This window comes from Enhydra lutris, unplaced genomic scaffold (genome assembly GCF_002288905.1).
Source record: "Enhydra lutris kenyoni isolate GAN:26980312 unplaced genomic scaffold, ASM228890v2 scaffoldscaffold46, whole genome shotgun sequence".
Taxonomy (NCBI): domain Eukaryota; kingdom Metazoa; phylum Chordata; class Mammalia; order Carnivora; family Mustelidae; genus Enhydra; species Enhydra lutris.
In genome coordinates, this window is record NW_019154130.1 from 4,320,214 (window position 1) to 4,551,349 (window position 231,136).

Consider the following 231,136-nt stretch of genomic DNA (forward strand, 5'->3'; position numbering starts at 1 on the left):
TCTTTGCTCATTCTTCTTTTAGGATCCTCGTCTCATTCTTACTAGTTCGCGGGAGTATGCTGTGCCTTTCAGGGTACGACTATGTTTGGACCAAGTATTTATTTTCATAGTTCATCTTTGGCTTTTCATTGACCAGAGGAAAAAAATATATTTGTGTGGAAATTAACATCTTTTAAGTGGTCGATTTATGAATTTCTTTCCTCAGGGATTTTTTTTCTATTATTTTTATACTTGGAGAGAAAGAACTTATCCAGAGAGCACCGAAGCAGCAGCAACCATAAACTCTTCTTAATTCATCCATGATTTTACTCATGGATAACTTCACGTTACATATTTCCCCCATGCAACTGAAATTTATTTGGAATACAGGATGAACTGAGACTCTAGACTGATTTTTTTTTTTTAAGATTTTATTCATCCATTTGACAGAGATCACAAGTAGGCAGAGAGGCAGGCAGAGAAAGAGGGGGAAACAGGCTCCCCACTGAGCAGAGAGCCCAATGGGGGGCTCGATCCCGGGACCTTGAGATCATGACCTGAGCCGAAGGCAGAGGCTTAACCCACTGAGCCACCCAGGCGCCCCTAGACTGATTTTTTTAAAAGATTTTATTTTTTTATTTATTTGACACAGAGAGAGCAATCACAAGTAGGCAGAGTGGCAGGCAGGGTGGGTGGGGGGGAGCAGGCTCCCCGCTGAGCAGAGAGCCCGATGCAGGGCTCCATCCCAGGACCCTGAGACCATGACACAAGCCGAAGGCAGAGGCTTAACCCACTGAGCCACCCAGGTGCCCCATGATTTTTTTTTAAAGACTCAAATTTTCCCCCCAGATGATTCATTAGCTACTTACTAACCCAGATATCCCTCCCATCATATAGGGTGCTTCCTCTCATGTGATTAAACATATCAAGTTTATATTGAGAATTCATTTTTGAACTCTCTGTTCTGTCCCTTGATCTGCTAGTTTATTCTTGACTTAATGCCGTGTTTAATCATTATCGCTTTCTAACACATGCCCTGCTGGGTAGGGTAAGTCCCCTCCGTGACTCACTCCTGTTATTCAGAAATTCCCAGTCACTCTTTCTGGTTTATTCTTCCTCCTCAGGTTCAGGATCCTTTCGTCAGGTTCCTCAGGTTCTCACAGGATGGTCAGTTCCATGCCCTCTACCTCTGCAACCTCTTTTCTGTCCATGCACTGACTTTCGTTTCCACTGTACCGTCCCCGGGCATTGCTCTCCCGGTAAACACTTGATTTTTCTCCCGGTGAACTTAGGAGTTGGTGCGCACAGGACATCCAAGGCCCCCGGTGAGGCAGTGAGCGGGTCCTTACAGAAGAACAGGTTAAACTCGGGCTACACAGTCCGTACTCTCTTCACACCAACGTGGCAAACTCTATCGTTGCTCTGAAATGTCTGTGGTCCCTCCCTGAGGGAGGACTGTACTCTCTTGCCCCGTTGAGGACAGCCTTGGCCACATGACTCGCTTTGGCCAACGGTCTACATGTCAAAGCGGTATGTGTCACTTGCTGAACCAACTCAATTAACCAACCCCCCAAAAAGAATGCCATCTCCCACTCTTCATACTCTGGGTGTGCTGGTGACTGTGACCAGCTGGGTTTCCAGTAGCGGCCATTGTCAATCGAATGTCAACCCACCCACGAATTGTCAACCCACCCACAAATCAGGCACAAGTTTCTTGAGGGCAGACTGTGGCTACGTCGCCTTAGTATTCCTCCTGGTGCGTCTGCTCGAACTCACACATGGCAGGCATTAAACATACTGTCAACATATTTATCTGTGGAATCGAGGAAGGCAAACATACCACCGGTTTGAACCATAAAGCAGAAGTCGGGACATCCTTTTTCCATTCCCTCTCTCTCAGGCCACCCTGAGACCAATTAATGCTAAAAATAATCACAATGCTTTGTGAAGGGGAAATTTCCATTTGCCTATAAAACCCCATCATTGACATTTATACCTGGGTTCCATTTCTATTCACAATTCATTATATTTTTCCACTCCTGACTCCCAGCGAATGGAAAACGGATTGTAAAAACTAGGCCAGTGTCTTACAGGAAACTTCTTCATCCCAGAAAAAAACAGAGAGGGACTCTTCAGAGGAAGTGGGTAACAACACTTCTCCTGCTGTTGAAGAGTCAAGGACCCGTGCTCTGAATGGGCCGTACTTGACTGCCCCCTTGCGACGTGCTCCGGAATGATAATGTCACCCGCCTTGGAGACAGAGACATAAAGGCTTTGAAGAAACAGCCTTCACAGGAAATGTCTCCCGAAGTTGTCTGCACAGGAAATATGGACAAAGGGAGAGAGGACGCAAAAGAAAGTGGACAGATCTGTTTTATTCTCAACTGACGCGTCACAGGAACATTTTCCGTCATATATCCTGGGTCGTCGTGGGCAGTGGGGTGCTCTCCCTCCTTTCCTTCCGCTGTAACCTGCCTTTGTTTTTCCGAGAGGAGGGTTTTCACTCGCGGCTACTCTATTCGTGGCAAACTCTGCCTTTACTCGCCCCTCCAAGCCGAAGACTTGTCTCCCCTGGGCCTCCTGGAGCTGGGGACAGTGACTTTCAGGGCTGGGAGGGAAAAATCCATAAGTATAAAGGGTTCTGGAGGGCGGGCATCCTGGCAATGTCTCCTCTCCTATTTCAGATCTTGTGTTAAGGCTTCTCAGTGAGAAAGCAAGAGGGCAGAATGCACTTCGTGAACGGGCTCCCAGCCAGAGATGGGGGAGGGCATCTCGGACCTGAGGTGCGCTTCTTAACCCGGAGTCCGGTATTTACAGTATTTACATGATGCAGGCCCTCTCAAGCATTGGTGGTGGTGGTGGGGGGGTTTGCAGGTCTCCTGACACTGGGAGGGGACCTGGGGGGGGTCACCCACATGCATTTCTCTGCTGTCCCGTCTGTCTGCTTCCCTCCGTCCCCACATGTCATCTGCTCCTGCCCCATCAGTAAGGTAGCGCAAATATTTTCCCACTTGAAAGAACCTGAGTCTATGGGAGGCCAGTCATATGCCAAAGCCTACTCATCCCGTCACAGCGGGACTGGGATTCAGCCCTCCCCGTGTGTCTATTTGGTCTTCATCCCTGTGGCTGGCACAGAGCTTCTGAAACCCTTGTAATTTCCTACATGATGAGCGCCCTAAAGGTGACTTTTGTTATGTTAATGAGGCGACTTTCTGAAAGAACGTGAGGCTGGGGCTGGTTGCCAGGGGAAGCCGCCCTGTGATTGAAAGGTTGGAACTGCCAGTCCCCCGTCCCAAACCTCCAGGGAGGGGGGGCGGGTGTTGGAAGGTGAATCCACGGAGTCTATCATGCCCGTGTAATGAAGCCTCCAGAAAAACCCAGAAGGTTGGCGTTCGGGGTTGGGATAGCCCCCAGGTTGGTGAACACACAAAGAGGTAGGGAGAGTGGGTGCCCAGAGAGCATGGAAGGGCCACGCCCCTTGCCGGGTGCTGCCCCCAAGTTATAGCCAATGCAATAAATCCATGATTCAGTGAGAAAAGTGTTCTCTGAGAGCTGTGAGCTGCTGTAGCAAATTACTCAAATCCAGTGAGGGGACCATTGGAATCTCCAATCCATAGCCAGGGGCCCAGATCACAGTGACAGTCTGGCCTTGTGACTGGTCTCTGCAGCAGGGGGTGGCAGTCTTGTGGGGCAGAGCCCTTGACCCATGGTTCTTGGTGCTCTCTCCTGGTAGACAGTGCCAGAATCGAGTTCAACGGCAGGACCCCCAGCCGGTATCTTTACCCACCGTGCATGATTCTTCTCGGGGCCAGATAGAAGACACCCTCCCAAAATCGGGATTTGGGGATTAGCGAGGAGAAAGAAAGAATGGGTTTGACCGGGGAGAGGGTTTGGGCTCTCACATGGTGTCAGGGATCAGAGCTCACACAGTTTTCTGGGGACGCGCTGCTGGCGTCCCGGGGAATGATGGAAGGGTGTTCAGATGACCTCCTGGCTCTTCAGAGGAGGCCTTCGCTGGCAGGGATGAAAGGGATGAGGCCAAGGGCTCGTTCAGAAATCACATGAAAGGTCCGCGTGACCACACGGAGAAAGAACCAGAAAGAACGGGAATGGCAGTCTGGCTCGGATGACCCTTTGACCTCATACAAGCTTCTAAAGCAGAAGATGAAGAGATTTTTCAAAGGAAAAGCGACTCAGGTGCGAGCTGGCGATGACACTCATTTCACACAGCTCGTCTCCGGGGCAGCCGGCCCCCTGCTCACGTTAGCACACGGAGCAGACCGGGTCTCTGCCTGAGGCCGTCACGTTCGCTCTGTCGCTCCCGCGAAGGAAGGTGGCGGTTGCACAGGGCCACCGGTGGGGAATGGAAACACACAGACAGGACTTTTCTGCCTATTGACATCCTCTGGGGGACCCTGGTCTACAGAGAAATAATAACTTCCATTTTGGAAACCAGCCAGTCTGCTCTTGTGTCCACCAACTTCCCGGAGTCCAGATCCCGAGGTGGGCACACCACCTCCCTGCTCGTAAAATGCCGACTCAGCAAAATCTCTGAGCTCTCAGTTCTTCCCTCTGGAAAGCAGGAGAGAACGCATCCCCTCCCGCCCACCCTACTGAGAGTAAGTGAGGCCGTGCTCGCCACTGGCCCAGGGCTATGCTGGGCTGCAGCCTGAAGGCGTGCATTACAGCTGGACGCTATCAGATCACTGTCCCTGTCCCCCCAGTGGCCAAACAAGGGCTTCCTTAAAGGGAAGTTCGAGCGCACACCTCCACCATCACTGTGTGTGTGTGTCTGTGTCTGTGTGTCTATGTGATTGTGTATCTGTGTCTGTGCGTGTGTGTGTGTGTGTGTGTGTGGACATACACAACACATGAGCTGGTGTGGTATATATCGTGCTCCCTAAAAATACTTTACAGATTAAGATTTCATAATAACGTGATGTAAAATACAGCAACAGGAGTCTGTGTGTCCTCCTGCTCCCTTCCACTGACTGTCTGGCCTCCAGTCCACTCTGAAGACGGCCGCTCTAGGACACAGACACCCCCGTATGTATTGCTTGTCTTGGAATGCCCCTGCCTCTCTTGTCTGGGCTGAGCTGGTTTCCTCTGGACCACAGGAGCGACAGGGCTGGGAGAGGGGACACAGTGAAGGGGCGCTTATCCCGTCCTTGTGTTGGGTTGTCCAACACTGGAGATCCACCAGGGAAGCCACATCACGTCCATGTTCACTTCATAAATCCACAAAAATCCATGACATAAATTCAGTCCTACTGGGAAGGAGCCACTAGGAGATAAGGTCCTCCAAATGCTAACAGGAGAGAAATGGACACCTGGAAAGAGCCGCTCCATACTGCCCCACAGTTATATCCTCTCCCATGTGCTGAGAATCCTCCAGGAGCGATCAGCTCCAGGACGACATGGGAAAGGTTGCACGCTCTGCCTCCCCTTCAGGCTCGGACACAACTTCCACCTTGGGGGTTACCAACAGAGACCAGCTTGTCTCCTCTGGAGCTCCTCAGGCCCAGGGACTCACCCAGCACCCGTGGCCCTCTCCAGCACAATGTTTTATCATTGCACACAGCGTCACGCTCATCACCGCAGACGTCGAGCCCCAGCCAGAGTGGCGATTTTGCTCGCTTCTCTTTGCACAGAACCTGCAGCAGGGCCTGGATTCACATGTTGGTGGGACTCACTCTGCTCTTCTCCTAACAGGTGAGTTCCCTCGAGGGCAGAATCTGCTGCCTCCACCCTGCAAACCCCACATTTGCTCACAACCGATTCCACTGCTCCCTCGAGACGTCAATCAGCCAGCCTTGCCTTTGAATTGATTGAGGCTAAATGTGTTTATAAAAAAAACTTAAGTCAATGAAAAGGTGTTACTTCGTTACTAGTTACCGATGATCATGATGTGTCTTACGTCGGACACAACTAGTTAGGGAAAACCACTGACGGACCACGACTGCAACTCCCAGCTGAATCCAAGTTCCCTACCGGGAAAATGAGCCTACAATTTCCTGCTCCACCAGGAGCCAGCAAAATCTGGTGAGTGGCATTCACCTTCATTTTTTATTCCAATCCCCCCAAGAAACTCTCCTGGGGGTGAAGACGTTTTCCAAAGAGAGGTTAAGGTCACTCTATCCTACCGCAGACACACTCAATGCCGAACCACGGGGCCCCTGAGTTGCAGCACGGAGAAGCAGACCTTAGCTGATCGCCTGTGACCGTGAGCTCCAGGGCCGAGCTAGCCAGCCTGTTTCTGAGCTCATTCTATCTCTGCAAGGATTGTGTTGAAGATAGAACTTGTTTCCTTGACCTGTTTCTAACATCTGGGGGCTTGTATATAAGGGAGAAATGGATTTTAAAGGTTGGACCATCCCATAGAAGAGAAGCATGAAAAGTCTTCTGAATTTTCTTGGATGAAGTAAGCACTGTCAACTCATTTGAACCACATGATACCAGGAGTTTAGGGACACACCGGAACTTCATGGGCAAGTGGGGAAAGTGATTTCTCTTTTAATTCACGACGCAGAGTCAGCTGGGCTGGACTTGCAGCTTACCCAAGCAAACCTGGGTCAAAGACAGAGTCAGCCAGGAGGAGCGCGGCTGGTGACTGAGTGGGTGCCGGGCCCCTGTTCACCAGACCTTGTGAGTTTGCGCCATTCTCAGCTCCCTTATATAACGAGACAAACGGAAGGCAAGGGGCTACAAGGAGAAGATGCTGGATTCGAGGTCCTGTACGTACGCTTAACTATCCCGTGGTAATGAAAAGGGAATTTAAGAAAGAATGGGAAAAGAAGAAAAATATAAATTTATAAAACTATAAACATTATAAAAAGAAAAATATAAATCTTATGAAATGTAAATTATAAAAATATAAATACAACTTGACAAAAATACAAGTTTAAAGCTCCGTGTTTAAGTAAATCAGCATGTGTGTAGGCAATCAGCCTTCTGAGAGGCGGGTTGCAACCTAGGATACCACCTTATTTCGACGGACCGAGACCACTTCATGTTTTCATTTTATTTTATAAATCTATGTTGACCCACTCCTCCCGTCTCTTTCAGCAAAAGTAAAAACAAAAGAACACTTAGGCCCTTTCTTAATCTGCCACTTCGTTTACTGATGTAAATCACACAAACTTTTCCCATTGACTTATAATTTCGACAAAGCTTTGTATTGGTGTAAACATGATGTAGGGTTTCATTGACCCATGTCCCCATGATCATGCTCCCATTTAAATAATCGGAATACGTCCCACCTGATGCATTGAAGTCCGCCTTTAGGACAGACCCGGCCAAAGTGTGAGGCAGTGTGAGTCTCCTCTCCCAAAATCTTCTGCACCAGGTCCGGCTGGAGTACCAACCCTGCTGGTCAGTTCAGCGAGAATCCCCCATCCCTGAAACCCCATCACCTTGTCCTGCCTTCAGCAAGAGTTGGCTGAGCAAGAATCCTTCCCATCCACTAGCCCTCCTCACCACTGACTATAAATCACCGGCTGCCCTTGCTGTATTCTGAGTCGTCTGACCTGTCACCCCCCCGCCGCGATAGTCCTGAAGCCTATCGAAACAGCCCTGAATAAAGTCTTCCTTACCATTTTAACAAGTGTCAAAATAATTTATTCTCTTTTTTTCCCTTACTTTTTAAAGGAACCTCTATGCCACCCCCCCTGTGGGGCTCGAACTCACAACCCAAGATCAGGAGTTGCACGCTCCACCAACTGAGCTGGCTTGGAGCCCCCAAATAAATTATTCTTTGACAAGCTAAACATCTCACCACTGACCTAACTTGAAAAGCATTGGAGTAAAAGAGTATTCACAGAATGACCTCAAAATCCATTATTCAAAAGGAAGTGTTCTGAGAGCATTCCAGAACGTGCCTTCTTTCTCTCGTCTCCCGGGCAGTCTTGTCTACTCCATGGCATTCGCAATAATGACTATGCTCCCAGCTTCCGAGTTCCCACCACATCCCCTCCAGCCTCTCTAAGCAAATCCTATGTTCCAGAACAGATCCTATGTTCCAGTAACTTCTGGCCCCTTCTCCTTTGCTTTTGACATCAACATCCTTCTGGGATGTACCGATGTTAGCTCGCACCCCCTTGGGTGTCTACACCACTCCTCTTGGCTTTAAGCACGACTGCTATGGTTACTTAATCTTCTCTATCAGGTCATGAGAATCCCAAGCTGTGAAAACGTTGCATTTCTTTGCCACCCACGATGGATTCAATGCGGTGGGCATTCAGCAGATAGTCACTGAACGATTGAACAAATGTCACCACTCAGTTCAATAGAACGGAGAGCAACGAGGGGAAATCTTAAAAGATTTATTTTCTGGAGGAAGGTTGGATCCTGACCTCACCTGAGCCAGGCAAATTTAAATCATGCCAAGCGAACAAGTGCCCCCTTGTGGCCATGGCTGGCAGTGCATCACTCCCAACAAAGGCGGCCAGTTCTGGGGTTTGAACGTTGGAAATGAGGGAGTTTACCTGTTCCCATAATCCGGACAGAATATTTACAAAACTGCGCCTCCTGCACTTCCTGTTTCGGTCATCGGCATCACCCTGCGTTTGTCTCCAAGTTTAAGAATCTAGATGTCGCTCACCCATATCCTATCAGCCACAGTCTGGGGTCTTCTACCTCTTACATCTCTCTCTCCACTCCATTAACCTGTGCTCCACACTTGTCTCCTCTGTAAAATGGGCACAATAACATCTCCTCCCTGAGTTGCAGGCAAGACTGCGTCTTGTGTTATCGCGCCTGCCCCTGCTGGGATATGCAAACGGATTCATTGCTCTGCCCGCAGCTCTGCACTTAGGCCCCCTCCCTAACTCTTCAAACACTTCAAACCCCAGCAATACTGAGTTACTTACGGTTCCCCAAACACACGCTGTGGGTCCACGCTCAGTTCTTCACGCAAAGCAGCAGCTCTCAGAGTGTAGTCCCTAAGGCAACAGCGTCAGCCTCAGCATCCCCTGGGAACTTGACAGAGACAAAGATTCTCAGGCCCCGCCCTGCACGCACTGAATCAGAAACTCGGGGTTGGGCTCAGTGATCTGGGTGCTCTCAACCCCGCTGGGTGCACACTTAATTTTGAGAACTACAGGTGTGTACCACATCCTCTGCTGTGAGAGTGCTTTCTCACTACACCTGTGAGTCTGGGCACCGGTGAACTCCTCTGCATCCCTCAAAGCCCTTTTATAAGGAACCTGGCCTGGCCTCATGGCCCTGGATATGGCTACTCATGTTCACCTCTGCGTGAACCTCATGCTCACCTCTGTATCTTGATCACACATTATAGGTGTTCTTATGACACTGTGCTATAATTATTTGTTTAGGAGTCTCTCCCAATAGGTAAAAGTACGTAGCAAGGAGCATCTCTGGTCACATCCCCTCTATTTTCAGCCCCCGGCAAGGTGGCTTTCACTTAAGAAGACACTCAATGAAACTTCACGTACTTGAGCTGACTGGCGGCTTGGTTGGTTGCCAAGAGGAAGGATATAATTCTCTAATTGGTGGAGCCCTGGTTTCAGATCTAGGATATCTGGTACTCTTCTCTTTACACATAACTTTACAGTTTTTTTTATTTGCAAATCATATATACCCATCTCTCCATTTCCTCTATAGGAAGTGAAGCATTGACAAGGTTCTGAGACCTTTATATTTCTCAGATGAATTTTCTTTCTAGGCTGTGATTTCCTCCCCAAGACTGTAGCACTTGGTCTTTGATTCAATTCAACAAATGATGGGTAACATACCGGTGGAGAAAGCTGGCCCTGGAGACAGGCCAATGTGCTTTCTGCAGGAAGTGCTTCTTGTTATTTACTAGAAGTGAGTCCTTGGCCAGGTTCACGTCCCTGATAATGACAGCTAGTACTGAGTGCATGCCCCCCTCTCTGCAAAGTCCTTTACTAAGCATCATCTCTTTTCAGCTTTATGATAAACACAGAAGTACAAATATCATGCCCATTTCACAGATGAGGCATCTGAGGCACAGAGAGGTCAAGCACCTTGCTCAAAGTCACACAGCTAGTAAACAGGGGATTGGGATCAAAGCCAAGCAAAGGGCCCTCAAAATCTATTCCTAGTGTGACTTTTTTTTTCTGACTCTGCATCCTAAATATCCTTCCAAGATGCCCCCTTCTGTTTTTGTCCCCCCTTTTGTTTTCATTGTGATTAAATATATATAACAAAACTTGCCACATTAACCATTTTAAAGCATACGGTGCATGAAGTCCATTCACACAGATGGGCACCCGCCACCACCATCGTCTCCAGAACTTTTTCTTCCCAAACAGAAACTCCGCCCCATTAAACACGAACCCCCCATTCCCCCCATCCCCTACACCCTGGCAACCGCCATACTCTATTTTATCTACGAACATGACCACCCAAGGTCCCACATGTAAGTGAAATCATACAGTATTTGTCCTTCTGTGACCAGCTTATTTCCCTTGGCATGATCTCCTCAAGGTTCATCCATATTGTACTGCATGTCCAAATGCCCCCTCCTTTTTCAAGGCTGAGTAATAGTCCACCGTGTGGTTAGACCACATGTTGCTTATCTGTTCATCCACTGATGGACACTTGGGTTGTTTCCACCTTTTGGCTACTTTTGGCCACTTTTGGCCAATGCTAGGAACATGGTGTATAGCGTCTGTTAGAGTCCCTGCTTTCAACTCTTTGGGGTATGTACTCAGAACTGGGATTGCTGCATTGAACAGTGATTTCAGGATACCTGGGTTTGGGGTTAGTTTTGCCCCCTCTTTTCAGTACCCTGTGTATAACGCAGAAATAGACTATATTTTCCCCCCTCTGAATAGCTATCACCATTACAATAAGTATGTGAAGATGGAGATCTCAAATTCTAAAATATAAAGGTAGTTGATAAGTTCCACCTATCGTTGCCTCAAGAGGAGGAGAAGGAACTTTTCAACCACTCTTAAGTTCGTTCGTAAGTGGGTCTGGTCTGTAGGCTACAATCTGCACTCCTAGGCTGTTAAAGACCTTCCCTTTCTAGCATTCTTATATGCAGTGGAACGCTCTTTCGTCAGAAAATGGTCTTTAATGACCCCCACAGGAAAGAAAAGGGGAGAGAATATTAATCTGCTGATGCACGTGCTTGGGAATTTTGGAGCCCCAAAGAACTGTGTTGTCCACAGGCTGTTTTATCAGAGATGACACCTGGCACACTCTACCACGCATTGTCTAGAGTTTTTTTTAAAAACACTGTCATTTATCGTATGATTTATGTGCAATGGTCTGAGCCCTTGGAAGGAAATTATTTCATCAATCCATAGCACAAATGAAGTAATGGTTTGTAACTTAAAGATGGATATACCAGACGATCAATTTTCATCTTATATCATCCCAAAGAAATGGCTGATAAAATCACATTGTGATTTCTTTTTTTTTTTAAGATTTTATTTATTTATTTGAGAGAGAATGAGTGAGAGAGAGCATGAGAGAGGAGAAGGTCAGAAGGAGAAGCAGACTCCCCAAGGAGCTGGGAGCCCGATGTGGGACTTGATCCTGAAGTCCGGGATCATGACCTGAGCCAAAGGCAGTCGCTCAACCAACTGAGCCACCCAAGTGCCCCCACATTGTGATTTCTTAATATAATACTACCTCTTGCAAAAAAAAATTATTAGTTATATTTTATTAAGCATTATTCATTAATTCTAGTTTTTTCAGCTTTTGAATGAGTGATTCTTAATTAATTACTTCTTTTTATCTTCTGAATGAGTGATCAGTTAAAGCCTATAGTTGAAAGAACTTAGAATTCACGGAGAATTGGAAAATATCAAACAAAGTAAATGCATGTAAAGCATGAGATTCAACATTTAAATTAGATAAGGAAGGCATGAAGTAGAGAGGGAATGGGTGAAAACTTGGCACTGTGATGAGTTTTATAAGACACCCACAGCGGTTGCTTTCACAGCATTTATGATGAGCCAGAAAAATGCTTTACAGACACACACACAAAAAATCTCCTAAAAGCAATTCAGAGGAGCGCTCCCCTGAGTGACTCAGTCAGTTAGGCGTCTGCCTTCGGCTCAGGTCCTGATCCCAGGCTCCTGGAATCATGCTCCATGGCGGGCTCCCTGCTCAGTGGGGAGTCTGCTTCTCCCTCTGCTCCTCCCCCGACTCCTGCTCTCTCTTTCTCTCTCTCGCTCCCTCAAAATAAATACATAAATAAAATCTTTAAAAGCAGTTTGGAGAGCAAGTGAACAGCTTCTGAATCCTCATAAGGGAAAAAAATGTTTAGAAATTTGCACAGAGGTTGGGGACTGGGATGGAGGCTAGCCCTACACACACACACCCACCCACCCACCCACCCACTGACCACTAGAGGGAACAAATCCACGCGTCTCAAGCTTCACCTTCCAAAGGAAAATGAGGCCAGATTAGGAGCCTCCCAATAACCAAGGAATTAATTTTTAGCCTCTTGGGCGATGTGACATAGAACTGTCAGGTTTTTGATGTTCCGTGTCCCTACGTAAAATAACTTTGGCATTTAACTCTGCCACACTAATAAACTGTGCCTCGGGGATTTTGTATTACTTAGTTTTGTTTTAAAAATGTATCAACTCTAATAAAGGTGACAGCAACACTACTTCCAGTAAAAACGGAATCACAGCGTAAACTATTCTTCCATCTTAAAGGGTTTTTTTGGTTTTGTTTTGTAACAGAAAAACAAACAGCTCTCACTATTTTATGGTCTGTGCGGAGAACATAAACACTTCTGTGTATGATTAATATTCTACCCAACCTCCAAGAGTGAATCAGCAACTTCTAGATTCCTGTTCTTCATGAAGGGGGAAAAAAAAAATGAACCCTAGGTGGGTTTTCCCCCTACATTATTGGCTCTCGCCCAACCACACGTAACTTGCCTTTGCTCAAGGAACGTAAGCTAATTTAATTATATCCTTCAAAACAAAATCACGAAGGCAAATAAAATATAATTAATTCCAAAGCAACGTATCTATCTCGTTATTCCACGCTCATGGGGATTATTCAAGCCATCGCTTTGCTCAGTATTAAAAGTACACATTAAAATTGAGTATTAAAATTGTGTCACGACACAGAAGCAAGGACGAGAGGGACTGGTGTCCTTTGGGGAACTTGTAAGCTATTCTGTGCATTTTGAGAGTGTGAGAAAACGAGCAGAGAAGAGATGCTCCTTGGTGTTGAGCTGTTGGCGAGAAGCACAAGCCGTGTTGCCTTAGCCATCCCTGATAGCCTCTCAAATCTTCAAGGATTTCCTGCCCTGAGCACGTGAGGTCAACAACAGTCTGTACCTCCCAGACATCCTGCAGCCCAAGGGTCTCTTAAGGGTCTTCATTAGTACTTACACTGAGACGGAGAAGAGCTATTCACATGCCCTCCTGCCACTCACTCCGGGGAAGGGCAAACAATGTGTCCAATGTGAAAAGCCAGAGCACCGACAGAATCAGAAAGAGACCTGAAGATACTGACTCACTAGTTCCCAAGACGTGTGATCGAAGATGAGAGATCACAGGCTTTGGTTCCCGTTTCCTTCTTTCCTCAAAATGAGGATAAATTGGATAAATCTAATTTTGTTTATTCCTAGGAGGCAGGAACTTCAGTTGGGCTGGTCTTGCCAGATAGGTTTGCTAGCTAAAACTTTGAGGGTACATGGTCAGGGTGCACTGCCCTTGACCTGGGCAAGATGGGCCCCCACTCAGACCCTCACGGGAGCCAAGGGGTGAGCCAGCATGATGAAGGCCTACCTCTATCCCAGACTCCTGTTATCCCTGCCCTGGACGTTCCTTCCCAAACAGCCCAGGCTTGCTGCCATGGCCGGCAAGAGCCTCTTCTTCCAGTGTCCTTTTCCAAGAGCCAGCTGCTAGCATAGACACTCTGGCATGAGGACCAACAGAGGGGCAACTGTGGGGTGGGGTGGGAGTGGGGAATGACCAGTCTTTGGACTGTGGTCGGGGGTATTCCCCCTCCTGGACCCCCCTGTACCAGCGTGGAACACTGAAGGTCACAGCAGTCTGACGTTGGGCAGCCTTCCTGTAGGAGAACAGAACGTATTTATTTTATGGAGCTTGATTTATAATTTTTACACTCATAAATCAAGCTTACAAAGGGTTCGGTGTGGATATGGGTTTCCATTTCAATAGATGTGGGTCTCTATCTGCACTCTTGCCCAAGCCCCAACACACATTAGAGGCTGCATTACTCAGCGTTCTCCAGAGAAACAGAACCAATAGGATATATATAGACAGAGATGTAAAGAGAGGGATTTATTATAATGGATTGGCACAGACACACAGACGGACCCAGCATGAGTTTTTGGAGTCTGGTAATAAAACACAGGGCACTGCAGTCCATAAAATCACAGACCGCAGAGTTGGGAGTGAGAACTCAAAACAGCGGACACAGGCTATGAATGTAGGAAACATAAATACACCACAATTTAAAAAAAAATGAAAAAAAAGAAAACGTGCTGTGTCTTTACTGAAACATCCCATCCAAAAACGATGAGCTTATGCTGTTTGCAAGGCACAGCTAACACAAAAGGACACTGCAGTTTTGTTTTTTAAAGTTTTTATTTATTTATTTGAGAGGGCAGAGAGCACAAGCTGGAGGTGGCAGAAGGGGGGGAGAGGCAGAGGGAGAGACTCCCCACTGAGCAGGGAGCCCAACTCGGGGCTCAATCCCAGGACCCTGAGATCATGACCTGAGCTGAAGGCAGATACTTAACCGACTGAGCCACCCCAGCACCACAACACAGAGGTTTAAAGGTCACTGATCAAACATTCCAGACTAGATGGGCAAACTCTGGACAAGAAGAGTAAGGAAGGGGAGAGGACCTTGCAAATATTAGAGCGTATAACAGAGACACAGTAATTAAAAATATTTGAATGGAATAGAAATAGACCCAAATGCATGTGAGAAGTTCGGCTATTAATGCAGTTGACATTTCAAATGTGTGCAGAGATGACTCAGTAAATAGTGATAGGATAACTAGCTAGCCATTGGAGAAAATTATTTTCAGTTGAGTCTTTACTACCTTCCTTGCAAAAACCAAAGACTGAAAATTTAAATCAAAGACTTACACATTTCCAAAAAAAAGGGGGGGGGGCATAACAGCGGTAAGAGAAAACATGGAGGAATTTCCATGAACAGAGGAGAGTTAGAGATACCCATTAAAACAGATGAAGCCATTAAAACATTAAAAGGAGCACATAGTAATGTGTGGACATCGAACAGGCACTAAGGCATGTGCTAAGTGAAAATCAATCACACAACAGGACATGTGCAGATTTTGATCATTTCTCCAGAAAAAGGCAGGATTTGCACATAGACGTTACTATATGTGCAAAGAACTATATGGACATAGGACTCCAGCACCGTTTAGGAAGATGCAAGACTGGTGTGTTACCTCTACAGAGGGTACAACTGAAAACTAAACCAGGGGCATTTGTTATACAATGAACAGCACAGAAATTAGAAATAGCACAGAGAAATGAACTGGACCAGAATCGTAGCGGAAGACAATTCCCTTAAACACCTGCTAGATGGAGTGGAAACAAGGGAATATATAATACTTGGGATTAGAATAATACAGTAAGCTAAGTTTAAAGGTATCAATTGCTTCGTAACTTCTCATGTGCGAGCAATTCCTCATTTCTTTGCCTAAACCAGATGCGACCCCACTCAGGCTCTCTTGCTGGGGTTGGCTTCCTCAGCCCCTGGCACTCAGGGAACCCACCTCTCCTCAAGAACTAGACACGGCCAATCCCTCGGGCAAAGCATTCCAGAACTCAAACACAGAAGGTTGGGGGCATCTCGCTTTGTCCAAAGAGGAAGGTGGCTGCTTCTAGAATCACCTTTTCATGTTTTTACTGATTTGTCCCCAGTAGCAAAAAAGGCCTCTGTGTTCCTCCTTAACTCGCTGTCAGACAAGCTTGTGTAGTAGGTACGAATTCCACTGTGCAAACTCGGGTCGGTACACAAGATAACCTTATTTCTCTATTCTGAGTTAAGAGTTCTAAAATTCTATTATGAGATCCCACATGATAGAAATGTAATTTGGGTTTTTTTGGGTTGGGGTGTGTGTGTGTGTGTGTGTGTGTGTGTATGCACGCGCTCGCACACGTGGGTGTGCCTCTGTCAGATAAATAAATAACACCTTAAAAAAAAAAGGTTGAAAATCTGAATAGTGCTGCAAAAAATGTAAGAATGTTGTCAACACTTGGTCAACGCCATCCCTAGAATGCCTTAAATGGGTTGAATCACACTTTCAAAGCTCAAATGATTAAAACATTAATACTAGATGTCATCTCAATTCTGTACTTTTGGCAAGTGGAGAAGGACATAGATGTTAATCTACGTGCTATGGAATCTCCTCTAGAACAAAGAGTAAAAATAAAAACTACTAAATCCTTTAAGTAAGAAGGCATAACTGAACGTCTTAAGATGACACCTGTGTCAATTTTCAAAACTTGGATGACCAAAAAAGGTGTTTTCCTTATTTTTCAATAAAATTGAAATTCAATTTTACGCAATAAAAACGAAAAATTCCGTAACACTTAAAAATTTCAATAAAAATGAAAAAGTCATTTTCAACAATTCAGTGCAATAATGGATGAGAGGAGCAGGACCAGATGAGAATCTTGATAAAGGCCCTTATTGCTTTCAGGCCAGAAAACATTTTACTCATCTTGGTCCCATCCAACAAGATGTGCTATGTGATGCCATCTCGGTCACTCATCTCTAAACGACGTGGGCTCGTTCTGATTTCCTCTCTAGCTGTTAATTTGGAGAAGGAAGAAGATGTTCTGTTGTGTTTTATTTCCAAGCGGATAGGATTTTTGGCTCTTCCTTGGCAATTTTGTTTTTATTGCGTTATAGTCAGAGAATGTGACCTGTGGGGATTTTCCACATTCTGGAACTTAGCGAGATGTTTTTCTCTCTGGCATAAAACACGGATCCATTTTTGTGGATGTTCCGAGAGGGTCTGTTGGCATGTGGTTCAAAGACAACCGACAGACTGTCTGTTAACAAAGCCACGAGTGGCAGCTCCTCCTTGGTCAGGCTGATCTGCAGGTATCTGCGAGAGGAGGGTCAACACAGGCTCCTGCGACTAGGGATTACCGTCTCACTGCATTTCTACAAACATAAACTCTCTCTCAAAGTTGTGTTGGCCAAATTAGAGCATGTAACTATCTTCTTGATAAAGTTCCTAAATCGATGCTGTTCACCTTGCATTCTACTCCGATGGGCCATGCTATCACACTACTTGCGTCCCCCTTGTAAACATCTTCCTGGTGTTTTTCCCCTCCCTTTCGGCCTTTGTGCCCCTTCCTGCAAGTGATCTTTTGGAATCAGCCTCTACGCGTAGTTGTGAAGCCTATAATTCAACTTGAAAATGCCTGTAAATGGCAGAATATAACCCATTCACATTTTCTAGGATCGATGTTTTAACTTTACTTCTACCATCTTGTTATACACTGTGCTTTAAAAAATCTCTTTTCCTCATGTTCACTGGATTGTAAATGCCCTGCTCACTCTCCATGGGACGCAGACAGGACTTATCCTCCAGACTAAATCCCTGTGGGTCTCAAGCTTACCTCGAAAAGGCAGGAGGGGGGACAACGGGATGGAGGAGGGCTGGGGATAAGAAGGACATTTTGGAGATAGGATGAAGGATCAAGATAACTGACTCAAATATTTGTTTTTGTTTTTAAAGATTTTTTATTTTAATTTATTTGACAGAGATCACAAGCAGGCAGAGAGAGGGGGGGAAGCAGGCTCCCTGCGGGGCAGAGAGCCCAGATGCGGAGCTAGTGAACTGAGCCGAAGACAGAGGCTTTAACCCACGGAGCCACCCAGGCACCCCAACTGACTCAAACGCTAACAAAGACATATTAGCATAGCTGTGCACTGCAGGCAAGCGGACACAGAAATCAAACATGGAAGGACACAACACCAAGCGACAGAACAGGTTTATTTGAGAATCCAAATACAACCCACACCAGCACCAGGGCCCGCACTCCAGCGTTACAGCGAGAACTGCCTTCTTCGCAAGCAAGAGGCGAACTCTGTGACAGCCTCAGTGTTTCCACTCACAGAGCAGACTCCCCCCGCCTCCCCGCCAGCCCCTCTGAAAGCCCCCGCTGTTCTCAGGGACACGAGCTTTCAGCTCTGGGACGCTGCTTAGAACTTGTCTCTTACGTCATTGCACCGCAGCACAGCCGATCCCTTACATCCGGCGTAACGACACGCGCAGATGTGTCTTTGTTTCATTCCAGAGGCCCTCGCTCTTTCTTTACAACACAGCACAGTGGGATCTATTTTTTCTGCCATTTATCACATCCAACATTTCCCATTTGTTCCAGCGGACCGCCTCTGTTCTGAACTCTAAGGCGTCCCCTTCCCCCAAGGTTCCTGCACAGTGAATAACCACGTGGCTAAATCGGATAGTTTTCCGCACTTAGTGATCTTTCCTGACTAGAGTCACACATTCGAGGAAAGCGCTTCTTCCTAGAAAAATGCATATATCCACAGAGACGCAAAATTCTGCATACAATTAGAAGAGGTTCAAGACCTCCCTGAAACACATCTACAGATACCAGGTTTAAAATCTCTCCAATCTCACCATAATTCATGATGCAGAGAAGAATGGGGCCGGGGCCAGGGCCAGGCCACGGGAGGCGGCGGAGGCTCTGAGTGACCCCATTTTCAGAAGCATTCAGTAAATGTTAACTGGCAAGGTACAAACAGGGCGGAGTCTATAAAATGCATAAATTCACCTGAAAACCAATAAAAGCAATCTTTATATGCTATTATTTTATTCTAACACCGTATTTCATTTGCATGTGCCTAAATCTGAGCCATGAAAGCACTTTGCTTCCACTGAGATCTACGCCGAGCTCTTGCCAACATGTGTAGTAAACACAAGGCCTTGGGGTCTTTGGATTTGCTCATGTGACTAAAAGGGAATGATTTTTTAAAAAAATCTTCTAATTTACTCATGATCTTCAAGGTGTTCTACCTATGTACACGAGGAGTAGTAAGAGACCCAGAGGCCTCCCTGCCCCTGAAGGGCCTGCGGCAGCCTGAAGCCCTCCCAGGGGCTTCTCCACACTCCTTGGAGCTCACCGTCTTTGTGGCTGCTCTCTTCTGGCTCCTGCATTTATTTTTATTGTAGTACAGATGCTCTGTCCCATTCCAGCTGGGACACAACAGTCAGTCCCTCCTGTTTCCATGAGCAATCCACTTGGACCAAGCCTCTCCAGACTTTACGGAGGGATTCTGAGGTCACAAGCATTCATCTATGAAATCCCTGGGTCCCTCTCTTCCAACGACCTCTCCGGTTCTACGCTCTTTTCCTGTCCCAGACTACTCTGGGAGAGTCCAGTTCTGTTGGCTCTTCTCACACGAAGCCACTCAGCTCTCTCTAGGTTCTACCCCCAAATTTAGATGCCCAAACCCATCACAGTGTGGTTCAGCAGAACAAAAGAACTCCAAACAACGGGACCCATCTTCCTTACTAGGGCACTAGGACTGTTTCCTTCCTGTTGTACTACTAAATGCTAGGCAGTTCATACAGGTTTGCTTAGTCCTTCCAACTATTTCACGAGTTAGGTACTTTCAAAACCATTTTATAGGTGAGAAACCTGAGGTTTGGGAAAGTTAAAAAACTGCATAAGGTCACAGAGTAAGAGTTCTGCCAACCTCATTCTCCCGCTACCTCTATCTTAACCCGGCAACACTATTTATGTTTGACTCCTGCCCGGTGGTGGTGTCAACCTCTTCCCCACCCCTCCCCTCAAGTCTGATTCCACCATTGAGGAATTTTTCCATGTGCTTCTGATTGTCTTCCATTCACCTGTTTTTTTTCAAGGCTGAGAATAATAGCAAGTTGTACAGAAAAGTTAACAATTTAACTTTTTTTTAGGATAACAGAACCAAGAGTTGGGAAGTCCCTCAGAAAGCATCATGTCCAGGCTTACACAACACTAAAGAATCTGACAACTTCCACCTCACACAACACTAAAGAATCTGACAACTTCCTCAAGGTGGCTGGCCACGGGCTTGGGTGCCCGTGGTCCCCACAGCAGACCTCCTGGATGTTTGGGGCGCTCTGATTTGACAGAGTTCTTAATGGTGCAATCTGCCAATTATTCAGGGCAAGTCAGGAACTGTGAAGTCAGCCTTGACTTCCTCTCACCCTAAATCTTAGAGGGCACCCAGGGTGACTCAATGGTGGACACATGAGCCCACATGTGACCGCTCTTCCCAAGCCCTCTCGTGTCAAAAAGGCCAGTTCGAACTGCTGCCACCTTCGTGGTGGGAGTGGGATGTAGACTTGCCCCTCAAAGCCAGGAGATGCCAGAACCAGTGTCAAAGCCTGTGGCATGGAACAGGGGCCACCGCAGCTTCCCCGAGGGGTAGGTTACACCTGACCAGGAGCGGGCCAGTCATCAGGGGCTACAGCAGGACTCTGCAAAATGAAATGAAAGCTTGTGGGCACGAGGCAGGTGATAGCAATGACCAAGATGGGTCACACAGGGAACGTGAATTTGTTATCAACATTCCAAAATCACTGAATTTTATATACAAATCCAGCTTGCTGGTTTTCTCTTAAAAGAGCAGAGTATGTGGGAGCTTTTGGCCTATATTCTAGCACAGAAATAAACAGCTACAGCCAAGTAGGGGCCATCCCCTCAGTAACTCACACCTCAAGTTTGCCACAGACCTTGCAACTCCTCTTTGAGTTATTCCTGATGCAACGTAGTCATTTCTTACTTGCTTGGGTTGTGTCCTCACAACTCGGTTTGCTGGGACAGTCCCGGCTTAGGCCTGTGGGCCTCATTAACAGCACCCCTTTACTCAAGTACCCGGTTTGAAAAGTAAATTATATGGTCACCCACATAGGCATAATACACAAGTCACCCCCCCCATACACAATGACCCCTGAATTCACACAACTACAGTCAAGCGCAGAACCCTGTTATAAAGTGATTTTATTAAATTGATTTGGACATACTGTAGGTCAAATAATATTTTCCAAAGATAACAATTATGGACCTTAAAGCTCGACATAAAATTAGTAGCTTCAAAAGTGTTAGTCATATTCCCCAGCAACAGCATGATAAAATAATTCAACTATGTAGAAATATAGAACTCTAGGACTAGCTGGAAACTCGGAAATCATTTAGCCTAATATCCTCATTTTGTGAGAAAACTAGACTCAACGATTAGGCGATCTGCCCAAGCTCACACACCTAATAGTAATAAAGCTAGAAATCAAACCGATTTTTCCTAAAACTAAAATCCTACCGATGATATTTCAGCCATCTCCCTACCAACTAAAAGTCTAGGCGGCTCTCTAACGCCGCAGGCTACCGTGACATGGACGAGGGTAAGACACTACAGTAAATCGTCATCGAGGGCGTCAGGCCTGGAAGGGGCTTTACCCAGGAACTAGGCTGGCCCTCTCCTGGGCAAGGAGGACACGCAGGAGAAGGGACTTCCCAAAGGCTGTGAACAGAGCTGTCTCGATGAAAACCCAGAGAGGGACGCAATGATCCCCAAACCCCATCTCTAGTTTCATGGCCCACCCACTAAATTATGTGCTCCTTTCAAATCTCCTTTATGCCTTAAGGTTTTAGTTACACAAAAACCCCTTCCAGTCAAACAGAAGAAATTAACTCAAATATGAAGAGAAAATCAAGCTTTGTTTCAGTATTTCGATGACTATTTCGGGTAATTCATTCCAACCTCTTAAGACAGTTGACAGACACCACGAACCTATTCACCCATTTCAGAGCTTCAAAGATGCTTAACTTCTCCCAAGACTTCCTGAGCATAAGGATTACATGTGGGAATCAATGGAAACAGGAATGAGAAGAGAGAGTTAAAAATTAGTTGCTTTTTGTTCTCGTTATTGGGGACTTTTGGTCTTCTAAACATTCCTTGAGTTCTTCCACATAAGTTTTTAATATCAATCTAGCCACAAAAAGAAAGGGGGAAAAAAAAAAAAGAACAAAAGAAAGAAAAGAAGACAAGAAAAAAGGGCCTATAAAAGTTGGGATACTGAGCAACTCAGTATCTCTCCCCTCCCCGCTGCTCACTCCGCCCCAGTGCCTGGCCACCTTCCGCTCCGCAAATGTGGCAGCGGGGCCAGCCAGCTGGTGCTCCCAGCCTTGCGCGCTCCACTCCAGTGCCCCCCTCAGAAAGGCCTTCCCTGACCGCTAATGATGCCCCACCCCCACCCCACCCCCATTCTAAATCATCACCCTAATTTATTTTCTTCATAGCACTTAATCACTATCTCAAACTACATTATGTATTTTCTTACTTGCGTATCATCTGTCTCCTCCCCCAGAAGTAAACTCCATGAGAGTAGGGCCCTTGTCTGTCTTACTCAGTGGTATTCCCAGCACCTAGCACAGTGCCTGGCACATAGGAGGTGTTCAATAAATACTTGCTGAATGAATGAAGAAAGGAAAGGAGAGAGTGACATAGACATTCATGCCTAAAAACGAAGGAATATGATCCTCAATGAAGGTATTGAGGACTCCTACACATTATTGCGCAAAATTACAGAAACAGAGACTAAATATTATTAGTGACTCCTCCCAACAGCCACTTCTCCTATGGTCTCCCCTAGTTAGTAAGGAGCTCCACATGCTACAAAAGGAGCCCAAGAGGGCAATTCTGGATGGAGAAAGTTCCAACTTTGCTTGCTTGCTTCTTCCTCCCTATTTACATTCAGCTATTTCCAAAAAATTCAAGTTAAAAATATGTGATGTAGCCACTAGAAAATTAAGTCTAACATAGAGACACAGTGATTAGCAGAAACCACGACATGTTTTTTAAAAAGTTCATGAAAAGTTCAAGGGCATGTATGTCTGCCAGTGATTTCTCTGATGCGCCAAGTGAATGGAAATTATGAGTCACCTAAAATCTAAAGTGAAATTTAATGCCATCTAGGAAGGGATGGATATTTATGGGTACTGCAAAGACATACAGGTAAAGCTGGCTAAGAAGTAATGGGATCTATGGAACGATATGTAGGGGCTGAACTGAAGGATAACCTCAGAAATACCAGAACACTGTCTTTGTGAGAGGTGTTTTCAAATGCATTAACCAGAATGCCTGAATCGAGGGAAGGAAGGGCATGAGCTTCTGAAAGGGGGATGTCTGGGGTAACTGTTAGGTAAAGTGTAGACAGAAGGTGACTCAGGAGGCTAGGCAATGATCATGGTTTCCTGTGTCATATTTCCCACTACTGAGGCATCAAGCCCAAATCCCAGGAAACACACACCCATGACTGGGACCTCATGGCCCATCTTGGGCAGACACTCAGAGGGATTCCAGATTCAAAGTCAAGTTGTGGAACACACTTGGCATGAATCAAAAAAACACAAACAAAAACAAAAAAACCCAAAAAAAAACAAAACAAAACAAAGCAAATCTCACATATGCCTCTTCAAAAAGAATGTCCTGCCGGGGCTTGCTGTAAAAATTTCTTGGATCAATGTAGGTATTTACAGGGTTTCCTTCCTAGTGGCACTTATGGGTTTTAAGATTTTTAACTCTTATCAAAATGCTCTATATAACTGATATTTTGAGATGGTTTCTCTCCTTTGTGTGCACTCTCTGGTGGATGCAGAGGCTGGTGCTCTGACTGAAGGCCTTCCCACACTCATCACATTTAAAAGGTTTCTCCCCAGTGTGCACTCTCTGGTGGATGCAGAGGCTGGAGCTCTGGCTGAAGGCCTTCCCACACCCACAACATCTATAGGGTTTCTCCCCAGTGTGCACTCTCTGATGGATGCAGAGGCTCGAGCTCTGGCTGAAGGCCTTCCCACACTCATAACATTTATAGGGTTTCTCTCCTGTGTGAACTCTCTGATGCATGCAGAGGCTAGAAGTGTGCCTGAAGGCCTTCCCACACTCTTCACATTTAAAGGGTTTCTCTCCGGTGTGGACTCTCTGATGCATGCAGAGGTTTGAACTATTACTAAAGCCCCTTCCACACTCACTACAGACATAGGGTTTCTCACCTGTATGAACTCTCATGTGAATTTGAAGATGTGAACTCCAATTGAAGGCTTTTCCACACTCGTAGCACTTATAGGGCTTCTCCACTGTGTGGATTTTCTTATGTCTGTTAAGTTTTGTTGTAGTACTAAAATCCTTACCACAATCATCACATTTATAAACCTTCTCTCCTGTGTGGTCTCTCCAATGAATATGCAGTTCTGATATATGAAAGAAACCCTTGTCACACTTGTCACATTTATGGGGCTTCTCAGCAGTGTGAATTTTTTGATGCATAAAAAGATCTGCTCTCTCAGAGAAAAATTCCCTACACATGGGGCACTTGTAGATCATTTTTCCTATTTGGTATCGTGATTTAGAGGAAAAAATTTCTGTACGACTACTATAGTTACAGGATTGCTATCTCATAGAGTCTCTTATTTGGCCATTCTGGCAGTTTATCTCAGGCTTGCTCTATTAGGTAGGTCTAAGGTTGGCCTAAGCTTCTCCCTGCCTGTCTTTCTATGGAAGATTTCTTCCTGCATAGTGCTCCTCACTCAGTATTATTATTGATCATAAAGTGACATTTACTTCCACATGAATTCTGTAACTCATTAACACAGAATTTTCCTTTAGATCCTGAGTTGTCAACATTCCAAGGGGCTCCCAAGGTGCAAACCTCTGTGTTTTTAAGCCCCTGGAATCTTCCTCTTGTAGAATAATCTCGTACTTCCCACTTCTAGAAAAAGGAACGCACAGTGTCCCCTGTGGTGGAGGGTCTCGATCCCGTGTAGCCTCCCCTTGAAGAGTCAGTAGGACATTCTGCCTCCTACACATCAGACAGGAGCCTTTCCAGGAAGCAAGCTCCTTGGGTTCCAGGTGTGCCAATCCTTCTGGGGATTCCCTACATGAGTCTCACTCCAGTCTCCTGTAACAGAAACATAATATATTGAAAATGCCTCTTTTCCAAAAATTGCTATTGGCTCCATAATTAATTTCATAAAACTGTGACAGCGGCAATACAGACCTTTTTTGATCTTGGGGAAGAAGCTCTCTTATCTTCCAGAGAGATGTATCTCTTGGATTTGCAGGTCTGAAGAAGAGAATTTGTAGATATCATGCTCCTGTTCATAGTCCAAGTATATAATCCACTTACAACCACTTACTGTAATAGTCTAAACAACATCAAGGGAATATTATTGAAAAAAGAAAAGCAATCCTAAGACCCGATGCTGTCCTGCATAAAGGAGCAAGAAGGAAAACTACCTCCGCTTTGAACTACAGAAGGGACAATGTTTCCTTTAGAACTACATCCCATTTGAGTAGCCTTCTGATCTACAGAAAGAGTAAATCTATGACATATTGGTACTGAATGTCACTCTCCGCTTAATTGTCCTCAATGGTTTCCCGATATACTTAAAATAAAGTCCAAACCCGTCAGCGAAAACCCAAGGCCCTGCATGACCTTGCCTCCACTCCCCCACAGCATGACCTTGCCCCCACTCTCCCCCACAGCTTGCTGCGCCTTCTGTTTCAGTTCTCTACACCCCAAGCTAGTGCCTGAAATACTTTCTCCCCCACCTGGCACATGGTTTGCTGTGTCAGCTGCCCCTCCCTTACCTGAGGAGAGTCCCTGGCTGAGACTATTTTAACCTCTTGTTTGATTCCTTCAAAGTACACAGAACTTGTAATTATCTTATTGTTCCTTGGTTTCTGATACATCTCCCGTAGTAGATGTAAATGCCCTGAGGAAGGAACTCTGTGTGCTGCTCGCTGTTACATTCCAGCGAAGGCGAAGTATTCAATTAATATTTGTAGAGTACATCTATGGAGACTTTTACGACAACATCTCTCCTCCAACAGACATACCCCACTTCATTCGGGTACAGAGGCACACTTCCCATTGCCTTATTACCAGTCTTCTGACAACCAACGGGGGACAAAATACACAACAAATAGAATGATCAGGAAATAAAATAAATCCCAAAATATTCTATTTGAGCTCTTGTGAGGCTTAGGACTATGTTTTAGAAATCTTTTCATCTCCTGTATTCTATAATCAGTACCTGATACTGCAATTAATTAATTTATTAAATGAAATCAATGGATCCTCTTAAAGTAACACACACTCTCAGTAGTATGTTCCATACAAAGACAGGGTAATGGGCAAATGAGATTTCTTCAACATTAAAGTGGCAAAATAAACTGGACTGCTTTTAAATGGAAGTGTTAGGATTATGAAATTGAACTGGATATCCAAATTTCAGCAAAAATATAGTCAGTGGCTGGAAAAATTACATACACATTTATCCTCTGTTCTGTAACTACACTACTAGAGATCCATCCCAAGATACACTGGAAGTGACTGATGTCCTAGGTTATTCACTGGGGCAGTACTTGTCATGGCAAAACTGCAGACAACCTAAGGCCCATCCACAGGGGACTGGTCCAATCAGCTCTAGTACTCCCTCACAATAAAATGCTGCTTAGCTGCTCAAAAAAAAAAAAAAGGAACAAGGAAGAACACTATGCACTGAAATGGAGACCCCAGACATACTGTTTGGCAAACAAAGCAAGACAAAGAATAGCATATATACTATGGTAAATTTTGTGCAAAGCAGGGATGGGAATGCGATTTTATGTATTTTTCATGTAACATGCACAAATTAACACAGAGGATAACACAAAACCAAAGGGAAGCAATTATGTATGGGAAATGAAGGAGCAAACATGAAGTAAAACTCTTCCAAATGTACCCTGTTAGGTAGTTTTGGCTTTGGGAGTGTGTGTGTGTGTGTGTGTGTGTGTGTGTGTGTGTGTGTGTGTGTATTTATTTCAAAAATAAAATTAAATCAAAAAAAGGAAAATGACACCCAAAATTTTAAAACAAATGAAGAGAATGAACCTCAATTTTCAAGTTGCTAACATACAAAAAGGGCTTCTGTATACCACATACTGAGTGTATGTACTTAGTGGGACATATTCTGTTGACCAAAAAGAGCTGCAAAGAGGGGTGCATGGGTGACTCAATCAGTTAAGCATCTATCTACCTTTGGCTCAGGTCATGATCTCAGGGTCCTGGGATCAAGCCCCACATCGGGCTCCCTGCTCAGCAAGGAGTCTGCTTCTCCCTCTGCCACATACCCCGCTTGTGCTCTCTTGCTCTCTCAGATAAATAAGTAAAATCTTTTTTTTAAAAAACTGCAAAGAAATCAAACTTCTCTCAATAGTTTAACTGTTAGTTATAACAACACTGGTGTGTTCAGAAAGATTAAGCAAACAAGTAATTTTGTTAATGTTGTTAGGAACCAAGGTTCAATGTAAGATAAACCAAATACAAACATAAAATCAAAGTTAAGGAAAAAATAATCCAACATAAAATTTGATTTGTCAGTTTGAATTTATGTCTTTTTTAGCTCTATTCACCAAAAAGACCTAGAAGCAATAACGACCAATAGCAAAATACCCTTCCCTTAAATACCCTTCTCCACCAAAAGACACAGGGATCCTTGAAGGAGCAGCTGATTTCAAGGCCAGAGCAGCATTTTACAAAATGAGCCTGGGACATCTCATTATTCCAGAAAGCAAGAGAGTCGTTCCAAAGGAACACTAATGCCAATTTATGAAGAGACTCCCACTGGCCAAAAATAGGACAACTGAGCAGCAAAAGGAATAATGAACACAATCTACTGAAACAAATTAAATATACAAAACCTCCGGAGTTCACAATGATTTCAGGGGTGAGGAAAGAGGGCAGAGGGGAGCAGAGAGACAAAGAAAGGGGCAGACAGAGACAGAGATTCAAGGCACCGAATAAAACTGGAAGTAACTAGGCCACCAACTTAGACAGCATGGTGGGGAGGGGCAGAGGGAAGGAGAGAATCTCAAGCAGTCACCCCTCTGAGTGAGGAGCCCAGTGCAGGGTTCAGTCTCACAGCCCTGAGATCGTGACCTGATCCGAAATCAAGAGTCAGATGCTTAACTGACTGGGCCACCCAGGGGCCCTTCTCTGAACTATCTTTTGTGGTAATGCGACAACCCAGCTAACAAATCTGTACCCCCAACACAATACCTGACCATGACCAGGAACTTCACATTGCGAGGACCAGGCTGCTATCATCTAAACCCACTCACCAATCTTAGCATAACTCAAAAGAGGAGCAACTAGACCTGTGGCCCCTCAGTACGATGTAACAGGAAACACACAGCCTCACTCTGAAATATTCTTGCCAAAAGATTGAACCAGAGCCTAACCAAGACTCTAGACATCATTTTTATTTAAAGGAACAAGGAGGGGTAGAAAAAATGTCAGGAAGCAAGTAGGAAACTATCAAAGCGTGAGGTGGTCCACAGGACAGCTGCCTGTTGTTTCAACAAGTAAATGGCCTGGAAATGGGGAGTCATGGGGGAGAGCTACCTAACAATCAAATATAACAGGAGGACCTTCTTTGGAATCTGATTCCAATAAATCAGCTGCAGAAAGGAGACAAGTGAGAAACTGGATTAGGGATGGGGTTATCACATTGTGCAAGAAATACAGCCAGCTGTTTTAGGTGTGTGAACACCACTGGAGTTGGGTAAACAAATGTCAAGTGTTCCCAGAGATGTATAATGAAGTTTGCAGGAACGAAGTGCATGAGATGCATCCAAGACGGGTCTTCAAATGCTTTAGGGGGAAAAAAAAAAAAAGACAGTAAAAAAAGGACAGTAAAGCAAATGTGGCAAAAACACTGTCACTACTGGAGCTAGGTAATGGACACGTAATGATGGATACACGATCAATAAGATGTTGTATCTCTGTGTGTTTAACTGAAGTTTTTTAGGATTTAAAAAAAAATCAGTTAATGCTGAGAAGACATTCCTTTCCCGCTCCCCTTGCAAACACAAACCAATCCCAGAACCAGGTACACTGTACAGACATGAAACTGAACTAAAGAAATATGATTTCCCAAATGGCCGACTTTTCCAACCAACCCTGAGCACATAATGTGCACAGCATCGCAGATGTCCCTGGGGAGAGAGGAGTCTACGGCTTCAGGACAGGGACAAACGGAGGACAAAGGTGCAGTGCCACAGTCCACCCGCCCTCCCTCACCAGCTAACTCAGACACTGCATGGCTCTCCTCACTCACTTGGAAATGAAGCAGTGAGGGTCAGAGCATCCATCCAGCCGGGCCTCGGGAGAGATGGACTCTGCTCAGAGGGCAAGAACTCCACCCCAAAGCTCAGAGACATGAATTCCTACATGAACTCCCACCAGAGTTTCCCTCAAGTCACTATTCCTTCCAAGCAAAAATGCTCAAACATACCTGTAAGTCTTACCCCATGGTGGGGTTGGGCTAAGCTACGTTCTGCAGGAAAAAGAAAAGAGAAAATAAAGCCAAGAGAAACTCCAGCCAATTCTCCACGTGATCACCCAAAGAACAAGAGGACACACAAGAGTAAAAAGAACCGCTGCTGTAAACGTTCCTAAACATCACCTGCCCCACGGCACCACACGCATAAAGGAGACTGGCAAGCAAGGGAGCAGGTATGAGCTACAAAATCCTACAGATCCCAGATGCACATTCCCAAGATTCTCCCACTCAAAACATGTCTCATATCCAACATCCCATAAGAGCTTTGAAGGGGACGGCCTGTAGGACTGTGGGACCACCCATCTGACTTCAGGAGGAAGGACCCTTGCCCCGAGGTCTCCTGACGCTACCCAGGGCAACACTCAGTCTCCCCACATGAGAGTCAGGAGTGGGCCAGCAGTCTGGAGGTTCAGTCTACAGCGGGGAGGAACTTCCTCCAACAGGAAGTTAGAGTCTGCTGAGAACCGAGGGAGAAACTGCTTCAATTCAGCCCACGAAATCCCCACCTTCCATGAAAAAGGGCCTTCCTTCTGTCCACTGGAATCTCTGCCTCATCTCAACGTTGTCACGTGAAGGAATACCCAAACCAGCACTGCCCTCTCACTACAGCTAAAAGTGAGGGATCGGCAAATAAACACCTGACGCTGAGAGGCAAGGAAGTAAGAAATGTGCCCTAAATACAGAGAAACTGTCCTGAGGGCGCAGACGCTCTGGGCGCTAGCACCGGGAAGGGCCATCTGGAGGTGGAGGTGCAGGATTCACAGCTGAGAGGACAGAGCTGTCGCCCTCTGAGGGCCGCTCAGGGCAAGTGCTCCCCAGCCTAGCCCGGGAGGCAATGCTCATGCTGAACCGCAGCCTGAGGCTGTGGGTCACACACACGGCCCCTGCACTGGCCCTAATTCTCCTTGTAGGCATACATGCTTGTGGGGAAAGGAGCCCCCTCTGGTCACAGCTGCAGTGGGCAAACGGCTAAGAGGAAGGACAGTGAGGACACAGGTTTTCTTCCCAAACTTCAGCCCGAGTCTGATGCAGAATACAGGTAACAGTCCGTCGGCCCTTAGGAAGCCCATGCTGTGCTGGGAGGAATGGATGTGGATTTTCAAAGACAGACTTAAACAGAATTTTACATACACCTTTTACACATTTGACTCTCTTTTACACCGCTGACCAAAAAATACTATTTTGCCTGGGAAAAAAGAGTCCACTAGTTTTTCATGAATTTCTTGTTAAAATGATCCTATGGTTGCGAACCAGGAACTCAGAGTAGAAGGACCCAGTCTCCAAAGGGCAGGTGTCAGAGAGGACGACACTGAGTGCACCACATGGACAGACAGCAACCCACAGGGATGCCAAGCTGACGGAAGGCATCAGAGGAATGCCAGCCGTTCAACCAGAGTGGGGAGGTCAGGAAACTTGGACCGACGCTCCAGAAGGCTGGACCATACTCTGTGCCGGCTAGACATAAAATCAAGACTAATCACCCTGACTCAGCTGCAGAGAAAAATCCACGCATACTCCTACCGGAATAAGCAGCCAAAAGCTCAACATCAGACTCTGCGAACACCTGTGAAGCCGGATGCCGCACAACGCCGCGCGGAGCTATTCTGAATGAGGCGGACCAGGACACGGGAACTACAAAGACACATACACCTGGAACCAGCACTGGGGACAAAGAAGAGAAAATTGCTGCAGAGCCACTCAAACCTCCCAGCCAGGCCTGTGAGGACATAAGTTTGAAGAAGGGCTTGCCAGTGGACCCCAGACCAGAGCCAGGGAGACTGAGGACCACGTCTTGTTAGCGCTGACAACAGAGGGGATGTGGGGACTGGTGAGGGAGGAGGTCTGGTGTGGGGACAGGACAGGGCTGCCTTCGAACGGCTGGGACTAAAAGATGCGGGGCAGCCACTGTGTGAGTGAAGTTCAGCCAGAGGAATGGGAGAGACTGAAAAGTGTATTTCTACTGAGTCTTAGAAGATGAGGCAAGTGTATCACCTGACACAATTTTGCATCTGTTTCCTTTTTAAATAACCAGGATAATGGAGATGCACAAGCCTATCACCAAAATAAAATAAAATGTTTTCTACGCCACCAGCCAGTCAAAGGGGGAAGGAGCATGCTCTGAAAACCCAAGGACAGGTACCCGTGTCATCGATCTTCTTCTTTGCTGAAATGCCGGCCGCAAAGCACTCATGTTTATCACTAAGATGCTGACCCCTACAGTTGCCCATAAAAACTCACTCAGTGGGGCGCCTGGGTGGCTCAGTGGGTTAAGCCGCTGCCTTCGGCTCAGGTCATGATCTCAGGGTCCTGGGATCGAGTCCCGCATCGGGCTCTCTGCTCAGCAGGGAGCCTGTTTCCCTCTCTCTCTCTCTCTCTCTCTGCCTGCCTCTCTGCCTACTTGTGATCTCTGTCAAATAAATAAATAAAATCTTTAAAAAAAAAAAAACTCACTCAGTTAATAAGACCGGCTCCTCACGTCAACAAAGAGGTAAAGGAGCACAAGAAGCAAGCACAGCAGGTGATGGGTTTAAACCTGGGTGAAGGGTACACAAGGGTACATTTTGTTATTTCCTCTACTTTTGAGTTTATTAAGAAATTTCTCTAACAAAAATAAAATCAGTAAGCCTTTGCTATGAGATCCCTGTAATGAAGACGGGAAGTCATGAGAGAGAGACACACCAGCATTTCTCGATCACAGAGCGACCTCAACTCTCTCGGCAGGGACACCGCTAGCCTGCGCTGGCCACACACAGCACTGCACACAGACAAGGACGACGCTGGCAGGCCGACATAGGAAAGGCTGACCTGTCTCCAGGGAAACCCAATCATTTGACCACAACAGCCTGTCCTTCCAGCTTTCTGACTCTGCTAATCTGACAGCATCTTTCCTTTGTTCCCAGAAGACCTCCAGTCTGCGTTAAATGGTTTTCTGTCCCACTAATCGGACCCTGCCTTTCCCTCCCACTTCCTTTCCTAGCGTAGACTCCACGGCCCCACCCCTCTCACAGGTCACCCTCCTCTTACATCACCATGCGAACGCTGTACCTCGGCTCTGTCATCACCAGTAACGGCACCACCATCTCCTAAATCCGTTCCAACCACCCACTCTCTGACCACCTGGTGCTTCGTCCCCCGCCAGCCACTGGACTCCAGTAATCCTTCACCCGCAGACTCCCAAGCACTAATCTTTCCATCTCAGTGAGAGCTCCTCTCCTGCAATCACTGTGAACTCCCTTGTCGCCTTCTCCCTGTCACACCATTTTAATAACCCTCTGACCTTCTTCAATCAGTTCTCCACCTGCCCACGCAGGCACCGAAGAAGCTGAAGGATGCCCGGCTTTACTGGATCCATGCTGACAAAGTTCCAACCTCCTGGGCACCAGACCTCCACACACTCCTCTGGAAGTCTCCATTTCACACTTCCCAGTATTTCCAATTGCTGCTTTGCAGTCGTAAGAGCAATGTCCCTGGTACCCTCCTTTCTCCTCAAATCTCCCGTGTCTCCTCCACCTCCCTCTCTTGGGGCTGATAACCCGCACAGTAACTGAGAAAACAGAAGCACCCTGACGGCAGTGTCCTCACCCTCCCGCAGGCAATCCGGCACTGGCTGCCCCCGCACCTCCGCTCCCTGCCACCCCCCCCACCTCCTCCCTGCAGGCAAGTGCCCTGAGCCTCACAGGCTAGCCCTTCCCCTCGTGCGCAGTCAGCTCTTCCTGAGGCCTCTCCAAATTAAATCCTGCGATCATTCTCTTTGCCAGCAACAATCTTGTCCTTCCTACTGGTTCATTCCCACACAGACGTGTTCTAGACCCCCCTTTCTGAAACTTCTTTGGATCCTACAGCCCCACCCCACCTACCAGCCAAAATACCCGCTCTCCTTCACAGCAGAACTTCTTAGGAGCTTCACGCTTTACATTCTCTTGGTCAGGTCTGTCTCTGCCCTCCCCTGAAAACCACTCTTATCCAGTCCGTTGTGAGCTCCGTATCGCCAAATCCAGTGGACCCTGGCCTCATCTACTCGACGGGACCACAGGACACACTCTCCGCGGCTTGCACCACGGGCCCTCGCCGGCTGTCCTGCCCCCTCACTAGCCACTCCTTGTTTCCGTTACTGGACACTCCTCCTCCTCCTTGGCTGGACTTCTAAAATATTGGGGTACAGGGCACCACTGTGAGATCCCCTTCTTCCCGAGTCTATAACCTCTCTTCAAGTAATCTCACCTGGTCATAGGGGCTAAGGCGCCATCCTGAGGCCAGCTCCCACGTTCCACCTCCAGCCCAGGACCACATCACCAACAGCAACCCAAACCCAAGCCTGCAGCCGGCTCCTCCCTCACTCCATCCCAGAAGCGTCCACGCAGGAAGCCACCTCACTTCCTCTTCCCCACATCTGCCTTCCTCCATGACTTCTGTCCACTGCCTGGCCTTGTCTCTGCGGCTCCAACAGCCACAGTGGCCAAGCTCAGACCAAGTCCACAGCCGCTCAGTTGGCCGTGTCTTAGCTTCACTCCTGTGCCTCCGCAAATTGTCAGCCCAACCGTTTAAAAAGAATGAAACCAGGCCACACCCCTGCTTCAACCCTCCACTGCTCTTTCAAGTACATGCTCCTCTGTCCGGGCACACGGGGGACACCCAATCTCACCCCTACACCCTCTCGCACACCGCACACCACCTCACTGGTCCCATTTCCAGTCTTCAAACTCACCAAGCCTGTTCCCCCTCAGTGCCTCAAACGCTCCCCAGCCCACGCGTCTCCCTGATGCTCCGGAGCTGGCGTCTTCTCAGCAGTCGGGGCGTCTCAGGGGGCGGCGCTCCATCAACCACGGCAGACTGACTCACCTCCTGCCCTGCGGGCTCTCTCAGCACAGTGTTCTGCTGGGTTTTCTCCCCCGTCCCTCTCCAACAGCCGTCTGAGTTAGTGTGTGTATTTAAGGATGCATTTCCTTGTTTGCTGTCTTCCTTTCCCTGCCTCTTGAGTGCCAGCACCCAACCAGCAGGAGCTCAGAGAACAGCAAATTTACTGAACATCTGAGGCTCTTTCATCTCTTTGGCTTTCAAAGGGCACCAAGCAACAAATGTTTATCGAGTCTGTGCGCCCTAGGCAGCGAGCACTAACACTTAGTCCCTTCCTGTGTGGAAGTTACCATCTCTAGCAGGGAGGCAGACATCATTAAAGACATCCACAAGAAATGTAAAACCCAAGCTATGCTAAGTGGTACGAAGCAGCCCTGGTCAGGAGGGTCAGGGGAGACCGCCCCAAAGCAGCAAGAGCCGGGAGCTCAGCTCGACAGGAGACAGCTGACCACAACAGACTGTGGGAGGGATTAAGGCCTGTATGAGAAGGGACAAAGCACCCAGAAGGGACACAGGGCGTGATGACAATGGGGAAGATGACACAGAAGTCACAGGTCTTGATCTTTGTTCTAACTGCAATGCAAAAGCACTGAAGTGGTTAGTTTTTGTACATTTCTAAATGGGAATATCGCACTTGTGTTTTATTTTTAATTTTTAAAAAATATTTGAGAACGAGAGAGCAAGAAAGGGGTGAAGAGCAGAGGGAAAAGCGGACTCCCCGCTGAGCAGGGAGCCTGTCACAGGGTTCTATCCCAGGACTCCGTGACCATGACCTCAGCTGAAGGCAGATGCTTAACTGACTGAGCCACCCAGGCGTCCCCACACTTGTGTTTTTAAATAGAAAACTGTAGCTAAAGTAGAGTTGATAGGTGAGTGGGAAGCAGGAGTGCTTGGGGGTGAGTATGCTAGAGATTACCTTAGTAGCCTAGGACAGGAAGGGTGGTAACCTGCACCACAGAGATAAAAAGAAGTGGATGATTTTAAGGCACATTTAGGAGAGAAAAATCAGTCAGATTAGTGGACTGAACCCAACAGGTAAGGGAAGATGAAATGCCAAGGATGACCCCTAGGCTTTCAGCCTGAATAACATGGTGGAGGTGGGCCATTCATCAAGACAGGAAACACTAGGAAAGACGTCAGTTTAGAGACGAAGAACAGGACTCCAATTCCAGACATCTGCAATATCCAAGAGCAGATGTCGAGGACAGTGGCTGGATGGAAGGAACTGGCACTGAGATAAGATGTCAGCACTTGATAAGATGCAAATCTGTGAGTCACTAACATGTAGAGGGTGAACTGAAGCGGAGGGTGGAACCTCAGGAGGAAATGCCAGGTGAGGAGTAAAGGGGCCCCTCCAACATTAAGAGGACATCCTGCACGATTCCACTCGCAGACTTCAAAACAGGCAGTTAGGTCTACGCTCTTAGGAACAGAGAGGGCAGGAGCTATGACTGGAAAGGAGCACAGGGGGTTCGGGGGTCCGTGCCACGTGGCTCCATAAGCTGGGTGCTGGTTTACCCAAGTATGTTGACTTCAGAGCTGTGAACCTTCATCATGCTGTACCCTGCAGTTCGTGACTGTAGTTATGCTCCCGGGAAAACTTCAGGGAAAAAACAGAAATGGGAAGAATTCCCCTGAAAGGGAAAGGCAAAGTATGGGAGAAAAGAAATGCTGGAAAGGGCCCATGGAGAATTAAGAGTGCACCCATGTGGGGGAAGGACAGCCCTCCACTGTGGCAGAGGGAGGTGGCACATGGTGGGAGAGCACAGGAAGGTACTCAGTGAGCAGGAAGCAAGGCCGTCTGCAGAGGAGAGGGTGAGTGGGTGCTTGGCAGCTTGGGAACACAGAGAGGGTCCCAAATGGTTGTGTGAAGGGTGGGAGAGTGGAGTGACCGGAGAAACACGGGAGGTGGTCATGGCTTGTCACCCAGGTGCCGTGCAAGGATCACAGATGGAGGAGTGTCTGCAGGACTGGATTTTAGCCAAATTGGAATGATCAAAAGACAAAGTGGCTGTCTGCCTGAAGGAAATCACGGCCTAGTCCAATAGAAATTTCGGCCTTTGTTTGCTGACAGGGAAAATCATAAACCTTCCCAGGTTTTCATGTCAACAACTTCAACTGAGCCTTGAGGGCTGCTGGAATGCCCGTAACCTTTCCCGCTTTCAGCCCGCTCTGACTCCACCTCACCCCCCCACTCCCAGCAGCCGGCCCCCATGCCCCAGCTTGCCACTCCTCAGGGAGAGGACGGAGTGCATCAGAGCACTCCCTCTTCTCCCACCACCAAAACTCAAACGCACACACACTGTCCAGTTCCAGTGCTTTCATCTCCTTTTCCAGGGGAAGAAGTGCCCGTGATCCTGCTCACCCTGCGCCCCTACACCTTTCCCCTCTGGACATCAAATGAGTTTTTCTTTTTTCATCTTGAATGTATTCTCTGAAATTCAGACTGCTGGCTCAGGAAATCTAGTCATTTGAAAATAACTACACAATTACTTCGTCAAGTGAAAATGACCTCTTTTCTTGTTTCTGAGAAAATACAACTACTCTGACTGTAAGAAACTTAGAAAGTATTACTGGTCCTTCTAAAATTTTAGGCCTGCAAGACTTCCTATAAAGCATGAAGGACAAATAATCCCACTCTGCAGTAGCAGACCTTTTCCTTTGTGGGTTACATCTATTTCAGCAGAGAGCAAATGAACTTCCCCTCCAGAACTAGATGTCAGAACGTACAGGTTACAGTTTTTTTCCTCAAAGGGACAACAGCACACTTTCTAGGAAGGATAAACACAAAAGAAGAACAGGAAAGAGGGGCACCTGGGTGGCTCAGTGGGTTAAAGCCTCTGCCTTCGGCTCAGGTCATGATCCCAGGGTTCTGGGATGGAGCCCTGCATCAGGCTCTCTGATCAGTGGGGAGCCTGCTTCTCCCTCTTCCTCTACCTGCTGCTCCTCCTGGTTGTGCACTCTCTCGCTTTCTGTCAAATAAATAAATAAAATCGTAAAAAAAAGAAAGAAAGAAAGAAAGAAAGAAAAACAGGAAGGCATGAGACCGCCAAGGTTCCAAGAGGGAAGGAAGGATGGGATTCGGGCACAGATGAGGGGTGAATAATGGTAAAGGGCCCAGTGGAGGTTGGAACACCAAGTTCCACGAGGACATCAGCTTCGAGTGGACTGGTGTGCAGCTGCATTTCTACTAGGAGGTGAGTCTGGCCTTAGTACTCCTCCTGGAAATGCTAGTTCAGTTTCTGAAACGGAATACTCTCTTCCAATGTGGTTTCTAAAAACCGTGCAAAGATTTAACTTGGAAGTTGTCACTGCACTTAACGTGTCTTTTCCCTTAGAAATCCACACTGTCTGTGAGTCTCCCTTCCACTGTAGCCCAATCAAAAATCAACAGCCAAATCCCCATCTCCTAACGGCAACACCAAATGCTGACATTCATTCCAGCATGAACTTGTCAATGTCAGGATGGGTTAACCAGAACTCTGCAGAAGAAAGTGTACTAGGCTGAATACGGTCTCCCAAAAATTAATGTTCACCTCAAAACTCAGGGTGTGACCTTATTTGGAAATAGGGTCTTTGCAGATGTAATTACTTAAGATGAGGTCATATTGGATTGGGGTGGGCCCTGAGTCCAATGCCTGGTGCCATTATAATAGAAAGGAAGGAGAAATTCAGACAGACACACACACAGGGGTTAGAAAGCAGTGTGGAGAGAGGCAGAGATTAGAGAGATGTGTCTACAAGCCAAGCCGAGGATTGCTGAGAATCACCAGAAGCCAGAGGAGGTAGAGGATTCTTCCCTAGAGCCTTCAGAGGGAGTACAGCCCTGCTGATACCCTGCTGACACTCTGATGTCAGACTTCTGGCTTCCAGAATAGAATACATCTCTGCTGGTTTAAGCCGCCCAGTTTGTGGCACACTGTCACCGCCACAGGAAGCTACAGCCTAGGAAACCTCTAGCTCACGGATATTAACACAAGGACGAGGAATCCTTTCAGTAACGTCTTTCCCTCCACTGATCTCTGTCAGGCCCTACAGACACACAATGGGTCTTTGTTTATTCTTTTGGGATGCTGAATGGGGCAGGCTTCTTTCACACTGATCCAAATCCTTTTCACTCGGTTAAAAACCTGGAGTCATTTCACCTTTGCTCACTTTAGAAGAATACGAGCTATATATTTCATTCACATTCTTTTACTCAAGAGATTACATTTCACAGAAAAATCTTAATTTTTCCTTTCCACTAGTTCCCTCTTTGTTTCAACTTCAATCTATAAATGGCACATTTGGTTTTCCCCTCTCACCAAAAGTTTCACACGTACGTGTATGTGTGTAGACAACACACACACACACACACACACACACACACACACACACACCCGCCCCTGGTGGGCAACATGGTAAAGGAGAGTGAGCATAGGTTTCACCTCTCACCAAAAGTTTCACACGTACATGTATGTGTGTACACACACCCACACCCACAACCTCCCCCGCAGTGGGCAACATGGTAAAGGAGAGTGAGCATAGGTTTCATAGCAGACCAGCCTGAGATGAAACATACCTGTATCTACTGTGAGCTCCGGGGCCTTGAGAAGAGTTTTAAGCCATTCTTAGCACTACCAAATTACGGTTTTGTGTATGATGGGAAAGAATACTTTCTTAGAATAAAATTTTAAAGTCTCAAATCAAAGGGAAGTGGGTAGGAATGGAAAAGAATGTTCCATCTGGAAAGAAGATAAAATTCAGTCAGGGAAAACTTTATAGTTGAAGCACAGCTTCTGCTGTGGCCAATGAGTCACAGGAGCCTCTCCGCAGTGCCTGGCCAGTGAGGGAACATGGCCCGTCCCTGTACAACCAAGACAAAGCCTGACCGTGTGCCACGGAATGGAATGGTCTGGGGTGCCCCACAGTATGTGCATGCAAGACTCCCATTCACTTGGCCACGCCACTTCCCTTCCCACAGCAATGATGATCTCAACATCTCCCTAGCTCACCATAAACCCTGTCAAAGAATCACCCAGGAGAGAAGCCAAATACTAGGTGCCCTCTAGAGGGGCCAGAGTACAAAAGAGTTCCCATCTCACCCACAAGGCCTCATCACCAGAAAATACTTTAAAAGGAAAAAAGACTCCACTCTTCCTCTACATACGTCAAACCATGAAAACCTACCATCAGCTCAGCAATTCGTCCTGAGAGCATTCTACCTCCAAGACCTCGATTCCCCAAGCACCCCAGCTCTCTGCATCCACAGAGGTTCTCCCCAGCCTCCACCCTCCCCTTAAAATGCTCAGCTCACTTAAAGCTACCTTTTACCCCAAGAAGCAGAAATTCCTGCCAACTTTTGTTGTATTACAAAATACACACTTTGTAGCTTTCCCAAATCGAGCAAGTTATCTAAGCCTAAGACTCAATTTCCTCAAATACAAAGAGAAATAATACTTCTACCTCCATCTCTTAAGGTCATCACAAAAGTGAAATAAGACAATGCACAGGTCAAGGCTCAGTAAATACTATCTTTTTCTCTCCTCGATCTGCCTGCCTGCGTTTCCACTGGGAGTGGGAGTGTCACTGCGTTTAACTGCGGCGGCTTCAGGAACTCACACTCAACAGTCATGTAATCACCTCCCAACGGCCACTCCCTTTCCAAACTGTACTGTCCCTTCCTGCTAGAGTTACCTCGCCCTCCTAAGTAGCACTGAGGGGGTCATTAAATCTGGGTGCTCCATCCTCCCACTGTGAAAGCCCAGTCCTCAGGACTCCCCAACACTATTCAGCAGTCAAGGTACAAGGACCAGACCTGAGCTCGCCCCAGACTTTCTCTCCTAGTGACCTGAGGAGTAAAGAATGGAGCTTCCACGTGGCCCAGGGATGGTGCCCAGGACAGATGTTCAAGCAATTCCTACTACCATGACCCTCTGGGCTACCAGGCTCTTCCGTCTGGCCTTCAATACTATAATCCCTTCTTACCTGAAATTAGCCAGAGCCCTTCTCCGCTGGTAACAATTAACCCTAACTGACAAAGAGCTCTAAATAGCCACCACCAACCCGCACCCACCTCAGTTCTCCCTCTCCAAAGCTTCACGTGACTGGGATCAACATTCGCATCATCAAGTAACCGCCTGTGGAAAAGGAAAATTGGCTCTGGAAACTTGATTTCAAAAAGAGATCCAGGGACGCCTGGGTGGCTCAGTGGGTTAAGCCGCTGCCTTCGGCTCAGGTCATGATCCCAGCATCCTGGGATCGAGTCCCACATCGGGCTCCTTGCTCAGCAGGGAGCCTGCTTCTCCCTCTGCCTCTGCCTGCCACTCTATCTGCTTGTGCTCACTCTCGCGCTCGCTCTCTCTCTCCCTCTCTGACAAAAAAAAAAAAAAAAAAAAAGAGATCCACAGACCAGCATTATCAGCCTGGGAACTGGTCAGAAATGCAGAACCTCAGGTCCCAACCCAAACTTATTACTCAAAAACTGCACCTTAGCAGGATCCCCAGGGGATTCTAATCTGAGACTCGAGCACACATTGAAGCCTGTGAAGCAGTGACCCAGAGGGTCAATGTAGTTCTTTGCAAGTGCTGGGACAATATCTCATACTTAATGTGAAAACGTTGTTTGTAAACTGGAAGAAAATAAAAACACCCTACTTGACTTCTAACTCTCCCCAAAAGAGGACAGGGCCTGACAGTATTACGTGGTGGTTAAATACACAGTGGGCCCGCAGATCACTGCCCAAATCCTATTTCTATCACGATCAGTGTGGTCCCAGACCCTTTCCCAAACTACCTGAGCACCAGCTTCCTGTCTGTGAAACAGGTCTGTATACCTACCTACTTAGATCACTGGATACGCAAACAGTCCATTGTCTTCGCCGCCTTCACCATAACAGATTCGTCTCCCTAGTTACGCTCCCTGTTCAAACAGTTTCTAACTACATGAGCTCAGCACCCTCTGACCTAGGGTCATGCTTCTCACAATCTGTAGTAATCATCTCTGTTGATTAATGTCCGTCTAGACATGAGCTCCTTGAAGGCAGAACTGGGTCCATTTTGCTCACCACCAAGTCACGAGCATACAGCGTTATGCTCATCTCACAGGACACAGCCAAGTGTTGTTGAAGAATAAGTAATCCAGGTGGGTGTCCTAGTCAATGGCTTCAGGTTTTATTTAAACCCTTTCCTGAGTTGGGGAAAATGCTATGAAGATAAATATTGGCTACAGAATGACAAATTCTTTTCCCTAAAGATTCCTCTTTTACCAATTTCCTAGCTCAGAATAAGCTGGGTGTGCTGTGGTAGCCACCTCTTTCCTTCTTCTTTTTTCTCTATCCCTGCCCTCTCCTTCCTCCCATCCAGAAAATTTTAAAGCATGCTCTAAATTGTTTACGTCACCCTTCACATCTTACTCACACCAGGTCTGAGGCTCTTCATACAACATGCTAAGAGCCTAACATCTGGCCCAGTTCATCTCAATACTGTACTCCAGCAGGGCATGAGGGAAAACACCTTCGGGGATCAGGCAGGTAATAAAAATGTGGGCAGCTGTCCACTTTGAGACATCAGGGCCTACTGGCCCATCCTGGCTTCTCTCCCTTAAAGGCATTCAAATCCTTACAAATGAGAAGACATCAACAGGCTGAAATCAGGCCAACAGCCATGAGTTGAGTCCCCCGCAAAAACAAAAAGCAAAAAAACTAACTTGTGAGCATGGGATATGGAACAATTTGCCCAACCTCTTAGAAAAAGTCATCTCAGTTCTTTCCAGTTATTGTCCTAGACCAACAGTTCTTAAAATATTGTCTGAAGGCTCGTAAGGGTTCCAAAACCCTTACAAAACATCAAAATGATTTTCAGAATAATACTAAGACATGGTTTTTTTTCACTGGGTTGAGATTTGCGCTAAGGATGTGAAAGCATGTGTTGGTAACACTACAGACTCCTTGACTCCTCACATGAAACCCTAAGACAGAGAGACCGAGCACTGCTTGCGGTCATTCGTAGTCTTCATCTCTGTGGACTCGTATTTAAAAAAAAAAAAAAATAAAAGCTTCACTTAGGAATACCCTTGGAAAAGCAATAAAAATATTAACTTTATTAAATCTAGACCCATTTGTTATGCTTTTATTAAACACATATAAGCATACTTTTTAAACTTCTATTTACCGTGCCATGTTTAAAATGGGGAACACGGCAGGTTGCCCGGCAAAGTACAATGGCTGCCTAAGGAAATGGGAAAAGCACTTACATAACTGAGGTGCAACCTCAACTAGCCTTTTTTCTTGACAAAATGTCATTTTCTACTTGAAAGAATGACTGACAAACTGGTTATGCAGACTCAGATGTTGGGCCCACATTTTGGGTAATAGGAAACCACTGACGGTATGTTGCCAGCAGTCAAATCCAAACTTTCAAGTGAAAAATGGGGTTTTAGGAAACGTGTGTCTGCCACCATGAACTCTATAGCTTTCCAATATTTGAAGACTTTTCCATCGAGACTAACAGTGATCCTAAAAAATGTGATTTTTTTTTTTTGATATTACATATAATGAAGTGTGCGAACATTTGCAAGATCCGTGTAACTCAGTGAATCAGTATTTTCCAAATGACCAACGTGTGAGTTAATAAAATCATCACAGGTAAAAGATCTGTTCAAAGTACAAGAGAGACCAATAGGTTTTACTCTATTAGAGTACAAAAAGTTCACTGATACAGATTCCCATCGATGTTGCAACTAATCTTTACAAACTGACCACTTGTTGAATTTTAGTGTTGTACACAAATGAACTCACAATTATCTGAAAAGGCTACCAAAATCCCATTTCCAACTATGTTATCTGTGTGAGGCCAGATGTCTTCAAGCTACTTCAACCAAAACAACAAACTCAAAGAGTCTTTGAATACAGAAGGAGATGCCTTCAATTTAAGCCTCATTATGAAGGACACTTGTGAAAATGTAAACATTGCCACTCCTCCCACTACATGTTTTTAGGGGTTTTTTTTTTTTAAGACAATAGCTGTTTTTCATAAAAATGTCATCTGTGTTAACACATAATGCCTTTACCGTTATTTTTAAATAAGTTAGTTGAATATTTTTGAAAAATTTTGGTTTTCATTTCTATTTATGGCAAATGTCAATGCCTCTAAACCACACGAACAGAAAGCTCTTTGGGGTCCTTAGTACCACTTTTTGAAGTGTAAAAGGATCCAGAGACCAAAAGGGAGTTGAGATTCCACATTAAACATTTTTATTTTAAAGCCTGAAAGTACATGAACAAATGGTAAGATGAACACTTGTGTTAGTAATTTCCATTACTATTACTGAAGTAAGAAAAACGCCCCCCATGCTCCTCCACAATAACTCCAAAGTCAAGTTTTATACAAGAGAACTAAAAGATGAACACCACAGGAAATAACTCTCTACACAGAGAGGTGTTTTATAAAGGATTCAGAAATTATCCCATTAGGAAGCAATCCACTCATGTGTTCTTGTAAGACCTTGATTTCCAGGTCCAAGGCTGCAAAATTCTATCATGTTATTCCCCCTGGACATAATGGATGCCCCTGTTCGTGGAGAGAGCGCATGGCACATGTTCCCAGCTTGGTTAGGAACTCCTCCTCCTCACAAATCATCAGGAAGTGCCAGAAATCAACTCCATCAGATATTAACTTGGCAGTGGTACAACTCCAAGGGAAGGGATAGCTCTGCTTAACCTTTTTCTACAGGCTTTGGCACAAAAAACATAAGCGGAAAGGCCATTTAGGTCCCTGGTGCCTGCATGCTGCCAAGTAACAGGACTAAGAGACTGTTTGTTCTGTTCAAGGCCAGAGATCTGGGCACACGACAGAAGCAGTCCCTACCTCCTCGCTAATCTCTACTATACCTTCCGAAAATGCCGGTCTACAGTACACGTAACAGGCTAGAGGAAGACTTGGATGCTCAAGCCGCACAGAGACCCCGTCGGCTTCCTTTCCCTAGCTGTCCGTCTTAGCATGACTCAGTTCCATCAGTCACTTAGAACTCATTGGTTGGACTGTGGAATGCCAAAGCCATTCAATTCAGCTTTACCATCACCATCCGTCCTGGAATAGAACATGCCAGTGGCCTGGAAGACACCCGTTCTGGCCACCCACGGCAGGCTCACGGTCCCAAAAGGCCCTTCGTACTTATACTTCATACTTACTCTAGGACCCCACTGTTCCAGATACTAGAGTTCTTTCTCCTCATTACAGTCCCTCTGCTTGGGCCCTGGGCCACCTCAGCGGTAAGAGGTCACAAAGCCCCACTCTGTGAGGTGCTAGCCCTCTCACCAGGAGGCTTCAGAAAGCCTCTGAAGACCAGTCCACCTCGTTTCCCTGAGCACTCTAGAGCGGTCACTGAGGCCTCTGGCTGGCGTACTCCTTGCACTTCTTCACCTACCCTAGTGGACAACACCCCAGAAGGCCCAACTGCCAGGCCACGTTTCTGAGTCGTGCTTCTCACTCCGAGACGTGAACAAAGACTTCCTCACTTCCTCGGTAACTTCAGCAACCAGAAGCTGGAGGGCGTCAAAGCTGAGAGGGGAGTTTCACTTACAGTGGTCCAGGCGGTCACCTGTAACTCCCAGGTCTAAATCTCCTGTGGCCAAAGCCTTCCACATCGGAACGCGAGCCTCAGAACATGTTCCAGGCTTCTACTCGCCCAAAGGCCTGTCCGGACACTTAGTATGGCATCCAGTCACTGGATTACTATGCACCTTTCAAAGCTGGAGTGACCAAAGCAGGACCCTCCCGTAATCCATCAGTCTTTGGCCACTGGCTGCCACCCATGTAGTATCTTAGTAACGTGCCTGACCAGTGTTCAAGGGCCCTTCTACCTGGTGCTCAGGTAGCAGCTAGCATCTCCTACATACACTACTGATAACCACTGACCTCTATCACTTATGGGATAATTTCCTGCAAAGACAGTGGTAGAATTTATGTCATTTTGACGCCCTTCTGTTTCCTTGCCACCAGCTGGCTAGAAGAGACTCCAATCCAATGTGACTGCCGAACACGAAGAGAACCCCGGACAATGGCCACTTCGGCCACTCACCCAGTATCTCTTGAGGAGGCCACCTTACCCCTACCCTTGGCCACTTTGCTACTTGGGGCCCCAAGTACATCAGCTCCTCCCTTCCTTTTGCCCCCCTTCTGTCTTCACCCCTCATTTCTGCCCACACTTGACAAGCCCCACATGTCAAAAGTCTGAGGTTCCCTGAGCTCTCCCTCACGAAATTCAATGGCTAATGATATGGGCTCTCTGTTTTCATGAGATACAGGGAAGAGAATGTTTTCACTTTGTCCCCCAGACAACTGCTTTTCTTATGACTTGGCCTAATGACTCCTAATGGAGAAAAGGAAAAGACAAAAGAAGCCACGTGTGATTTTTCTTTAACTGGAAAGTACCACAAAGACTATAAAATTAGGTCCAGGGACGGGGAACAGTGTGTGTGGAGGGAATGATGCCAGGTTTTTTTTCTGAGAAGGGTAATTACATGTGTCATTAAGGCAATAAAGGAAGACACAGGTAGCATTCCCAGCTTTCTTTCACCCAAGTCCTCCCACAAAAATGAACTATGGAATGACACAGCTGGGTGGAGGCCCTGGCTCTAGCCCTTGCTAGGGGATCATGTCTCATCTCAGACTGACCTGTAAAAATATGGATAATGATGTCTATTAACACTTTGCTGTGATAATTAAAGAAGATGATAAATGTGAAAGTACCTATCAAGAGTGCCCACAGCATAGCTGAGGCTAAATAAATATGAGTTTCCTTATCTCCCTCATTTTCATTAGCACATTACATATCTGTCCCTGCCAAGAGCACCACCTCACAGGCAAGGGCTTCCTGAGGCTAGAGGGCCACCTCCCTGTAATTAGGGCTCCTCCTCTGTTCACAGTGAAGCGCTGCTTTCTCACCTCCGTGCCTGTCTCCTGTACCTGCTGGTTTCTGCCCCGCGGCTTTTTTCTTGAACCTCGACTCACAGGACTATTTTAAAATGCATCTGACTTCAGTGACAGTTTTCTCACAGTGTGGACATACTACTTTCTTCCTGCTCTTCAACTCTGCACACAGAAACACTGGAGCAATGGGACAGAGGGTGGCCCGCTCCAGTGATGGCCTCTATGGGAATACCACGTAGAAGGCACGTTTATCTCATCCATCTAGCCAATGGGTAACACATACATTAGGAATCATAATGGTTTGGTGGGTAGAACACTGGACTTACAGGCAAGTCTGAAGCTCAAATTCTTGATGTGACACTAAATGGCATTTGGTCACAGGTCATTCGGCCTCATCGGCCTCAGTTTACTCACCGGTCAAGTGTTAAGCCATGTAGATGCTCCCTCTCACTGTCAAATCGCGGGGGTTACATGCCACCCTCAGGAAGGAGGAGCACTGATGGGGGCATCAAAAGAACGTGCTATCTTTCCTGGACACAACGAGGACACCTACAGAGAGTCAGAGCACTCTAAGCCCCACGGAATGTAAGCAAATGGACTGCTGCCTGATTCATCTGCCTCTCCCTGCCCCTCTCCCTTTGGCTGTCTCTGCTGGATCTGGCTTCCTCAAGGGAGCAGTCTTTCACAGCTGAGCCCAGAGACAACCTGGGCTCTGAGTACAAGCAAGAGCTGCCCAGGGGCAGAAGTAAGCACAGAAACCTCAAGTCAGACAAGCCCAAATTCTTGGTGACAATGACTCTCTTCATGAAACTTGCTTTCTCCCTGTACTACTGGAGTAGTAAGACCCAAAGGGACAAAATCCATGTCCAGGCCCTGGAGAGAAAGAAAGAGAGACTGGAAAGCTCAAGACCCCTCAGGTAAAGGCAAGGAAATGCCCGGGGGCCACACAGGGCCCAGCCTGGGTAACTAAAGGAAGGACAAAGACACACCGGACCCAGGAGGTTGCAACAGAAACAAAATGTGGGTTTCAGCAAGATCTCCCCAGTGACACCTGGATTGGAAGTGTCACTGGAGTGTGCCGATCAAAAAGTTCGGGATTTGGAATTCTGGCTATTTTCTTAAACATATATTTTTTAATTGTGGTAAAAAATGCATAACAAAAGGTACCGCCTTAACCACTTTCAAGTGAACAATTCAGTAGTGTTAAGAATATTCATATTATCGTGAAACAGGTCTCAGGAACTTCATCTTACAAACTGGAACTCTATCCCCCCAAACAATAACCCCCCCCAAGCCCTAGTAACCACCAGTCTACTTTCATTCTCTACGAACTGGACTATTTTAGAAATCTCAGATTTCTAGCTATTTTCATATCTGACTCACAACTCATAAATTTTATCATTTGGCAAGCCAAAGTAACCTATACAGGGAAGACGTATTTATAAAGAAGGCTCACTGAGGAAGCATAAAGTCAAGAGCAGCTGACATCTTGTAGTGAAAGAATCATACAGGATTAAGAATAATCCTAAAATAGGATAAGATCTGGCAATCAGAAATCAGGATTCGCATGCACTGAAATTTCTCAATACCCCAAGCTCAAATAGGGACAAGAAATTGTTACAACAAACAATGTAGAACATCATGGTGTTCAGGCTTTTACTTGGTAGGACTGGCACTGATGGGTGATCGGTGTTACTTCTAGAAACATATGCTATTAAAGACTAAGACTAAATTTAGCCAGTGGTCTCAGCAAACATACTTCTACGTTCTCCAGACAGAAATATGCACAGGACTGAACTAGAAATGCAAAACACATAAACAATTCATTATTAGCTAGGCCTGTGACTCCGGTTCCTGATGCAGCATTTCATAGGCTAGGCTAGAGCCCATGGAGGGAGGACTCCTTTTCCCTTTATTAGTGGTAATCTTGAGCTTCAGGTCACAGTAAGTACCATCACGAATAGAAGAAACTGATAAGATACTATACCTGTACCTTAAGTCCTACCACCCATAATAAAGAAGACAGGCGGAGGGTACCCCAGTCCAGCATAGGACAGAACTAAGCCAGAAAGAAATACAAAGAACATCTGTCACTCTATTAGGCTTCCACATAGGGCAGTCGCCTGCAAGTCCATCAAACACAGAGGGGGAAAGAGAGAAGAGGGTGAGCTAGGTGGGCCCTTCCATGTAGGAGTTGCCCCAGTCTTACACTCTGGCCATGTACAACAAACAAGGAGAAAAATGCCACCCATCCTGTGAGCTTAACATTTTAACTAGGCACAGTGACTAGGCCCACTGGAATAGAGGCCACTTACCTAACCAAATCAATTCTCCTTATGTGGCAGGGAAGTAAGGTCAGGGTTAGGAGAAGCTCAGAAGCTGAGACGTTAGCCTTTATCGATAGGGGCTCTCCTTTCTCCTGCTTCCCAGCTGTGCATGGGAGAAGCTTATGATGTGTATGAACCACAGAGACCCAGACTGCATGTTCCACTGGAATATTCTAGATTTCAGCAGTGACCAAATAAAGATAAATACCTATCCTTGTCTCCTCGAGTTGAAGAGGACGAAAAAACCATTAAAAAATTATCACAAATTTGGGGCGCCTGGGGGGCTCAGTGGGTTAAAGCCTCTGCCTTCGGCTCAGGTCATGATCCCAGGGTACTGGAATCGAGCCCCTCATCGGGCTCTCTGCTCAGCGGGGAGCCTGCTTCCTCCTCTCTCTCTCTGCCTACTTGTGATCTCTCTCTGTCAAATAAATAAAATCTTAAAAAACATTATCACAAATTCGAAGGCTCAAAAGGACACAAAGGAAAAAAAATGCTTGGCTGGAGACAATGGCATTCAGAATCAAATTCACACAGACAATGATTTAAAACCATAAGTCGAGGGTGAGAAGATTTTCAGAAAATCATATTTAAGGAGAAGCCTATTGCTGTTCAGGCTTTGGGAAAAACACCAGAAACTTAAAGAATAACAAACTCCAGTTAAAAACAAGTGCTGCTATCTCAGTGAAGCAAGGAACAGTGGGGAGAGAAAAACAAGATGGCTTCAGGTTTCTGGTCCAGAGGCCTCCAAGACAGCAAAGGAAAACAGCATGGCAGACTGTAATAATCACAGTTCATGTGAAAAGAAGCAAGCCAGACCTCAGAGGAACAAAGAACTCAAATGGGACAAAGGTGTTTCTGCTGTGTTTAGAGATAAGGAAAGTGTCCAAGGTCTAGGAAACTCAACGCCAGATACAGGCAAGAGTTTCAGGACAAGTAGGAGGCTGGAGGAGCTTCCTCCTTGTTGAGCCCAAAGGGCACATGCTTAGAAGAAACTCCAGAGAAAGCTTTGGTTTAGAGAAACTTGAGGGGGATTTTCCATCTAGGAAAAAATAGTGAAACAAGGAGAAAACTTACCAAGTGACAGGAGTCAAAACCCCCAAGACATTCCAGAAAAAGAGAGGAGGGGCCGCAGTGGGTGGCTGAAGGGCTGCCAAAGCCTTAGGATCCTGCTGGGTAGGGGAAACTCAAGAAAAAAGTTCTATATTATGAAAAATTTAGGATCATAAAGTTTTTTGAAGAACTGGCTCAGAATACAAGTATCCCCACTTATATATGGGATTCATATAAATGTATGGGATTCGAGGTATATACGGTCAAAGAGAAAATGGGAAAACCTGAGAAACCCTTGAAAGAAGAATCCAAGTTATTAGTTCACTCCAAGCTATTATAGTTAGCCTCTGATAGGAATTTATCCAAACTGAATTTTAGGTTCATAGATATTGGATCCCGGATGTAAGTGACTTGGATAGGCTGGAATCTGAGTGGGTCTAAGATCAGTACTGGTTTTTCACCATTTTTCAGTAAGCCGAACATTGAAGGAGCACAGACTGGAGCCAGGCTGAGCAGGCTGGTACCCTGGCTTTACCACACATTAGCTCTGAGCCCTTCACCTAAGAGGTTAAGAATGCAATTAGCAGAGATAGTGAAGGCTGCTGACCTTGCAAGGTAATCTTCTGAGGTAGTTTAAGCATTAAATAAGTTAATGCATGACAAGGACAGAAAAGAGTGCATGGAAATTTGTAAAGGCCCAACAAGGATTAGCTATCATTATCCTGAATTTACTTGTTCCACATACTACCTCCCTCTCTGTTAGACTCCGTAACTGCTGAGTCGTCTGGCTATAGATTTCAACACCTATTAATTTTCATTTTGTATTTTTTATTAACATATAATGTATTATTTGTTTCAGGGGTACAGGTCTGTGATTCATTAGCCTTACACAATTCATAGTGCCTATTTTTAAGTTTGGGGAACACCACTTTTCCTTGGGAAGTCTGATGACCTATTAAAGGCACTGATCAAACTGTGGCCATGTTGACATTCAGACCTAACATTTAGTTGTTTTAAATTTCATGCATCTGGGGATGCTGCTAAATTACTGTATGCCTGTAGAGCTTCCTGGATCCTTGGGGGAAAGGAACTATGTGCATGACATGAGGTTAGAATTACCCAACTTTTCTAACAGCTATCTGAAGTAGCTGTATCATTTTCAGCAGAAATCACTAACATGAGAAATAGAATCCTGCAGATCGCCCTGAGTGACCCTGTAATGTCAAAGTCTGAATAAAAGAGGAGGAAAATGGAAAAGTGAAAACACTTCCAATATATTTAGTGATTTTAGTTTTTCTATGGAAACAAAGTGAAGGCTATTAATAGGGCTTTGAAGGGCAGGAAGAATTTCAAATGGTTTTGATATTAAGCCAGATTTTTTCTTCCTTACTGAACTACCCATGCCAATCATGGTGTCTATGAGCCTGCAAACCCTGCCAACAGGAATGGTCTCGGCTTTCAGGGAAGGCCCAGGCTGCAGTGGACCCCACGACCACTCCTCTTCACCTCTCCACGGCCTCTTAGACCAAGTTCAGACACCTGACCCAAGAGCTTAACAGTGACCTCTGATGTGGCTTATAACAATAAAAGCAACAACCAAGTCAGATTCCCAACCTCTTTCTCAGGAAACTAAATTCTGAGAATGAGGTGATTAGCCATGAGGTAGAGCTGAACGGTCACGAAGTACACAGGAACCAGAGAGGTCATGAGGAAACAGAATCTCTCTGAGCCAGAGAAAAGACTGAGGGAGAAGGGAAAAATAAACCAGATGCAGCAAGAGGGAAAAGACAAAGCAAAGAGAGCCACCTTGCAAGGAACCACTGTCCATGGGAAAGACCATGACTTGTCTCCAAGCTGCCAGAGTTCCTGAGGTTTTCAGTCTAGGTGCGTTCTTGCACCATGTTTTACAAAATGGTCTGAATGGATCTCTGTTCCTTGCAACAAAAAACAGCTAACTTGAAATAGCTACTTCAGCTCCCCTGAGGATGGATTTTCCCCAGAGGGAAGTTGGGTGCCTCCAACAAACAAGATTCCTGGCCAGTCCACCCTGCCAGACGTGCCTAAACATTGCAGCAGAACAGGGGTGTCTCATCCCTTAGGTGCCCTTGGCAGAGTCCCTAGGGCTTATGAGCATCTCAAGGGCCTATGGAAATGCTGAGGCCTGAAAAAAGTATTTACTGGATCCAAAATATGAAAAGAAAATTATAACAGCAAAGTTAATAAATGTTTTAAGTCCCCTACTGGTCAAATGAAGCTTAACTCACAGTCCTGTAAAAGCTAATTTTGTGTGGGACCTGGGTGCAATTTTAATGTCTGCTACATGACATGGTAAAGGCCGCCAGAGAGGAGTGTGGAGGCCTTCTATGGTCTAAAAACCAGTCCCACAGCAGCGGACATGTCTGGGCTTAAGTTGGGACCTACTCACCCTACCCCTTGTATATGCCTATGACTAAATATTATGCCTTACCACTTGAAACTCAGTACTCTGAACTTAGAAATCACCCTCCCTCCCGAATTTAAACATACTCTAATGCTTCTGATATCAGGAATCTATTTTCTTTCCTTAATATTTTATAAAACTGAAGATAAGCCTCTGTTAGCCATCCTGTTAGTTTTTCCAAAAATGGAAAAATGTTATTCATGATTGCAAATGGTCCCGCACATTTAAAGGATTCAACTTCTGACACTTTTCAGAATAATCAATCAAAAGTTGGTCACATGTATTGCCTCTCCTTATGCAAGAGCCCCCTGAAGGTCGCAAACAGACCTAAACACTCTCTCCCACTTAGATTCTCAATCTGTTCTCAAAGCTATTTTCTTCTAATAGGTGGTGGCATATAAGTTATACAAAATTTAAATCTTATACCTGTAAAAGCAAAAACCAAGTATGACTGTTTTTCTAGAATAACTGTGGCCGTTAACTGGCTGTGCCCAAAAAAGTCCCCATCTTCTCTCTGCAGTGCCTCCAGCCTGCCGCGCTAGGCCCAGATCACTCTTCTCACTTCCACTGCTCAGACTAACCCACAAACATCTACACATTTTGTCTCCACTCCTGGGCACCCTCCTTTCCCTTTCTGCCCCACCCCACCTAAGGCTACACTACTTCTACATACAAAACTGCTCTCAAAATGGTGATCTCCTTGTTAGACCACTGGGCAACTCCTCACAATTCAGACTCCTGGTTCATACAAGTCACTTTGGTCCCCGATCCTGGCACTCATTCACCTCCCCTCAGGCCTTACTGAGGGCATGGACTGTTTCTTTCAGTCTGATGGGCTAAACACAAGTATCCTAGAAAGGGTGTGTCCTGAATCAACCACCTGCTGGACTCACTGAGGACCATTTCCATGACAATTCCACATTCTCTTGGACCAGTCCTGTCTTCTAGGGCCTGTTTTTCCCACTAAGGAATATTTCCCTATCACCCCACAAAGAATTAAAAATAATTAAATAATTAAAAATAATTAAAAATAAAAGGCAACGTCCTGGGCGCCTGGGTGGCTCAGTGGGTTAAGCTGCTGCCTTCGGCTCAGGTCATGATCTCAGGGTCCTGGGATCGAGTCCCAAACGGGCTCTCTGCTCACCAGGGAGCCTGCTTCCCCCCTCTCCTCTCTCAGCCTGCCTCTCCTCTACTTGTGATCTCTCTCTGTCAAATAAATAAATAAAATCTAAAAAAAAAAAAAAAAAAAAAGCAACGTCCTCCCTCAACAACTATCCCAGGCTAATAACTTTAAAGCCAGCTCTCTCCTCTTCCCAATCCCTACACATCTTTCAACTTTGTCTTCCCTCTGCTTGTTTTTCCTCCATTATTTAAATGCAATGCAAAGTCTCTTCTATCTTAAGGAAAACCAGTATTAATCCCACACCTTCTTTAGCTGTCACATACTCCTTCTGCCCCATTTCCCTATGGAAATATCTTAAAGCCTTATTTTCTTGATTTCTACAACTTCACTTCCCATTCATTCCTCAACCCACCACCACACCACCACACCACTCAAATTCCTCTTGGCCAAACTCAAGGGCATCTGTAATTCTTTACCTCACTGAACACCACCAACCACACTTGTTTGGCTCCCTTCTGCCTCTGGGTTCTACTCTTGCCACATAACCCTTACACTCAGTCAGCCTGGAGAGGTCCTGCTCCTCCATAAATACTGGTATTCCTACGGGCTCCATCTCAGCTCTTCTGTGCTCCCGATTTATATTCACCCCAATTCAACCATCTAGACCACTGGTACTCCACTGGGGCCGTTCGAGAAAACCTTTTTAGGAGTATAGGTTTTAACTGTTCATAATGCCTCCAGAGGGCACCCAAACACTTGCTCAGAAACGTTCATGGATATTTGCACAAAGGTATTAGAACCCAATGTGAATCTCACAGTGGATAATGACTACCTCTAACGAGATGCCAAACATCATGAAGACTTGTACAACCTGCAGGTTCCCTGATTCTGTGAGCTGGAGGCTTATCCCAAGGGTCTAATTCTACCCCTAACATAGAGATGCAGTAATACTGAATATTGGTTAATTGGGAAACCTGACACGTTTGCTAGCTGATGCCAAGCAATATGAATCAGTGAAATATTCTTAAATCCTATCAACCTTAATCCTAACATGTTTGAAATGGACACCTAAAAATAATCTGAAAGCCAGAGGGACATAATGGAGTTTACTCACAGAAATAAAAGGGGTTCAGATTTTTTTATGAATTGTTTTATCATTTACCTAACAGGCAGAATTTATAATCTTTGGGACAGAGGTTTGCTCTGGCCATAACAAGGGCCAAAAGCTCCATGAAAATACCATGGTAGGCACTGCAAAATAAGATGTGAAAATAAGCTATGATTATTTTATGAACTTGCGGGATATGAAAAATAAATGAGCTCTAGAATAGCTTTACTGAATTTCTTAAAGCGTATCAGGTGACATGAGAGACACTGCAAATTCCAGAGTTAGAATAAAGGCTTAGAAAGGCTTTAGTGAAATTGCAGTGCAAAACAATAAAAAATTACTGCTTTTTAATATTAAACTTTAGATGCTTCTGACACAACTCCAAAATTAATTTCATTTTTTAAAAATCTCTTTTCCTCCAATTTCTGTACAAACTAACCTGACCATAGCCACTGGTTACCCACCTTGTGCGTCTTCTAGGATTAGTTGTAGTAATTCTTTAAACCTAGACTAAATGACTTCAACTTGTCAAACCTAGTTTCACCCGTTATTCCTTCATCATATCTCTGAGCCATTTAAAATAACTGTTCTCGCCCATTCTGGAACTTCCTCCTCAGCTGCCAGGATTCTGCACTCCCACGAGTTCCCTCTGTACCCACTGCCCGGCCAGCCCCCCAGGCTCAGGTACACAACGAGGCAAATCAGAGGCAAATCAGCTTCGCTGGCCCTGCGACAGTGAACAGTGAACTCTCAGATTCTCTCTCCTGAGAATTTAGAACTGGGAAGTGGAAAGGCTGGGTCTGTGAACTGGCAGGGATTCACAGCAGCTGCACTGACTCCTGTCAACTTTCCAGAACTAGTGGGCTCCAGCCAAGAAACCACCTTGGATGTCATGGAGACCTCCTCAGAAATCCCCCTTCACTTAGGCCATTTCAAATGGGTTTTTTAAACCACCAAATGGTCTCTGATGAAGACATGCTCCTTCCTCTCTAATAACTTCTTCTGTAGGCACATTCTCCACTACCTTTTCCTTCAATGCCCCCACACTGCAGCTCTGCTTTGAGCTGCTTCTCATTCTGCCCCACAGGTTCTCACCCACTCCTGTGGCTGCCGTACCAGCCACGCGGCAAGCACACTGTGAATGATTCTCAGGTCCTCTTCCACACTTCAGCTGTAGACTAAATGCGTGCACTACCACCCCAAATTCATACTGAATACTGAAACCCAATACCCAATGTGATGGTATTAGAAGTGGGGCCTTTGGAAGGTGACTGGCTCAGGAGCATGGAGCCCTCATGATTAGATTAGTGCCCTCTTACGAGACCCTACTCCTTCTCCCTCACTCCTTCTGCCATGCAAGGACACAGGGAGAGGATGGTCACCTGTGAAGGAGGAAGTGGGCCCTCAACGAGACACTGAATCTGCCAGACCTTGATCTTGAACTTCCAACTTCCAGAACTGCCAGAAACAAATGTGTGTTGTTCTATCTACCCAATCTGGGCTAGGTTTGTTATAGCAGCCTGAATGGACTAAGACAACTTCTAATGGTGAGGTGAGCACTTCCAGCTGGGTGTCTGCCCCCGTAGGTGCTGGCCTGCCTCCACGTGGAAAGGACCAGTTTGTCAACCAACAGAAAGCACTCCAGTCGGTCATGCACTGACAACACAAGCACCAACACCCTTCAGAGAAACCACCACCTGCTCAGACTGGCAGAGTCTAGTCCAAAAGACAATTACAACATTACCCAAAGTTAGGGTCGTGCAATCTTATATAACTCCATGTAACAGGCATCAACGGTCCAGTCTAACCCAGACACATATTTCCTAATCTTAAACCACTTATAACTCTATAATTATACTCCAAAAAAATTTTTACCACATAGAAACACTGATTTTAATAATGAACTTGTGCACAGTGCCCAGTCATTCATAAAACAAAGCATATACATGCAGCATAAAATCCTCCTCAGGAACTACACACCTGTCCTATAAGCCTTTTACACTCAGCATGTCCAAAACCCAATCTGTCCTCTCTTCACCAAAGCCAACTACACTCCCAACTACAGGAAATGGGTCCACCAGCCCCTCAGCTGCCTGAGCCAGAAACCTGGTGATCAGTCACCCTCCTCCCCCTCATGAAGTCCTGTCTACTTTATCTCCTCAGTGTCTCCTGAATTTATCCTCCCTACCTATGCTGTCTCAGCTGTAATACGGGCCCACTGTCATCTTCTCCTATAAAAGCCTCCAGCCTTGCCTCCCTCTAATCCACTATCCACAATGTAATCTTTCTAAAATGTAAAAGGGATTGCTATTACCCAGCTTAAAGTTCTTCAAAGGGTCCCATTAACTTTCAGTGTAATTTCCACATTTACTCATGTGGTTTTTAAACTTTGAACAATGTTAGCTCCTACTTATCTCTCTTGGTTCGTCTCTCACCGCTACCCACTCCAATTCTAGCTCCAGCCAAACCAAACATCTTTGAACTCCCCAGGTCTTAATTGCTACTATGCCTTGACTACTATGCTCTCCTCCCCAAACTCCTTTTACCTCCAGGCTTTTACACTAACTGTTCCCTTTGTTTACCTTCAGGGCCCACCTCAGATATCACTTTCTCTAGGAAGCAATCCCTCACTTTCACCCCTACACTCAAATTTGGATTATGTGCGAGGTCTTTCCATGTGTTCCCAGAGCCCTTACGTGTCTTGTAATGCATCTCTTCTATCACACTTAACTTGGATTTGTCCACTAAAGCACATGTTCCTCCATATCAACACCACCTACTGCAGGTCCACAATAACACTTGAATCCATGTGCCCCGATGACAACCTCACCTACACTGCATGTTCCCAGGTACCCGAGCTCCACTCTGCAGGCTCTGCACCGCAGCCATACTCCCAATGCTTCTGCCTGTGGTCCAGCTGGCTAAGCCCTCCTCATCCTGAAAGACTCAGGAAAATACAACTTGCTCCATGACCAAATCTGTGCATTCAAAACACAGGGAGTTAGCAAGAAAAGAAATCCCACGGCCCATGTTCAAGTTTCTGCATTTATTCTACAGACAGAATATTAGAAAATGAGAACTACTTTTATTGTGCATATTGCTAAAACCAATTTTCCTCCAAATACTGAAAGCAGCAAAATTCATTCAAATTTATTCCAAATGCATCACTCAAAAATGTTCAAATATTAGTTTTTAGAGTACATTTTAGAGTACGCTTTAACATATGATAGGGCTTGCCTATTTCTAAAAGCGCACATACCTATTAACCACACAACTAACGTATGTCCTATATATACTTTTAAAAGTAAATATTCCAATATAAATGTTAATACAAATAATTTTAGAAAATATAAAAAAAAAGGTTTAAATCACAATGCCCTATCACCCAAAGTCCATAATTTTTAAGATTTTCATCTAATTTCTTCTAGACACTTCTCCATCATAGGTTTTTGTGAAGGGTTACTGGGATCTATGATCAAGAGTTGGAATCATGTCACATACGCAATTTTATATTCTGATTTTCTCCCACTTAACACTGTCATAAGCATTTTAATACATTTTCTTCATAAACATTTTAACAACTATATATTATCCAGTGGACATACCATAATTTAATCATTCTCCAAAAGCACCCTAAAAAATAACTCTAGGATATACATCTTTTGTTCTCTCTATATTTAAAAATATGCCTTTGATCAGTTCCTAGATCAGTTGCTACATCAAGGAACATGAATAGTTTTCAAGGCTCTTTATACACATGGCCAATGTACCAAAATAGTATGACATTTTCCCCACGTCCTCCTCAGTATGGTAATTTTTTAGTCTAAATGTAGGCCTTTATTAAATTGGTAAGTAAGAATTTGTAACATCTCAATCAAAAAAGTAAATACTCATTGTAAAAAAAGTGAAACTCAAAAATATGTGAAATAAAAAATCAGTCTCTCTTGTTTTTCCCTAAGTCACAATTAAATATTTTCCATGTATCTTTCTAGACTTTTTCTATTTTTATTCAGAACATACACACAAGAATATTTTGGGTTTTTTTATCTTACAAAAAAGGTGGAATTAAATTGGTTTTGACTCAACAATATATTCCAGGCATCCATCCAGGCTATGTCAATACATACAAATCTACCTCTCTTTTTAAAAGCTACATAACGTTCCATAGTATACAGATACCAAAATTTATTTGTGGTTATCTCCCATTTTTTATTATAAATGATGCTACAACAGACTTTGCACATACTAACTTATATTCTCTTGTGGGAATATTATAGATTCCTTGAGGAGAATCTGTTAGATCAAAGCATGTTTTTAAAATTTTTTACAGGCTCTGCCAAATTGTTATTTGAAAAGGTAGATCCAATTTGTGTTCCCAAAAATGTATTAGGTGCCTTTTCCTCCACACCCTTCACTATCTTTTAAATTTTGCATGATAGCTCCCACTGAAAAAAACTGGTTGTTTTAATTTTCATTTCCCTAATCACAAGTGACATTGAAACCCTCTTCACTGCTTTGACTCTCACTTCTTTGAGAACTACTCCTATCCTCCATTCATTTCTTAATTGTATCAATTCTGTTTTTCTTTAACTCTTTAAACATGTTACAAATTTTTTTCCTGTCACCTTGAAATGTCTTTTGTCACACAGAAATGTCAACTTTGATAATGATTCAAATTTATCACTCCTTTCCTTATGATTTTGGGTCTTTGTCTTACCTTAGTGGTCTACAAAAAAATCAGATTTTCCAACATAATATAGTCTCCCGCATAATTCCCTTTTACTCTAATATCTTTACAGTTGTTTTTGAGTTAGTTCTTTGAGCCAAATAAAATTCATCTTGAATGTGTAGAAGTAAAATCTTTCTTCCCAGTCATTTATCCCTGCACAGTATATTGAATAATCAATTCCCAACTGTATTCAAAATGCCAACTTTATTCAATCCTAAATTCCCATTATATAAATGGGTCTGTTACTGGATTCTATCCTTCCGTGCAATAATTTATCTATGCTTGTGCTCACCATTTATATCAGTGTAGCATTACAGTATGTTTTAAGATCTGTTATGGCAAATCTTCCATCACTATTTTTCCATCTGAAAAATTCCCTGACCATTCTAGCACATTTCCTCCTCCAGATGAATTTTAGAAGCAATTAATCAAGTGTCCAAAGATAACTCTCACGTGGATTTTATGTGAAACTACATTAAATTTACAGTTTAATTTGTAGAATATTTCAATGTTTACAATAATGCTTTCCCCTCCAGTAACATGTATGCCTGCCCATTTATTTAGGTTAGCTTTTAAATTGTTCAGGTAAAGGTTTTTCTTTATAAAGCTTTTCGGCATTTGTTTCATTTTTAAACATCTTCTAGTTCTGTTGCTCTTGAGAATCAAATCTAACCTTTCTGGAGGAGTAATTACAAACTATTTGATTATTAGTGACAGCAGACATATTTGCACACATTTAACAAATTATAGCTCTTTCCAGTGAACTGTCTGTCCACATCCTGTAACCACTTGTGTGTGGACTTTTCTTATTTTCCTCATTGATCTGAGTTCCTTACATGCTTAAGATATTAAGCCTTCACTTATGATTGTCACAAATATTTTCCTACTTTGTGGTCTGGCTTCTAATCTTAGGGTTTTGTTTTCCCTCTCTTCTTTAAGAAGTTTTAAAATTTTTTTGTAGTCTAATACATTGATTTTTTTAACTAATAACAGATCCGAACACCCGAGAAATGCCAGGACCTAGACCTCTTCCCCTCACAACACCTGCACAGCAGGTATTATTTTCCTCACTTAGAAGATTCTAGTTCAGGTCTGATTGCAAAGTCTTTGCTCTGTCCACCTCAACACACAGAACCCTCTCTTCCACATGTTTAATATCTACTTCCACATTTTCTTTATGATTTAGGGGGCATTCATGCTGATTTAACATTTACTATATTCCCATATATATTTTTGGGGTGCTGAATAGGTTCTAGAGACCCATACAGATATTGTAAAGCCAGCATAACACTGTTTTGAATGGGGCTCTATAACATGTTTAATTATCACAAAGGATTTGTGCCACCTCATTACTCATAATTATTCTGTCTAGTTCATCCCACACGGATAGCTTTATAATGTCTAAACATCACATCCAGGAATATGGTTTTTCATTTAAGACATTCTTATCTTTCAGGATCATTTACAGGGTCCTCCATGCAGACTGCACTTGTCTCAATAAAGCTGTACTTACATGTTTTATGTTTTTTTGCATTGTGATCAGAGCCTATTCTTTGGTTGGTTCTTTTCTTTTCCATTTTAGTTTATGCAGGTTATTTCTGGTATTCAGAGAGTTATGAATTTTATATATGCATTGTGTACCCAGTCACTTACTCAATTTTTATTTGTATAATAGTTTGTTATTCTCATTTTTGTAGCCAATAGCATCTACAAATACTTCGCTTATTCTAATTTTAGATCCTTACCTCACTCTAATTTCATGTATTACTACTTTAATAAAACTTACAAAAGCAATGTTAAAGAATACCCCAATTTTTAATTTGACTCTGATAACTTTCTGTTAAGTATATTGTGAATAATTAGCTTAATATTTATGTGTACTTTGGCACAAAAAAACACCTACTTTTTAAACTAAGAAACAAGGAATTTTTTGTCTGTAGTTTAGGTGGCAGTTTGAATTCAATGTGAACTCCAAGGAAAAGATACTTCCCTTGCAGACTTCTGAAATGGCCTACCTAGTCTCCCCTACTTCTACTCTCCCACCACCGCCCCCACATTCTGCATGCAGCAGCTCGAGTGGCTGTTTAAAAATGCAAATCTGATTATGTCATTCTCCTGCTTCAGATCCAACGCTTGCAATGGTTTCCCATTTCACTGAAAATAAAATAAAACATCCTTAACCTGTCCTACAAGACCCTACATGATCTGGCCCCCTGCCTAGCCACACTTCCCTCTCACCCACCAGAATCTATCCACAAGTCATTCTTTCAGTTCCTGGAATGGGCAAAGCTCTCTCTCCCTTCAGGGCCTTCCCACATGCCATTCCCCTGCCTGGAAAATTATCCCCCATCATTCTACGCTAATGCCTACTCACCCTTCAGATCTCAGCTCAAATCTTATTTTTGCAAAAAAAAAAAAAAAAAGAAAAGAAAAGAAAAGAAAAGAAAAGAAAGAAAAAGAAAAAAAAGAAAAAAATATATATATAAAGTCTTTCCTGGGCCGCCTTTTCACAATCTAAAATTTGCTCTCCTTTTTATACTCTCTTATAACCAGTACTACTTAACTTTCCTAACAGATACCGTTTGTGATTATACATGCAGTTGTAGGATTGTATCATTTCTGGTTCCCTCCACCCCCATAGATTATAACCTTTAAGAGAACATGGACAAATTGATTATGCTGGCCACACCACAAGCATTCATATGTATTTGGATGAAATAAAAACACCTAAAAAACCCTTAATTGTATCTCTTACATCTTAAAACAACACCCTTTATATCAATCAATATTTAAACTGTTAAGACTCTTTTTGATACTGTCTGCAAATTCATTAAGAAAACATTTTACCCCAAGGACATAACAGCTAACCTGAATCTGATGCTGCCAAAGGAAAATACATACTTAAATTAGATCATTAGGAAATGTTCTGTTTAAATATGAGTTTTGTTTTATGTAGCATTCACTTCACCGATACTTTCTTCACAATCCACTATTTTATGTCTTATTTTCTAAAGTATGTAAAGCACTAGGAAAAACGTGTTTTGTCAAATACTCTTTAAGAAGTCTAACATATTAATGGTCCTTGATAAAAATTAAAGCAAAATCACAAATTAAAAGCATTCAAAGTTGGTGATCTCTATTATACTGTAACAGACACATTTGGTCAAAAAAAGTGTAAATTACATTGCAAGTAAAAAGTCCTTTTGGATCACAAAAGCTAATAAAACCAATATTTATATACTTTACATTCTGCAAAGCACTTTCACATGAAAACCTCATACCACTGAACTCTGTGGAGTAGACAGAGCAGGTATTATCAGCATTTATAGAAAAGAAAACTGAGGCTTAGACTGACTGTCCTCCTCAAGGTCAAAGGACTGGAAAGTACTAGAGTCATAATTACATTGGGGGAGGGGTAGCGGTCCCACATGTAAATGTCCTAACCAAAGAGAACTTCCATCCTAGAGGCCTGCGTCTGTAATTAGTGTAGATTTATGCTCCCTTCAACTGAAATTTCATTTCACCAGAGAACCACCACCCAAAGAGCTGCTTTAAATATAAAGTTAAAATTTAAATTGCCACCAATCTGGGAAATAGCTAAATTAACTAGGGGATACCCAGACTATGGAACATGATGCAGCAGTTCTCCAACACCAGTTAAGGCATTACATGCTGAAACTGAAAGATAAGAGTGCACTAGTACTTGTTAAAACGGTCAAAGATAATGCAAGTACACACACGGGGAAACATTTTATAAGATCTAGAAAGATACACATGGAACATGTAATAGTTATCATCTCTGGAGGCAGGGGTTGGCAGAGAAAGACGTCAGGTGTGTCTGGGATGTTTTAGTTTTTACCAAGAAAATTAGTTACTCTACCTATTTAAAACTAATCTTTTAAAATTTAAATTAACCTATGGATTGAACAGACAGGTCATTTTTCTGCTCTAAAAGCTATGCAACTATAAAGGAAGTCGGGGCCTCTCTAAAAGAGAAGACAAAACATATCAACAACAAGAACAAAAAAAAAAAAAACCAGCACAATCCTGTTAAAACAATAAACCACCTAAAGGTCGCAAAAACGTCCCTTTAAAAAAGCAGTAACTTAAATTATTTTTTAATACCTAGTCTTTGTTGCAGTAAGACAACCAGTCAACAAACCAGCCACTGGAAGAGTACGGAGCAAGCTCCTCCTAGAGAGATTGAGTTGTTAGAGTTCGGCCAGGAAGGTTTCACAAAGGAGCCGAGTTTTGAGGGAAATGAGAGGTGACTTGGCAGAGAGATGCGGGAAGAGTCATCCAGATGGGAAAAGGTCTGGGAGGTGGATATAGCGAGTTAATCGGAAGCGGGGGGCAGTAAGCAAACTGCAGTCGAGTCCTGAAAGAGGAGAGGATTCCTTTGGGTGTGGGAGTGGAGAGGGAGCTCGGCTGCGCGGCCATCCAGTTTACCTGGGTGAGAATCCGGCCCTTGTTGTGGTCAAACAATGGAGGCGTCCAGCGGCAGCGGCGTTCTGCGCTGGGTGCGCGAAGGGTTCCTCATCACCTGAGTAGGATGCTCGGCGGGCTCTGCTGGGACGCAGGGCGCTCTAAAAAACACAACACCACACCATGCAGCCGGGCTTCTCCGCGGCACAGCCCGGCTCCCTGCTCCCACGGCGCGGCCATTACCGCCTCTCCGGGGACCCGCCTGGAAAGGCTCCAAGGCGCGGCTTCACTGGCTTCTAAAGCGGTTTCGCTCCCCCTTCCCTCGGCTCCAACAACAATGGAGCCCGGCTCGGGAGTCCGGCTCCCGGGGGGCCTCCGCCCGGCCTCGCCCCTGCCGCTGCCCATCCCTCGCCGCGCACCCGGCCGCCATCTGTGACCCCCGCGCCCCGCTCCCGGCACTGCGGGCCCGCGCCGGCCGGCCGAGGCCCGAGGCCAGGCTGCCCTCCGTGGGGCCTTGCCCGGTGCCCGCCGGGCCGCCGGGCTGCGGGGGGCCGCTCTGACCTTCCCCACCGACGCCCAAGGGCCGGCCCCCGCGCGAGGCCCATCCTAAGTGATGGGTTGTTTTTCTTTTCTTTAACCCACTCATCCTCCTTCCAACCCCGAGCCAGCTCCCCTTTCGCCCCCAGCCCCCGCCTCGTTCCCGAAAAGAAACAGAGAGACTGCAGCCCGGCCGCCCGACAACTCACTCCAAGTGAGGGGTTGAAGCGCCCCAGGCCGCGGGCTCCGCGCACCCACCCTCCCTCTCCTCAAGGGACACCTCACAGGTGCGCCTCCGAGCCGCGCGCGCGCGCTCCGCACACCCCGACGCCTCCGGGGGACAGCGCGCGTGCGCACGCACGGGGCCGACGAGCCCCGGGGGAGCGGGTGCCGCACGCATGCGCGCCGTCCGGCCCTCGCCCCGGCACCAACCCCCCCCCGCCCCCGGCCCCGTCGGCCGCCCGCGCGCGCCCTCCCCCCAATCCCAGGCGGGTCCCGGGTACCCCCCCCCAACCCCCCCGGCCCTGCGCGCGCGCTCCCGCTCGCTTGCTCGCTCCTCCTTCCCCGCCCCACCCGGGCCCGCGTTACCCTGGGCAACTGCAGTGCGGCCGCACCTGAGCTCTGCGCCTGCGTCCCACCGGCCAGACCCTCCCTTCCCCTCGGTCCCGTCCCCTGCCCCGCCACAGCTGGGGGTGGGGGGGGCGTCGCCCCCTCCCAGTAAAGTGAGTATCGAGCGTCCTCCCCCGTCCTGCCTCTCAGACAGACCCGCCGCCGCCCCGGCGCCTCAGCCGTCAGCCCGGTCAGCGCGGCCTGGCCTCGCCGCCCCGGCCCTCGCTCCCAGCGTGCACCGCGGCGAGCGCTCGGGTGGGAGCCGGCGAGATGCGTTCGGCGGGCGGCGCCCACTGACCTCCCTCGGCCGCCCGGCCGGGGCAGGGCCGGAGCCGGGAGCCAGCCCCGCCCGCCGCCCCGCCCATGGGCCGCCAGCCCCCGCAGCCGCCCGCCGGGAGGACCGCGCCGAGGGGGGGAGCCGCCTGAAGGACCGCGACGGCCGCGCCCGCAGGTAAGGCGGGGCCCGAGGTGTGACCGAGTCCAGCCCCGCTCACCTGGCCGTACCTCTGGGGAAGCTCTGCGGGCGCCAGCGGGGGAGGGGGCACCTGTCGGGACAGGAATTTATTTAGGGCTGTTTTAAAAGCCCTCTCTGCAGCGGGTGGGGGTCCTCGCGTCTCACCCCCAGGGCTCGGCGGTGGGGAAGGGTGTCCCCTTGAGGAAACAGCGGTGGCGGGGGAGAGACAAGAAAAGGTGGAAAGGAGGGCAGAAGTGAGGCGCAGCGACCCCGCGCCCGCTGCCTGCAGCGTTTTCCAGCCGGTTATGGGGAAGGGGTGCCGTTGCCAGGGCTCCAGTCCAGGCTGCGGACCATCCGCACCGCGCACCCAAGCCAGTCCGAGGGGCAGGAGCGGCCAGCCCAGGGGCTGTCCGACCATCCCTGGGGTGGGTTTGTAGGGAGAGGGATCCGCATTGCAGGTGCACCAGGAGCGCCCGAGGGCCTGGCCGTGCTTTGTCTGGGATGCTGTGGGGAGGCGGCCCTCTTCATCCAAATCTCCTTTTTAAATGCGTTTTACCATCCTCTGTACGTTAGAGACCCTCCCCGATAAGTTGCGTTGTCTCCTGTCCTAATAACCCTTTACGTAAGTACTCTACCTTACAGCCCTTTACTGAAGCTTTGGTGTGGGCTTTAGATGACCCTAAATAACGATTTGCTTGGAATTCATGAAATTGAGCATAATGCAAATATGCAGCAGAGCCGCAGGCTTGCCTAACAGAGCTGCTGTCTGCTACAGCGAGTTACTCCAGTTTACCTAACTTGCGTGTTCATGCTGACCTGTATTGCTTAAATCCACACTTCGATATTTAGCGATATGATCTATTCCAGCGATTGAAAATGAGGTAACCTAAGAGGAAATAGAGTCGCGCTCCGGAATTTAGCTTGCGGTAATAAGTCTTATTACAAAATACAAGCTCCGAGGCTGTAGTGCTTTAATACATTACGCATTTCCAGAAACCTACCTGTAAGAGTGGTAAAGCTAGAATTGCTGGGTCTTTCTTAATCAGGTTAAGTACGAGATATATATAAAGAACATTGTTATTGTTTTATTAAATGATTTTTTTTTTTTTGCACTGTCAAGAACGTGCCTGCATTTTCTTCCCGTTGAATTGTAAGGAAAAAGATGCTAACATTCAAAATGACTTTTATCCCCAAAGGTGTTTTAAATTTATTTCTTTTGGCTAAATGTTCATCTTCTATGAAATATTTTTGGGGAAAGGTTTTAAGACTTGTGATATGTATATATACTTATGTATATATGTATGTGTGTTTACATATACACACTATTGAAAAACCTTAAAATAGTTTTTGTTTCTCTGCGTCATAATTACTCAGTAAATTTAGTTTAGGTAGATTTAAAATATGAGATACAAAACAATTATTTGTGTGTATCAGATTTTTATTGTAGTACATGTAAATACATCAGTTTAACGGGCTTCTTGGAAAATATTGTTAATTCTTTTTTTTTTTTTAAGTGAATCCTTTTGCTTGCAATGGAAGATCACTTGGGTTCTTAACTCTTTCATCTGTGATTCATTGGATAAATTCATTTTAATGTCATTACTTAATTGGCAGAGAACATTTGCAGCAGTACTGATGTTAACGTTGATGCTTTTAAGAAATACTTAAGGGGCGCCTGGGTGGCTCAATGGGTTAAAGTCTCTGCCTTCGGCTCGGGTCATGATCCCAGGGTCTTGGGATCGAGCCTGAGTCGGGCTCTCTGCTCAGCGGGGAGCCTGCTTCCTCCTCTCTCTCTCTACCTGCCTCTCCGCCTACTTGTGATATCTCTCTCTGTCAAATAAATAAATAAAATCTTTAAAAAAAAAGAAATACTTAAAAAGCATTTTCTCATATGTCTAACAAGAAAAGACATGGGCCTTTTTCTTCTGTCTGGAACAAGGTCAGCCATAAAAAGTTCCTGATACATAGTGGGCACACATGTTTTAACTAAGATTAATTACATCTACTGGATTGGATATCTTTAAAAGTCAATGACTAGGTGCCTCTATATGCTTCACATGTTTGACTCAGATTCACATTCCAGACTAGTTAAGTAGGTGCTAGCTTAATAACACCAATTTTCACATCTCCAGCTTTGATGTTTAAACCTGCAGAGAAGTGAATGTGTCCTAATTGTCTTCAGATATTTAAGATTTGTCATGTAGCAAAGGGAGTGTATGTATTTAGAGTAATTCCCAAGTACAGAAGAGGCAAGTAGTATTTAGAGGAAGACAGATTTCACTTTGACATAAAAGCAGAAGTTGCTTATGATTAGAACCTCCAGCGGTGGAAACAAGGTGCTGTTCCTTCCCCCACAGAGTTTCCAGATAAGCCCGTTCCCCAACAGAGCAGGAATGGCTATTAGGAGTATCACATGGGGTGTGGGAGAGGTCTTCTGAGATGGGTGTTTAGGAATTCCAGTGGCAGTGAATTGAAGGTCTTTGTGGCTTTTTTTGTTTTGTTTTTCTAATGCTGGCTTCAGAGATACTGCTGTAGGCATAAGGACTCCCCAGAATGTGCCTGAACTCTTGGAAGATTTCTACCAGGGTAGAGGCCAGCCTGGTATCAGAGGTGATTTTAATCCTACTTTGCTCTTGTATGGGGCTTTACAGGTCATACAGCACTCTCACATTCAAAAGATTTTTAAAAGACTCTTTTTAATTATATGTGAGTTGTATTTCTTCCTTTGGCTTTTATTTTCTACAATAAACATTTAATTAAGAGGAAAATTACCCATTTCTAATAAGGCAAGCAGAAGAATGTTTTTTAAAGCTCTTTTTAAAAATGGGATGATGTCAGTCATTCTTTTCAGAGTCAGCAGGTTGTGAAGGTGAATAGATTTTCTTCTTAGCTGAAATTATTTTTTTAAAGATACTGATTAAGGGCTGATTCTTGTGCTTGCTCTGCATTTTAGTTTCTGTTTATTTCATTACTCAAACATGACTCAAATTTCACAGCAAAAAAAAAAGTCATATCCACCTACAGTAAATCGCATTGGATATGTCAGTGTTTTTTTTAAATATGTGTTGGCAGCTGAAGGTAAAACACAGCTGAAAGAAATACAATTACAATGTACTGAAAAGATTAGGTGAATTGGAGCTTTGTGTCTGAAGAAGAAAAAGATGTGTCCTATTTGTGCTAAATCAATCCTGGGAATGACAATTTGTCAACAATAGGATGATCTATCCATAGTAAGAAGGATTAGGCGGCTGTTGACTGTAAGTCACGATACATGTTTTAAATGGGTCGGTGGGGTTAGGACTGTCTGTAGCCAAGGGGCAGAGCAGAGCTTCCTGTGAACAGCAGAGCACCCGAACAAGTGTTCTCTGTACAAGGATTTAAGGGGAGCATAATGGTAACAGGCCGATTGAATTAAAACAGCATCTGACCCCTCTAGTTGAGGAAGAAGTTAGAAGGAAAACCAATCCTGAATTAATGTATATGTGTGCTTACTCTTTCAGAAACGTGTAGTTTCCTCTCTTTTGTTTTTTTAAGATTTTATTTATTTGAGAGAGAGAGAGAGAGAGAGAGCATGAGAAGGGAGACATCAGAGGGAGAAGCAGACTCCCTGCTGAGCAGGGAGCCCAACATGGGCTCAATGCCAGGACCCCAGGATCATGACCTGAGCCAAAGACAGAGGCTTAACCAACTGAGCCACCCAGGTGTCCTCTCTTTTGTTCTTTAACGCATGAGTTTGCCTCATGCTTTTTTTTTTTTTTAAGATTTTATTTATTTATTTGACAGAGATCACAAGTAGGCAGAGAGGCAGGCAGAGAGAGTGGGAGAAGCAGGCTCCCCGCTAAGCAGAGAGCCTGATGTGGGGCTCAATCCCAGGACCCTGAGATCATGATCTGAGCCAAAGGCAGAAGCTTAACCCACTGAGCCACCCAGGTGCCCCTGCCTCATGCTTTTTGTGCCGGTTTATCCCCAGCTGAATTTGGGTATGATCATTTAAATAAGACGAAGACACAAAGTTTAAACACGGAATACATTTTTATTTATACTTTATGCATGAAGGGAAAAAGAGAAGAACATCAAGTTCCTCTGGCCAGCCAAAAAATAAAGTAAGAAAGTCTTACGAGTACTTAGTACTTCAAAAAAAAAACATCCAAGAGGCTACTTTAAATATTATGACGAGGTCAACAAATTATCAAGTAAGGCACCCAGTTAGAAAGCACCCTTTTTAGAGGTCAAAGGTTGCCTTTTAGAGCTCCTCACTAGAGTGTCTGAGGCCGTCACACAGCAGTCTAAAAGCCTCTTTGTTAACTAGAAAACAGGAGTTTTTGTACTTTATGCAGGTTTCCACACTGGTGAGCAGACTAAGTTACACGTCTTTGCGATTCCTGCCAGTTTATCATTTTATCAGAAATAGCTCTCTGAAGCAAGGAGTGTCTGCTTCTCTGTAGCTATAAAGGAAGAGGGAATATGTGTACTCCTTCTGTCAAGATTCTCTCTACTAGCTGGATTCTCAGCACTGAGCAGTGGAAGTCTTTCGGTTAGCACCAAACAAAACAGCAAGCCTGAAATGCTTAAAGCTGACAGTAAGGGAGAGAGGGAAAAAGAAACAACAGAGCACTTTTAATAAATGGAATTCGAGTCATATAGTACTCTGCTGCTACAGTTTCTTTGTTGTCTCCTCGGTGACAGCTACCATGTGAAATTAAGACCTGCATAAGACCCGCTACTTCTGCTCTTCAGATTTCCTTCCCCATCTATTTCTGAATGCACCCGTGCCTTTTCACTGTAGGTAAGACAGTTTATGAGGCATCTTTTTTAAAAAGCCCCATTTCTTATGTAAAGTTGCTTAAACACTGCTGCTACAAATTGCAGTTCCCTGTATTACTACAGTTCTGTTTTTCCTGAAGTTGCACATTTCGCCTCACAGTGCGTGGCATTATACCCTGAAAGGGCTATCTATTCGGTACACTTAGAGTATTCGTAAAAACACTGGTTCCCCAAGTTACAGTTCCTTCACTGTATAGCAGAAGAACCCAGGATTGCCATATTTTTCTGTTGTCTTCTTATCCAGCGTCCTCAGGGATGAACAAGTGTACGTGGTTAGGCTCGTGCCAAACCCCGAACAATGAAGAAGACTCTTTTAATCCCTTTCTCTCCAACTGTCATACCTGTCAACCCAAGTGAAAGGCACTGGTTTTATTTCTCCTCCAGTGGCTTGTGGCATGGGGGAGCAGATCCAGGTTTCGTTGTTGTTGTTGTTGTTTTTCAAGATTTATTCATTTGAGAGGGAGTATAAACACATGGGGGGCGGACAGAGGAAGAGAATCTTCAAGCAGACCTCTTCACTGGACTCAGGGCTCGATCCCGTGAGCCATGAGATCATCACCTGAGCCAAAACCAAGAGTTGGAGGTTTAAGCAACTGAGCCAGCCAGGCACCCCAGATGCAGTTTTTAGAAATATTTGTTTTGCATTTTGGTGAGAAAGATGGAGAAAGTTGGTTGTTCACTTTTATGTTCCCGTAGACAAATATATAGCAGGGGTTATTAGGTATGGTCTATTCCTTTCAAGGAGGCGTCAGACTTTGTCTCCAGCAACAAATCATCTTTATGCTTTGGTTCAGTCCTGGTGTCCAGACCAGAAAGTTTAGCCAATGAGTTACTTGCTCATTGACCTGCCCTATTGCAATGCCCCAGGGGAGAGGAAAACACAGTCTTGTCTGATGGGGAGAAAGGATAAGTAAGCCTTCTCAGCCCCTGTGATGGGTTTCAGGTGAACAGTTCATTCCCATCAAGAAAGTGGTCAAGTCAGTTTTTGACAGAAAGAGGTTTATCAGTATAGTGAAGCTGTGGTATTAGGACCTGCTTCAGAGATGGGCAAAGCTGGTTTTTTAGGAGAGAAAATAAAAGTCTAAGATGGAACAAGTAAAGCCAGACGTGAGGCCTTTTTGGAAACAGGTAGGTGGAGTGTTGTCTGTTGGAGATGTTTTCCGGTCTCATCCGTGGTTGTAGTATGGAACCCAGAGCAGTTTGGACCAATCATTGGCTCATTCTAGAACACTACACTGAATTCTACCTGCCAGCAGTCTGTAGAGTGGAGTACCTTTCAGAGGAAATTCGGGACACCACAAACATTCCTGTGCAGGTTATCATCTCATGTCAGAAGCTCAGACAGGAAGCAGATTACCTGTTGCTGGGCCTTGGAGGAACACTGAGTGCATTGAGAAGTTGTTAAAACGGCTGCGCCAGTGTCTTCCTACCAGAGCTGCTATTGAGTCCCTGGCACATTAGGACCTAACCCTACAGAACTGCAAGTCCCTACGGGAAAGTTGAAATGATACTCTGGACTGATGAACCCGGATGTTCACCCAGTCACCCAGGCTTCCCGCACCGGCACCTTGAAGCACGTGGACACCCCCTTATCAACACTTCCCACTGGGAGAACCCAGCTTCTCCCAGAACACTAACATTATGCCAGTGGAGGGTAACTAGAAGTCTTGGGAGCCTGCTCAGTTTTTTAGGTGAAGGTCCCAGATTTTTGTTGGTTAAAACTCTTGTGTTCATAACCCATAGGTAGGACATCTATCCAGCCACTTCAGTCCAGTTTCAGCAGAATCCTGCCAGATTATTTCTTTCAATTTCATCTTGATAATTCACTACCTCTTCTGACTCTGGGTGATACAGTGAAGGCCTTGGTGACTGTATAGGGCATTAGAGTTCTATTTACAGTTTGACCTGTGAATTGTGGTTTCCTGCTATAGACAGACACACTTAATGTGCCAAATCTGGACAGAGAATATTTCAGAAGTCCTTTTTGTCAGTCATTATGACAGCCTTTGTATGTGGGTAGCTTCTGCATCTGGTGAAATTGCTAAAACATTCACATTAAAACCATTTTCCTCATTTGAATAAAGCTAATTTGAATATATGTTTACAAATGCCCCCCCCCAAGGGATAGATAAGCCATTCTCTTTCTCTCCCACCCGCTCTACACCCACAATGTGAGCCTGACAAATAGGACAGTGCATATAACGTTGAGCTACAGTGGAAAATTTAGAGCATACTATTCATGTCTAATCATCCCTAGCATCCTTTTTCATGTGGGTGTCAGGCTGTGGAGCAAGATGAGGAAACTAAGTTCTTTGGAGCTGTCAAGGAGCTGTCTGGGGCATGGTCTGGTTGCAAGGACTCCCCGCCAGACTCAAGAGGCCCTTTACTGCAGGCGCCTGGTCTGGGACAGAGACAGCATGGGGAAGAGCTTCCAGAAGGAACTGGTCAGTCTGAAAATGGTGAGTTCTGTTAGGTAGGTGTTGACCACATTATTCACCAAAAGAAAAATAGTTCTAAAGCAGCCCCCAATATAGGGTAACATGAGCACCATGAGAAATGAGCTTCTCCCAGAGTGAGGAGCCTCACTATGTTCACAGTCAGACTGAGACCACCATCTCATAACTATCCACAGTCAGAATGAGAGTCAGAAAAAAGAAAGACCAGTGGGACTGCATATTCCAGTGAGGACAATATATTTGTCTTCTGGACGGACTGTGGAAGCAAAAATGGATAAAGATTCTCCTTCACTGAGAAGAGTTTGCATCAGAGATTAATTTTCTGGTCTGCAGCTGTTAATCTTTTCTCCCCAATTATACACAAATTTTTATTGATTTACTTTAATATACCTGATTCACACAGTCATTCTGAACAGTTTATCTAAATAATATATAGAGATTTTAAATTATGGGTTTTAAATGTCATCAGACATCTCAGATATCCAGAATAACATCACTTGATTTTACCATCTTAATCTGAGCTGTAAGAACAAGTGCTCAAAATGGGGCACCTGGGTAGCTCAGTCAATTGGGTGTCCAACTCTTGGTTTTGACTCAGGTCATCATCTCAGGTCATGATCTCAGGGCTGTGGGATCAGGCCCTGCATCCAGCTTTGTGCTCAGCTGGGAGTCTGCTTCAGATTCCGTCCTTCTGCCCACTCACCCCCACCCCCGGCCCTGCTGAAATAAAAACTAAACCTTAAAAAAAAAAAAAAAAATACCCAGCAGATGACCCACAGGGGTTGTGAGGAGATAAGGTATGGTTTTTCCCATTTGAATTTTAGTTTCTTTATGTGTCTTTAGGTAAGTGTAGATTATTAACTAATTACTTCAGTACTCTTCTAGTCCAAAAAGAATGAGGGATTTTAGAAAATATAGACAATTCACATTAAAGAATAACGCAATTGTTGACTAAGAATCTGTCAGATAAATATAGTATCTTAAAACATTACTCAGCTAATGGAAGCGGAGTAACTTTTTTTCTGAAGATTTTATTTATTTGAGGAAGAGAGCATGAGAGAGAGCAGAGAGCACAAGGGGCAGGGAAAGGGTAGAGAGAGAAGCAGACTCCTAGCTGAGCAGGGAGACCAATGTGGGGCTCTAGCCCAAGACCCTGGGATTATGACTTGAGCCAAAGACAGACAGTAAACAACTGAGCCACCCAGGGACCCCTGAAGTGGAGTAACTTTATAAGTCACTATAATAGGTATTATTGTCTAAGATTTTTAAAAAATAAATTACATGATTTTCTTAAATTGTAGTTATCAGTTGCTCGCGCACGTCGAGATTTACCAACTCTTAAATGATGGTGTGGAAAACCATGAGCTGATAGTAAGGCAAGTGTAAAGGATTTATGAAGTACAATTTAAGTTAGCCTTTGTGCAAAAATCCTACTTTTCTGTAAGAATTAATATGTGTGGGGTTGTCAGTTCCTCCCCACTCCAGCAGGCTGGCTCTGTGACAGCAGGATTTGTGTCTGTTTTATTCATAGGGGTATTCCAATGTCCTTCCTGGTGCCTGGCTCAGAGGTACTCAGAGAAAGGTGCTTGCTTTATTGAAAGAACAAACTGGGATGCTTTATGTGACCCCACTGAGGAAAATAGGACCCTCCTTACACCCCAAATTCACAAAACAGTGCATGAGAGAATTTGCCTCAAGAATACTAAAGGGCACCTGAATAATTTAATTCTGTTATGCAGCCTTCCATGTCACACTAGAATACTTTCATCCCTTTATTAATACAGAGGTTTTTTTAAAGAGATAAATAGCTTTTCAATTTGTACCTGTATCTTTAAATTCTATTTCTAAACTGGGATTTTTTTTTTTTTAAGATTTTACTTATTTATTTGACAGAGCGAGAGATCACAAGTAGGCAGAGAGGCAGGCAGAGAGAAAGGGGGAAGCAGGCTCCCTGCTGAGCAGAGCCGGATGCGGGGCTTGATCCTAGGACCCCCGAGATCATGACCGGAGCTGAAGGCAGAGGCTTAACCCACTGAGCCACCCAGGCACCCCGTAAACTGGGATTCTTACAACCTGATTATTTTTACTTTGGAAGAGACCTTTTCTAAGTAGAAAACCATTTTAAGATTTACCAGCTCGACACTAATTTCTTTGATTTTTCCAATACATTTGTGCAAATAATGAAGTTTAAATTATGGCTCTTTTTTATAAATAGCATTTCCTGGTGATCATGGAGCCTGTTCTTTCATTTTTCCCAGCCTGGAAAGCTTTTCTTAAAGTGCTAGTAGTATGCATAAATTTTAGGGGTTTTGGCATGGCATGGTTTTATAAATTAATTTGGAGTCCTTAAAATCCGTTTAAGATTCATATATACTATTTAATGGTCTCCTTAAAAACAGGAATTCCTTTGCATTCAAGAAATGTTAAAGCCTTTAGACATCAAAATTTCCTAGAGATTCATTAACTGTTCTAGATCAGAGTACTCCCATGGAAAGTGTATATTGGGTCAATTTTGATATATCCATTTATCATCTCTAAAAATACCACTTTTGTAACCGTAATACTGGAGTCCCTATTTGGGGTTTCAGAAATCTCTCATATTCGCCCTTTCCGCTTCTCAGGTCTTAAGCATTTATAGGAAAAGACATCTTAGACTGTCAGATAAAGGGAGGAACATTATTATATTCTTTTTTTTTTAATAGACTTTATTTATTTGACAGAGATCCCAAGCAGGCAGAAAGGCAGGCAGAGAGAGAGGGAAGCAGGCTCCCTGCTGAGCAGAGAGCCTGATGCTCCATCCCAGGACCCTGCCGAGCCGAAGGCAGAGGCTTTAATCCACTGAGCCACCCAGGCGCCCCAAGAACATTATTATATTCTTAAGCAAATTGGAGTTTACATGCAGCTCTTTTCTTCCAAGCAAAAGAAAGAAAGACAGTGTGTGTGTTTCTGGCCAGCATGGGGAGGCGGGTAAAGCAGCACCTTCCCTCAGCCGCACCTCACCTCGAGCTTCGGCGGTGGGGGAGAAGCTCTCTCGAACGGCAGCCCTTCCCTCTCGGGTCAGCAGCTGGTTGCAGGGAGAGCCCCGCGCATGGCTGGAGCTGGTCCTTAAGAGCTCCATCCACCGCAGCTTACCGGCCAGCCAGGAAGCCCAAGGAGGGCGGGGTAAACCTCAAGCAAGAGAGGAAAAAGAGGCCTGCCTCCAGTTAGACTGACTCGGGCCCCGGGCTTCTCAGCCGCCGTACTGTTTCAGGCTGCATCGTCCTCTTGCGACATCTGTCCTGTGCACTGTAGGCCATTCTGCAGCACGCCTCACCTCTCCCCGCTAGATGCCGGACATGCCCCTTACCTGATTGGGACAACCCCGGTGCCCAGACGAGAACCACCACTCTAACTGGGTCACACCCTGAAGCGGATGGAATGCCTTGTGTTCTTCCTTTAATTCCGACTGCTTACAGTTGTCTCACATCGTAACATTCACGCGTGAATTCCGTCTGCTCTTGAAATATGTATGTTATATGTATGTATGTAGATATGTGTGTCTTGCATCAGCCACAAAACAATGACTGCGTCAATTCTCTAACAAAGAGAAAAAGCTGCTTATGGAGAGCAGGTTAGAGTCAGACTGCAGAGGCGGGCCAGCTCCTCAAGACCCAAGCAGTCACCACTCTTCCCACTCTCTGCTAGGTTGTACCCACCCCAGCAGGGATGCAGCCTCCCCTTTGTACTCCCCATTCTGTTTAGCCATCTGAGTGTGGCACCGATGGTTGATGTGGATGGACACACTCAAAGTCCATCCGAATAAGGAATTTGTCAGTGTCTACATTTATTTTAATCTTCCACAGGAAGAGAGAAATGCCAGGCCCCTCTCTAACCAGGAAACCTTAAAGGTTTCTATATTTTCACATAAGAAATGTCACTTTAAGTTGTATTATTAAAACAAAAAATCACTGGGCACCTGGATGGCTCAGTCAGTTAAGCACCTACCTTCGGCTCAGGTCATCATCCCAGGATCCTGGGTTGGAGCCCCACATTGGGCTCCCTGCTCAGTGGGGAGCCTGTTTCCCCCTCTCCCTCTGCCCCTCCACCCTGCTAGCTTTCTCCCACTTTCTCTTGCTCTCTCTCAAATAAATAAAATCTTTAAATCAATAAATTATCAATGAGATAACTAATTAGAAAAGCAAACTTTTCGAAATCAAAACTTATATTTTAAGTGAATTAGCAACAATCTCTAACGACTAGCTGTCTTAAAATACTTATTTGGTAGTGAAACAGAAGTATTCATTTCCACACAGGAGAGCGGAGTACGATTGTAGTTCTTTAACAGAACCAGTGTCTTGGAGCACCTGGGTGACTCAGATAGTTAAGTGTCTGCCTTCAGCTCAGGTCATGATCCCAGGGTTCTGGGATCAAGCCCCGCATCAGGCTCCCTGCTCCATGGAGCCTGCTTCTCCCTCTGCCTGCCACTCCCCCTGCTTGTGTGCATGCGCTCTCTCTCTCTAAAAAAAAATCTAAAAAAAAAAAAAAAAAAAAACTAGCTTCTTAACCCAGACACAAAGGAGTGTCTGCTTTACTGCAGCTTTAGGAGGAAAGAAATATTTTTTTATTATGAGATCTTTTTTTTTTTTTTTCACGAGCAGCATTCTCAAGAGTAAGCCCCGGACTTCTAGTTAGCATCAAGCAAAACAAGAATAGACCCGAGAAGCTTAAAACTTAACATGGGGAAAGAAAAGGGCAGGAGAGGACTTAGAACAAATGGAACGTGGAGCAAACACTGTTCTGCTTCTGCAGGGCACACACTAAAGCATTTGTGGGTTGTCACCTTCGTGTGGGACGAGGAGCAGGGCCCAGGGCTAAGGGCGTGGCCATGGCGTCAGCCCAGTTGGGGATGAAGGCCAGCCCTGCCACTCTGCTAGCTGTGACTTCAAGTTATTGAACCTGTCGAAGCTTGTTTGTTAACGTGTAAAACGAATGTGTGAAAGGGCATAGCTTGGCACAAGGCATTAAAAGCATTCTGTGCAGGTGGTTTCCCCAGAGCGGGAGGATGTGCTGTCAGGCTCTTGCCTTCCATAATCCTGCACCACCAGACTAAATACTCTTCAGGTTTCGCCTCTGTTGGATAAAACCTCAGTTTTCCCCCATTTTCTTGCTCTTCTTCCAGCTCCATTTTTCTGAGTGGCTTTTAATAAGCAACTGAAATCCAACCCTGGTTTTTCTGTCTAACCTTATTTTCTACCACTCCCCAGAATGTTCTTTCCATGTTCAGCTTGGCCTCACTGCTACTCTAAAGACCCCACATTTACCTCACCAGAAGCACCTTCTCCCATGTGAACCCGGTCCCTCTTCAAAACAAAACCATCTCTGCCCTGACAGTCCTGCTCCTCTCAGCACTCACCAGGGGCTCCCACATGCCTGGCAGTGCAGACAGCCCTGGGAATGCTCAAATGACCGGGACCCTGCCTCCCAGGGATGTATACAGCCTCGTGTGGGAGACAGGCAGGTAAATCAGAAAGCACTTCAGGCGCCATGCGAGGCAAACCCTTCCCCTGGTCCCTGTTCTTGGCATATACCTCAGGAGGATTTCATTATACTTTGTTCTCTTTGGCTGAGTCTCACAACCCCGGTAGATTGTAGGCATAGGACTGAGTACACAGCGGGTGCCAAGGACCGTATGCTGGCTTGATAGTTAATAGGCACAAGTTTAAAAGGAGGATGGGTTGCTCGGCCTATTCTAACAGGCCTCGGCAACTTCAAAAGGTAAAAAAAAACGGTGATGTCCAGCTGCTGGTGCTCACCATAACCTCTTGGTGATTCAAGTGGTTCCCGGGCTTTCAGAAGTCCTGTAACAGTACATTTTTGAAATGGGAAGTCCGACAGTAGAAATAAAGAATGGTCCCGTGAATGGAATAAAGTCAGCTTAACAGAGAACTTGCTGCATTGTCCACGTTTTTCTCACGTCATGGCCCAGGAAAGCCTCTTCGAAACTTGGCATGAGCATTTCCTCATTTCTGAGTCTCTGACTCCAATGGAAAGTGCCTCCGGCGTGAACCAAGCCCTTGATCTGAACGTGGCACAGCCACATCCTGAGTTCAGTGTTGTGCACCAAGGATTGATACGGTTGACTCATGACAGAAATAACTTTTCCACCTGTAGATAAGCTGCCCCAACAAGATCCCGTATGTCACAAACTCAGAATATACCGAACACGCCCACACTTTCCCTCCCACTGAAATTTTTATGTGGCCTGATAGTTTTTGGGTCTTTTTATTTGAGAGATTCCCCAAAGTTATGTGTGAACTGGCTATCCTTCCCTCCTTTGCCTTATTGCCATGCCAGTGGGAGAAATATTTCAACATCCTCTCACCTCACCAATACAAAATACACGACCTAACAGGGCAGGGTGTCAGACCAGAGATTGGCTGAAAACACCACTAAAGCGCCACAGGGAACCCTTTCCCAAAGGACCAACTCCGATTGCTAGAGGGAGGCATTCATTATTCTAGGTGTTGGAGACATAGCAGGGAACAGACAGAAAGGCCCTTGTTCCCATGGAGTTTACATTCTGATAATATAAGAGAGGTAAATGACCAAATTGTAGATAGTGATAAATGCTAGGGAGACAAAAAATGGGGTAGTGTGATTATGATGGCAGCTAAGATAAAACTATTAAATCATTCTTGCAGTGCAGAGCGAGAACAGACCCGTAATGGTGTCTGGGGGTGCCTGGGAAACCTGTTTGGGTGATTCTCCACATTACAGTCATAATGGTAGCAAGCCCACACTTCAGGCGTGGTTCTAAATGCTTTTCATCTCTGCTGCCGAGTGTGGTAGCCCCCGGCCATATGGGGCTATTTAAATTTGAACTAATTCAAATCAGAATAAATGCAAGGGGGAAAAAGTGAATCTCAGACCTACTGGCTGCATTTCAAGTGCTCAGTGTGGCCCGTGACCACTCTCAGACAGCTAAGAGTAGACTGAATCACCGCCGTAGGTCCTATTGGCTAGTGCGTCTTCAGAGGAGCTCATTTCATTTTCCTAGCAACCCTGACAAAATGGGTGCTGCCTTCCCATTTCGCAGATAAGGAGAATGAGGCACAGAGAGCTAGACATAGCTTGTCCAAAGTTGCATGGTTAATATAAGACAGGGCTAGGATTCAAACCATGCCTATGGGGGGTTAATTCGTACCCTGCTATGTCACCGGGGCCCATGGATGACTTGAGTTCACTTATGCAGTCCACTTTCCACAGGACTGCGGCTGATCGAGGTGGTTACGCCTCGGTAAAACCTTGTCACAGGATGCTTTAAGATTCAGTGAAAAGAAATTCTGAGCCAAGGGCTAGGTCTTCCCTGTCTAAAAATGCAGGCCTATATTAGCACAACTCCCCCCTTGGAAAGAAAAGAGGGAGCTACAAAGCAGCAAGATAATACCAGGCTGGGGTGTGATCTCCACAGAGCAGACCATCTAAGCTGTCTGTGCCTGTTTTCCAGCACGTGAAGGTGGAAGATAGTAAGTACCCACCCCAATGGGCTGCGGTAAGGATTTGGTGAGGCGCAGCACGGGGGGTGCTCAGCACCATGGCCAGCACCTGCTGCGCCAGGCGGGAGGCGCCAGCTGTCACCACCACCATGCCTGCCCCCTTCTGTAATGGCCACTGGGATGGAAAGCTCCACCGTGCACTGTGAACAGCCAGGATGGACACCTTCTCCCGAAGCTGCCATGAGACCTTGTGATTCCAAACACCGCACACTGGAAGTGGAGGACAGCACCGGGCAGGCCCAAGGGGGAGAAGATGTCCCCTTTGGAAACAGATTTGTGTTTAGCTCATACACAATACTTGTCAATTGAGGCAAGTGTCTTACTTCTCTGAGCCCTTGTTCCTTAAAAAATGGTCATAATCATACCCATCTTGTGTAACAGTTTCAGTAATTAAATGATGATCTACCTATGAGCCTGGCACATTGACAGCTCGTCAATAATAGCCATACTTACATTGATGAATGATTTTTAGCTTCTCATGACTAAAAAATGTCTGAGTATTTTCTTGCCCAGATGGCTTGGACTGACCCAGAGGCTGGGTTAGGGCAGAGACAGAACAACTTGTCATCCAACACCATCACCATTAGCACATTCAACTGCAGTGGCCAAACCCCAGAAGAGCAAGGCAGAGCCAGCTGAAAAGCATCATGGGGCACACACGTAGCAGCTGTCTCCCTGATGTGGAAGTTGCTCCACACAGGTCCTCACACCCCCAGCGAGAAAAGTGACCCCTTACATGACCTGATGCAAAACAGGAGGAAAAACAAATCCCCTAGGCTCCCAGCTAACCCGCAGACTTTAACCAGAGTTGGAGAAACCAGAAGATGCTGGAACACCCAACCAAAGAATTTGGGACTTCAAATGGAAAATCTGGACATGCTAAGCCCAAATTGCTCATTTCCAAAGATGTGGATACATCGAGTGCTCATTAAAAGTATCCAGATAAAAGTGGGCCCTGGAAAAGTGCGTCATGAACTAAGATTCTAGTTAACCCCGTCATGGGAACATGGGTCAGATACAAGAGAAAACAACAAGAGACAGTTGTACAAATGGAGAAAGTGACAAAAGTGTAAAAGAATTATGACCTTTAAAAGGTCAAGGTCAGTAAGAGTAAGAGAATACTGAACTGTGCTCCATTCTTTGGAAATTCCTTACAGAACACAATGATGTTTACTTTCCCCAATTTCTGCGCTCCTCCCACGGCTGATAGCTCATCTGTGAAGTACAGCTGCCCTCCCTCTCATTTTGCTTCTCTTTATTTGTTTTCCTTTATTTCCACTGGGCTAATGTACTGGCGGCTCATCTATCTAGTATGATCTAGCGTGATCCAAATTAGGTTGCAAAGATGAGCCCGAAGATGGCACGCACAGCACCTGGCAGCCCCCTCGAGCCCATCAGCTACATCTGGCTCTCAGCATTGCCTGTTGAAGTGACAGACCTCCGTGGATCCATGTTTCATGAAGAGTTTTCCTCCTCTCTGGAACCTAGGGAAGTATGGGATCCTGGGAGTTCTCTTGTGCGCTGACATAATAAAGACTCATTGTGAGCAGAAAGAACTTTATGGGAGTCAGCCTGAAATGCTACCAGTAAATGTGCCTCATTCACTCTGCACAGACAGGAAGCTCACAGAAAGGAAACTGCAGGAACTGAGTAATCTCAGGTCAGGACTGTCAAATCACAAGATGGAGAGAGTCAAAGGGTCACACGGCTGTAGGTGGACATGCTGAAGCCATCCAAAAAAAGTGATAGGAGATGAAGATCTAGGTAAATGCCTCCTTAAAAGACTAAGTTTATCTTCTTTTCAGATTACTGGTATTCAAGCTATGTTATTCATAAAAATAAGTGTCTAGTAAAAACAAGTATTTTACTAGTGATCATCAGAAGATATGTAATTACTGAAATTAAGTGCCTGGCCACTGTGACTTTGGTTGTTGAGTTGACTATTGTTAGACCATTTTAATAATTTTGAAGATCTCTATTGTTTTCCCTGTTTAAACTCTTCTGAAATAATTAGTGCAGACTGATTTTGCAGAAGGGCAAGTCAGAGGAGGTGAATCGTTTTGGCTCAATTGCCAAGCTAAATTACGAAGCTGTCTGAGATGACGCAGGGGGACTGGGCAGAGCTCACCCACCTAAATCACAAGGATAAGGTCTCTTTTCTCTGTAAGTGATAATCTTCCCAGACGCCCCATAAGGGTTTAGCTAAATATGTCCTATTAGCACTAATGAAACTATTGACTGTTCTGCCTTTTGTAAGCAATAAAGGAAAAGTTTGGCTAAATTGAAGTGCTTAGAGCTTCAGTTAGTAATAACCTTTCTTTCCTTGAAATCTACACTGTAATTACGCAGGTCCACAAGATGGATAAAGGAAGCCCTATCAGTTAAATCAGTTGAAATGGTTCATCTGTTTGGCAGAGCACATCGAGAGATATTTTTAAAGCAAACGAACACATCTTCTCAGCCTAGGACATACAATTTAGATTGTGATCATCAAGTGCTAAGATTTAAGGAGAATCTCCTATTTCATTATGGTGAAAAGGCAGTTCTGCATTTGGGTCACTACATCTTTTAGGTTACCCACCAGTAGACAATTAAAATCTGCAGTAATCACAGTCGGTGTAGAAATGGAAACACTAATCAGATATGACCTGCTTATTTTCCCTTCCATTTAAAGGAAAATATCACTGGATAGAACTGTATGTGTGGTAAGTGGGAGACTTATACGTCCCTAAATTATTGGCTCAGGACCATCTTGGTAAATGACAAGCTTACTAGAAGTTTGCAGGTGGCGTTGCTATTGAGTTGTGAATGTTTTCATCTCTAGCCTCTGCAATGAGGTTACCGGGGTGGTCCCCAGAGGGCAGTCATCCTGGATACTGTGCGGAAGGACAGGAGGAGGACCACAGGGAGAGTGGGAAGGGCCAAGTGGAGCCACCACTTGGCCATCTCTTTCCCTGGAGGTGACTTCTCTTTAAGACTTTTCTCTTTGAAGTAAAAAGTGCTGAGCTGAGTCTCTACTGGTATTATGTCTGGACATCGACCCCCACCCCCCCAACCCCTAGCCAGGAGATGGGCGTGCTGGTGCTGATGTGTCTGCCACATGGTGTGGGCATTCTGGCTATTAAGTAGCCCAGTGTTCTCGGAGGCCCAGGGCATTCCCAGAAGGTACCATGTGATTTTAGGCCATGGAGCTCATGCATCTGCCCACCTTGGCCTGCACTGCCCACTTAGAGACACTCTTAGACAATCTGAAACACAGACTGAGATGTTTTTGTGTGGAGGGGCTGAGAACCTACCAGTGTATAGACACCTGACGTGGTTTTTAAATAGAAGCCAAACAGAAACTCTTCAAGTATGAGATAATCAGACTGCAGAGAAACTTGGTTAATAAATCCATCGTGGAGGCCCCTGGTGACTGCAGACTTCCCAGACAGCCACGTATCACATTCCCGTGTCTAATTGCCAATCTCTCTAATCACATCTGTTACCACTTTAATGTTAGGCTGTACATGCTTTCAGGAGGAAATGGCTGTCAGTGTCTAAAGAATCGTTGATGGGCCTTGTACTTTATGATGGATAATGTCAGAGAATTACAAGAATGCATAATGCATGGGAGCAGGGAGGTACTCAAGTGCACATGGTGATCATTGCATGTCTCGGGGAGACCCGAATTGTTGCTTTTGTAAAAATGGCCTTCCCGTTAATTATTCTTGGTTCTGGTAAACAATTCAAGCAACCCAAGACTATCCTGGAACAAAATAATTAAAAACATGATACTGCTTTGCTAGTGGATAGTTAATGATTATCTTTTTTTGAGAGAGATCACTTTTTAATTTTTTTCTGACTATAATACATATTCATCATTTAAGCACCTTTAGGGAGTATCAAAATAGAATTTTTAAGAAGTAAAATCATCCACAATCCACCATCTAGAGATAAATGCTTTTAACACTTTGTTGTATATCCTTCTAGATGTTGTCTCCATTTATATGGGCAAAAATATGACATTAAATATACAACTTTTATATACTTTCTTGACTTACCCTGTCGTAGACTATTTCCTTGTTGGTAAATACATACCTTGTTGGTAAATACATACCTACATGAGATCATTCATGATGATCTCAGAGTTTGCATGCTATGCTAACCTCTTATCAGCAGACATTCAGATTACTTTGTGAGATGGTTATCTTGCAAAAAAAAAAAAAAAAAAGAAGATGCTTTTCTTTCTTTTTTTTTTTTTTTCTTTTTTCTTTGCTTTCTACTGGAGTTTTCCTCTTTTAGCTTTTGGAGACATACCTATTTAAAAAAGATGTGCCACCTACCTAGCCAGAGACTCTCCATCATCTCCATCTGCTCTGCCCCTCATGCTTGTGCTTTCTCTCAAATAAATTTTTTAATTTATTTTTTTAAAGATTTTATTTATTTATATGACAGAGATCACAAGTAGGCAGAGAGGCAGGCAGAGAGAGAGGAGGAAGCAGGCTCCCTGCTGAGCAGAGAGCCCGATGCAGGGCTCCATCCCAGGACCCTGGGATCATGACCTGAGCTGAAGGCAGAGGCTTTAACCCACTGAGCCACCCAGGCACCCCTAATTTATTTATTTTTTAAGATTTTATTTATTTATTTGAGAGAGAGCACATATACAAGCAAGGGAAGTGGCAGGCAGAGGAAGAGGGGGAAGCAGGTGACCCCCCCCGAGCAGGAACCTGATGTAAGGCTCAAGCCCAGGATCCTAGGATTATGACCTGAGCCAAAGGCAGGACATTTAACCGACTGGGCCACCCAGGCAACCCCAAATAAAACTTTTAAAAAATCTAGTTCTCTAAGAATGATTAGTAAAGATTTTCCGTCATTTTCAAGAACAATTGCATCTTTTGTTTTCAACATTTTTTTGCTTCTGGTTTTTTGTTTTGTTTTGGTTTGGTTTTGGTTTTCTTTTTTTTTAATTAGAGAGAAAGTATGAGTAGAGGAAGGGGAGAGGGAGAGGGAATCCCAAGCAGACTCCACACCAAGCAAAGAGCCCAGTGTAGGGCTCCGTCTCATGACCCCAAGGTCATGACCTGAGCGGAAATCAAGAGTTGGACGCCCAAATGACTGAGACACCAAGGTGCCCCTTTTTGCTTCCACTTTGTCACGGTGTTCATTCGCCTTACCAGAATATTTCTGGAGTGGTCATTGAATGCTTACGTGCCCTGGCAATGATGTCCTAATTCTTGGGGATTCTTAAAAGTTGAATTTCTTAAATACATGTGCAAGTGGAAATAGGTCCTACAACTTAAAACAGTTTTTTACCTAGGACTGTTGTGAATTCAGAATAATGTCAGTATTCATTTTCAGATGAGTAAGTTTTCTTTCCTAAAAGCAGGTATTTTGGATTGAGAGTTGATGGCCTAATTAGTCTTGGACCTTTTTTAGCTTCTTGAGGAGCATTTCAGATTGTTTCTAAGTAAGAAGCAGGCTTTATAGTCCCTGAGGGCGCCTTGCTCTGCCTAACTCTTTATTCTCTGCCCAAATGCTTCTCTCCACTGCAAATGGAAGATAAAGGCCAGCAGAAAATGCTTTTGTTTCCTTTTATGTTTCTCTGTTTAGAGGTAACTAGAATTTCTTCCCTTGCTCATTTCCATACTTAGATGATGTTTTGGAAATACCGGAAGGTAGGACTCACTAAGCAACTTGGGGGTTTGTTTGCATAACTGTGGGCCAGCATTTACATGAAAACAGTATAGCTAACATTTACAACATTTACAGCTCACATTTAGTTACAGCTAACTGCACTTACTGCACCCCGACACTGTATGTGGCTGCCGTTTGCTCTTGGAACAACTCTATGAGTTAGATCCTGTGATGATTTAGGTGACAAGATGGGGTTCAGATTTAATCCTGGTGAGCCTCCTCAAGAGCTTGTCTGTTGTGGTCTTGTTTATCTCCCCGTGTTCAGCAAGTTGTCTTTGGGCCTCGGGTTCTTAATCTTGAAATAAAGGGGGGTTGGAATAGCTAACTGATTTTGAAGGTTTTCTCACCCGCAACTGTTTGAGTCCAGGAATCTGCCTAAAAAAACCACTTCCCTGCTAGAAATCCGCTCACACTGAATGTCTACACTTGCTGCCTTTGTCCCTGGCCAACCTCCGTTTTCTCCATGGCAATGCCTACACTCTAGGACCTGTAGGAGAGCGGCACTCAGAGTCCCCAGGAGAAGGCCACAGAGGTCCTTGTCACAGAACACTGGGACACCACGGCTTGCTCAGGGCCAGGCAGCTCCCGTCAGGTCACAGGCCTTGCCAAAGGCGCAGAGAGGGCAAGGACGGACTGCAGCTGTTCTGATCACTCGTGGCATGAGGGAACCTAACGTGAATGGATTATAACTTATTCATGACTAGAATCTAAAATAGCTTCTTATAACTAATTCACAGCTACCATGTGAGTGCTAGTGTGCTATTTTTTCAGATTCTAAAATTATTACCCTGGTTCCACAGGCTTTGTGTTGAGCGAAAAGATAAGTCTGCTTTTGATTGCCCAGGAACAAAGAAGTTTCCCATTTTTAAATGGTGGGACCCTTTCCCATCAAAAATACTCCATTGCTTTAGTCTAAGAAATGTGGTAAAGCACACTTTAAAATATTGCTTCTGGCATGTCAAGGAGTTGGGGATGAGGTCATGTTCAAATCAGTGCTGCCGTAGTGATTTTTGATTAATGCATGTAATTCTAGTGAAGACCTCCACTCGGCAACATAGGAAGCATTAAGCATTGTAAAATTATCTGAAGCTGGCTGGTAACGCATGAGTTCAGATGTGAAGGAAGAATGGAAGTTCATTAGGCAAGAGGGTAGGAGGTAGTTTGCCGGGAGAATTCCAAATGGAGGGAACAAGGCATGCAAAGGCCCTGTGTTGAGGGAGGGGTGTGGCAGATGAGGTGGGGGAGGACAGCAGTTTTGATGGAGGCCCTCGGGGGTCACTAGTGTGGAGGGAGGCTAGGGAGGGCAAGTGGAGCAGTTGGGGCCTCTGGAATGCATCACAGGGATGCGACATGGTCAGAGCTGTGTTTGCAGATGAAAATGTAGGCAAGATCTGCGCGTGTGCTCGGGAGGGATGTTGAGGAAAAGGTATGTGTTTAAAAGGGGACGAAAGCGAGTCTGGCTTTTGTTCTTCCCCATCGAAGCACCAGAGCTGCTCTGGGCAGCGGGGCAGAGGTGTGGCCTTTTGACCCCACACAGACTCATTGCTGAGTCAGCCCCAGACTACAACAGGGAGTGTGGCCCTGGCTTTCGGGCTGGGCACCCTCCTAGACCCCAAAGACCAGGACACACATGCAATGCTATGTGTGCCCTAATATTTCTCCTCAAGCTAGCTTAGTGGCTTCATAAAGCGTCCTGCTAGGCCCAGAGTGCCCTGCCCTCAGCCGGCTTCCTAGACAACTTTGCTGGTGAGACTTTTTGCCATACTGGCTGGTGAGCAGTGCCCTTCGGTCATTGTCTGTCTAAGCTGGAGTGCAGAGAGCCCATGGATCCTGCCCCGGTGAGCAGTGCACTGTAGGCCATCACGTTGTCCAGGCCTGATGCGGCTGGAGGGCACCGTGCTCCCGTGCTGAGCGGCCACCGCAAGGTACCCTGCTTATTCCCCGCGCCAGGTCAGAGCATTTGAGATGTGATACAGATGTTTGGAAAAGCATCTGGATTCCTGCATGGAACTGAGACCTCCCCCAGCCTTCAGGATTCTCGCCCACAGAGCCTGAGGATCCAGAGAAGCCGCAAGGCTCGGATGCAGCATTCCCTGATTGATGAGTTCCCTCGTCGGTGGGATATTCCTGTTCCTCCTCGGGGGAGTATTGCAAGAACAAATGACGTAAGTGATAGGAGAGCACTTGGTGCGTGTACAAGTGGAGATGGCCCATAAATAAAATTATCGTGTCATCATTTATACATTAATGCCCTGAAAGAGAGGAAAGAACATTACTTGTGAGTTAGGATGAGCATCGGACACGAGCTACTGACAGGCCATTTGTCCTCATGCTGCCGCACAGCCGCCTCGGCGAGGTCGGGGCCAATATCTCTCCAAGGACCTTCATTAAAAGCATGTTATCACCAGGAGACGGTGTTAACATCCCTCCCCACGCTGGGAGGCGGTCTTGGCCAGGTCTCCAAAACCCCTCTGTAGAATTTGGAATAGCAAGCCTTTGTCAAACATTAATTTTCCCAACATGAGGAGTGAATCGCCAATTAACAGAAATTAACTACCTAATGAATTTACCACAGGAAAAACATCCGTGTGTGGCTTAACCTCCAAATCGTGGTCAAGGTAGCCTGTTCAGCGGTCTCCCTTCAGGATGCCGTGTCTGCTGCCTCGGCCCGAGAACCCTGGCCGAGCCATGTATGCCGTGGGTGGGGGTCCTGCCCTCTGGCTGCCACCATGGCCGGGCCCTGGAATGCCAGTCACTTGGAAGCCCATCTTTTGCAGCTGAGGACAGCGTCTCTGAGAGGAGAGGAGGACAGTGTCCAGGCCGCGCTGCCTTTGGCCAAGCCAATAACTATGAAATTGCTGACAGCTCCCAGCGATGCTTAGAAACAAAATTGGATTGCCTCGAGACAAAAAGCCGCAATACAAAGAACCCACAATTTGTAGCATATGCCCTTTTGACACAGAAAGTGCAGTGTTGTGCAAGCCGTGCTCTGGGAGAGTCGCCCTCCATTACTGGTTGACACACGGTCGAGAGGGGATGAATGCCTTTACTCAAGCAGGATGTATTATTCATGGGTAGTAGACGCCCTGCATTTTTACCTTCATCCATCACACTGACCCTTTCATGGATGAGTCACAAATGCTCCTTCATGTCTCTGACTCCCAGAGTGTCTTAGAAATTCTGAATTAAGCCTCTCAGGACCACCTTCATTTCTTCCTCCAAATTAGCCACATCTCCCAGCTGTGTCTCTGTGGTCTAAACGGGAGGCTTCTGTAGCTTCGTTCTTGCCCATTTACTGGGAGGATGAGGTCATGACCGTGATTGCATGTCACAAGAGCTATAAGAAATTGAAAGCATCACTTTTTTTTTTAAGATTTTATTTATTTATTTGACAGAGAGAGATCACAAGTAGATGGAGAGGCAGGCAGAGAGAGAGAGAGAGGGAAGCAGGCACCCTGCTGAGCAGAGAGCCCGATGCGGGACTCGATCCCAGGACCCTAAGATCATGACCTGAGCCGAAGGCAGTGGCTTAATCCACTGAGCCACCCGGGCGCCCCGAAAGCATCACTTTCTTTTAAGCTATAGCAACTCCTTGTCATCAGGAAGTCAATGATATTGTCAGTCTTTTGAGCAGTTGGAAGAGAATTGAGTAGCTTGGATACCATAGGAGACATGACTCGCTTCCTCGGGTGTAAGTGGGCCTGCACTGTCGCTGTGTATCCAACAGCCAGAGGGACCTCTGCCCAGATAGCGTCTCCTCACTTGGGCCTATCACGCCAGCGTAGAGTGCGAAGACGGGGAGGGCACCAGTCGACTGAGGTGCCTCGGGGTTGACAACGCCTGTCCTCCTGCTGTCGGGGCCTCAGATGGAGTCGCCATGGCTCCCTTGCCAGCTCTGCACCTTAGAGACTCCTAGTCTTTCTGTTCACCTTGTGTTTCTCTCAAGACTGTCTGCCCATGACAATGGGAAGCTTCAAGGGCACGTTCTTATTTCTGTGCTTATTTCTGGTGAACCAATAGATTACAGATTAAGTACAGTTCAAAGCTGCTGATCCACTGAGGCAAGTAGAATGTGAATGCTTCTTTAAATCAGATTTAAATTCGTAACAAGTAAAGCGTAGTGCCATGCTATGATTAGAACAGGGTGGCTGCTGAGGTCCTATTTTTACTCCCCTCCTGGCCCCTTCCGGTAGATTATGGGTACATCTCATCTTGTATGACTGGTGCTGGACAAAACTGTTTTGAAATGTTAATGTTCCCCATTTTCTTTGACCAAGGCTTGTCTTTAAAGTTACCATCAAGCAGGAAGCCAGAGGGGGCTCCTTCCCACAGGAGCACACCTGCCAGCCCACCCGCGCCCCTTGGCATGGCTGGCTCCTGCGTTAAGGTCAGTGTCCCGCTCTTGGACCATGCACTGGCCGGGCAGCATCGGCTCTCCAGAACCCTGGAAGTCCCTGCCTGGCCCAGAGCCTGGACAGGAGCACCTGCACTTGTAGCAAAGACAAGCCTTCGGGGTGGAAACTGGAAGGCTGCTCACCGCTCCTCATGGAAAAGCTCTGTCTGATGGGAACTCGACCCTGGCCTCAACTGCAGCTTGAAGTTGAGTTAGAGGCCTGGGAAATCTCATCTCTGCTCCCTAGAAGCGATCACTGTAATTTGCCTAGCCAGTTCCCCCTTGTTGGATTCTGTTTCTGACTCAATGGCACTGTAACGACCATGGTCACAGCTACCTCTTTTCACACAAAAGTAAATCTTTTCCTTTGGTCAGTTCCTGGAAGTGGAATTGTGAAGTCAGAGGGATGATACACTCCCAGGCTCTAGACATACTTTGCCAAATTGCACCCCCCACCCCGACCTGGATGAGGGGAAGTGGCTAACACTGCCAGCGGTGTCTGGGCTGTGCCCCTCTCCTGCCCGGCATGTCCTTTTGTAGTTCTCTACCTGTTCCTTTTACCCTCCCTCTCAGGCTTGCCTGTCACACTCTGTTTCCTCCTTAACTTTACTTTGGAGTGAGGCCTGTGCCCTGAGGAGATGGCAGGAAGCTTTTCCGTGTAAGTGAAGATGCGTGTCCAGTTATGAACTTTTCTTAGCTCCAGAGCTGGGGTTGCAACTATGTCACTGGCCTTACAAATCACAGTGACTGGTGTCACTCAGTGTGGTGACAGTACCTGGGCATGTGGTCATCTCCAGAGCCATCCACATACTGGAAGCCCTTTGAGAAGTGGTATTCCTCTGGGAGCGCTCTTTGGCATAGCAAATGAGGAAAACTGCACTCTGAGGTTCTGTATTTGCAAGAATAATTTATAAGCAAATAATGCACATTTCGTCCTTTGCCATTCTTCAGTGCTGTGCAAGGCGTCTTGAATTTCTTTGGTAGCTTTTCCAGAAAGACCAATTGACTTCACATTTCTCGAATTACAGTAAAGGCAGAGAATCTGAGGCCCTGGGAGAGCAGCTGATGACTGATGACTGAAGCCACCATGGGCAGGGAGGCAGGGTTTGGGGACAGACTCCAGATTCCCATAGTCGCCACACGACCCTTTCCCAAAGAAGGATGCCAGACTCCTCTCAGCTCTGTGAAATCCAGGGACTTCCTTCTAGAATTCTCCCTGCCTCTCCCTCCTCCTCGCTTTGGCCAGCTCCCAATCCCACTTTGAGGAAACATTCGCCCCGTTGCCCAGGTGCCCAGTTTTCCTGTGAGGAAGCTGTCCGTGTGTACTTTGTCAGAGAAATCTTTGGCAATCTACCAGTTTTGCTCACAGTCTGTTGAAGTCTGTATGGCATGTGCCAAGGCTAGGATTTAGAATCAGGGCACCCAGGTCTGATTCGGCCTCCAGAGCCAGACCTCACGCTGCCTGCGACCTCCTCAGAGCCAAGGAGGGCAGGTGAAAGGCGGCGCCCTCTTCCCGCCTTCTACCCACAACCCTCATGGTCAGAGACAGCCACCAGGGTCTGTGTTTCCCGCAGGTCATCTGGATGTCAGCATGGCAGCCACAAACCTGGAGAACCAGTTGCACAGCGCCCAGAAGAACCTCCTCTTCCTTCAGCGGGAGCATGCCGGCACCCTTAAGGGGCTGCATGCCGAGATCAGGCGACTGCAGCAACACTGCACAGGTACCTGGGCCCCGCGCGACCCCCCGGAGTAGGGCCCTCGGCCCGCCCAGGGCTGCAGAGCAAAGCAGGACCTGTTGTCGGGACTGTCTGAGACAGCGGCCAGCGCAGAAGCTGTGCCAGGTCACTCGGGAGTGGGGCAAAAAGGGGTTTCACTTCTCTCTGACCTCGTGAAGCCCATCACTGGAGTCTCTCTCAAGGTCTTCCCTTCTCCCCTGACCAACCAACACGCGTCACGCGTAAAGCTGCAAAGCCATTTCTTGGCTTACTGAGGGCTTAGAAGATCAAAATGCAATGGTTAGGATTTACAATGTACTTTGGAACCGATCGCCGAAGTGTAACACACAGAGCAAGCTGCTTGCTAACTGTGGATGCCAGGGAGTGGCTTAGGGAAGGAGGGTCTCTCTGAGCTCTAGGAAGGACAGTGGCCACTCATGGCTCTGCCATTCACACGCCTGCCACTAACGCGGCCAAATCCTGCTCTGTCTGGGCAGGATTTGCAGGCTAATTGTGGGAATTGGTTCTGCATTTTCAGTGCTGATGAAAGCTTTACAGAATTAACATATATGGTTTCCTTTTTAGATTTAACATATGAGCTGACACTCAAAAGTTCGGACCAGACAGGTGAGAACTTCCTCCCCAAAAGTGAACGGCGGCATTATTTCTGGTTCTGGCACGTGTTGGTGCCATTTGTTCACCAGCTACACATTTAGACGAAAGTACATCTGCTAGGAAGTGTTGCACGTGTGACCAGAGCTTTCTAAGAAAAGATAGGAAGGAAGTTTAGAGCCTGAGATGTTATGACGGCCTGTCAGTGGAGTGGGAGGGAGGAGGGGTTTATTTTCTTTTGGTGGACACATATATTTGGAATGTCTTTTCTTGACTTTGATTTTTCTCCAGCGAACATCTTCCTTCTCTAATCAATAAATTAATGTAATTTAAAGCAGAAAGAGGAGAAGGAGCAGGATCCCACTTCTTTTATTCCTTGAGCCTCACCCAGGGCCTGGCACAGAGTAGGTGCTCCTGACACACTTGATGAGTGAGGGACCAAATGACCAGATCGTCCCCAAAGGACTGTGAATACCTTTCTCTAGACAGCAGTCCCAGAAATGCTTCCCCCTAACCTGAATCCTCAGGGACTCCCAAAGGTATTAGCCTGATGGCAGCTGGGGCAGAGGAGATAGAACAGGGGCCTCTGTGGCCGATGACAATTAGTTGCTCCCTGGAACCGACTTGGGATTTGAAAAGTGCAGAATCCACACTGGAGTCAAGATGTCTTTTCCTAAATAGGCCGCACTCTGGCGGCATCTCCCCTCCCCAGGACTGGAAGTCACTGCTTTACTTTAGTGGAGGCAGAGCCTACATGTCTGGGGGCACGGGGGGAAGATACAGGCTCCTGGACCCCCGCCCCTGGAGGTTCTGATTCCGAGGCTCAGGGAGGGCACCTGAGAATCTATTTAGAAAGTGCCCCGGTGAGGGCACCTGGCTGGCTCGGTTCAGAGAGCGTGTGACTCTTGCTCTCGCAGTTGTAAGTTCGTGCCCCTTATTGGGTATAGAGATTACTTTAAAACAGTAAAAGTGAAATAAGAAAAGGAAGTAAAGTGATGCAGTGACTGAGCGCTCTGGCAGCTGGGGAAGTCTGGCTCTGTGTGATTAAGAACAGTTGCCTCAGCTCAGTGCATGTGCATCTTTTATGGGGAAAGAAGGAATCTTCGAGAAAGGATGCACCTGTGGAGGAGGAGGTAGAGCAGAGTTTCCTATAGAAGGGTGGAAATCAGTAAAATAGGTGGTGTTGATCCCTGGGAACAACGGTCACCAAGAGCCTCTCTCTGGAGTCTCAGGGAGGCAGGGCAGGCAGCCGGAGGAGCTCCTGGAAAGTCGAGAGCCAACAAGCATCGGTCCATAGCCCTGGCTTCGGAGCCCCACTTGGCCCACGTGCCCACGTGAGACGTGCCCACAGACACCGGCTCCCAGCCCGGCACAGGCCCCTAAAGCCCAGGGGAGTCCCTGAGCGGCTAACGGTGGGCACACACGGGGAGGCACAGGCAGACAGGATGAGCAGGGGAACCATGTGGCAGGGAAGGCAGCAGCCTCCCCTCCTGTCTCCTCCGCAGCTTCAGAGCTGTGTGCTCGGCTACGGACGGAGTCTATAGCGGTCTTTCCGAACGGTGCTTGTGGTGGAGCGGGCGCTTAGTGAATGCCGCCCAAGCAGGCAGGAACAAACGGGGAGCAGCTCCCGCTAAGTATCCGCTGAGGGCAGCTAGCCTGGGGTTGCCCGCCGTGACCTCAGCACTTGCGAAGCGCGGAGGCGTCGCTCTGTGCGGTGAGCCAGGGAACGGGGCGCTGCGGGCGCTCAGCCTGCACCCACTGGGAGAGGGCGGGGCGGGGCGGTGGGAGCAAGAGGCCCCGGGGAGGGGAGGCCGGCCTAGCCAGAAGGACTCCTGCCTCCGCGCCGGGGGTGCTAAATCCTGCCTCTCGGCTCGCTCTTCCAGGAGATGGGGCTTCCAGAAGCAGCGAGCTGAAGAGGAAATGCGAGGAGCTGGAGGCCCAGCTGAAGCTGCAGGAGGAGGAGAACAACGAGCTGCTCAAGCAGCTGGAGCAGAAGAACGCCATGATCGCCGTGCTGGAGAATACTGTCAAGGAGCGCGAGAAGAAGTACCTGGAGGAGCTGAAGGTGAAGAGCCACAAGCTGAACATGCTGTCCAGCGAGCTCGAGCAGCGCGCCGGCACCATCGCCTACCTGACCGCCCAGCTGCACGCCGCCAAGCGGAAGCTCCTGAGCGCCGGGGGGGCCTCGGACGGCAGCCCCTCCGGGAGCCCCGTGCTGGCCAGCTACAAGCCGGCCCCCCCCAAGGACAAGCTGCCCGAGACGCCCCGCCGCAGGATGAAAAAGAGCCTCTCAGCCCCCCTGCACCCGGAATTTGAGGAGGTCTACAGATTTGGGGCCGAGAGCCGGAAACTCCTCCTGCGGGAGCCGGTGGATGCCATGCCTGACCCCACCCCGTTCCTGCTGGCCAGGGAGTCCGCCGAGGTCCACCTCATCAAGGAGAGGCCTCTGGTCATCCCCCCCATCGCCTCCGACCGTGGCCCGAGCGAGCAGCACAGCCCGGCCCACGAGAAGCCACACAAGGCTCACGTGGGGGTGGCCCACCGCATCCACCATGCCGCCCCACCGCAGGCCCAGCCCGAGGTGGAGACGCTGGCGGTCGACCAGGTGAACGGAGGGAAGGTCGTGAGGAAGCACTCAGGGACGGACAGAACTGTGTGAAGCCTGCCCCAGGCGACCCTTCACCCTCGGCTGTCGATGCACTGTGATCACTACAAGGAAAAATTCATCCATACTTTTTTTTTTCTTAATTCCCATGCATGCCAAATTTTTTTCAGACCTGTCAACAGATGATTCTTCTCCTGCTCCTCTTGCCCTCTTACACCAAAATACGATCGTGTCCCTGCTGCAGAATACGTATTTACTAATCGCTGTGGCCAAACACCTGTGTGCCGAATCGCTTGCTTCTAATCCCACTCTGTGTACCTCCGCGCGCTCGTGGACAGAGCACAGGCCGCAGGCTCTCTCACTACTCGACGTTAATGAAATTGGATAGTCACACGCCTCCTTATACAGCCGGAGCAACACATGCCGACCGACCTTGACCCCTCGCTCCAGTTTCCAGGGCAGCCCATCCAGAGCAGCCCCCGTTCACTCCTGGAGACCCTGTAACCTCCCGACAAGCCTTTCTTTCCCAGGGCGGCACAGATAGCCGAGCAGCTATAGATGTGTATCTCGGGAACGAAATAAGATGATGTTACTTCTCATACCACCACAACCTGAATGTGTGTTCATATTTTTTGTTAGTTTTATCCAAAATGTTCAAGATCCCAACAAACTTTATTTTCTAAACCTGCCTCTTTCTGTTTTGTGTCTTTTATTAAACCACCTGAGGGAGGAGCTGGGGGGAGGCTGTGGGAGGGGGAGAAACAGCTGGCCACTCCCCCAGTCCCACAGTAACTACAGCATTCTTACCCCATGTTCTCTCCCCCAGCTCCCGCCCCTGAGAAGGCTCTGTGCTTCCAGGTTCTGGCAGAAACTCCTTGTGCCTATGACTGGCCCCTCCCCTCGGCCCTGCAGGTGCTCCAGCGGGCTCTTCCCTTTAGGAGTGTAAAGCCACTCCTGCCCTCCAGCAGGCCTGGACCCCCAGGGTGCATGAAAGGAAGGGATGCCCAGGAGCCAGGCCCAGATGCTCTAAGTCTGCCCCCAATCCCACACAGATCCGGCCAGGGTATGGGTAGGAGCTCATACAGGGATGACATGCCAGCTCAGGGAACTCACCCCTACCTCCACCTGGTAGGTTGGAGCGCTCTGGAAGTGAGCGGGGCTGGCAGCAGGCAACTGTGGCCATCTCTGGAGGGGTGGCCCAGGAAGGAGACTCTGCCAGACCCTGCCCAGCAGCCCGGGACTTTCACCTAATCACACGTCTCCTCTAAGAAGGGAAAGAAAACGACATACCTTAAAATGTTCTCTAGTATTTACTTCTCAAATATGCAGAATCCTTAGAAACAGTTTAACTCTTCAAGTTAAACTTAAGAAACATCTTAATTTCTACAGAAAAAGTAAATCAGCTGATTTCAAATGAAAAGAAAATCCCGTGTCTGTCCACCCCCAGCCGCTCCAGGCCCTGAGAGATGACCGCAGACGTGACCACCACTGCCGAATGCCTACATTTCCACCGCCAGCCACGGACGGAGCTGGGTGTGCAGGTTTCCTGGCCCAGAGGGTCAGTCGGAATTCAGGGTGAGGCACACCCCCTGCAGCACCCAGTGAGAAATGTGCTTGGAGGTGAAGAGATCAGCTTCAAACACCAGGCCAACTCCCATGGCGTTCCTTCTCATGGAGGTGGTGTAAACCGGCGTCCGGAAGGTGTTCTGCAAAGGAGAGGCAAGTGAGGGGCACCACAGGAGGGCAGAGGAGCTCAACGCCGGGCTGTGGGACACTCCGTGTGTGAGCTGATGGTGCAGTGTACACCCCCCCCCAATCCCGGCCGGGCTGCCCTCTGCAGCCGGGCACAGGGCCGCTGCCTGGGGACACGCTCAGGAAAAGTGGGTCCGGGCTGCGTGAGCCAGGAGGACCCTGCTCCCGCCGCCGCCCTGGGTGTAGGGACTTGCGTCAGGCAATGCCCACAAGACGTGATGGGAAGGGAGGCATTTCTCCCAAAGTTAGGTTGGACCACAGCTCGGAGTGTGAAGCCACGCTGCCCGGCAAGTCTCTGCTTACATGCCTGTGCACGCGTGGGTCTTCCTGTGAAGGGACTCCACGCTCTTGCCCTGGCTCAGGGCTTCCCCCACCCATGAAAGGTTAAAAGGCGAGACCATCTGAACCACCCCAAGCGTGCCCCACCCCACCTGCAGTTTGAGGCGATGGGCTTCGATGGGGATGATCTTCAGAATCGGTAGATCGACCACCAGCACCTTGGGTTTGCTCTTGATAAGACATCCTCTTTCTACATCCCAGTCAGCGCCTTCTAGATATAGTCCTGAGACGAAGCATCCTGGAGATACCAGGAAGAGACCGGGATTCATGGGGAGGCGCCAGCAGCTCTCGCGGATGTCCACGGCTCACGCACAGAGACAACCAACCAACTCTCCTTCCCCAGACACAGCCCAGGCCTTCTTCCAAAAGAGGGGACCGTCCTTCCTTCCCTTTGCAGAGCAACAGCCCAAACAGGACACTCTGTAGACCCCACTGAGCCTCCCCCACGGCCTCAGTGAAGAGGACAAGGGGTGGTTGCCTCCCCCAGCAATCTGCTTCAAGGCTCACAGCCCTAGACCACTGGAACCCCCGGGTTATAAAGACAGGAGCACCAGTAGGTACCACAGCAAGGCCAAGTCCGCCGCCCTGAGCCAGAGGGAGTGGGAGCAGGGAGCCAAAGCCCAGCAGAGAAAATGGTATCTGGGGAGCAGGACACAGTAGACACACACAGCAGCAGAGAAGAGAACAGTCACCCAGAGAGTGTGGTGGCCCTGACACCTGCCAGTTCCTCTGAGACCTCGCTGGCCATGTGCTACGGGGATGGTGAGCACCCCTGTGTCTCCACTGTGAAGCCTGTCTCTAGGCTTGCTCAAGAGGGCTTTTGTTGCTCACGGTTCAATGTCCTCCGACTCCGGGGCCCAGCCCTGGGAAATGGCAGCTCCCTGCCAGAGTCTGCGGCATCACTCACCAGTGTGAAGGGACCTGACCTTGTATTTTAATGGGTCCGACCTCGTCTGACCTGCCTTCTGGTACCCACGCCCTGGTGCCCTCAGGGTTTCCAGGGAAGCCTTCAGGTGATCCAGTTCTTTGTAAGACCTAATTTTGACCAAGAAGTCCACTCCCCACAAACGAGCAGGGAGAACAAGATTCAGGCCCCTCCTGACATCACCCCAGGTCTCAGTGCTGAAACTGGAAGAGCAGCGCATGCGGTCACCCTCAAACAGGTCAAGACGCGGAGAGTGCACACACAGCGCTGCTGTCCGCAGCAGCCTCACTTTCAAACGGGCTGGCCCCGTCTCGGCCCACACCATGCTTGTTGCTCTGACTTGGGGACGCCTCAGGGAGGAGCCTCCCCAGCAAGCTGGCCGTACCTTGTCCTGCCCGCTCATTCACTTCATCTGCATCTTGGAACTTGGTCACTTGCGTGAACAGGGTGGAGCGGTCCAGTGGCCAGTTGTTCCTCCGACAGGTGGCCTGCACCAGGGCTGTGAGGTAGGACTCTGGGATGTGCAGCCCCGAGAGCCACATCACGCTGGGCTCACTCTCGGTGACCTGGAGGGAAGAGAGGGAAGCTGGCAGGAGCCGGGGGCCACCATCAAGTGCCAGGCCCAGCGCTGACCAGACCTTTGGTTCACGATAAAAACATGGTTCACCTTGGCAGCAAAAAGCTGGGCGTGGGAACAACCAGGAGCCTGCTGGGGAAAACAAGCTGAACTGCCCGATTCCAGAAGGAACAAAGATTTAGATATAAAAGAACAAAGCCACAGAAGTACCAGATCAAATCTCCACTGAATGTTGTCAAGATCTTGGAGTTGGGAATGCAAAACCCAGAGGCCATACAAGAACAGACTGATATATTTGACTATTAAAAATGTAAGACTTTCTTACAGAAAAAAATGCCATAAGCAAAATCAAAAGGCAAGCTGGAGGAAACACAACAGTGGCAGGTACAGGGCTAATCTCCCTGATAGACAAAGAGCTCTAAAAGACAATTTTAAAATGGAGAATTCGATAAAAATGAAATCAAGACACAAAGATGTTTCACAGAAAAAGAAATGAGGTACACTCGGCCTCACCATTATCAAAGAAATGCACACCCAAATGTATTACTATTTACCTATCAGGGAGAAAAGATCCAAAATATTAAGAGCACACAGTGTTGCCAAGAGGGGAGGGAATGCTCGTGTTCGTTCACTGTGGGTCTCCACTTCTCTAGAAGACCCTCTGACCAGAGCTGGCACAATATGAAATGCACAGGCTGGGACCAGCTCTGCCGCTGGAGGGATTGGCCTGTGAAATAACACTCGTGCGTGTGACCACAGACGCAGGTGCCAGAGCATTGCCCATCCTGGCTAAAGAGAGAAGAAACTCAAATGGAACCACCTAAGTGTCCATCAGGGGAAAGGACGTGGAACACCTATAAAACAGAGTCCCCTGAAAAGAGTAAGTTCGATCTAAAGGTACTTGGAAGAACGACGGCCAAGATGGACTTCGAGATGAATAAATCAGATTGTGCATACTAGGCTTCACAGTCTTGAAAACAAAACAAAAAGGAAAAAAAATACAGGTATGCCTGTAGAGTCAGAGACCATTTCTAGAACACCCAATCAGCTGCGAACAGAAGGTACCACTTCTGTTGAGGAGTTAGAGAGGGGCTGGGGGCTGGAGGTGGTTGGGGGGCGGTCCAGGCTGAACCAACGAAGCAACAGTTGCCACTTGCTTACCCACGATGTGTACTGGCTGAACCGCCGCAGGAAGTACAGCATCCAGTTCCCGAGGGACTTCAGCGTGTCCGGGGCAAGCTTTCTCCAGATATTAGGGATTTGCCCGAGGAAAAGAGACCTGGCTACGTCATCTAACTCGTTGCTCATTCCAACTTCTCCGGCCAAGGCCTGTTTGCAGAATCAAGGGCAGTCAGGGGAGACCGTCAGAAACCTGGGTGGTGCATTGAGGCAGGGGTGTGCCTGTTAGAGACAAGCTCACCCTCTGAAGTTCAGCCAGAGACCTGGACATCCGTACAGCAAGCTTGTTGAAGCGTTCCAGCTCTTGCAGAAGGACCACCGACGTCGGGGAGATGCCCAGCCCGAGCTGCTTCCTGATCTGGTCCAAGTCAAAGATTTTGGGCATCTTGTTTTCTATGTCCTTGGCAACCTGGCCAATGTAATCATCTCGGCTAATGCCGCTGCTGGATTCCCCTAAAACCAGGACACTTTTTAGGGAAAGCAACACACCTGAGTGTTAGGACTGGGGCATCCTGAGCCTTCTGGTTCTTGGAAAAGCAGCAACAATATACAACCTACAAGAACCAACAGCACCGTGTGCCAACACCTTCCACCCTAGCCAGAGCAATTCTGTCCTCCGCAGTAGACTTCACCTGTCTGAGGCTGTAGCTCCAGCAAGTGGGCCCACATGTCCCGAGCCGCCTGAGTGTAATATCCAATCTCAGCATTGGAATGAAGACCGAACACTTCCGGCGTGTTGGTCAGCGGGAGGGCCTCAATGGCTTCTATAATCAGAACAGAGAATACACCGTCCCGCCACCCTCGATTTCCGAGGGCCCACCGCTTCAGAAATCCCCAGATATGCAAGACTAATTTCTTGCATGTGTTTTTAAATAAAAATTCTCTACCACCACACCCTAATCCAGCTGTATGTTTATCGTTTATGAGAACGGCTCACTGGGCTTCCCAGGGGCCACTCTGCCCTTCTACGCAGAATCTGGTATTTGTCTTCATCCTAGGACAGCAAATTTGAACTAACTCCCATCAGCGCTGAGGCTATAAAGAACGCACTGGGCCCCCTAAAAATCGTAATGGAGCATGCCCACCACCCAAGGACGCCGACCAGCAGAGGGGTCAGAAGAGCCATCAGGCCACCCATAGAAAAGAGAACAGCTGAAATGTGTGGTGGGTATCCCTTAGAAAACACTTTTAACATACATTTTGATGTCCAGGAAATCTCACCAACGAATTTTTCCTTTACATCACCAACGGGGATTTTGTAGTCTACTTCCTCATTCTGGAAGAAGTGGAACGGCTGGAAAGTGTCAAAAATGAAGTCTCCCAGGTACTCATCCATGTAGATGGTCAGGATGCGTCGATCAAAGCTGTCGATGGCCCGTCCTCCATACATGACCTAACGTACAGGGACCAAGAGCTGGCCTGGAGTACAGGAGCCAGCAGGGGACCCCTGAGACCGGACGTGCCCTCAGAGATCCTCCTGCTGGCCTGGCCACTGTGCAGCTCAAACCATGTCAATGGCAAGCCTTGCAACCACGGTGAACAAGAGCGCCCTCACAAAGTGTGGCAAGCCCATATGCCATTTGCCAAACCCCAGAACATAGTGAACAGACCACAAAACCACCAAAGAAGCCAGCTGCCACTTTGGTCTTTGCAATTGGTGATGTCCCTCTGTGTGCCACCTGCAGGCCATAGCAAGGGGGGGCTGTATAAAGTAATGGTCTCCAGGTGGCCCTCCATGCCCACCAGACAGGAGAAGATTACAATGACTAGGCCCAAGACTGTGCTGACCCCTACAGAACGCGGCCCCCATAGTGATGTATCCAGAGCCTGCGTAGAAATGGAGCCCAGCAACAGAAAGACACCCGTGCGATGAGCCAACAGAATTCCTCAGAGACCTAGGGCCTTCAAATGACGCGTGGCAGAAGCAAATGGGGAGTCACCAAGGGCTCAGAGGTGATGCGCAGGGCACCAGGTCACAGCCCACAAAAGACACTCCCACCTCTCCAATGAGGTACTTGAGGCTGCCCCACGGGATCCTAGGGTCATGTTGCTGGAAGGCTTTTGTTAGGTACGTGTTCAGAATCTCCATGCAGACCTTAAAAGAGGAGGGACAGGCATGGTTATACTCCACCCCACAAAGTCACTCACGCGCTGACCCTCTCCTGAAGTGTGGGTGGGAGCAGGCGGGCTGTCGTGACCTTGGAGAAAGGGTGGGGGAGACGAGCCGGCTGAGGGGGGACAGCAGCCACTGTGTCTTCACCTGGAAGTCAGACTCATTGAAGTCATAGTACACGTTCCACCCGATCTTCCCGAACTTTCTCCTCTCCTGCACCACGGCATGGAAGAATGCCAGCACGTAGACCAGCGACTTGAAGGCCGGGTGCGGACACTGCTCCAGCATGTCAGGAGAGATCTTGAAGTACGTTGCTCTCATGTTGAGTTTCAGCCCGTTGGGCGGCTCCGTAACAACCTGTCAAAAGACACATCGTGGCCAAAACCACAGACCCATGAGCCTGGGCTTGGAAGAGGCAAGAGGCAAACTGTAGATCTCTCCGCTTTCCCTTCACCTCTGTGCGGCCACCCTTCCCCTCCCCCACATAGCAAACATCTCTTGGGAGTGGCCCCGCAAAGAAGTTAAGGAACGAGAGATTGTTCTGGCTCCTGTTCATCAACTGAACCACAGAAGGTTCTTTAGCTTCTCTAGGCCATAGAATCTTCAAATGCAAAATGGAAGTAGTTAAGTTTTCCCTCAACCGGCCCCAGATGACAGGTGACAAACAATCTTTCCAAACACGGCTTCTCTGGAGAGTCAGTTAAGCAGGATAGATAAGCCGCTAGAGCACAGCAGGCCTATCACTAAAGAGAAAAAAAGGTTTGATAAATGGGAAGTTTGGGAAAACAAACCCAGACAGGATTTTGGATACATGCAGAAGTGGTTGAGACAGGCCTGAGAGTCATAAATGTCCCCCCCAAAACTCATCACCCAATCCAGGACAGTGACTCACTCAGGAGAGAGAGGGAGAGACAGACACAGGAAGGGTGGGCGTGAGGGTCCTGCTGTGTCCCAGGTTTATTTCCAAATACACATGCACGCACACACGGCGGAATGGCAGTGGTCCAGGGCATGGAGCTGGGGGCACGGGCGGGGGAGGGGGGATGTCCGTCTAAAGCCAGACCTTCAAGGACTTCTGCAGAATCCCAATGGGGAAGCCCTTGGTGGGGTCTGTGGTGAGCCACAGGCGGAAGTCTGGGTGGGGCTTGGTGATCCTCTCCAAGGACTTCTCCAGATCTTTCAGCCACTGGACCAGGAGATGGCAGTTCTGTAGCATCAGCCACTGCCCGCGGGCCACCGCCGTCTCCAGCAGCTGCAGAGCCACCTGCACCGCAAGACAGAGGAGCGGCTGGTGTCCCAAAGCCACGCTGGCCCCATGCCCTCCAGAGATGCACTCCACGCCCCCCCTAAAAATAAATAGCCCACCCCAGCAGGAGCCACAAAGAAGCCAGGGGCCCAGGAGCTCCAGAGGCTGCCTTCAAAGAACTGATTGCTCAGAGTCCCTTCAGGGCCACTGTGCTGCTGGGCCAGTCCAGGTTCTCTGGGACAGTCGCATAGACGCCCTAACTTCAGCCGCGGCCATGCCCCAGGGTCAATGACTGCCCTGATCTGAAACGGATGTCACCAAGACTGGAGGAGATGACAACTGCGTGCGAACAGACATTAGGAACAACAGGCCACAGCGGCCAGACGGGGTCAGCAGTGACAGCGAGCTTGCTCGAGGACCATGCAGCTGTCACACATCATCCGGGCCCTGAGTGTTGCTGCCCAGAGGACCGGAAATGCACCCAGCCTGTGCAAGGAGCAGCACCCTTGAAACCAGATACTAACCCACTGTTAACAGAGGCCAGGAACCTCTCTTAAATTCAGAGTTCGTTCCATCCAACAACGAATTACCTTTTCTTGGCCTTGACCCATGGCGAGGAATTTGAGGCGGTTTCCTCCAAAACCACTGCGCTCGGCTAATTTCATAAGGTCGCTGGCAGGGTCAGAGCCGGGACTGAGGATGAACACGATGGGCGAGTTTGGAGTGCTCTGCTCAAAGATGGCCTCGAAGCTGATCATGGGGGGCTGCACGTACCTAGTGAAGGAAACAATGTGGGGACTTGGAGGACAGCCACAGCGAACTCGTGTCACCACATCCAGAACCTACCGGCTATTCCTCTGTCATAGCTCTGCACAGGTTAGAGTCCAGTGTCTACACACTCGTCATACACAGGAGGGTGGACTCCTAGGGGACATGAGACCCACTGTGTGCCCCAGCACTCTCCAGGACATCCGTGGGGGCACCTCCCGATGGGCCCTTCCAGGCAGATGTCCCCACAACACCCCCAGAGTCTCCATGCCGACAAATCCACAGGTACATCCTGAATGGCCCACTTGTCAAGATTTTTGAAAATCAGTTACCAACACATCAGGCTTGGGCCATTTCACATAGAAATCCAAGTTTGTAGCTTCTTTCCGAGAGTCGGGGGATCCAGCCACTCAGGGGCCCCCTGCCAGCTGGTGTCAGTCAGCAGGAGCTAAGGGGCAGCTGTCCTGTGGGCCAGGCTTGACCTCTCTCACGTGCCGCCACCCCCGCCAGCTCTGCTCACTCATTGCCCTCTGAGTGGGATTTGCAAGCCCAAGTTATCTGCCGGGCTTCCATTCCAGAGTCGCGCTGTCCAATATGGAAGCCACCGGGGGCAGTGGCCACTGAGCACTGGACATGTGGCCAGTCCAAACCCCTCTGGGAAGTAAGGTCAAGTTCACATGGGACTTCGAGGAGTTAATACCAAAAATAAATAAAGTATCTCCATAATGTTTGTATTGATTACATGTTGAAATGATATTTTAAGTGCTGAGTTAAATAAAATGCTATTAAAATTAACTTCACCTGTTTCTTCCTGAACATGGCTTCTAGAATACACAAGCGGCTCCCACTATCGCTCTCCTGAATAGCTCGGAACTAGAGTGACTAGCGCTGCCCGACGACAGGGCGGCGGCAGCTCTCTCAGAAGCCAGGCAGCCATTCTATCTCAAGTCCAGGACGCAGGGGGAGACGCGACCGCAGCAGAGCCGAGCAAACTCGGCCACACACTTACTTCTCCCCCATTGTTTCAGTCACGTAGTCGGTCACCGCCCGGTACACCCGATCCACACGGAAACAGCGCAGAATAAGCAACTTCTGGAAAGGGGTGACGTTGTCGTAACCCAACGGGAACGGGAACTGCTCGAGGGAGTCGAGGTCACACCACTGGGAGAAGCACAGGACATTCATGGTGGCATCAACCCAGAAACGGTACAGGCCCCCATTGTTACATGAAGGTCCCAAAAGTCACTGTAAAGGAATGAAACCTACACAAATACAAGCCTCAAGGCCACTTCTAGTCGGATCTTTTTCTACCCCCCGCAAAAAAACCACGAACTTCAGGAAGAGAGCAACTGAGTCTTTTTCACTGTTGAGTCCCCAGTGCCCACCAAGGGACATGGTCCATGACAGGTACCCATTTCTCAGATGGATGGATAGATGGGTGGATGGACAGATGGATGGATGGACAGAAGGATGGACAGTTCGCCCACAACACTAGTGAACCAGATAAAAGAGAATTTCATCAAGGGTGTTGGAGGGCGCCGACTCCACCCTGACGGGGTCACTCAGGCTCATGTTCTCACTCACAAGGAGTAAGGCTACGGTTGGAGTCTCAAGACCACCGACGCGGAGGGAAAGGAGGGAGGAGAGACAGACCATGGTCTCACCTTCTGCCAGACCGCCACGTTTTTCTCCACATCATCAGGAAGATTCCCGAAGTTGTCTGAGAACATTTCTGATAAAAGCATGATATCCTCCCATCCCTGGTCAGACAACCAAGCGCAGGGCTTTTTCCGTCGGCTCTTCTCCAGGGAGATGTTTCCTAATCACAACAGAAGAAGGGAAGTAAACAGCCGGCCGCAGCGTGCCGGCAGGAGTGAGCAGCTCCGGACTTCGACTTCTCCCACTCCGGGGGCAGACCCGCGTCTCTAGAGGGGAGGGACAGAGGAGGACGTGTAGGCTTGCCTTGTCACTGCCCATGACCCCTCCCAGGCAGCTCAGCATGGCTTCCCATCTCGGGGCAGCCTGTGGGCAGAGACCTGCTGCTCTGGGCCAGACCACAACCATTTCTGAGGCTGCAAGCGTCAACTGAAATATTTAGTAACGCGGTGCTATGGGGAGGTGCCTGGGGGGGCGCAGACAGTGAAGCGTCTGCCTTCAGCCTTCCTGGGATCGAGCCCCATGTCCAGCTCCCTGCTCAGCGGGGAGCCTGCCTCCCCCCCTCCCTCTGTGGCTCCCCCTGCTAAAGCTGTGCTGCTAGAAGCCGAGTTCTAAGGAGAAGTTTGGTAATGCTGTGGTTTGTTTTAACAATTTTATGTACGTGTGCAGCGGGGGTAGGGGTGATCAAGGGAGCGGGGAAGAATGAGAGGAGGCACGTCCGTCACCTTTTAAGAAGAAATCTAATTCTTCCTGGGGGACTCGGCCTTCTGCTTGTTCTATCTTGATCGTCATATTGAAAGAAAAGAGTAACTTGTGTCTCTCAAACAACCCTGCAGGGAAACATCAAGACGGTCACCGATGAAGTAAATTCGCTTTCAAAGTAGAGTTTCCTTCGTACAACAAGCTTCAGCGTAGAAATGAGCCGCAAGGCCCGACAGTGGGGGCTCCCAGCCCACCCCCAGCCCTGTGCTCCCGGCGCCGGATGTCCGTCCACAGCATCTGAGCACGTACAGCGTGAGCTCTGTCCGTGCGCGGAGCCCGCGAGCTGGCCTGCAGTCCCGCTCGCTCACGTGGGTCGGCAGCGGCCCTGCCCACAGCGCCCACCAGGGAGAGCAGAGCCGCCCAAAGGCGGCTGGGTCCAGAGCCACCTTCTCGACGGAACATGGGCCGTTTGCCTAACCCTGAGTGTGAGCTCTTTGTCCCGTGTCATCTAGGAGAGGCGTTGACATGCTCCCTGTAAGAGGCTAGAGAGGGGGGCACCTGGGTGGCTCAGTCTTTAAGCATCTGCCTTCGGCTCAGGTCATGATCCCAGGGTCCTGGGATCGAGCCCTGCATCAGGCTCTCTGCTCAGCAGGGAGCCTGCTTCCTCCCTCTCTCTCTGCCTGCCTCTCTGCCTACTTGTGATCTCTCTCTCTGTCAAATAAATAAATAAAAATTAAAACAAACAAACAAACGAAAAAGGCTGGAGAGGCAGTACTTCCAACGTTACAGGCAGGTCTCCCTAACAAGGACTATGCACCGCTGCAGCAGGGAGGCAGCCGTAGCAGACGTTCAGACAAAGGGCCCAGGTTCCAGCAGCACATTATTTACATGAACAGACAGGGGTCCTGACCCAGCCCGCAGCTCACGGTTTGCCCACCTGCGCAGCACAGCAGACACATTCCACCAACAGACTCATCAGGGATAGCAGGATGCTGAATACGAAAGTTCTTTAAAACACACACACGCGCATGCACGCACACACAGAAGAAAAACTGTCTAAGTCAACATCTGTGATTTGAATTCTACCTTCTTGGCTGCAGGCGTTGGCTACGTAACCGAGCCCTATAGGGACAACAGTCCTCAACCTTCCTCCTGCCCAACTGGAATGGGCTGAACTCTGTTCCCCCAAATCCATATGTTGAAACTCTGACCCCCAGGGCCTCCAAATGTGACCGTGTTGGGGGAGAGAGCCTTTGAAGAGGGAATGAAGGTAAACAGGCCGTCAGCATGGGCCCTGATCCCATCTGCCTCTCGTCCTCAGCAGAAGAGATGTGGACACACAGACGCCTGAGGGGCACGCACGCAGACCAGAGGGGTGCTCACCCGTGCAACCGTAGTTATAGATGTTGAAGGTCAGTGTGTCCATAATGTTCCGCAGTCGCCTCATGAGAATGGAATCAGGCAGGGACTTCTTAAGCGATAAGCTGAAGACCTCCAGGAAGGCGATGAGGGAGTACTGGTACATGGCGTTGACCAGGGCCATCTCAGACAGCACGAAGAACAGGATGGCCCCCCTCCTGGCGGCCGGCCTGTAGCCGTCCCGCAGCCTGTCGATGTCCAAGGCTGTCTTCTCCGCCAGCTTGAGCTTCTCCGATACCTAAAGAGAAGGTGCACATCACCGTGGAAATGGGGAGACTGACACCGTCACCAGGATGACTTAGGAAATGGGCAAGAAAGTTAGGAATGCAGAGAGCAAGAGTGGGAGGGAGCAGCAAAGAAATCCGTGCAATGCTAGGGCGGGGGGTGGGGGCTGTAGAACACACCCCTCTTGCCAGATATAGTGGATGTTTTTTGGCTGGACTCCCCAGCACCTGTGCCCTGTCCTTCTAATGACCGTCCCTGACTTTAACTTGGAGACTCCAACTTCCCCCCTCATCCCATATGTGGGGTCCACCCCAATCCCAGGAGAGGAGCATGTGACCCAGGCCCCAGCCAGTGCACGCACAGCATCCCCAGCCGTGGGATCAGCCTGGGGTTAGCATGACTAAAATGACTCTTGGGACATTCATGATAGGGACAGGTAACAATTCTCACTCTTCCTTTGGACCTGAACCTGAAGGGCCATGAGGCCATACCCACCTGGTGACCACGAGGGGAGCTTGGCTCATGGGGAGGCAGAGAATGAAGCCAACCCAACAAAAGGTCCAGCCCAGAAATGGAGAGAAACTGAGTCCTAATGATATGTTTAGAGTCCTGGATCCAGCCCTGCCTGAAGCCATCCCTGGACTTTCTGTATTCTAAATTAATAATTTCCCTTCTGACTTAAGCCAAGCAGAGCTGGGTTTTCTATCACTGTTGACTCAAAGAGGCTGATCTAATGCACAAGGGTCCCTGGGAACACCTCTAGGGCTCCCCTCCCCATAGCGCACCCCCATAAAGGTGACCTGTTCTCATCAGGAAAAACCTCAGGTGACTAAGGGCCCAGATCTGGTGCCAGCACAGGTGGCTGTCCCCCACACCCCCACCTTACCCCAACATCTCAGCTTCTAAGATGCAGGAATGAGGCCCTGAGATCATTGAGCCCAATTTCCTCCTTGAGCAGATGAAGGGACGGACACTCCAAAAGTACATCCAGGAACCACCCCGCTCCCTCCCTCCCAGGGCAATGCACCTTCTATGCAGCCGATACCTCCATGGCCTTGGATTTGGTCTCCTCCAGGGTCTGCACCAGCTCCACATTGTCCAGCATGTTCCCCGTGGAGGTCGCCAGTTCCCGAAGGAGGGAATCTTCCAAATCCTTCAGCAGGTTCTTGTTCTCACTCGTCTCCTGGATGAGGTGCTCCCGCTGCTCCTCCAGCTCATGCCTCTCATAGGCCACCAGCACGCTCAGCAGCTGGTCCTCAAGACCTTTCAGTGTGACTATGGGAGCAAGGGGAGGCCATCACCGCCGGACACCCACGCCTCCTCGCCTGCTGCACACCTGTGCCTGGGGCGGGCAAGCAGAGGGTGTGGCTGAGCCCGCATTTGGGGAACTTGAGGACTGGCTCCCGCCATTGCTCCAAAGCCACAGGTCAGAACAGTCCGGAGATGCTCCTCCACAGAGTGGTGGGTGACAAGCATGCAGAGGCTCCCACCGATTGGGCAGCCCGAGATGAAAGCACACCCAACCTACTTAACCCATGTAGGCAGCTGTAGGACAACCCTAGAAAGTGTAAGAAATGGCACCCAGCTCCTAGCAGAATTCAGTTGGGAGGAGGGGAATCCAAAACCATGCCACATATTTAAATGCAAAAACAGAATAACTTCCTGCCCCTGCAGAATGGGGATCCTACCCCACTCCAAGCGTGGGTATCTGAGCCCTATGGTCCAGACCCAGCGCGCCTCAGACATGCGTCTCCCTACCTCCCAAGGGGGCGCCCAAGCCTTCATTGTGAAGAACCGGCGGATGAAGATGTGACCCTGACAGCATGACCTGGGGTCAGCAAACAAAACGGCGTCCCCTGAAAGCCCTGACTTCCCATTGCGGTCTCCGTGGTAACCGCCCCAATTTGCCACTGGGCTTGTATACATCCTCACCCGTGTAGTTGATGACCATGGCCTTTCCAAACACAGATGGGGTGTATCTGGGATTGGCCAGCTTGGTGTTTAGGTACAGCCTGAAATTTGAGTCGTAATCCACTTCCTTATCCCCCAGTATGATGAACTGCCGTCCTTGAGACACTTTGATATTTTTCTCTAAGACGTTATCAATCACGGGGTCGATGTACTCATCCACGTCATGGAACAGGAAAGGGCTCCCATACTTTATGGACATCTCCAGCTGCTTCAGGAAGTCAGGGTCATTAAAGGAAGCCACCTGGAAGACAGGGGTGCTGAGCGCCTCGGGAGCAGGGAGTGGGCACACCCGAGCCTCAGAGGGAGCCAAAGCGGAGAAAGAATGGGGGCGGGGGGAGGGGAGCAAAGCACAAGACCCATAGAAACCAGAAACCCATCAGGTTCAGGGTCTGAACAGCCCAAAGTAATCACGACAGAGTCTCACGACCCCTCGCAGAATGGGCCATCTCGGGCCCTCTAGCAGGCTGAGGGCAAGGGGACGTCGAGGACCAACTCTGCATTAATAATATTTGTCTCACTGTAGCTCTGTGTATATTTTAGAGAGAGACCTGCCCCCAATAGCATGGACATTCTCAGAAACAAGGACCAGAAAAACAAAACCATCAGGAAAAAGTAAAACTGAGAATCATGGGTTTGGGAACTAGTTCAGCAAAAAGTGACTGGGCCCCAGCAATTTTACCCAAGAAAGCTGAACACATATGCCCACCAAAAAATCAAGCAATAAAACCAAAAGGCACATGAACGTTCACAGTAGCGTTATTTGTAACAGCCAAAAAGTAGAAATCATGCAAATGTCCATCAATGGATAAATGGATGGTAGAATGTGGTCCTTCCACCCAATGGACTATGATTCAGCCACGAAGAGGAAGGAAGCAGACTCCTGCTACAACCGGGATAAGCTTAGCAAACGCGATGCTCCGCGAAAAACGCGAGACACAAAAGGCCACACAGCGCATGATTTCATTTGTGTGAAACTCTCCAGAGGAGGCGAATCCATAAGATACATTAGTGGTTGCTAGGAGGGGGGGGGGGGGGGGGGAACGGAAGGATGATGGGGGACAACGACTAAAGCACACAGCATTGCTTTTTGGGGTGGTAAACCCTGATCCTGGTGATTGCATAATTCTGCATAGAATACACTAAAAACCACGGAGGTGTATGCTTTCAAAGGGTGAATTTCACAGTATGTGAATTACATCTCAACCCAAAGATTTTGAGGTATCTTTCCTCCAGTCCAAAGGAAAAAAAGTGACTGAGCATCTGGGGCCACCACGTTGTACAGGTAGGGGGACACAAAGATAAGGAAAACACGATGTCCAGCTTCAAGCTGCTCACAGCTGGGAGGCAACACACAGGTCAGAAAGCAAAGCCCAAGGCAGGTCATGCTGCCCTCAAGAACTCAATAGGGCGGGTGAGCAGAGAGGGGGAGGGCTCCGCCCAGGGGTGGACATTTCAGCTCGGCATTGCCAGGGGCGCAGGGCTGCCAGGTAGAGACGGCAGGAGAGGCAAGCTGTGCCCTGAGCACGGGAAGTGAGGGCAGAGGACACCCGGGGAGGAGCTGGCCATACCCGCAGGTTATTTTTCTCTTCTTTTCTTTTTATCCAGTTGAGGGCCTGCTGCTGCGGGTCGATGCAGAGGGGGAAGCGGCTGGCCCGGGTGGTGAGGATGCCATTCTGAATCGAGAGCTCATCAGGGGGCAGTCCCTGGGATCCCCACCTGGAAGGGACAGTGACAGGGAAGTCTGTCTTTCTTGTCAAGCTGTAACCAAGTGCTAAGGGTGGTAAGATTGGCCTTTAAGAACAATCTACCCACCCCCAGGCTGCTCAACCCTTCCCCAGGGCTGGGGAAGCTGGATTTGCAGCTCACCCTGCCGTTTCTGTACAGGCAAGTTGGCTACATGCCTCGCTCTCCCCCGCCAGGGTGATGCCCACGTGGACCACTCACCGGCCCCACCCCCTACCCCCCCCCCCCACCAGGCACCCACGTCCTCCGGGTTCAGGGTCGCACACACCTGCTGATCTCAACATCATCTGTGAGCAGGTTTTCTAACCGGAAAGGCTGGCTCAGAGGAATCTCCCGCTCCAGGATATCATTCTGCCAAACTTGGTAGACCATCTGGTCACGGAACTCCCACGTGAACGCGCCCTCGTAGCTCAGGAAAGCTGCGCAGAGCAGGCAGTCCCCCAGCAGCTTCACCCGCCGGTGCATCAGCTCATCTAGGTCATTCAGCCACCTGGAGCAGGAGATGGGGGCTGCGGTAAGCCGTTAGCTTCCAACACAATCAAAAGGAACATTCGCGAAGAACCACCTTGACACACTGCTAACGGGGCTAGCCAGAAGGAAACATCATTGGAGATAGTCCCTTCTTCTAGAAACAAAGTCAGAAGACCTTGTTCAATTTTAGGGCTCAGCAGAACCCAGCATCTAATGGGCTGGAGAAATGTTTATGGGAAGCATCTAGTCTCAAAGCTTATTTATTAAGTAGCAATCACATTGTGTCTTTTTTTTTTTAAATAAGTTTTTTTTAAAGACTTTATTTACTTATTTGACAGAGATCACAAGCAGGCAGAGAGGCAGGCAGAGAGAGGGGGGAAGGCAGGCTCCCCACTGAGTAGAGAGCCCGATGCAGGGCTCGATCCCAGGACCCTGAGATCATGACCTGAGCCGAAGGCAGAGACTTAACCCACTGAGCCACCCAGGTGCCCTGTTTCTGAATGCTTTAAATCAGTAGTTTGCTGACACGCCCAGCAGAACTCCTGAGCTCAGGTCTTGCTTGGTGACAAAATTCTACCCAAGATAAAAGGGAGTAGATGTTTCCCTTTGCCCCTTCTGCTAAACAGCGAAAACCTTCTAGGTTTTAGAAATACTGAAAATGGTTTGTTTCCCACAAGCAAACAGTATTTTCTAGTGTTTCCCCTATCACTTGCGCAGGTGCCTGATTAGAAACTACTCTTGCATCCAGCGGACCAGCTCTGGCCAAACGGCCTTGCCCCGAGGCACCAGACAGCCCTACCGGCTTAAAATTGAAGCTCAGGACTGAGCCAGACTCAAGAGCCCTTGGAAGAGAGCTGCCCCGCAACCAAGGTGGACCCCCCCCCCTCCAGACCCACCCGGGACGCACTCGGGGTTAAAGACCTCTAGGAAGTCAACATTTCCAGAACAGACAGAACCTTGCCAGAGGCCACGGGTGCCTCCCTGTCTCCACAGCTAGCCTGCCTCCGTCACCCTTGACAACTGTTCAATAAACCGCAGAACGTGTAAAATGGCCTTAGCCATGAGAGTAGTGAAATCCGAACTCTCCCAAGAGGTCTCCAGATAAAAGCACAGCGTGGTGGAAAGACGACACGGTAAGAGATTCGGGCCCAGCGTTCGCGGACAGACCACAGGGTCTCCCTCAGGGCTGTCATCGGAGGGGTTCCTCAGCCGCTGACCTGATGTTCTCAGACCCCAGCCCTGAGATGAGCTTGTCTGCCGCAATCAGCCGCCTCTCCATAATCTCGGCTTCTTCCTGCAGCATTTGCTTTTCCAGAATGGCGGCCTCGTACTTGGCCCCCAGGGCTTCCAGCTCCCTCTGGATCGCCGCCAACTCATTCTGGATCCTTTCTAGCTCACGCTTAGTGAGGTAGAAGTTCCGCTCCAGCCTGGCCACCTGAGGGAAGACAAGTCCCAGAACGGTGGGGAGGGGGACCACAGTGGAGCAGGGATGAACGAGTCTAACCCCGGGGCTTAGGTCTACACCACGTTTCTAATGTTGTTCCTACTTCTTGGGGCCACTGTATCCCCTGCTGAGGTACATGGCTCCTTTCCTTAGTCACCTAGCATTGGCTTCAAAAGCTCTAATCCCATTGGAAAACAAGATGTCCCACACCCAAGTTAGCAGACAGCTTTATTTCCATGTGCGCAGAGGTCACGGTAAAATGACACTGTGATTCTAAGTCAAAAACTCAAAAGAATGCGTCGAGAATAGTCCTCGCCTTCCACCTGGTCCCAAATTATCTAGGAACAAAATTCTGAGGGATAAAGCAGTGTCAAAATAGATCTCAAGATGATCAAATCAACCTTGTAACTCTCTTTGTAGTCTGTGTTCAACATGTTACTTTGACCCAATGGTTCTCAGGTGGGGCCGCCCCAGAGGACAGATGGCCACGTCTGGAGACATTCTGAGTGGTCAGATCTTGGGGGTAGGGATAATGGCATCCAGTGGGCGGAGGCAGGGGTTCCATTACACATCTTACAGAGCACATGACAAGCACTCACCCCCCCCCCCACCCCGAGAATGGTCCAGCCCCAAGGGTCATTAGTGCCAAGACACAGCATCCTGCTTGAATTACAGAGAATGATTTTTACCCGTTTATCCTACTCTTTCCACCCAAAATTTGAAAGCCTTCCAGACTTCGGTTCTGTCCGTCCATTCACGCTGTCTAGACGAGAGTGATATAATTCAGGCTTATCATTTATTAGCGGTGGTGGAGGGGGGAATGGTTATATGATGGAAAATCAGAACCTTGCCCGCATTTGTCCAGCAAAGCTGTGGATGTATTAATTCCAACTCCAGGTTACTCCCTGAGCAGCTCTGTTTAGGTCTTACTCATGGACAATACCTTTTCTCTTTTGGGCTTGATTTCTCTAAAAACGTCGCAGTAGCCCATCACAGCTTCAACAAACTTCAGCATCCCCAAGCCTGCTTTGCTCACAGCTTCCATTTCTTCAGTTGTGGTATTAAGAGTCTTCAAGAGGCCTGACGGTCAAAGATGGAATGGAATGATATTGATGGGTCACAAGCCCCATCTTGGGAAAACAAAATGGGAAATAAATCGCCGATGGACAAGCGTCACTAAATGAGTTTTGTGTAGGTGGGTGCTTAATAAGACATGAGTGAGGGGCACAGGTTATGGCCACCCAGGACATCCCTATGATCCAGGCACCTCTGTGTCCAGGGTGTCTGTGGGGACCCCCAACTGTGCATCAAAGTGGCTCAGAGCAGGTAGCTAGCTGGAATTCATAGGCTGTTATGGGTCACCATCACCTTTCCCCGCCCCCTCACCCCAGGGGTAATTTCACGCAAATGGAAACCCACCCAATCAATATTCAGGTAAAGAGAGGTCCTTGGGTTTTTTGTAGTTGTTGTTATCCTTTGTGTTTCATTTAGTTTTGTTTCTGAGTGGCTGAGAAAGAGCATTTGATAATAACATTCTGAACAAACCATGAAGATAAACAGTGACACTGTGAACTTGAATGGCTTTTTGCAAAGACTGAAACCTCGTTCCCACTGGCTGAGCATCTAGGTAGGACAGGCATCGGGCTCAAAGGGAAAGCCGGCATTCTATAACCGAAGACGGGAGGCTGGCTGTGGGCGGTCCCAACCCCTCCTCGCCTGTCTCCCAGGGACCTACAGGAGACTTCATACTGGCAAAAGGCGCAAGGGAGAAGTCAGGGTAGACCATCTCCTGCACCACCAAGCCTGATGCCCAAGATGGACCGAAGAGGAGGCCAGGCTGGGTTCCATAAGAGGATCCTATTTCCTAAGGGGAAACACCAGAGTGATTGTTCGTGAACGTTCAGAGGGCATAGGCTGCTACTGACCATCTAGCTCCCAGCTGTCCCATCTCACACAACAGTGCCTCCACGTTCCTCATTTCCTCTGGGAATGATCCTTCGGCTTATTCCGCCCAAAGAGCCACAGTGACAACTGACCCCAACAGGAGGGTTGGCCTCTGATAAGCCCCCTCTGTGCTCTCCATCCCTGCTCCCAAAGCCTGAGCTGTCAGACGGAGACAGACCCTGGCTCTTCCTGCGTCTGTCCGTACGCACCTCTGATATTTTTCACCTGGCTCTGCGTGATCGAATCAAAATCAATCTCCATCAGAGACCTCAGGAAATTCGGGTCAGACATCATGCCCTTGGCGGTCTTCCAGTTGAGTTCCTTGTACCCTTTCATGATGAGGATGCACTCACACACCGTCTGCACCTGTTTGGGGGGCTTGGCAAAGGATCTGGTGAGAAATAAAAATGTGTGTGAATCAGACCCAGGACGTGCCCAGGATCTAGCCTAAATGAGAGCTTAGAAAAGTTCCAGAAAGTTCCAGGAAAAATGGCTCAGCCCAGAGTCCTTTCTTAGAGGTGACACAGCATGGAGGCCAAGGAAGCCATATCCCAGCATGGACTTGGGCTCCTCGGGAGAGGGGGGAGCTGCTCCCAGGGCAGGGACTGGTCTCAGCCACCGGGGGCCAGAACCACAGGGGCAGATATCATTAAAATGCAAACCCAAGCCACCCAAGCATGAGTCACTAGGTCAAGGAGGAGCCTGAGAATCCGTGTTTCTAATCACAGCTTGGGGCAGCTTCTCAGACTCTGCCGCATAGCCACTGGCATTACTGCCGTCCTCCTCCTCCTCCTCCTCCTCCTCCTCATCATCATCATCTTCGTCCTCTTTTCCATTTACTAGATGAGGAGACGGGGCTCAGAGTGTCTGGACGGGCTGCCTGTGTCCACACAGCCTGTGGGGTCCAGGGCCCCCACATCCAGGGCTCCTTCCAGGCTAGGTCACCCCTTACCTGTTTCCTTTGCCTTTGAGGAGCCCAGACAGTCACTTGGCTCCTCCAAACCCTCAGATGTCCAGTGCCCTCCCCCCTCCAGGGCACCAAGACCCTCAACAAAGGGGCGAGCAAGCAGCAGCACCAGTACATACATGCAGGAATGGGAGGCATGTTAACTGCACTGGGGGCAGGGAGCAGGGGCGCTGGGCTGCCTGCTGCTCTCGAAGGCTCTCCACATCACGTGAGTCCTGCAGACGCCAGACCACGGAGAGAGCCAGAAGCTTCAGGAAAACGAAGAAGAGGTGAATGGAAGGAAGGAAAAGAGAGAAGACGGGGAGATGAGAGAGGCCCCCTGAAGATGACCTAGCGGGGAGGGGGAGGCAGGCAGGGGCCCAGCCATCCCAGCAGAAGGCCTGAGCAACTCAGAGGTGAGCGGGAGGGCGGGATGGGCCAAGAGCACAAGAACAACCCAAGCAGGGTAGAAGTATGGAGACTGTCTCTACTGGGCAAACGCCCCGGCCGCCCTGGCCCCAGGACCCCCGCCCACCAGCCTGCAGACAAGAGCGGCGAGAAGGAGCGACTCAGCGCAGGGACAAGCCAGGGCAATGACTCCAGCATGAAGACCGGTGATTAAAGTGGTGGTCCTGAGTCACCAGGGAAAGGTGCAATTACACCGGCATTAGGTGCTTGCGAAAGCCCACAACGCCGTCAGCTGCCTTTAAAAGGCTTCCTTCCGGGGTGGGGGACGGAGGCCAGGCCCAGGCCACTGATTTTTGAAGAATCAGAGGAGGAAAGAATCGGTGAAATGTTTTCAGATAGAAGACAGAAAGGACCCCAGCCCCAGTGAAGGGTCCTGAGCCTGTGGGCAAGTTGTAAACCATCCAGCGTTCTCGGTTTTCCCACCTGCAAAATGGGGAGGCAGAGCCAGACCTTCCCGCTCCCAAACCCTGCGATCCTGTGAAAGTGACGTTCTCGGCCCTCAGCTGACAAGCTAGTACCTGGAGCCGTGTTTCTACAGAAGGTATTGCTGTCGTAACACAGGACAACTGAGGTATTAGTAGTCCTGAGGTTCTCAGTCTGGGAAATAGAAACATTTTTGTTTCATTTCCTTTCTCCTATCACAAAAGAAACTCAGGAGAGGGTGCCTGGGTGGCTCAGTGGGTTAAAGCCTCTGGCTTTCAGCTCGAGTCATGATCCTGGGGTCCTGGGATCGAGCGCCACATCAGGCTCTCTGCTTGGCGGAGAGCCTGCTTCCCCCTCTCTCTCTGCCTGCATCTCTGCCTACCTGTGATCTCTATTAAATAAATAAATAAAATCTTAAAAAAAAGAAAAAAGAATCTCAGGAGAGAGAGAGAGGAGGAGGATATGCTGCCCTCCCTGGAGGGAAAGAGTCGTCACAAATGCCACTCCCTACCTTCCCTCGCTCTAATTACCCCGACGCTCCGACTGTGTCTGCTTTTCCCTCAGCCCAAGCTCCTGCCAGCCTCAGAGAGGGCCCTCCTCTAGCCTCCATCCTACAGCTGGTGGATCCCTACTCTCTAGTCCCAGCTCAGTGTAAATGTCACTTTCAAGAGATGCCTGGGTGACTCGGTCGTTAAGTGTCTGCCTTCGGCTCAGATCATGATCCCGGGGTCCTGGGATTGAGTCCTGCATCGGGCTCCCTGCTCAGCGGGAAGCCTGCTTCTCCCTCTCCCACTCCCCCTGCTTGTGTTCCCTCTCTTGCTGTGTCTCTGTCAAATAAATAAATAAAATCTTCCAAAAAATAAGTACATAGATAAATAAATGTCCCTTCTAGGGAACAGGGGAGGCGCCTGGGTGGCTCAGTTGGTTAAGCATCCAACTCTTGGTTTTGGCTCAGGTTGTCATCTCAGGGGGTTGGGATAGAGCCCCACACTGGGTTCCACACTCAGTATGGAGTCAGCTTGAGTTTCCCTCTGCCTCTGTCCCTCACCTGCCTCTCAAATAAATAAACCTTAAAAAAAATAAATGTCACTTCCTAGGGAATACCTTCCCCGACTCCCCACCCCCCAGACTAGGTGAGGTTCCCCCATTATCCACAGTCATGGCAGCAAAGACCGTCCCACCCTAACTTCTTGGGTGATTTTCCTGTACGTGTGGGATTCCTGCATGAACGCCCGTGCCTTCCTGAGAGTGTCAGCTGAATGTAATGAAGGCCTTGCCTGCTGGCTCATGGCTGCTCAGCCCCAGTGCCAGGATGGGGGGGGGGGTGTGGGCACCCAAAGACTGCCAAATGAATGGAAGGAAGAAGAGTAAAATCGCAAGCCAGTAACGAAGGGAGCCTTTTGTACTACAGAGGATCACCCACTTCTGATCTTCATGACTCCTACTCTCCCTGCCTTAACATCTGATGATTTCAACAAAGAGGGTTGAGCATTACAGAATGAAATTGTCAAGATGTCAGCTGGATCATCACATTTAACATCCAAACAACCTAAAGGAAGCCAGATTATAGTCACCTGGAAAAAATAAAATTGGATCCAGACTCACAGTGAACCCCTGGAAAACCCAAAAGATCAAATATTTAACTGTACAGAAATGAACTGTAAAAGTATGGGAAGAAATCATGGGGAAATTGTTTTATAATCCTACAGGTTTAAAAGGCCATTTAAGTATGACACGATATCCAAAGGCCACAAAATAAAATATTGCTAAAGTCTGTCATGTAAATACAAAAGTCTTATACACAGCAAACACAAACACACACACAAACCTCACAATCAAACTCAAATGGCCAATGAGCCACTGGGGAAAATATCTACAACTCACATCATGGTTAAAAACTCAGGTTCCTGGGTGGCTCAGTGGGTTAAGCCTCTGCCTTCGGCTCAGGTCATAGTCTCAGGGTCCTGGAATCGAGCCCCACATCGGGCTCTCTGCTCAGCGGGGAGCCTGCTTCCCCCTCTCTCTGCCTGCCTCTCTGCCTACTTGTGATTTCTCTCTCTGTGTCAAATAAATAAATAAAATCTTAAAAAAAAAAAAACTGATCTCCCTATCACGTAAAAAGCCACTGGAACTGAATAAGAAAAAAAAAATGAGCACTAACAATTAACAGATAAACGTGCAAAGCTTATGAACAGTTCACAGAAAAAGAAATACACACGACCCTCATACACATTTTTCACATATGAAAAAAAAGGCCAACGTCACTTGCAATAAGGGAAATGCACATTAAAACTACACAAACACCGCTTTTCATCTACAAAACAAGCAAAAATCCAAATGCATTATAATGCTCTCCACTGGCGAGGCTATGAGGAAGCAGGCACTGAGGTGGATTGCCAGGGGCGCATAAGTGGGCTCCACCCCCAGGGAGCACATTAAGCAGCACCTGTTGACATTACAAACACAAAGCCTTGGACTTGGGAGATTCCACCCTAGAAATAGAACCTTCCAGTGGACTTGCCCAGCTGCACAATGAAGTAAGGTCAGGGTTATTCTTCGCCACGCAGTTCGTGAAGGCAGAAGACCGGCCACAAGCTGAAACTTCATAAACTGGGGCTGGTTAAACAGAGGGCGACAGGGCCGTCCAGTGGAACGTGATGAACTCTTCTCAGACATGGGGGAAGTTCATCACACAGCAACACGCGAGAGATCTCCAAAACACACTGTTCACCGGAGAAGCCAAGATATAGGAAAATGTGTAGAGTATAAGACCATTTACACACCAAAAAAAGAGGAGGAAACAAGGGCACTCAGGTATCCCTTGTTCTACCACTAACCTTCAGAATCTAAAGCCGGGAACTGAAGAGACACGTGTTTATCTGATTGCCTTGATCATAAAAACTTTCTGGATCCATATGTGAGAGCAGAAAGACAGTGGGTACCTGTTGTGTGGGGGGAGGGGAACTCCGCTGATGGGGCAGGTGGGAGGGGCTTTCACACGTCATTTTGATGTCAGACTGTGATCCTAGCTCATGCTTACTTGGCACTGACAGTGTGGTGAACCCAGTCCTGGAGCTCTTCCTGTAATAGTTCAGTCAGTCCATCTTCCCAACAGCCCTCATGCCATGGGGACAATGATCATCATCCCCATGTCACAAATCAAGAAACTACAGCACATGGGGCGCCTGGGTGGCTCAGTGGGTTAAGCCTCTGCCTTCGGCTCAGGTCATGATCTCAGGGTCCTGGGATCGAGCCCCACATTGGGCTCTCTGCTCAGCGGGAGCCTGCTTCCTCCTCTCTCTCTGCCTGCCTCTCTGCCTACTTGCGATCCCTGTCTGTCAAATGAATAAATAAAATCTTTAAAAAAAAAAGAAAGAAAGAAAGAAAGAAAGAAACTACAGCGCAGAGAGGTTAAGTGAGTTGCCAGAGGTCACACAGCCCATAAGAGGCAGAGCCCTGCATGAACATATCATCTACTCCAATAATCATGTTTTTAAAAATTATTCCTTTTAGGTCTTAGGCCATTTCTACTTTCTCAGGGATGAGCTGAGCCCCCGTCTCACACCTGTCTCAGGCGTGATGCAGGCATTCCTCGTTCACTGTGGGGACAGGTAGAGAGCTCTCCATTTAGTTCTTCAGAAGCCCCATCTCTCCCCTCCCCCTTGAGCTGATGTGGGGACCCACAGCCCCTTCTAGCCAAATGAACCCCCTTCAGAACTTCTCCCCAACTCTCTGCTCTTACAGAATTTTTCTGCTGCTGACCTGGGTATGGTGCCCAAAATTTGTGTAACTACAATTGGCTCTTTCCCTTGAAAACGTGTATGCTGATGGTCTGTCCCCCAGCACAGCTGGCCATGCCTTTCTGCTTCATTCCGGCGCCTCGGTTTGAACATCTGACTCACACCACTGAGACTTTAAAACGTCCGTCCTTATACCCTCCATCAACCGCGCTCCGCAGAACTGAAAGAATGACTTCTTGCCAACAGCGGCAGAGTCTGCCGATGACCTCCCAAGAACTGCTTCGGTCCCCCGCCCTGGAACCAGCCAGGCATTCGGTTCAAATCCCCAAGTATCACTAATGAGCAAACAACCAGGGCACAGCCTTCAACAGAGGAAAGCTGCTCGGCCTTTAGGAAGAGGAAGAAGCACCAAGAACAAGCCTCGTTCTGCAGGGAGCCCAGGACGGAAAGTCAACCAGCGACCTGGAAACAGGAGACTCTCTCACCGGAGGCCTGACTGTGGGGCCAGAAGGACTGAACCCCATCTGACAACGAGGATGTGATGGGGACAGCTGGGGGGCTGAGAGTTGCAAGCGGAGGTGTGGGGGGGTTACTAGGGGGGGGTTACTGGGGGGGGGTACTAGGGGGGAGCTAGGCAGACAGGGCAGTGCGCCTTCCTGGCTTCAGTCTCGGTGCTAAATTTACCAGCGAGATCCCTTAACGGGGCCCCAGGGTCAGACCACACAATGCGGGGAGAAAGCTCCCCCACCAGCCCCACACCAGGCTCTTGTTCCTGGAAGTGCTCTGGTGGTGGCAGACGCGGTCGTTTTACAGGTTGTTTGCCAAATGCCTGGGGGCCACAGCGAGGAGCCCCTCTCCCCACCCCTCTCAAGCCTGTTTGGCTAGAAAGGGGCCGGGCATCCCCTCTCGGCTCTCAGCTCGTGGCCCGTCTCTGTCACACTCTCTTTGGCGGGGCAATGGTCCCCTGGATCAGGTGTCCTGTGGCCGTTTAGGGCAGATACTGGTGTGGCGCTTCCTGTGGAGAGCACTGGCCCACTGAGCTCTGGGACTCTGCCCCCTTCTCTGAGACAGCCTGGGTCCAGAGCCAAAAGGCCCTGCTCCCTCCTGGCTCGGGGGGACCCGGGGTGCACCAACTCCCTGCCCAGGGCCCCAGCTGCCTCATCTGCAAATGAGGACAGGACCCACGGCCTTAGAAAGCACTCAGCCCAGTGGCCGGCCCATGATGGATCTCCATAAGTGTCTGACTGCCAGGAGGAATGGAATGGCTGTCAGGAGCGCCACGGGCAGCCACACACGCATGGAGATCGCCATCGGTCACCTGATCTCGGTCACATCTGATTTGTCCAGCTTCTGCAGCTCCAGCTTGGCGGCCTCTAGGATGGGCATGACCTCGGCGAGGGCCATCTCGGCCTCCGCCTTCTCCACCGCAATGATCTTGTTCTGCTCTTCTATCTCCATGGCTTTTTCCTCTGCGAGCTTCTTCTTTTCTTCGGCTGTGGGGGGAGAGGCTGGTGAGTGAGGATGCTGGCATGGAGAGGAGACACCACCACCACGGAGACAAAGCCGCACACAGCCCACCAAGGCCAGTGCTGGGCTGTCAGGGGATCTAACACTCTTGGGCCAATATGGCAGCCTTGGGTGTTCCTGCTAGAGCAGAAGTTCTCAGCCGGCAGGGGGTCTCCAACACCAGGACCGCTGCTGACTCCGATTGGCCCAGCCATGTCCCACCACTCCATCCCACGGGACAGACCCCAGCCCTGCGTAGCTTGTGTGAGTGGAGGACACCAGGGCTACCCTTCCTGTCTTTCTGGTTCACAGAGATCTCTCTGCTTCTCATCACCATCTCCAAGGTTTGTTCAGACCCCGCTGAAAAGTCACCCCTCGTAAGGTGGCCTGCCCCTTCGGTCACTCTGGATCCTCTATTTGCTTCATGACACTAATCGAAATTGGGCATTTCACTTAATTGTTGGCTCACTGATTGTCTGGTTCTAGTCACTGGAACGTAGGTATCTCCCCAAGGTCTGGAAGCCTGATCCCTAGCACAGAGATTGGCTCATGGTAGCTGTACTGGGCTGAAGAGTGTCCCCCACGATCCACGTCCACCAGCGACCTCAGAATGTGACCTTATCTAGAAAGAGGGTCTTTGGACATCTAATGAGTTCACGTGAGGTCATACTGGGTTAGGGGGTCCTAAATCCAATGGCTTATGTCCTTATAAGACAAGCACATGAGGACACGGGGACATAAAGGGAAGTGGCCACTGGCACCAGACACTTAGATGAACTTAAAAGCTACGGACTGCCGACAAATGCCGGAGGCTGGGAGAGGCAAGGAGGGGTCCTCCCCCAGAGCCTTTGGAGGGAGCATGGCCCCCGACACCTTGATTTCAGACTCTGGCCTCCAGAACCGTGAGAGTAAACTTCTGTTGTTCGAAGCCCCCCAGCTGTGGCCATTTGTTTGGGCAGCTCTAGGAAATAAGTACACTGTCTCTTATCTGGGGGCACCCAGGTGGGACTGGAGCCCAAGGACTTGAGCATCACAGCCCTGCTCATAACCACTTTGGTGTACTGTCATCCCGTGTGCGGGGTCCCCCGCTAAAGTTCTTGCGGACTCTGCTTTAGCAAATGGCCCCAGGAACCCATATAGTGGGTTCTTGAAAAACGTATGCTGGATGCCCTCGGATTTTCCAGTGCAGCGTCCTCTATGGAGTCATGCCCACAGTCAACAAGCAAGCATCGACTGAGCCTCTGTAGGGGGCAAAGTGTGTAGGGACCCTAATGCTATGCAGGATCCTGGCCCTGGGAGAGATCTTGGCCCTCAGAGAGATTCTCGCTGGAGCAGCAGGAGGACAAACGCATGGGAAGAAGGAAGCGAGGTCACAGCCGTGAAACCATCAGAACTGAACAGCAGAGCAGAGACTGTCAACACTGTCAGGGTGCCAGGAAGAGGGGTCCACGGGGTGACTATCACAGAGGAGATGGGCCTGGACTAGAGCCGTGTGGCAAGGAGGGCCAGAGTGACTGCAGGTGATCTCAGAGCTGAGGGGACCAATGGGGGCCCTCAAAGCCCCACACGCAGGAACACTCATCACGCTCAGGAGAAAAAGGGTGGGCTGACAGGTGGCTTCTCGGGGATGTCCCCCAGTGGAGCTCTGTCCTATCTAGGGGAGCCCTGCTGCCCCCCCAACCCTCCACTGAGCTGGCCCCACACTGACCTATGGCCGTGTTGGTGGCGATCTCCTCCAGCAGCGCCTCGCAGGCAATGGACTTCTCTGCCAGCACGACCTTCTGCACAGCCAGCTTCTGATTCAGCTCATCTAGCTGGATGGTGGCCTCCTTCAGCTTGTCCAGCCCCCCCTCCAGACGCTTGCATTGAGCTGTGGAAAGAGAATAGCTGTATTCCTCACCAAGGTGGGTGCGGTTCCCCACACACTCGGGCAAGCATTCCGGGGGCCTCCCTGGAGATTCAATTCACTGGGGCTCAACCTAAAAAATCATCTTCGTGAGACATCAGACAGCATCAAGGACCTCCACCACCGTGCCAGGACCACATCAGCCAAAATAAATGTATTTCTGAAAACAGCACTTCCCTTAGCCAACAGCCAGAGCCAGAGCATTTTTTTTTCAAAAGCATTTTCTAACAGAGCGTGTTGCTGCCCTCGCACCCTATCTCTAGGCAGGGAAGACACAGAGCTCCAAAGTGCACAACCCAACACCAACAAAGAAAAATATGAGCGAGCCAGGCCTCTCCCACCTAGAAGAATCGCTCTGGGAAGTAAAACCTGGAATGTGCTGCACATTTGTCTTCCTTAGCTCCTGCTAATGAAGCACTTGCTGAAAGACGAGGTCAGCACTTGGATCCTACATGTTCCCCATCCCATTCCCCCCATCTTACCTGTGTTATACTGAGTTTTCTCATCCAGCAGCTTTGAATATGTGTTAATAAAGTCCAGGTAGTTTTTGGGGGTTACATAGTTGCTACGCCTCAATTTCTGTAGAAATTGTTTGCTGAACTCATTCACGGATTCATGGACCAAAACAACGTGCTCCACCACACCATCTGTGTTTTCCGCCGGGATCATCGGATTAGTCCCTGAAGAGAAAGGAACGGGGAAAATGCCTCTAAGGCAGTGGGAAAGAGCAGGCTCCTGAAGAGTTAAACACAACATTCCTGTCCGACCCAGCAATTCCGCTCCGAGGCATGGACCCACAAAGCCCTGAAAGTGTCAAGACTCTTGCAGGCAACGCTCACAGCTGCGCTACTCGTGACAGCCAAAAGGGGAAGGGACCCAGTGTTGGTCAACAGATGGCCGGATAAACAGAATGCGGTCCATCCCTACGACGGAAGAAAGGAAACTGTCCCATGACACAACACGGATGAACTTCGAGAACAGGCTAAGGGTAAGAAGCAAGGCCCGGAAGGACACACGTTGCACGATTCAACTTCATACGAAGTCTCTGGAACAGGCAAATTCAGAGAAAGAAAGTAGTTGAGAGGTTATGGGTGGGGGTCTGGGGTGGGGGGAACGGGAAGTTGGTGCTTCACAGGGACAGTTTCCATTTTACAAGGTGGAAGGTCTGGAGCTGGACGGCAGTGGCAGCTGCCCAAGAATGTGAATGTGCTTCACACCTCTAACTCGACTCCTGAAAATGGTTAAAATGGCAAATTTTATGTTATGGATGTTTAAGCACAATAAGAAGATGATATAAAAATGTTTAATAGATGGGGCGCCTGGGTGGCTTAGTCAGTTAAGTATCTGCCTTCAGCTCCGGCCATGATAACAGGGTCCTGGGATCAAGTCCCACGTCAGGCTCCCTACTCGGTGGGGAGCCTGCTTTTCCCTCTCCCTCTGTCTGCTACTCTGCCTACTTGTGTTCTCTACCTCTCTGTCAAATAAATAAAATTTTTTAAGAAAATGTTTAATAGAGAAAGCAAAAGAGCACCTGGTTGGTGGCTCTCCTGGACCATGGGACTGATACATGCTCTGCAGGCAGGAAGGTCTGTCTCCCGGGCTGGCTATGCCACTGTCCCGGGAGGGGGCCAGGGGTTTCAGGAGGGAAATGCACCCAGTGTCACTGCTGGATCCCTTGTGCCTGGCACGCAGTGGGCACAAAGTGGGCCTTCCTCTAAGTCTGTTGAAACCATCCATCATCTCTTCCACTGCTCAGATCACAGCCCTTGGACCACCCAACAGACAGCACAACACACTCCTCGCCACGCAGAATGGGCCTGCAACTAAGAAGAAGGAAGACAAGATTGACGAAATGGAACGGTTCAGCCAGAGGCTGCAGGTTTGATCTGAAATTATACGAGGGGCTGGAACACCATAGCCCACAGAGAAAAACCCTGCCTCCCAAGTATTCACACTTTGGGGCATGGTTAGCCCAACACCAGGGAATCTGTTCAAAGAAAAAAAAATTCTAAGCGAATTCCACGCGGTGTTCTTTAGGACACAGAGCTGCTGCGTGGTGATGGCAAACCAAAGCGCTGTGAGCACACGGGGATGGTTCATGGGCCTGCGGGGCTGGTGGACCACACAGGACACGCCCATCCCACTGCCTGGTTTTGTAAGCGCAGTTTCACGGGAACACAGATCCAGCAGCAGACGTGAGAAGCTGCCGCAGAGCCTGCGTGACCCACACAGCTGGAAATACCTATCACCTGGTCCTTTACAGGCCAAGTTTGCGGATCCCCCCGTTAGATGGTGAGTTCCATGGGGAGCACAGAGCCACACTTGTCCCTTTCCCCTGCACGTTGATTAGCATTACGAGTTCTCCCTGGGTGAACTGATAAGCGACTCATTTTCTGAACACAGAGGTAGAAGGTGGAAACTATTTGCAGACCCACCTGGTATCATTTGATGTCAAGATCCAGACAAAAACGCTTTTCCCTAAAGAAACATTGACTTGCTTTCTTATTCCGGAGAGTAAAATTAATAATCAAGGACTTAAGTGTTTGAAACTTCTGAGCAAATTCAGCACTGATTATCAGTCTCCTGAAAGGTCCTCTGGGTATTCTCTGAGTCAGGGATCAGCCCGCTTTTCCTGTAAAGAGCTCGGTGAAAATGCAGCCTCCGTGGGCCATATGGTCTCTGCTGCAATTCCTCAACCATGCAGTCTGGAGCTTAAAGTAGCCACAGACACCGCGTTCACTGACAAATGTGTTCGTGTCCCCATCACAGTCTGTTTCCCGAAACAAGCCGTGGGTCCCATTTGGTCCAAAGACCATGATGTGCCAGCCCCTGCTCTGGTAGGGGCCAATCCGTCAGACGCCCCACTGAGCATGGAGCCCAACGCAGGGCTCAGAGCCCAGGACCCTGAGATCCCAACCTGAGCCACAATCAAGACGCTGAACTGACTGAGCCCCCCAAGTGGCCCCAGTGCCCTGTGAAATCCCTTTAGATTAAAACACAGTATGAACCAAAAACACATTGACAAACTTCAAAGCCTTCATGGCCCTGAGGGTGAACGGTGAAGGGATCTACTGGACCAAAATTCAAAGTCAGAAAAGTGATAACAAGTTATTTTGTTATACCATTGGCGCGCCCCACCCCCATTAGCGGTCACGTACCTAAAAAGGACTTAGCAACGGCGAGGAGGGCTTGAGAAGGCCAAGGCATGAACCAGTCGATACCAGTGTTATTTACAAGACCTTGAGAAGAGGGAGAGACAAAAGAGATGCTCAAGGACGGGGACACGGTCTTCAGCACCAGGCATGGTGGTAGAAGTGCTGGATGCGTCCAAGACTAACTCAGCCAGAGCAGAATTTCTCAGCCTCAGCGTGGCAGACTTTCGCCTGGACGGTCCTGCATGGCGGGGTGTCTGGGCAACACGGAGCGTTCAGGGGCACTTGGTCTCTACCAACCAGATGTTGGTACCACACCCCCCAACCCATGGATGCGAGCAGCGGAAATGTCTCCAGGCACTGACAAATGTCCCTGAGGGTGCCAGTAAGGTCACCCCCCCACTCCAGAACCTCTGCTCTACAGGTCAGGGACTGCATTTTCCCCGAGGCTGGCAGGATGGTCGCAACAGAAGAGAGAAGGCTCAGTACCTGCCACGACCAGGGCCTATGAGCCTTTCCTGGTGGGGGGAGACAGCGCCCCCTGTGGGCAGCCCGGGAGCCTGCTGGCCATTGGGAGGGACAGAGCAGGCTCCGTCCTACAAGGCAGGGCCCATGTGCCAGCCCCGGGGACCACCCCGAGTTTTGCTCTGCTGGGGACACCTTGCCGGGGTGGATGTAGGATGTAGCATGCCGGGATGGCGATGTAGGCTCAGCCCCAGGCACCTGGGAAATTCCTGCACCGGGTCCTCAGGGTGTCCCCCACCGGCGACATGCCCAGGACAATGTGCAGGTTGTTGGCACTCTTGTTCACGAAGTACTGCCACACGGACTCCTTGGCCGGGCCCGTGCCTTGCTTCAGGGCTTCCGGTCCGATCTGACTGAGGATCGTCTCCTTCTCCTCTTCCGGGAAAAGCGCGGGTATGATCCCTGGAAAACGAAGACCAACGCTGGGTTTCCCAGCCTGGGGTAATCATCTCTCTAGGCACCGAAATGACAGAAGCACAGCATCCCCGGAAGAGCAGGGGACACCAAGACCAAGGAGCAGGGCCTGGGCCCGGGCACTGAGCCCCACTTTGAGCCTCAATCTCGTCGGTGAAATGAGAGAAATAAATGCCTCCTGCTCACCTGGGAGGTGATCGCGAGCAGCAAAGCCAGGATACTCAACCGGGGGCAAGTGTGCCCCCTAAGAGACATTTGGCAATGTCTGGAGTCTTGTTTGGTTCCCCCAGCTCGGGTGTGTGTGTTGGGGGGACGCGCTAATGGCACGGGGGCGGCGAGAGGCCAAGGGTACAACCAACAGGCCCGGGACGCCCGGGAGAGCCACTGATGTCAGCAGGACCAGGGATAAGAAACCACTGCCAGGCGTAACAGCTCCAGAAAATATATTAATAACCTTGACCATGCGGGGTGCTATTTAAGTGAGGCCCCCAGGAGCTCTCTTGGCCTTCACAGAAAATACAGCCCAGACCTGCAGTGGGGCTTACAGATACGGAAAACAGGGCTGACCCGTCCCCCTCTGCTCACCAGCCTGCAATCCATGTATGCAAAGTCTGATGCCAACCCAGGGCTGCGTGTGCTAAATGCCACGTCCGTAGCCCAGACCGTAGATGCCCCGGGCTCTCAGGAGCCTCGAAGCCACTGCTGCCACAGAGAGGCTTCTTGGGGGAGGGAGATTCGGCGTGGCACGGGAGCCAAGATCAGGAGGAAATGGACAACTTGGCCCCAGCCTGGAGTGTGGAGCTCTGCTGTTTGTGCACACGCCTGCCCCCTGCCTACCCATCCCCACTTCCTGGCCACTAGTCCCTCTTTTCCTTTGGAAAATCACTTCCCCATTCTATGCCTGCCTGTGGTTTGGGTGGTCTGCCCCATCAGAAGCCCTGCATCGACCGCCCGAGGGATGGGCTCAGGGGTGGGCATGGGATCCAAGCCGACCCGTGGGACCCCTGCGGGGGACTCCAGCCGCAACACCTGAGAAAGTGAGTCTCGTCCACCCAGGCTGAACCAGCAGGCTGCTAGAGGGGGGCAGGGAGAGTGTGGCAGGCAGGAGGACGAGCGTGGGCTAGAAGCAGGGGCAGGACGGCCTGTAAGGAGGGGAGGGGAACTCGGGCCGCAGAAACAGAAGTCCGCCCGCGGAGACCCAGAACACGGAAAGCGTGGGACAGAGGGAACTGGTGACATGCACGGACAGCCAGGTTGTAAGAAGCAGGGAGAGGAACAGAGAGATGCGTGTGAAGAGTCAAGGTCAGAAATGATGAGGGTCTGGCTCTGACGGAGGGTAAAGGGGATGCAAGGGAAGGGACAGGTTTCAGAGAAAGCCTGATGGGGGAGAGGCCAGGAGTCGACACACCCCGAGGTTCAGGCCTAATGAGAATTCTGGAATAACGAAGTAAACTGGGAAGGTGCAGAGGGAGCCCGCGGACGACAAGAAAGCAGTCCGAGTCTCACTAGCTGGGATGTTGTCTTACTATAGCTACACCATTCCAAATTAGTAGCATGCCTTCTGGTTAAATATCTGATGGGTTCCCTACGGAACCAGCCGACCTAGCAGGCCCGGGGCTGCGCTCCTTCCAAAGGCTCGCGTGCAGGATTGGCCCCTGGCCAGCATCGGGGAACCTGGACTTTGGGAGGGGTCCTCCCGCCGTTCATCCATCCGAGTGGCTCACTGTGCTGACCCCACCTGCCTCCCCCCTGGAAATCTGGAACTCTGGTTGGGGCCAGGCAGCACGTGCCTACGTGACCAGCCCCCAGTGAAGCCCCTGGGTGCTGAGTCTCTAAGGGGCTTCCCTGGGAGAACATACTGCCCATGGGGTGTCACAGTCAGACGAGGGGGAAGCTAGCGTGTCCTGTGAGACTGCCCTACTAGAGGGTTCTGGGAGCCTGTGCCTGGCTCCCCGGACGTCCCCCCCATGCGCCCCTTCCCCTTGCTGATGGTGCTTTGTGACCTTCTGTAATTACATCGTGGCCGTGTGTTCTGTAAAAGATGGAGGAACTCGCCCCTGGTTCTCCTCCTACCATCTCAGCCTCTGGCTCACTCCCCCGCTTCTCCCTGCACCTAGCGCTGGGCTCACCTGATTTCTTGCACTACCCCCCATCCCCAGATGGTTCCATCCATTCCCAAGGCTTGGGGAACCACACGCCAGTGATGCTAAAATCGACATCTCCACCCCGGGCCCCTATTCTGAAAGCCAGACCCCTACAATCCAACGGCCCATCTGCTAATGAATTGTGTTGCCCCCAGGAAGAGACGTTGAAGTCCTCAGGACCTCAGAATGTGACCTCACTCAGAAACAGGGTCTTTTAGGAAGTCATCCAGTTAAAGTGAGGTCACTGAGATAGGTCTTAAGCCAGGACAACTGATGCCCTTGTTATAAAAAGGGGAAATGTGGACGTAGCGACAGACATGTTGACCCCAGGAGAGCATGTAGGCACAACCCGGGCAAGGCAGCCACGAGGCAGGGAATCAGAGAGACCAGCAGAAGCTGGAGAGAGGCCTGGGACAGTCTCCCCCAGAGTCCCAGAAGGAACCACCCCTTCCCACACCGTGGTGTAGGACATCCAGACTGCGAGACAATAAATGGTAGTGGTTTTAGATTTTTTTTGAAGGGATCTCGACCCCCAGCGTGGGGCTTGAACTCACAACCCTGGGATCAAGAGTCACTTTCCACTGACTGAGCCCACCAGGCACCCCAAGTGTCCGTGGTTTTCAACCACCCGTCCTGTCATACTTCCTTACAGCAGTCCTAGCACACCAATACATGCTCTGACGTCCTGTTTGGATTCCTCCAATGTGTAACACACTCCACAGCCCCCGAATGGCACAATCCCAGACCCAGGTCACCTGTCACCCTCTCCTGTTCTTACCTCCCTCTTGCCTAGACCTCACGGGGCAGCCAGAAGCACCCATGAAAACATGAGCCTAGACCACACTGTCACCCCAAGAGTGACCCCCAGCCTCCTCTAAGTGACCCGCCAGGCCTATGCCGAGTGGCCCCTCCACCTGCTCTCGTCCCCATGCAGGGCACGCCCCACGCAGGAGCAGCACCCCCGGCACCTGACGTCAGCATGTTGTTGATGAGCTCCAGGAAGCTCTCCTCGACCACGTGGGCATCCGTGAACAGGAAGATCATCGTCTTGTTCTCTATCCCGAGTTTGAGATAAAGGTTCTTCAGGTCTTCCCGGAAGTTGTTCTCCGAGTAGCCTCGGCTCAGAAGGATCTCAAACACCTGCTGACACAGAGCATGGCAGCTGTGAGACTGCCAGCCGGCGCCGGGGTCACTGGCCAACTGGGCTGGGCGGGGGCAGGCTGTGCAGCTGTGTCAGCCGCACAAGTGACAGCGAAACCAGACAACCCAGTCCATTTTCACAAACACTGCTGAGTGGGAAATGCGGGACGAAGGACGCTGGGACAGCCCTTGCGTCAAACAAGTGGTGACAGATGTGTGCCGTGAGTGCACACACGAGTGGGGGTGACAGTGTGTGCTGGGGACACAGGCCTGTGCAGATGGGATGACAGGATCACATGAGTGTGGCAGAAAAAAGGACACCTTCGGTCATTAAACGAATCATTTGAGTAAGAGGGCAGGGGCACAGCCAGGAATGGGGATGGGAAATGGAGAGCAATGGACGGGCCAAGCCATGAAGAAAAAGGAAAAACAGAACACGAACACACACACACACACACACACACGCACACACACACACACACCACCCCACCCCACCCCACCCATAACACGTAGGCACAGTCCCCATCGGGATTTCAGTAAAAATGAGAGAGATCATGGAAAGATATGCAGGGAAACTAAGGAAGAAGCCATTTTAAAATCTTACTACACACGAGATCGACATCAGTGTAAACGAGGGCACAAGTCTCAGTCATCTCCCCTCCATTCACTTCCCTCAGTCCCAGGGGCCTGCACGTGGAACCACGAGCAACTGACCACCAGCTCCGAAACAGCTCAGAAGACCTCCAGTCCCTCGAACATCCCCAGTCACCAGCCTCCCCTCGACCCCAACTCACACCTGCACACAGGGGCTCGCACGGCCTCTGTTCCAATCACGTGGCCTTGCACAGCACTCAGGGCCCTTCCACACACACACACACACACACACACACACACACGTGGTCACACAGACCTTCATGTTCACACACACATGCTCAAGGGGACATGGATGACATCCAGCCAAATATTTGGTCTCCGGTTCCATCCGATGACCCCACCCATCCTCCCCGAATGCAGCTTCTCCGCCGAGGTTCCTAACGCCATGTGGCATGAGCGGCTTACTGGGATCCCAGCCCCCAACCTCTCCTCCACTTTCTAGGGCACCACAACAGCCCGTTCGCCTTCCTCCTCCTCTCCGGACCTCAGGTGTCCCTCTCTGCCATCCCTTGAGGCCAAGATGCCCAACTGCGACCTCAGAAGAAAGTCGTGTCTGATTTACCCAGACCCGTCAATAGAAAAAAAAACAAAAAAATCAACTGGTCTAGAAAAATGTACAATTATAAAGCAATTATATTTCGGCCACATTTTTTAAAAAGATTTGAGAGATAGAGAGAAAAAGAGCAATCGGGGGGGGGGGGGGGGGGCAGAGGGACAGAGAGAGAGAATCCCAAGCTGACTTCCCACTGAGCACAGAGCCTACAGGGCTCGATCCCACAGCCCAGAGACCACCACCTGGGCTGAAACCGAGAGACAGACCCTCACCCGACTGAGCCACCCAGGTACCCCTTGATCACACGTTTTATCTGATCTTAAAGGTAAATCAACCAAATTTCTAGAAAAGAATTTCTAGAAAATCCTAGATTGATTCTAATTGTCTAGAATTTCTAGAAAATTCTAGATCTAGATTCTAAATTTGGTAAATCGACCAAATTTCTAGAAAGACTTTCTAGAAAATTCTTTTCTAGAAATACTTTACACAAAAGGTCAACATTTGCGAAATACCGCAAGCTAGACTCATTGAACGAACCCTGATTTTCTCTTCTGCACAGAGTTCTCACAAATCAGTGAGTGCCTAAAAAGGCAACTCAAAAGAAAAGACCAATGTCCAATGAGCATATAAAAAGAAATTCAAACTGCACTATGAACGGAAGAAAGAAGTACTTGTGTAAACTTACACTATTTTTCACCAATAATATTGGCAAGTTATCAAAACGACAACACCCAGCGTTGGCAAGAACGGGGAGAAATGGGACATTACCAGTAGCATGAATCAGGATAAACTTGTTGTGGCCGCTACTGGTTGCTAATTAAGGCATTTAAAGGAACAAGGATGAATGATGTAATGCCACTGTCCTCACCACCCAGATTAAAGATTTGCTTAAAAAAAAAAAAAATTGCATTCTCATGCATGGTCTTGGCAATGAATTTTTGGATATGACACTAAGCCACAAAGCAACGAAATCAAAAATAAGCAAGTGTATTGTGTGAGGCAGGTCTTCAAGATTCAGCCTCCCTGCTGGTACTCATCGCCCCTGGGAGAGGCCCCCGCGGGTGAAGGGCTGGCGGGCAGGGCCGGAGCTCACTAGAAGATTCCAAGAATGGCGTGGGGAAACAGGAACCCCCACACGCTGCTGCTGGTGGGGCTGGAGAACGGTATAGTCGCTTTGGAAAATAATCTGGCAGCTTCTCCAACGGCCAAACATGGAATTTGCATATGGCCCGGCAATCCCAGCACCAGGTGTCCACCCAAGAGACACAAAAACACGTGTTGACACGGTGACTCGTATGTGAACGTTCACAGCAGCTCGGTTCACAGAGGCCGGAAGGTGGAAAAAGCCCACATGGCCGTCGATGGATGGACGGATAAACGGAACGTGGTCCATCCAGACCTCAGCGCACGGGTTCAGCCATAACGAGGAATGAAGGACTGGTACGTGGAGGGAGCCTGAAAACGTTATGCGGAGTGAGAGAAGCGGTCACAAAAGACCACATCCTCTGGGATCCTATTCATAGGAGAGCTCGGGACGGGGAAGTCGATAGAGACAGAAAAAGTAGATGAGTGTGTTTTTAGGGCTGGGTGAGGGAAGGAGAGCTAAGGGGCACAGGGTGTCTTTTTTGGGGTGACAAAAATGTCCTCAAATAGACTCCGGTGACGGGTGTGCGGGACCGTGAATATACCGACAAGCCCTGAGTTGTACCTGGAGAATAGTATGGCCAGGGAATTAGATCTCCATAAAGCTGTTGCTTTGAGCTTGTTTGTTTTAAAGAGATTCTAAGAACGGCCTAGAACTGTGTGGGCTGGTCGCGCAGAGAGAGCAGCCAGCTAGAACGTGGCTGATCCAAAAGCTAGGTCCACGGAGGTTAGGGGCCAAGCTGTCCTCCATACAGGTACACGTCACAGACCCCAAGACTGGCCAGGTCTGACTTTCCAGTTTGATCTGACAAAGTCTGCCCTCCACAGATCACACAGAAGTTAGAGTCTTCGGACATTTGGTTAAAATAATAACAAGGGGGGGGGCACCTCGGTGGCTCAGTGGGTTAAGCCTCTGCCTTCGGCTCAGGTCATGATCTCAGGGTCCTGGGATCGAGTCCCCACATCGGGCTCTCTGCTCGGCAGGAAGCCTGCTTCCTCCTCTCTCTCTGCCTCCCTCTCTGCCTACTTGTGATCTCTGTCTGTCAAATAAAAAAAATCTTTAAAATAATAACAAGGAAAAACAAAAACCTGTTCTACACTCTATGAGAACACTATCTTACGATCTCTTACAGATCATTCCCATATTTGCGTGAACTACCAATGCCTAGAAATCGGTTCGACAGACTTCTCTCTGGGAGGGCAGGCGGGCTCACCTCGCAGCCGGCTGTGAAGGCGGCCAGCCTGGAGAGAGACTGCTTCCCGGAGCCGCCGACCCCGACCAGCAGGGCATGGCCACGGTCCATTCGGATGATACGATGCACACGGGTCAGGTGCTCCAAGGCGTCATCAAAGAGAACCAAGTTCATTTTGGTGTTGCTTTCGTTATACTCCTCGAGAATTTCCTGAATTAAAAAAAAAAAAAAAAATTTTTTTTTTTAAAGGATCACTGGATTTTAAGAGACAGACCTATTTCCTTTGGTCCAGGAGGAATGAGGAACAGAGGGTTGATTTTCTTTTCAATAATCTATAGTGGTTGAAATAATTAAATCATTTGGGCTTCGGGGACTAAATCCAGCGTGGACAGTGAAGGCTTTGATCTGCTGGTCTGCGATCGGCCGGCAGCGAGCCAAAGCTGGTTACAGGGCTCAAGGCATGAGTTAAAATGAAAATGACTATGAGAGAGCCAGCTGAGCGGTTCCCAAACCTGGCTATGCATGGAAACCCTGGGACCTTTCACGGGCTTGAGGCAAGGAAACTCTCAGAGGGGCAAGCCCAGGGCCCATGCATTTAGCACAATTCCTCAGGTCATCCCATGCACCCCTAGACGTGATAATCACCAGACTGGACACAAGCCTGCATTCTGAACCTTGAGACAGAGGCATGGGTGTTCTTCCCAGCGCTGCCTCCCGAGCTCCCGTGCAGCGCTGGGCTCCCCCGAGAAGTACCCCCCAGGAGATGCGAGCCTATGGAGGTCAGCCCCACCCGCACCTGAAACAAAGCCTTGGCCGCCTCGTAATCCTGGATGTCTTCATAAATGCGTGTCTCCCCTTCCTGCAAGGCTGTCCGGAAGTCTCCAAACAGGATGGGATCCCGCATCACCACCTCCACATCATCGTTAAAATGTTCCATAACCAAGTCTCTTATGTGGTCTTGTACCTTTGGACAGAAGACCACTTAAGAACCCAAACTCAACAAAAGAGATGTGCTAAAACGTTGTCAGAAAAAGAACATAGGCTCAGATTATCCGAAATAATTATTTCTTCCAGCCGCTCTAAGCTATGTAATAATCTACCCTCCCTTATCCACCAACTTTTGTTGTTACTGTAATTTTCTCCCGTTGGTGAACTATATAAAAAAAGAAAAATACCTGGCCGGAGAGGAAGGTTCCTACACTGTTTATTTCACCCAGAGAAGAATTTTGTGGTTAGGGTTTTGAATTAGCTGGTGTATTTTGAGGTACTGACCAGCTGTTTGTCTGTTTCGTTGATTAACCGATCGTGGAAGACCCTCAGACACTCGTTTCTCCAGACTCTCACCATCTGGGTCACCGTCTGGAACCTACGTGACAGGAGGGGCAAAGTCAGTCACGAAGTCGTCTAGAAAGAGAAAGGCATTAAATGCTACTATTTTCAGAGGGATACGTGGGCCGCAGAAAAGGACATTTCTATAGTCCTTTTTCTCCCTGGTCTCCCATTAATGAAATCTAATGGAAGTGAACAAATTAAGTGTAAAGACCATAAAATCACCATCTACAATTTATCCTCCAGTTGGGAAGAAAAAGAACATTAGCTGTAAATGACAAGTGACATAAAACGGGTACCTGACATGCTCCTACTTACTGGAATGCATGAATTTAAAATCAACATCAAGGCCACTGGCAGCTTCTTCTTCTTTTTTTTTTTTTTTTTTTTTTTTTTTAAGAACTAGCTCCATTGGCCCCAGTTCTGGAACTTTCTCTGGTTTCTGACAAAGAGCCCTCACTTCCCCCTATATACCTGGAGCTGTCTTCTCCTGAACTATCATTCCAAACCCTTCAAGGGTACTGAGAATAAGTGGGGGCTCATGGAAAGCCCTCAACTCACTTTTCCAAATTTTGTGGACTCAATGGGAATCCACAAAATTAGGACTATGCTTGCAAATGCGCAAAAAGTATACCTTAACATAAACACATAAGTCTAGCCTTAACAAGAAAATTTCTATACTCAGACTTAAACCCTTTTTATCCTCTGTGCTTACTTCTCCCAAAGACACACATGATGGAACCAATCAGCAACCGCCAACAATTCATTCCTGAGCAAAATGCAACTTTAGAACAAGGAACAAATGATCGGTAGAGCAATCCCACCAAGGGACTAAATCCACCTGTTCATGGTCCACTCCTCTGCCTTTCTTGGTTCTACCGGTCTTCAGGTCAAGGGCTTGGAAGTCATCAGGCCCTAACCACATATTTAACTCTCCATTTAACATAACCAAAAATACAATGGATGAATAAGTCATACATTGATTCATCAAGTTCATGGACACGTCCTCTGTCTTAAAAGAGTAAGAAAAAGCATCATCGTACCAATGGGCCACATGCTAGTAAGACAAAAGAAACTCACCGCTCTGGATTTGTGAGGACAAGACCATTAAAAACTCTCGAGAGATCCCGAAGATTAAAGATGTAATGGAACTTGGATGGGGTGGGAGGCAGGTCCTGGACAATGGCTTTGGAAAGCGCCAATGTGCAGAAAGTCAGCTTGTCGCTCACAGCCCTGATGCTTTCATGGAACACCTGAAAAATGAAAAGGCCCACCAAGAGTCTATCAATGGATGACTGGACAAGCCACATGGTCTATCCACACAGCGGCATATTATCTGGCCATATCAAGGAGGAAAGTACGAACACACAGGTCACCACACGGATGAACCTTGAAAATGTGAGGCTAATGGAAGAAGCCAGTCACCAAAGACCACATAGCGTATGATTCCATCTATATGAAATGTCTAGAAGCGGGAAATCCACAGAGCACAGAATGCAGGTTAGCGATTGCCGGGGGCTTAAGGATGGGATGGCGTGACTGATTTGGGGGTGACAAAAATATTCTGGAATTAGGAAGTGGTGATGGTTGTACAACATTGTGAACGTACTCAACACCAGTAAACTGTGTCCTCCAAAATGATGAAAATAACTAATCTTGCACCATGTGAATTTTACATAATTTTATAAGAGGAGATGAATAAGGGTGACTGTGTGGCCCTGTTGGTTGAGCGTCAGACTCTTGATCCTTGGCTCAGGTTATGATCTCAGGGTCGTGAAATCGAGCCCTACATCAGGCTCTGCCACTGAGCATGGAGCATGCTTAAGATTCTCTCTCTCCCCCGTCTGCCCCTCCCACCCCAACTCATTCTTCTCTCAGGCTCTCTCTAAAAAAGAGAGAGAGAGAGAAGATAAGAAAGAAAATTAAAAGGTCAAAGAAACTTATCATCTGATTTGCTTTCTTCCCCCCTAGATTTTCACATTCACTGAGAAGTTGACATGATGTGAAACCAAAACCCAAACCAGCACTCGGTTTGCATTTGATTTGACTAGCGTAGAACTCAGAATAGCTTAAGGTAGGGCATGAACATGCCAGGGGTCCACAGTTCCTACTGATCATACCTCACCATTCCACGCCTTTACCTTTCCTGCCCCCTGAAGATTCTGTGTGCACAAACTTCACTATAGGACGGAACACCAGGACCAGAAGGTTGTCATTTAAATGAATGGGTTCCATTTTGCAGGGGGAGGCGGCCAAGTTAAATCATCATCATGAGAGCAGTAACTAGTGTCTAATGAGTATGTGTTAGACATTGTGCCACACATTTCATATGCATTTTTTCCTTATACTCTCCCAGAAACCCAGTGAGATGGATACCATCATCATCCCTGTTCCAGATGAGAACCAGGTCTAGGAGAACTCAAGGAACTTGCCAGGGAGCAGAATGGGGTCTGACTCCAGGGCCTGGTCCCCTAGTTGAGTCCCTGCTGCAACTCCATTTGGAACATGTAACTCAGACCCTCATTATGACTTCTATGGACCCAAGACACTCTTGCCTTCAGGGCCTCTTCCTCCACGAAAATACATGACTTTATCTTTTATGAATGCACTGGTATAAAGATGAATATAATCCAGGCTAGACTATATTCATTTTTTTTCTTCTGGTTCTGAAATAAGTCAAAACATTTCATGCATTCCCCCCCCCAAAAAAGGCCCTTGGGCCCTGTGCCTAATGCCTAAGTTGACCGTGCATACACTTCTCCTCAACACAAGGCACTCCGGTGTAGATGGCAAATTAAAAAGCAAGTTACCGAAGTATGCCCTTTTAGAATGGAGGAATAAATTAAATGCAAAGACTCCTCTGAAGGAAATGGTACATTGAAGACACTGAACAGCGAAATAAATCTTGGATCAACTTCATTGCGGCCTCCTCCAGCTTCTCCCATCGCAGCGATAAAGCCAAGGTCCCGAATGCTTTTACAGTTCAGCTCCTTCCCACGGTCATATAAGTAGCCTCTTTCCAACAGCAGTTTCAGCAAGGCGATTGGCTGCTGTGTGCCATATTCATCCACCTTGATTGAGTTTTTAAAGAAAAGAGATAATGGTAGTATCATGAAGCGGAAATCAGGAATGCCTTTGCTGGCCACCTAATTTGTAATTTTTTAAAAATCTCTCATAAGCTCCATGAGAGCAGGGACTGCTTATGTTTTGTTCATCACTGCACAGCACTGGACCTGTAAGAGGTACTCAAGAAACATGTTAGTTGGATGGATGCATGGATGGATAAAAGGGGGTGTGGGTGCGTGCACAGATGGATGAACAGATGCACAGATGGATGGGTGTGTGGACAGAAGATGAATGGAAGAAGAGATGGGTGGATGGTTGGATGGATGGTGGGATGGAAGGAACAGATGGATGGATGGATAGATGGATGAATGGATGTGTGAACAGATGTGTGGATGGATGGATGGATGGATGGAAGGAAGGAAGGAACAGATGGACAGATGGACAGATGGATGGATGGAGGGTTGGAAGGAACAGATGGGTAGATGGATGGATGAATGGAGAGATAGATGGAGGGATGGAAGGAATGGATGGATAGATGGATGGATGGATGGATGGATGTGTGGGGTAGATGGATGTGTGGATGGATATGTGGGTGGATGGATGGATGGATGGATGGATATATGGACAGATATGTGGATGGATGGAGGGATGGAAGGAATGGATGGATAGATGGATGGATGGGTGGATGGATAAAAAGGTAGGGTGTGAGGGTGTGTGGGTGTGTGCATGGATAGAAGAACAGATGCACAAATGGATACATAAGTGTGTGTGTGTGGATGGATGGATGGATGGATGGATCCTGGCTCTGCACATAGCCTATGTGGAAGATGGATTTTCAGAGGAAAAAACATGGTTCTGCAGGAATTACATAAACTAAATTTCAGTACTAAGAAAACTTCACACTTCTCAGGCTCTGGCGCCAGAAACACACTCCTCGTGCATGCCAATGTTTCCCTTCCTTGGTAAATCCAGAGGAGTCCTTGGGAAGTGACTGCCCTATGCTTCCCAAGTATATGGGACTGAGAACAATATTATCATCTAAGCTCATTGGGAAATCACTTACTCAAACATATGCTGTAAAGAGTTTTGAGGCTGCCTGCTGCCTGCTTTACTCCTTTAAGAAAGCAAAGAAGGCCTCAGTAGGGACAAGTCCCTCTGGGTAAGAAGAACATTCCAGCAACATTGTCTCCTAAGCTGTCTCCCCAGAACCAGCACCCTGCAGGGGAGCTGTAGAACGAAGACATGTGTTCTCACACTCATAGACTCCATACCCGTACACAACAACACAAACTTAAGCACACAGTCTTGGCCACTGCTTCCTGCTCCCCAACCTAACGCTACCTTTGGCATATTCATATCGTCCATGAACACCAGGAGTCGTTTTCCCATGGGTGGGCCATACGTGTCTTTGGTTCGTTTTTCCACATTTGCTTCCAAATTTCTCTGGATATCCATCGATGTGGTGCGGGAAGAGAAGCTGACCATTAACACAATCTGCAACAGAGAAGGATCATTCCAGAAGTGGTCGTTTCTTCACCGTACCAGCGGGAAAAGCTGGACCGTGAGCTACCATCAATTTTGCAAATCCACTGGTATCTGAACTTTGTTATAACCCAACGTGTGTCTGTCTGTCCTCTATTCTTTCCCTTTGGCAGGTGATAGTGAGTTGCTGCATGTGGGACTTGGGCACAATGGGGACAGGGTGTGGGGTAGGGGGGTCTTAGTTCTGCCCAGTTCTGGCTAGGAGACCTCCAAAAAGAGGCTTAACCTTTTAGAGCCTCATTTCTCTCATCTGTAAGATGAGTTTAACAACATCTGATTGAACTACTTCATAGGGCGATTTAATCACAGGAGACGAAATCCACAAAGGTGTTTGCGATAGGACAAGGTTAGATGGATGGATGTATGGGGTGGAAGGATGGATGGACGGATGTGTGGATGGATGGATGGATGGATGAAACGGATGGATGGATGGATGGATGAAACGGATGGATGGATGGATGTGTGGACAGATATGTGGAGGGATGGAGGGATAAGGAATGGATGGATGGATGGATTGGATGGATGTTTGGTGTGGATGGATGTGCAGATGGATGGATGGATGGATGTGTGGAGAGATATGTGGATGGATGGAGGGATGGAAGGAACAGATGGACGGATGAATGGATGTGTGGATGGATATGTGGATGGATATGTAGATGGATGGATGGATGGATGTCAACCATAAGTGACTATCGCGTCTGCTGCACCTAAATGAAAAGGTCTGGGAGAGCATCTTTGGCACTAACACCTGAAAGAAAGGGGAGGGAGACTCCTAGGTCCCTGTGTGGACAGCACAGCCTCACGCACAGGAAGTGCCCAGGACCTCTCACTGTGCTTCCTAGAGCGGTGAGTGAGAGTTCATTGGTCAGCGGTTCTCGGACCTAATCATGCCCCCGAGACACCTGGACGGCTTTGTGCCACGCACCTCCAAGGCCCCCATCCTCAGTTCCCAATCCCATAGGTCTAAGACAGTGTAAGCAAGTTTTCAGGCAATACTCCTGCCCGAGGAACCACCCTTTAAGCACCACTGCCGCAGACAACTGCCCTCCAAAAGGCCTACAGGTGCAGGTGCACAGGAGATGAACATGTCAAAGGTGAACGTGCCTCCCGATGTAACAAGTGTGCTCAGATGTGCCTGTTGGGCCGAGAAGCATCGGCTACTGTGTTGCAGGGAAAGGGCGTCATGGCGGGGGGTGTTAATGTCACCATCGTTGGTCTGACGCCCCAAGCAGGCAGATCCCTCTGGCTGGAAACCTCTCATCTGTGACCTCCACAATGACATCCTTAGAGCTAAATAAACCCAGTTTTTGTGCCCCAGTGGGTGAGTGGGCTCGAGCGCTCACAGGCAGGCCGGCCCAGTCCGGCCCACACGGCTCCCGTGACACCCATCGCACAAGCCCAGGGAGGCTCCTGGTTTCCCAGGAACAAGCCAAAGTAAGAGGGACAGGGAGGAATGTTACGGGAAACTTTGCTCCCCTTGGAGGTTCCAGAAGGTCAAGAAAGGAATTGGAAACTGAAATGATGAGTGGATATGAACAAAAACCTAGCACTGAGTCCGTGAGTGGATGTGGGGCAAGTGCATATGAACGGAGTATCCTGAAACTCACAGGCAGCTTCTTGGAGGAGACAGAGCCTTTCCTCAGGTATTAAAACTCTAAGGTCTGAAGCCAGGACAGTGGAAATGATGAGCCAGAGGCCCACGTAGGGCAATTCTGAGTACAGAAAAGAGAACGGATGCCCCCCTTCCTAATGTCTGGTGCCCTGGCGTGTTCTGCACTGTCCTGGGTCATGGGTCCATTCTCGAGTCTGCCTCCCACACAGACCATGAGTCCCTAAAGAGCTGACTGCAAGCTGGCCATGGTCGGCCCCCGCGACACCCAGCCAGCTCAGTGTCCGACACGTCAGACCTTCCCATGTTGAACACGGGGCTGGAGGAAGGCCAAACCCACAAAACGGTGCTGAGCAATGTGACGGCCACCCTCTACGTGACCCCGCTCATCCTCTCCTCCTGGTGTTCACCTGGGTAAGGCCCCCCACACTCTACCAGGTGATTCATGGGGGTCTCCGTGGGACCCACAGAAGGGAGCAGACGTGAAGGTAGGTGATTTCCTAGGTCATCAAAGGCGGTTCAGCATCTGGTTTGCTGTCCGGCTCAGACACCGGCTCTGGCAGAAGCCAGTGACCACGTCCAGAGATCACCCAGAAGCCCGTGGAGAGGTCCACGTGGTGGGAAAACCAAGGCCTGTCGTCTTGGAAGAGGGTCCTCCAGCCCCCATCAGGCCTTCAGATGACTTACAGCCCCGGCCAACTGCTGGCCAGTGATCTCAGCAGAGAGCTGGAGCCCGAGCCACCCCGCAGGGCCCCTCCCAGATTCCCGACCCGCAGAAATGGTGAGGTGCGAGTATAAGGCTCGCGCCGGTGTGGTCTGTCACACAGCCGTAGGTCACGAGCGAGTACAAACAGTGACTTACATTGATCTCTTCGTTCAGATTTTTGAGGAAGTTCTGGGTCGTGGCCGTCTTGGAGGTGCCGGATTCACCGACCAAAAGAACAGGCTGCTTGATCTTGACCATCTGCTCCAGGGTCCACGTAGTGCGTGTTGTATCCACTGTGTGAACTAAGGAACACGTGAGGCATGGGAGCACCCCGGAAACGCGGGGGGTGAGCAGGCAGCAACGCGGAGCTCCCCGGAATCCCAAACCTCCCATAAGAATCATCAGTGAAAACCCAAGACATGACCTTGAAAACGCACGGGTGGGTACGATCTCCTTACCCCAACCGTTACTTCTAATAGCTTGACGGAGATCTGAGTCATACACCGTGAAATCCACCTGCTTTAAGGGTCTGCTTTGGTGAGCTGGACACCCGCCCATGAGGTGCCCCCCATTTTTAAAAATATCCAGTTCTGGGGCGCCTGGGTGGCTCAGAGGGTTAAGCCTCTGCCTTCAGCTGGGTCATGGTCTCGGGGTCCTGGGGTCGAGCCCCACATCGGGCTCTCTGCTGAACGGGGAGTCTGCTTCCCTCTCTCTCTCTGCCTGCCTCTCTGCCTACTTGTGATCTCTCTTTCTCTCTGTCAAATAAATAAATAAAATCTTTGGGGAAAAAAAATCCAGTTCTGCTTTATAGTCAGGCTATTAAAAACTCGGTTTCGGGGCACCTGGGTGGCTCAGTGGGTTAAGCCTCTGCCTTCGGTTCGGGTCATGATCTCAGGGTCCTAGGATCGAGCCCCGCGTCGGGCTCTCTGCTCAGCGGGGAGCCTGCTTCCTCCTCTCTCTCTCTCTGCTGCCTCTCTGCCTACTTGTGATCTGTCAAATAAATAAAATCTTTAAAAAAAAAAATAACTCAGTTTCTCCGTGGCTGCGGTCAGTCCTCTCTCTGCAGAGTCTGGCTTCCTGACCAACGACTTCCTCCAAAGAGAGAATGAAACCATGAAGCCGGGTCCAGCTCAGTCCTACACGGGTCTGCCTGCTTCCTGAGGACATGGGTACGTCTCGCTCTCTTGGCCACTGGTATCTAAACAGCCAGAGGGCCGCGTTCAAAACACAGCCAGAGACAGAAACGTCCAGAGTACGCAGCTCCGCGGGACAGCACCTTCCCCACGACGCTGCCTTGTTCGTTTCTCCTTTTCTGGTCCTCCACTCCTTCTCGTGGCCAGCCGGCCGGCCTAGAGCTGCCCGTCCTCCCGCCAGCCCGCCTGCCCAGGGACAGCTGAGAGTCACGGTCGTCTGCGGGTGCTTGGGGCCAGCAGCACGGAAATGGAACGGAAACCACCCCCTGCTTGGCCCAGCTCGTGGCGCGTTCTTCGCGGCTTCTCGGAACCTGCACACCGGGTGGGCCTCGGGAAGGCCACGGAGGCCACCAGATCCGTTCCACTGCCTCACGGAACGAGAACTGATGCTGTTAGACCAAGAACAGGGTCTGCTTGTTGCTTACCCAGGATGTCAATGAATCTCCTCTCCCGGCTGTGAACATAGGCAGGAACTAATTGGCTCCACGGAATCCATTTCTTCTGCGTGGCATCAAAGTGAAAGTCATACAAGGTTGGGAGGTGACCTGCAGTAAACAATGGCCTGATTTCACTTCGGTCCCGGACCTGGGACTACGAAACCAGCTCTGGCACATGCTTGAGATGAACTAACGCTCCTTGTTCCCTAGACGGCAACTTAGCCGAGGACGCCCAACGAATGCTCCTGTCCACTGGGCAGAGGTGCTGTGTCCCTTCTCCAGAAACACGAGGGAGAGGCGGACAGGTCTGGTCCCTAAGCTGACAGGTGTTAGTGGGCCAGGGAGGCGGGTGGTGCTAAGTTCTGCTACAGGCCAGCTCGGGTGCCACAGGGAACCCCATAAGGGCATCTAACCAGGGTGGGGCAGGGGAGAGGTCTGAGAAGCACACACCCCTTTGTGCCTGAACACCAATCACAGGGGTGCTCTGCAAAACTTGTCTCTAGGGAAAGGTCCCTCGTGCACCTCGTCCCAGACAGACTGCCCCTCCCCCCGCAGGCCCCAGCAATGCCAACCGTTGCAGTCAGCCCTGGGAGGAAGCTTTCCCAAAGGAAATGCCAATCAATCGGAGACCCGAAAAGTGGGCAGTCCTGAACTGAGAGCCCTGGGGACCTCCAGGAGGCTCTGTTACAGGGAGAAGGGAGCATGGCGGGCGGCTGTAGGAACAGAAAGGAGGGAGTGCGTAGTGCACCGAGGGGCCACACTAGGTCCAGCTACAAGGGCCGCAGGGCTGTTGCGTGAAGAGCCCGGCTGACCATTTTGGGCACTGGTTCTCCATCCTGTAGGTACTGGGGAGCCACTGACATTAACCTCCAAGGGGAGACGTAGTCAGATCTGCATGTGCAATGACCAGCACGGCTGTAGAGGAAAACAGATCTGGAAGAGGTCAGGAGAGATGGGGAGATCTGTTCACGAGGCTCCTGCCTGGCCCGGGGCAGAGGTGACAGGAGCAGCTCATGAGACGTGGCGGGGGTCAGGGCATGACAGAAATGACAGGTTGGGGGAGAAAGTGTGTCCAGGTCACCAGTGTGCAAGGCAGACAGACAGGTGATTGATAGAGGATGATGATGACGACAGACAGACAGACAGACAGATTTCAGTAGAACCAAGCTAGGGATCCAGGAGAAGGTGCAGAAGGGAAGGAGACTGGCAGTCAGAAGCTGTGGGCCCATGGCCAGGGCTCCTCAAGGACATGAAGCCCAAAAGGAGTCTAGAGGACTGAACCCCTATGTGAGGAAGGGGCGGAGGAAGGACAGGGGGCAGAAGTGGCCAGCAAGGCAGGGGGAGAACATTTCAAGAGAGCGGGGCATGGTCTGCTGCCCCCCAACACTGGGGCAAGGTCAGGACAGTGAGGTCAAGAAGGCGCATGGGCTCTGGTGGAGAAGACGGGGACGAGCTCGCTGGAGGCACCTTCCAGCTGTGGGGCTAGGTGGTGGTCCAACCTCTCAAGGACACACGGCCTTCAGAGTAAAGAGGCGGGGCGACATCTCTAGAAGGAGACAGGATTAGGAAGGTGTCACCTGAGAGCAGGATGGAGTCAGCAGGGGAGATATGGGAAAGGCAGTGCGAGAGGATCCCAGCAAGGAAGGGGGCCCCTGAGAGGCGGGTGGGCAGGCCCCAAAGAACAGGGCATCCTCTGTGGCCAGGGCTGCCTCCTCCCCAAGCAGGGAGACGGGGAGCAGCCCAGAACAAGTCTGGGGGCAGGAAAACCCTATATGATGCCTTCTGTTTTTCCCGTGGAAGCAAGAAAAATGATCTTTAGCAGAGCAAGGGAAGGGGGTCAGGGGAAGGTCTGGGGAGAAGACAGGGACACTGCCACTGAGGACGGGAGAGTTCAAGGTTGATGCTCCATCTACAAGGCAGCCATCTGAAGTCGTGGTTTTCTCAGTGTGACTCAGCCCTGGAGAGGGACAGAAGACAGACTCGGGGCTCCTCAGAGGGATTTAAGAAAGGACAAGAGGGCAAGGGGACCGGGTTTGGGCCAAGAGAGGGTGAGTGATAGGCCAACAGCGAAGGAAGGGAAGAGGAAAGCAGGGAGCACAGGGCTGGGCTACAGAGGGGACCAGAAGAGAGGCGGGTGGCACTCCCCACGAGGCCCGGACCAGCAGGTATGGCCCAAGTCACGGAGGCCGATATTAGCAGCTAGCGGGAGGTCAGGGAGCCCATTGCCGGGGTGGGGTGCAGAAGGCTTCTGGAAGTGAAACGTCCACGTGGCCACTTAGGTTCCCAAAATAAGAGCCCACTAGGGGCCCTGAGCGAGGGGGTCGCTGACCACAGCCACATAAAGCCAGCATGGTGTGCACAGTTGGGAACCGCTCACCCATAGGAGGCTTGCCGAGCCGAGATAATACCAGCAAACTGCCCCCCCCCCCCCCGCCAGAGAGCAGGACTTGAAAAACATCTCTGATCTGCTCAGAGCTCCCCATGAAAAAGACCCAAGGCCATTTCACTTTACGTTTTCAAAAGAACACCCCAGGTGATGAGGATAGATGACGACTTGGGAAGATGTCTACGGGCCAAGTCATATTCCAGTACCATGAAGAAACAGACAAAGATGGGCCGTAGTGTTATGTATAGTTCTTGAGAAAGGCACGTTTTCACCAGATAACAGTTCTTGGAGCATGCACGTTTTTTTCCACACACAAACTTAAACCCTTAATATGATGGTCTCCTAAGAATCACCCACAGACCCGCACTTGATCTCCTTCTGTGCAAATACTCAGGAAGACAGCAACTGAGTTAAGTTGTGCAGATTTAGAGAGGTGAGTTAAAAAAAAAAAAAATCGGTAAGTCGAAAGGAGAAGAAACTCAATGTCCTGCAAAGTGTGAAAGTTTTAAAAATTTAAACAGAGGAAAGGAAGCAAGTGCCTAACCTCACGGTGGGGGGGCATGGTCATTCAAACTCAACAAGAAAAGCCACTAGGGCTCTGGCTATGGCAGTTCACACATCAAATGTTAGAGGATCCCCCAGGGGCTCTGACCATCGCAGGTCTACAGAAGCAAACGAGCAGCAAAATCCACACAGGCCAACATGTGGAAAAGCGAGGTCACTTCCTCTGAAAACCTCCCCAAAAGCCTTCTGAGCAGGAAAACAGGTTGCACTTGGTTCTTACTTGGCAGTTCCCCGGGATTGGCCCATTCCCCTTCCTTATCCACAGAAGGCAAAGAAGCAAGGCGTTTGACACATTCATCGAATTTAATCCTTCCATCCTCGAGCAGAGATGCGCCCAGAGAACAGTACAGAGCCTCTAAGAAGTAGCACTCCAGGAGGTCAGGGTCCTCTATCTCTCCTTCGAGTAAGGCATCCAGCATCCTGGCTAACTGCGTTACCTAGTGCACAGGAAAATCCAGGATCAGCCCATACACTCCACTCCCCTACCCCAGGGTCAGTTCTGGTCCTTAATCCTGAGACCGCAGATCCCAGAGTGATGGGAACGTATGACCCACCATATTGGTTCAACCAGGTGGACCCTGGCATCTTGTCCTGCACAGGGTCCCAGAAGGAAGTGCCGTGTATTCCTTGTCAGCAACCGGCAACGTGAGAGTTTGCCCCTCTGGCATCTCTCCCTCCTTGGACTCTGGGTTCAACTTTAGGGAAGAATCCCTCCTTGCTAACAGAGACAGTTTCTTACCATATTGAGGTCTGTCTGAGGGATTATTGTCTTCAGCTTCTCTCCCTGTCTTCCATCCACTACCCCTTCCATTATCACATTGATGAGATAGGGCACGTACTTCTCAAAGAGACTCTCTAAATGACCGAGCTCTACCTGGAAAAGAGTAGAATTCCAATGCATCTTCAAGGGTTCCTTTATTTAAATGGAAGCTAGTGAAATGCTTATCTTGGCAAAAGAGGCGGGGGAAAGGTCTTCTGATGAACGATAAATTTGGCAGGTGAGTGAACCCCAGTAATCACACCTTATATCTGTAGAGGGGTCCGTCCTCTACAGCGCAATGAAATGAAATGGAGCATTTCATTTCACTGCTGTAGAGGCTAGCCCACCACGGGGAGGGAGGGAGGATAGCAGATCGATCCCATTGGACAGAAATGGGGCTGATTATCTTCAAGTTCAAGTTACATGGCCACAGTCATCTTGCAAAGAGTGTGGAGCAGTGGAAGCCCCTCACCCAATCTTCATGCCACCCAAGGCTTGAAGGATGGCCAGAGACTGCATGGGCCCTTCGACAGCCCTCTCTCCCTTACAACAGTACCTCCCATGGTCCTATCATGTTCTCCCTGGTCTTCTCTTCTCTGGGATAATTATGCCCTGGCTTCCAATTCACCATCAGCCTAATGGCCGTCCTAGTGATATGCCCTGTGTCACTTTGAAAATATGGTAAGTGTCCTGGGTGTGGTCAAAAGGTCACATGTGTGTGGGCCTCACAACCTTCACATGACTGTCGCACCTGTCTCTGAACCTTTTATTTTTTTCCCCAAAGATTTTATTTATTTGAGAGAGAGAGAGAAAGAGCATGAAAGGAGACAGGTCAGGGAGAAGCAGACTCCCCGTTGAGCAGAGAGCCCAATGCGGGACTCAATCCCAGGACCTGAGCCGAAGGCAGTTGCTTAACCAACTGAGCCACCCAGGCACCCTGAATTTTTTTTTTTTTAAGATTTTATTTATTTGAGAGAGAGAGATAAAGCAAGAACACAAGCAGGAGGAGGGACAGAGGTAAAGACAGACTCCCTGTGGCACAGGTAGCACAATGTGGGCCTTGATCCCAGGACCTCAGGATCATGACCTGAGACCAAGACAGACGCTTAACCGACTGAGCCCCCCAGGTGCCCACTCTGCACTATTTAACGAAGGCTTTTGTTACAATAATACACATTTTAGCAGCCACGTGACACATGACAGGATTTGAAGTGAACTAAAACTAAAACTATCAGAACTTTATTACCTGACAAGCTAGGTCCTTTACACACTGCATTCATCCAAGTAAGGAAAAGCTGGGCCCTTGTAGAGATAAGTCTCTCAATAGGTGGGCCTCACTGGACCAGGATTTCCAACTATAACCCACAAGCCAAATCTGGCCTGCCACCTCTTTCTGTAAATAAAGTTTTATTGGTACATAGATATGCCCATTCACATATGGTGGCTGCTTTCATGCCACAATGGCATAGTTGAGTAGCTGGAAAAGAAACCATATGGCCCACAGACCTTAAAATATTTACTCTCTACCCCTTTACAGAAAAAAATTGTCAACCCCTGATCTAGACTATCAAAATCATTACCTATCCCACTAGCTATGGAATTATCTAGAAATCTCCTAAGTGTATCTTCCATGTTTTTATCCAATTTATTGATAACATTAAGTGCTTAAGATCAAGGTCAAGGTCATGGCTTTCACAACCAACATCCTTCTGGATTATGTTTATCCTACTAGTCAATGGTCCTAAAAACTTTTAAGTTCATTTTAGAAAGAATTTCCACCTTGTTTTGTATTTCATTAACCCATTTTTTCCAGAATGGTTGATATTTCAAGTTTTTAGGATCCACATAAACCATTCCACATCGAGACACAGTTGCAGGAGAGGCATACTGCAAATCTCCAACCTGGAGAAATAAAGAAAATTGGTCACGTCTGCAGCTATAAACAGCCGGACTGCATATTTAAAAGCCTTTGCTTTGTGCAAAGTTTTTTCAGCTGTGTAAAACCCAGTCATACCAAGATTAACATAGCTTTCATGAGGCTTCTAATTGAACACTGAAGTTTATCTTGGGAAGATTATATATTCTGATGTAGTGCCTTTTAAAGTTTTCTTTTACTCTCAATTAATGTGAAAATTAATACACTTTAGACTACCTGACAAAAATAGAAAATTATAGAGAAGAAAATAAGTTTCCCAAAATCCCAACACCAAGAAACAGACATTGTTTTGGAGTGTTCTCCTCTCACTCTTTTTTCTTCATTTTTTAAAAACATAGTTGAGATTGGGTAGTATAAAATTTAATATGCATGCATTTAAACCAGCAATATTAACACACATCTCTATGAAAAGACACAGTTCAGTCAACCAATAAGAACAATATGCACAAATACTCAGGCATCGGCAAATTTTACAGGCCAAGTTAAAAACAGCATTGACAGTAAGCCAAAGTGGAAGCAAGTCTCAGGGCCACTGCTATGAAACAGGTTCAAAAGATATGACACAAAGTTTGAAAAAAACAAATGAGAAGTTAAAGGCAAATAGTGCAGGAGAAAAAAGAAGGCAACTACAAACTCCATGCCAAAAAAAAAAAGGGCTCTAAAAGAGAGAACATAGTAACAGTACACTAGATGGCACTACAGTAAATATTTCCATATTCATAATAATGCAAATACTGTTTACTGATTCAATAGATTTAGCAATGTAGTACTCCGAGGAGGGGAGTGAGCTAGTGGTATGAGAGATGAACTCTCACTTTCATAGCAGTCATAGCACAGATACTCTGTTAACTTGATAAAGGAAGGAAGAGCATGCGAAGTGTGTTATTTATAGACACTAGGATAATGACCAGATGAAAGTGAAACTAGTTACTTCTGGGGTTCAATAAAGAGGGATAAGAGGAGTAGGGAGAGTACAGAGTTGTACTCATCATAAAAACTCTTCTGCACTGTGTGGGTTTTCTTTAGTCACCTATATTACCAATTTAATGCACAACTAGACTTTTAACTAAAAGAAAAACATATTAAAAATTAGTTTTCGTCACGACTTGCCTCAAAGAGCAGAGCACAGTGTGCTTGAAGCCGAATGCGCTCACCATTGGCCAAGGTCAATAGCTTGTTGTCATCCATCACAGAATTCATGTTTTCCACCCACAGAGCATCCACATCACCATCAAATAAAATATACCTGCAGCAAAGAAAAGCAAGCCAGGCTTTCACATGGAAACTCCCCATTCATGCTGATGTCTTTTTCCCAGGGTTTTGACACCAGGACCTGTGACAGAGCACCCAACTTGGTCCCAAGGTTTGACCCATAAAATCAAATGGGTGGGAAAAAAAGAGCCAACATAAAAACTGAGTTTGAGTCCCTGTGTGGCTTGTTTGGTTGAGCATCCAACTCTTGGTTTCTGCTCAGGTCATGGTCTTGTGGGTCCTGAGCTCAGGTCCCACTTCAGGCTCAGCGCTCAGTGGGGAATATGCTTGGAGATTCTCTCCCTCTCCCCCTCCAATAAATAATCTTTTATAAAAACTGAGTCAGCAACATTTAAGGATAAAGAAACATCACACACAAGTCTGGATGTCTTGCTTCTCTTGCAGCCTGGAGGGCTGACAGCACAGACCTACATTCCCGCGTGGAATGGTTTGCGGTAGCGTAGTAGCAGCTGTTCACAGTCTCATTCTTTCATTAAAACTGAGACTGAATATCAATGGCTAGCTACCACTGGTTTGGACACCGACTTTTCTCACAGTAAGTTTAAGGGAAAAGGGAAGTATTTCGTATACCCATGCGCAATGGGTTGAATGGTGGCCCCCAAAAGATAGGTCCATCAGAACTAGTGATGGGACCTTATTTGCGGGGGTGGGGGGTGGTCTTTGCTGATGTAATTAAGGATCTCAAGATGACAGCATCTTGGATCATCCAGATGGGCCCTTCTCCAATGATGGGTACCCTTACAGAGGGAAGAGCATCCTCCCAGTCGAGGAGACAGAGGGAACACATAGAGAACTAAGATGCCACCAGGCAATTTGTGAACAGAGCCCTTGACATCTGACTCTAAGTCTGTGGATATCCATGCATGAAACTACAATACTGTACATTGTCCTTTTTTATCCATAACAGTGAGGTAATTAACATGAGCTAACGCAGGCTCTCTCCTACTCACAAAGGTACTCACTTTCGCTCCTTCTTATCTGTTGGCCTATTGATCTCCCTGAAGATGTTTGACAGCACCCCGTCCGTCCAGTCTCGGGTAGTGGGGTCCAGGATGCCATAAAGCTCTGTGACACTCACGGCTTTGGGATTCAGGATGTACAACTTGGTCACCAGCCCAAGCCTAAATCAAAGGAGAGGCTTCAGCTGTGGTCCAGGTGGCCTGAACACATTAGAAAAACGGTCTGTGGCACCTAGATGGGGATATGATGTTTTGGATCCAATCCAGAATTTAAAATGCAATCCACACATCTGAAACTAATGTTGTTCTATATGTTGGCTAATCAAGTTAAAATAAAACAAAACAACACAAAACACACTCCACCCAAACTCTGCCCTGGGCTTCCCACTGACTGTTAATGGCTTATATTAAATCAAGGGAACCATGTTTCACCAAAAATGTGGCCCCAACAAAAGTGAGGTCTGAACTGAAAACACAGCTTGGCCTTTTGGGGGCATAGAGAAGCTAAGTTACATATTCATGCCTATGACAATTTATGTGACTGTTTCATAATTAGTTTATAGGAGATAACAGTCATCCAAGACAACATAACACACCCTTGGACTACGGATGTTCAATTCCTCATACTCATAGCATATCTGTTCTGGGTTGCTGACTTTATAAATCATGTAGACAGAGCATTAGCCTCCACAACGCCTGTAAATTCCTGCAATGCATGGGATTAATTCATCTACAGAAAACTGGACTTCACACAAGTTCATAATCAACTAAGTAAATCAAAATAATGATGGCATGCATATACACACATGTATATGGTAACTACCAATTACCTAATGATTAATTAATTAAAGAATAAAGGGCAGGAGTGTCTGGGTGGCTCAGTGGGTTAAGCATCTACCTTCAGCTCAGGTCATGATCCCAGGGTCTTGGGATCGAGCCCCACATCAGGCTCCCTGCTCCTCCCTTTGCCTCTTTCTGTCTTTCAAGTAAAATATTTATTTAAAAAAATAATAAAAGGCAGGTTGGCTATGGCACAACCCATTTGAAATCAGTAAGTCACTGTCCTTTGGTTTTCTCATAAGAAACATAGGAAGAAATAAAAAAAAATGACAGTAACTTACTCATTAGCTTTATAGACTATCTAGAAATGTTAAAGTCACAAAGATTATAAGGCTTGATTTAGGTTTTTGCTGGAATATTAGCATACAGGGAAGTCCTTCTGGAACTGAGTTCTTGCTTGAGAGAAAAGTGAGAAGTCAAAATCCATCTCGGTGTGAGGACCAGCACTACGACTCACTACAGGTCTTCAGAATATTGTTAGGAGTGTGAGGTCCCTGTCCCTTGGAGCAGCATTGCTCTCGCTGGGCTGGGAATAATAAGGCCTTTGCAGGGATGACACTGTTTTTGGCCACTCTGATCCCATAAAATAGCTGCATAAGGTTGAGTGCCCCCACTTACTCACAAGGGGCAACCTGAACACCAAGAAATACAACTTAACAAGTTAATTTTCAAAATATCCTTATAAGCTTGTTATCTCACAGATAAGCCTCATCACAGTCCGAGGCACAAAAGGGTCACCGTTTTGCCTTCTAAATTCACCAATCAGCAGTGAAACAAGGAGAGACGCTCTGAGTCTAACATGGGGTTTAGGACGCTGATGTGTTCAGATTTCACCGTTCAGAACTGAATACTGACCCCGTGTAATGGGTACCCCCCCTCTCTTTTTCTGTTGTATGCGATTCTGAAGATGACTGGGTCTTGAAGATAAATGGTGGCCACATGCATCCAATGTATTAAAAACATTTTGTGTTCCTTTTAAACTGGATTACACCTGGATTGAAAATGCCTTCTTTGGGGGGGGGGGGCTATATGTAGTTTCAAACATGAATTAACTTTTTGCTCTCATAATTTAAAAAAAAAAAATGCAGTGTTTGAGGCACCTAGGTGGCTCAATCAGTTAAGCATCTGACTTGGGTTTCGGCTCAGGTCATGATCTCAGAGTCATGGGATCGAGCCCAGCATTGGCGTCCACACTCAGCAAAGTCTGCTTAAGACTCTCTCTCCTCCTCTCCCCCGCCCCTCCCCCTGCTCTATAAATAAATAAATATTTTTTTTTCTTTTAAAAGGCAATGTTTTAAGACAAATTTTATCTCCCAGGAATTGAGAAAGCAAAATGGGACTCCATGATACCACCACCAACCGGACCAGGAAACCACCCTGGCAAGCAGGCCTTCCCCTCGGGGTCATACTCACTTGGTCTGGGCCTGACACAGAGCGTTGATGACCACAGACTTGCCTCCTCCGGTGGGCCCCACCACCATGGTCGTGTGGCGGGTTAACATGGTCTCGAACATCTGGACCACTTTATCCACCTGTGGGGCAACCATTGGCAGCTGGGGTAAAAATTTTTTTTAAAAAAACAGCTTTGTTGAGCTATAATCCACATACCATATAATCTGCCCATTCTGAGAATGCGGTTCAGCGGGTCTTAGGACACGCAGCGTGACCCTGTTCAATTTTAAATCATTTTACTCCCCGCCACCCACCCCCAAAACTCTTCATTCATTTGCCCTCTCTTCCCAGCCCCGCCCCCAGCCGCTGGGGCTGCTCATCAGCTTTCCGTGTCCGTGGACTTGCGCCATCTGCATACGTGAACGGAATGACATGAACGGAATGACACAGATCACAGGATCTGCAGGCTTTGGCATCTAGCTGGTCTCACTTCGCATGTTCTCAGCGTCCATCCGTGGGTCAGAACAGATTTCTTTTTTGTGGCCAAGGACTACTCCATTGTGTGGACATATCTCCTCTGCTTTATTCACCCGTGGGTGAGCATTTGCGTGGCTTCTATTTCTGGGCTCTTACCCAGACATCGTGTAGGCGTTCTTGCGTGGACCTATGTTCTCATTCCCCCTGGGGGTACGTAACTCTACAATTTAACGTCTTGGGGAACTGCCGGATTGTTTTTCTGTTGCCACTACATCGTTTCACATTCCCTTTCTAAACCACCAACTCTAGAGGAAAACGTCAGGGTAGGAAAGGTGCAGCGAGCTCTCTCGTCGGTGACCGATACCGGCTGCCCCAGCCCCAGGCCTCAAGGGAGCCTGATGCCCTGAGACAGACCGACCAGAGGCAGCCACTCTGGTCCTGCAGTCTTAGGCATTTATACCCTCAGCAGAACACGCTGGCAGTAATTTTTGGCTTATGGACAACATATACAACCTTACAGACTTCAGACGATCAGAATCTTATCAGTAACATCTAATTTTTCTTCTAAGTGGGACTGTGGAGAAAGAAAAGGTGGGGTGGGGAGAGAGCGTGAGACGGTGGGACCCCAAAACGAAACACTTGAGCCATCACGTTATACCAAAAACAGCTGGAGGGCGGTATGTACATGCTGCGGAACATGACTGGGCCTCAAAAAGGAAGGTGATTCTGACACCTGCTAAAACATGGATGAACCATGAAAACATGCCGAGTGAAGTAAGCCGGTCAGAAAAGGACCAAGGCCGCAAGATGTCACTTACATGAGGTCCCCAGAGGAGTCAGATTCATAGAGACAGAAAGCGGGGCAGGGGGAAAGGCAGGTGAGGACCGGGGGCTGGGGAGGGGCTGGGGAGTTGCTGATTAATGGGGACAGAGTGTCGGTTTTGCAGGATGGAGAAGTTCTAGAAATCTCTTTCACAGCAATAGGAATATACTTCACCCGGCTGAACTGTACAGAAAACGGGTAAGATGGAGATTTTTGTTATGGGTACTTTAGCACAATAAAAAGAAAAAGTCAGGGAAAAATGCCTAAGATGGTAAATGTTGGGTGGATTTTACCACATTCAGTTTTTTCAACCAGGAAGGACCCAGACGACGCCCGTGCGCTCACTTACCTGGACAGGTAAGATGACGTAGCCGCCCTCCTCCAGGACCTGCTGCACGGCGTCGTTAAAATGGGGGTAGCGGACACGTGGGCAGTCTAGTCCAGGAAACAGGTCGGAAATCAAACCAAGGAAGAGAGGGACGTCCTCAAAGACAAACTTGGGCAGATTCATGTCTCGAAGGGCCCTCATCAGCACCACATCCTGGACAGAACGCAAGAGACACCTTTGGAGATATTTCCGAAAGACCCAGGGACTAGTCTAGAAATCCTCTTATGAAATAGAAAACGAAGCTTTATATAAAATATAAGACATACAGCGTTGTGAGTACAGAGGCTATGGACCACAGAGCGGCCGAGGTCTGCTTTGGAGTAAGTCCCGTGCTTTTATGGAAAAGCAGGAAAAACAAAAAATAGCCAAAACATGCTCATGTCTTCCTGAGAACAGGGTTGACCTCCACCCCTCCACCCCACCTTCCTGCAATTGTGGACTGGTTATTACCACTGAAGCCTCAGAAACTGGTGCTATGAAGACTTTCAACTTGACCTAGTAATTAGTCAAACTGAATAATAATAATAATAATAATAATAATAAAAATAAATAAGAGACCTAATTAAGGCCAGCAACCAAATGAAGTGACAGTGAAGACCAAAGCTTTCCGGGGGGATGAGAGCGTAGCCTGTCATCTCATCCCCACACTCGTTCGCTGCCCATGAAGCCCTGGCAGACGCGGGCGTGCGCGGCCCCCTACCTCTCGAAGGTCAGAAGAGCCTCTCTTCAGCTCTCCAGCCATTACCAACACGGACTTCAGGGCTCTCAGTCCAAAATCATAGTGGTGTTGCTTGGAGAGCTGCTCCCGGGCCAGCTTATAGAGGACGGTCATCTTTTTGGCCAGGGTCTTTTGTGATCAAAAACAATGAAAAGCAAAGAAAGAAAATGACCCAAAAGCAACAGGACATCATTCTACAAAGAAAATGGACGTGAAGCTGTTCAGATGCTCCATTGGCAAACAGACCTTGCCTCTAAGGGCAAGACCTTGGGGTGAGAGGGGGGTCTTCGTTTTCAACAATGACAAATTAAGCACTAATTTCAAAGAATGCAGGTCTTACCAAAATTTGAGGAACTCTCTTTGAAAGCGGAGGAAGATCTTCAGTGGCTTCGTTTAAAGACTAGAACCCCTCCAACTTTTTAAAATCATAGCAATCACACTCTAAAAATGTGCTTCCTGTTTATTTGGACCTAAACATAGTAAATCTTTTCCGGGTGGCGCCTGGGTGGCTCAGTCAGTTAAGCCTCTGCCTTCAGCTCAGGTCAGGATCTCGGGGTCCTGGGATCGAGCCCCACGTGGGGCTCCCTGCCCAGCGAGGAGCCAGCTTCTCCCTCTCCCTCTGCCCTTCCCCCACAATTCATGCTCACTCGTGCTCTGTTTCTCTCAAATAAATAAATAAAATCTTTAAAAAAAAAAAAAAAAAGCTTCTCAGGGCGCCTGGGTGGCTCAGTGGGTTAAGCCTCTGCCTTCCGCTCAGGTCATGGTCTCAAGGTCCTGGGATCAAGCCCCACATCAGGTCTCTGCTCAGCAGGGAGCCTGCTTCCCTCTCTCTCTCTGCCTATTTGTGATCTCTGTCAGATGAATAAATAAAATCTTAAAAAATAAATAAATAAATAAATAAAATTTAAAAAAGCTTCTCTTGCAACTCATCTTTCAAAACAAGTTAGCCCCTCATAGACTACTGATGTAGCCACCGATATAGACTACTACCTCAAGGATTCAAGGCCTGCTGCTCCCTAAGGATGATGTGGGGACTAAGAACCAGAGATTCCAACACTCCTATTCAAAATCTGGACAATGTGTGAGCAGTAAGAGCCTTTAAAAAAAAAAAAATTACGGGGGCGCCTGGGTGGCTCAGTGGGTTAAAGCCTCTGCCTTCGGCTCAGGTCATGATCCCAGGATCCTGGGATCGAGCCCCGCATGGGGCTCTCTGCTCAGCGGGGAGCCTGCTCCCTCCTCTCTCTCCGCCCGCCTCTCTGCCTGCTTGTGATCTCTGTCTGTCAAATAAATAAAAATAAAATCTTAAAAAAAATTACAGAAAAGAAACCTCACAACCCTTTGTGCGGGAAGTGTTTGCTGTTTTGTACGTTTTTCAGAACCTTCTAGGAAAATACAGGAGCATACTTTTTTATACATATTTTAAAAGATGATAAAGGACATTGGGTGCGTGTGTGTACGTGGTATGAGGCTAAGTGAAGGAAGCCCATCAAGGGTTACCTACGTATGATTCCATGTACAGAACATTCTCGAAGTGACCGGTTGTCATGACCGAGAATGGCAGGGGGTTGCCAGGAGTCAGGGCCAGGGTGGGGGTCGGGGGGGAGATGTGATACCAGAGAATGACAGGAAGGACTTTCTTTGTGGTGATGGCCCAGTTCTGTATCCTGATTGTAGCTCCGGTTACAGCACACGGGCGACAAAATGTTCTAGAATTCTACATACACACCAGAGAGAGAGGATAGAACATCTGATGGAATCCAGATAAAGCTTGTACCTGAGCTGACAGCACTGTGCCCTTGTCACTCTGACAGCCTGCCTTGGAGGGTGTAAGTGGCCACGTGGGGGGGGGCTGGGGAAGGGGCAGGTAGAACTCTGCACTACTGCGGCCACTTCTGGGGAGTCAAATGACTTGTAAATAAGACTTGCAGTTTTAAAAAGGAGGAGAGAGACAAAGTTTAAAAAAAAAAAAAAAAAGAAGAAGAAAGAACGAACGAACGAAAAAATTAAGCCACACAGAATGCAAACTTCCCAAGTGCCTGGTCTGAGTGCAGAGCCAGGGCTGTGGGAGGGTTGGGCCGAGCCCGGCACTAAGGAGGCCTCACCTTGGCCCAGAGGAAGCCCTCAGAGAAGAGCATGATCTCACAGATCTGCTGCAGGTCGGGCACGATCACCACCACGGGCCTGAAGAGGGCCTTCACCGACTCGGGCAGCTCCGTGCGGCCCGCGTAGCCTGGGTTCATGGTGATGAAGATGCCCATCTTCGGGTCCAGGGAGATCTCCTGCCCTTCAAACTGGAGGACGGTTGGAAAGGAAGAGGTTTACCACCGGGGACGGGGGCCGGGGGCGCCACGGGGCTGTTCGTCTCCATGGGTCTGCGGCAGAGGCCACCGTCTGACTCCCTTCCGTTTCCAGGAGTTAAACGCAGCGTCCTCGTGCTTCTGACCCGAGTGTTCTAGGGGGCGAGCCCTGCACACCCCCACCCAACTCCGATCCAAGCCAGGGTCTGCGCGCTTGACAAGTGGCCGATGCGGGGCAGGAGCGCAGCCTGGGGCTGTCCCAGATGCTCCTTTATTTTGAGTTTCTTTAGCCAGTTTCACCTGTCCCCATTTCTTTCTCTAAGATTTTACTATTTTGTTTTTTCCACTGGTTCACCAGATAGAAAAAAGATAGAAAACGGTGTTTTTATGAGGCACAGACTGCCTCAGTGACAAGAGGGCCACCCAGCAGGTCGCTGATGCTCCCCAAGGAAGGAGGCCACTGTGCTGTCTGCCAAGCCCACAATGAGACCACCCTCACCCGCTCCCTGATATCCATGTGGGGCCTCGATTGCCTTCTGGAGATGATGGACTGGCCTGTTCTTAAAACCACAGCTTCTAGAGACGCCTGGGGGGGCTCAGTCAGTTAAGCGTCTGCCTTCAGCTCAGGTCATGATCCCAGAATCCTGGGATCAAGTCCCATATCAGGTTCCTTGCTCAGCAGGGAGGCTGCTTCTCCTTCTGCCTGCATCTCCCCCTACTTGTGCTCTCTCTTTCTGACAAATAAAATCTTAAAAAAAAAAAAAAAAGCTTCTAGAAACCTGAATGCACTGCAGGTTCAATTTCCTTCTCTCAGAAGCAGTAAGCGCGGCCCTAAAATAGTTCAGAAGAACCCATTAAAAGAACACTCACCCAAAGCCTTTATGGGAATCCTAAAAATGTTTAATGGGATCGAGATTACGTTATCTCTTAACAGTGAGCCACACTGAGGTCTGGGAGAAAAGCAGGCAGGACACCAGGGCCACGGAGTCACCCGCAAGCCAGTCCCCACCAGCCCAACCCAAATCTGCAGGCTGAACTTCTCCATGAGGCTGCTTAGTGCCTTGGAGGATAAAAAGGCATTTTCAGGCACAAAGGAAGGACAGTTTCAGGCAGACAGGGCCACATGTGGTGTGTCTGAAGGGTGAGTGGCATGAAGGTGACAAAATTCAGGGGTGGGGGGGCAGCAGAGCACGTTAGGGTCCAGGGGACCCCAGTGCAGGGACGTGGCCCAGCCACTCTGGTCCCTTTGGTCAGAGAACCCACTTCTGGGCTATCTAAATTATGTAATAAGATCGTGTTTCTCCAAATTCTGATCTGGCCTCCTCAGCTGTAACTTAATAGTCTTATCAGCTCGGGTCTACATATACGTCCTCGGAGGGACACAGATCAGAGGGCGCTAAAAACTTCTCAAATCTGCCTCTTCATTAAAAATGCTGCTCGTTTTAATCCCCTAACTTGACGAGGCAGGAAGGCAAAATTTTGTTTGTGTGATAACAGCTATCAAAAGACATTCTGCCTGAATGGACCACTAATCCTGAATGCTGCCTCTTTCTCAAACTTGGGAAGTGACCCAGAATATTTTTTTCCTTTAATGGAGGCTCCATCCATCCCTTGAGAACGCTGCCTCACCTGTCCATAGCTACTACTACTTCTCTGTCTGGAATTCACTTGACGTTCTAGAACACTGCCGTCCCTGATTCTCCAAGAGGCTGATAATTTGGGGGAAACCCAACCATCTCGATTTGAAAGCAAAAATCTGTCGAATTATCTGAGATTTCTAAGGTCACGCAGCCGAACTTCCAACCTGGAGAACGTGACGGGGCAGCCCTCCCTCGTGCCCACCTGGAACGTGGTGAGCTGGTGGATCAGGGCATTTCGGATCGTCTGGATCTGAGACGAGATGACTGACAGCACAGACGCGTCGATGCGGTTAAACTCATCAAAGCAGCCCCAAGCCCCACACTGGGCAAGGCCAGAGAAAATCTTCCCAATGGCCTAGCGTGAATGGGGTGGGGAAAAAAAAGCACAAGGGCAATTTTCATCTTCAAAATCACACATGATGGGGCACCTGGGTGGCTCAGTCGTTAAGCATCTGCCTGGGCTCAGGTCATGGTCCCAGGGTCCTGGGATTGAGCCCCGCGTCGGGCTCCCTGCTCAGTGGGAAGCCTGCTGCTCCCTCTCCTGCTCCCCTGCTTGTGTTTCCTCTCACTCTGTCAAATAAGTAAAATCTTAAATAAATAATAAAATGAAATGAAATCGCACATGAGACATTTACAGATAAATTGCCTAAATTAAAACAGAGAGTGAACATCAGGTTGGCAGAGAGGCAGCCGGCCAACCGCCCCACTCATGGATCTTTCTGGGAAGACTGGTGGGACCCTCATGGGCCAACCCTCCCATTCACAGGACTTTACAAATTTAAGGATTTTCATAGAAAACTCCAGGGTTCTGGCTCCTCTTGAAATACTGGAAAATTGGGGCACCTGGGTGGCTCAGTGGGTTAAATCCTCTGCCTTCAGCTCAGGTCATGATCCCAGGGTTCTGGGATCGAGCCCCGCATCGGGCTCTCTGCTCAGCAGGGAGCCTGCTTCCCTTCCTCTCTCTGCCTCTCTGCCTACTTGTGATCTCTGCCTGTCAAATAAATAAATAAATCTAAAGAAGGAAGGAAGATAGATAGACAGAGAGACTGGAAAATCAAGCCGCAGCAGGTCCATCTTCCCCAGTGGTAATGCCTAACCACAGTTAGGAAGTGGTGCCCCCCAGCTGAAGCCGTGCCCTGCAGCCGCTGGCCTTGGCCTCACCTCACTCCTCAGCGCCCCCTACTGTCTGCACCTGCCGTTGTCCTCACTTACTGTACCTAGGCGGCTCTGGTGACCTTTCGGTTTGCGACCTTTGCTCTACATGCTGCTGATAACGCAGACAGGGATGAGTTCTGAGACTGAGGGTGGAAGGTTTCTTCTCTGCGCACTCTCCTCCCAGCGGTCTCCAGAAGAGTGTGGGCCGCGGTGCCTCCCCCCACGTCCCGCGTTCAGCTCTCCGCCGTACCTTGTAGTCCATGCCTTCCCCGCAGTTGGTCACAACACAGAGCAAGCCCAGGGCTTTGGCCAGGTCCTTGGTGGTCTCGGTCTTGCCGGTACCCGCTGGGCCCGCAGGGGCGCCCCCTAGGTACATGGACAGCGCCTGTGAAGGAGCCAAATAAAGCCTATGTGGTCTGAGTCACATAAGGAAACAGGTGCCGTTTCCCAAACCCTGACAATATATGCGCGGTACACACGTGACAATGGACATGTCCACACTCACCTTTCCTGACAGTCGCTATTTTGTAACATTTCTGTTTTTCCATTGACCTCTACCACTCCCTCCCCTCCCCCGCCACATGCCGTGATACAGGGACCAGCATACCAAGGACTAAGCGACACGCCGGAACAGGTGCCGACCCTGAGGACGAGGCCCGTCGTTCCCAGAGACGAGGCCCATGCACACACGTACATCTGTGCCATACAGGGTTAGCCCTCCCACGGAAAGTTCCGGCCCTGTGTCTCCAGATTCTAGGAGTTGATCTCAAAGCCCATGGAATGTCCTGAGAACCCTGACGTCGGGCCACGTGCCATCAGCTTGACTTTCTGGAGGGGCTGGAAGCTAAAGTCGGCCACGCAAGCCATCGGTCGTTTCTGCATGACCAGTCCCCGCTGGAACCCCCACACCTGCATCCCCGGCGAGCTTGCCGCGTGGTAAAGCCTGCTGCCCGCGGCCATACGGCCACCACAAGGGAGAGCGCCATCTGCACGAGGACACCGCGACCAGGAAATGCAGGCCCCAGCCTGCTCCCCCCACCCACCTCCTGCTGTGGGTTCTGACCTGTATCCCTTTGCTAGGATAAACCACAGTTAGGACCGCAAGGGCTTTGCTGAGTTCTGTGAGCCCTTTCAGCAAACTGGCAAGCCTGAGGGCCGAGTTAGGAGCCACCTGAACCGGCAGCGGCCCCATCCCAGAAGGTGGCAGGTACGTCCTGCTCCGAGTTTAAATGCGTTTACGGATTTTGAACAGTGGTGTCCCTTGCTCCCGGCACTGGTTTCCTGGGGCTGCCCTTGGAGATTCCCACCAAGCGGGGGCTGAAAACACCAGAAATGCATTTGTTCATGGCACTGAGGGCCGGGAGTCTGAAGTCGAGCTGTTGGCAAGGCCGCGCTCCCTCCAAAGCTTCGAGGGGGGGTTCTTGGCTCAGGTGGCTTGGCTCTTGGCTTCCTTGGCATGGGGCCACCTGGCTCCAACCCCTGCCCCCAACTTAATGTCACCTTTCCTGTCTTTCTGCGTCCTCTTCTCACAGGGACACCAGTCAGAAGATCTGGGGACCCTAATCCCAGATGTTCCCAATCCTTCCCTAATTAAATGGACAAAGAGCGTATTTCCAAAGAAGGTCACATCGTGAGGTTCCGAGAGGACATGACTCGGGAAGGAGGGACACCGGTCAACCCAGTGCGGTGCCTGCAGGCAAACCAATCACACTTGGAGAGCAATCCAGAACCAGGGACCACTGGTAAGCGCGCGGTCTGGGTGGCCAGTCACCTGCGTGAGAGTCAGGTAGATGCGGTCCGTGAGTGGCGTGATGACCAGCCTCCCGTTCAGACCCATGTACTCGTAGCCATAGCTGAAGGTGCCCGTGCACTGCCGGATGTTCAGCTCGTCCGGCTCCCGGTCCCAGTAGAACCGCAGCTGACTCTCCCACTCAAACTCCTGGGCCTCGAGAATGCTGGAAGGGGAGGGGAGAGGAGGGGAGAGGCAGGAGAGGAGGTCGGAGAAACCGCAAGGCCACGCTGGGCGGGAAACACATGCTGTGACACACCGGGGCCCCCGGGGGTCCCTACCTGCTTCTTATGAAAGAGTCAACTATGTCCCTAGCGTGCACATCGATGATGAGGGCCGTGTTGTATTTCTTTCTGTCGTTTTTGCTCAATGGCATGGTGATCCGAGTGACCAGCTCGTCGATCTGCCGGTGCATTTTCTTGCCATACTCCTTCATGGCCTGCTTCTCCCCTTTCTGCACTTCGTGGAAGACGTCCTCCACCTCCCAGGTCCACCACACCTGGCAGGCAGCCAGCACCACCATCCCCTGGTACAGGAGCATCCAGTCAACCCTAAAGGAGAAAGCACGCCTGTTCGAGATCTTTCTCCAGGGACTGGTGCCGGACGACAGTCCCCGTAAGAATGGGTTTCTTTTATCTGGAATAGGGGAGGCCCAGGGAGGGCTCAAGGTCAGCAAATGGCAGTAACTCTTCCAGCTGGACGGGAAAACGGCAGGCTGATGGCACGCACACGTGAGAACGTTCGAGGGGACGATGTAGGAAGATGCTAGGTCCCTTTTAAAATATGCCTGGACAGGTTTGCAGAGGGACCGAACACTATGGGTGTAGAATAAGAATGCATTTTTATTTATTTTTATTTTTTTAAAAGATTTTATTTATTTATTTGACAGAGAGATCACAAGTAGGCAGAGAGTCAGGCAGAGAGAGAGGAGGAAGCAGGTTCCCTGCGGAGCAGAGAGCCCGATGTGGGGCTCGATCCCAGGACCCTGGGACCATGACCTGAGCTGAAGGCAGAGGCTTTAACCCACTGAGCCACCCAGGCGCCCTACATTTTTAAATTCCAACAAATTTCATCATCTCGGACCACCCTGCCCATTTGGCTGTTACAGCTTCCTGGCTGTTACTCACTACTCTTTTCTCTCCCACACACGCCTGACCAAAGTGACACACACATAGGGGGAGAAGGGGCTGTGGTGGCTGTTCCTCCAAAAATGCCAGCAGACAAAACAGGGTACTCTGCACCTTGATTGTCCCACTTCAAAATTCTAGGCAGCAAGTCTCTGGGTCAGTGGATATAGGGTAACCCAATCTTTAAAAGCTGCGTGGTACTCTGGAGTCTGAGGCTGCTGCAGTTGCCTTACTCATGTCTAGTTAAGCTTCTTCCAGTTCCTTCGCCAACACAAATAATACTGCAGGAAACATCCTTCGACACCATTTGGCAATGTCTGGAGAGGTTTTTGGTTGTCCGAGCTGGTGGGGGGGTGGCAGGGGCTGAAAATGTGCTAACCATCCCCCAAGTCACTCTGGTCTCCCACAGCAAAGCATTATCCAGCCCCAAATGTCAGCACGGCTGAGGCGGACAAACCCAGCTCTCCATCTAACCTGAGGAGTCAGAGTTGCTTCTAGGCTTGCCGGACAGAATCCCAAAAAGCAAAACAACCAGGCCTAAGTGGAGAGCACTCTTTGAGTAGATTATTTTAATAGAAACGATCAAATTACTTTTAAAGGTTGTAGCAATCCTTATCCCACCAGCAATGCATAGCCCTGCCCTTCTCACCACATGCTCTCCAGCACTAGGTATTATCGCTTTTTTAATTTTTTTGCCATTCTGAAAGGGGTGGGGGACAGTATCTAATCTGCTAATTTGCAGATCCCCAAGACTAACAATGCTCTCCTCTTTTCATATTTTTATTCGCCATTTGGATTTCCTCTACAGAGATACTAATTTCCAAAGCTGAGAAGTGCCCTGAAATACACTTAGGGCAAGGTTTTGTTTTTTGGTTTTTGGTTTTCTTTGTTTTTCTATATACTTGAAAAATAATGGGCCCAGAACTCTAAGTTCCAATCCAGGAAAAATGACCATGAATTATGAGCCATTAACTTGATGACACACAATTAATGGCAAAATAAATTTAAAAGGGTATTTAAAACAATGAAAAGATTAGGCTTTGCCATCTTGTTTTAAAACTGTCTGGTGTCCCCTAAAAACCTACATACTATTTATGGTTCTGATCCTTACACACTAGAGAGAGATAATGAAGGTGATGAGAGCTCTAGGAAGTCAGAAATCAGGAGAAGCAGAAGCAAACTTGACCAGAGAAAATAAAGTGACTCAGAGCAGAGCTTAGAAAGAACATGACGTTGTCTGGCAAATCCCAGGACACTGGGTGCTTTCTGCGACTGCGTACCCTTGGGCCCGTCTTCTCGGTGATGCCAAAACGTGTCTGTTCAAACAAACCATTATGTTCATTTCAACGACTCCCACCTTTTGTCAGACACAACAGTGGTCCTGTGAGGAGGAGGGACATTTGGGGAGGAGGGGGTGCCGCAGACACTTTGGGGAGCCTTCCCTTACTCCGTCTCCTACCGACCACACCCTGCGACACACAGCGATCCCCCAGCAAAGCGGTAGTTACGATGTAGCTGAAACTGGCGTCGGTGTAAAATTCATCTGATCTGGGAGCATGAAGGAGACCAGAACACGCAGCAATCGCTACTCCCGGGGACCCGCAATTTATCGATCCAGTTAGCTTTTGGAAGAGCATCCAACACACGATTAGCTCGGAGCAGGAGCCTGATAAACAACGGTTCAGTCCACGAATACAACTGATAACGTGCCAGACACACCTCCCCGTCCACGAGAGTTCACGGTCAAATATTCAAGAATTCTGCAGGCTGGCGTTCAGACCACTTGCCATTATTCCACTGGAGACCCTGAAATCAGCCGGGGTGGGAGTCCTTCCACCATGAGCACCGGTGAACTCTCTGAGCCAAAGCTTTCTTTTTTTCCTTTTTTCAGAAAGCCAATTCACCCACACACCACTGAGATCTGTATGTACCTGACTACAGAAGGACACAAACCAATCCTTACGGTACCTAAAAATAAAGAAGGATCCCAATCATCCCAATTCAAGGCTATTCTCTAATAAGTTACTAAACTGGATGTTTCCAGTGCATGAAATCAAAAAGGCAGCATGTAAAATCAAAAGGGTAGCAATCTGAAAATAATAATGGAGGTTCTGTGTCTGGACAAAGGCCCCGCCGAGTTTCCTCCTGGGAATCCCACCTAACCCGGATAGAACTCGTCATCCGAAGATGCTTTATGTAGTTTGCAGCCAAGCGTGTGCGGTAAAGCCAACCCTCCTCGCCGTGAGAAGCAGGCATGGCTCAGGCTCAGCTTGATGCCTAGATGCTTCTCGGGCCACAAAAATCAAGGCACGATTGAAATCGCTTACTATTTTAGAACGACTTTACTCCTTTACCCACACACAGATGAACCCTCCCCAGCACCGGGTTTCTGTTGGGTCACCGGGTCAGTGGTTGGCTCAGAATCCCCAGGGAGGGGGTGCCTGGGTGGCTCAGTCTTGTAAGCCTCTGCCTTCAGCTCAGGTCATGATCTCAGGGTCCTGGGATCGAGCCCCGCATCGGGCTCCCTGCTCAGCAGGAAACCTGCTTCTCCCTCTCCCAATCCCCCTGCTTGTGTTCCCTCTCTCACTGTCTCTCGTTGTCAAATAAATAAATAAAATCTTAAAAAAAAAAAAAAAGACTCCCCGGGGAGGGGCTTATAAAATACACAGAGGGACCCACCCCCAGAGTTTCTGGATGGAGCAGATTTGGGGGAGGGCCCCCAGGCATTTGCATTTCTAACAAGCTCCCTGGGGCAGGGGGCCTGATGCTGCTGGTCCAGATACCACCACCACCTTTTGCAAAGTCCTGAATTTGTCTACGGCTGTACCACTGTGAACACGCCTGATCTCGTCAGATCTCAGAAGCTAAGCGGGGTCGAGCCTGGTTAGTACTTGGATGGGAGAAGTCCTGAATTAGGTGATCCTTGAAAGACAAACAATGCATGGACCAGCTTAACTACTGCAAGGAAAGAAAACTTCATTCAGAACATCACCTGGTCTACTCCAAGCCCCAAGTATTCATTCATTCATCCATTAGGATTATTTGTATGAGAAAGCGACCTGCATTCCCAGTCTCGATCCTACCTGCTTCTGTCTTCACAGTATCTAAAGATAGCCTCTTTGGTGATCAGTCGGTTGGTCCTCCGCATTTCGTTCAACACGGCCGTCATCCAGTCCTCCACGCGCCCCTCGGCCCGGATGACCTTGCGGAACTCCATGACCTCTCCTTCTGCTGAGATCATGGCAGACACCAGCTTCTCTCCATTCTCCCCGTCCTGAAACCTCAGCAGAGCGATGTTGTCGTACATCTGCAACACAGTGGGACATCCACCTGGTGACACGGACCTTGGCCGCACAGGGGCGCCACCAGGACGCGAGCACAGAACAGGGGCCCATGCCGGGCACCCACATCTACCCCTCACTGTGCAAAGGTCTGTCTGGGGTTAAAAAGCAAGAAAGAAAAAGAAGACGTGCTCCCTGCCCACACCTGGGGTTCTAGGGCATTCGCAGGTGGGGAGAGGGGTCTGGGCGGAGGAGACGCAGGGCAGCCTGGTGATTCAACACCGTGGGGCTGACGAGTTCAACGTGTGCTGGGATCCCCCCATGGCCCTTCTGGGTGACCTGGGGCACGCTGCGGCTTCTCTCTCGGCCCAAAATAGACATAATTGTGGCACTTCCAAGATGAGGTTGGAAGGGTCAAATCAAACAACGTGTGAGAGAGGCCGCCAGCACATAAAACGCTGGCCATCTGTTGCCAATCGTCACTGATATTGGTCAGAATGCCGTTCAGAAAAATGAGTCTTTCAGGACCCAGGATATAAGACAAGGCACTCTACAGAGCAGAGAGGAGAAGCGAGGACAACAGGCTTTAAAGGGTAAAACCAGAGGTTTGCAAAAGGGGGCTACGGGTAAATGAAGTACTTCTAACACATATTTTCCTAGAACAGTCAAATATCTGTTCATGAGAGCAGGAATGAAATATAAAACTCCCCTTTGAGAAAGGAACACCTGCGACCCAAGACATGAATTGTAGCTTAAGAAGGACATCAGCATAACTAAAGGGAAAGTATGGAGCTCTGTGCTCCATCCCAAACGCTTTGGAAGAAAGGCACGCTTCTTCTACGACCCCGATTTAAAACTACACGATTTGGCCCCCAGGGCGGCACGAGGCAATGTCAGGAGAGAGTTCTGGTCTTAACTGGAGAGCGATGCTCCTCGTTTCTAGTGGGTAGAGGCCAGGGATGCCAGAGAGTGTCCCTGGCCCCCAGCACACACATGCACACACACAGCAGCATCCGGCCCAACTCGTGACACTGTCAAGACTGGAAGCCCCTGCCCCAGGCGGATACTAAACATAGAGCTTTGACCTGCTCCTCGAAGATTCCTTCTGGCCATGCTCTGGCTGGATATCACCAGAGATATCACCAGAGACAGTTCTCTTGCTGCTCAGTATTGTTCACAGATATGCACACGTTTGTGTCCAAGGATGCAAACTGGAAGGAATCCCAACCAAATCCTGATAGTGGCTGCCTCCCGAAAGGGGAGGGGGAGCTGTGATAGGGAGGGGGGCAAAGAGTGTGGCAACCCTATAGCTTTGTTTCACAAAGAGAGAGGGAGAGAAGCAAGGGAGAGAGGGAGGGAGAGACGGAGAGAGCGGCAGGCAGAAGGAGAAACAGGCCCCCTGCTGAGCAGAGAGCCTGGCATGGAGCTCGATCCCAGGACCCTGAGATCATGATCTGAGCCAAGGCAGATGCTTAACCCACTGAGCCACCCAGGCGCCCCACAAACTCATTTACTCTTAATAACAACTCCACTGAAGCAGATAAGTCTTGGGGTTATCCCCACTTACAGATAAGAAACCAATGCCCAGGGGTGCCTGGGTGGCTCAGTTAGTTAAGTGGCTGCCTTCAGCGCAGGGCATGATGTCGGAGTCCTGGGATCGAGCCCTATGCCAGGCTCTGCTCAGTGGGGAATCTGCTTCTCCCTCTCCCTCTGGCTGGCTCTCTCTCAAATAAATAAATAAAACTGAAGCAAAGAGAGAGAGAAAAAGAGGAAGGAAGCAAGGAAGGAAAGAAAGAAGGAAAGACCAAGTCCCAGAGAAGTTAGGTAACTAGTCAAAAGTCACACAGCAGGTCTGTGCGGAGCCAGGATTTGAACCCAGTCAACCTGGCTCCAGAGGCCACATGCTGAAGCCCCATCCAGTATCACCCTCTGCTTCCTAGTCTTTGTTTTTGGACTTTAGAAAAAGAGCAGCAAGTAACAATGGAATCTTTGTATAGTTTCAGACTCCGCGGATTTCATCAGATTGACGTTTCCAGTCAAAGCCCAGCAGCGTCTCCCAGCACTGGGCCTCGGGGAATAAGCCTCCCGTGCGGAGACCTGGGATGGGACAGTGGCAGCTGCTCCGGGGAGCGGGCGTGGGGTCACAGGGGCCCACCTTGATCATGTGCTCCTGGACGCAGAGTGGGTCACTGTTCCCCAGGATGCTAAGCAGCTCGTCGTCGGAAATGAAGAAGAACCTGGGGAAAGCGTTTCTCTTGGAGTCTAAGTAGTCGTTCAAGCTCTTCTGGCATTTCTCCAGCCCCTCGCTGATGTGCTGCAAGTCGGCCAGGCGGTTGGGGGCCTCACAGCATCTCTTGATCACCGGGTCCTTCAAGGTCTCGGCCATGATCTGGATGAGGGCAAGAGGGGACACTCATAACCAACACGAGCCCAAACCAGAGCCTTTTCGGGGGGCCAACGCAGCCTTAGGGTCCCTAGCACCTCCCAGTGTGCTGGAGATAATTTACTTATTTCTGATGTTAATTTGTTCACCCTCGCATTAGAAGCCCTTGGGGGCGCCTGGGTGGCTCAGTGGGTTAAGCCTCTGCCTTCGGCTCAGGTCATGGTCTCAGGGTCCCAGGATCGAGCCCCTCATCGGGCTCCCTGCTCAGTGGGGAGCTTGCTTCCCCCCCGCTCTGCCTGCCTCTCTGCCTACTTGTGATCTCTGTCAAATAAATAAAATCTTTAAAAAGTCAGCCTTTGGGGTGGTGATTTTTAACCTCTCTGGCTCACTGAGGTGCCCCGGGGGCCAGCAACAGTGTCCGCATGTGGAAGGCCCTCAGTCACCCTTCCCGGGGTGAATGAAGCCGGAAGCTCCACTCTGGGCCACAAGTGTGTCCCGGGACTGTCCCTCCAGCCCTCTTCACCACGGTGGCACACAGAGGGGATGGTGAGGGAAATGTCCCCAACATCCAACAACAGGAACCTGGGTCCGTCAGTGGCTGAAAGTGATCCTTTCCATGTTTATGCATAGAGATACGTGCCAAAGTCATTAATTTTTTTTTAAATCATCACATGGGTAAGAATGATACTACCTTGTGGAATATTTACTTATAATTCTTATTTATATGTTTACACAGGAATAAACAAATTCTGGAAAGATGGCTATTGACCTATCAAAATGGTTGTCTGGGGTGTGAGATTATAGGTGTTTTTTTAATCTTTTTAATAGTTTCTTAATTCAGGGCACCTGGGTGGCTCAGTGGGTTAAAGCCTCTGCCTTTGGCTCAGGTCATGATTCCAGGGTCCTGGGATCGAGTCCCACATTGGTCTCTCTGCTCAGCAGGGAGCCTGCTTCCTCCTCTCTCTCTGCCTGCCTCTGCCTACTTGTGATCTCTGTCAAATAAATAAATAAAATCTTTAAAAAAATTTTAATTCTTCAACAATAAATATCCATTGTATGATTTTAAGTTTAAAAAAAAAAAGCTTACGCAAATGATAAGGAAATATTATCAGCTCTAATGGATAACGGAGACCCAAATGCAAACCAGCCCCTCTAACGAGAGAGAGCACGACACTACTGAGGCCCCCCAGCTTCCAGGGCAGGTGGCTGCGGGTTAGGACCCTCGCCCCACTAATGGCCAGGGGCAGCGATGACCGGCGCAACCCCTTCCGGGAAGGACTTTAAAAGGGGCAATACTCCTTCACGGGCAATTTACTTTCCACCAGTGTCTCATGAAATATTCATCGTAAATGTGGAACAGGCAGGAGGCACGTGCCTGCACATGATTGATGAAAGCAAACAATTCCTCTTAGAACGAGAGGTTTCATTAGAGCAATCAACTAAAGTAACATCCAGCCAGTCACTGCGACGTTTTATAAAGCCACCAGGATCTTTTCTCGGGTGTCATAATACGAAATACCTTTCTCATAATATTAAAAGAAAATTAGAAGAGGAAATTATATAAAGCATCACTGTCATTCTGTTTTTTAAACCCATGGGCACAGAAAAAAAAAAAAGACTAAAGAAATATACATCACACTAAAGTGGTCACATCAAGGTCACGGAACTCTGGAAGATACTTTTTTTTTTCCAACCTTTCTACATTTTCAAAGCTTTTTAAGCACATATTACTTTTTTTTTAAGATTTTATTTATTTATTTGACAGAGAGAGATCACAAGTAGGCAGAGAGGCAGGCACAGAGAGAGGGAAGCAGCCTCCCTGCTGAGCAGAGAGCCCGATGCAGGGATCGATCCCAGGACCCTGAGATCATGACCTGAGCCGAAGGCAGAAGCTTTAACCCACTGAGCCGTCCAGGCGCCCCAGCAAGTATTACTTTTATAATGAGAAATCAATATAAAAAAGTTTCAGTGCCATGTTCCAGTGGCTTGAAACCAAACAGAAATCTTAACAGATGAAGGTCCTATGTAATGATTTAAAAATTCAGAATTAGGAGTGCCTGGACTGGTTCAGACAGTGAAGCGTGTAGCTGTTGATGCAGGGCCCTGAGTTCAAGCCCAATGTTGGGTGTGGAGATTACTTAAAAGGGAATAAATAAACTTAAAAATATTCAGAAGCTACTCAATAGACAAAATACTACATGGGGGGGGTGCCTGGGTGCTCAGTGGGTTAAGCCTCTGCCTTTCACTCAGGTCATGGTCTCAGGGTCCTGGGATAGAGCCCCCCCTCACTGCCGCACTGCTCAGCGGGGACCCTGCTTCCTCCTCTCTCTCACTGCCTGTCTCTCTGCCTACTGTGATCTCTGTCAAAAAATAAAATCCAAAAAAAAAAAAAAAAACCACTACAAGCAGAAACATAAGTAAACGTATCCCAAATCACTGTCCTCTCAAAACTAAAACAGAAGCCGGTCACTTGCCCTTTTAAATATTCTATCAATGTTGTCAAACTTCTTCGCCTCATCGGGAAGCTGTGAGCGGATATCTCCACCGATAAAAATGCTTTCAAGATACATCCATTTTCTCTGAACCAACATCCAAATCTGGAAATGCACAATGCAAAGTCAGCACAGATGTGGAGGGCAAACTCCCACCCTAAGACAGGACAGACGTGCTGCAGCGCAGGTCAAAAAACCTCCCCAGGCAAGACCACAGAGCGGGTGTGCACACTCTTTTCCAAATATACAAGAATGCTGGAGAAATCATAGCTAAGTATGTTAAGATACAAAGCCCCACACAAAAGCAAAAGAAAACTCTCTGCACCACCCCAGAACAAGAAAGAAACTTCTGGTTGTAAGCAGGGTTGTGAGCCCTGTTACCCAGGGGAACAAAGGATAGAGCATTTAAAAAAAACACAAAAACACAGACAGGGGTGCCTGGGTGGCTCAGCTGGTTGAGCGTGTGACTCTTGGTTTACAGCTCAGGGTGGTGAGATCGAGTCCCGCATCAGACTCTCTGCATAGACGGGAATCTGCTTGAAGATTCTCTCTCTCCCACTCCCTCCGTTCCTTCCCTCCTCTCTAAAATAAATAAATCTTAAAAATGAATAAAATGATTAATTTTACATTATGTAAATTTCACATCCATTCAAAAAAATTTTTTTTAATAATGAAGAAAAAGAAAACAGTGCTATATCCTACCTAACGAAAAGTAATGCACCCAAACAAGCAAGCAAAGGAAGACCGTGCTTGAGAGGGGTGAGGGCCCGGGCTGCCTCCCTAGCCGGTGAACCAGGGCTGGCACCATCCCCGCCCAAACTCAAGTCTGTGGCCTAACAAGGCCCTTGCCCCTGATCTGGGGAGGGAAAAAGAAAGACAGCCACACAAAAATGGTGAGCTGGGCCTGGGTCACTCAGAGATGCCTGGACCAGAATTTCCCACAAGAAGAAAGCGCCAAGCCACCTGATAATGTAAGACCTTGTTCAGCGCTGTCCACTATGAAAGGCAGACTTGAATAAACTGCAGAAACCCTTGAAAAGTGAAACCAGCATAGGCAAAAACAGATCCCACACAGAGAAAAACCCACTACGGGGAAAGACAGTCACACACACACACACACACACACACAAAGAGGAAAACCTGAGAATAAATATGGAGAAATCTGAAAAGGGCTTTAAACATGTTTAAATTCTTCCATTTTGTAAAGGAGGTGACCGTACCCAGACAACAAGAGCAGGACAGTATCCAACAAGAACAGGGACAGAGGAAAGAGACCCAATGAAGAATCACGGAAGTTACAAACACATTGAAAACGTTGAAAAAAACATTGAAATAAAACCTCAGGTTGACTCTCCCAATCATGCACACACATACCCCCACCCCCAAAATGAATCAAGCCAGAAAAAGCGTGTGGGAGAGTCCTCGGGGTCCGAGCACAAAATATTCTCGTGTGAAAGTGCTCTCCTACTTTCCTCACCTCAATGACTTCCCCGATGAGAGAAAGCGTTTTCTCCCATTTGTGAACCGTCTGCAGAAAAGGCCCCACGAATCTGCTTCCCGAGATGCTTTGCAAATTGAAAGTGTTGTCATCAAGGCTCTGGATGATGTCGTCGACAGACCCCAAGACATAACCTCGCTCCTGGGTGCCTTTGAAATACTTGACCACAGTAAACTTCATACTTTCCCACGTGTCCAGGATTTCCTTCACTGCCTGGTCGGGAAGACAAAAAAAGAGCGGTTTGGGCACAGACATGGGAAAAAAACCAGAACTCCCACCCAGTAGCAGCTTCCTGAGCTTGCCTTTGGTCAGCTGCTCAACCCAGAGCCTGGGGCAGTTTTCCAGGGAAGCAGACATTCCATCATGGCGACCCCAACACCAACTGACCGAGCACCAGCCAGGTGCCCGGTGAGCACGGTGTATACAGGATCGCCTTCCCGTCCGCAAAGCGCCCTAGAGAAGTAAGGACGACTATCCACAGTCTAGAGATGCCAACGGGGCACCTGGAGACAGGACTCAGCTAGGCCAGGTCACTCAGCCCCAGAACCAAGGTCTAGATTTCCTGGCCCCCCTCCCTGCACACCTACATGATCCTGCCCGTGTTTGCCGCGAAACAACAGAATCCGATTACAAAGGAATATGCCCATTAATGATTGTATTTTCAAAAGCCAGCTGTATCGATATTTGTGTGTGTGCTATGTGCATGTGATCATGTGTGTGTGTTTGCATACGTGTGTGTGGTGTGCGCGTTTATGCACATGCATGTGTCCACGTATGTACACGGATGTGTGTTTAAACCTGTGTGTGACTATATGTATAGTACGTGTACATGTATATATGTCTGTGCATGCCTGTGTCTACACACTTTTAAGTATTAAAGGACATACACTGAAATGTTACTAATAATTACCTTCCGGTGATAGAATTTTTTTTAAGATTTTATTTTTTTATTTATTTGACAGACAGAGATCACAAGTAGGCAGAGAGGCAGGCAGAGAGAGAGGAGAAAGTAGGCTCCCTGCTGAGCAGAGAGCCCAATGCAGGGCTATCCCAGGACCCTGGGATCACGACCTGAGCAGAAGGCAGAGGCTTTAATCCACTGAGCCACCCAGGCACCCCTGGGTGGTAGGATTTTAAGTGATTTATTTTCTCGGTTTTCTCCCATGAGCATCCATGAATACATTTAATAAATGCGTTGGAAGAAAACTACAATTTAGAACAATAAAAAATATAACCAAGGCAGAAATCATATTTGTAAAGCAAACAATTCCTTATTACTCAAATACAATGAGTACTATAATGAATGTTTTCCCTTTGCATTAAAAAAAGTAAGTCTCCAGGGGAAGCCTGGGTGGCTCAGTTGGTTAGGCATCTGCCTTTGACTCAAGTCATGATCCCAGGGTCCTGGGATCGAGCCCCATGTTAGGCTCCGCGGGGAGCCTGCCTCTCCCTCTCCATCTGCCCCTTCCCACCGCTCATGCTCACTCTCTCAAATAAATATGTGAAATCTTTTAAAAATAATAATAATTCTCTGGAAGTAATAGAAGACCCCACGTCAATTACACTGAAAGTAAATAAAATAAAAATAATTCTCTTTCTTTTCTCAACTGTTTTGCAACTAAAAACGGTCTTACTTTCTCAATGGCGATCTCCTTGACAGCGGCCATTACGATCTCGTTGAGCACATCCGTGTGTTTGTGAAGTTCCATAGCAAACATGTTTTCCAAGGTGAACGTCTCCGTCATTTCAAAGAATACGCCCGTTTTTTCCATAAGCTCTTTCCAATGCCTGAAAGTGCAGCCACATTAAAAACCTTTATGCTTCCTGAACAGAGTGACGAATTTAATTATTCCCACTTACACCCCAGGACAAATCCCACTATAAATGAGGGCACCATTGGAATCACGTTTCCAGAGTTTTCCAAAAATCCCACCAGCTTCCAGAACCCAGGAAACTGCCTCCAGCAAGATACCCTCTTAGATGTCTCGTCTTCATGACCATCAGAGGAAACAGGAGGCTTTTAACTTTTGGGAACCTACTTCCGTCACGTAGCCTGTGGCCCAGGGGAGCAAAGGTCAGGCTGCCCCCTGCCCGCGGGGACTGCACTGACCTGGGGGCACGACCGGGACACGACACAACAGATCCACACATTGAATAATCACCAGCGGTTCTGAGTGCCGAGAGCAAACCACAGAGTACAGAGACAGTACGACGGGGTCTGCCGTGGACGGGAGCGCGAGGGCAGGCCTCTGTGCACACAGCCGCTCTGCCCTGAGCCCAATCTGGCCTTCTTTCAAGGTTCACATTTGACCTGCGGGTGGGCCTTTTTCAATAGTTCCATTTATATGGAATGCAGACAATAAAGCAGCTAAGTGTGGTGCTAGACCAGCTTCTAGAATGCAGGTAACCAGCATATAAGCTATAAGCACCAGATCACTGAATTTTTGGTAAAAATCTACCCCAAAAGGGGGTTCCCGAGCGGCTCGGTGGTTGAGCATCTGATTCTTGATTTCGGCTCCAGTCATGATCTCGGGGTTGTGGGACTGAGCCCCTTGTCAGGCTCTGAGCTCACACGGCGTCTGCTTGAGATTCTCTCCCTCTGCTCCTCCCCCCACTCCCATACTCTGTCTAAAACGAGTAAGATCGTTTTTTAAAAATTCACCAAAAAACAAAACAAAACAAAAAAACCACAAACCAGAAATGGCCAGAAAGGAGACTCTACTATTCCTCCTCCCCTATTCCCAGGCCTTGGCCAGGAGCTGATAGGAAGTAGGGGTGTCAAAGCCCAAGTGGGGGGTGAGGGAGATACAGGTGTTGCAGCATGGATAACACCAGCTCACCAGAGAGAAGGGGATTCCCTTTTCAGTTTCCCTCCACTCCTTTGATTATGTCAAGGAGAGAGAGTGTCCACTCCCTGCTGCCAGCCTGTAACACCTCCTCCCGGTCCACGCTACACCCAGGGTAGGCCTCCCGCTAAGCAACAGGCAACCATTTAAAAAATTAGAAAAATTTAGCTCTAAAGATTTTTTTATTTATCTATTTGACAGACAGAGATCACAAGTAGGCAGAGAGGCAGGCTCCCCGCTGAGCAGAGAGCCCGACGTGGGACTCGATCTCAGGACCCTGGGATCATGACCTGAGCCGAAGGCAGAGGCTTTAACCCACTGCGCCACCCAGGTGACCCTCTCATGTTTTTATTTTTATAATTGCTTTCTATTTAAGGCAAAATCTTTCCATTTCCCATTTATGGCCGTGGTGTGAGTTCCTTCTTAGAACACATTCAAGTTAAAAAAAAAAAAAAAAAAAGCTGTTAGAAAAAAAATCGAGTTAATGGCAGTATAAATGATTTTGGCGAGGACAGGACAAAAATGGTGAGAAGTGAGCTAAGTTTGGGAAACATTGGCTTATGGGCTCGAAAAGCGGGAACTGTAGCTAGAAAATGCTTTGTTGCTGAACAGAATGACGTCGTCCTCTGACGACATCCCACGGCTCTCTGTCCACCCGCTGGGAGAGACGATGAAGAGAGGAGTGTGGCAGGGAGAGAGTGAATCCTGCTCATTCCTGTCCCCGTGCGGACGTGTCCCGATGATCCCAGACAAATGAGGAGTGGCTCTCCTCCATCCCACCCGCAGGACCTGTCATAAGTCACCTGTCACTGGGGGGGCGAGTCCACATTAAAGATGCTATATGCGAAAAATACGGGCCAATGGCAACATACTTTTTTTCAAAGAAGAGCATAAAACATCACATGAGAAATGTTTCGTAGCGATTGCATGTTGAAATGATAATGTTTTGTATAGATTGGGTTAAAATACGTTACTAAAATTATTTTTACCTCTTTCTTTTAAAGCAGCTAATGGAAACATTTTAAATCAGTACCTGGGTCACGGATTTCTGCAAATACTGGATGGCACTGATCTAGATCCCCTACTGGTTTGTTTTTTGTTTTTTTAAACCGTTCAAATGAAGCAACCACAAACGCCCATTTACATCTGGTGGGTGTGTGCTTTTAAAAAAAGCAGAGAATCCTTGTGGTTGACAATTGTCTAGAAAGTTCTCAAGGAAACAAGTCTGTAGAAATGTGACCTGCATCTTAAAATTTCAGTGGGGCTGTTGCGACCTTGGGCTTTGTCATCAGATTGAAGCAAGGACCTATTTTAGACTGAAGCTCCTCCCCCCTGTCTGAGGGGCTAACAGGACGAAACCAACCTGTCTCTCAGGGCTTCATGCTTCAAGTCAAGAAGTAAAGGAATTGAGTCTTTGAACGCCTTCATCTTGGCTTCTAAATGGTAGGCCACTGATAAGTTTCGGACCTGCCGGGGCAGCTTTCTGAGGGACTTGAGAAAACCGTCGATTCCTTCCTGAAGGAACTGAACATTCAGGTTGACCCAGAGGGTCTGGGACCATTCGGCTTTCGCAGCCTGGAAATGAGTGATAAACAGTCCCATCAACAAGGCCCCTTTGACCCGCGGGAGCCTGTACTCCATCCTTGGTCACGCCCCCTTCTTTGCGAACCGGGGCGCCCATCTAGCTACGGGAACCTCAGCTTCACTAAAGGAAGTATGGATTACTGGCTCCAAAATACAAAACAAATTATTCCAACTTTTTCAAGGCCCGGCCAAAATAATGCGGTCTCTCAAGGTGGTGTGGAGTCCAAAAATACATCTTCCTTGGCAGGGGAGAAAAGGGAGAATCAGTATCAGGCATCAATTAAGTCACAGAACATCTTCGTTCCTAAGGCCTGTATTTCATTCAGGCACGGTCATAATGTGATTCTCTTTCCCAGTAAAAGCAGCTAAGTTTACAAAATCCTTATAATTTGGATGATCCTGCCAGATTACCATACACATAATCAGCATTTTGTGCTGGATTTCCTGATATTTAGCATATAAAGTACTATCTTATATAAAACTTACCATCTTGGAGAGTCTGCATTTGCAACCTGTGACCTCAAGGCTCAATGGGGTTGTTTTGAGTCACGAAATGTATTTAACAGAAAATTGTGTTAATTGATGAAATATACAAATGGTTATCTTTTGACTTAGATGTAAATGACATTAAGATATATTTACAGTTTTTCATTTTTTTCTTCATCTTCTGAAAAGATCTTAAAAGCTCAAACACATTTTTGGATTATTTTGAGATGACATTCACAAGTCATTAACTTTTCTTTGCAAAAATTTAATATGAGAAATGAATCAGAAAGAAACTAAAAGTATTTTTGGAATTCCTACACCTAAACGTGCAGCCAGTCCATCATTAGTGGGCCTTTCTTCCTTCCACCCTCCATTCCCCTCCCCTCTCTCACTGACACATTTGGAAAAACCTCAACTGTGGTTAAATCCACTCCTTGACATTTGTTCAGTGCTCAATGCCTATACCCGGACAGCCAACCATGATGGCTGGGGACACTCAACCTCATTCACTGGCCTCGGTCTAAATCCCAGGCCCTAATGCTGCCTTCCCTTGGGGCCCAGCTGCTGCCCCATTCTTTCCCATACCACCACCTCACCCCTACTTCATTATCCTCAACCGGCCACACCCCCCCTGCCCCTTGTCCTCTCCGCTGATCATCTTGCTACACACGTCTGAAGCAATCAGAACAGACCGTTCAACATCTCCCACCGGAAGCACATCTGGGCATGTGCTCTGCCTTCCCCATATGACCCTACTGCCTCCTACCCGACGCCACATGGCGACCCCACCCTTTCCCTCAGACTCAAGGACACCAGACATCATTCAAACAAGTCTCCCTTCTGTCTCCTATCACCATGTTTCCTCCTTCCTGGATCATTCCCATCACTAGGCAATTCCCATTTTTATTTCTCCCATCATAAAATAAATTATCCTGACCCCACGTCCCTTCCACCCAAATGCCACTCATTTCTCTGCTTCCTTTTGCAACAAAACACATTGGGAAAGTTGCCTAGATTTGGAGCTTCTGATTCCTCTCTCCCCATTCTCTTTTTTCATCTTTTTTGGGGGTTAATTGGCATATATAATTCGACATATTTAGACACACAATTTGCCACATTTGGGCATGTGTGCCCACCCATGAGGTCATCACCGCAGTCGAGATCGTGAATTCATTTGCAGCCCTTAAAAGTCTCCCCCTGACTCTCTGTAACTCCCCTCCCACCACACACATTGCCCTGCTTTCCGCCATGATAAATTCATCAGCATGTTCTAGAACTGTATGCAGATGGAATCATACAGGATGTGCTCTCCGGTATCTCAGCAAGACGATTTTGAGACCATCCACATCGTTGCCCTAGGACATCAATAGTTCAATCCTTTCTACAACTTTCTCGAATTCCGTGCGATGGACTGGCACAGTTTACCCATCCACTTTGTGGGGCGCTGGGTTGTTTCTAGTCTTGGGCTACCACAAGTAAATCTGCTGTGAACACGGATGTAAAAGTCTTTGCCGGGACCTATGCTTTCTTTGCTTTGCAGCAAATACCTTGGACTCACTCTAATCAGGTCGACGGCTACTATTCCATCAAAATATTTCTTCCCAAGGTCATGGTGGCCTCCGTGATGTGAAATTCAGTGCTCACTCCACACACACCCCCTTACTGGATCTGACGCAGCATGTGGGGCAGTCAGACAGCCCTGCCCCCTGGAAAGGCTGTTTTCACTTGGCTTCCAAGACATTCTACTCACCTGTTTATCCTCCTCCTCTGAGGCCTCTCTTTGAACCCCACTACCTGCAGTACCAGGCTGAATAGTGTACCCCCCCTCCCAGAACTCATGTCCCTCTGGAACCTCAGAACATGACCTTATGTGGAGATCAGGCCTTTGCAGATGGAACTCAGTAAGAGGCGGTCACGCTGAAGAAGGACAGGCCCTAAATCCAAAGACTTCCCCCAGGGAAAACCTGCTCCTGGCTCAGGGCTTGCTCAAATGCCACCACCTTGAGCCACCACCTTCCTCCCCTGGGCCCCACCGTGCTCTGTCGACTGTAACACTATTACACATTAGAGCATGATGGTGATTGGTTCGCGGGACAGCACGATGGCTAACTTTATGGGTGAACTTGACCGAGCCACAGGTGCACGGATATTTGGTTAAATATCATTCCAGACAACATTTCCCAGGGCGTTTCTGGGTGATATTAACATTGTAATCAGCAGCCTGAGTAAAGCAGATTTCCCTCCCCGGGGAGGCTGGGCCTCATCCAATCCACTCAAGGACCGGAGAGAAAAAGACTGAGTAAGAAAGGATTCTCTGTCTGTCTTCAAGCTGGGACACCAGCCTTCTCCTGCCTTTGAGCCTAGACCTGAGCCTGAGCTACACTGTCAGCTGTCCTGGGTCTCCAGCTTGCCAACTCCACATATTGGGACTTCTACTCTCTGTAACTGTGTGAACCGATTCCTTACAACAAATCTATTTGGTGGGGCATCTGGCTGAGTCACTGGATAGAGCACATGACTCCTGATCTTGGGGTCATGACTTTGAGCCCCACATTGGACATAGAGTTTACATTAGGTAGATAGGTAGATAGATAGATGATAGATCAATCGATCAAGTGATTTGGTGCCTATTTGTTCTGTTTCTTGGGAGAACCAAACTTAAACATTCTCTCCTGGGGACTCAAGAGGGCAGAAATGGCCTGGGCAGATGCAACTCCCTTCCAGACCCTCCTCTCCAACCAGCACAGCTCTGGGCTCTACCGAGCAGAGTGAAGTGGTAGAGGAATGAGTGAATGAATGGCATGAATTTGCATGGGGAACAAACCCCGAGAGGGCATCCAAATGTCACAATAGTTGCTATTTTGTTTTAAAAGATTTTGATTTATTTGAGAGAGAGAGAGAGAGAGAGCATGAGAGGGGGCTGAGGGAGAGGGAGAAGCAGCCTCCCACTGAGCTGGGTGCCTGACTCGGGGCTCGATCCCAAGATGCCAGGATCACAACCTGAGCCAAAGGCAGACGCTTAACCGACTGAGCCACCCAGGCACCCCAACAGCTATTACTTTGAATTTCCACTTCCAACTAAACGGTTCACCCCACTCCTTACCCAAGCTCTAGCCACCAAAGGGAGTGTTCTTTTTTATTATTGTGGTAAAATACACATGACATTTACCATTTTAAGCACTTTCACATGTCCAATTCAGCGATATCAAGTATAGTCACCATGTTGGGCAATCATCACCACCATCCAGTTCCACGACTTTCTCCCCAAAGGGAAACAAACCCTGGATCCGTCGGCAACCGCTCCCCATCACTGCCTCCCAAGAGCCAAAGTGAGAGCTTCTACGAAATTGGCCCCCATCTCCTTATCATGGTGGCCTCACAATCCACTGGGCCCTGTTAGTCCTCACACTGCCTTCAGGGAGGGGCATGCGGCCAGACGCTTACCTTTAGTCCTTCGTAGAGCTCGTAGATGGCCTTCAGCCCGTTCATTTCCTTCTGCACTTTGAGCAGCTCTGGGTACATTGTAATTGGAAGATCAAAAAGTTTCTCAGCATTAGCCAGCTCCTGGCGGTTCCTTTCATGTTTCGTGAGCTCTCTTTCAAAAGAGGCTAAAAGTTCTACTCCTGGTGAATAAGTAAACACATAAATCAGTGAGTGCCTAGAAATATAAGGTATACAAAATTGAGTAAGAAATCATAGGCAGTGGACATAAACTATCATTCCATCCACAGAAGCCATCTGGGAAGACACGTTGGGAGTTACCACAACTGTAGCTCTCTGTCATTCCAAAGGAAACCAGAGGGCCGAGTTACATATGTGAAATTCTCCAGTTAGAAAACTGTCCCCTTTGCATTTATCCCTCAATCCACCTGGGCTGCACATGAGAATCCCCATAGGAGCTTTAAAAATCTTGGCATCTGGACCACCCTCCAAAACAAAAGGATCGGACTCTTTGGATCTGGGCCCTGGGCATCCATGTGCTTTTGGGATGTGTGTGCTTTTGGGACCTGAGGAGGTGAACCCAGTGTACAGTCAAGGTCAAACACCAGGGCTCCATTCCATCATCCCATGAAGTTCTGAAGCAAACCACAGTCGAGTACCTCAGCCAGTCCAACAGGAATATTCTTACCTTTATCAAGATCGTCGCCAACAGAACCAGGGCCTTCACGGTAAAAACGCTTTGCAAAATCCTCTATCTGCTGTCTGTAATTTGATATTTCACCTCGAGTAATCTGAGAAGGGCAGGATTGCATTAATTTATCCCAAGGGATATTTGTCAATATCTTTACTCAGAAAGTACAAAATTTAAAAGGTACCTCTGTGAAAGTTCTCTTGATGCCCCCAAGAGCATGTTCCACATTCACAGAGTCGTTAAACAGATTTAACCACATGTTTTCGATGTTGTTAACCAGTTCTTTCTCCGCATGAGAAGGCTAATAAAAAAAAAATTTTAATTAAAAAATAAAAAACCAGAACAAACAATAAGTGGTCTGCAATTTGGAACTCGAATTCTGGTCAGAGCTACTCCCCCCAAGGATTTCTGCTTCTGATAATAGCAGGCTGGCTTATCTGAGCTCATGAGAAAACTGCTTCAATTAGAAAAAAAAAATTATATATTTATAATGCAAACAAAATCAGGATGAAATCATTTAAAAATAAGTAAATAATACAGACAGAAAGAGAGATAACCTAGAGAGCTAAGCCCTTCATAAACTAAAATCCAGCTTTGAATCAACACAACCTCCAATTAAAATAAGGTTATCTTAGCTTGCTGGTGCATCCAGCTCTGCTGTCAGAAGCAAAAACACATCTTCTCTGATGAAATACATCTGGAGCCTCCAATTCTCTCTACAAATTTGTTACGTACAATGTCCAGAACTCAATAAGAAATAACAGGTAGATAAGGAGCAAAATGACTTGAAGAAAACCAAGAGACACACAGACCGTACAAGCAGACCCTAATGAGCTCTAAGACACTGAATTTTTAAAAGTTTTACTTAGTAGATGGAAGCAAAGACAACATTGAGAACTTTTCTTTTAAATAGAAAAATACAAATTTTGCAATACTGTACATTTTTCTGATGAGAGGACCTCTAGCTTTTTAGGCTATCACTCAGTGAAGGTGTTCAAAGCAGTCAAGCAACGTAAACGCTGAAATACAAATCTTAGGCAAATGTAGACTTATAATGGTTGTCTGCTTCTTTTTTCTAGTCTGTTTTTCCAGCTGATTCTTTCTGAGTGTATGTGACATACAGCCTGCAAAATTTTGCATGCAGTTTCACGGAGAGGTCAGACCCCCTCAAACTCCTCCACAGACTTCTAAAGATCCTTGAAACCACCCTGAATGACCCCTGATAAAGATAAATGAATTATTAACCTCTACCCATTTCTTTTATCACATCATCCTCCTCCCTGACTCTCCGTCTCTCACTTATCATTTTTGCAAAATCCTTTTACTTATTAAAGGAAGTTAACACCAAAAATAATAAGAGAAAAGAGAAAAAACAAAACAAGGGAGAGAATCAACATGGTGTGCAGTTACAGATCAATCTATGAAAAAATACTACTTGAGCCATGCAAGATCAAGAAATAATCTGTTTCCATTATTCTAAATAACTGTGGGGTTGCTTTGCATTTAAATGTTCTTACTTAAAGTCATATTTGAGGGGCACCTGGGTGGCTCAGTGGGTTAAAGCCTCTGCCTTCAGCTCAGGTCATGATCTCAGGGTCCTGGGATCAAGCCCCACATCAGGCTCTCTGCTCAGGGGAGAGCCTGCCTCCCACTCACTCTCTGCCTGCCTCTCTGCCTATTTGTGATCTCTGTCTGTCAAATAAATAAAATCTTTTTTAAAAAAGTCATATTTGAGAAACATTTCTGAAAAGGGTCTTAGAATTCAATGATAAGAAAATCATTCACTCACAAAGACATTATACATTGCCATGGTGCGGTATCGCTCCTGGACATCCCTGTATCTCAGTTCCATGATCAGAGATTTACTTCTAATTTCTGCAATGGTTGCAAGGACAAACTTGAGATCTTCAAGGGTATTGGGACTCTTCTTCAGGTTCTTGGCCAGCATCTAGAAAAGAAAGGACGAAGGACACTTAATGAACCTAGAAAAAAACAATCCGAAGGGAAGACCCAACTTTCATGAGAAGCAGTTTCATTAAAACCAGTGATCCGGGGGCGCCTGGGTGGCTTAGTGGGTTAAAGCCTCTGCCTTCGGCTCAGGTCATGATCCCAGGGTCCAGGGATCGAGCCCTGCCTCAGGTTCTCTGCTCAGCGGGGAGCCTGCTTCCTCCTCTCTCTCTGCCTGCCTCTCTGCTTACTTGTGATCTCTGTCAAATAAATAAATAAAATCTTAAAAAAAAAAAAAAAAAACAGTGATCCGCTACCTCCATCTCTTCATGAAGATTATAAAGCTCCTCCTTTGCGGACTCATTGAGAAGCTTCCCAAGTGAGGTCACCCAGGACTTGGCATTTTCCTGCACGGTGTTTGCCAGAGGCCCTAGCTGGAGTCTGATGCAGTGCTCATCCTTGATTAAAGGGTGACGCAGGACGTCTTGGGATATCTTGGAATAGAACTGCAACTTTTCATCGTAAGCCACGCAAGGAGGTCTCTTGGCGGCGAACTTCTCCATCACAATGGCTTTGTCCAATTTCCACAGAGGTCGGTACCTCTTCCATTTCTGGAGGTACTTCATAAGACTCATCAGAATCCTGTGGACATTCTGGGGGATCATAACAGCTTGCTCAATGATCTGAGGGTTCACCGAAATATCGCTGTAGAAACTGATTATAACAAGTTCTTCTTCCTCCCCCTTCTGAGGAGGGCATTCTATGCAACTGCCATGCATCCATCGAACAAAATGCTGGCAAAAGAAGAATCAGGGGAAAAAGACAGCACTTCAGTATTTATCTTGCTTCCTATGTGTATATTTATATGCAGGAATAAGTCTTGCTAATAATGGAAATCACTTTATTATTTTTTCCCTTTCACATTTTTACCATGGTTAAAAAAAAAAAAACACATGATGTAGAATTTGCCATTTTAGCCATTTAAAAGGTTTATAATTCGGCTACACTAAGTACATTCACAGTGCTGTATATCCCTCATGATGACCTCATTCTAGAAGTTTTTCTTTATCACTGAATTACCTATTAGTAGTTACTCCCCATTTCCCCCATCCCCCAGCCCTCGGCAACCACTATTCTACTCTCTGCCTCTACGAGTTTGACTTAATTTTTTATTTAAATTTTAGTTAACATACAGTGCAATATTGGTTTCCCGATGGAACGGGAGAATATATTTGCAAATGACATATCTAATAAAAGGCTAGTACCCAAATTCTATAAAGAACTTATCAAACTCAATACCCAAAAAACAACCCAGTTAAGAAAGAGGCAGAAGACATGAACAAAGAAAACATCCAGATGGCCAACAGACACAGAAGATGCTCAACGTCACTCATCATCAGGGAAATGCCAGTCAAAACCATGAGGAGATACCACCTGTCAGAGTGGCTAAAATTAACAACACAAGAAACAACAGGTGTTGGTGAGGATGCAGAGAAAGGGGAACCCTCCTACACTGTTGGTGGGAATGCAAGCTGGTGCAGCCACTCTGGAGAACGGTTATGGAGGCTCCTCAGAAAGTTCAAAATAGAATTACTCTACAATCCAGCAATTGCCTCCTAGGTATTTACCCAAAGGATACAAAAGTACAGATTCAAAGGGGTGTCTGCATCCCAGTGTTTATAGCAGCATTATCAACATTAGCCAAACTGTGGGGAGAGCCCAAACATCCACCACTGACAAGTGGATAAAGAAGATGTGGTCTATACGTACAATTGAATACGACTCAGTCATCAAAAAGAATAAAATCTTGCCATTTGCCATGACATAGGTGGAGCCAGCATGTATAATGCTGAGCGAACAGATGAATATATGGGAAGTGGGTGAGAAAGGAGAGAGAGAAACAAACCATGAGAGACCTCTTCAGGACAGAGAACAAACAGGGTTGATGGAAGGAGGCAGGTGGGGGATGGGTGAGGTGGGGGAGGGGCCTTAAGGCAGGCACCGGTTGTGATGAGCACTGGGTGTTGCAGGTAAGTGATGAATCACGGAATTCTACTCCTGAAATCACTTTATTATTAATAAATTGTGCTAGATTACAAAAATGACCACAATCCTTGGTTCCTCCCATCAAGGGAGGAGTCCATTGGCAAAGCTCTATCATGAGAGGGCCTATTTTGCCACCCTGCCCTAGCGTGTGACTTAACTTGACCAACAAAAAGGGGCAGACATGGTCTTGTGCCAGCTGTGGCCCAGCCGCTGCCCTCCTCATGCTCTTGAAACCGCACAACCAGCAGATGAATGCACTTGAGCTAACTTAGCAGACGATGGCAAGCCACACGCAGGAGAACCACGGTGCCCCAGCCAACAGCCAGGTGATCATCAGACCTGTGACCGAACACAGCCAGGACCAGAAGAACCTCTCAGCAGAACCCAGCCCACAGAACCATGAGCAAAGAAATTCAGTTACTGTTTTAAGCCACTAAGACCTAAAGTAAATTATTATGGAAAAAAATAATTTTTAAAATAACAATAGCCATCCACTTCCTGAACATCAGTTTCCATATTTACAGATGGAGACACATAAAATCAGGAAAATGGACCCCCCCAGGGTCCCAGAATGATCTATGAATTTGCCACCCCTTTGCAACACAGTCAAGATTCCCTCTTCCTGGGGCACCTGGGTGGCTCAGTTGATAAGCACCTTCCTTTGGCTCAGGTCATGATTCCAGGGTCATGGGATAGAGTTCCACATCAGATTCCCTGCTCAGCGGGGAGCCTGCTTCTCCCTCTGCCCTTCCCCCCAATTGTGCTCTCTCCCTCTCTCTCTCAAATAAATAAAATCTTAAAATAAATAAATCTTAAAAAAAAAAAAAAAAGAAAAGAAAGAGCAGGCAGGCAGGTGCTAGATGAAGACCATGGTAAGGAGAGTTCAGATTATGTTCTAATGCAGCGTGAAGTCATCTGGGGTTTTTGTAGAAGAGATCTGATGTGAAATGACTCATGTTTTAAAAAGCTAACTCTGGTCCTCCTCTCTCATGGTGGAGAACAGATTGTGGAAGCTTCTGCAGTCATCCAGGTGTAGAATGACGCATGGGAATAAACCAGGCCTCCCAGGTCCGGGATGTGGACGGATGGGAGGAAACAGAAGAACTAAGGCTGGCTCCTAGGTTTCTGGCTCATGCGATTATGTTGGTGCTCGTGCCAGTTTCCTGCAATAAGACAACCTGGGGCAGGACCAGGTTGCAGGATGGGAAGTCAAGAATTCCACCTTGGACATGCCAAGGCTCAGGTCAGAGCGGACTCACCCAGGGGGCAGGTGACTCGAATAGCAGGGTGAGCAGCAGAGAGGTCTGGGCTGGGGACAGACGTGGGTGGTCATCTCCAGAGGAGTAGGATTAAAAGCCATGGGACTGGTTGTGATTGCATGGAGAGGAGAAAAGGGAGCTGGGATCAAGCCAGTGTGGGCCACTCTGGGCTCTAGAGGTGTAGAGGAAGAGCCAGGAAGGAGAACAACAGTCTGGACAAGGAGCAGAGTGGAGCCTAGGTTCGCCACCTCCTTAGCAACTCGCTTCCCAAAGCCTATGGGCCAGCCGTCGGGGGCAACGGCCCCCTGTGAATCCACACAGACACGTCCGCCCTTACCTTGGTGATCTCCACACAATTTCGGACACAGTGGACACACATTTTGTCGATCTCACTCACGTTGGGATGCAAGATGATCTCGGGAGCCGTCAGGATGGTATCCGTTTGAAACAAAGGAACGTTCCCGAGGATTAGAGAATTAAAAGACTGCAAATTCCTGGGAGGGGTTAATAAAAGAGACCCAGGGCTCCCTGGAGTGACGTACATCCAACACTCGAGGGAAACAGCTAGCATCACAAAAGCCCCACGTGAAAACCTGCCGTGAGGAACAGCTCACGGTCATCGCAGAGAGTGTACACTGAGTTTCGTTATATACCCTTGTTTGGGCCTACATTTCTAAATAGCTCATTTCTACTTTTGGGAAGTGAATTTCAGTTGGAAGACACTTAAATAACAGTGCTGACTTCCAGAAAGTCTTCCACCCGGCTCAGGAAAAATGGTCTTCATACTGGCTTTGTCTTCCCCCAGAAAGTCCCTCACACTTGTAGCTTGCTCCAGGTCTTCAGGATGCAGCTCAAAGGTGGCCTCTGGAGGTCCTTTTTTTTTTTTTTTTTTTTTTTTTTTTAAAGATTTTATTTATTTATTTGTCAGAGAGAGAGAGAGAGCGAGAGTGAGCACAAGCAGATAGAGTGGCAGGCAGAGGCAGAGGGAGAAGCAGGCTCCCTGCTGAGCAAGGAGCCCGATGTGGGACTCGCTCCCAGGATGCTGGGATCATGACCTGAGCCGAAGGCAGCGGCTTAACCCACTGAGCCACCCAGGCGTCCCTGGAGGTCCTTTTTGACCACCCAGTTAACACAGCTGCTCTGTTTTCTCCCAGGAACACTATTCTGCCTTATTTCTTTCATAGAAATCATGTTGGTTATGTCTGGTTCCTTGTGTTTTGTATCTCTCCTATGAAGATGGAGAAGCTCTAGAAGGACAGGAGCCCTGCCTGGCCCAGTGTCTGGCACATGCAGGCTCTAAGAAACCTGTGAATGAATGAGTGGATGGATGGATGGATGGATGGATGGGTGGATGGAAGGATGGATGAGGAAGATGGATGGATGGATGGATGGATGGATGGATGGATGGATGGATGGATGAGTGGATGGATGGATGGGTGGGTAGATGGAAGGATGGACAGGGAAGATAGATGGATGGATGGATGGATGGATGGATGGATGGATGGATGGGGGGGAGGGAGGGAGGGAGGGAGGGTGGGATGGATGGGTGGATGGATGGATGGATGGATGAGTGGATGGATGGATATAGATGGGTGGATGGAAGGATGGATGGGGAAGATGGATGGATGGAAGGAAGGATGAGTGGATGGATAGTTGGATGGATGGATCACATAGCATATTAGAAAGGGAAATATCACAGGAAGTGCCCTATGTAAGGGGCTGCTGCAGGAATCTAAGTTAGAAACAATTTAAAAAATGAAATGTGTAGAACACAGTTTTTTTGTAAATGATCAACTTAGTGAAATTTATCCAACTGGGTCCAGGAAGCAAGACAACCAAAGGTGCTTATTTTATTTATCAATGTCTTGTTCCAAAGTAGATTTTATCAGCTCACAAAAATAACTTCAGTAAGAGACCCTAAAATCAAACTGGGATAAAATGTGAAAGAAAGGACACTAATCACAGATGTTTAATGAATTTATCACTGACCCAGATTCACATTCTAACCCTTCTTCTTACTAGATGTGTGTGTGTGTGTGTGTGTGTGTGTGGCCTTAGGCAAGTCACCTATCCTCCCAACAGTCTGTGTCTGAAAAATGGGGAGGAGATTGTAAAGAGTGTAACATGAGCCTGGTGCAAAGTAAGCTCCCATATGTGATAGATTTTAAATATATATATCTAGAGCCAAAAATGAGACAATACAAACATAAGTACCTATAAACTTGCTGCATTTAGGCTACAAATTGGGCTCTGAGTTTCCCAGCAGCCAAGGAGAAAAGGGAAAGCTATGAAGTCAACAATTCATAGTACCCACACCATTTAAAAACAAAACAAAAAAATGACAGACAAAGAAGAAAACTCCTAAAAAAAAAAGCAAGCAAGAAAGAAAACTCCTTTTTCAGGAGACTAGGATCAGAAGGGATGCTAGAGAAATTTCTTCTGGGGTTCTTCACAAAGAAGGGGTTGCATGATGAAACGAATACCACCCTTGACAATATGGAGGTAAGAGTCCCAGTGTGATGGTCCCATCACATTGACTTAGGGTCATTCTAGGAAACCAGACTAGGAATTCCTAGAATGATCCTTAGTCAATGTGATGAAGCTCAGGCAGTGAGCTTTGAGCTGGTCTACCTGAGGTGCTGAGCTGTGGGCTGAGAGCTCTAGAAGGGACAGGAGAGGCTTGCCTATTGTGAGGTTGGCCCATGTAATAGACATTCAACACATATGTGATGCCCATACCAGCCAGGGATTTGCTGTAGACCATCAGGGAGAGTAATCGGGTCATATGTTCTTCAGTTCAGCCTCTCTCAATACAGGGGAGGGTATCACCTGGGATTTGGGTAATACTGAGTGACAGGATGTATGTCTTTAGGATAACTGATAAGGGGAGGGAAATCATTTCCTTTTCAGAATGTCGAGGGGCCTAATAAGAATGAGAGCCAGGGACACCTGGGTGGCTCAGTGGGTTGGGCCACTGCCTTCGGCTCAGGTCATGATCTCGGGGTCCTGGGATCGAGTCCCGCGTCGGGCTCTCTGCTCGGCAGGGAGCCTGCTTCCCTCTCTCTCTCTCTGCCTGCCTCTCTGTCTACTTGTGATCTCTGTCTGATAAATAAATAAAATCTTTAAAAAAAAAAAAAAAAAAAAAAGAATGAGAGCCAATTGGGAAAGTCACCCTTCCATCCTGGGAGTGCCCTTCAACCAGAAAGCGGACTTACTGTCCAGATGATTTCTTCTCTGCTTTTTATGACTCCGTCTTCAACTATTCATATATGTAAATTATTTTAATCTATGCCCCCCCCCCCCGTCTTTAAAACAGGCAACAAGATTAACTTACTTGAGGATGAGCTTCGTCAAGACCTCATAAATTTTACGTTCCCAGTATTTGTAATAGGAGCCCAGCTTGGGAGCCTTGCCCGTGTTGGTGTGGATGACCAGACCCTCGACTTTGGTCAGTAGAGGCCCAATGGCAAGATACCACCTGACCATGTGATCCACATCTTTGGCCCTTTCCCTTTCGATGTGCTCAAAGAACTCCTTCACGCCTGTAGAGGGAGACATCGGTTACCATTCTTCGTGAATGCAGGAAAGGACATTACTCACAAAGCAATCCAAACATCAGCTGTATCTCTTAGAAACCGGGGAGGGAGACAAACCAAAGGAGACTCTTAATCTCAGGGAACAAACTGAGGGTTGCTGTAGAGGAAGGGGGTGGGAGGGACGGGGTGGCTAGGGGATGGACATTGGCATGGAGGGATGCGGTGTGTGCTATGGTGAGTGTTGTGAATTCTGTAAGCCTGATGAAGCACAGACCTGTACTCCTGAAACAAATAATACATGTTAATTTTTTTTTTTTAAATACAAAACGAGCCTCTAACCTAGACTGAAAGAAAATAAGTCAATACCAAAAGTTAAGACATGCCCTAATCAAAAAAGTAAACAACACGGGAATGCCCATTGTGCCTGCCAAAGCATACTCCATACAAAAGAGGGCTTTTAGATCTTTGCGCAACCTTGCTTTTAATTGTTTGACTTGTCTAAGGCCATGTAAAAGACCTTGTTTAAACAAGTAAATGTGAGCCCATAAGAACACACTCTACTTTACCGTTACAAAGTTATTGACAAAAGTACTCCTGATTGTCACAGACCCCAGAATTCGAAAACTGTCTAAGCAACACAGAAAACATGGCAAAAAGAAAGAATTACTCATGATCCTTTCAAGTAAGTGACTGAGATCTTTGGGAATGGTTTTGTTCCATTCGTGGAACGTGTGTGTGTGTGTGTGTGTGTGTAAGAGAGAGAGAGAGAGAGAGAGAGAGCAAGCACGTGTGCAATCATAACCAACAGAGTTTTTTTTTTTTCCATTTCTTCTGTTATCAGAGAAACAAGAAATCATATCTACCTGGAAGATCTTCCTCATTTTTGGGTACCGGATATTTAAAGAGGTTTATAGACTCTATTAATGTAAGCCTGTTAGAAATGTCATCTGCATTCTTATGAATCTGGTGGACAAGGGACTCAAATTTCCCAATGGCCTGTTTGCACCGAGTTATGTAGTCAGCAATACCTTTGGGGAAAAAAAGAGAAAGGAGAAAAAAAAAAAAAGATATTTCGCTTTCAAACTCTTTCTTTCCATACCCTGCCCACCAACATCTGGGAGGTTAATACTGGCATCTGGTCACAGGAAAGACCCTGCTCATCTCATCCCCTTGGGTCTTGGTGGGGGCTAACATCCCCTTAGCACTCTTAGGGATGAGGACAAGGACTTCTGTTCTCAGAATCTACCAGGGATGCCTTGGGGGGCTCAGTTGGTGAAACGTCCACCTTTGGCTCAGGTCATGATCCCAGGGTCCTGAGATCAAGCCCCACGTTGGGTTCCCTGCTCAGCAGGGAGACTGTTTCTTCCTCTCCCTCGCCACTGTTTTGCACTCTCTCTTAAATAAATAAATAAATAAAATCTTTAAAAAAAAAAAAAAAGGAGGGGGAGGAAGAAGAGGTGGAGGAAGAAGGAAGAGAAATAAACTTCAACTATACTCTCACACTTTGAACAAAAAAATTAACCAAGATTGATCACAAACTTAACCATAAAATACAAAATTATAACATATTTAGGAAAAATAGGAGAAAGTCTTTGGGATGTATATCAGGCAAAAAGAATCCTTAGACTTGACACCAAAAGCATGATCCATAAAAGGGAAACTTGATAAATTGGGATTCTCAAAATTTTAAACTTTCAGTCTATAAAAGACGCTATTAGGACAATGAAAACACAAGTTACGGAGGGGGAGAAAATACTTGCAAACCACATATCCAACAAGGGGCTAGTATGTAAATACAAAAAGAACTCTCAAAACTCACAATGAAAAAGCAAACAGTATCATCAGAAGACATAGAACGACATTTCACTGAAGAAGATACACGGATGGCGAACAAGCACATGAAACAATGCTCAACATCATCAACCAATCCAGAAATGCAAATCAAAATCATAATGTGACCATTACACAGCTACACAATGATTATAATAAAAAAAAAAAAAGTGACAATACCAAAATGCTGGCCAAGACCCAGAAAAAAAAATGGAACATACGTTGTTGATGGAAATGCAAAATGGCACAACCACCTGGAAAACACCATGGCAATTAATAACAGTAATAATAATAAAGACTAAACATGCAAGCAGCATAGGACCCAGAAATTGCACTCCTCAGCATTTGTCCCAGAGAAATGAAACTCATGTTCATGTAAAGCCTCACACACAAATATTTTTCTAGCACAAATGTTTATTCATCATAGCCAAACCTGGAAATGACCCAGGTGTCCTTCAACAGGTGAATGGCTTAATTAGGGCACATTGAGGCCATGGGATTTCAGCCGCCAAAGAAACACACTACCAGTACATGTAACAACCTGGACAACCTTCCAGGGAATTATGCTAATAGAGAAAAGCCAACCCAAAAAGGTTACATGCAAATTCATTTATGCAACACTCTTGAAATAACAAAATGATGGACGTGGAGAGCAGATTCGTGGTTGCAGGGGTTGGGGCTGGGAAAGAGTGTGACGTGCATAGGACTTTAAAACAGCAACATGAGGGGCACCTCGGTGGCTCAGTGGGTTAAGCCTCTGCCTTTGGCTCAGATCATGATCTCAGGGTCCTGGGATCGAGCCCTGCATTGGGCTCTCTGCTCAGTGGGGAGCCTGCTTCCCCCACCTCTCTCTGCCTTGTGATCTCTGTCCGCCAAATAGATAAATAAATCTTTTTAAAAGGGGGGGGAGGGGGCAACATGAGTTCTCACTGCCGTGCGGAAACACGCCATACCTTGCCTGTATCAGTGTCAACAATCAGTGTGGAGTGTGAGCTGTACAACAGTTTTGGAAGAAGCTACCGTGGGGAGGGCACTGAGTAAAACATGCACAGCACCTCTCTGTATTAATTCTTACAACTGGGCGTGAATCCACAAATTATTTCAAAATTAGAATTTCAGTATTAGCAAAAGATAGAAAGATATTGGGGGAAAAAATAAAAGTCACTTTATTTTTGGAGGACAAAGTATAAGGTCAGCCGGTTGTCCAAATGGCATCCATCTCATCTTCAGTCCCAACTAAAGCCTTGAGATTAAGTCTAAGTTCCACCAAGTATAAATGATTAATGTTTGAAACTCAGGTGTCAGCGACATCTACATACACACAAGAAGTATAATTCAAAGAAAACGATCTTAAATTATTTTTGCATCGCATCCCAAAGTCTACAAGGTAATAAACAGGTAGATGAATTGTGTTACCTAGTGAGCTCCAATTTAGCCTCTTATATCCAGACCTAAACACTCTCATTAATTCCTGGGAATGATCGTTGAGAAGGAGAGACTCTGCCTCATTTAACGTTCCTATGAGCATGTGATGGTGGTCCAGCATACGCTGTATTCCTTCTGTGTACCTGTGCGTCACAAGAAAGTCACTGATACGAGCATGTACAATGGAGCTCATAAAAACCGTAACATTTTAAATAGGTTACAAAACACCATTAACTAGGCTAAAGCTTTGTTTTCTTTTTTTTTTTTTTTTTTTTTTTTTAAGCAGACTCCTCGGCCAGCATGGAACCCAACGTGGGGCTCAAACTCACAACCTTGTGATCGAGACCTGAGCTGAGATCACGAGTCAGACACTTAACCAACTGAGCCACCCAAGCGCCCCTAGGCTAAAACTTGGAACGAAAGATGTGTGAGGGGGCGCCTGGGTGGCTCAGTGGGTTAAGCCTCTGCCTTCGGCTCAGGTCATGATCTCAGGGTCCTGGGATCGAGTCCCGCATCGGGCTCTCTGCTCAGCGAGGAGCCTGCTTCCTCCTCTCTCTGCCTGCCTCTCTGCCTATTTGTGATCTCTCTCTGTCAAATGAATAAATAAAATCTTTAAAAAAAAAAAAAAGATGTGCAGGAATTGAAAACAATGCTGGTCTTCCCACTAACTTTCTTTTCTGGAAAATATTGGTTATTTTTCATTATAAACTGTTATTTAACATGGAATGGGTTTGTTATCATTACTTTTAGACGAATGGATGAATACACAGTTTAAATATTGCTTAGTTTTCATTTCTAATCCTGGTGGCAATAAAACGCAGAAAAAAGAAAGCAGGAGAGGGTGAGTTTTGCATACGTTTTTAAGAATGTCTAAAGGGGTCCCGAGATCAAGAAGCTTACTATTGATTTAAGAGAAGAATCTTTTTTACCGAAGAAATTTGTCCTCCTGGAGAGCAACATTTCTTGCTAATTCAGGGACAGAGAATCCTAGCTGTTCCAAGTACTTTGTTTCGTTAATAATCTCCTTGAGAGCCGGTGAAAAATTAATTGCAAACATGGCCCCCTTTTCCAAGTTGGCCGTCTCGTCAGCAACTGAAGAGGTCTGTGGAAGAGAGGTCTCACGAGCATGGCGAGGGCGGTCCGAGAAGCAGCCCACACAACCCAGGGCACACGTACATTCGGAGAGAGATTGGCGAAGGGTCCTGGATGGGGCCAGACTGGGGAGCCGGCTGGAGCCAGCTCAGATATGTGTTTTGTTCAGCGAACAGTGTTTAAAGAATTCGATTTAGTCGCTCACTTTCCCAGACTGGTCAATTGCATGTAAATATCCAGAATTCTGGCTTCCCTGCCGACCCCATCTGGGCCCCTGCACTTGGTTTGGTCCCTGCTGCAGGATTTTGCAGACCACAGTCCTAAAGCTGCCTCGCCCAGGTCTCTCCTGCCCTCCCCCACCCCCAGCCCTGCCACGACGATTTCTTTACTGAGCATCTGCCATCTGTCATGGGCTCTGTAGAGCTCAAGTGCCGTGGACAAGGGCGAATCACGGGAAATGGCCTTTTTCTGCAGGTCAACGGACAGCTACTTCCTACAGGGTTCGACTAGTGCTTCGTGTGTTGGGGTCACCTGCTCCGACTCATTTTACAAATGGGGAAACTGAGGCTTGGAGTTAAGCCGCTCACCCACAGACTGAGCGGGGTTGCCGGATTCTGGCACATTTCCTAGCCATGACGTGATGCTGCCTCCGTCTCCTCCCCTGGCAGCCTGGGCCCTTCTTTGCCTTTGATTTTGGAAACACCTGTCCACACACCAAACCTCACGAAAATAGCGGACGCCATCACTGCCCCCACCGCCCTAACCTGGGCAAGGACCCGGAAATAAGCACCTTAGTGAGCAGGCTCTTCTTCATAAGAGTCGGCAGGACCAGCTCCGTGGTCTCTCTCCACTGCTCGTACTTCCTGTCCTCATAGTCCTTCATGGTCCTCCCCACTTCCAAGTACTTCTGTTTTACCTGTCAAGGAACTCAGGCAATTGTCAGTTTGCCCTTGGAAATAACACTCCTCTCTCTCTCGCTCGCTCGCTCTCCCCTTCCCTTTAAAAACAAAGTAATCTGTGAGCACATTTTGCAAAAGGAAGCATAGAAATTTTCACAAATTTTGGAGGGTGTGTTTAAGACGATACGACTTGAAATCCACACCAACTAGCAGAGATCAGCAGACTCCAGCCCGTGGGCTGCCTTTGGTGCAGCCTGAGAGCAAAGAACAGCTTTTACATTTTTAAAGGATTAGCAGGAACCCAAAAAGAACGACAGTGCTTTGTGATGTGTGAAAAGCACAGGAAATTAGAGTTTCGGCGATGGTACGTGAAGTTTTGTAAGAACGCAACCATGCCTGTTCCTTGTCCCCCTTTCCATGGCTGCTTTCTTGCTACACCATGGTAGGGTATTACCTGCAAATGCCTAAAACATTTACTCTCCCAACCTTTGAGCAAATGGTTTCTCAACCCTGGTGATGTAAGGTACAAACACCCACGGGCAGGGGAGGGACAGTATTATCAGAAAGATGGTCCTCCTCCAGAAAAGCTGGAGATCAAGTTCAGGGAGAAGCCCACGTGCCTGGTTACCTAGAAGATGCCTGTACAGATTAAGACACCAAAGATACAAAGGGCTGGTATCCAAGATCTATAAAGAACTCCTCAAGCGCAACACCCAAAAAACAGATGATCATGTCCAAAAATGGGCAGGAGACATGATCAGACACTTTTCCAAAAAAGACATACAAATGGCTAACAAACACATGGAAAAATGTTCATCATGACTAGCCATCAGGTGGATTCAAATCAAAACCACACTGAGATACCACCTTACACCAGTCAGAAGGGCCAAAATTAACAAGACAGGAAACAACGTGTGTTGGCGAGGATGTGGAGAAAGGGGAACCCTCTTACACTGTTGGTGGGAATGCAAGTTGGTGCAGCCACTTTGGAGAACAGTGTGGAGATTCCTTAAGAAATTAAAAACAGAGCGTCCCTATGACCCTGCAATGGCACTACTAGGTATTTACCCCAAAGATACAGATGTAGTGAAAAGAAGGGGTACCTGTACCCCAATGTTCATAGCAGCAATGGCCACAGTTGCTAAACTGTGGAAAGAACCAAGATGCCCTTCAACGGATGAATGGATAAAGATGTAGTCCATAGGGGCACCTGGGTGGCTCAGTGGGTTAAAGCCTCTGCCTTTGGCTTGGGTCATAATCCCAGAGTCCCGGGATTGAGCCCCGCATCGGGCTCTTTGCTCAGCAGGGAGCCCGCTTCCTCCTCTCTCTCTCTGCCTGCCTCTCTGCCTACTTGTTATCTCGGTCTGTCAAATTAATTTTTAAAAAATCTTTAAAAAAAAAAAAAAGATGTAGTCCATATACACAATGGAGTATTTTGCCTCCATCAGAAAGGATGAAAACCCAACTTTTGTATCAACACATATAGGACTGGAGGAGATTATGCTGAGTGAAATAAGTCAAGCAGAGAGAGTCAATTATCATACGGTTTCACTTACTCGTGGAGCATAAGGAATAACACGGAAGACATTAGAAGGAAAGGAAAAGTGAATTGGGGGAAATCAGAGGGGGGACAAACCACGAGAGACTGTGGACTCTGAGAAACAAACAGGGTTTTGGAGGGGAGAGGGTGGTGGGATGGGGATGGGCGAGCCTTAAATGGGTATTAAGGAGGGCACAGATTGCCTAGAGCACGGGGCGTGGTGCATAAACAATGAATCTTGGAACACTGAAAAAATTAATTTAAAAAAATAATAAGATGCCAAAGATAAAGAACACAAAATGTAGTTTTAAACCTGATCCTGAAATCAGGGACCACAGGAAAGACCTTCTCAGTGGGAGGCCTGGATGTGCCCCTCCCGAGGGCAGCCCTTCCTCATCTCTGAAAGACGCGAGGGGATGACCCCAGCCAAAGCGACGCACCTCTCTTCCTCGCTCACTGTCCAGGATCTCCTCCACCTCCTGGAACCTGAGGATGGTGTGCTTGATCCGAAAGAACAGGGACCGTTCCCAGTAGATCGCACCTGCTACTGGAGGGTGATTCTTGTACAGCGGGGGGTTGTCCAGGTTCTGAACAAAGAGCTTATTAACGATGTCGATCTGAAAAGCAATCAGAGGCACTCTGTCCGTGGTACGCCTCGGCACGAGCGCCAGGAGGACTGAACTGGGTCTTGAAACCAACAAACGCTCGAGCGTCAGACATCGAATGAGATACGGAATCATGCTTTTGGCTGCTTTTTTACTCTTTTTTCTTACACCCCAGCAGGTTTTTTCCTTTGGTTTAACATAGGCAGTGCTGCAAATTGCCTTATGACTGCAGACCACCCACAATCATGTCACTGACTTAATAGATATATTTTTTAAAAGATTTTATTTATCTGACAGAGATCACAAGTAGGCAGAGAGGCAGGCAAAGAGAGAGAGGGAAGCAGGCTCCCTGCTGAGCAGAGAGCCCGATGCGGGGCTCGATCTCAGGACCCTGGGATCATGACCTGAGCCGAAGGCAGAGGCTTAACCCACTGAGCCACCCAGGCGCCCCAGATATTCTGAGATCTGTTCCAGGCAGGACCAGCAGCCAGACCTACATTGTGTGTGTGTGCCCATGTACACATGCATGTGCCCCCATGCACACACACACCACTGAGATTTTAAAATTATTTTTTAAATTATGGTAAAATACATATAATGTAAAATTTACCATCTTTCAGGGCACCTGGGTGGCTCAGTGGGTTAAGCCTCTGCCTTCGGCCCAGGTCATGATCCCAGGGTCCTGGGATCGAGCCCCGCATCGGGCTCTCTGCTCAGCAGGGGACCTGCTTCCCCCTCTCTCTGCCTGCCTCTCTGCCTACTTATGACCTATCTCTATCAAATAAAAACTTTTAAAAATTTAAAAAAAATTTACCATCTTTCAGTGCCTTTCGGCAACATTAAGCACATTCACACCTTCGTACCACCACCACCACCCAGCTCAGAACAGTTTCATCCCTCCCAAACGGAGACTCCCGTCCCCAAGAAACACTGACTCCCCACCTTCCACCCCCAACCCCCGACACTCACCCCTCTCTCCCTTCCGTCTCCTGAATTTGACTCCTCTATGTACCTCGTGCAAGTGGAACCAGAGAGTGACTGAGCTTTTCTGACTTCAGAAATGCCTTTGGCCCCATCCCTGCGGCAGCAGGTGCCACAAGGTCCTTCCTTTTTAAAGCTGAGTCTTACTCCATTGCATGGAGAGACCACATTTTGTGTACCCATTCCTCTATCAGTAGACTCCCGGGTTGTTTGCATATTCTGGCCCGTGTGCATAGTGCCGTGTGCGATACCTCTTCGAGACTCTGTTTTCACTTCTTGAGGGTCTATGCCCAGAAGTGGAATTGGGGGACCACATGGTCTGGACCCGCTTTTTAAAAGCAGCAGCTCCACACTCTCATGTGGGTAATTAGAGGTGGGAGACACAATAGTAACCCCCCAGCAATGGTCCCGATCCCCAGAATCTATGAATATATTATATTACATGACAAAGGGAACTCAAAGTTGCCAAGCAGCTGACCTTATAAGGGCGATGACCCCGGATTAGCTGGGTGGGCCCGAGGGACCCACAAGGGCCCTTAAAAGAGGAAGAGGAAGGCAAAGCAGAGGGTCAGAGTGATGGACACGGGACTGGCCATCGCTGGCTTTGAAGACGGAAGGGAGACACGAATCTCTAAAAGCTGGAGATGGGGGTGGGGGGACCAAACAAGGAAATGGATTCTCCCTAGAGACTCCAGAAAGGAACCCAGCCCTGCCGACCCTTGGATTTCAACCCAATGAGACCAGGGCCAATTCCGGACCTTCAAAATCGTGTGTCAGGTAGCAAATCGGCGTGGTTCAAAGTCACCAAGTTTGTAGCACCTTGCTCCGGCAGCAAGGGGAAAGGACACGTTTGGAGATCCCTTCACCCCTTTATGTCACACCAACTGATTACATCACATGGTTTCATTTTATCCTCTGAATAAAATCCTTTATCCTCTGAATAAAATGATAAGCAATTTTTTGTTTTTTTGTCCCACTAGATACTGACTTCTTCGAAAGCAGAATCTGTGTTTTGTTCCCCTCTCCATCTGTGTCTCACCCCACGTTTGGAATATGTGAACACCGGAGACATTCTTCTGAATTAATCTATAAATATGTATACAGGTAGCTAAGACTTCCGCAATGATTAAAGTGATTCTGACTACTAACTGGCACGGAGCCCATCACAATGGGAGCGACAGAATATTGTCCTTGATAAATCCTTACTGAATTTCTTCACCGAACAAATCCACTTTGGTTCAGTTGCCTGCGGCGTGTTGTCACAGGCTTATTGGGGAAAATGCCACAGTTTCTCTGCACGTGGATGCGAGAGACAGACAAGAGCGTGATTCCATTCTCCACAGTTTGCCAAGTGTCTTCTACTGCTACGGCACCTACAGATCTAGCAATTACCTCTTTGCAATACTGTGCAAGAATATCATTGAATTTCATCATCATTTGTCGATTGATAGCTTCCCGTGAACGAATGTGCTTAAATTTTAAAAGCATGTCGAATGCTGCTTCAGCTGACCGAAGCGTCTTAAAAGATTCATCAATAAAATTTTTTGCTTCTTTCTCAATAACCTGCCGATAAATAAGTAAATAAATAAATAAAAATAAAATAAAACAATCCTCATGTATGAAATAAGACAAAACCAGGGGCGCCTGGGTGGCTCAGTGGGTTAAGCATCTGCCTTCGGCTCAGGTCATGATCTCAGGGTCCTGGGATTGAGCCCCTGCATCGGGCTCTCTGCTCAGCGGGGAGCCTGATCCACCACCACCGCCCCTCCCCGCCTGCCTCTCTGCCTACTTGTGATCTCTGTCAAATAAATAGATAAAATCTTAAAAAAAAAAAAAAAGAAAGAAAGAAAGAAAAGAAACAAGACAAAACCAGAGGGAGACAAACCATAAGAGACTCTTAATCTCAGGAAACAAACTGAGGGTTGCTGGATCGGGAGGGGTTAGGGGGGATGGGATGGCTGGGTGAAGGACTCTGGGGAGGGCATGTGCTATGGTGAGCACAGTGAATTACGCAAGACTGATGAATCACGGACCTGTACCCCGAAGCAAATAATACATTGTATGTTAGTAAAAATAATAATTTTTAAAAAGTCCTCATGTCCCTGTAACTATCCTGAGAAAAAGCAGCAAGAAATAAGCAAAAACAAATTCGTGACTTGAGATGGGTGTCCAGTGTGCTTTAGCAGAAGCTGGTGTCCAGTTAAAAACAGCAGACTGGCTGCACTGGTTTTCTGTTCTCTCCCCTCATTCTGTTCAAAATGATCAAAAGGAAATGTTTTTAAGTGTTAACTCACAGAGACAAAGAAAATGGGAGAGGACACAACAGCAAGAGAAGAGAGTTCAGGAATTTTAGGCAGACGGAAATAAATGTTACAGAAGGCACAGACTTACAACCTGATGCTGGCAACAAGGGGAGCAGGTAGGAACCGGTTTCCTCCACATGAAACCTCCAGGAGCCTGAACATCTGGAGACACCAGACACCAGGGGGGTGAGAGGCAGACACAGGATCCCTTCTCTACACGGCACAGCCAGGCCACTATTCTTCCTCTACACCCTCATTCCGCCCTACTCTAAAAAAAAGTAGGGTTAGTTCTGGAAAAAATTAAGTCAGAATGACATCAGAGTTCAGGGGAGCCTGGGTGGCTTAGTCGGTTAAACGTCTGACTCTTGATTTTGGCTTAGGTTATGATCTCAGGGTTGTGAGACTGAGTCTGATGTTAGGCCCCACACTGGGCATGAAGCCTGCTTAAGATTCTCTCTCTTTCCCCCTCCCTCTGCCCCCAACTTTGCACACACACACTCTCTCTCTCAAAAAAAAAAAAAAAAAATCATGTTTATAGCAGCAATGTCCACAATAGCCAAACTATAAAAAGAACCTAGATAAACCTAGATGTCTATCCAGAGATATATGGATAAAGAAGATGTGGTACACACACACACACACACACACACACACACACACACACATACACACAATGGAGTACTATGCAGCCATCAAAAGAAATGAAATCTTGCCATTTGCAATGACGTGGATGGAACTAGAGGGTATTATGCTGAGTGAAATAAGTCAATCAGAGAAAGACAATTATATGATCTCTCTGATGTGAGGAATTTGAGAGGCAAAGTGGGGGATTTGGGGGGTAGGGAAGGAAAAAATGAAACAAGACGGGATTGGGAGGGAGACAAACCATAAAAGACTTAATCTCACAAAACAAACTGAAGGTTGCTAGGGGTGGGGGGGTAGGGAGAGGGTGGTTGGGTTATGAACATTGGGGAGGAAATGTGCTATGGTGAGTGCTCTGAAATGCGTAAGCCTGATGATTCACAGACCTATACCCCTGGGGCAAATACTACATTATATGTTAATAAAAAAATAATTTTTAAAAAATCAGAATTCTAATAACACTGGAAGCAAGAAATCAATGAATACCCTCAAATTTCTGATAAAAGTTATTTCAACCTTAAGTTCTATAGCTAATTTTATTTCAGAATCCACACTTGCAAAACTCAAAAAATACATGAAAACTTTCTTAGGAAGCTCCTAAAAAAGGTGCTCCAGCATCATGAAGAGCTACAAGGAAAGAGGAAGATGCAAAATCTAGAAAACAGAATCCAACACAGATAAGAAAAAATAAGAAGTCCTAGAGTGACTACTTTGCAGTAAGTCTAAAGAGGAAACAATTTAGACTGGAGCAGAAAAAGAGAGAGCTCTGGGATGAAGGCCTCCAGGAAAATAATAGCACTGATATTTTTGAGCAGATGGAACCCATTAGATACGTGGCAGAGATGTTACAGCAGTTGCAATAAATAAATAAATAAATAAATAAACATAACAACAAGTATGTAAATAACCAGGCAAATAAAAATAAAAGTAATGACTAACTTTAGGAAAAACAAAGGGTCATAAGAGAAAGGTGGTATGGTTACAATGGGCTTCTTGGCTCAGCAGTGAACAATGTTGGCACAGACATAACAAGTAAACACTAACCATTTATTTAACCAAAAGTTATGATAGAACTACATTAGATGACAAAGATGCAAAGAGGGATATGGGTAGGAATAGGAAAGGCAAGTCTGTATCTACTCAGAAAATTTAATAGGTGTCTGAAACCGATTTAATTTGATGAATCAGAAAGTAACCACACTGGCATGTTCTTTAGGAAACAGGAAGATAAACAACAAAAAAAATCTAGAGTTATGAAAAATGACAGCAATAATGGGAATGGAGAGGAGTTAGCTTGGGCTGCTTTTTCTTTTGGCTAGCCTTTCAGTTTCACTTGACAAAGTGACTTAATGAAAATTTTGATTTAAAAATTAATAACAGGGTGCCTGAGTGGCTCAGTGGGTTGGGCCTCTGCCTTCAGCTCAGATCATGATCTCAGGGTCCTGGGATCGAGCCCAGCATCAGGCTCTCTGCTCAGCGGGGAGTCTGCTTCCCCCACCCCACTCTGTGCCTGCCTGTCTGCCTACTTGTGATCTCTGTCAAATAAATAAATAAATAAAATCTTTTAGAAAAAAAAAATCGAAGTGTTCAGATAACACAAGAACTGTCTGGAGTTGTCCATATAAAAAGACGCTCTGGGGTTATAAATGGGAATAATACTGATGCACTTCCCACATGAAGCTGGAAAGGAATTCACGATGAACCATCCACCATCCTATCACGCTGTGTGGAGTGAAACTATATTCTAAGGTACAGTCTCCCTTCTATGGCTCTGCCTCCTCCATACCCTAAGCCACAACCTCCTGTATCATCTCCCCACCTCCTGTCATACCCCAGCCCAAATCAGCCTATACTATGACCAGAAGAACCTTCCTCAACCATAATTCTGTTGACCTTACCCCATTGGTCAACAATCTTCAGTGGTTCCCTACTGTCTACTAAATCAAGTCTCATTCATCACCCTCCTAGGTCTTCTCCAATTATACACCCAACTCAGCTTTGCAGAAATGCTAAAATGTGTCTGGCTTGATTTAACCTTATTCTGCCTAAGGTTAGGAACGGGGACAAAGATGATTAAGGAATGTTCACGTCTACCTTATACTCCTCCATATTGCTTTTTTGTTTGTTTACAAATAAGTATTACTTTTTGTGACTTAAAAAAATCCTAAGCATAACTAAATAACTAATTTAACACGGGAGAAACGTAGTATCTGTTTCCAAGATTAAATGGATCAATCGGTTACTTGCCAGAACTTCAATCTTGAAGTCATCCATCACGTATTTCCAGTACTGGGAAGACTTGATGCTGAAAGGGTCAAAGGCCAGGTTTTCCATGGGGGTGACCAGGCTGTCCACCCTGCATAGGACATCATCAATGCGCTTGGGATCCCCCGTCACTGCCTTTAGTTCGGGACCAAATATATTGTAAAATTCCTCCATAACCTGCCCAAACAAACAAAACACAAGGAAGTTGCCTTTTGGTTTTCTCATGAATGTTCTAACTACAAATAAATTGCATCTAGATCTGCCTGAGGGCAAGAATCAGGTCACACAGGGGCACCTGGGTGACTTTGTCAGTTGGGTATCTGACTCAAAAATCTTGGCTCAGGTCATGATTGCAGGGTGGTGGATCAAGTCCCGAGATGGGCTCCACGCTCAGCAGGGAGTCTGCTTGAGATCTCTCCCTCTGCCTCTCCCCAACTCTCTCTCTAAAATAATAATTTTTTTTAATCATGTCACACAGCCAACTTCCTTCCAGTCTAAGACCTCTGGCACTATGCCCACTGCCTGTAGGACAAGATGCAGAGGTCCTGACACAGTTTGTGAAGTCTATACATTCAGACCCTCACTTTCTCCTCCAACCCCTTCCCATACTGTGCCCCATGCCCCACCTCCTTGCAGCCAGCCCAGCCCTCTTTCCGTCCCATGTTCCTTCCTATCACAAGGCCTTCATACTTGCCATTCAAGTTGCCAGGCTAACTACAACTCATCGTTGAAGATCACTTTGTCACGTCCAACCCCTTAGAAAAGGTCAGGCCCCGGTACACACTTTAAGAGCCTCCTCGACTGCACTTTTCAGAGCGTTTACATCAGCTGTAGCTATGTATCTGTATGACTGTTATGTCTATCATCTTTCTTCTACCAGACTGTAAGCTCCCTGAAGCCACACGCTAGGGACGTGCTTGCCAGGGCCATCTTCATAGGCGTGTGACCCAGGCAGGTCCACAGGGCTCCAAGCTCAAAAGGGCCCCATGCTGTGTTTAAGGCTCTGCTATTACCTTCTTGAAATTCTTAACTTCTTCTTTGCATGTGTTTTGTAAATGAAGTCTGACGGGCAGTCATGCACACATACGAGCAGGTAACCGGGATCTGCATGTCCCCTGCTCCTTTCCACATAGAGCGTGTGACCTCCCATGATCCCACGAGCACACGAGTCTGGTGGGCCCACCGTGCATGGCAGTTTGGGGACATTCGCAGTCAGCACAAGTAAGTGTGTTGCATGAACAATAAATACACGAGGACACCAGCTACTCCGCAAGACCACATTCTCCCTTCAAACTGGGCTTTGCTTCAGACATAGGAGTTCACAAACCATTCTGAGAAACACGCCTGAACAGGAAACAGACCCTACGGCTTCCTGTTCCTGTAACTTCCCCATGTTCACCAGCTACAGGTCCTGAAATGAGGACATAGGAGGGACAGCAGAGACCATGAAGAACGCTCCTTTCCATCCCAGCCCTTTCCCTCTCGTCAGCAAGCCATGGGGGGAGAGAAGCCTGGCAGGATGTGCACGCATCGAGAAGTGAGAGGAAAAGTTGTGTGCGGCGTGGCCACTGCCCTGGCAACAAGGACACACATCCAAGCGACAAGACACAAATTGTGACTCCACATACGAGCTAAATGCCCTGGTCTTTGCATTCTAAGTCAACACTACACCATTTAAGGATGAACGGCAAAATTCATGGAATAATTTAAATGTTTGGTTTCCCTTTACTCTCTTTACTTTGCTACGGTCGTGGCAAAAACTAAAGCCCACTGAGAACACGTCAGGAGAGAGAGAAAAGCTTTATATTTAAATGTTTGTAACAGCATTTTTTTCCTGCTTTTTGAACAAGGGGTCCCACGTCTGTTTGCACTGGGCACCGCGGGTTAGGTGACCGGCCCTGGATCTGCTCCCACTGTTTCTCTAGCGGCAAGCCAGGTGCCTGGCACAGATGATTTCCCGACAAATACTAAGAATGAATGAATGCATCAACCTTCGTGAGACAAAGGACTGTGGGTCATTCATCCACTCAGCCACTAAACCCTTTTACATTCCTTTAGGAGAGAGGCATCAGATAAACAGGAGTCACCGATGGATGGGTAGCCACATAAGCAATGGGCAAGTGTGATGTGGCTTCAGGAGAGTCGAGAGAGGAGTCTTGGCGTGGACTCTGAGAAATTCCAACATTTAAAGGGAAGACAGAAGAGGAGGATTTTGCAAAAGACAGAGAAGGAATGGCCAGAGGTCAAAGGACACCAAAAAGCAGGGTGAAGGAGGGGTGTTGTAGAAGACAAGGAAAAGTTGTAAGAGGTCTGGTGAGGCTCTGGTATGTTCTGGTACATTCCGAATGCTCTCTCAAGTGCTTCCCCTGCCAGACCCCGCCCGCCTCCTGGCTTCCCCCGACATAGAGAATGTGCCATCAAAAAGCCAAACCGTCTTCCACAGGGCAAGTCCTGACTCCGGCCGGCTTCCCGCGCAGCAGAGAAAGCCTCCACCAGCCTTCCCACCTGCAAAACGTTGCAGAGATCCTGGCAGATGGAGGCCATGTAATCCGTTCTCTCAAACAGCCGCTTGCGGTCAAACTCCCACCGAGCTTCTCTCCCCGAAGCCTCGATCTTGGCCCTGGTGTCAAAATACGCTTTCTTCCACATGTGGAGGGCGTTCCTGGCCTCCAGGGTTTTGTTCTGGGCGCTGGCTCGATTCTCTCTGCGAAGAAAAAGAGGCCGTGATGGGGGGAAGCGAGCAGCCGTGGGTCTGAGCCGCGTTCTCCAAGGGCAGCAGGCTTCAAAGGGAGAGCTCTCCCTGAGGAGCAGGGCCTCCCTGATCTCACAGCCTGGTGGGGAAAGCTTACGTGGGGAGCGGCTGCTCCGCCCCAGCATGCAAGGGTGTGATGGCCTTACGCACCTGCCGGGTCTGGCATCAGGAGCCACACCTGGGCTGACCTTGGCCACAGCCGCCCACCCAGCCCACAGGAGACTCGCTTCCCCCAGGGAGCTTTCTTTTTAAAACAAAAACAAAAACAAAAAAAAAACCAAAGTGAAGATCTGTATCTCTTCCAACATTGGATCCTAGAGGTTCTCCCACCTCAGGGGCCTGGGGTCCAGAAGGAAGTTTCCCTCTGACGGTGGGACTTTTTCTCCCCCAGGTTAACCAAGGAAGAAGGTCTTGATTAAGATAAAATAATTGGGACCCCTGGGTGGCTTAGTTGGTTAAGCATCTGCCTTCGGCTCAGGTCATGATCCCAGAGTCCTGGGATCGAGCCACACATCGGGCTCTCTGCTCAGCAGGGAACCTGCTTCTCCCTGTCCCTCTGCCTAGCTCTCTGCCTACTTGTGTGTACTCTCTAAAATAAGCAGAATCTTTAAAAAATAAAAATGAAATAAAATAACCTATGGGGCGTCTGAGTGGCTCCATCAGTTAAACATCCGACTCTTGGTTTCGGCTCGGGTGGTGATCTCAGGGTCCTGGGATCGAACCCCGCATTGGGCTCCACACTCAGCAGGGAGCCTGCAGGAGAGTCTCTCTGCCCCTCCTCCCACTCAGGCACTCACTCTCGCTTTCTCTCTGAAGCACATCAATTAATCAGTTTTAAAAATTAAGATAAATCAAACAACCTATGTACCCCCACAAGGGGTTATTACTGGGCCATAAAGAGGAAGGCGACATGCCTACACGTGCCCCAACACAGGTGAACTGTGAAAACGTGACGCTGAGTGAAAGGAGACATTCACAGAGGACCCCACGCTGGAGGACTCCGTCTGTACAAAGAGGCAAATCCATCGAGGCAGAAAGTAGATCTGTAGTTGCCCAGGGCCAGGTGGGTCGGGAGGACAGAGGGGACGGTTCCAGGGTATGGGGCTCCTTCTCAAACTGAGGAAAGTATTCTACCATCCATTACGAGGACGGACACAGGACTCTGAAGAGCCACTGAGTTGTGCATTCTAAATGAGTGGATTTCAGTAAAGTTGTTCAAGATCTTTTTTGTTTTTGTGGGTTTTCTTAGGTAGATGCCACACCCAGTGTGAAGCCCAATGTGGGGCTCAAACTCACAACCCCGAGATCAACACCTGACCTGAGATCAAGAGTCAGACATGTTGGGGTGCCTGGGTGGCTCAGTGAGTTAAGCCTCTGCCTTCAGCTCGGGTCATGATCTCAGGGTCCTGGGATTGAGCCCCGAGTTAGGCTCCTTGCTCAGCGGGGAGCCTGCTTCCCCCATACCCCGCCTGCCTCTCTGCCTACTTGTGATCTCTGTCAAATAAATAAATAAAATCTTGAGGGAAAAAAAAGTCAGACACGTCCCTGACAGGAGCCAGCCAGGCACCCCGACAGCTGAGAGCTCAAGACGACCTCGGCGCGCCGACTTCTTACTTGAACAGAGTCCGCAGGTTAACCACTTTACAGACTCTCTCGGCGATTTCCCAGGCAATCCGCTCCATGAGCGGGATCATCCTCTCGTCTTTGTTGTAGTGTCGGGAGATGATCCACACCATCCGCAGGGCGCTCATCATGGACGGGATCGTCTCCAAGACCACGTGGAAGCTGGAGCCGTGTGTGATGTTCTAACCAAGAGAACGAGAGACCTCAGCCTCGGGGTCAAGCAGGTCACTGAACCACATGGACGCAGGAAGCTTCCCTCATCCTAATTCAAAAGTAAATACACTCATACGGGAGGAGGGTGTCACCCCCGAAAAGAAGTCTGACGTCGTCTGGACACATGGACTTGGAAAGAGAGAGATTTGCAACGAAAGGAAATAAAGCAATTGGCAGGAAAGTATAAAGTATGAGTGTGTGTATAGAGAGATCTAGAGAGCGAGAATAGACAGAAAAAGAATGTATGCGTATGTCTACTGAGTATACACATGCACACCCAGGACACGGTGCACGTGGCAGACTGTCTTTTCCAAAGGCAGCCCCAGCCTCCTGACTGTGCCCCCTCGCCATGAAGGGATGGGGTCATCTTCCCCACCCATCAAATCCCCCCAGACTGCTACTTCTTTAGCCAGCAGAATATGGCAGAGGTAATGTTGTACCCTTTCTGAGCATACCCCTTAGCTGGCCTGCTTCTGGTCTCTTGGACCCGGTTACCCTGAAGCCACAAGGCCTGGAGACACACAAGCCACGTGGAGAAATCCCAGGGGATGAGGTACCACGTGGAGAAAAAGAAGCCCAGGGGCACCCAGGCGCCAGCTGTGTGGGCCAAGAAGCCATGGGGAGGGGCGCCTGGGGGGCTCAGTCGGTGAAGCGTCTGCCTTCAGCTCGGGTCATGATCTCAGGGTCCTGGGATCGAGCCCCACATCGGGCTCTCTGCTCGGCGGGAAGCCTGAGCTTCTCCCTCTCCCTCTGCTGCTCCCCCTGCTTGTGCTCTCTCTCCCATTCTCTCTCCTTCTCTCTCAAATAAATAAAATATCCTTTAAAAAGAACAAAGAGGGCACCTGGGTGGCTCAGTGGGTTAAAGACTCTGCTTTCGGCTCAGGTCATGATCCCAGGGTCCTGGGATCGAGCCCCACATCGGGCTCTCTGCTCAGCAGGGAGCCTGCTTCCCTCCTCTCTCTCTCTCTCTCTGCCTGCCTCTCTGTCTACTTGTGAGCTCTGTCAAATAAATAAATAAAAATCTTTAAAAAAAATAAAATAAAGTAAAATAAAATAAAAAGAACAAAGATTGAAAAGAAAAAAAAAGAACAAGTGAAAAAACCCACAGATGGGGATACTGCAAAACATAAATCTGATAAGGAACTTATTTGCAAAAAAAAAGAAAAAAGTGTTTAACTCCTAAATCAATAAGACTACTTCAAAAATGGGGAAAAGATTAAAGCAGACATTTTTTATCAAAGAAAGAAGCACATGACAAGGTGTTCAATGTCATTAGTTTCTAGGGAATTCAGGTCGAAATCACAAGGACGTCGCCTATTATGCGTACAAGACGAACGACCCCACTTACAGAAAACACCTAAACTGGGTGAAGTCAGAGAGTGGGAACGAGGTAACCAGGGTGCCAGGAGGTGGGAACTGTTGGGTCAGGAGCGCTGGGTTTATGTTCGGGGATGAAATGCTTACAGGGAGGACGATGGGTGCCCAGTGCCGTGTGTGAGCTACACGCTTGCAAGGGGTTAAAACAAGCAACGTCCTATGCGTGTTGCCGCACTCGTTTAAATGCAGAATTACAAAAGGAAACTCAATCCCTGACCTTCCGAAGCACCGGGCCGCCCGCGTACCTTGAAATGGCGTTCCACCGTGGACAGAAACCGCACGTTGTCAGAGGCCTCCATGTGGAGTTTGAATAACTCGGTCAAGACCGGCTGCAGGTTAGCCACGAGCATGGAATCTGCCTCCTTGATCACATCCAGGACCTTCCGGACTACTGGAAGCTTCGTCTGCTCATGGAGCGCGCTCAGCGTTGCATTTCTTTCCCGCCAGAATTCAATTTCGGCCAGGGGACCGTTACCCTGAGAAGTGACATGAACACACAAAGTATCATCCTTGGCATGAAGCACACACGCGCGTGTGTCCTTCTCCAGCTGCTCCAAATAGGGATCAACCAATGCACTTGACCTAGGATGGTCCAAACAGACCGGATCCGAGGACTCTGGCTAGGAAGGCTGAGCAGAGACACTGCCTTTCTCCGGGCAACGTGACATGGGAATGGAAGAAGTTGCCACCGTGAAGGCAACCAATCTGAGAGGAGGACGGAACGGAGAGGGGAGATTCCCAGAGAAACGCAGCCAGATGAAACCATACCTGAAACCAGCCCTGCCTCTGAACTTTTCAATTACGGGAGCCCACAAATGGTCTCTTGTTGAAGCCAACCAAGTAACATTGCCTGTTTCTGGCCGTCGAAGCCAACTGAGTAATGTTTCCTGTTTCTGGCCGCCCAAGCACTCTGACTGACACACGGTATTATCTTCGTCAGGCCAGAGTGTGGTCTGGCAGCATGCTGAACGTCAGCAAGCCCAAGAACAACATCGTGGGTGTGTTTGCTTTGATCCTTAAGGAGGTCACAGAACCATACGAACAGAGGCTGGGTCAAACAGACCCCCAGACTCCCCAGAATGAGCAAAGGGACGGCCTGATCTACCTGGGGAGTCTTTTTCAGCTGGTCCTCGACGGCCGCAGAGATCAGGTTGAGCCAGTTGATCACGCACTGCTCTAAGGCTTCCACAGCTTCCGGGTCAGCGGCCAGGTCAGACACCTCTCTCTCCACGCTGATGCTCGGCATTTCTAATTTGATCTCACCTAGCAGAACAGAAATGGTCACTTGCTGAGCCACGCATCTGGGGGCAAATGATTACAGACAGTAACATACGAGGTTTTCTCTCCAGACATCAGTCCGGTAGGACTGTCCTGACCTGTCTGTAGTTCGTTCCCTTCCATTAGAATGCAACTAGGGGCACCTGGGTGGCTCAGGTCATGGTCCTGGAGTCCCAGGATTGGGTCCCACATTGGGCTCCCTGCTCAGCAGGCAGCCTGCTTCTCCCTCTGGCCTCTCCCCTCTCATGGTCTCTCTCTCTCTCAAATAAAAAAAAAAAATAAAATCTTTAGAATGCAACTAAAAAATGTAGATCATTATAACAGTGTTAACATGGGTCACAGAGGGGCGCCTGGGTGGCTTAGTGGGTTGAAGCCTCTGCCTTCAGCTCAGGTCATGATCTCAGGGTTCTGGGATCGAGCCCCCCATCGGGCTCTCTGCTCGGCAGGGAGCCTGCTTCCTCCTCTCTCTCTGCCTGCCTCTCTGCCTACTTGTGATCTCTCTGTCAAATAAATAAATAAATATTCTTTAAAATAAATAAATAAAATTTTAAAAAGAAAAGACTGGCATCTAGAGCATATGCCCAAAGTTAGCAAGAAAGAACAGAGATAAATAGTGGAGGAAATTATAAAGAGAAGGGGTCAGACTACAAGGCTAGGTCTTCAGGCTGAAAATATTCAGAGTACTCAGCAAAATAAATGGAAAAAGGACCACACAAAAGTCCCATTATCACAGCATTCCAAGACACTTTCAAGACAGATTAAAAGTTCACATAAGGGGAGCGGGAGGACAGGTCACCTTAAAAAAAGGAAAAACCCAGTTTCTCCTAGGGAAAATTGGAGGCTAGAAAAAAATGAAAACTGTATTCAAAATTCTGTGCTAAAATAGTTTTAAATTCCAGTCTGCAGGCCCAAATTTCTTGTGAAGATAGAATCAAGTCATTGTCAGACACACATATTCTTATAAAATTATCGCCCACATGCCTTTTCTTGGGAAGTTACTTAAGGATGCGCTCCCACCCAGTGAGGGGGGGAAACTAAGTGAAGGAGAAGACCTGGGATGCAGGAAACATTGTATCCAGGACACAGCCACGCATCAAGCAGTGTGTGACCAGTCTGTGTTGCAACAGGGAACACAGGACGTGGTGGGGGGTGCGGGGGGAGATACACATGTCCAATAAAAGGAGGGGCTTTTGCAAAAACAAGACCAGAGAGGACGGTCCAAGATTTTTTTTTAAGATTTTATTTATTGGACAGAGAGAGAGATCACAAGTAGGCAGAGGGGCAGGCAAAGAGAGAAGAGGAAGCAGGCTCCCTTCTGAGCAGAGAGCCCAATGCCGGGCTCGGTCCCAGGACCCTGAGATCATGACCTGAGCCGAAGGCAGAAGCTTAACCCACTGAGCCACCCAGGCACCCCTGTCCAAGACGTTTTTATAAGACGCTTTAAGAATGGCAATTTGGAATGCTGGCAGAGGAAGGGAAACTGTACAAGAAAGGAAAGTTCACCAAAGGATCCTACTCTGCTCTGAAGTAAAGAGTATTCCCGTTGTCCTAGTAAAGTCAAAACCCATTTTGTGACTTAATGAAAAGAAGAGCATGGAAGTATGATGGGAGCTGGCTGCAGCAGGGCAGGGGCGGTGGGAGGGTAGTGTGGGGCTGGGGAGAGTGGATGAAATCCCATCATCTTGACAGGAAATAACGTTAATGTCTACGATTAAGAAGAAACAGCAGTGCAAGCATATATTTTGCAGATGTGGCAACAGCAACTGATAGAAACAGTTAAAGGACACCTGGGGGGCTGTCGGTGAAGGGTCTGCCTCCGGTTCAGGTCATGATCTCTGGGTCCTGGGAGCAAGCACCGGGCTCTCTGCCCAGCGGGGAGTCTGCTTCTCCCTCTGCCCCTCCACCCCACTCTCTGTCAAATAAATAAAATCTTTTTTAAAAAATAAGAAAGGAAGGAAGGAGGGAGGAAGGAAGAGCTAAAGAACTAAGGAAGTCACTAGCAGGGAGGAGAACGCACCGATAAGGAAAGTAAGGCAGAGACAGTTCTTCAACACACCATATGTTCATACAATTTTTTTTTTAAAACCTTAAGAAAATGCAACATATATGGGGCGCCTGGGTGGCTCAGTGGGTTAAAGCCTCTGCCTTCAGCTCAGGTCATGATCCCAGAGTCCTGGGATCGAGCCCCACATCGGGGTCTCTGCTCTGTGGGAAGCCTGCTTCCCCCTCTCTCTCTGCCTGCCTCTCTGCAAACTTGTGATGTCTCAAATAAAGAAATAAAATCTTTTTTAAAAAAATTTTTAAAAATAAAGTTAAGAAAAAGGAGCTTTATCAATGGACAGCCAATAACTTACAAAAAGCCATTCATAAATGTCCCATAAAGAAAAACAAATTTCTTCCTTGAGATGGTATTACAAAAAGGGATTGGCACAGGATGGGTTGGTTTAAGTTTTTTTTATGTTTTTTAGGTGGCACCTGGGTGGCTCAGTCAGTTAAGCCTCTGCCTTCAGCTCAGGTCGTGATCCCAGCATCCTGGGATCAAGTCCCGCATCGGGCTCCCTGCTCTCACGGGAAGCGTGCTTCCACTCTCCCTGCCTCTCTCTCACTCTGTCAGTAAATAAATAGATAATAAAGACTTTTTAAAATAATTTCCCCACCCAGCAAGGGGGTCGAACTCACAACCCTGAGATCAAGAGTCACACGCTCTGTTGACCAAGTTGCCCCCATAAATTTCTTCTAAGAGTACCAGAGAGTAAATATTGGCAGCTTTGCAGACCAAGAGACACAGCTGAAGACAGAATGTAGGTCCTTATACAATCATTTCAGATCGAAGCATTGGAAACTATGAATATTATTCTTAGCCCACAGGCCACACAAAAATGAGCAGCAGGTGGGATGTGGCCCAGGGGCCGCAACTTGCCGACCCAGGTTACAGAATATTAATTCACCTGCTTTTCTTGTTTTTCTAAATCATACATTCTCCTTATAGGAAAAAAGAAAGAAAACCATCTTACTCTCATGACCTAGAGTAAGCAACAGTGGCTGATAACATTTTAGTGCATTTCCTTCTAGCGGTTTATCTAAAACACAAAACGTGTTCACGTGTCTATGTTTTGACACCAGCAACAAGACACGGGGTGCCTGGGAGGCACAGTCGGTTGAGTGTCCGACTCTTGGTTTCAGCTTAGGTCATGATCTTGGGGTCAGGGGATCGAGCCCGGTGTTGGGCTCCACGCTCAGCATGGAATCTGCTAGAGATTGTCTCTCTGTCCCCCTCCCCCATCTGGCCTTCCCCCCCCCCCCCCCCCCCCTCACTCTCTCTCTCTCGAATACGTAAAAAAACCTTAAAAAAAAAAAAAAAGAAAGAAAGAAAAAGAAAAAGAAACAAGACACATAAATCATATCCAAGATTAGAAGAAACATTTTTTCCCATCTCTGTTAGTCTACACTAACTCAGGGAGAGAAGGGTTAGGCAGACAGGCCAAGAAAGGCTATAAACCCCAGTGAAGGAAACACAGACATGGAGAGAGAAGTATTGCTTTGGGGGTCAGGGTGGGGGAGGGGGTAAAAAAAAAAAAGTTCTAAAATAGAATCTGAAAAACATAGGTCCCTAGCATGTTATCAAAAGTTTGGATCTCTACGAGTGTTTCTCGTTTCCAGCAGAGAACATTTCTACGTGGTAGGGGCACGGTCAGTGTTACTACAAAGAGGGGGACAGTTCCTTTTCCTGGAACCACGATGCCATCTCACAGCCCGTGCTGGCTGTCCCGGGCTGGGACCCTCCACGGTGTAACCCGCTCGGCCGGCCTCTCCACCTCGCTATTCTCCATTCATGCCACGCATGCTCCCAGGCTCGGGGACTCTCGCCATGTCATGCACTCCAGGGGACGACATGCTGATCCAACAGCAGCTGCTGCAGGCCCACCATCTACAGCTTCTGGCCTTGCACACAAAGCTAACTAGGCCAGGACAAGCCAGCCACCCTTCCCTGTTCATGGAAACTCCATTCTTTCCAACTCACTTCTCTTGTCTAGGCTGTTCTGGCTACCTGAAATGCCCTGGCTCCCCAACTCCTCCTACCAAAGCTTTGCTGTCCATTCAGAGGTTAAAGGCCGCCTCCTACAGGAAGTCTCTTTTGATTTCTCCCTGCTTCTCCGACATGGTCTCCCTCTTCCAAACCTCTCAAGGCCCAAATCTCTTTCCCACGTTCTCATTCGGCTATAGTCCCTTGTGCCCCCAGATTGTAAGATCCTTAAGGGCAGGGCTCCGTCATTCCTCTCTGGGTCTTCCTCCCAGCTCAGGGTCGCTCGTATGGTGACCAGGGAGGAAAGGATTATAAATGAAAACAAAAGGCTCCTGGACTCTGAAATTGCCTTCTTAAAAGAAACCCATCGTGCTTCCCTCAACACGAGCAAAACGAACCCTCACCTTCAAGCTGCTGCATTATTCTCTGAATACTGCCCGCAAATTTCTGGATGTTCATTAAAAATTCATCCCGTATCAACTGAATGCTGTGATAGGCTTCCCCGGGCACGCTGGGGAGGTCCACATCGTACTCGATAGAGTCCGGGATTTCTGCCGTGAGTCCCAGGGAGGCGTCCTTGTGTTGATTGAAGGACAGCGCCGGCATGAAAACCTGAAACAAATCACCCCATGTCGGGTTCAAGACCTCGCACTTGGGCAGCCTCTGGGGCCGAACATTCTATCAGAGGAGCCACAGACAGAACTACAACGTGGAAACTGCTCCGGCTCAGAGCACAGAACCTAGGGAGAGAGAAGTGATGTTTGACCTAAAGTGATCCCAGGGTAAGGATGTGACCCAAGCCTGAGGTGACCACCCAGAAGAAAACCCTGCGTTCCTCTGGCCGCACGGCCACGAGACGGCCGGGCACCAACAAGAGACAGACTAGTGTCAGCCAGTCCTCTCAGCCCCAGGCTAGTTCACAGGAGGTTATAATAAAGAAGGGGGGGGGGGCGCACGGCTGGCTGAGGCTGTTGTGGATCGAGTGTGTGACTCTTGATCTCGGGGTTGCGAGTTCAAGCCCCATGTGGGGCACAGAGTTTACTTCAATAAAAATCGAAAATAAGGGAGGGTCTGAGGACACAGTCCTTTGGACATTCATCTGAGAACAGCAACATGCATTTATAAAGTCACTTGAATTTAATAACAGAAGCTTCACCCACATAAAAATGATGAAAAAATGCCCGTGCGTTGGTTGGTTGAGCTAGACCTTTTCTTCTGAAACCTAGATTCGTGGTCTAAGACATCCTACGCCAACTTCCTATTGACTGAAGAGCCCAGAACGTGCAGTTTCACAGTCTGGATTCTGCTGACCGCACACTCACAGTGACGTTCAACGTGTCCTCTCCCCAGTAAAACATCTTAACACTGCCTGCCTCCTACCCCCTCCCCTGATTGAACTCCAGTCTAGACAATCATCCCCCTCCAGACTCTTCCAAGGCCTCCTGCCGGTCTACTCTTCCCTTCGGCTTTTGTCCCTACCCCCTGCTCCCACCGTAGAAGTTTCACACCACAGCCAGAGGAACGATGCAAACCCAATCATGTTATTCCCCTGCTGAACAACTACCTGCCTTTCCAACCTTCCCCACGCCTCTCCAGCCGCACGGCCCTCCTTCTATTCCTGCACCAGGCTAGGTCTGCTCCTGCCTCAGGACCTTTGCACATGCTACCTTCTCTGCCCAGGAAGTCCTCCCCCCAGATCTTCACATGTCTGACACCTTCACCTAATTCAGGTCTCAACTCAATGCCACAACCTCAGAAGGGCCTTTCCTGGCCCCCCTGAGCCCCACCCTGTTACACTTCCCCAGAAACTTATCATTAAAGACTTAGTCTATTCACGAGGGTTTTTTTCATTGTTTGTCTATCAGACCTCGCCACCTCCATGAGGCCATCCCTTACCACCACTCCCTGCACACACAAACACACACGTGTGCGCATACACACAGAGTCCGTTTCTCTCACAGTACTAGGGTCTACTAAACTCATGCCACCTGATACTTTCCAGCTTAGGAATCTGTTTCGAGTCTTTCCCCCAGTATCAGCTCCTAGAGCACCAAGATCTAGTCCATGCTGCTCGCTGCTCTACCGCTGGGGCCCCCGATGGCACTGGGACGGAAGGGGGACACTGGGACGGAAGGGCTCCTGAACTTTACGTGTGGCATAAAAGAACCAGAGGGCCTGAACCTTACAAAATGCCAAGATCCCTTCCTTGTGCACAGTTACCTGACATATGACATTCTTCAGAAAGGGGAGCACATTGGCATTGATGATCCCATACTCCAGCGTCTCAGGCATGATCTCCATGGCTTCCTTCATGTCCGTCGCCTCGGAGATCATCTCTGTGGGAAGAGATGTGAGGCTGAGTCACGTGGGCACGTGGCAGGCAGGTAAACTCTCCCAAGCGTCTGGGACTCTACTCCTTCTTCCCGAGTAGCTACCCAGAAACATTCCAGGCACAGACTCAACATGCTCTGATGTCTTGTCGGACGAATCCCTCGGCCCGTGAGACACTGAGGTAAGCCTGACATGCTGGGGTCCCCTTGGGCTGCCACCAGCAGCCCCAGGGAGCTACCCAGACCAGCGGAGAGACAAAGTCGTGTTTTCTAGAAATGTTTGCTGGGCTCCTTGCTTTGCCTGGGTCCCCATTCCCCCAATGCCTTCCCAGTTCATTATCAGAGTCCCTTCTGAGTTACGAGTATTTTTAAAGACAGATTTGGCGACAGCCAACCCTTCTGCCAGGTTTTATTTTACATGTCTTTACTCTGTCGGACCAAACATCACTGAGCAGGGGAGACCCACTGAAGGTCCCCTGGGCTCTGTCCTCAACCTCATTGGGAAACAAAACAGAAACAGGACAAGCATAACGAAGGCAGTCATTTCACTGGCTTCAGACCCACGTTGTGCAGTTCTGTATATCAAACTCCTCTTTAGTCAAGTAAACTTAAAGGGAAGGTACCTAAGAACCCAGAATGTGAAAGAAAGAGCCTGATCTCAATGAATGGAGACTGTAGAGACACAGAGATGACAAGAACAAGCAGTAATAAAGCCCGAGGGGGTCCCCGCGGCTGCCCAGCTCACAGCCTGTGCATCCAGAACGCCATCCAAGTTCAAAAGAGAAAAAAGAAAGCCACATAAATGGTTGTCCCAGAATTTATGGTGAATCCTAAAACGTAGCTATGCACAGCCCCCATGTGGAGGCAAAGGTGGAAGAAATGGGGAAAACCCAGGCGGGAAGAGTGGAGAGTCAGCCCAAATTAAATAAGGCAGGAGGAAGGGCTAGGGGTCAGAGGAGACAGGAGAGTGACAACCCCTGGATTGAGGGCGGGTGGGGGGAGGAGGGGCACTAGAAACACCCATGCAGGAATGCACGGTGGAAAAATCCCGCCCAAAAATGACCCCATGGGATGAACTTGGCTTCCAAGCAACTGCTCGGTCTTAAATCACACGGCCACACGGAGAAAGCCCCAGAGCTCATCCTACAACTCAGGGTCCCCTCATTTGGCATCCCTCTCCCTTTAATTGTCACAGCAGAACTAAAACTACATTTACACAGCCAGTTCTTGTTAGTCACGGCAGTTCTGTTCCCCACGTCACCTCGAACAAGGAATCCGCGAATACCGAGCCACGGCTCCCGCAGGACCTGTGGGGTTCGAGTTCTGCAGCCTCTGGTCCCACTTTCAGCAGCCATCAACACTGTAAACCGGGCTCTGCTTGTGTTTCTGTTTGCAGACAACTTACTTAACGTGCACGGCTGATCCGTTAACGGTGAGCTCAGCCAACACTAACTCATGCCTGAACTAAGCGTCTCTGATACACCCGTGTCCACCACAAGAAACGTCATAGCCTTCTCGTGCTCGGGAACACCGGGTGGCACTTCAGGACTATGCTTGATGCCATTTGAAACCACAAAATCACCAACAAGAAGCACCAAAAAAGGTGAAAACCGTGGCACTAAAGCAATCACAATGAAGACGGTTGTTGCAAGAGCTCACATGTGTCCCCGTGTCCACTCACAGCCAAGCACACACATATTCAGGGACTCAAACATTTCCCCCTTATTAAGGGGCACCTGGCTGGTGGAAACATGCAAGGTTTGATCTCAGGGTCAGGAGTTCAAGCCCCACATTGGGTGTAGAGATAACTTAAAAATAAAATTTAAAAAAGTCAAATGTTTCCCCGTGCTGTGCACGTCCATCAGTGACCCCAAGCCACCACAAGGATTGATTTGGGGGTTATAAAAAAGTGTGAGCAAGGAGGTGAATTCACAAATATGGAACCCACGAGTAATGAGGGCTGGCTGTCCAAAAAGGAAAGAGTCGTAGTCTTAAGAAAGTGTAAAAATTAAGGATCTCACAGACACACACCCGGGTGCATACCCACCCACACTCACGCACACACGCCAGAAACATACCTTTTGTATTTCTGAGAAAATACACCACGTTCTGGTTCAGGAACTCCTCGGGAACAGGAGTACACAACACATTGAGGTAGGTCTTATTCACAGTGTGCTTAATGGTTTTCTGAAACGTGGGGGACAAAAGGAGCATCAAATGATGGACACCCGCTCACCGAGACGAGCTAGCGTTCAGGCACACCGGAGCCCTCCTCTCTGCGCCTCCTGAGCTCCCCGGCTGAAAACAGGCACTAGCGGGCCACACGCACACACGCACGCACGCACACACACACACAGGCATGCGACAGCACACCCAGACTTCAGCGCTCAGCCTGACTCTTCTAGTAACCGACCAATGCAGCCACACTTGACCTGGGAGAAGTCCAGACAGAGCTTCCCAAAGCTAGAAATTGCAACAACCAGCCTAGAATGTGGTTTCCGGGGTGGGGTACGTGCGTGGAGCAGATCAGAGGGAATTTCGCGGGGCACAGAGCAGGCCAGATGTTCATGTCCTGGCTTTAAGCTCCACCCCTGGGGTCTGTGAAGTAAACGGTTAACTCTGCAGCCCTGGGTTGCCCAAACTCTGCACGTTCCCAAGGTTTTCAAGCGGGTCCTTTGCCAGCTCCTGGGTGATCACCTCTGGTTTTGGATCAGCCTACCTGATAGCAGTGCGTTTGTGTGCCGGGGGCTCTGGGTCATGCCGGGTAGTTTTTACTAGCTGCGTGATGGGTGGTGAATGCCCGTTTCTGTTTGCCTGGGGCCCTGGTCCCATTAGATCAGCCCGACCTCCTGCAGGCTAGCGATGGGCCCTCCACACCCACGTGGCGGACGCCTAGTAGAAACTCCGGACAGCAAGGCTCGGGTGAGCTGCCCTGACGTCCTACATGTTCTCGCACATCCTTGCTGGGAGACGCAGCCCATCCAGGCCACCCTCCCGGGAGCTCGGGCCCCTTTTTCTTCTGGACTCTGCCCCACATTCCTTTTTCTTTGTTGATTCTACTCTGCATCCTTTCACTGAAATGAATTACAACTGCGTGTATAAGCGTTTTTCTGCGTCCTGGGACTCATTCTAGCGAATCATTCAATCTGCGGGTAGCTACGGGGACGCGAAACCAGGATTCTACCGTCTCTACTCCAGATACGTTCCCCGTACGAACTACCAGTCACACAGACTCAAAGTGGGGGAGTTCCCGTTACCCCACCAGGGAGGAGAAAGAGCCAGACGTACCTTGACGGGGAGGTCTTCTAAAATCTCTTTGTCCACGTCTTCGTTCTCTAGGCCAGGTATAGGCTGATTTACAGAATCGATTCTCACCGGCAAATTCTTAGCTGCAAAACATTATTCAGTGTGCAAACGGAAATGATCAGACAAGCAGAGTTCCTGCCGTCAGACCAGACCTGCCTCTTGTGCAACAGCATAGCTCATTCCATGGATGTGTTACCAAAAAGCTACACATACGTTTTTTACAAATGAATCCTATCAGAGCTTTGGTATGCATTAGAATGATGAAAGTTCTTTGTGTTTCCAATAGGTGGGATCTCAGCCAGAAATTTAATGTGTGTATGTGTGTGTGTGTGTGTGTGTGTGTGCACCTGTACATCCCAGCTACCATGTGCAATGGGTGACTTCTCTGAGATTTTCACTTACCAGGGAGTTTTATTACTAGGAAGAGGATGACAGTTCACATATTAGCATTTATTCTATTTTCTCTGTGAAACTCAAAATTAGTGCGGGATGAAGAGAGGTTATCTAAACAAAATGAATGTGTATCTCTCCAGTCTACTGTTATCGATACAGATCTGGAAACCTCAGAGCCCATCGGTCACAGCCCTGGGAGTTACCGACGCATCCAACGATCACAGAAAAGGGAGAGATGTCCCCAATATGGTTCGACTCTTACTGCAAAAGTCGCCACGTGACACCAGGATGGCTTTGGAATCAAATCAGTGTGTGGGGTCTACTGGTCTGCTCTAGGTTTTCTCATCCATAAAACGGGGGCAATAACACTGAGTGGTCAGATTCTGGAGGATTCGAAGGTGGTATGGCTCAGTGCCTGGCCCAGGGACCAGGGGAGGAGACAGTCCATAGGCAGCCGTGTCGACGTTATTGGAGCACCAGTAACAGCCTGTAGCCAAAAACACCCTTACAAGTGCACCAACTGAATGCAGCTGAAGTTTTCATGGTTCAGTTTTAGGTTCTGTATATTTTATCACAAAAAAAGAAAAAATGCACTTAAATATCTGCTTGGAAGGAACGTTAATTTGCTTTGTTGAGAAGACCTCCCTGACCTTTCTCTCTGAGCAGCCTCCTTCCACGGAGGTCTTTCCCACCCAGAGACCGATTGGTGGGTCTTCTTGGAGCCTCACAGGGATTACGGCTGCGACCCTCATCCCCGCCGTCTGTCTCATCAAAATCCAACCTCGCCTCCCTGAGCGTGAACGGGCACAGCCTGTGTTTCCTCCCTCACAGCCCTCTCCCTGCAATCTGCACCATGGAGGGGACAAGACTGTGGTTAAACAATGAGTACTTCTGAAAAGAGGACAACTAGCAGAGACAGAGCACGTTGCCAAAACACCCCTTCTCCCTCTGATCTTCAAATATTCGGAATCTTAGGAAAGTGAGGTGTCTACCCTTCAACCTCCAGTGACTCCCGGGGTAAGTGTGGCCGGAGGGCTGCTTAGCCCTACTGGGGACGCGCAGGGTCTGGAGCACGGTTTTCTCAGCCTCAGCCTCTGCCCTGCTGGCCTTTGAGGCTGAATTATTCTTTGTTGCGGGCCTTATGCTGTGCCTTTTAGGCTGTTTGACATCATGCCTGGCCTCTACCCTCCATACACCGCTAGCACCCACCCTCCAGGGGTGACCACCAGACATCACCAAATGCCCCATGAGGGCCCAAGGCACCCCTAAGAACCTCGACACCCCCCCACCCCATAAAAGGGCGAAAAGACACGTGAAAAGGTGCTCAGCATCGGGGAAACGCGCATCACAGCCGCAGTGAGAAACCGCCTCCGACCCGTCAGAACGGCCTCCGTTACAAGCACAAGGCACAACAGGTGTTGGCGAGAAGTGGAGAAAGGGGGCCGCCAGCACTGCTGGTGGCAACGCAAGCCGGCGTAGCCACTCTGGGGGACAGTATGGAGGGGCCTCAGAAAGGTAAAATAAGGGGCCCCTGGGTGGCTCCGTGGGTTAAAGCCTCTGCCTTCGGCTCAGGTCATGATCCCAGGGTCCTGGGATCGAGCCCCGCATCGGGCTCTCTGCTCAGCAGGGAGCCTGCTTCCCCCCTCTCTCTGCCTGCCTCTCTACCTACTTGTGTTCTGTCAAATAAATAAAATCTTCTAAAAAAAAAAAAAAAGGTAAAAATAAATCAGAAAGAGACAAACCACAAGAGACTCTTAACTCTAGGAAACAAACTGAGGGTTGCTGTGGGGGATATGGGGGTCACTGGGTGATGGACATTAAGGAGGGCACGGGATGCGATGAGCCCTGGGTGCTATGCATAAGACTGATGCATCACAGGTTTGGACCTCTGAAATGAATAATACACTATATGTTAATCGCTTTTAAATTGGAAAAAAAAAAACAACTGCCCTACAACCCAGCAATTGCACTACTGGGTATTTACCCAAAGAATACAAGAACACTAATTCAAAAGGATACATGCACCCCTGTGTTTACAGCAGCTTTATCTACAGTAACTAAACGATGGAAGCAGCCCGAGTGTCCATGGACAGACAAAAAGAACAAAGGCTTGCCATCTGCCACAACACAGAGGGAGCTAGAGCATAGACTGTTCAGTGAGATAAGTCAGTTGGGGAAGAGGAGTATCGTATGATTTCACTCATATGTGGCACTTAAGAAACAAAAAGGAATGAAGGGAAAAAGAGACAAACCAAGAAACAGACCCTTAACTGCAGAGAACACAGCGATGGTTATCAGAGGGGAGGCAGGTGCGGGGAGGAAGGAGGGCACGTGTCCTGAGGAGCACGGGGGATGGACAGCGGCGCTGAAGCCCGATTCCGTACACCTGACGCTAATAGAACAGTTAACCACACTGAAATTAAGTTTAAAAACTTAATAAAATTTTTAAATAATACATGCAACTGCCCCCCCTCAAAAAAGGTAAAATAATTTCAGGAATGAGAGGGAAAAAGAAAGCGCAGTTAGATAATAGTAGAAAGGCCCCAGAAATTAAATGAAATCACATAACAACGGAAAGGAAGGGGAAAGGGGAAAGGAAAAAAGCCGCCCACCCCTGCACCGCCCACTGAAGCCCCAGGGCAGAGGGCGGCCCCAGCGCGCGGATCCCGCGCCCCCCACAGCCAGCACCCCGCTCCGGACCCCGCACCGCGCGCCCGCCCTCCTCCTCGCCTGACTCACCCCCCGCCTCGACTTTCTGAGCGTCCTCTTCTTCCTCCTCGCCTTCCTCCTCCGTTGCCTCGGTCGCCTCGGTCGCCTCGGTCACCGTCGCTGCAGGCACCACGTCGCCCTCTTGACCGCCTCCAGCATGGAAGAAAAAAGTTACACGTGGCTGTCCCACCCCACGAGACACCGGAGGCCACTGCTCCCCCGAGCCCCGCGCCTGCGACAGTCCCGGGGGAAGGTCAGGGCGAGGACGGGGAGCCCCTCCCCCTTCCGCCCTTGGGTGCAGCTCGCCCGGCCGGTGCACTGACCCCGGCGACCCTGCCGCGCACCCTAGGCTGCTGGCGGGCAGAGGGAGACCCGCTCCTCTCGCGTTAAGACGGCCTCGGGTGCGAGTTCCCGGCGTTGTTACACCTGCCGCCTGCCCATCTGGAACCTTCTGTCTCCTTGCTCCTCCTTCCCTGCCCTCCTGGACTGGCGCCACTTTCCGAACCAACGCAGTCACATCGAAATGTCCCAGTTACCCCAGACACGTCTAAGTGGCATCAAAGGAAGACCCGTGCAAATTCCCCCGAGACGAAAGTCAAGGTTGCAGAATGACCCGATGTTCTCACCAGGCCCCAGAAATCCAAGCAGTCAGCAGGCGTAAAAAAGAGGCTCAACTCCACTTATTATTATTTAAAATGTCATATAGGGGGCACCTGGGTGGCTCCGTGGGTCAAGCATCTGCCTTCGGCTAAGATCTTGATACCAGAGTCCTGAGATCAGCGCCAGGTGGAGCCCCTCACTCAGCAGGGAGTCTGGTTCAGGATTCTCCCTCTGCCCCTCCCCCACTGCCGTCTGTCTGTCTGTCTCTCTCTCAAATTAATAATTCTTTTTCAAAAATGTACTATAGATTAAGCAAGCGCAGTCCCCATCATCTATGGGACTGGCAGATACGGAAAAGACTGGCAGTTCGAATGCAGATAGGACTGTCGGCTGGCGGGCGCCTGGCCGCTGTCGGGTGTGAGTGGGCAGCCCTTTCTCCAGACCAGTTTGGCAACCTACCCCCATTGTGTAAATGCACACACCTAGGAAACCAGCAATTCTTTCCTAAACCTCTCCCACGGAAATATACAAGGCGCAAAGATGCATGGGCATTGTTTACTTCTTTGGGAAAAAAAAAAAAAAAAAAAATACTATGGAAAGGTAAATATTTTATTTATGGAATGGATAAATAAAATATGGTATATCAATGTACTTAAAACCTACTAAAGGTAGATAGATCTTTAGGTATTGATATGAAAAATTCTCAAGATGTATTTGAGGGAGACAAGTCACAAAATAATTTATATAGTACGAATGATTTTAGAAATTATGTATTATTATATAGAGAAGATACAGAGGATTGCTTGATTGATTCCGGGAAAGATCTGGCAGGACACACGGCTAACTGTAGTGGTTACCTACAGGAACGGAAGTGGGACTTAAGGGATAGAGAGGGCTTGCCTTTTCACGCTTTACTTTATATAATTCTATGTCATGTGAATCTTTGAGAGGATGCCCTTCAGTAATACTTAGTGCCATTTTTTTAAATTTAAGTGAGTCCTTTCCTGACATAGCCTGATTCCATTTTGTTATTTCTAGAAGCGCAGGCCTACCTATTAGAACAGGGGCTTGGGCCAGCACTGTTAGTTGCAGACACCCCTCTTTCCTGCCACCACCCATACCAGCATCTACTTGTCGCTATTCCTATAATTTTTAACTGGGAGCCGAGAGAAGTCTTGCTTGGGGCAGGGACAGAGTGAGAAAGAAAAGAGGGATGAAGGGGCCGACAGTGGCCCCACTCCAGTTCCTGTGGAAAGGCCAGAGCCCCATAAAGCAGCCAACGACACTGCCCAAGTGTCTTAATAAACAGAGAGTGACAATGGGAGCCACGGGGGTGGGGGCGGGGAGGGCCCCCTCCCCACCTCCATCCAGAACCCAACGCCATTCCGGTGCCTCCAGGATCGCAGCTGTGAGTCTCTGGGGACAGGATGCTCGGCAGGGGGTGCGATGGCATTCTCGCGACGTCGCGACGGTGGCAGAAGAGCCAGAAAAGGAGGGAAAGAATGGGGAAGCGAGTCAGAGACAGCGCAGAAACAGGTCACAGTCCAAGGCAGACTTCCGAGCACCCTTCCGAGGGCCCAGGATTGAACCCGGGGTCTGAGATCTGCTTCTGCCTGGAACGGGGCCACCCAGCCGGGGACGCTGGGCTAAGCAGCTGTCAGTGTACGGGGCTCGGAAAGCGGCCGGCGAGCCGTGGGAAGTCCGGGCGGCGTCGGGGAGGCTCACCGATCTCCACCTCCACCTCTTCGGGCACCACCGTGCAGTAGAAGAAGAGCGGCAAGGCGCCCTCCTCGTCGCTGGTCTGGTTGAGGAAGTGCAGGATGAGGTCCTCCACCTCGCCGTCGTTGCGGTTCAGCAGCTCCTCGAAGAGCCGGGGGTCTGTGAGGCCGAAGGCCGTGTAGACGCGGTCGCGCATCCACAGCACCCGCAGGTCGTCCATGGCGCCGCGCAGGGCCCGATGGCGCCCCAGGAGCCCAGCGACGGGCGGCGTCCGTGGCAACGACGCCCCTGGCAACGGGCGCCCCGGCAACGGCCACCGGGCGCGGGTCCGCACCGCCCCGGGGCGCGCCCGCCTCCGCCCCCGCGCTCGCTGCGGCGCGGACCCGGAGCCCGGAGGGTGGCGCCCAGCCCTGTCCGGACCGAGGCCGGCCCTTCCCGCCCGGGAACCGAGCGGAGCAGCGCGGCAGCACACTCGCTCCCGGGACGCGCAGAGACGAGGCCGGCCGGGAGCTGCGGGGGCCACCGGACAGCCGACTGCGGACCTCCGCCGGGGAGCGTCCCGCCCATGGTGCCCCTAAGCCGGCCGAGGCCAGCCAGGTGACGGGGAGGGGGGCGGGGGGGTGCAAGGTGAAGGTGACCCTGTCTCGGAGGTGGCAGGGGTCAGAGTCAGAGGCGAGGCTGACAGTCCGAGCCCCCAGCCACTGTGGATCAAAGGGCCTCAGAAGGGCAAATACTTCTGGAAGAGTTCCAAGAAGGGACTGGTTCCTTCCTGCAGCACATGGTATTGGAGAAGAGGGAGACCCAAGAAGGGACAACTGCCTTCTGGCATTTGGGATCAGGAGAGGGGCCAAGCGCTCTGACTCTCCAGCCAAGCCCAGATATAAAGAAGCAAAAACACCCATGTTTTGAAAAATATATTTATTTTTCATTAGTAAAAGGAAGTTTAATACTGATAGAAAGATGCAAAATTGTCCTTTCATGCATTTGTGGAGCTTTAACCTAGTGACTGTGATCCACTACCCACCCCCACCCCCCAACAACTGAGTCTCTCCATGACCAGTCTGACCCTAAGAACTTAGCCTTCCTGTTGGATTTTCCCATCAAGCAACAAGTGGAATGTTCGAAGTCTTTCTTACAATTCTAAACCAAAGCTCAGCATCAATGACCTGGCTGTTGGAAAACTATTACTTGGAACTGCCTTACTTTCATCATCCTGAATTAAGATTTTTTTTTTTTTAAGATTTTATTTATTTGACAGAGAGATCACAAGCAGGCAGAGAGGCAGGCAGAGAGAGAGGAGGAATTAGGCTCCCCTAGAGAGCAGAGAGCCCGATGCGGGGCTCGATCCCAGGACTCTGAGATCATGACCCGAGCCGAAGGCAGCGGCTTAACCCACTGAGCCACCCAGGCGCCCCCTGAATTAAGATTTCTTAATAACCGTACTGGAGATATACCAGAAGGCATGCAAGCAAATTTGGCTTTAAAATTTTAATGAAGAAATTACTGTTTCTAAATGCAGACTGCAGACCAGTTACAGAAGTTTTGTTTTTGTTTTCCAAAATGAATCAGGCCCTAAAATGTCTGAATATTTAACTCATAAATATCATAAAAGTTACCTAAGCTATATTCTATGGCTTATTAAGCTACAGCAGGCTGAAAACTAAGAACAGAATGTTTTTATAAAATACCCACCCTGGAACCAAGGACAGAACAGCATTCGGTAAAAGGTGAATCTTTTCCAAGTCCAATCCGCAATGAATGGAAAGCTCGCCGTGATCATCAGAACACGCTTTGGGTTACTTAACTGATCACAATTATGTCACCACGGGGACATTCCTTACCCTTGCAGGATGAAATCAAATTCTGTTTCCTAAAGAAATCCCTTGGATTTTTATGTTAGGACTCCCTTAAGACACAGAGTGAACACCTGAATCAAAACTGGAAAAGGTGGCCGTCATGCCATTTATCATGACGTGTCCTCTTTGGGAAAACGCACAGATATTTGACATTCCCCAGACAACTGACCATTTTTCCTCTGATATTTGCTACTAAGGGACTGAAGTCTTATCTTGAAAACTGTACGTGGAATAGTTCTACCAAACAGCTTAAAAACTAAGTGCAGCAACCACTCTGATAACCTGACAGTGAAACCGATAGCTTTAGGGAGAGGGAAAAAAAAAGTCCCCTGGTGCCTGAAAGACACCATCAAACT

The 231,136-nt window shown here is 48.1% G+C and overlaps 4 protein-coding genes across 10 annotated transcripts; 1 reads left to right on the plus strand and 3 right to left on the minus strand.

Moving 5' to 3' along the window:
- Nucleotides 1–7,993: 7,993 nt before the first annotated feature.
- On the minus strand, nt 7,994–65,539 carry LOC111156549 (zinc finger protein 664). Of its 6 annotated transcripts, none has more exons than XM_022517520.1 (4): nt 64,478–64,611; nt 63,351–63,487; nt 25,031–25,096; nt 20,244–24,931 (listed from the first exon to the last, which is right to left on the minus strand). In XM_022517520.1, exon 4 carries the CDS (start codon nt 24,355–24,357, stop codon nt 23,572–23,574), a length of 786 nt encoding a protein of 261 aa, XP_022373228.1. In that variant the 5' UTR covers nt 24,358–24,931; nt 25,031–25,096; nt 63,351–63,487; nt 64,478–64,611; the 3' UTR covers nt 20,244–23,571. The 6 variants fall into 6 exon arrangements, with proteins under 6 accessions (XP_022373232.1, XP_022373228.1, XP_022373227.1 ...); XM_022517519.1 differs by lacking the exon at nt 64,478–64,611 and adding an exon at nt 64,073–64,244; XM_022517522.1 differs by lacking the exon at nt 64,478–64,611 and adding an exon at nt 64,967–65,539 and having other exon boundaries at nt 24,634–24,931.
- On the plus strand, nt 64,641–95,430 carry LOC111156548 (coiled-coil domain containing 92). 2 transcript variants are annotated; one of them, XM_022517515.1, is made up of 5 exons: nt 64,641–64,923; nt 87,368–87,582; nt 91,385–91,531; nt 92,111–92,152; nt 94,021–95,430. In XM_022517515.1, exons 3-5 carry the CDS (start codon nt 91,402–91,404, stop codon nt 94,794–94,796), a joined length of 948 nt encoding a protein of 315 aa, XP_022373223.1. In that variant the 5' UTR covers nt 64,641–64,923; nt 87,368–87,582; nt 91,385–91,401; the 3' UTR covers nt 94,797–95,430. The 2 variants fall into 2 exon arrangements, with proteins under 2 accessions (XP_022373223.1, XP_022373226.1); XM_022517518.1 differs by lacking the exon at nt 87,368–87,582.
- An 80-nt stretch (nt 95,431–95,510) lies between these two features.
- On the minus strand, nt 95,511–97,109 carry LOC111156346 (dynein heavy chain 10, axonemal-like). The gene is made up of 2 exons (XM_022517122.1): nt 96,926–97,109; nt 95,511–96,448 (listed from the first exon to the last, which is right to left on the minus strand). Exons 1-2 carry the CDS (start codon nt 97,100–97,102, stop codon nt 96,302–96,304), a joined length of 324 nt encoding a protein of 107 aa, XP_022372830.1. The 5' UTR covers nt 97,103–97,109; the 3' UTR covers nt 95,511–96,301.
- A 607-nt stretch (nt 97,110–97,716) lies between these two features.
- LOC111156345 (dynein heavy chain 10, axonemal-like) lies at nt 97,717–229,144 on the minus strand. The gene is given in 78 exon segments (XM_022517120.1): nt 97,717–98,054; nt 98,056–98,324; nt 99,497–99,664; nt 99,756–99,967; nt 100,147–100,278; nt 100,736–100,907; nt 101,514–101,609; nt 101,775–101,984; nt 102,691–102,891; nt 103,464–103,647; nt 104,651–104,802; nt 105,306–105,460; nt 106,023–106,127; nt 107,383–107,656; nt 108,689–108,918; nt 109,576–109,855; nt 111,183–111,330; nt 111,626–111,847; nt 113,046–113,263; nt 114,216–114,352; nt 115,426–115,607; nt 122,112–122,286; nt 124,008–124,169; nt 124,688–124,885; nt 127,364–127,444; nt 128,081–128,284; nt 131,409–131,580; nt 135,145–135,333; nt 135,920–136,087; nt 136,396–136,489; nt 137,533–137,705; nt 139,263–139,523; nt 140,860–141,012; nt 143,532–143,677; nt 144,994–145,113; nt 148,176–148,392; nt 148,695–148,829; nt 150,495–150,617; nt 151,762–151,897; nt 152,886–153,044; nt 155,136–155,254; nt 156,764–156,955; nt 157,503–157,649; nt 159,623–159,811; nt 161,660–161,812; nt 162,863–162,997; nt 164,384–164,567; nt 164,683–164,952; nt 168,612–168,835; nt 170,965–171,198; nt 173,667–173,789; nt 175,162–175,395; nt 176,817–176,970; nt 179,392–179,603; nt 183,543–183,721; nt 184,228–184,330; nt 184,415–184,531; nt 186,020–186,178; nt 186,495–186,971; nt 189,820–189,976; nt 192,817–193,024; nt 193,882–194,046; nt 196,265–196,416; nt 197,203–197,375; nt 198,156–198,281; nt 200,245–200,421; nt 202,783–202,953; nt 206,583–206,777; nt 209,106–209,304; nt 210,967–211,157; nt 212,811–213,041; nt 213,671–213,828; nt 218,272–218,479; nt 220,088–220,203; nt 222,276–222,384; nt 223,486–223,547; nt 226,636–226,755; nt 228,931–229,144. Coding segments are annotated over 78 exon segments (13,872 nt in total). The 3' UTR covers nt 97,717–97,732.
- Between the last annotated feature and the right edge of the window lie 1,992 nt (nt 229,145–231,136).

Excerpts from the sequence above, each read along its gene's own strand:
- LOC111156549 (XM_022517520.1), bottom strand. The coding sequence starts at position 24,357 with ATGATCTACAAGTGCCCCATGTGTAGGGAATTTTTCTCTGAGAGAGCA.
- LOC111156548 (XM_022517515.1), top strand. The coding sequence starts at position 91,402 with ATGGCAGCCACAAACCTGGAGAACCAGTTGCACAGCGCCCAGAAGAAC. Across the intron at positions 91,532-92,110 it reads ACTGCAGCAACACTGCACAG|ATTTAACATATGAGCTGACA; the intron begins GTACCTGGGCCC and ends TTTCCTTTTTAG. Across the intron at positions 92,153-94,020 it reads CAAAAGTTCGGACCAGACAG|GAGATGGGGCTTCCAGAAGC; the intron begins GTGAGAACTTCC and ends TCGCTCTTCCAG.
- LOC111156346 (XM_022517122.1), bottom strand. The coding sequence starts at position 97,102 with ATGAATCCCGGTCTCTTCCTGGTATCTCCAGGATGCTTCGTCTCAGGA. Across the intron at positions 96,449-96,925 it reads CCCATCGCCTCAAACTGCAG|AACACCTTCCGGACGCCGGT; the intron begins GTGGGGTGGGGC and ends TCTCCTTTGCAG.